The 288,358-nt window shown below is 41.4% G+C and overlaps 5 protein-coding genes across 13 annotated transcripts; 4 read left to right on the top strand and 1 right to left on the bottom strand.

Annotated features, from left to right (window-relative positions):
* The first annotated feature begins 1,388 nt into the window (after positions 1-1,388).
* Alb (albumin) lies at positions 1,389-17,743 on the top strand. Its single transcript, XM_087908880.1, has 15 exons — positions 1,389-1,546; positions 2,230-2,287; positions 3,207-3,339; positions 5,736-5,947; positions 6,508-6,640; positions 7,564-7,661; positions 9,025-9,154; positions 10,177-10,391; positions 11,693-11,825; positions 12,895-12,992; positions 14,110-14,248; positions 14,585-14,808; positions 15,787-15,919; positions 16,472-16,533; positions 17,610-17,743. The coding sequence occupies exons 1-14, from the start codon at positions 1,468-1,470 to the stop codon at positions 16,511-16,513; spliced, it is 1,827 nt and encodes a 608-aa protein (XP_087765006.1). The 5' UTR covers positions 1,389-1,467; the 3' UTR covers positions 16,514-16,533; positions 17,610-17,743.
* Positions 17,744-19,000: 1,257 nt separating this feature from the next.
* On the top strand, positions 19,001-48,364 carry Afp (alpha fetoprotein). The gene is made up of 18 exons (XM_087908881.1): positions 19,001-19,297; positions 20,251-20,338; positions 21,276-21,356; positions 30,104-30,403; positions 31,074-31,125; positions 31,417-31,549; positions 34,681-34,892; positions 35,997-36,129; positions 37,110-37,207; positions 38,673-38,802; positions 40,631-40,845; positions 42,847-42,979; positions 43,646-43,743; positions 44,256-44,394; positions 45,970-46,193; positions 47,272-47,404; positions 47,899-47,953; positions 48,231-48,364. Exons 4-17 carry the CDS (start codon positions 30,319-30,321, stop codon positions 47,941-47,943), a joined length of 1,830 nt encoding a protein of 609 aa, XP_087765007.1. The 5' UTR covers positions 19,001-19,297; positions 20,251-20,338; positions 21,276-21,356; positions 30,104-30,318; the 3' UTR covers positions 47,944-47,953; positions 48,231-48,364.
* A 16,858-nt stretch (positions 48,365-65,222) lies between these two features.
* On the top strand, positions 65,223-86,093 carry Afm (afamin). The gene is made up of 15 exons (XM_048425250.3): positions 65,223-65,377; positions 67,595-67,631; positions 67,838-67,970; positions 68,756-68,967; positions 69,848-69,980; positions 70,573-70,670; positions 71,282-71,411; positions 76,618-76,832; positions 78,213-78,345; positions 80,197-80,294; positions 81,160-81,292; positions 82,524-82,753; positions 83,772-83,904; positions 85,059-85,116; positions 85,960-86,093. Exons 1-14 carry the CDS (start codon positions 65,290-65,292, stop codon positions 85,104-85,106), a joined length of 1,821 nt encoding a protein of 606 aa, XP_048281207.3. The 5' UTR covers positions 65,223-65,289; the 3' UTR covers positions 85,107-85,116; positions 85,960-86,093.
* A 2,560-nt stretch (positions 86,094-88,653) lies between these two features.
* LOC125394381 (alpha-fetoprotein-like) lies at positions 88,654-138,767 on the top strand. Of its 6 annotated transcripts, none has more exons than XM_048425223.3 (14): positions 88,654-88,831; positions 91,323-91,374; positions 91,511-91,652; positions 93,865-94,076; positions 97,459-97,591; positions 99,390-99,487; positions 100,935-101,064; positions 114,570-114,784; positions 116,325-116,457; positions 118,476-118,573; positions 121,309-121,447; positions 123,444-123,667; positions 130,862-130,994; positions 138,130-138,767. In XM_048425223.3, the coding sequence occupies exons 1-14, from the start codon at positions 88,747-88,749 to the stop codon at positions 138,196-138,198; spliced, it is 1,863 nt and encodes a 620-aa protein (XP_048281180.3). In that variant the 5' UTR covers positions 88,654-88,746; the 3' UTR covers positions 138,199-138,767. The 6 variants fall into 6 exon arrangements, with proteins under 6 accessions (XP_048281180.3, XP_085547737.2, XP_085547733.2 ...); XM_085691607.2 differs by having other exon boundaries at positions 88,691-88,831; positions 91,235-91,374; XM_048425234.3 differs by having other exon boundaries at positions 88,702-88,831; positions 91,188-91,374.
* Positions 138,768-140,549: 1,782 nt separating this feature from the next.
* Positions 140,550-179,189, bottom strand: Rassf6 (Ras association domain family member 6). Of its 4 annotated transcripts, none has more exons than XM_087908877.1 (11): positions 179,096-179,189; positions 171,596-171,693; positions 157,273-157,351; positions 155,669-155,811; positions 149,383-149,480; positions 148,288-148,469; positions 146,193-146,294; positions 145,861-145,912; positions 143,544-143,662; positions 143,258-143,355; positions 140,550-143,159 (listed from the first exon to the last, which is right to left on the bottom strand). In XM_087908877.1, exons 2-11 carry the CDS (start codon positions 171,658-171,660, stop codon positions 143,084-143,086), a joined length of 1,014 nt encoding a protein of 337 aa, XP_087765003.1. In that variant the 5' UTR covers positions 171,661-171,693; positions 179,096-179,189; the 3' UTR covers positions 140,550-143,083. The 4 variants fall into 4 exon arrangements, with proteins under 4 accessions (XP_087765003.1, XP_087765005.1, XP_087765002.1 ...); XM_087908879.1 differs by having other exon boundaries at positions 140,550-143,188; positions 178,966-179,105; XM_087908876.1 differs by having other exon boundaries at positions 178,966-179,105.
* Positions 179,190-288,358: the final 109,169 nt, after the last annotated feature.

Raw genomic sequence — 288,358 nt, 5'->3', positions numbered from 1 at the left:
ATGACTGACAACAACAAACTTCCAACAAGACAATGAGAAAACAAAGGGTAAAAGGGATTGAAGCTCAGGTTTCATTCTGAGTCATGTTTGCATTTCAACTGGAGTGGCTTTTTTTTTCTCTTTTTCACTTCTAAATGATGAGCTCACATCACTTAGAAAAAAAGGATTTTCCCAACCGCTCTTCATTTTCAAAGTTGTCCCACGAGCACGAGAAAACACTTAAAACTCATCTGAGCCAGTTCCTATTTACTCAGAAAATAGATTCTCTAGGTTGTATTCAAAACTCAGCTTCAATTTTGCGTGAATGGTCATGCCAAACTCTCCTGATGACTGACTAACCATGGAGTTAAAAATTTTGGGGAGCAGAACAGTTAGAAATAACTAACAGCCATATGGCTTCCTTCCTCTCACAGAATATGCATACAGAATTAATACCGGGAATTTCAGAAGAAAGAGTATAAATTCTTTCTTACCAATTGCAACTGTTCAAACATTTCTTTTAAGCATAAAAAATAGTGTTAAGGATTAAGCACTTTAATTTTCTGCTGCTAATGATTAATTAGTATATACACATGTAAAACACTGAATTAATACTGTTAAGGAAAGATTCAGTTGCTATTAATTTATATTTTAAAATTATTGGAACCCATCAGTTAGTAAATCAACTCAAGCTCTTAGTCCATTATGATGAATTTTTTCTTTTGAGGTGAGAGAGCTGGTCTGCTATCCTTCTGTCCTGTTCTGTGGCAAAGGCCATCATCACTGTCTTTGCGTGCATGTTCCTCTAGTGTCTCTTCTTCAAAATAAAACCCAAGAAAGAGATTTATGTCAGATGGAAGTATCTACCCCAGGCCTGTTTCACACATAGATAGAGCTGGGATGGAGACACACTTCCAAACATCCACTGAAATTCTTCTTACTGCTCCGACCTTTTCTCCGCTTACATTTGAGGCTATGTGAGCTTTATGGAGGATTCTAATTTCAAAAGGATGAGAAAGACATGAAGACCCTATAATCAGCACCCGCTCCATGCAAATTCTTTATTACCAACAGTAAGAACGTACTTGGAATGAACAATACATGTAGTTCAGTACTTGGCTTTTAAAATAAGTCGTGTTCCCATGCGAAGGTCCAAGCCAAAAATCCTCAAATGGGAGACAAAGAACACGGTAAGGGATACTAGGTTTGAACAGTTTAAACTCTTATGTAAAATTTGATGTTTTACATAACTTTAATGAATTGACAAAGTCTTGTGAGGAAAACAGCTCCAGAGGGCAAACAGACGCAAGGGATCTAGTCAAACAACTTTTTGGCAAGGACCGTCTGATTTTGTAATAGGGTGAGAACCAATGAGATGTGAGATGAGTCTGGTTAATGGTCTACCGTTATTGGTTAAAGAAGTATATTAGAGCGGCTTTCCCTCCGTCCATCTCACCTTTCCTCTCAAGCCCACAAGCCTCTGGCACAATGAAGTGGGTAACTTTCCTCCTCCTTCTCTTTGTCTCCGGCTCTGCTTTTTCCAGGGGCGTGTTTCGCCGCGATGCACGTAAGAATCTTACCTTCTTTCCTGCTCTACTCTTACCGAACTTTCCTAGTGATGGAAGCCCTGTAGCTTTAAAGCTTGGGTTTCCCTTCAGGGCTTCTCTCCAGGCTTTGATGCCATTTTGCACCTGAGAACCCTTGTGCGGTTATATTATTAATAGACTTTAGACATCTTAGGTGACACTAATGAGGGGATTTTTTAAGCTTATTTTTAAATTTCTCTTAATCTTGAAGAAACGCTAGGCAAAGTGACTTAAGTTCTATCGAATACAGCTGAAGTCAGAATTTTTCCCAATCGCAAAGCCTGTTTACCGTACCCTGTTATACTAAGAACTAAAAGTGTGTGTTGTTTATTTTTCTAATTGGAGGTTCCATTCGTATATACTTTTATTTCAGGTTGTCTTAGTAGATACAGACATGACAAAAGCATTGAATCTTAGGTTTGATAGCAAAGCTATAAACACTTAAATTTTAAAATAATATTTTGGTGAAAGGACAGTCTTTTTAAATGCAGAAGGAAGGAATCATTGACAGCTTCATTTTTTCAAATAGCTATCAGAGGCCAGTGTCTTAAAGCAAAGGAATAGCTTAAGTTTGGGGATAGACCTATGAGAAGCAGCATTATAATTAGTTGTCTTCATCAATATTTCAATATGTTTTGTGGATTTTCTCTCCCTGTTCCCACAGACAAGAGTGAGATCGCTCATCGGTACAATGATTTGGGAGAAAAATATTTCAAAGGCCTGTAAGTTAAAATGTTGAAAGTCAATTTGATGTTTCTGGTAGTATTTCAAGTTCTAAAGTGCTTTTGCCCACCTTGAGTGTGCAAATTGTGGGGTCACACTGTCCAATAGCAATGTCTCCACTGGAAAGTCCTGTGCTGGGCAATATGGCAGCCAGAGGACACGTGGGTACTGGGTGCTTGAAACATGGCAAGTCTAACCAAGGGGCACACATTCAAATGATATTTAATTTTACTTAAACGTATCTAGCCACTTGTGATTAATGGCTGCTTTACTGGAGAGTGAGATTCTGGAGCTCACATCAAACTTGTGAAGAATGGAATCTTATTGTTCTTTCTGGAAAGGTCTAAGATGTAGCTCCTTGGGCAGCTAACTTGCTAATCATTCTTTACACAGGACAATCTCATGATCCCTTGAGCAGACTAATTTGTCTTTTTGTAGTACCAGGGCCTTACACTCATATGATGTAAGTGCTCTATAATTAAGTCATACCTCCAACCTCAAATTTTTTTTAATGTGGTGAAAAATGAGAAGCTAGTTTATTTTTAAAAGTTCAATAGTATCTTATACCTCCTATTACCAGAGGTATATGGATTAGAAGAGAAATAACCCCAAGAACTTGGGTAATGTCTAGCCTTGACCATGAAATCTATTTAGAACATAGTTTGTTTGTTTGCCCCATGGTCATAAATCTACTGACACACATAAGCATCTAGACTTAAGCATGGTACAAATCCATATTCTTTCTGCTTGGAAAGGCTCATCTTCCTGGTTAGACCTCAGAGAAGAGCTGCCCGGAATAGGTTTTCTAGCTAGTTGTGAGAAAGATATACAGCGTATAGCTGGTGTACACGTTCACAATTTGCTATTCAGGGAAGTCAACTGCTCCATATGAGAGCTTTATTTCTGTCTGTTCTTCAGAGTTCTGGTCTCCTTCGCCCAGTATCTCCAGAAATGCCCATATGAAGAACACATAAAATTAGTGAATGAAGTAACCGACTTTGCAAAGGCGTGTGTTGCCGACGAGTCTGCTGCTAACTGTGACAAGTCACTTGTAAGTGCATTCTGATTTTGGGGTCCCCTTTTTCTTTTTTTTATAATTCTGAGTGTTTCAAAGGAAAATAAATACTGTCTCCCACACCTAAGGCCCTGAGAACATTGCGGAAGAGGGGGCAGAAAGATTGTAAGAACCGGAGGACTAGGAATTTTGCTATGACATTGTCTCCTAGTAATGTCAGAAGCTATACCCCCAAAAGTCTCACCAACATGACTGCCCAAACATGAGCTTAACAATGACAATGACAATAGATGTGCCAAAGTGGATGAAAGACCACAAAGTCTCAACCCTACACAAAGAGCTATAGGCAAAGAGGAATGCTGGGAGCAGGAGAAATTGTCTTCTCCAGGGAAGAGAACACCAATTTGTTAATTCAATACCAATGGCCAATCCTGAAAACATTGTACAGACCAACAGACTGTATTTAGGAATATATATGTATACATATAAACATATATGTATGTATCAACAATTAATGAGGAATGAGATCATGGATCCAAAAGAACAAGGGAGGCATGTATGAGCGGGTTTAGAGGGAGAAAAGGGAAGGAGGAAATGATGTAATTATATAGTAATCTCAAAATATAAAGCAGTGATGAAAAGTTATTAAATGATTCAACTTGCAAGCAAGTGGAGACAGTCTAGGTATGTGCTAGCAGTTATAATATTTTTAATGGCAATTTGTCATTTGTACATTTTCTTTCCAAGCTCTAAAATCTGATTTCTGGTCACAGAGGCTATTAGTAATAGAATTCATATATATATATATATATTCATATATATATTTAATTTTTGTAGTGAAAGCCCTCTACCATCTTACTGTAGTTGACAATAGCTACAATACCATCCAGCAGATCTATAGAATTTATCTCGCTTAACTGAGATTCTATGCCGAATGATCTATAACTGAGTTCCTCCTTTCTTTGTCAGCCATGATTCTCATTTTGAATTCTGTGAATTGGACTCTCTCAGGTACCTTATTTGAGCAGAATCCCACAGAATGTGTCTTTCTGTGACTGGCTTGTTGCACTTAGCAAAATGTCCTCCAAGTTTACCCATGTTGGTACTAGTTGCAGAATGTTCCTTGTTTAAAGGCTGAAGAGTAATCCTTTGTTTATTGACTACGTCTTAATCTATCTACCCACATTCTCTTCATCCATTTGCTGGTGGTTGCTTAGGCTATTTATACATTTTAATTATTATAGGTAATGCTACAGTAGAGTAGGAGGGATAATGTTTTCTTGATATAATGATACTATGTGGAATCTTCAGAAAGTATCTGCTGATTTCTATGCTACTTGGTTACTTGGATAAAATTATAGTATAGCTCTTTATTTCTATTTTAGGGGAATGAATTTTTATATACAACTAAAAAGTGTGATTTTCAGTTATTTAGAAAAAGTTTTGCTCTTTATGGGTAGGACTTCAAAACCTGGGACCTGAGCTTCTCTGCCTGCCTCATCTCTGGGCAAAGTCATTTCTCAAACTTATCTCTAGGCCTTTTTGCTCTGGAAACCTTTCTCTCTCATTGCAGGGTTAGTACTTCACACAAAATAGTACAATTCTACCTTGTTATTCCTGAGTCAATTTTTTTAAGTTAATAAAGTCTGTTTAGATCAGTAAAATTTCCATGAAGTTAGATGAGTTTTATAACAAAAATTAATGAGAAAAGGAAGAATTATTTAACAAACGCAGTCCTTTGGGGTCATTGTTTCTAGAATAAAGAGGAGATCTACATCTTAATGTAGTAATTATCTAGAGTAGATTGTGTTATTCCTCAGTTTTACAGGGAGTCTGCTAAAAACTTGGGCTTATTCCAAAGGAACAGAGAAGTTCCTATTCATCCCTTCTACAGTTAAGTGAGAAGCCGTGTGAATACGTGGCTCAAGTTTAATTCACGCTCTCCTTCCAGAGCTAGTTTCCCTGATTTTTTTTTCATCATCTTGACTTTTTCTTCCAGCTTTTGGTGCCAGATAGAGGACATGTAGGGCGACATCCCTTAAGGACCGACCTGTCTGCTCCTCTGTTTCATTCACCATACACAGCACTGTGGCGTTTGACTATTCTGAAAATTACATAAAAACAGGCAAATCAAAGGAAAGTCAATGAAGGGATTTTCCTTTTGCTTTACAGTTTTAAAATATGATTTCTTTCATTAACAAAGTTTTTACACTTACATTTATTTTAAGTGGTATATAATAGCATAAAATTGTATATATTTCAAGGAGTTGTGTGATGCTTCAACATAGGGACATATCATCTTTATACCTACATACAGGTCCTGATTTTCTTACCCATGTTTTACCTGCACATTCTGTTCTTTGCACTGCTCTTTGGTTATAGAGAAAGTCAGGTGCCGGCAGGAGTTTGACATCTTCTGTTTTCCTCCTTAGCACACTCTCTTTGGAGATAAGCTCTGTGCTATCCCAAAACTTGGTGACAACTATGCTGAGCTGTCTGAGTGCTGTGCCAAACAAGAACCAGAAAGAAACCAATGTTTCCTGAAACACAAGGATGACAAACCCAACCTGCCCCCATTTGTGAGGCCAGAGGCTGAGGCCATGTGCACCTCCTTCCAGGAAAATCCTGCCTCATTTATGGGACAGTAAGTAACCAGAGACCTATGCTTTAAATAAAAAACTGGGCAGCAACGCTGCCAGGAACACCTATGCTAATAGTCATTAAAAGCCCAAATATCCAGCATCAAGCCTGGGAAGGTTTTACCTCAAGGTGATTTTTAAAAACCTAAACTTTGACACCACAAAACTGTTCACAATGACAGTAAAAAGATCAAGAATATTTTGATCTTGAAAACATGTATGACCTCTGTGAAAAATCTGAGGTTGAAAAGTTGCAAAATATTCTGAAGTGGTGCGTGTATGTGGTGTTCATGTCCTCTGGATCAATTTTGTTTTAGTCAGCAACATTATATCACCCAAATTTAACCATTTAGCGAAAAAAATGCACACGTGAATATTTTCACACAGATACATAAATTCAATCTCCCTTTCTTCACTTAAGAACAACAGAGACAGGCCATCACTCATGGTCGTACCGAGTGAAATTGGCCCATCACAAATCTTTGGGTTTTGTTGACTCATCACTTCTGCAGTGTTATGTGCTGTGGGAAGTGAGTGCCTACTCTCTTCTTTTTCCCTTCCTCAGCTACCTGCATGAAGTTGCCAGAAGACATCCTTATTTCTATGCCCCCGAGCTCCTTTACTATGCTGAGAAGCAAAATGCCATCATGACCGAGTGCTGTGCCGAAGCCGACAAAGCTGCCTGCCTGGGACCAAAGGTAATCCCTGGGCAGACATGGGCCGGAACCACGGTGTATTCCCAGCCTCAGCTTTCGGCCATCTTAGGGCCAGATTTGGGACATCTGAATCTCTGGATGAAACTTCTCTCTGTCATTAGAAAACCTTCTTCTCTCTTAGGTTACCAATAGATTTTGTTCTCATATCCTTTTTCCTTTAAGATCTAGCAGTGATGGTCTGGGAGCGAGTTCTTGTGTTTACTTATCTTCCCATTCTTGATGGTGGCGTCTTCTGTTGTATCAAAGCATTTGTTAAATTGGACAGCAAGGGCTAGGGTTTTTAAATTTATTTTTATTTTTTTAGTTGTTCTATGAGACACTTTTCTGGGGGTAGAATTCAAAGCAGAGAATTTTGCTGAGTCTAGAAGTTGGAATCCATTCCTTTCTTCCATAAATATTTACTTCATAAATCATTTGTTTTTCTTAGGCACTTACCCATTTTATGAAGGCTGATGCAGTAGGGAGTTAGATGAACTAGTCACAAAATACAGATTTATATGTCTATGCCCTGGGATATTATTAAAATTAAAAATTATTAAATTAATTTATTAAAATTTTAAATTATTAAATTAAATTATTAAAATCAAAGTCAATAGAGATCTATATGTATATGCCCTCGGATTCAGTACCTCTCCCTGGCAGTGTCTACCTAGAAACCTCCACTATGACCAGACTGATTTTCCTTCCCTTAGAAATCAAAAGGGAATATTTGTGAATTTATGTGCAAATTTTTTAAAATTTTCATTTTGATGGAAGGTGTATCTCAGTAGTAGAGTTCTTGCCTGATTTAAACTCCCCACCCAAACAAATGATTTTGGCAGAGGGCTGTCTGAACGTTTGAAGTTGTATGTGTGTGTGTAGAAATTGTCTTTTCCAAATTTTTTCAACTAGATTTCTTTCTGTAGCTTGATGCTCTGAAGGAGAAAGCGCTGCTCTCATCTGCCCACCAGAGGCTGAAGTGCTCCAGCTTGGAGAAATTTGGAGAGAGAGCTTTGAAAGCATGGTACATATTTTTTATATCACAGTTCACATCTTTATAATGATAATTGTTCAATCTACAAGACTGTGCATTTATAAGGTACTTTATGAAGAGTTGATAGAGGTGAACTCAGAATAACAGTAATAATTTGACAATTTTGTCTCAGTTTTTTGTCTTAAATCACCAAAGAATTTAGTTTTTTTTTGTCTAAAAGAAGACAGGTATTTAAATTCCATTTGCTTTGCTTATAAAGACTAGGAATTTCATTTTAAAACCTTAAAGATATACAATCAAATTCAGGGTAACTAATTTACTTATTTTATTTTCCATCAGTCTGAAAGTGACTGTTTTCATGTCCAGATAATTGAATTCAGCCATCAGAATTTTCTGACAACTCCAATTCTGTTCCTAATCTCATGTGTTTGCTCTACCCTCTCTTTGCTTTTTGAAAATTATGTAGCTGAACCTGGGAATGTCCTTTAATATACAGGCCAAGAAAAATATGCTTGCTCTTCTGGCACCTCTCCTCTTCATCAATAATGAATCAACACAATAGGAGAGAAAGTGGAGAAGGCAGACATTGTCCCTGTTTTCAGGACTCTGTCAGCGAGAATCATCCTCATCGAGTCATCCTTACCATGCAAATTCTTAAAGCCAATCAAATCAATAAATATAGCAACTCCAGCATGAAACAACACACCACTACACGGGTGATAGTTGGTTCTTGCAAAGGAATCTATATTGGAACTATAGAACTGAAAATTGTTTTGAAAATAAAGAAGATCTTGGCTTTTGGCTTTTTACATCTTGCCATGGAGCTTGGAGGCTCTCTGCTGGACCAATTTCTTGGCAGAATGATGCATGACAAAAACTCTCTAATTCTCTAGACATCAGGGATTTTCCCCCTCCACAGACCTTTAGAATTCTGAAAGGTGTATCTCTAGACAAAAGGTGATGGATCTTCATTTCCAGATGAGAAAATGCTTTCATATCATTACATAATTTAACCTCCCAGATCCTTTGATTTAGTGTACTGTAACACTATAAAAGTTAAAGCCTGCTTGGGGTCACACTGCTAAGATGTCATCAAGCCAGATTAAGGACTCAAAACCTGATGCTCCTCAGACTGCCACCCCTTTGGGAATTCACCTTTGATTTTAACTTTATGATGAATTAACTTTCCCCAGACCACTCCCATTCTTTCAGTAGATAATTCTGCCCAAAGAAAACCTATTAATGTCAGAAATAACGTTATAAGAACTAGTGAATTTTTATAATTATCTTCATTTCAGTTAGTGTTGAACCTTGTCATAAATGATCTCTTTCCATTGCTTTCTTACACATATAATATGATAGTAATTCTTTGATGGGGAAATTTTCTTTTTAGGGCAGTAACTCGTTTGAGCCAGAAATTCCCCAAGGCTGATTTCGCAGAAATTACCAAATTGGCAACAGACTACACCAAAATCACCCAGGAGTGCTGTCACGGCGACCTGCTTGAGTGCGCAGATGACAGGGTAAAGTGTCATTGTATGCTAGAGTCCGTGAGTGGACGCGCTTGGCTGCATGGGTGAACACAGGTGCTGGCTGACCTGGGCTCTGGGCTCTCCTTTACTCTACCAAGTTTCCTTACTTTGTGGCATTATCCAGGAAAACAAGCAAACAAACAAATCACCCCCCCCCAAAAAAAACAAAGCCCAAACCAAACCAAAAACAGTTGACTGAATTATTAAATGACCCGAAACTCTTTTGTTCAGCTGCACTCTGAGAAGACTTAATCGGAAAGAGAACAGTGACAAATGTCAGTTTGAAAGATGTTTTGGGGAGAGAAGTGGGTTGGAGATCACACAGATTGGAGAGGCTTTTCAGGAGAGGAGGCCGTTATCCCTCCACAGTCTTTCCCCTAATTAACTGTCTGTGTTAAGTACATAAATATTTTCTGTGATCTCACTTTATCCAAAGCTGTACCATCTTCTTCTTCACTTCCCCCTTCTAAAGATTAAAACAATAACAATAACAATAATCCAATGCCAGAATTTTCTTTTGATAACCCCTGGAAATCTTAAGTCGGATATTATATTATATTATGTGCATGCAAGCAGGGCCTGTAACTGTGCCCATTGCTCAGTATTTAATTATGTCTCATATTTTAGTGAGTTATTTAGTTTTAAAATGCCTACCCATAATTTGGAAGGAGTAAATCACCCTCAATTTTATGGAAGAAAAATAACCTGAATCATTATCTCAGTCACAGAAAAAGAACCTGAAATAGCTCAGTCATAGAAACATGAAATTAATAAGTGAATAACTTGTTCCTGACCAGTCAGTCAGTCTCTCTTGAATCTGACTGGAATGTTTTCGTCGTGGTGTCTTGAGTCCACAGGTGTGACGCAGTGCGTGGGTGAGAATGTGTTTACAGAAGCCCTTTGGTTGTGTGTGGTCCAGAGCAGGATGAGCGTGCTTTCCCCACACAACAGAGATGTGAGGGGAGACGCAGCAAAGACTGTTTCTCTTAAACATTTGTCTTTCTTTCTCACAGGTGGAACTTGCCAAGTACATGTGCGAAAACCAAGCGTCTATCTCTAGCAAACTGCAGCCTTGCTGTGACAAACCCCTGCTGCAGAAAGGCCATTGCCTTGCTGAGGTGGAGCATGATGACATGCCTGCTGATCTGGCTCCACTGGCTGCTGATTTTGTTGAGGATAAGGATGTGTGCAAGAACTATGCTGAAGCCAAGGACGTCTTCCTGGGCACGTGAGTAGATGCCTTTCCTTTCGTAGCTTTGTTGTGTTTCATTTTGTTTCTGAGACAGGGTCTCACTGGGTAGCTCTGACTGTCCTGAACACTCACTATGTAGACCAGGCTAACCTCAAACTCACAGAGATCCACCTGCCTCTGCCTCCAGAGTGCTGGGAATAAAGGTATATGCTGCCTGACCGGGCTCCTTTTATAGTTTTAACAGAGCTGCCAGGCTTTCCTTTGGAGTAACCATGACGTCTGTGGCACTCAGTAAAGTTGTTCTCCCTTGCCATTCTCAGCCTTTAAAATTTACCTGAAAAGTAGTTTAGGTATTTAAAAATATTGTTATGAAATCATACATGCATATAGCATAATCTCAGTGTTCCTTACTTCATAGGGATATTTCTAGAAATCTTTAGAAATATTCTATGAATATATAAATTATATGTATAACTTAAGCATAAGTTTAAGCATATTTCATAAATATGTAAAGCATTCAAACATATTATTTATTATTTAACTATCTACTTACTTATCTATAACTATCCATCTCTATGATAACAGCAAGGATATATATGTGTGTGTATGTTTATACGTATATATATAAACTAGTGTCATGTTGATATATATATTTATATATATATATATACCATACATATACATATAAACTCAGTATGACACTAGCTGTTTTGTACTTGGTTGAAAAGACCAGAATGTCACAGTGTGGTAAGACAGGATCCAAATAATAACAGATGATTGTATGTTTTCAAAAACAGCAACAAATAATTTTATCATTTTATTATTAGATTATGATCATATCATATGCACTAAATTGTGCTTAATAACAGATTTCGCTCATATGTAGAAACAAAAGAAACTTTTAGTATTGTCTGTATTTACACATTTCTTGAGCTACTTTGGAGACGTAGTTCAAAACAAATTAGATATACAGCAAAAATAACTATGACTCAAATATTTAATGTGTGCCAGTCTCTGTGTGCTTCTATAGAGTGCGCCATGGATTTATCCCAACCCACCCTGTGAGAGAGATGCTATCCTTCTTCCCATTCTACAATGGAGAAAGTTAATGCCCTGACAGTGTTGATATAGTCCCCATGCAGAACACTAAATACACTCTAGTGGCAAAGCTGAACCTGGAAAGAGTTATCTCTGGACCCCAAGTTTTTGCTGCTTAGTTTCCTACATGGAGCTCATTCCAATGCAGGGAACCTGGAATGTGACTCACTACTGAAATTAGTTATGTGAGTCTATTGCTTGCTCAGGTATCTAACTCAGTCTATGCTCCTCTTCACTAGGTTTTTGTATGAATATTCAAGAAGGCACCCTGACTACTCTGTTTCCTTGCTGCTGAGGCTCGCTAAGAAATACGAAGCCACCCTGGAAAAGTGCTGTGCTGAAGCTGACCCTCATGCCTGCTACGGCAAAGTGGTAGGTTTCCGTAAGCCCAGAACACAGCGGCGCCTGCCAGCGCTTCCTACAAGGAGAGAGGAAGCGATGAACTAACAGGAATTGACACGGAGGTCAATTCAGATGCTTTCTTGAGATGGAGGCACGCCTGAGCTCTTAAAGTTCTCAATCGTGATAGGATAAACACTTTGGGTAAAATGTAAGAAAATCTGACATAATCACTCTAGAAAGAGAAGGTTTGGAGAAAGGAAGGAATCTTTACTCACACAAAGCCCTTATTGTAGTTTTCCCCTTTTGATGCTCTTAAGAATAAAATAAGAGAGTAAATTCAAATGTCAACTAAAAGAGATTTATTTTGTTTACATTTAAAGACCGTTAACCCAACCCCCTAAACTGTCAGCTGTCAGCATTAATATCTCAAAGGAATTTGTATAGTTTATTTCTTTAAGATATTTTCAAACATTTTGGAGAAGGCTTTGGAGTAGTTTTAGGAGAAGTTATGCCAGCAGGTTTCTTGTGGAGAACTTCAGGCAGGGCTCTTGTAAGCACATACTGGTCTCTTAACTGTTTGGGGCAAGAAGAGAATCACAGTTTTAAAGGAGTTACTGAATGCCAGGCACCACCCTGAGACTTGAGTCTGGGAGTAGACTGTTTCATCTTAGAGACCTTGAGATCCTACTAGAGGGATTGCCTAAAAATGATGGTCATGGTCTATTGAACGTCTGCTGTGCACTAGTGCGATTTTAATTTCATTTATTTAGCTGGTTAACAGAGGAGTACTAGTTAAGTACACTTAATGTCACCACAGAGAGAACCAGTCTGAAATTTAGATATAGAGAAACAATGCACGACAAGAAAACGAGTCAGGTGACCTGGCTCAAACACAGTCCTTGAATTCCAGAGCCTGAAGATTCTTGTTGCCTTGTACCAAACGACCTTGCAAATAAAACGAACAATTTAAATATAGTATGACAGACATGACATGGAAGATCTCCTAAAGTGTCTTTGGGATGAGGGGAGGGAGAAATGCAAATGACCTAGGTTGGGCTCTCAGGAAGGGTGCTATAAACAGAGTTCTTTTCTGTTGCAGTTTGAAGAATTCCAGCCTCTTGTAGAGGAGCCTAAGAACTTAGTCAAAGCTAACTGTGAACTTTTTGAGAAGCTTGGAGAGTATGGATTCCAAAATGCGTGAGTAGTTATCGTCAGCTACTTTTCTTCCTCGATCAATTTGTAATTCTTTATATATGTATGTCACCCAGCATATGACCTTAGTAATAAAAACACATTACTTATAATCCCTATCTATCAAAAATTCTGGAGAGGATGTAACTTACATCACAGGATTGAGAGGACTAGACCCCTGTGTAATATAAAACACCGGTCTCTTGGGGACTCATAGCAAATCTTGACACAGTGGGATTATCCTTCAAAGGTAAGGTGGAGTTTATGAGCAAACAATAGAACAGTATTTGGTAGAACAAGACATTGGACAGCAGCAGCTCAAGAACTGATAGAAATGCTGAACACAGAAACACCGCAAAAGACTTAGATAACATGTGACTGTCATGTGAATAAGGCTTCACTTGGGAAAATGCTGGAATTTGGAAGTCACACCTGAACTTTGGTAGTCGGGAACTTGTATTCCTAGAAGATAGAGACGGAACTGTCTGCTAGAGTCACATCCCAGTCCGACAGAACCTTCCCTACAGAGGTAAAGAGAGGACACTGACAAGTCACATCTTTCCTTAAAGGCCATCTACACTTTCAGCTTCTGACTCTATAGGTCAGAGTTGACATCTTTTCTTCACTTGAGGAGATTACAGTCACATACTGACTTTTATTGCTTATGGTGCATTATTAAATGTTAGACATTATGAGGTGCTAGATGATGTGCCAGGCAGGCATTGTTTCCTTTCATTGGATCCTTCACGGTCTCCACTAAACCAGTGGTCTTTCCGCTGCTTAGTTGATCACAGTGCTGATCTGTGTAAGTTTGTGCTGGTTTTATTTCAAACAGCACTGAGTCCAGAGACACCATTAGATAGAGAACTATAGCTCACTTCTTTATGATGTTAGTGCAGATCTAAGACCAAGATCATGTGCTCCAGGGAGTTTTCATGGCCACTTAGTTGTTCAGGACAAGGTCTTTCTCCAATACTATGATATCATCCTAGAGAAAAAAATCAATTAGTGGGGAAAAAAAAATCTAAATTGATTTGGGGTAAATTTTCTCTTGTTGAAATATTTTACAGCAGGCCAGTTTCCTGCCTGAATGCAACCATATAAATTATTTTTTTTATAACAGGCTCCTAGTGCGTTACACTCAGAAAGCACCTCAGGTATCGACTCCAACTCTCGTGGAAGCTGCAAGAAACCTAGGAAGAGTGGGCACCAAGTGCTGTGGGCTTCCTGAAGCAGACAGAATGCCATGTGTGGAAGACTATGTGAGTCTTACAGAAATTACATAATGTTAGCAGAGCTGGGGTTTTATCTTTAGATATTGACAAATCTAACTTTTAGGAGCAAGGGTGTACTAATGTGTGTGTGTGTGTGTGTGTGTGTGTGTGTGTTAGCTGGGGCTTTGCCACCTATATTTAAATAAAAGAGAGGCAATGTTTATAAATCCCACATGTTTGGTTTCAAAGATAAATAAATGACTGTGCCAATCAAGGACAAATTCATAGCTGCTAAAACAATATGGCAGTTCCTCCAGTGCACCGGAAAGTGGGTGTCTGTGGATTTCTAGTGACTGTTCTGCTCCTCCGCCTGCACTTCTTTAGCTCTCTGCCATCCTGAACCGTGTGTGTGTGCTGCATGAGAAGACCCCAGTGAGCGAGCAGGTCACCAAGTGCTGTACTGGCTCTTTGGTGGAAAGGCGACCTTGCTTCTCGGCTCTGCCAGTTGATGAAACCTATGTCCCCAAAGAATTTAAAGCCGAATCCTTCACCTTCCATGCCGACATCTGCACACTTCCAGACAAGGAGAAGCAGCTAAAGAAGCAAACGTGAGTGATAGTTTCTTATTGCGGGTATCTCTAGTGTTGAGAGTGAGACCTGTCCATTGGATGTGTCTAGTTTGATGCAGTGTTTGTATTCCTGAGAGAGAAGAGTTTAGGTGTTGGCATTACTGGGTTGAAAAAGTGTCAAAGCTTTTTTACTATTGGAAAAAAGACTATTAAATGTTTTCATGTGAATTATCTTTAATACGGTGGGTAAAAACCACAACAGAATAAAATTCTAGTCGAGGTAAAGTAGATAATGCTAAATAACTAACGGATGAATTTGCATAGGTATAAAATTGGTGATAGAAATCATAGGAGAGCTTATTTCAAGAGATGAATAATTAGCTGCAATTGTTCCATGATGAAGCCGTACCAGATGCAGGACAGAGCCACAGGTGTGACTTCTGAGGGTTGGATAAGAACAGCTGGAAGCACACATAGAAGGGTAGACTCCTCATTCTCTCGGGAAAGGTTCCAACAGTGTGAGATGTAGCCGGAGGTTGTCATCACCTGTGGGGACCTGTGATTGCGGTTCGGAGTAACAAAACCCATCCCCCACACAGCTCTTTTCTCCAGTACCCTTTGGTCTGTAAATATCAACGACAGAGACCCAGCTTGGCTTCTTTTCATTTTTATAGCATCCCCATTATTAGTGAGCCAAATGGGGCAGACATTAGAGAGAAGAATTCCATAGATGAAGTGCAAAAACAGAAGTCTTTCAGGAAATCTCCTGCAACTACATAAGAGACAGCGTGTCTTGCACCAATCATTCAGTTGATTCAGTCCTAGCAGAGGGCACTTACTACCCTCACATGCAGTCAAGACTGTTAAGGCTGGCAATGGCGTGCTGGGTCGTCAAAGCCAGAGTCACTTGAATCCAAGACTTGTAACTTTAAACTGTGACCTCGCCATCCTTGCTGTCTTGTGTTCCCGCGTGGGCGTAACCGTCCCTTGCTGTTCTTACTTTCTGTCCGAATGCAGCGCCCTTGCCGAGCTGGTGAAACACAAACCCAAGGCTACCGGTGACCAGCTGAAGACCGTGATGGGCGAGTTCGCGGCTTTCTTGGAAAAGTGCTGCAAGGCTGACGACAAGGAGGCCTGCTTCTCCGAAGAGGTAACAGAGCGCTTTGCATTTTGCTGTATTCAGTTTCCATTCTTGTGCATTTGGTCAGGTCGGGGCTTAGAAGCTCTCATGCTGAGTAACATGCTCAACCTAGACTGTGTTCGCTGCAGAGCTGTAACCCAAGCTGACTTACATAGCTCTTAATTTTTATCTCCTACCGCACCGTGGCGTATCGAATGCTTATCATGGCCACCCTGATCCAAATTTATGGCACTTATGAACATAGTTAGAAACATTTGTAAAGCCCAAAATCATTAACTCGTTTCAACCTTAGCCTGAAATGTTACATTTCGAATCGACTTAATTCACACATGAAGGGAAAAATTTACAATTGCATGTCTGAATCATTTCACATTTCCTCCTGTGGCCTAATGACAGTTTATTCTTTTGGATACAACAGATGTCAGTGAGCTTTCTTTTAGGAATTCTAGCTGAATTTTACATTAGAGGAGCTAGGCTTGTGAGTTTCCTCCTAACTGTGGAAGTGCAAATCTAAGTGTCTTGCTAATATTTGTCTAACACCTATCATTTCTTTGTGTTCAGGGTCCAAAACTTGTTGCTGCAAGCCAAGCTGCCTTAGCCTAAATACATCACAAGCATCTCAGGTAACTATATTTGGGGTTTTGAAAACTGATCATAATCATCTTTCCTAAGATGGCCAAGATTTGTTGACTATTTGCCAAGAGTCCATAGACTAGCACCAGCCACCGCTCTTAGGCTCTCACGTGTGTTCGCCGATTTGGGTTCTATTTGCAGATAAGAAAATAAATACATAAAGGTCTAGATTAATGCAGTTTACCCAAGGGAGAGAAGGAGTAAAAATCCAGAATTCAAGCCAGCCCTGAAGAGTTAATCATGGTTCTGCTCTAATTTACATGATATACTGCGTGGAGTCACCCACTTTAACCCAGCCAAGGATATCCTCAGATTAAAGCTGAAGTCATACAAAAGAGCATATGGGGTAAAAACAGTTGTGTATTATTGATTCTGCATAGTTGAGCCAATAATTCTGTAATTCATTTCACCAGTAAATACAATGAAGCTATCAACTGGGGTTCCTGTTTCATACGAAATGATCTGCTTCAGAATCTCTCAGGTGTCACATGCCAAACTTTGACAGCATTTATTTTCATATTTCAAAATGGCCTCCTTTAAAAATATAGATAATTAAGCACAGCTATGTTGTTCAATTTTGTTTATAATATTTTGAAACAGAATTTTAAAGACATATCAACAATGGAATAAGATGGCACATCTTATTTTCATCCCCATATGAAAACATATACATTCTGTGTATTCAAACAAAGGACCTACAGATAGAGGGTTATTTCAAAATCATTACCATTTAGAAGGAAAAGGAAACTTTGTTGCACTCTGAGAAGACAGCTTTCATTTGTAATAAATTAGGTAATAAGTAGGTCTTGAGAAATGGTGAGACCTCTGACTTCGAAGCTTGAGGCCTCTGACGGGACCAGTGATAACGAGAATGGTCACAACAAGCATCAGTGTGTCATCTGCCCACGGAGTGAGGGGGTTCAGCTAAGTCCAGGTCATGCTTAGGCTGTCTCCACTGGTGGAAACTGCGAAAAGAGTCTAAGAGATTCGACATTTCTAAAACTGTATTTGGAAAATATACTTCATTTTACAAAGATTGCTTAAGTTTCCTCTTTTTTTTTTCCAGTCTACCCTGAGAAGAAGAGAGACCTGAAGACTCCTCTTTTGTGTTGGTGTCAAATCAACACCCTAAAGAATATAAATTTCTTTAAACTCTTGACTTCTTTTCTCTGTACTGCAATTAATAAAAAATGAAAAGTATCTACTCTGTGGTCTGCGACTGTATTTTCCAAAGGCATGCTCCCCCTGACAGCTTCATTGGCTTTGGGAAATAATGGGCATCCTTCCCCCTGAGAGCTTCGTAGGTATTGGGAAAAACACAGGCACGCTTCCCCTGCACAGTCTTGTAGGCTCCGGAAAGGCCTCAGTTTTCTCCCTTCCCTTTAGCAGAGATGCTAGATCCTATGGGCAACAAGATGAGAACAAATGTCAACACTCTCCTGAGCTATGGGCAGTGAGCATGGAAATGAATTTCGACATGATGAGAGTTCTGAATGAGACTAAACACTTATGAACCATGGCTTTCCCTTGTTAGTGGGTCTCTCAGACTGAGCTGGGGACGGAGGCGATAGGAATGACTTTAAAGGTGGCTAGTTGAACTTACAAAGTGATCTGAGAAAATTTTACTACAGTTCAGGATGATAGGATAAAGATTTGAGAAGCAATATGAAAGAGAGGACTGGGTGATTGGAGGGCTGCTGAAGCACACGGGGCTGGTACAGCATAGGACATCTTGATATTTGCATGCAAATGGGTGGAGCTAGAAAACATCATATTAAGTGAGGCAACCCAGACCCAGAAAGACAATTATCATATGTACTCACTCCTAAGTGGTTTTTAAACATAAAGCAAAGAAAACCAGCCCACAAAATCACAATCCCAGAAAACCTGGACAACAATGAGGACCCTTAGAGAGACATACATGGATCTAGTCTACATGGGAAGTAGAAAAAGACAAGATCTCCTGAGTAAATTGGGAGCATGGGGACCTTGGGAGAGGGTTGAAAGGGAAAGGGGAGTAAGGGGAGGGGAGACGGAGGGGAGGGAAGAGAGAGGAGCAGAGAAAAATGTAGAGGTCAATAAAAATCAATAAAAAAGAGTTGGATGGTGAAAGAGTCATGTAAAAATTTAAAAGTTACATTCCATGCTAGATTCTTTCCTCTGTTCCAGGAAGTGATTGCTCATATATAGTTTGTCCTACGAATTTTCAAGACTTACCCACGCATTGCCTATGAATTTTCATACATATTCACTTATAGCCGTATGAAATTTTTATTATTATATACTTGCTTTCAAATTATGCATATTCTTCCATAACTTGTTCTTAATATTCCTTTATAGTTTCATTTTAAGCAAGATTCTTGAAAAGATGATGACGCCACATTTAAAGGAAGGTCCTTTTCAATCATCTTATATTCCACACCCTCCTCTCCTCCAACCTGTACTTTGTCTCCTGATGAAAGTATCAGAGGTAGGAGAAAGACTGGAAGGGTAGAATGAAGATGGGGACCTGGACTAACGGAAATCAGGAAGGATAGTCAGACAATTTTGAGTAAGGAGTTGCTCTTCAACTGGGTGAATAAGGGGTGAGATTTAGATGCACTATCTGCAAGGCACTGGTTACCTTCTAGATAACCACTCCCAGATACCAAAGGGAAGCTTAAAACAGAGAATTATGCCCTCAAATGCACTACTTCCTAAATCTCCACATCTCCAGTTTTCCTTGGAGTCAACATCTGAAACTAATGAGTCCAGGTCAGTTCTGGTTTTGCCAGTCTTTGGGGAATAATTCCCATCTGTCTGTCATCTAGCTGTTTGTCTATGCATTCTGCTTCATGATTCGGAAGGCTGGGATACCAGAATATTGTAGGTTTACTGGTGTGTGTGTGTGTGTGTGTGTGTGTGTGTCTGTGTGTCTGTGTGTCTGTGTGTGATTGCATGCACATGTGTTAAAGTTGGTCTCATAACACACTGGGGACATGATATGATGTCAACATCATTTAACACTGGGAGGTTAGTTTGATGACTTATTTCTTAAAGGTGGTGTTTACCAAGTATCTTTAGTGTGAAGCTATTACTTTTCCTTTTGCACAGTCTTTTTGGGGAAGCAAACAGCCATACATCTCACCCACAAAGTGAGGTATAAAAGGTATCAAGTTTCTGGAGGGATGGTGATGGGCGCTATAAAATAATCCCTCACCAGCTCAGAATTGAGCATAATAAAGGGTTATTTATTTAGGGGTAGAATGACAGATCACAATCCTCTGCAAAAATGGGGAACAGGAGCTGAATCCAGAAGCTGGAAGAGAGAACCAGCACATGCTTTGAGTTGGCATTTTTTGTTTAAGAGGCCACACCCAAGTGGGCTGGTATCTTAAAGGCCACTGTCTGAGGAGTTCCCACAGCAGGGGTGGAGAGACATCTATGTGTTTTATTAGAATTCTTTGGGAAGACAGATCTGCTTCACAATTATTCAATTATTTATAGAAAAATGAACTCAATATTCATTCTGGATTTGGGGCAATAATTCAGTTATATATTTTGCTACTCAAATTATCACAGCTTTGGACATTCGGGCTCCTTTCAGGTTGCCTGTTGTATCCCTTCCAGGTGTCTGCATCCTTCGTTTCTATGTATCTTTCACTTCCTGACATTGCAGGAAGTGCAAATGATTAAACATTGATTAATCTGTGTTTTCCATTCCTCAGTCTTCGAGCAGCCATTTCCAGGAGCCCTGGTTGCTGTCAGTAGAGAACGGTATTAGAAAGATCTGAGTACCGACTATGCCCCTCACGAGTGAGCGCTCACTGTTTTTACTACTTTGTAAAGAATAGAGCTAAGAAATATTAAGTATGTGGACATACGTATATGGATAAACACACACAGTCGTCTATCTGGCTATCTATCTATCTGTCTGTCTGTCTGTCTGTCTATCTATTTATCTATCATCTATTCATCCATCTATCATCTATGTGCATATCCATGCCACCTGATAACTCTATTTCAGAACCATAGGTCTCATTCCAACTTTGCTCTTGCTGATCCATAACTCTTCTCTTGATAGTGAGGGCTTGTCTCCCACTATCTGCCATTGATATACACATTTGTTCAGTCCCAAGATACATATTCAGGAATTTCAGGATTATTGACCCATAATCCCCATGAGAACTATTAACAACTAGAGCACAGTGTTTACAAACAGTTTATTTTTACTTTAACCTATAGTTTTTAGTCAAAACTTTTCCCCCCAAAGTTATTTAGACCAATTCAATTTTTTTCCTCTACAGTTTTCAGTGACTTTATGAGTCGGTTTGGGTAGAGTTACATATACACTGGGTACAAGATGGATTTAGGCTCTGTCTTGACTGATGTTTTGGCCTCTACTGCTCAGATAGGTCCATTATGTCTCTTTGCTTCGTTTCAGTTGAGAAGCTTCCCTTAGTATAAAATGGTGGCAGAGGTGGAGGCAAATCCTGCCCAGTTCACTCTCTGCATTCATTCCAGTCTCTCCACAAACTCCATTTCAATTGTCTCCCAATCGTCGGGAGTGGCGTGCTATTTCTTCCCGGGGCTTTGGAGACGATTACTCTGTCACTCTCTTGGGTCTTTTCTTGGCCCTGTCTCATTTTTATCGGGAGTTTATGCTTTGTTTCCTCGAGTTAGTATTACCCTTGCAGGAATCTAATCGCTTCTCTCACCTAACAGTAGGCCTTGTAACTCTTCTTCCTTTTAGTGACTATAAGGCAGAGGTGTAGCAATCGATGACATTGAACACAGTGGAGAGATGCAATGATTGTGGACCAAGACTTTAGAGGTAAACACGAAGAGAACGTGTATTGCTAGATGCTTCTGTTAAAGAAATCTGAATAGAAGAGACTTGCACTATGGTTTTCATCAAAGACACATAACAATAATATCTAATACAGCTAACAAAACAGAATTTATAGTGACATAATCAGTGGTATAGAATAAATAATGATGTTATGGACATAAATTAAATACATAATAAAAAATATAGTGGCAGGATGATTTATTTGTGGCAATATAGACTCCTCAGAGTCATTAAATCATCAGTCATAACAATACTATATTTATCATGAGGTTGATGATACAATAATTGGACAAGAATATGATGTATTTGACACTAAAGAAGACAGCACAGTCGTGTGGTATTTATTGATTCTGGGATCAAGGGCAGAGTGTGTGTAATGGTGGTCTCACAAGATTAAAACGACATTGAAAAATTTCTTTCACCTGGCAATGGAGAGACAAGCATAGTTAATCTTTCGTATGGTTGTGCTACCTTTGCCTCAGTTTATCTAATCCAGAATTATCTCAACTGCATTTGTGATGTGAACATCTGATGCGCAAACAGAGGAATACTTGCATGACGCTAAAAAGAGCATTAGTATTTTGAAATGTCTGGAGAAAGGAAGAATTCTTTTTTGACTAATGAAAGAATTACCATAATATGACATTTGATGGTTGATGGGTAGGTGGGATAGTAAGTGTTTTGTTCATCTATTTCATTCAAGAAAACCTTGTTGAATTTCTTCAACCCTAGACTGTAAACTTTAGACTGGCTAGTACTTTAAAATATCATATGCAACAGATGATCACTTTTCCATAATTGCTTTATATCCTTACTCAGATTACTTCTGTTTTCTTATATATGCTGGACTGATTCCTCAACAATTTGGTCTTAAGAATCTAAAGAGAGGAGCTGAATTAAGGAACAGTATCACAGGGTTTGTATTGCTTGGGTGTCAGAAGTAAAGGAGATGAGTCCCTTCTATTTGACAGAGGAGAAATTCTCATTCATTCCACCTAGAGCAGTTGAGTTTGTGATGAGGAGGGACACAGTTGAGAATGAGGAATCTCAAACTTAGTAATGATTGACAACACAAGACAAATCTGTGAGATAAGGCTAGGCCATGTCTTTGGGAAACTGTAAAAAACAAAGCTCAGGGTTTGGCCCCAACAGCTGTCAAGAAGGACAGTTTCCCAAGTTAAGATGCTTCTGCACTGTGGGGAATAAGATCTCTTCTTATGGCGTCCTCACACACAGAGAGAACGAGCAACTGCTCACATGTCCCTTGTTATGAGGGCGCTGTTTGGGGATTTCTTTTCTAATCACCTGTACCAACAGGCTGCCACTCAGCTTTGCTATTTGCTACAGTTTGAGAGTATGTGCCATTTCTAAAGTCTTATGCGGAGACCTAATATCCAAGGTGACAGTATTTTTAAGGAACTTTAAAAATTATTAAGCCGCAGGGACTCTGTTCTTATGGATAGATGAGTGTTTTGCTTTGTTTTGTTTCGAGGATTGGTCTCACTATGTTGTTTAGGTTGGCCTCAAACATGTGGCAATTCTCCTGTCTCAGCCTACTGAGCTCTGGGACGACAGGCTGTCACAGCCAGCTTATTGGTGTCTTCATAAGAGAGGTTAAGGAATGTTCCCCTTCCTGTCTGTGTTTCCATCTTTTCTGCCATTTACTGCACTGTGTTTGAAGAATGGATCTTCACCAGACATTGAGTCTACAGGGACCATGTGATCTGTAACCCCCAAGCCTCCAGAACAGAAAAACACATTTCTATCGTTTACAAATTTCCCCACCGCAGACATTTCATGAGAAAAGGAAGATACCAGGAAAAAGGAGAATCCAGCTATGGCTGGAACAAGGCCAAACAGTCGCTTGATAGTTTCTACACCCTGTCATAGCTAGATCTGCTGGGAAATGGTGGGCTCCACTCAAAAACGTACTTAGGAAGGAATGTTTATGTGTAAGCCATTGTTCCAGACAGGGTATTTTCCCCAAGTGGTTTACAGTTTGAATGTGTGGACCAACTTCCTACTTTCGAGGGCTGATACCCAGTCTGCCCATAGCAACCAACACAGAGAATGTGCTGCGGGTACAGTGTACACTTCTGTGAAACCGATTTTCAGTTGGCCCTCCATTGACATTGCTGTATCTCTGCGTGACCTATATTGATGCCTGAGTTCACCTTTATTGACCTTGACATATTTCTGTCCTTTTAAGTTTGACAGGTAGCTCGGTTACTCAATCTGTCTCTGAACTCTTTTACTTTGTTCCTGTGTGGAGGAAGAAAAAAAATATTTTCTTCTATAAGCACAAAAGATCCAAAGATAAAATGCCTTTGATGAAGGAAAGCAGTCTTTGTCCCATTTTGATTTTCTTTTGAGCCAAACAGGTTGACAGAAAATATGAACGGCGAAGCATTTTCCTTTAGAGTGGGGTCTAGATCAGCTCAAACTAAACAAAAGAGGGAGACTTGATGAAAACCAATTAAGGGAACAGATATGTGCTGGATAGAAGAGACCAAGGAAGAAGCCAGCAGAGAATACACGGGACATGCTTGTCATGAGCAGTTTGATGGTGTTTGCACATCAACACACAGCAGAAAGGTCTTTCTCTGGGGTCTTCTAGTTCCTTGCTAGAATCCTATGTTAGGGATTTCCTGAAAAAGTATGGGGAGGTCCTCATAAATGGGTTCTAGAAGCATCTATAGGATAAGTAAAGATAATTTAACAGCATTAGGGAACAGGGAAGAAGATGTCAAGGCAAAGTTTGAGCTACCCTCTTAATCCTTGAGTTCTCAGAAATATGGAGACTCGAATGGCCATGTGTCTGCTTTTTGCCCACCAATAACATGAGTAGGGGATAAGTGGAACTAAATATTCAAAATAAAGAGAGCCATAGTGACCTGGAATACTACTTAGAGTTGGAGTATGTCTGCTTTTCAGGATTCATTTTAAGGTCTGGAGATAACAACCATTGACTTCTGCTCGAGGTGCGGGCTGGCATCCCCTTCTCACATATGTTCTTGTGCCTGTGGAGACCTGGCATTGCATAAAATAATACACGAAAACTTCAATGTGCTCTGTTACCAGGACAGGAGGAATGCACTGCTCATTTGTGTTAAAAAGTGCGTGAGGGCCAAGAGGACAGAAATCCTGACTGCAATTCGATTCAGTGACATTTGATTTCTAGTTTTAAAGTTTATGCTCTGTTTCAGATGTTGTGCTAAGCACCATGGTAAACCCAAAAAGTTAACCATAGGAAGAGCTGTTTGGCTTACAAAAGGTTGGGATTTAAGATTACATATGAAGTCCCGTGAGAAAATAATCTAAGAGTGGTAGAAGCTGTCAGCAAAGGACCTTCTTTAGTAACTGAGCATACATAACTATAACTCACAGAGCATGATATGATCTATACCCTGAAGGGTGGTGCATGTTATTATGAGCATCTGTGGGTAAAACACTAGCAGTGTAAGAACACACACACACAAATACAAAAGGCAAAAAAGATTCAAAAAGAGAGCCATTTTCTACCAACTCATATGTGTGGCCTAACGGTAGATTCTAACACAAATGACCAGTCCTAAAAGTGATAATATTTATCCTTATATTTTTAGGAATGTTTATGGCTGTGCAGCATTCAGGACACATCATTTACCTCCACATGAAACTAAACTTAAGGGGAAGTATTGTTTTTGTGACATAAACGTTAAAATCCAGAATCATTCATATTGAATTATTTGCTGAATTCTGTTGGGCTAATAACTGGCACAACCAAGATTAGAATCTTTTTGATGGCAAAGTTCAGTTTGTCAGGCCATATTGCACCTAGGAAGATTTCAGGATTTATGGTAAAGCAAACAGAACAAGAATGAGAGCAACAGGAATGTGTTTGTCAGGAACTCTGTACTTAGGACTAAACTTTGAGCAATGACACGCCAGGGTTAGCACTGTTTGCGGTCAGCATACAAACTGGGGTTCAAAGCTCCTCTTTATCTTTCCTTGCAGCATTTGCTGTCTGTCTCTGGTTTTGCTTTCCTCGGCAGTTTCTCATCCACTCCCACAGCTATGGTCACCCTCTGGAAGCTAGAGCCATCCCAATATCCTTCCCCCTTGCAGTTCTGGGGATAGAAAGTCTGCCAATGCCCATTGCCAATTTCTTCAAACTGAAAAACCGGGTGCTGTGCCCACTATACTCCTGAGAGTGAAAAGCAAATCTCTCTCTCTCTCCCCCCTCTCTCTCTTTTCAATATACGTGAACATGGCTTTTGAGTTTGCCTGTGCCTCCTTCATATTCCCATCAGCAATACTCTCACCCATGAGTCTTATTGGACTGCACACTGCAGTAGTTTCTTAGCTGGTCTTGTCCCCTTTGACAACAGTAGAGACATTTTCAAAACGCAAAGATGATTTTTGTCAGCTTCCCTTTGTAGTCTTTCCATTGTCTTAAGATAAAGTGTAAATGTGATAAGGTCCCTGAGATATGGCTTCTGCCAGCCTCACAAAAATAAATCCCCCTATTAGTTTGGTGAAATTAGAGGGCAAAGGCACTTTGTCCAGCGACCTGAGTTCAATCCCTGGGTACCACATAAGAGTGGAAGAAGAGAAGAGAGTCTAAAAAATTGTCTTCTGACTGCCACATGCGTGTGCCAATGTCATACATATGCCTTCTTTCTCTCTTTTCCTCTCTGTAGCACACACACACACACACACACACACACACACACACACACACACACCCTTACACAATAATAAAGTTTTAAAGATTTGAATCCACCTCTGCAGGGTGAGTTTCGTCATTTGCTTTCCTCTGTGTTTTAGGGAACTGAACTCAGGGTCTCACACAAGCTAAGAGGACGCTCTATGACTGTGCTACAATCCTGCTGAGTTCCGTCATTTCTGAACTCTGTGTTTCATAGACACTGCCTTTCTTCCCATTCCTTAAACATGCCATTCTCTCCACCACCAAAGGACCTTTTACACTCCCAGAGCTAAGCCTCTTCATTAGTCTACCTACCTACTACTCATTTTTCTCAGGTTTCTCTGAAATGTTGCTCCTTCAAAAATACTTCGTTTGACCTATACAAAGATGTCAGGAGCACTTTCTGTCCACATATCACTACACCCATCATTTACCCTGGTAGTGTGGGGTGCAGTCACCTGTCCACCTACACCTGACTCTTACTGCTGACTCTTTTCATCAGGGAGCTGAGTCTTGTATGTAGACTTCACAATTTTATTGACTGCATAAATAAACCCCCATCTGTAGAGTTCTACTCCATGCCAGGGCTCATTCTGAGCTATTAATTCTTGATAGTTTGCTTAACCCTAATTTATTAAGAAGGTAGTTTTATCATAATTTTATAGATGAATATGTTGAAAACAAAGCCTGGGTTGAGTTGCTTGCCTAATGTCACCTGACTGACAGTCGCTACAGTCAAGGCTGGATCCTTCCTTATACCAAAGTCCAGGTGGTCAGGCCATGTTGGTTTTGCGTGGTTCCGTGGACTTAGGAAGAAGAGCAGGGGACAAGCATCTGGGGTGAGCTCAGCGCTATGACTAAGCTTTGAGTAAAGGCACACATGGGCTTCTGCTTGTTTGCTTTGCTGTTAGAAACCTCACACAAAGATAAGTGAGGGGGCAAAATTCAAACCCGGTCGCCATATCCACGAGTTTACCTGTGACCCTGTGGCGCCATTCCGGTCACATGCTTTGGAACTGCAGAATTTCACGCCATAAGGCAGAGTGCACAGATGGATTAAGGGACGATGCAAATCCAGCAGGTCCAGGGCTGATCCGGGCCGTTCCTCCTGGTTTAGGTGTAGGAGCATGCCAGTGACTTTGGTGGTAGATATAACATGTCTCTGTCTTGACGTGTACATATTTTCTGTAGTTGTTTACATATTTATGTGCATATTCATATATAGCATGATTAATAAAAACCCAGATACAGATATTGGGGTTCAACCTGAAGATTAGAAAAGCAAAGCAGTCAGCCACTGACTCTTAAACCTCTCAGCCCGTTAGAACATCCTGTCTCACAGAAGAGACTGTCAGATATGCTAGGCCTGTGGGCCAATGATAGATGGCCCATCCAAATGTAGCATGATTAATAAAAACCCAGATACAGATATTGGGGTTCAACCTGAAGACAAGAAAAGCAAAGCAGTCAGTCACTGGCTCTTATCTCTACCTCATCTGAAAATGGCAATCCTGCCTCTGGGATTCATAATTTCAAATATCATATTTACTAGATCTTATTACACATGATCTGTCTAGCCATTTTGAAAAGATGATGAAACTGGGTGCGTGGCCTTGCAGATCATATACATACTAGTCTAAAACTTGAGGTAAGATTTGTTAAGGTTGGAAGATCTCAGAGAGGTCAGGAGTGGTGGAACACACCTGTAATTCAGGACCTTGTAAGCTGAGGTAGAAAAACCACAAACTCAAAGCCAGTTTTCCACAAACCATCCAAACAGTTGACCAGCCAAGTGATCAAACTAAGAAAAACATCTCAAAGCATATAAATCCTGGAAGTTATCAAATGGAAACTCTTATTCCATTTTAAACCCTTGTCATTGAATAAACACCTTCATTATCCATTCAGAAAGTGTTGCGTTCTGCTTTGACACCATGCTCAGGGACACGCGTTGGAATTGTTTATCTGAGTTAGGGCAAGTGTGTAGAGCCTGAACCATAAAAACCATATTTCAATTTTTTATACCCAGTGCTTTACGGTCTGAGCTTTTCAGTTCTTCAGAGTACTGTTATCATCACACATTTGTGTAACACCCAATGTTAAGGCATAGCCATCTCCCTGTGCCAAAAGGCTGGACAAGGAAAGTCTGCCCCTTCTTAGAGGGTACACAAGCTGGGTCTGTGTCTGAGATCAGATTCCTCTAGAGATGAAACATAAGGTGGTCTGACCACAGGAAGTGAAAACATAAATAAATGGAACACTCAAGAAGCTCAAAAAATCAGCACTGCTTGTGGTATGATAAATGTCTCCATCCGAACTGCTGCTGGTGAGCTAAGTCTTTGTTTAGACATTAGGTCACTTGATACATCATGCACAGTCTAAAATATACCCAGCTTATTTCAAGCATCCATTGTTATTTTATTCAATGAGGAGGAAAGGAAGGAAAGTGAAGGAAAAGGAGAGTGAGGAAGGGAAGGACGGAGGGAGGGAGAGAGAGAGAGAGAGAGAGAGAAGAGAAGAGAGAGAGGGTCTTAGTCACTTGCAATCTAGAAAGCTAATGCTTAGATGCCATGACATACCATTCCTGTGCATTAGTCTACTTATTTTGAGTAGAGTAAGGAGAACAGGTGAGGACTAAGAACGATGTCATTCGTTTTTTCCTGCTTTCTATTAGTGATACATTATGAGAATCTTTCCATTGCATTAACCATTGCTCCACAAAATTGGTTCAATAGCTGCCTTTCACTCCATTTTATGAGTGTACTATAATCATTTTCTCGTACAGATCATTTGTTCCTGTAATCATCTTTATAAAAAATAACTGCTCATGGGCTAGATTGATTGCTCAGTAGTTACCGCACTCTCTGCTCCAGGGGATCTAACACCCTCTTCTGACGTCCTCAGGCAATAGGCACACACATGATGCACAGACATACATTTAATCAAAAACACCCAAGCACATAAAATACATGTCTAAACAATGAATTCAAAAAATAAAAACTGCAATAAAACTGATCACATATGAAGTCTTAGAAAGCACTGATGCCCGGATCTTAACTGCACAGGTTCTGACTTGTTAGCTTGAGTTATAGTTTAGGTAAACATTGGGAACTTGTAAGCGTTTGCAGGTACTCTAATGTGTAGAGAAGTTAAGTTGCCACAGACTCTACGACATAGATGGTGAAGGTATGAGAAGAAGCACTCTTAGGGTCAGATGTGTATCAGTGCTTATTGCTTAGTATGGCCATAACCATCTTGAGCTGCCGAGTGGTGATGGAGCTGACTCACTTACCTGGGGTGTGCATAAATATAGAATTGTCGATGATAGAGCTGACCCTCTTACCTGTGACATACATGCAGAATTGTGGGCGATGAAGCTGACTCACTTACCTGTGACATACATACAGAATTGTGGATGATGGAGTTGACCCTCTAACTTGTGTCAAAGATGCAGAATTGAGGATGATGGAGCTGACTCTCACCTACTTATGACATACATACAGAATTGTGAATGATGGAGCTGACCCACTTAGCTTGGCATACATAAATACAAAATTGTGGATGATGGAGCTGACTCACTTAACTGTGACATACATACAGAATTGAGGAAGATGGAGCTGACCCACTTACCTATGACATACATTGTTCTTTGGTATCTTAATTAGAATGAGACTTATTTAATCAAGGTTTATGCTGTAAGTTTTCTGTGTTAAATCATACATAGTACATTAAATAAAGTATACCTTATTGACAAATTTTTGAGTTTAATAATAACACTATAATCAAAAATAGATTCATTAATGAAGAGCCTGAATTAAACAATATGTTCAGTGACTAGCATATGATATGTATTTTATTATTTTTAAAAGAATGTATTTTGAGTTACATAGTAAGTCTAGTATCTTTCCTTTGTGGCTATATCAATGTTCTAAATTGAAATAAAAATTATTCTTCAGCTTAGGGGAATTATTTGAACAGGTTAGTTGGAGAAGAACTTTGCAGCGTCTGCAAGATGTTTTTTCTTTTTTCCACTCTGAAGTGGTCTGTGTCCTTGAACATAAGACACAAGTGACCCCTGTGCTGTTAATTATTGGCAAATTGCCCCATCTCAACCTAAGGAAGTAAAGTAACATGTTTGCCAGCCGATGGTTACTAGTTAACAGGCATCACTTAAGAAGGGTATAAAAGGACGCCAGCAGGACCGCTCTGCATGTTCGGCTTCTACCACTGCCAACGACGAGCAAACCAGCCACCATGAAGTGGAGGGCGTCCATTCTTGTCGTCTTCCTGCTAAGTTTTGCTGACTCCAAAGTGCTGCATAGAAATGAGTTTGGAATAGGTAAGATGCTATATAACTTAGGAGCTATTTTTCTATGACAAAATTCTTCAAAACTCTCACATTTGCATCTCTTCAACTGTCTTGATTTAGGCGTCGTATTTGCTGTTGTGGACGAGGAAAGGATTTAACTGGTGGCTAGATCCGGGTGAAGCAGATCTTGTAATTGTACAAGAGGCTTAGAAAACCACAGCGATGTTAAACACAATTAGCTTTTGTGTAGTCCATGCTCAATCATTTTTGATCTATTTATTTAATCTCATATATGTACATATGTATGAGAAGACATGAAACCAGGCCCCACTCCTAGCTCCTTCAGACTGACTAAAAGCATAGCATTTTTTATTCTCATTAAGGGCTAATTGTTTGACTGCAGTCAAAGCATCACTGTGTTTATGCCAATTGTAGCGTGATTATGCGCAAAGGCTACTAAAATAAGTCAATGAGAATATTGTACTGTTAGGGAGACAAATAGCGTTAAGTCTGTAATTGATCAGTCTGGTTAATTTCGTTCCTTAACCTTCCAGTTTTCCCAAGTGTACAATTAAGATATTTGGATAGGCCATTCTTAATAACGTCTCAGCTCTAAAAGTTATAGTTTGGGTTGAAATTCTACAGTGCTTGCTTTCCCAGATGAAAAAAATCACTTGTCAAAATCTCTTCTGTTTTTCAGCTTCCACATTAGATTCTTCCCAGTGCTCGACAGAGAAGAATTTACTTAGCCTGTAAGTTTTGCTTGCATAATGCATTGCAGATATGCCATGCCAAAAAAACAAATTTAGATAATTGAATATGAGGGTTTTTTTGTTTTTTTTTTTTTTGTGGGGAGTTCAAGACAAGGTTTCTCTGTAGCTTTGGAACCCGTCCTGGAACTTGCTTTGTAGACCAGGCTGGTCTCGAACTCATAGCGCTGTCTAAAGAGATCAGGTCATAAGCCACCCAGAGAGAAAGCTGTTCTTGGAACACAAGTGTGACCGCGTCTGGTCCCTAAGCCCCTGTATGTGGTTTTATTTCAGCGCCACCATCACCTTTTCCCAGTTAGTTCCCGAAGCCACCTTGGAGGAAGTAAGCAAAATGACGAGTGACGTGTTGACGGCGATTAAGAAACCCTCGAGCGACGAGCAGCATGGAGGGTGTTTAGAAAACCAGGTGAGTGACCTCGCCAAAACTCGGCCTGTGGAAGAGAAGATGCCGGGAAGATGGGGTTTAGTTATCTGAAAACCGGTTGTATGAACGCAGGGTTTGTTTGGTTCTGAAGTCCTCAACAGCTCTGATGCAATGCAAGTGGCTGCTAAAAAGAGCCATGATTACCATGGCGACTCGGCTAAGGTTACAGAGTGAGGTTCTCTCTTCTTTGAGCTTTTATATCTACGCCATTCAGGGTGTCATTAAGACCGTTTAGAGTTGTCATGGAGATTTATGGTAACTGCGAATGGCGGTTCATTTTCTCTTAGGCACACAGTGTTGCTGGCATCTTCCTAGGAATTACTGCAGATGCATTACTAATAGAAACACTCCATGGAAGATGATGTCCACCAATCGGAACATCTGTCCAGTGAACTAAGAGAAATTGGCTGCAGCTTATCGTCAGAATCCCCATCTTATTTATAAATGCTAAATCATCAAGTTATATAATAATCTCTATCTGTTATATAATCAAAATTTTACGTAAAATTTTATTATTGTATTATATAACAATAATAATTAAATTAGTTAAATCTCAATAATAATCCTCCAAGGCTGGGAACAATTTTTCTGGACAGGAAACAGAGGCCCAGAGGAGTTATTCCTTTAGGGAACTGTAGTTTGGCAGGACTGGTTTAAATAAGGACCTCTGGCTCCAGAAATAAGACCCTTAGGAGGCTCCTCCCACTGTTCAGCAGTGCGCAGTGAGTGTGAGGCTCATAGCAGGTTGTTTGGGTTGTCGGGTGCAGTAAACACACAGAAGCATCAGTGTCTGGTACCCAGGTACGTCAGAGTTTCAGAAAAACAACCGAGTTTAAGTACACAGTCGTACTGGTGTAGAAATGGTTATTATTCTTTAGTTTACTTTTGTATAAAAATGGACTTTATATTGTTTTGAAATTATTCAAGTATGGAGCAAAATTCCCAGAGCTCTGTCCCAGTGGAGTTGAAGTGGCCAAAATGTTACGTGTCTGAGCACTGTATGGAAGATCTCCTTTAAAAAAAATGTATATTTTAAAATGCATTCTTTGAAACTTTCTTACAAAGTATTTTGGTCACATTCATGCTCCCAGTCCTCCTTCCGCATCCTCCAGATTGCTCCTGCTATTACGTCTCTATCTCAGTTTTGTTTCTTTTTCTTAAAAATCCACAGTGTCTTTCAGCATGTGCATGGGCATAGGGCCATCCACGGGCACATGTGCCAAGAGTCATACCCCGTAGAAAACCTACTGTTGTCTTCCAGCAGCCAATAACTGCCAGTAACTCCTCTGCAAAGGCTGGGCCTTTCTGAGCCCCTTTCCACCCACACGGGAGTTTTGACTAGCTTGGTTCTACGCAGGTCTTGTACAGACAACCACAGCCATGGTAACTTCAAGTGGACAATTGCCCTGTTGTTCTGAAAACAGTTTTACAGACATTCTCCTTCAATCTGTGGCTCTTACAATCTTCCCCCGCCCTTTCCCAATGTACTGTGACTCTTGAGGGTAAAGAGTGTCCCCTCTCTATATATGTCCCATTTAGGACTGAACACTCCATAGCCACTGATCTGCACTTTGACCAAAGTGAATCTCTGTATTAATCAGCAGCCCCTACAAACAGAAGCTTCAGGAATGCAGGCTGAGGGCTGCACTAGCTCTGGCTATAGTGATGAGTGTTTAGACGGCAGTCTGATACTGTGTCCATCCAGTAAAATAAATAGATGTAGGTTTCCTCTTAGGGCCTATGACATACTCAACCGTGGGTTCTTGGCTCCGTTTACAGTGCCAGGCATGGATTCCACACTGTGAGAGCCGGCCTGAAATCCAGTCAGAGCACTGTGGCCCACCCTTGTGAGTTTGTGCCTGTGTTGCACCAAAGGATATACCGTAGCCAGGCTAATTGTTACTGTACAGTTAACAACTGTATAGTTTGCACAGGGTAAGACTGTAGATTAGATGACTTTTCAACCCCAGCAGCTTGCACGGAAACTGCTGGCATTATGAAATCTTAGCCAGTAAGATGACAACTTCAGATGCTTCCTAAAACGCTAAGATGCATGAATTGCTAGTATTCCTTGGTTTGTATATTTGGTTTTGTCTTTCTCTCTTAGTTAGTTAAAAACGTGTATATGAATTATGCCAAAACCACCTCATATTGCAACTTTTTTTTCAATTAGAGTTCAGGATACTGTTACAGATTGGGTGATTTGACCCTGCAAATTCAAGAGGTTTCTCTAAAGGAAACAAACATGGTGATTATATGAGATTACTCCTGTAATCTCAGTGCTCAGAAGGGGGTGGGGGCAAGGGAATCCGAGTTTGAGGCCAGGCTAGTTCACATAGGGAGTTTCAGGCAGCCAGGATCACATCATGAAGAGAAACTATCCTAACCAACCAGAGAACATCAATAATCAAAAGTGAATATTGAGAATTAGGGTCTTAAGTAAGACTGTCAAGATTTTAAGAATGTTAATAATTATAATAGCTAAAGATTTTCCTAAAATGAATGAAACATGCATTTTTAGAGACTTACTTTAGAATACTGGTCTTGTCTAATCTCATTGAATTTAGGCACTAAGGAAAAAAGCATTTTAAAAGCATTGCAGCTACATCTGTAATTATGACTAATGAAGGGTGGTCCTATTTTTAGTCCACTTTGAGGTCATTTCTATTTTTAATTGAAAATAATATCCAATTTTAGACTATTGTCCTGTTGTTAGAAGGCCAAAGGGAATGAGCATCTATAAAATAACGAGGAAAGATTTTATTTTCTGGCGGCTAAATTTTTCGTGAAATAAAAGAGTAACATCACTTAATTTAAAATCAAGATAGGAAAGATAAGCAATTGCATGGCCCCCTTTTCTTTTAACATAAAATAACTATGTCTCATGGTCACATGTGCTACCCAAGGATGTAAATTAGAAGCCCTTCACCCTAAAATCCACCAAAGAAAGTGATCACTTCAGATCAAGAGGAAACCTCTTGAACATGTGCAGGGGACTTTCTTAATTTACTGGTTTCATTTCAGATATTGGAAAACTTTCCACATCTGTTCCAGTGGAGTTCATGGCTTTTCATTTAAAAAAAAAAAAAAACCAAAAGACTTTGTTTTCCCAGATGTCTGTGTTTCTGGACGAAATTTGCCACGAGAAGGAACTCTCTGACAAGTATGGATTCGCAGACTGCTGCAGTCAAAGTGGGGACAAAAGACACCAGTGTTTGCTCGCCCGCAAGAAGACGGCTTCAGCCACTGTCTTGCCCTTTAACTTCCCAGAAGCTGCCGAGAGTTGCAAGGCATACAAAGAAAACAGGGAGATGTTCATGAACAGGTAAGGACCCTCCGCCGGGTGGTCAGTGTTTCTGCTGTCTATAAGTGTACTCCAGAGTGCGTAGAAGTCGGGAATAATATCCAGGGTGTGTCTGCTGAGGGCTACACAAAGACTACCTTCAGGGCTCCCGTTAACTAAGGCTGTGAGATGCGGGACAGACCACCACCTCTGTCCTTCAGCCTCCCGAGACCTTATCTCTTTCCCACTTTCAAAGTTTTGGTTTTGCTTCACCCCAAAATACAACAGTATTGCAAAGAATGACTTCTGAGAGCCAAGAATTTATGTATCACACTCACTAAAATGATGATTAAGATTGTATAGTCAGATAACAATGGAACAAAAGTGCTTGATGCACATGGTTGGATGAATTCTCATAAACTTTGTTGCTACCCATTCCCCGTCCTTTAAAAATATCTCATTTTATTTTTGAGTCAGGGTCTCATGAAATCCAAGCTGGTCTTGAACTAAGTATGTAGCTAAGCATGAGTTTGAACTTCTGATCCTTCTGCCTCCATCTTCCAAGCGCTACGGTTACAGGCATATACAAACATGCATACACTCATTTATATACCTATCTTCTGTATCTCTCTCTATCCATGCGTGCATTTATATATCTCTCTCTATCTAATCTATATATTTACATTTATCTATATATTTATATCTATATCCCTCTCTATCTATCTATCTATATCTATATCTATCTATCTATATCTATATATGTGTATATATAGATAGAGAGAGAGAGAGGGGAGGGAGGTAGGGGAGGACTTGCTAGGGTGGTTACCTAGAAATCTGGCCTTGCTGATTCCCCAGACATGTCTGGACAGATGTACTGAAAAAGACATTTTGATAAGAATCTTAGCATATTTGTTTATTTTCATAATAGACTCTGGTACAATGTACTGGATCTTTTCTCCCGAGGTTGATGGAGAGGAACATCTTTGATAGCGTCTGGAAAAGCACACACACTTTCCCTGTAGCAGCACAGTAAAGGAAAAGCCCAGTGCACTCCATTGCTTTTGCTGTTATCCAACTCTCTCACCAAATCCCAGAGTAGCTGCTGCCCACTCATGTTTGCAAATCTCCATGCTGTCACCTCCATAGGGTCATCTATGAAGTGTCAAGAAGGTACTCCTTCATGTACGCACCTGCCATTCTTTCCTTGGCTGCTCAGTACGACAAGGCAGTCCCAGTGTGCTGCAAAGCTGAAAACCCAGAGGAATGCTTCCAGACAAAGGTGGTAACTCTGTGCAGCTCTGTGAACCTAGATGGGGTCTAGCTATGGCTCGGGAAAGCAGGGTTAAAAGTGGACATATGGCTCGTGTGGAGAAATATGACTCTCTTCAGAGAGAGGGCCATTCTTTTCCATCCCAGTGAATATCCCATTATCAATGAAACCTCCTTTAATATTTATAGTTGCAGTTAGAAACACTATCCCTAACGGTAAGGCACAAGTTTAGGCCAAAGTAAAATGTGTGTAATTTGCGGCTCCATGAATCAGCATGTACTGAATCTCTAAAGAAAGCAGACGTAATAGCAATCCACATGGAAGAGGTGACTTGGTAGCTATAAACCGGACAGAAGATGGAGCTGTGTTTCTTCTGCAGGGCAGAACAATGACATGCTCCCTATAGCTTCTCATACAAGCATGAGACAATATTCATACACAATCCACGACCCCACGGATAACTGACAGCCTACTACGAGTTCAACCAGAGCCAAAGAAGCTGAACATTGGTGGCGTTATTCTTACATCAGCAAAAAGGAGCATACTTCAGCTTCTGGTTTTTGCTTGCTTACTTTCCTTTGCTTTTTGAGACAGTCTTGTTATATAGCCCCAACTGGGCCCAGATTCCTAAGAATCACATGACTTTCCTCAATACAGATTGTGACGCAATCTTGGTTTTTTTGTTTTTTTTTTTTGGAGCAGGAGCCATCAGGCTTCTTGCCCGAGGCTGGAAAGGCACAGCCCCAGTATCAAAACAATGATGCTTTGTTTTGAAGCATTCTAAATAAATCTCAGCCATATATACATAAGAATTCATCTAAAAGTCATTAAGAAGTAGTGTGTTTAATTGTCTGGTGATTCTAAGCTTAGTAAAAAAACAATACTCCATGCGCTTTCATGTGTTGTCTGTATTCACTGCTTTTTTGATTCTTAGAAAGAATACATGCACTTTCTTTTTTTAAAAACCACTTTGCCTCTTCTGCATCTAGAGAGCATCAATTGCCAAGGAACTAAGAGAAGGAAGCCTGATGAATGAGCACGTGTGTGCGGTAATAAGGAAGTTTGGACCCCGAAACCTCCAGGCCACGTAAGTTTAAGCTTCTATAGAGGCAATCAGTCAGGCGCTGTAGAATTGTGTTCATTTTTCTCAATGCCACCAAAGTCCCCTTTGGTGAGGCCGACTGCGACTACAGTCATGCAATCTCAGGATCAGAAGGAAGTCATCCGATCGGTTGGCCATTGATTAATTACAAAAGCCTCACTGGCATGATATTCGAGAGAGAATTTTAAGGTTTATGTTGTTGGCCTGTTCTGGACTCTTCAGTTTCCGACCGCGATCAAACCATACCACCTCATTAGCCCATATTTCCTAGCTCCTCTAAAAAGTAGACCAACCCCCACGGAGGGGCATCTCCACTAGGTTACTTGTTGCCTAGCAAGAAATTCTTCATGTTCACAGTGATTCCTAATCTGTTCCCTTGCCAAGTGTTGCTTCTTATTAAAATATTGCCTTGAGGCAACAGCTTTAGAACCCGGCAATGGCAGGTGAAAAGACAGTTCTGAGTGCCGTGAGTCACGAGCATTGTGCGCAGCTGAGACTCAGTGGGTGTTTACAGTCCCGCCGTGAGTTCCAAAGACTGGCTGGCACTTCCTGGACGAGGCCAGGCGTTCCCTTCTATTACCTCCCAATTCTGCTAGAAACCTAGCGGTCAATTCATGAAGTACTTAAAAAAATCCATGTTAGGAGTAAAATAGAAATGAAGAAACAATTACAGCAGCGGCACAATGTATACCTATCAGCAATAAAAGCCGCATGCTTCCCGGTTATCGCCCCCTCCCTCTTCATCAGCTGCAATGACCCAAGCATCTACTCAAGGAAGCAGGACATTTGCGCGGATAGCCCTTCGCATGAATGGAATCCTCAGCTGGAGGCAGCTTTGTTTTATATTGTCCTTCCGCCTTGAGCTGATGGCTTGTCTCCAACGTTGAGCCTTCTCCGCTTCGATCATTTCTCTGATTTCTGCGTCTGCACCCCTCCCTGGTTTCTCACAAGTATTTATTTCTATGAAATGAAAAGCAATTGTTATTTTCAATGAATTTTCCCGCCCCTTCATCAGTTATTCTGTCAGAAAAATATCTTTTTGAGGCAGAATCTGGTAGTTGAGGCTGGATTCGGATTCCCCATTCTCCCACCTCCTGCTCCTGTTTATTGAAATTATAGACGAGTGCCACCAAGTGTGCCACTAGGTCACCAAATGCTCGGGGTCAGGGAAGAACAAACAAGGACACCACGGATCTTGAGTCCCTAGAAAATCTTTGCGGTGCTATAAATTACTTCCAAATCAATTGGGGACCTAGCCCACAATCTACAGAGCTTCTACATAGAGAGGTGGGGCCAAAGCTGGTGAGATCTAAGGCATATTTTTTGTAAAATAAGGCATCTCAGATCTTTCCCCCTGGAGGTTCGCTCAACAGATACTCTATAGAAAATGCAATTTTATTCTGATGGATAAACAAGGTGATTTTTTTACAAAAAAATCTTCCTCTCTCAGAACCATTATTAAGATGAGCCAGAAGTTCCCCAAGGCGAATTTCACCGAGATTGAGAAGCTGGTCCTGGATGTGGCCCACATCCATGAGGAGTGCTGTCTAGGGAACGCGCTGGAGTGCCTGCAGGACGGGGTAGGAGTCTCTCTCTTCCTGTGAGGTGGTTTCTGTCGCCTCTCTTTTCACTTCTGCGCACTGGAAATGAAGGCCACCTGCCTGGGCCAGGCAGGGCGCAGGGCCCGTGGCCCAGCCGCCATAGCTGTGGCTCGGCGGAGTTCCAGATTTTCTCAGGGTAGAATTCAAGCTACGTTCTTGATCTCAGTTTTCACTTCATTAGCAATCCCTGTCCCCCTTTGTGAGACTAAGGCACATTTGTTTCTTTATTTGATTGAAATGCAGCGAGTATCTTCTACCAGCTAGCTAGCTAGCTTCTGGTTCACCGGGAGAAGCACTTCTTAGGAAAGCATAAATTGGCATTAAAGAATGTATACTTTAAACAGAGAGATAAGACAATGGCCTTCTTGTAGTTATAGACTGTTTTTTGTTGGCCGATATCTCTGCAGGACAATGCCTGCCATATTGAGACATTCTATCATGGTTTAATGACAGATTTACAAGTAAAAATAACTCAAGAAACTTGCACAGGGAAAATGGGAAAATGTCCATTCGTGGCAAGCAGAGGTGTGAATAAATGGGTCTAAAAGAGTTAAAACCCCAAACGCTTAGCAAGAGAATCCATATGAAGTGTCATGTACATGGTGTGGCAATTTGGGGCCAATACTGTGCTTCCTAGACATTAAATGAGAGGTCAGCACACACCCTATCTTGCCCCCTCTCATCCCTGTGACATCAAAGAGACTTAAAAAAAAAACACTGTTGTTAAAGGCTCAAGTGACTTAGAGACGGGGTCAGGAGAGGCTCACTTCAGCACACTCGCATGGCATTTCCTAGAGGTGGTCAGGAAGTCAGCCAGGGGACAGACCAGGACAGACACTAGAGCAGCTGGCACCCCCGTCGCAGTGGATGGACCAGGAAGCACGCGTTTGGGTAGTTATGTGCTCATGTGCATTAAGAATTCATCAGTCGCCGGGCGGGCGGTGGTGGTGCATGCCTTTAATCCCGGCACTTGTTAGGAAGAGGCAGGCGGATCTCAGTGAGTTCGAGGTCAGCCTGGTCTACAAGAGCTAGTTTCAGGATAGGCTCCAAAACTACAGAAAAAAACCCTGTCTCAAAAAATCAAAAGAAAAAAATGTGTTTTGTATGTCTTTAAAGCACAGGTTTCTTGGTTTGTAAGTGACAATTTTATTGATTTTCGTAGATAGCTAAAATAATAGCTTTTAACTTTTGGTACTTTTTCATTGAGAGTAGAAAAAAATAATTTCAGTATTTTAGGGAAGGCTTTAACAACTGAATATTAGGTTTCAGCTGTCGCTGGTGATAATGTCCCTGAGCAGAGACTTTCAAAAGTTTTCTCTCCGGGAATTTTCACCACCGGTTGGTTCGTTGTCTAGAGACTGTCCTCTGGAGGTCAGAGTGGCTCACTGCATATCTTTCTGATGAAGATGGAGAGGAGAGCAAGCAAGGGTAGAATGCCTGTGAATTTTGTCCACTGGAAAATTTCAATACCAATAAAAAGACGCTATCTGGTTTGATCTAGTTTGAGCAGCACGTTTCCTTCTTTTCTTGGAGACTTGTTTATATTAAAATAGATATTAGGACTTAGATGAAAACTATGGGAAGAGGTCTGCAATAAATTAGAAAGCAATGAAGGAAAGCAAGACTGAGCAAAATAAAAAGGGAGAAGAGAGGGGGTAAAGACAGAGATGAGGCAAAAGCCTGTGTTGACCCTGGGTTTTTCCCTTCACCTCTCTGTTGATCTCTTCTTCCACTTCCTTTTCACGCTTCAAGTGTCTACCTCAAAGGATAAATCTCTGAGTCTTATATTGTGTTATGCCCATTTCAGGAAAAAATCATGTCATATATATGCTCTCAACAAGATATTCTGTCAAGCAAAACAGCAGAATGCTGCAAATTGCCCACACTGGAACTTGGCTATTGCATAATTCATGCAGAGAATGACAACATACCTGAAGGCCTGTCTCCAAATCTCAATGAGGTTTTGGGAGATAGAAATTTTGGCCAACTTTCTTCGGAGGAAAAAATCATATACATGGCAAGGTAAGATACCCTGTACATGTGTGTTCACAATGATAAAGACCATCGTGAGACTGGAAGCTTAGTGTTGTGGGATTGGGGAGTGGTGGCTATAGGCTTTGAGCTCTGCTGAGGTGTCTGTGTAGATGCTGTGAACCCAAGGATTCACAACCACAGAGCTAGAGACTAGGAGTGAGATCTACGGTAGAGAGACCAGACTTCCACAAGGACCACTATTAATTGGCTTGCTTATGAATCTAAATATTGTTTTCTATTTTCTCATGAAATGAGGAATGACATTCTCTTTACGTATCTCATATGATAGCCACCATGAACTTGTCAAGATAATCTAGATATTTCTGTAATAAGGAAAGCTTAGATGCCAAGTTGGCACAGAGGGTAAAAAGTGCTTGCTGCATAAGCCTGACCACCTGAGTTCAGACCAAGGAAATTGGAGTGATTGAACCGATTTCCAAAAGTGCTACTTGACAACACTCGCAAGCTATGGCATGTGTGTTCTTCCTCCAGAACTAATAGATAAAGAAAATTAAATTTAAAAACAAGAAGAGCCCAAGATCATAAATAGAGTCTTCTGCTATACATGTTTTTAAGAACCGTTCCCCTAAATATAACTCAACAGCTAGAGCCAGATATAAGGCCTTTCCTTGCAGCAGATTGCTAGATATTTATTGACTTTTTAAGCCAATGAAAACGTGTTTAGAGATACTTGCACAATGGTAATTTTTGTAGTATAACCAATAGGCATGTGCTCATTCTATTCGCTAACAGTCGAGTTAATACTTTTTCCTTTATTGTATGTACCTATGGATGCTGTTAGAGAGGAATCCGTGCAGCTATTAGGACATTAAACTTAATGATTTCCCAGGGCCTTTCTCAATTTAAGAGCCTGGTTCTAATGCAGCAATGAAAACGATGGCTCAATCTTCTCCCCAGCATTCCCAGAAGATGTAGCTCTTTTGTTGTGTAAAATCAGCTATTCACACATCATTTGTACTGCTAAATAAGATTGTGAACACCAAAACAAAGACTAGATTGAGGAGACACATCTAGAGATTTTTTTTTTTTTGGTGTTATAAATAAACACCACCAATATGCATAATTCTGGAGCACAACTTATACTAAAGAGCTATCTTTTGGTTTATATATGCATACAGATCTAAGAAAGTTAATAGTCTTCTTCATAGAAACAGGCCTACAGTGGCAAAGATATTTCAGTGGAAATTGTCTCAGCGAGGCAGGATCTTCCTCCAAGGCCTTGCCCTTTCTCCACGCACTCCCTTGCCGCTGGATCACTACCCAAAGGAGGTGTGCTTGACCACAGCCAAATTAGTGACCACGCTTCTTTGGGTGCCAGCCCTCTTCCTTTATTTTCTCCACTGATTTATCCCTACCAAAGATAGATGATCCAGTAAAGCTTGCTTCTGCCTCCTTATAACAAATGCTTGGGGAAGGAGAGGTATTTTTCTCTTTCAGGGTGTTAGCTCTTCACCATTTAGAGCAATTTTAGCATCCAGGACAGTCTGGAAAATATACCTTTTGGGTGAATCATACCTGTTGGATAAATCACACAGCTAAAAAGCCAAAGTGAGATAGGAAACAAAACAAAATAGCATTATTTGCAATAATCTTCTTTAATTAAAAATCATTTCACATACATGCATACATAGTTTTAGACCTACGTTACATGTATGAGAAAATAGGCACTGGATACCTGACTCTGGCTTATTCACTCAATCTAATCATTGTCAGTTCCATCTATTTTCTAGAAAATGCCATGATTTCATGAAAGGCCATGTTACAGGGTGATTTAAGGGACTATATATATAGACTGCACTGGTAGTTTTGCTGTTCATAGAATTCAAATTATGTTTGTTTTTTCTGCTTCACTTGCTATTTGATTTTTTAATACGCTATACTCTGACTATTATATTGGAATGCTTAGAGAATGAGCAGTGTAATTTCATCTTAGTTCCAAAAATGTGATATTTTTCCTACATATTTCAGATTTCTTTATGAATATTCAAGAAGACATACCATGTCTGCCGTCCCAGTCATTCTAAGGATTGCTAAAACATACCAGGAGATAATGGAGAAGTGTGCCCAGGCTGAAAATTCACCTGCATGCCAGAACAATGGGGTAGGCTGCTCTAGAACTTAGAGGATAGTCTATAAATCTGCACTGATCGGAACCACTGAAAATACTGTTTGTAAACCGGTGAGCTGACTCATGGTTCAGCAGGTAAAGGTACCTGCTCTGTGAGCCTGGGGAACAGGGTTGGGCTGTTGGGTGCCATGAAAAAGGAGAAGGAAAGGAAATCTCTTCCACAAAGCTGGAGTGGCTTCCACATGTGCCCTTTGGCACGTGCTCCTCACCGAATAATAAAACAGAAACTATTTTATTAAGATAATTAAAATAAAAATGAGCTTTTTAACTAGCAATTAGCTAGTTAATACCTATAAACTAGTAATCTAACCATTAAGTAATTATGCTAGTCACTAACCAATGGCTTATATAAGAAAAAAATGTTAGTCGAAAGCTCTATGGTGAATAGAATAGAGAGAATATTCGTATTGAACAGCTCGGAGAAGACAAAATCTTATTCGGACACTGCAATCCTCTACCCAGTGATTATATCCTCTAGAGCTCATCTGTTTTAATTCTCAAAAAAGTCACACTCTGTCACCTTTAATGTTTTCTAAAGGCTTCTAAGATTGGTCTTACAATAGCATAAGATACTGGCATAGAGAACATTGTGTACCTTGGAGGGGAGAGAAATGCATGTGATGATGTCTGCATTTTTAGGAAGAAGAACTTGAGAAACACATCCAGGAGAGCCAGGCCCTGGCTAAGCAGAGCTGTGCTGCCTTCCAGAAGATGGGGCCCTACTACTTACAAAACGAGTACGGTTTTTCTAGTGTTTTAAGTGATTTAAATTTATTAATAGGTGAGGGAAACATAAATTGAAATTCTTAAGCCACTGCGACTCTCACTTCCATCCCCAGTTGGATAGAAGTCAGTATAAACTCAATTACGTGATTCCTCCCAGGTTGTTCCCCTTTAGGGATTGACAAGGACACCTGTGCAGCCAGAGCTGTTGAATTGGTCACGGGTTCCCCAAACCCTGCAGCTTTTTGCAGGAGAGGTGTCTATCTGCTCACAGTCTGCCAAGGTTCCAACAACCAAAGGTCACAGTTGAAATCAAAGTGCTGAGGTTGGAAAGAAAGCAGTTCGCCGCGCTATCTGCACCCCATAGGGATACGTGGGGAGGTCGCGGGTATATGGAGTGATTATCAGAACGGTGATTCTCCATTGCTGGGCCATAAGTTTCATGCCTTCTGGCACCAAAAGTAGGTCCTTGAGGAGGAAGAAGGAGCAAAAACTAGTGACGACACTGTCAAAATGCCCCTTTCAGGTTCCTCATTGCTTACACGAGGAAAGTCCCCCAGCTGACCTCAGCCGAGCTGATAGACCTCACCAGGAAGATGGTGGGCATTGCTTCCACGTGCTGCCAGCTCAGTGAGGATAAGTGGTCTGCCTGTGGTGAGGGAGCGGTGAGTATTTCCATGCGAGGAGAAATCGTGGAAACCTATGTGGAGAAGGCGTTGCTTGGTTTCTTCCGTGAGCTCTGACTGAGGCGGATGTGGGAGTGTTGTTTCTCATTGGTTTGCCTTTGTCCGGGCTTCCTATTCTAGAACACCTGGTAGAAGTGCGTGCAGTCGCTTTATTCAAGAACATATAAGCAAGCTTTATGGATAGGAAGGATAATAGCCAATATGTTATTCAACTTATTATTTCTTATTCCCTAAAATCTCACTTTAATATTGAAAAGAAAGGCAAAGCTTTGCGCATAATAGATTTCAATAAGTTGTGTTATTTTAGCCATACTTAGGGATCTGCCTTTTGCAGGCCAGTCTTATCATTACAGTGATATTTGGGGCAGCTTGTTTCCAAGGTAAAGTACAGGAGTAAGATCCATGTTCTGGATAATAACCCCTTCATGTTCACGTCACATTGAAAGGGGACTTCTGCCACTAGGCTTGAGGTGTTTGCATTTGACATTTGAGAATAAAAATTGTACCATTTCTGTAGGATGACCATCTTAGACTAGGTAATCTGAATGATTCACATAGGCTTAGCCTGAGAACAGGAAACACACAAATACGCTAAAAATAATTAAAATTTATAATTAGGTGTTTAAGAGATATCTTTAAAAATATGTGAAATAGGAAGAATCTGTGTTAAAACACACCCATTTTTTCCTGTTAGTTGTGTGTGTGTGTGTGTGTGTGTGTGTGTGTGTGTGTGTGTGTGTGGAAACTGCAAAGGTTGGATTTGTTCTATTCTTACCTTCAGAAAGTGATTCTTTGCATTAAAACCCAACTCAAGTTGAAGAGATAGATAGCTTGGACAATTAAAAGTGTGTACTGCGTTAATCCCAGCACTCAGGAGGCAGAGGCAGGCAGAGTCTGAGTTTGAGGCCCAACTGGTCTACAGAGCAAGTTCCAGGACAGCCAGGGCTACACAGTGAGACTCAGTCTGGGAAAAAAACCAAACCGAATCAAAACAAAAAAGTATGTACTCCTCTTGTAGAGGAGCCAGTTTTGGTTCTCAGCACCTACTGAAAATGACTCTCAAACACCTTTTCCCCCAGATGCAGAGATTTGGTGCTTCTGCCTTTCACAGGCATGCACATTCAACTGCACTTACCACCCCTAAGCCGTATAGTTAGAAATAAAATAAATATTTAAATAAAAGCAAAACTCAACCAGATACACAGAGAAAACGACTTACTCATTGATTTGTACACATCAAGAGAGAGATATTTTTCCTTTTGAAAGTCTGTATGCAACTAGAAGCATATTTTGGACAATCAAATGGCTTTCATCAATATCACACGTGTTAGCATCTGCCACTACATAGTAAGTTTCATCCCAGGTAAATGGGCAAACATTTAAGTCCACAACATGCTATTAGTGTGGCAGCAATGGTACACAGTAAATTTTCATGTTATATCAGTGATAAGTTTCTGAACATTGGGAGTCATTGCATGAGGTTTCTGGAAACGTGAGTCAACTTGGTAGCTCATTTCATTTCCCTGCTTTCTTCTTTTTCCTTCTCCTAACCAGGCTGACCTTTTCATTGGACACTTGTGTATAAGACACGAAGCAAACCCTTTGAACCCCGGTATTGGCCACTGCTGCAACTCTTCCTATTCCAACAGGAGGCCATGCCTCACCAAATTGGTGAGGGATGAAAGCTATGTCCCTCCACCATTTTCTGATGACAAATTCACCTTGAGCAAGGATCTGTGCCAAGCTCAGGGCAAAGCCCTGCAGACCATGAAACAAGAGTAAGACATTGTTATTTTCTACCATGGAGCCTCTGAGACTCCTGCCTGACATTTCATGGGTTCACTAGATCATAACTGCCCTTGAAGCACTAAAGAATCTCTTTAAAATTAGTTCTGTTTCAGTGTTCATACAACCTTGTGGGCAAAGTTGGTTTGGGAAAATCCACTAAGGCAGACAATTTTCTGTTTATAAAAACTTGTCTCTGTCAAGTTTTTATAACAATTAAGATGTATTTTGGGTAGAAGGAAAATGGATGGTCTATTCTGAAAGATCAGGAAAGATCTGTGTAGTGAGTCTGCAATTTCCATTCCAATTATGGGGAATGTGTGGTCCTAAGCAGGTTAATTATATCTGACTCAACAATATCATTTAAAAATAATAAACACACATTTCATTCATGACAAGAGACGTTCTGCAATGACGGGGATGTAGCCAGTGGAACTTACATTCTTCAAACGCCCATGAATTTTAATTTAAATTTCATGATCGCTGACTTTGAACATGGGATTCCTTCCTTGGGAGGGTTCCATTTTGGGAGGGTTCCATTTTTTCTTCACCCCAGTCAGAGGAGTGTTTCAAGAGGTAATCAGAATGGTGCTCCCCCCCCCCACAAGCCTTCTCTATTGCCTTCCTGACTCTAAGTCCAACATGTAATCAATGCTATGTGAGGAGTGTAGGCAGCCAGGGATCCTTGGGTTAAGGTGTGACAATGGCCAGTGTCAGCATCTAGACATCTGGGCTTGTGTGCATGGATAAAGCACACTGTAGAAGAGGGGAAAGGAAAGGATAATGTACGTAAGCAAGACAGCGATCACAGTTGACTCTATAGAAGCATGGAGGATCCTGACACAGTGTTTCATCTGTCACCTGCACCAGGGGAGGCCAGCACCTTGGCATGTTTTGAGCCTCGGTCTTTCTGATGAGAAATGTGAGGGTGAAGTCTGACAATGATGACAACAAGGAGTGATGGCTGAGGGTGGGGCTGCCAGGGCTCAGAAAACGGTCTACTAAAAAAGCATGTTGGGAAAATGCCAATGTACGACAGACTCTCCATTATCCTTTTGTTTTAAACCCCAGGCTTCTCATTAATGTTGTGAAGCAAAAGCCCAGCATAACAGAGGAGCAATATGAGGCTGTCACTGCCGATTTCTCTAGCTTCCTGGAGAAGTGCTGCCAAGCCCAGGAGCGGGATGTCTGCTTTGCAGAAGAGGTGTGTGCTTTATTCCCCAAAGTCCTGGTACAGAGTATCCTGCAGTAAATGATGGAAATAATAGCCTACAATTCTGTAACTTCAAATAATGGCAAATTTAAGCTTTCTTTGGAAATGTTATGAGGTTTAGAATAATAACACTTTTTTCTAAGTACTAGGGAGAATTAAAAATTTAAACTATGTTAAGAGAACCAGTAATTTTGATTTATTTCCTAATAGAGAGAATGATTAAATATATATAAATAATTGATGATAAGGTAGACTGTTTCTGAGCTAAAGTTAATCAGTTTTCATGAACTGGATCTAAAGGGTTCACTAGTTAGTGTTACGTAACCGAGACATCAGGAGAAAATGTTTAGGACATACAGTTGACTCATGAGGAGCACGTTTTTGTACAGCCATGGTAGAAATAAGGAATTGTCTGAGTTGACCTTGTGACTGGCACCACCACCCATCCCTCTCTCTGAACATTTTTATGTGTTCTTGACTTTCAGGGTCCGAAGCTGATTGCAAGAACTCGTGCTGCTTTGGGAGTTTAAACTCCTCCAGGTAACAACAGTTTCAGACCAGGCTACAGAAAGATGCTGGTTCTCCCGAAATATCAACCCGCAGTGATGAGAACCCTAAGACATACCATTAGTTTTCTTTCGAATGAATGTAATATAATAAAACAGGTTTAGTTTAAAATACTGAAACAAAAGTTTGGGAGACTTCAGAGGCTTTAGAAGATGCCATCCTCAGGCCTTCCTACACTCCTATCAGCAAAACATTTTTATCTTCTCTGCCTAGTCAATTAATAACATAAGCTATTTTTTATATTTCACAGGGAAGAGAGGACAAAATGAGTTGATGGCTTGGTGAGAGCTTTCTGGCCTCCTTGTCACTGACAGTAGTGAATGACATGGTGAAGACTTCCATGTGAGACTTCTCTCCCTAAGAAATAAAGACTTCCTAACTGGTTTTCTTCTCTGAGTCTGCTTATTTATGAAACCTAATTTCTTTAGAGAGATCTACATGTCATGGCCTAAAATGGGTCCCATTAAAAGTCACAAGTAATGGCGTTGTAAGAGATGAAAGCCACCCACAATGGAAAGCCACACTAGAGGCTGGATGCCTTGGTGACCTGAGGAAGCGTTCTCAAGATAACCACTGTTAGATGCTGTCTGGCCCCAATGTTCCTTATATGACTACTTAGGTGTCCTAGTGAAAAATTAGGGGGCTGGAAGGATGGCTCAGAGGTTAAGAGCATTGCCTGCTGTTCTAAAGGTCCTGATTTCAATTTCTAGCAACCACATGGTGGCTCACAACCATCTGTAATGGGGTCTGTTGCCCTCTTCTGGCCTGCAAGCATACAGAGAGAATATTGTATACATAATAAATAAATAAATTTTTTTTAAAAAAAGAAAGAAAAATGAAACAGAGCATGAGAAATTAAGTTATTATGCTTTCATAGGATACATGAAAATCCAACATGTATTTCTTCTTAATCTTGTTTGCTTCTCTATTCACAAGCATTTTAAAACATGTCCACTGTGCTGCAGTTGAGCACCGGCGGGCTGGCAGACCCTGCCTCAGGAATAGTCACTCTGTGGTCTCTGATTCCCTAGTCACTGGTTGCTTTGGTAGAGAGTGAGAGAGAGAATACAAAAGCAATGGCACTAAGCTATGACCTTAAAGAGGTGACAACAAGCTGCTGAGAGAACCTCAGGGTGGCCCAGTCATTGAAGACTCTGGGAAGATGGGGTTGGGTTCGCTAGTTCCAGCCCTGGCACAGGGCTTTCCACAAAAGAGGAAAACCCAACAAATGGACTGGGCATGGCAAAGCAGCACGGATAGCTCCTGGGAGTACATCCATTACACTTAGAAGCAAATATTACAAAAGGTATGAATAGGCTGTATACAGAAAACCACAAAACAGTTTTGAGAATGGTTAAAGAAGACCTTTAGAAGTGATGAGGTGTGCAGTGTTTGGAGGTTGGAAGATGAAATATCAGGGCCAGACTATTTTATTTTAAGGACTTTATAAACCTACAGTAACAAAAATAGAACATTTATGTAAAAGCAGATAAACAGGCCAGTATGACAGAACTAAGTGGCCAGATATGCACTCACACAAATATGGATAACTGATTTTTGTAGTGTGACAAGTAAACCACAGGCAAGGGAAGGTTTTCTAATACATGGCTCTGAAAGAACTAAAAATCTGCCCTACATTCTTGGGAACTGAGAGCTACGCTTTATACCACACACAATGAACTAAAGTGGATCATAATGCAAAATGCAAATACAAAACTTAGAAAATATTTTGGTTTGAGAGGCAGACTCATTCTTCTTAAATATTCCACCAAATGCACAATCCATGAAGAAATAAATTGAAAATTTTATTCAACTCTAGAAGACATCATCAACAGAATGAAAACAGATGAATCAAAGATTGGGAGAAAGGCTTTTGTAAGGCATAGACAAGCAAATATGACAAAGAGCTTACTTGTATCCAGATGATATTAACCAACCCTCAAAACTAAACTGCAGAAGGAGGGCCCATCTTTATTCATTAACCAATGAACAACACATAGACAGAAGGACCTCCCACACCACTAAAGAATGAGTAAATAAGTAACACAACACAATAAAAAGGAAAAAGTGACTGACTGATGTCTTTACCCATGCTGTACTAAGTGGGCATGAGGACAAAACCAACCAAGTAGGTTAACCAACCAACCAGACAAAACAAGAAAACACACCGAATGTAAATCATCACTTAAAAGTAAAATGAAACATGATCACACACCTATTAGAATGGTTGTAATTAAAATATTGACTATATAAATTATCTGAAGGTTTCCAAAGGTTTAGGACTCACACTTTGCTTATGGGAATGTCAAATGGTCCAACTGTTTATGAATTTGAATTTAGACACACATGCATTATGGTCTAGACATTCTGCTCCTCAATATCTACTTCAAAGATGTTTATGTTCACACAAAGAAATGCACTCAAATCTTCCAGCTTTATCTGAAAAGTCTTCAATTGAAAACAACAAAATTGTACAATAGGTGGGCTGGTGAGACTAGCATGGAATATTTGGTTTTGTACAATGAAAAACTATGTAAGAAAAAAGGACAATTGACTTATTAAACAGCACAACTACCACTCCCAAGTACCATTAATGAAAAGTAAGATAACAGAATGCACATTTTACTATTCCTTTCATATAAAAATAGAGAGAGGGTAAATCACTGTATAATGATAGGATGGAGAGATCATGGTTTGTTTGAGGATGGAATAGTAAGAGGTTGGAGGGAGGGATTGCCAAGGGCCCTGAGGCCATTTTGGAGGTGATGGCTGTATGTCCATCATCTTGATTGTGATGATGGCTTTACACAAACATTTGTCACTTTAAATATTTGCAGTTAACTAAGTATCAACCATACTTCAGTGATGCTGATTCACTAAGTTCACTTAAAACGTTGCAGAGTTTAAACTGAATTTTTATTATCTCTTATAAACTGAATTTTGTATTCCTAAGAGAGAAAACCTCAACCTGGATCAGCTCTACCATCCAGCACCAGAGCCTATCCCAGTGTCCTCGATGTGAATTTCTACAGAGCATGGGGTATTAGCATGCCCATCTAGAAATGCAAACACTAACTCAGCCCAGCTTCAGATACCACCCCAAGTCACAGAAATGAGCTACAATTGTGACATCTATGGACAACAGTTTCTGTATGGTCTCTTTTAATCAGCCTGACAGGGAAGTCAGACTTCAACCCTTCTGAAGTGCAGAGTACAAAAACAGCCATCCTACTGGGTTTGGCATAGGAGTTACATCGCTTGGTGCAATATCTGAAGAAGTAACTCTCTGGAAGTGCTCCACTCTGGAGGAATGGAAGCTGCACAGAGTACTCCCAGAGAGCACTCACATCTGGGAGGAATCCGAGAGGAGAAATAACGAGCGCCTCCCCTCCTCCTTCTGGATTGATTGATAGTTCCACTAAGTGTCATTATCATAGATCTAGCTATTTTTCTAGTCTCTTATTTCATTGCCAAAATTTCCTGACCAAGTTAATCTGTACTCCAAAACGACCCTGTGATTATCATATATCCCTAGAAGAAAGGACAGAAAAATATGTAACAGAAAAATAAGCAAATTGTGCATATATAATAGCAAATAAATAGGCCTGAGAGGAGGGATGGGCTCAATACAACAATGGAAGGAGCTTCCAATTTCCCCTTTTGTTGTAGGAGGCCGCTCGTTCATTTCCCAGCTGCTCAGCCCCAAAATAATCACACAGAAACCATATTATTTGCAATACTGCTTAGTCAATAGCTTAAGCATATTTCTGGCTAACTCATATCTTAAATGAACCCATCTCCATTAATCTGTGTATTGCCACGAGGCTGTGGCTTACCAGGTAAAGTTTTGTCTCAGGCAGGGCTACATGGCTTCTCACTGACTCCGTCTTCTTTCTCCCAGCATTCAGTTTAGTTTATTCTGCCCTGCTCTGCTATAGGCTCAAAGCAGTTTCTTTATTAACCAATAGTATTCACAGTATACAGAGGGGAATTCCACATCACCCTTTGGTCACACGCAGATCTTCCAGACAGAAAAGAATCATGATAGAAAATTTAGATTTGTATTATGTTTCAGACTAGACAAACTTGAGACATACACTGAACATTCTATTCAACAACTGGACACGTGTTCTGTTGGGTGTCTGTACAGCTGAATTCTACCACAAACTAGTGCCAATCATCCTCAAATGCCTGCAAAATGAAAACATTTTTAAATAGAAGTTTTCAGAAAACAAAATAACAGCAACAACAAAAGTAGCCATCACCTGAGTTAAGGATACTACAAGGTGGGCTGACTGATCAGAACCGTGAGCATGGAGAGCTGGAAGGTTACAGGTCCACAGCAAAATCACCCTGGGCTATATTTGGTTGTCATAGCAGCCATTTATCATCCACTTCTAACATCATTAGGGTTATCAGGTAAAGTCCTTTTGGGAATGGGGAAACAGACCCCTTAGCTCTACCAGCTCAAAGGCTGAGTATTTCATCAGCAAACATCTGAGGTCCATCACAGATTACCCACGTTACAGGAACATGCCTGCTGATGCGCCCACCCTATATTTCAAAAATATCTTCACGACTTTTTTTGTTCTGTTAGTATGAAAACTTCGTAAAGCCATTACCACACTGGGGTAAATCAGATCTATAACCCCAAGTCATTGTCACACATATTTAGGTCCAGAATCACCTATCCTGATTCCCTTTGAGATGTGAGTTGCCTGTCTGTCTGTCTGTCTGTCTGTCTGTCTATTATCTATCTATCTATCTATCTATCTATCTATCTATCTATCTATCTATCTATCTATCATCTATCTATTTAATTGAGTATATATCCTATATCTATCTATCTATCTATTTATCTAATAAATATTTATTTTATTTTTTGAGGCAAGGTCTCTTTCTCTTGCTCTCTCTCTAAATATATATACATATATATATATATATGTGTGTGTGTGTGTGTGTGTGTGTGTGTGTGTGTGTGTAGCATTGAGTGTCCTGAAACTTGCTCTGTAGATCAAGCTGGCCTTGAACTCTTGAACAGAGATCTGCCTCCTTCTGCCTTCCAAGTGCTGTTATTAAAGGCGTGTGCCGCTCTACCCAGCACAAGAAGGCAAAGGGAATTTCAAGATTATCAGTCCTTACTAAAAACTTGTTTTTATATGTAACATGTACATATGTTACGTATAACATATGTACATATGTTACACGTATATGTACATGTCATATGTAACATGACGGGCCAGCTTGTTGGGGTATTTGTCCCGCCCGGGTACCCCACAGCCAGCAAGCTCCAAAGAAAATTACACACAGGACTCCTTAAGATTATAAACTGATTGGCCCATTAGGTCAGGCTACTTATTAGTTCTTGTAACTTATGTTACCCCATTATCCTTATCTACGTTAGCCACACGGCTGGCTCAGTACCTTTTCCAGTGGGGCAGCTTACATCTTTCCTCTCCGGTGGTCTGGGCAGAACTGCAGAGGGAGCTTCCTAGAATACTCCCAGTCTCTTTGCTCCACCTCTACTTCCTGTCTGGCTTTCCTGCCTATACTGCCTACCTGGCCAATCAGCGTTTTATTAAAATATGATTGACAGAATACAGATAATTCTCCCGCACCATTTCCCTCTTTTTTTTTTTTAACAAAGGAAAATACCCATAGTCTATTTGTTGGGAATGTGGGTGTAGTATTTCAGGCTACTTCCTGCTGGTTGGGGGCGCTGATGATCTTATGGGGACCTAAAGAAAATTTAAAGTTATAATCACGTCCTGACTGGAGTATCCTGTGAGTCTTGATCATCTCAGGCAGCAGTCTTGAATCTGTTCTGGATGTAGAACTCAGACATCTGGGCCATCTGTTTCTACTGGAGATTTTTCAGGAGGCCTCCCTTGGTCAAAGGTGATTTTTCTTAACTCTGAATAAATCCAGAGCCTCTCGTTCTCTGTGGAAATAAAAGCAGAATCTCTTCTCCAAAGTAACATTCCTTTTGACTTCAATTTTGAAGCCAAGGTATTTTCAAAATACCTTTCTGGGATTGATTCTGCAGCATTTATAAGCAAATATTTTTTAGCAGCTGTTGCTCCTTCCTCAGCAATCAAACAATTCAAAGAGAGCATAATGGCATACAGTATCAAGATTCTCTGTATATTTTCCATCTTTATGTATCTTTAACCTGTATTTCTTTTATTTTTACTTTTAACTTTTGGCTTTTTGAGACAGGTTCTCTGTATATATCTTTGTCCTGGAATAACTTTGTAGACCAGGCTGTCCTTGAACTCACAGAGATCCCTCTGTCTCACCTCCCCAGTGCTGGGATTAAAGGTGTTTGCTACCACACCTTGAACTCACAGAGGTCTGTCTGTCTCTGCCTCCCAGGCATTGGGATTAAAGGTGTGTGCTACCACACCTTGAAGTCACAGAGGTCAATATGCTTCTGCCTCCCAGGCATTGGGATTAAAGGTGTGTACCACCACACCCAACTATTCTCTTTCTTCCTTTTTTTTTTTACATTAAGAACTTTAACTTTTAGACTGCATATATTTTTAACACACTGTAAAATATTTAGAGGTTTTCTTCATCTTTGAATCTCTCTTTACTGTATATCTCTCTTTTTCTGACCAAATTAAAGTAAATGAGCCTTTAATTTACTAAGCAATATGGAGAGCCATGGCTTTCACAGTTAGATCCAGCCCATTCCTTAGCTTTCCAGACTCATGACTGAGATACCAGCCAGAGCTGTGTTCACTGCCACAACTCTATGGCGTTTCAAGGTCCTTGATAGCAAGCAAGCTGTAGTATTCTGCTCACAGACCACACTCAGTCGGACTGCCTGCCTAAAAGAGTCAGAGTTTGCCCTGGCGGGACAGCCCAGAAAACTGGCATTTTAAAACAGTGCAGCTTTTTTCCTGCTACGACTGAAAACTGAAAAGCATGCATTCAGCTTTTCATCAACACTGTTTAAGTGTTTCGTGGCAGGACCTCTTAAAAGAGTTGCAGGGTTTTGCAGCTAAAGCTGCGTCAGGAAGCCTCTCTTACATGAGAGCATTTGCTTGCCTCTAGCAAGCAGAGCAGACCTGAGAAATTGCTGCTACCAAGAAAACATGCTTTACTCTATTTTTTCCAGTTTTCTCAAGCGTTCTGTGGATTCAGTTATCCATGTGGGCACCATATGTAACATGAGGGCCAGCTTGTTGGGGTTTCTGTCCCGCCTGGTACCCCACAACCGGCAAGTTCCAAAGAAAATCAAATGGAGTCTACATTAGGTTATAAACTGATAACGGCAAATCAATTCCACACCAGTTATGTTTTAAGGGGTTATTTATTTTAGGGGGTAAAACTTACATACACCATAAACCGTCAGGAAGGGAGCCTAGTCGCTGGAGCAGGAGCTGGGAGCAGGAGCCGGGACCAAGCATCAGAACCAAGAGGCCCGAGCCGAGATCTGTGGCTCTTTTTAAAAGAGAAATATACCACGCCCCAGTGGGCTGGTATTTCAGTGGCTATTGGCTGACAGAGTGGAAGGCCCTCCCGCAGCACCGTGGGCTCGTGCTTCAGCGACTATTGGCTGAAGCAGTGGAAAATACTCCCGCAGCACCTCCCCCTTTTGTTTAAGTAAGAGAGTTCTAAGCCTACTACGAAATTATATATAGTAAGTACAAACCTACACAATTATATACAATAAGTACAAATATCCTATTCTAACTAGCTAAAGTCTTGTATAATAAATAACTTGGCCAAGTCATGAGAGGAAAGTAGCTACATTTATCTAGTCTTCAACCCCATAGAAGATCCGAGAAGGGAAATAATGTTACCTGAGTAATTAGGAAGTGCAATCAAAGAACTTCCAAAACATGCAACAAATCACAGAGACAACTGGCTACCTGGGCAATCACCAAAGACCTGTTTGCAGCGTTGAAACAACCAACTTTGACTAAGGCCTAGAATAACTGACAGATTATTTTTAACAGGCAAGAGATTTTTCAAAACCATCTTACCCTGCCTTGGCAAGATTTAACAGTTCTGTTTATCCATTTCCGGATTTTATCCATTTCTGGATATTTTTTTCAAAGTTTATTAAATTATGAAAGTTTCCATTTCCGCCCCTCCTTCCAACACCCTCCCACTCCCCCCTCCTCCTCCCTCTCCATCCCTAAGAGCAGTCAGGGCTTCCAGCCCTGTGGGAAGTTCAAGTTCCTCCCCCCTCCCTCCAGGTCCAGGAAAGTGAGTATCCAAACAGACTGGATTCCAAAAATTCAGCATGTGCAGAGGAAACAAGTCCCAGTGTCATTGACAATGGCTTTTCAGAAAGGCTCCGGGCCAGCCACATTCAGAAAATCTGGTTGGATCACATGCTCGTTCAGTCCCAGTCCAACTGGCCTTGGTGAACTCTCATTAGATCAGTCCCCTTGTATCAGTGGGTGATCACACCCCTCACGGTCCTGAGTTTTTTTTCATGTTCTTCCTCCTTCTGCCCCTCATTTGGACCATGGGGGGCTCAGTCCGGTGCTCCAATGTGGGTCTCCATCTGTATCGCCATCCATCGTCGGATGAAGGATCTAAGGTGATAAGCAAAATCTTCATCAGTATGGTTATAGGCTAAGGCCGGTTCAGGCACCCTCTCCTCTGTCTAGAGAACAATCTGGGGATCTCTCCGTGGACCTGGGATCCCATTTATAATCAAGTCTCTTGTAAACCCTAAAATGACTCCCTTAGTTGAGATATATTCTTCCCTGATCCCATATCCCTCCTTCCTCCCTCCCCCCATCTCAGTCCCCCGAGTTTTCCCCATTCCTCCCCTACTCCCTTCTCTCTAACCCTCTCCCCTTCCAACAACCCTCCCACCCACGCCCCCCCCATGCACCCGAGGTTACCTGAGACTCTTGTCTATTTCCAATCTCCAGGAGGATAAGTACATGATTTTCTTCAGGTTCACCTTCTTATTTAGCTTCTCTAGGATCTCGAATAATAGGCTCAAAGACCAGGCAAGAGATTTTTCAAAACCATCTTACCCTGTCTTGGCAAGATTTGACAGTTCTGTTTATCCATTTCCGGATACCGTGTATTTGTCAGTAGTTGAGGTATGGGCAGTTTCTTACCCAGAGGCCAGTTTTGTCAAGAAGACAAGCTCCAAGTGGAGTGTCTTTGGTGCTCAACAATCTCTTGGGAATAGGTCGGTGTTGCCAGGAGTGATTGTATCTCACTACACAGAACTCTAAGATTAAATTAAATGCCATTTTCTACAGCTCTTCGAAGAGGTTGAAGACTATTTATATATAATCTCTATGTGTCTAAAGAACCTGATTAGTCTAACCATAAATATGACAGACATAGATGACTATTGATCTACAATTCTTAACATGTATCTAACTTAAAGACTAAGAGAATAAACAATTGTGCAATAAATGAGGACAATGACCTCCAAATGTAAACAATAAATATCAATAAATATCAATACATAAACAATATATGAGTATCTTAGTCAGAGGTAGAAATGTACACTGCAATATGGTATACATATATCAATACAATATATATCAATACATAAAAAATGTTTTAAACAGGTAGAAGCATGCATACATACAATATTCAATATATGCCGATGTAATTATCTATAAACAAAAACTCACAAATACCATTATTATCTATCCAATTATCCCCATCCCTTTTTTTACCAAAAGATCCCTGAGCTTATAAAATTCCTTTCCCAACTCAACCGTATACTAATTATAATCAATCCCTAAATATGGTTCCTAAACCTGAGGACAAACTTTGCTGAGAGAGGGGACATCATCCTCTAGAATTACTTCCAGCTGTCATGGGGGTGAGGTTCTTTCTGGAGGATCCTGTGAAACTAAAATGATGGTTAAATTTCAAGGTCAATGTCTTTTAAAATTGCAAACAGTTTCTGAGTATTTGGTGGAGGTCTGGCCAGAATGTTGTACAAGATGTGCACCATTTCAACTAACCAAGTTGGAATCATCTGTGCAGCTGATACCTGAAAAAGGACTTGTAGTAGCACTATCAGTATCATGACGTCATATCAACCGAGTGGAGTTGTTGTTACATTGTTATGGGGGTCCCATCTTCTTCCTGGAAACTTCAAATGTCAGTGCAGAAAAAACTCATTGTTCATTGTGGAAAACTTAAACATTAATTATATAGACATATACAAACACATATTCAATGAAAGGTATGATAGACATATTCAATGAAAAGTATGATAGATATGAAGAAAAGCAAAGATGTTTTCTAAACTCATATTTCTTTCTGTCTCATATCATGGCTCTTGACATAAGACAGAAACTCCAGAAACTCTGGGTTTTTCTCCTAACAACAGGCTTGGAATTAGAGAGGTAATGAGCCAAGAGTCCAACTCCAAAACCAGCTCTATAAATTCAGAAATATGATTTAGTATATTCCAGAGCTTCATACTCACAGAACCTATTCAGTTTTCTTGATAATCCATATTGGGTAGTTATTTTTCCATCTGTCAGTATTCAAACATCCAGGGTCCTTTGAATTTTTCAAAGATGAGCGTTTTCCTGTGGAGACAAGAACATTTTATGTTTTTCTTACCACCTGTATGGTCATCATCATTGTAGATGCTGTCATTTCTCCGTTCCAAGAGGTTTCTTCTCTTCAGATCTAACCTTTATTAATTTTGATGGTATCCACAATTTTTCTTCTCCTGTGGAAACAAGAGCAAAACCCCTTCCCCAACGCAGCACATCTCCAGGCTTCCACTGTGAGGTCAGCACATCCTTGAAATAAATTGGTTGATTTAATTCAGCAGACTTTTCCAATATCCAATGTCTTTCTGCAGCCGTTGTTCCCTTCTCATTAGCGTTGAGAAAATTCAAGGTTAATAAAGCATTATGTAACCTATTCCTGGGGGTATTTTCCACCCCTTTCTGTTTGTTCAACATATCTTTTATAGTTTGATTTGATCTTTCTATAACTGCTTGACCTGTCGGATTGTATGGTATACCTGTAACATGTTTATTATTATTTATTTGCTTATTGCAAAAAAATCATGTCATTTTCCTAGAAACATAAGCTGGACCATTATCCGCCTTTATCTGTGTAGGTATACCCATGATGGTCATAACTTCTAATAAATGAGGGATTACTGAATCAACTTTTTCTGAGCTTAAAGCAGTTGCCCATTGGAAACCTGAGTACGTGTCAATGGTGTGATGTACATATTTTAATTTGCCAAATTCTGGAAAGTGAAACACATCCATCTGCCAAATTTCATTCCTTTTAATACCCTTTGGATTAGTCCCTGCAGGCAATGGTGTTTGGTTATAAAAAGAGCAAGTAGGGCATTTCTTTACAATCTCCTTAGCTTGTTGCCATGTAATAGAAAACTCTTTTTTCAAGCCTTTGCTATTGACATGATGTTTTTTATGAAATTCAGATGCCTGCAGCACACTACCAATCAATAATTGATCAATATCTGAATTACCTTGTGCTAGAGGACCTGGCAGACCTGTATGGGATTGGATATGTGTTATATACATAGGGAAGAGCCTGTTTCTGATCATGTCTTGTACCTGGATAAACAATGAGGTCAGTTCTGTATCATCAGGTATAAATTCAGCAGTTTCAATATGCAAAATAACTCTTTCTGCATATTGTGAGTCAGTAATTATATTAAGAGGTTCTTTAAAATCCCTAAGCACCATAAGGATGGCATATAATTCTGCCTTCTGGACAGAATCATAAGGACTTTGTTCCACTTTACTCAATTCTTCTGATTTGTAACCTGCTTTCCCTGATTTGTTAGCATTGGTATAAAATGTACGGGCTCTGGTTATTGGAGCATCACGGACAATTTGAAGGAGGATCCAAGAAGTTCTCTTTATAAAGTTAAGTCTCTTGCTTTTTGGGTAATTGTTATTGATTTCTCCCAAAAAATTAGCACAAGCTCTTTGCCATGGTTCATTGTCTTCCCACAACTTTTTTTTATCTCATCAGCAGTGAAAGGCACTATAATTTCTGCTGGGTCTATACCTGCTAATTGACGAAGTCTCAATTTTCCTTTTATAATCAATTCAGAGAATTTTTCCACATAAGTTTTTAATTTTTTACTTGGTTTGTGTGGTAAAAAGATCCACTCTAAAATAGTATCTTCCCTCTGCATTAAAATTCCCGTAGGAGAAATTCTGAAAGGCAATATGACTAGAATGCAACTAAGATTTGGATCCACCCTATCTACATGTGCCTCCTGTAATTTTTCCTCAACCATCATCAGTTCCTTTTCTGCTTCAGCTGTTAACTCTCTGGGACTATTCAAATCTTTGTCACCTTCTAAGGTTTTGTTTAAATGAATTATTAGATCAGGTGTTATCCCAACAGCTGGTCGTAGACTGGAAATGTCTCCTAATAATCTTTGAAAATCATTAAGAGTTTGTAACCGGTCTCTCCTGATTTGTGCCTTTTGAGTCTTAATTCTTTGTAAACCTATTTTATAACCTAAATAATTAACAGAATCTCCTCTCTGAATTTTTTCAGGAGTAATTTGCAATCCTCATTTAGGTAATACTATTTTTACTTCTTCAAACAGCCTTTCTAAGGTGTCTTTGTTTTGATCAGATATCAGGATATCATCCATATAGTGGTATATTATGGACTTAGGAAATTGTTTGCATATAATTTTCAATGGTTGGCTTACAAAATATTGGCACAGCGTGGAAGAGTTTAACATTCCCTGTGGGAGGACGGTCCACTGGCACCTCCTTGCAGGCTGAGAGTTATTATAAGTAGGCACTGTGAAGGCAAACTTTTCTCTATCTTTTTCTTGTAATGGTATAGTGAAGAAACAATCTTTCAGATCAATAACTACAAGAGGCCATCCCTTTGGTAACAGGGAGGGCAGAGGAATTCCAGATTGCAGAGGGCCCATAGGTTGAATAACCTTGTTGATAGCTCTAAGATCTGTCACTATTCTCCATTTACCAGATTTTTTCTTAACAACAAATACAGGAGAGTTCCAAGAGCTGGTAGATTCTTCTATATGTCCAGCATCTAATTGCTCTTGTACCAGCTGTTCTAAAGCCTGTAACTTTTCTTCAGCTAAAGACCACTGTTTAGTCCATATTGGTTTCTCAGTCAACCATTGTAGAGGCATGGCTGTTGGTACCTCTGAAGGGCCACCAATTGTGTTGTGTTCTTGTATAGCTCTAATGGCTGGTTTCCGCCATCTGTAATATCTTGTAATGTTGTCCTTAGAAATATAGGCTCTGGAAGCAGCAGGAATGTTAATTTGGGTATTCCATTGCTGCAGTAAGTCACGGCCCCATAAATTCACTGCAATATTTGCTACATATGGCCTTAGTTTTCCTATTTGTCCATCTGGACCTATACAATTGACCCATCTCGTGCTTTGTCTTACTCGAGATAGGGTTCCAATTCCTAAGAACTAAATATCTACCTCCTGAAGAGGCCAATGCAGATGCCAAGACTCTGGAGTAATGATACTTACATCTGCACCCGTGTCCAGTAAGCCAGTAATAAATTTGCCATTTACACACACTCTTAGCTGTGGTCTTTGTTCATTTATAGAAGTCTGCCAGAATATCCATTTACTTTGTCCTCTTAGATTTCTTGATTCATTCACCACATTTAACTCATCCTTCAGGCTGTTATTGTTTTTAACAGCAGACATGGGGCATTTTAATTTCCCTGAAGAGGCATGTTCTCTGCAGTGATCGGAAATGACTGGACCACATTTGCCATGGGGGCCTTCGAGAGGCCCCCTATTGAGTTTCCTGATGGCAACGGGTTGCCCTGTTTATCTCTTGTTGACCTACACTCATTCCTCCAATGCCTGCCCTTTCCACATCTCCTGCATAAACCTGAAGGCTGAGTCCTCCTATTCCTGTTATTCCTAGAAGAGGCATTATTCCTGGAATTCCATTGTCTGCAGTCCCTTTTCATGTGTCCCATTTTGCCACAATGAAAGCATTTTGTAATCTGATGTCTCCTTTTACCTTTGGAAATTGCTTTTTGCACCCATGTTTCATTGCCATAATCAAATGTATCAACATTCATTGTATGTAAAACCCATTCATCCAAAGGCGCTGATCTGAGCTTTAAAGGCCCCAGGATCCTTTTGCATTCTACACTGGCATTCTCATAAGCCAAAGACTCAATTACTATATTTCTTGCTTCTGGATCAGGTATCCTTATTTGTACAGCCTTAGTTAGTCTTTGTAAAAAGTCACTAAAGGGTTCTCTCTGACCCTGTCTGACCCTGATATACGATTCTACTCTCTGACCTGAGTCTTGAACCCTGTCCTAGGCCCTTAGAGCTGCTGTAGCACATATGGATAAAATGTTTTCATCATAAAGAGCTTGTTCCTGAGGATCAGAGTAAAGTCCTTCCCCTAGAATTTGATCTAGAGAAACCTCAATTCCTTTCGCTGATTCTTGTTGTTGTAAAAGTCTGGCCTCTTGTTTGAATAGGTATTTGAAATGCCATAAAGGTCCATTCTCTAGGACAGCTGACGTGAGCTGGTTCCAATCTTGAGGGGTGGCCCTGCTGCTCAGAGCCCAGGATTTTAACATCTCCCTAACAAAGGATGAATGTAGTCCATAATTCACAATTGCTTGTTTAAATTCTTTCAGCTCATTCATACGTATAGGCTCCCATGTATGTTCTTTAATGACCTTAGGGTTTTTGGAACTGGTTATCTTTTCTGATGTTATTACTGGAAAGGCAGGTATAACTCTATGTAGACTGAGAGTTTTTTGAGGTGAATGTTGCCTTTTGCTCCTGTTCATCAGAGTCTATGATTTCCTCAATCTTAGTAAATCTGCTCACCATTGCCTTCTGTAAGTCCTGAATCTCCTGTCCAGTATTATGCTCCTAAGCCTTCATTAACGATTTTAAGTCATGGAGCTTGTCTGTCAGAGACACCATTTCCTCCTTGGACACAATCCTCATGGCATGTACTGTGCCTTCTTGTATGGAAATCCTGTCAATTAATCTATCATACCCTTTTGATAAAGTCCAATTTTCACATTCAATGGTTATAATCGTCTCAGCTAATGTTTCAGCACTTACAGTCACGGACTGGATGTTACGAGTCATTTTGGTTGTCCCCTCCTCCAGAGCAGTGAAGCTCCCTTCTAAATAAGCAATATCAGACTGTACCTTCTTGATATTTTGGTCAGTCGACCGAGTCATATCAGACAAAGATCTAGTCTCCTCCTTGAGAACTCCAAACTCTGATCTAGTCTCCTGCTTGAAAACTCCAAACTCTGATCTAGTCTCCTCCTTGAAATCTCCAAACTCTTTTTTGAGGAGGTTGGTATCAGTCTGAATTGTTCTTAAGGTTTTAATCTCTGCCCTCAGCATTGTAGATTCAGTCTGTAAGGACTGTATCTTTCTTATAAAACAGCCAAACACCAGAAAAGCAACAGATCCCAGGAATAACAAAGTAAGAGGAATATCAGAGACATCCTTCAGAATATCCTCCATAGCGCAATTAAAAAAATCATTGAACTTTTGGATAGTAATATTTTATGACATTTTCAATCAAAAGAAATTGTACTTGTATGTATGTATGTATTTATTTATTTATTTTCAACCGAAAAGAAAAATCTTACCTGTAATGACCATTGCCTGCCAGTAGGAGGTGGGGCGCACCTGAATCCATGTGGCAATGGTGTCGATTCAGGAAGTAAACTCTAGAATATATACACTCAAATCCAGAGGTTAAATTCACAGATCACAAATTGTCAGAGAGCTTCTAGTGGCCAATAAACAAGGCAGCCTGGCCTACCCCAGCCGGGCTCTCCTGCCCTGTCGCTCTGTTCAACCCAATGCAGAGGGTCGTGACACAGCCACTGTGCTGTTACTAAAGAGGCCTAGTGCTTTGGGCCCCATGTCCCTGTGCTGGGATTAAGGGTCAAGCTGCTTGCAGCACTCCCAATCAGTTATGGCGGATGGCAGGGGTTTCAAACAGCTTGCTGGAACATCAAAGGGAGCTTGCACTGTGAGCTCTTTGACTCAAGTTGCAAGGAAAAATTTAAAAATCCGTGCAGAACAGGGCAAAGTAGGCCGGCAGAGACTGTCTGGACCTGTGTATCCTGGGAGGCATGGAGATTATGGCTGAGGGAGGGCTCGTGCCGAGCCCAGCTGGCCAAGCCGAGCTGGCGGCAGGTAGCCAAGCCAGAGGCCGAGCTGGGGGTGGGGGAGTGGGGTGGTTCTTAAACCAAACGCTGGGCGCCAAATAACGGCAAATCGATCCCACACCAGTTATGTTTTAAGGGGTTATTTATTTTAGGGGGTAAAACTTACATACACCATAAACCATCAGGAAGGGAGCCTAGTGTCTGGAGCAGGAGCCGGGAGCATGAGCCGGGACCAAGCATCAGAACCAAGAGGCCCGAGCCTAGATCTGTGGCTCTTTTTAAAAGAGAAATATACCACGCCCCAGTGGGCTGGTATTTCGGCAGCTATTGGCTGATGGAGCCGAAGGCGCTCCCACAGCACCGTGGGCTCGTGCTTCAGCGACTATTGGCTGAAGCAGTGGAAGATACTCCCGCAGCACTAAGAGCTTTGATTATATGAATCAAAGCTTTTTTTTTTTCTCTATATAGTTCCAGAATTCGATGTTTTCAGTGTTGTCTTTGTTCTGTTCCTAAAGATTTAGTAAATATATTACTTTAATTTTCTTTGATTACAAGTGAAACTGTGTTTTGCTTGTCTTTGTGAGTTTGCACAGATGCAGCCGTTTGTGTGCACATGTGTGTGTGTGCACATGTGTGTGTGTGTGTGTGTGTGTGTGTGTGACTGTTAGAGTCTCTCAGTGGCCTGAACATCATCAAACGGTGTAGACTGGCTGGCTGCAGAGTCTCGGGGACCTGCCCAGCCATACTCTTTGGCATTGGGTGGTTAGAAGTGTTCACTAGCAGATCTAGAGTTACACAAGTTCTGGTGACTAAACTCAGGTTTTTTTACTTCCAGGCAAGTACTTTGTAGAATGTCCTACCTTCAAGGCCCCAGAAACTTAATGCTTTTACAGTACATTTCCTTCTTAATGTGTTAGCTACTCTTTTTCTCTTTCACCCATGGACTTTTTTCTTTTGGTTTTGGGCAACACAAGAAAATTTTCTGCTAGTTAAACATAGCATAGTTTTTCCCTAGTTAATAATTAGCAAGAAATTTGCACCGTGACAAAAAAGTCTCTGCATTTCAGACATAGATTAGCTAGGTTACTTTTTAACAACTGTAAGGTCAAAGAATATGATAAAAAGTTGATTTTGCCACAGTCACATTATCTCCTTTTTGCTTTAACATGAAACACTTAAAATTTATAGGCTTTATTTTTTCCTTGTTCTCTTTGACTGAATTCCTAGTCCTACCCACAAAGCCTCAGGATGTAGGTAAGGAATTATCTTGTATATCATTAGGGAATGACTAAATTGGGGTAATTACTTTTCCTTGGCCTTTTAAATTTTTAATTACTTGTGGTTTTATTTTTTTCTCTCTTTTCTTCATTTATGTATACTGGTCAGTAATTTTAAACAACATGCAGATTTTCATTTCATATTACCCAGTCTGCAGGGTGTTTGAACTCAAAAATGGACAGTAATCTATATTGGACAGAAAGTGCCTTTATATATAATTTGGACTTCACAATATTAGTAATTTCTTGTGCCAGGTATATTTATTCTAACAGAAGAACAATAGATACAGTCAGTATATACATGTACACATATATAAAAGCTTATATACAATCTTTAAAAAATGTTTGGTTGTCCAGCATGTCTCCCAGCTAGATGGTAAATACCTTTGGGGTCTATGAGAGCCTGCCTGCTCCCTCCTTCAGCTCTCTGATAAGACTATGCAAGGAGATGCCAGTCTGAAGGAAAGTGTGATTTTCACATTGTTTTATGTCCAAATGGGGAAACTTTGAAATTTTTTATCCAAAGGAAGGTCTTCTTAAATCTTTCTGGCCAGAAAGATACATTCATTTATCTTGTGTACATGAATGTAATTTACTTTTTGTCAGTCCAGAAAACATACACACATATCAAATTAAAAAGCAGCTGTATGGGGTGAGCAGGTTATATTTATGTATTGAAAGTATATCTCTATATTATATATAATGTATGTAACAACAATTAATGAAAAAATAGGCCATAGATTTGAAAGAGAGCAAGAAGAGGTAAATGGGAAGATTGGGAGAGGGAATGATTTAATGATATTATAATCTCAGAAAATAAATGTAAAAAATGAATGTAATTTTCACAAAACATCTAGCAGATCGCAGTGGTCCTGTGTCGTAACCTACCAGACAACCCACAAGGTACCTGTTAGTGATGTCAGTCACAAGCTTGATAATATGCCAATTCTGGAGGTCCTCCTCTTCTTTCTCCACACAACAACCCATTTCAGATCCCGCTACTTTTGTCTATTTAATGGCTTTTATAACTATGTTTTCTTTCCTTTTTATTACTCCCAGAAAAATTCAGGTCCTGCTGTTTTTTTAATAGAACAATTGTTACAGTCCCCTAATGATCTTCCAATTATATTTCATCTAATTATTCTTCCTTCTTCCTACTTGACCAGTAGTTCTGATCACTTTCCATTTCTTGGCCACTGAGGGAGGGTCCAGCACATAGGATGCTTCATTGTCTGGTGTTTCTTAATGTATAAACATGATCATATTTCTATGTCATATAAAGATCTCAGTGGGCACCAACTGAAGCCCACATTTCTTGGTATACATGCAAGATTCCCATAATTTAAACTCTAAAAGAGACCTCATTCTTCTTATGAAATGGGTTGTGTGTCTCCAAATATGTCTCAAGGTTTCCTGCTGTTGTGCTTTTGCTCACATGTGTTCTCTACATTTAAGACTGGGAGTCTTACTCTCCCAGTGTAATTTTTAAAATACTTTTTCAGTCTTAATTCATATGGCACTCCTCCTAAATCTTTTCTGGTCCTTTGCTTAAGGATTACAAAGCATTCACGATGAATATTTATATTCTAAATTGAGTTTCAGTCATGTGAGTGCACAGGAAACCGAGGTTCAAGAAAGGTGTCTTTATTGATCTTTGTTGTTTTTTTCCTAGTGCCAAGAACAATATTTTTTAAAAGATAAGCACTGCAAAATGTAGTCCATGTGGAAAACATGAGAAGGAATCTGTGATTTTGGGCAAAACTCACGATCACATGGCTAGCACTAAAAACTACCCCGGCTGCCACCAGGCATATCGCCATACCTTGCCTTGATGACCTTACTGATCCACGAATCTTCACATGGTTCCTCCTGTAAATGATATATAAATGATAGACACGTGGGAAGGAAATGGCGGACTATCACTGGAAACGCTAAAATCTGCTCAGCTTTAGTTTAACTAAAAACAATTCAATTTATATTTCCTCAATACATAGTCAACTGTGATTAGGTTTCATATTTGTTGTGTACGTGAGTGTGACTTTTACATTCCTTATTAAACATGTTAAAATACTCCTACCATCAGCGTTTTAGAGTTTCACACTTGAGTAACCTGTAAAGATATTTATTAGGAAAATGTTAAAATATAAGGATATGGAGTAACTTAACCATTCTTGCTTTTCAAATCCCTTCCAAGCTATCCAGAAATTCATCGAGGAGAACACAGCATACCTGTGAGTTGTTCTGGATTCCCTTTGGTTATGGGGCTTGCTCTACTGTTGTCTGACACATTCTAGGAAGGCAAATGCTTCTCCCAGATAACTGAATTAGATAGCAGCTGTATTAAGAGTAAATACGTTATCCATGTCTATGAGCTATTTTTAGACCCAGCTAGAAATTCTGCAGAAGATCACTGTGTGTCCTCCGTGGACTATTGCAGGACCATCATCGCAGTTGCTCAATATGTCCAGGAAGCATCCTTTGACGAAGTGGAAAAGCTGGCAAGAGTCATGATGGATTACAGGGATAGGTGCTTGGCTGATGGGACACTTCCGGAGTGTTCCAAAACAGCAGTAAGTAAACTGTAAACTGCGTGGGATTCTTATCCAAACAAGATCTGAGAATGGTGCTCTAGACACATAGAGTTTTCTGTGTAGTGGTGTGTGCTTACAACAGCTAGAAGTGACAGGAACAATGCAGAGAACAAACAAAAGTGACATTATCAAATTGGATGCTTGAAACACTCAAGAGAAATGACTGGGCAAGCCCTTCTGAAAATGTCTGGCGGAAGTTCCCGATTGGAGGTTTGCAGGACGTCAGAGCTTCCTCTCCACTAATGAGCATGTGGCTTTTCATCCCACTGCAGGCATTTTTATATCATGGGATGAACAACGCTAACCTCTATGAGAAAGAGCACAGTGTGGTTAATATTCTTAGGTATTTGTGATCTCCTTTCTCCCTGTCACAGAATTAGGTAACCAGCCTGGCCCATACAGGGAATTTTAGAGGACACTTGAAATAAATATGCTTGAATCTGAGACAAGGGAGAGCCTCCTCATTTCCAAAGACCGCTTTCAACAAGCATAAGGAACACGTGGTGATTTGCCAATGTGATGTCTATTCTAGAACTGAAATATAAGCATTAAAGAAATAGGACCAGGAGAGGATGATTGCTGCAGGATGAAGTTTCTTAAAGTGTGGGATGATCACCCAAGGCCATGGCTAAAACCATTCTGTAGATAATCGTGGAAGCGATAACATTTACCCCAAAGATAGCGCTGTCCTTTGGGTCCCCTGAGCCTCCTCAGGAGGTGGAAGAGCTTTGCTGTGACAGAACACTGTTTTCTCTGCTGTGCAGAATGAGGCCATCCAGGACGTGATCTGTGCCACGGAAGGTCTGCCACAGAAGTACAACTGTTCTCACTGCTGCGGTAAAACCAGCGTTGCAAGGCGCCTCTGTTTCTTCTACAACAAGAAAGCTAACACAGGCTTTCTGCCCCCTTTCCCTTCTCTGGATCCAGAAGAGAAATGCCAAGCTTACAAAAATAACAGTGGATCTTTTCTAAATCTGTAAGTTTAATTTTGGTATCAAAAGGATTTTGATATATTATCAAAAGGATTTGGTATCAAAAGGAACAATAATACAGTATTGTTCTTGTTATCTATTCTTTTTTCTTTTTTAGTCTTAAAGTTTTGTTTTCCAACCATCTTCTGCTTTTCTCTATTTTTGCATGTCTGGATTCATTGAGGAATAGACTAATTCATGAGGTCATTACTCAATGTTTATTGTGTTGGGATCTGTACTCAGTGAGACTGTAGCCATAGACCCTGCTCTTAAGACTCTTACATCAGCGCCCTAGATCCTCTAATGTGATGACCCACAGAACAGAGGTGTAAATACAGCATCTGCTAGCTCGGACACGTGAGCCTGGAAGCGTTTTCTTCCCAAAGGCAGTTGTATGTTTTACCTTGGGAAGACCTAAAGTATTGAACATTCAGCCTCAGATTTCTTCGCAATAATGTTGCGATTGCAGAAGGAAAGATTTTTTTTGTAAAGTTATTGTGCTTTGAAACAACCACATGTTTGTTTGAATTTAATCCTTGAAACCTGGATGTGGCGTGTTTAGATATTGTTCTCTAACATAGTAGGGAGGCAGGCTTCCTATGTCAGAGGTAGGGAGGAGAGGAGAAAACACACAGCTCAGGATGAGAACTGCCAGTCGTCCTTAAGTTGGAGTTAGCAGCTGCAATGCTGAGGCCTGGGAACGGCTGCTTCTGGTGACTGGGTCACATTGCTTTTTCTAGCAGTAGTTGGCCTTTCTTAACATTCCCTTCATTTTTTACATCTTATTTTTCTTGTCTTCTTCTCCCCACCCTTCCTTTTCCTTGACAATTATCCTTCTCCTTCTCCCTTTCCCTTCTCTCTTTTAAAAACCTTCGTGTTTTATAGCTATATATATGAGGTTGCCAGGAGAAACCCCTTTGTCTTCTCCCCTGTTCTTCTAACTGTGGCTGCTCAGTTTGAGGAGGCGGCGGCCACATGTTGTGAGGAGCAAGAGAAAGCCACCTGCTTTCAGGCCAAGGTGGGTACCACGCTTGTTTCATCAAGGGGATGAAAATGCCCAATGCCATAGCTCCAGATCTTTACTTAAAATTAAACATTACAGAAAGAATGTTGTCCACATTCAGTGTTATCTTACCACACTCACTGATGGTAAGTTCATTGGTCACCCACTGATAGAGTGTACCATTTACCCGAAGCCTATGAAAGACTTTCACCGATTGCCAGGATCCCACTTTGGGTTTTATTTTCCTTATAAACTAGAAGAAAGCCCAAGAAAGCAGGAATGTCCAGCATAAATGCTGACATGGTGCCTCTTGTCCATGGCAAACTTTCTTTTGGCTTTAATCACAAGATGGAATCATGCTAGTAGTGGCCTTCTCTTACCATGTGCAATGCTGTCATCAGGAATACTAGCTCTCCATTTTTATTGTGCCATTAAAATCCACATTTTAAGATACACATTTCTTTCAACATGGAAATTTACTAAGATAAAACTCTGAGTATTTTCTGTAGCTGAAAATTTTCTGGAGTTGTTGATTTATGTGTAATTAAAAACTACGAAAACAGTGAGATTTGGGTCTAATTTCAACAGAATTTTCTTTATCTTTCAGGCAACTCCTATCACACAATATTTAAAAGCATCCTCTTCTTACCAAGGAAATGTTTGTGGAGCCCTTATAAAATTTGGACCCAAAGTCTTAAACTCTATGTGAGTTTTGTATTGTGTCTCTCGTATTTTCTTGCTTGTGGTACACATCTTTTTGGTTGTTGTTGTTTCTGTTAAATGGCTGATGAGGTTTTTTGATAATCTTCCTGGGTCTTAAGGGTTTGGGAATGATGAGTCTACATGGATAGCTCAAAACAAGGTCTTTAAGGCAAGATGGTAAAAGACACAGAGTTGAGAGGATGCCAAGGGAAAGGAAGTTGTTCTGAGATGCACTTTGGATAGTGTGTGTGATGTTTTTTTCTATAACTGCCATCAATTCGCATGCTATAGTGAGTGCAATATTTTTTTCTGTATCTGCCATCAGCTCACATGGTATGTTTGACTGTTGTAAATATGGGTCAGAGACTTTCTCAGGTCATTTTTAGTTGGAATCTAGAATTGGGGGTGGAGGTGGCAAAATGCCCAGCCTTCAACTTGCCAAGTGACCATAGAGACTTTAACAACACCAGCAGCTGTTGATAAGAGCATCTGTGCACAAATCATGACCTCGCTTGTCTTTGATACTTACACAATTTGTGTTACACGAGAAAGGACCTTCTTCTTCATCTGTTGGCTATCAAATGTTCTTAGTGGCCTATCAATGATCTTTCCAGAAACACTGCTGCATTCAGTAAAAAGTTCCCCAAGATTGGATTTAAGGACCTTACTTCTATCTTAGAAGATGTTTCTTCCATGTACGATGGGTGCTGTGAAGGGGATGTTGTGCAGTGTGTCCGAAGCCAGGTAAATTTCTCTCAAAGAAAGCAAGAAACTGATTACAATAGTTATTTTTAACTTTATATTCAATTATCACAGGAAATTGCTCATAGCTATGACATTCAGTGCAATATTGTGATACATCTATGTGTACAATGTATCCTGATCAACTCAGGTGTTATCAGTCTGTCCTTTCTTTATGTTTAGAGACTTCAAGGCTCCTCTCTTCTAGTTCTTCATAAAATATGTAATGGACAACTGTGAGCAGGGACCGTACTAGGTTAGAACTCCTGTTTTCTGCCATCCCTATCTCTTCATGCCCATGAGTAATTATTCTCTTTTATATCACAAGCCCTTAGTAAACCTCAGAAAATGACATTATTGTTTTCTTAAAATTTGGTTTATTTGGTTTCCTAATTTCTTTTCAAATAATTTCAAATAATCTTCTTTCCTCCCTCCCTCCCTTCCTTTCTTTCTAATTGACAAATAAATATTGTACACATTTACATACATATGTTTTGTGGGAAGAGTACATTCAACTTACTTCCCTGGCAATTTTCACGTTTATTAACTACAGTCTACAATAAAATTTCTGAAATTATTTCTCCTATAGATCCAAAATTTTGTCTTTGACCAACATCTCCCCAATTCTTGCACCCACCCTTTTGTAGGAGGCTACTTGTTCATTTGTTCCCAGCTGCCCAGACTCAAAATAACCACAAAGAAACTGCGTTAATTGATCACTGCTTGGCCCAGTAGCTCTAGCTTCTTATCAGTTAGCTCTTATATGTTAATTTAACCCATTTCTAGTAATCTGTGTATCTCTACATGGCTGTGGCTTTCTGGATAAAATTCCGTCCGGCTATGGCAGGGCTACATGGCTTCTTCTTGATTCCACCCTCCTTTCTCCCAGCATTCAGTTTAGTTTTCCCCGCCTAGCTCTGCTCTATCCTATCACAGGCCCAATACAGCTTCTTTATTAACCAATGCTATTCACAGCATGCAGAGAGGAATCCCACATCACCACCCCAGCATCTGGTACCCCTTAAAATGTTTTTTCTTGAGGAACATACCAGTAAACATACTGCTGCAGAGTTGGAATTGTTCACACATTTTAACGGCAACATAATCTCATTAAAAATACACAGATTTAAAGTGCGTGCCCTGGGGCTTAAATACATGTCCTCATGCTTACAAGGAGAGTGCTTGATCACTGAGCCATCTCTCCAGCCCTCGGGCTGAAGTGTAACTCCCCACCTCCTCCTTTTCAGGGGAGGTGCGTAAAGACTCAATTGTCTTTAAGGGGCTGGCCACTGGGAGTTTGACCAGGATCCAGTGGGCTATTTTTATTCCCCCCCCCCTTTTGTGGGGGAAACAAGGGTGGGAGGGTATAATAGGTGTGCATTGTATGGAATTCCCAAATAATCAATAAAAATATTAAGTTGGAAAACAATTTAAAAACTAAAATAAAACCTACAAATTTCTTCCTAGTTAAAATTAAGCTTTGTTGTGAAGGCTTTAATTATTTAAATAATTTCAATTTTAGGATTTGGGAAATATCTGCTTTAAATTAAGCAGGGGACAGAAAATGTCCTCCCAAATTATTTTATTCTCAAATGTAACCCAATTAAAGGAATGTCACTCATAATTTATTTTTGTAGCATTTGGTTGTTTATGGAAATGTGGGTTTAATAATGTTAAATCTAATATACTAAATTAGTATAATAATCTAAATTTTTATGGCTTGTAGTTGAAATTAAGGGATCATATTGTATTTCAAATTTCCTCCTCTTTAATGTCTTTATGGAGAAATGGAAGAAATTCAATTGTCATTCACTGAAAATAGAAATAAATTCTCAGGAACTTAAGACATGCTTTGCCTAGGACAATACTGGCTTCAGATGAGATATGAACACTGGAAATGCGGTATCAATTCCTATTTCATTCTCACCTTGGCCTTTGAACTCATCTTGTCCTTTGCCCTCAGTGTCCACCAGAAGCTTCTAGATTGGAGGGATATATTGAGTTCAATCAGGAGACCTGAAGTGCCCAGAGAGTGTGGGAGAGTGTGAAGGTGCAGGGGGTCTGGAGAGGGGATTGGGAGCCATCGGCCTTAAAAATTCGTCCTGTGTGACTAAGACAACCGTCCTCGTTCCCTTGCCACCAAGTCTTCTGTAGAGCTAAGAGCAGTTACGAAAGGAGAAGACAGGGTCCTCTCTTATATACGATATACATTTGATTATTTGAACAGCCTCAAATTTATAGTAGCCATATGGAAGGATTACATGAATAAGAAAGCTTCTTCTATTTGAGAAGTCTTCACCTGGTAGTTTCTGTAATGGCTAACTTCCTGATCAATCCTTTTTCTCAGACAATATAGTTTGGTCACATTCTTTTCCATCCCCCAACCTGATCTTCACCACCTCCTGACCCATTCAACTTTATGTTCTTTATCTCTCTCAGAAAAAACAAAAACAAACAAACAAAACAAGCCAAAAAGCAATACCCAAGCAAAACACACCCACCCATATATACACACCCACCCATACACACGCGTGCGCGCACACACACACACACACACACACACATACACACACATGCATGCACAAACACACATGCACACACACACATGGAGTTCATTTTGTGTTGAGTAACAGCCACTCCTGAGCATGGGGCCTGCTCTGAAGTGTGATTGATTCACCAGATGACACTTCACTGGAGAAAACTGATTTTCTCTCTCCCAGAAAGTATGAGTTGTAAAACGTTTCTTGGTTAGGACTGGGACTTTGTGCCCACTTTCCCCTCTTGTGTCTGGAAGACTCTGTTTTCTTGGAATCATTTACCACCTCTGGCTCTTATAGTTTTTCTATTTCCTCTTCCACATAGAGACATAAACCTTGAGAGGAAGGATTTGATAAGGACATCCCATTCAGGAGTCAGTGTTCCAAAGTCTCCCACTCTCTAAACGTTGACCAGTAGTGAGTTTTGTGTTGTTTGCCAACTACTGCAAGAAGGAGATTCTCTGCTGAAAGCTGACTATAGTGCTCTGGCCTATGGGTATAACAATATACCATTAGGAGTCATTTTAATGCTATATTCATTTTTAGCAAAACAAATATAGTTGCAGGGTTTCCTCTAGGCTCATGGCCTGTCTAGTCTCAGGTTCTTAGTCACTGTAGTGGTATATTATTTCTATTTTAATGAATAAAGCTTGCCTGAAGATCAGAGTGCAAAGCTGACCACGTTAGTCAGTCATACATGTCAGGCAGTGGTGGCAAACACCCTTAATCCCAGCAACCACACTAGTTAGCCATAGAGGCTAGGTGGTGGTGGTACACACCTTTAATCCCAAAACTAGAGAGGAATATAAGGTAGGATGAGACAGGAACTCGCTTTCTTTCAGTGTGAAGTTTTTGTAGAGGTAAGAGCTCCCTAGTGTCTTGGTTGCTTGGCTTTTCTGATCTTCAGCTTGAACACCAATATCTGTCTCTGTGTTTTTATTATTGGTGATACAGATTATTTTAGTAGTGTCAGGCATGGATTTCGTCTCATGGAGTGGACCTTAAATCCAATAAAATGTGGTTGGTTGCTCGCATACCATCCGTGCCACTGATGTACCAGTGTATCCTGCAGTCAGGTGACTTCTGTAGTTATGGGCTTTGTAACTGGGCAATATTGGTGAATACTTTTCTCTCCTGGTAGAGTTCATGGTACCTTTGAGCACCATGAATACCAGTCAGGAGGTATGAATCCAGCTGGGCACTAGCTAGATTTTTCCATGCTCAATGACAGAAGTAAATGGTGTCTTCAGCAATAGGGCCATGGGAAGTAACCCACAGAACTGACAATAGTCTAGGTTTGGGGGAGATCTTTGGAACACCTTGGCCAACAACTCAACAAGATGTAACCCGTTCGTGTTACTGGGGTTTTACTTGTTAGCCTAAGGTGCCTAGTTGGGGCATTTTCTCCCTTGTTATATGGTAGCCCCATTTAAATCCCATTCATTCCTGTATGAATTTTAGGGGGCTTCTGTAGTAGTTGGTGTCACATGGCTTTTCAATAGGTCTTTAGTGTTAGTTGTCCCTCCCCATATTGCTTCCTCTCTGTCATCTTTCTCTTTCTGTCCTTCATCCTCCTCCTCATTTCACCCTTTTATTCTAGTTTCTCCTTTGTCCCTTATAAGACTATAGTCTATTTGCCTTTCCTTCACAAGATCCCCTCCCTCCTTAAAAGATTTATTTTGTGTGTGTGTGTGTGTGTGTGTGTGTGTGTGTGCATGTGCGTGCATGCATGCATGGGTACCACATTTGTGCAAGTGCTTACATAACCCAGGGGGCTTTAGATCCTCTGGAACTGGAGTTATAGGCAGCTATGTGCCACCATGGGGTTGCTAGGAACAGAGTCTGGGTCCTCTGCAAGATCAGTTCATATTCTTAACCTCTAGATCTAGCCCTCTAGTCCCCAAACCAATATTTCATTCAAATACCAAATATTTGTGGGTTTTGCTACATCCTTGGAAAGAAAGGTTTAGTCCCCGAGAGAGCTAGATTAGATGAGATGTGTTGCTGTGCCTTTAGTGGCCACCACAGAGAGCACAGACAAGTCTCATGGGGTATAGCAATATTAGAAGATAAGGTACCAGTGAGACCAATGAGCTGTCAGTGAGACCAATGAGCTGTCAGTGGGTAAAGATACTTGCTTTCAAGACCGAGAACCTGAGTTTAGTCCCCAGGACCCATATGGTGAAAAGAGCCAACTTCCATAAGTTATCCTCTGACGCCTACATGTGTGCCATGGCAGGCATGTGTGCCCACTTCCCTAGGACCAAGTAGATAAAAACAGTAATTTTAAAGAAGTGAAGATTTCAATGTATCAGAGAAGTGGGGAGAAAGTACTTAAAACAATAATACTTAACAATGAATGTAAGTTTGTGATAGAGCCCCCACCTACATTTTTATGATTATTTGACCTAAAATCCTAAGGGAAGAAAAGTGTTGCACTAATGTGGAAAATTCATGAATATTAAGCTAGTGTAGAATTTACGTGAATATTCCTTATCTAATCCGTTGATGGATGGGTGCTGCTGTTACATTCATGATTGGTTCTGTTGATAGGTTGGGTACTAACGTGATGTTTAGGGTTGACTTTCTGAACAGCCATTCTTTTATGAAGAAGAAGCCAGTCTGGAAAAAAATTTGAGTGTCAAAACTTCTCTTATCCTTATTCGATGCAGAGCCAGGTCATGAAACATATTTGTTCAAAACAAGATTTCATCTCGAGTAAAATCAAAGAATGCTGTGGGAAGAAAATAACAGAGCGTGAAGTCTGCGTCATTAACACCAATAAAGAAGAAAAACCAGAAGACTTATCTACCAGAGATCTCAGATTTACTGATGACGAAAATATATGTCAAACACGAGATTCTTACAAGGACAGCTTCTTTACTGAGTACTATAACTCTCTATTGAAAGTTTAGAAGGCAAACAAAATTATGACATTTCTATTCTGCTAATTTGGGTGGAGGGATTAGACACCATGTAATTCACTGGTATCAAACAATTTGTAAAGATCTTGGCTTGAAATTAGTACACTTTGAACAACGGTGATATTGCAATGATGGCTAATGTTTACTGCTTTATATGAGCCATGCGATAGGCTAAATATCTAAATAATTCAGACTATTCATTTTAATTCTAGTTGATAGAATAAGTATGGCTGCCCCTGGTATCTTGAATGAGCAAATTGAGAAATAAAGGAATTAAGTGGCTTGTTCAAGTTTCACAGGTAAAACCAACAGAGTAAGGAACTGACCCCAGGTTTCTGGTCTTAGGAAGTCAAAGGCTTGACTGTCCAGCAATGTCACCCCACAGTTCCTAAGGGGAAGATCAGCAGAGTGTAAGCCACAGGACTAAATCTGAATCTTATTTGTCACTAGGACAAGTTAAACTGTCCACTTTATTTTCTGTTATTATTGATTTTTAAAGTCAGTGCAAAGTGATGGTTTTCATTCTGGAATGTTCACATTTATATGTCCCTGTACTTAGTTCCTATTCATCCCATTCTCCCATTGCCTTCTTCTATACCATCTGCCCTCCATTTTCTGCCTACCGTCTTCTCCCACAATCTTTCTCCTTCTGCTTTTAAATCATGTGAATCTCACTGATTTCTGTTGAACTCTTCTCGTTCCTTCTGTCTCTCTCTCTCTCTCTCTCTCTCTCTCTCTCTCTCTCTCTCTCTCTCTCACACACACACACACACACACACACATTTAAATTTAGATTCTGTATTGACAGAAGCACACAGCACACAGTGTTTGTCCTTTTGAGTCAGGCTAATTTATTTCTCTTACAATAATGATGATCCTCAGTTCCCTCTATTCTCTTGCAAATGTCATGATTTTATGTTTTCCTTATGGATGAAGAAATACCATTGTGTACATATCATCACATTTTCTTATTTATCTTCCTGCGATTCCATTTCTTAGCTAGTGTGAGTAGCAGAGCAACTCAACACAGGTGTGCACACTTCTCTGTGGCCTGTTGACTTAGAATCCTTCAGACACGATATAGTTTTGATACAACAGTATCATGTGTTGAGTTATTCTACGAGTTATTTTTAAATAATTCCAACAATTCTATCCTCTCTGACATGGAAACAATGTTAATCTGCAATATATTACAGAAATAATTTGTGTAAAATGATCTATGAACAGATTAAACTCCAGATTTAGCTTTGACAACAGAGTCTTAGATCTTACTAGATTCACTGAAAGCAGAGTTGGGTCTTTTGTTCTTTCTGTGAGTTCTAACATAATAAATGTTGGCATAGGTTTCTTCACGAATACTCCAGGAGACACACTGAATTTTCTACAGCAGAGCTTCTAAGAATTGCTAAAGTGTACAAGGATCTCCTGGAAGATTGCTGCCGCAGAGAAAACCCAGCAAGTTGCTACCGCAATGCGGTAGGTCCCAGTGATGTAGATTCCAAAAACCAAAAATAGCCATCATTTTTTATTAAAACTTTCTGATTAGAATTGTACAGTACACATACAGTATATGTACTGCAGAATTATATTATTAGTATAATATTATGCTAAATATTTTCTTTCATATTTCTTTTTCTGTATTTGCACATTTCTTAAATAATATCGATAAAGTACATTTCTTGGAAAAATGCTTGAACCTGTTAGTATAGCAGGAAACTTTCCATTTTATATTACACGGTGCTATATTTGTTTCCTAATGTGGCCACACAGCTAGCGACTTAAACAACAGAGATTTATTCTTCTGCCCAGAATGTCAGTGTGTGAAATAGCAGTGCGGGGCTCAACTCAAAGTGGTAAAGTGGCTGTGTTCCCTGCACAGGTCCCAGGGAGCAGCGCCTCCCAGGCCCTAGCATAGAAAATCTTTCCCTTCCTAAGCTTGGCTCTCTGTCGTAATGATGCGCAGTCACTGTCTCACCTGCTCTCCCACGGTGTGTGGGCCCTGGGCATGTTTGAAACGTGTTTACATGATTCGCATTGCAGTTCTGTACATGATTCATAGATGGGAATCTAGTCTACACATTTCCTTGAATATTTGTAGGAGAGAGCATCAGTTGAGGGGGTAATGGGATCAAAATATGCAAACTTTTAAAACCATTTGACACAAACTGCTGTTAACTTCTAGAAGATTTTTTTTTTTTTTGCCCGAGTTGAGTCCCAGAGCTATGCTTGAGAGTGTTTGCCTCAACATCGCCTTTGTCAACATTTCGCGTGAAGATCAGGCTTCAGATTCATGTGCAAAAAGTGGCTATATTTTAGGTATTTGTTTGATTTTTAAAATTATATCAAAAATTTCCTAAACAAAAAAGTGAATATGATCAAATGTTTATGAAATTCCCAGCTAAAAAATATCTCATATAAGTTTTGATATATTATTTTAAATTTTATATAAAATTTGTTTGTGTTTGTTTCTTGTTTTCATTTTGAAAGGAATAACTTTCCATTTCTCTTCATATACTTATAAAATATAACTCAATATATTAAAGGAAGTATCTGGCAATTTTTCACAATTCCTTTGTTTTATACTATTTTTGTTTTATTTTATATTTTTCTCCCATATACTGTGAAAATCAGTGTATAATCATTTAAATTTAGGCAATGTAATAAGAAAAAAGTTTTTTTAATTGTCCTTTATGCTCTGACATCATCATTAATAAACTATTCTGCTGTACATCTGAGGATGAATCATGGTACTAGGAAATTCTCACTTTTCATGGAGACACATTTGTCTCACTGTGTCCATGGGTTGCAGTGCAGTTCTCTCTCATACCACCATGAAAATGTTCGATTTATGCCATGGCAAAAAAAAAAAATTGTCCATCAAATAATTGAAGACAACTATGGGAGGCTTGAAACTCTAAACCTAGATGACAGGAAAAGACACAAATGAAGACAAAGACACCTACAATCATCAACAGAAACTTATTAGCTGGGTCACCCTCGGAAAGCTGAGTAAGCCCACAAAGCTACCCTCCTTCACTAACGATGCAGAGAACAACTTCTCTGGTTCTAGATAAGGATCAAGTATAGATATTGCCAAGATAAAACTTAAATTTTGCCTTCTAATTCCTAAATCTCTAAAAAGGATGAGATATATGAACCATTTATCTATGATTGAATAGTTAAAATTCTTTCTGTTTGATGAAAAGTACATAGCAATTAGAGTTTGGATGTAATCTGTAAACAGAAAAGATACTCAACAAGCTGACCCTGCCACTCGGTCCAGTTGTAGATAAAACGCTTGCAATGATGATTGCTTTTCATTTCCAGGAGGATAAATTCAATGAGACGACTAAGAAAAGCTTTGCAATGGTTCAACAAGAATGCAAACACTTCCAGGAGCTGGATAAGGAAGCCTTGAAACTCCAGTAGGTTGTCTGCATAACTGGGCTAACACTTGTGACCAGGAGCAAATAATCTTTCAAATATAGAATATTAGGTCAGTCCTTCGGTTATGCCAGTTCATCAACTCCAGGAAGGAACAAGAACACAAAACTCAAGAATTCACACTGAGTCTTTATGTGAGTCCTTGACCAGAAAGGAGGTCACAAATGAAAGAAATATTAGATTCTAGACTGAATGTTCCTGTAACGCTTTAGTATCTGTGAACTTGGGTTTCTCCCCTCCAAATCAGGATTCTTGGATTCTGTCCTGTGTGAGAGGAGAATGGATAAAATTTCAGGTGGCTACTGTTTTCTGGGAAACCAATGATTAGCTTAGAATAACTGAATTGTCAGCAGATTTGCTTAGCATTGTAATATTTACCCTTTTGGTGCTTTTATGAGAATTCAAAAATAATATGCAGTTCATTTAGATTTAAAAATAATGATCATGCTAGTATTGGATTTGTTAAAGTTCAGCATCTTCAGTTCAAGTGTGATTTCATTATTCCTGTAAAGTTGTTGTTAGTTATGATGTCAACCTCAGTCCACTTAAGGTTCTCAGCTGTCTTTATCTTGTTCCTAACACGTTTGCTGAATGCTCCTTTTAGATCTTTTTTACCTAAACAAACAACACCTATTATTTATCAACACAACCTATTTCAAGAACTTTACTTGTTGGCCAAGGCCATTACTGCCCAGCATGTTCTACATGGCCTGGGGATCACCATGTTTGGGTGCTGAATGTTCCTATCTATCATGGGTTTGGTTGATCTGGAGTGCAGGAGCTATTCAAGGAAGAACAGATATCTGCTGCCATCATCCAGAACCAAAGAGGTGTGTTTTCTTTCAGTTACCTTGTCGTGTTCACCAAGGTAGCTCCCCAGCTCTCCATGGAAGAACTGATCTCCCTCAGTGAGGGAATGGTGGCAGCGTTGACAACCTGCTGCACCCTGAGTGAAGAGTTTTCTTGCGTTGATGACTTGGTGAGTATGGCCCATGTACCTGACTCTTCCTTTTGTAGTTTGCGGTTCTTAAAATGCAATTACATCATTGCCCCCCCACTCCCTTTCAAATTCATGACCTCTTTTTCTTTAATTATTGGTGTTTCTCTCTCTCTCTCTCTCTCTCCTCTCTCTCTCTCTCTCTCTCTCTCTCTCTCTCTCTCACACACACACACACACACACACGGATAAATGTATAAATAAAACCTGATGAGTCCATTCAGTGTTACTTGGATGCGATGCTTTTAGGTTTGACCATTTTTCATTAGTTAACTAATTAGGGGGACTCATCCCTGGGGAAGACTAACTCTTCCTCTCTCCCCAGATGTCAACTGCCCATAGCTCTGGAGGAGTGGCCAACGAGATTTCACTCCCATCCACATTAATATGTCTACTGGGGTTCTGTCTATTCCCTGTTCCTGTTTTTGAGACACTCTCCTGTCAAGTCTTAGCCGGCCTAGAATTTACCATTTAGACCAGGCTGTTCCCAAGTTGTGGTGATCCTCCTGCTTCTGACCCTTGGGTGCTGGGATTGCAGATCTGGTACTTGACTTTTCTTACCTGCTCCTTCTTCTTGCTGATTAATACGAAATCTCTATTCTTCTCTTTTGTTTTCAACATTGTCCAAGCAAGAAGGATTACTTTCTTTTTTGGCCCACCATTTGAATTCCTGAATATCAGAAGAGAAGGTTCTATGTCGTTTTCGAGGATTCTTCTTTTAGTTCTTATATATGCTAGGCAGGCTACCCCTGCACTACATCACAGACCAGAATCCCTTCCATTTTAAATAGTGTTACAGTTTTTGCACTTTGCCCCCAAAGGAAGAGTTCAGAAAAGAAATGCTGCTTTCTGCCTAGTCTTTTAGGAATGGGGTGGAGAGTACCAGGAGGGGAATATACCCAGAAACCATGTTTGCTTGTCACTTTGAAGTGGCTGTTCACGAGTCCCTGAACACAGTAGAAACTTTGCATATATAACTTGAAAAAAATTAATCTGTAGGCATTTAATTGCTATAGGTTGAATTTCTGTAGTATTGTCATTTGGCCTTTCAATTCTTGCAACACAGTACAACAGCACAGTCTCGCGAGTACCTGTTTTCCTAAGCAAGGTTGCCAGTGATTTCAGTACTAGCTGTTCATCTACCCATACATAGTTTTTTAAGTGTCCTTGGAGTTTTGAAATCATATCCGCATTGCACTTCTCATCGGTATAGGCAGAATTAGTTCTCGGAGATTTATGTGGCGTCAATGAAAACCGAACTATCAATCCCGCTGTGGACCACTGCTGCAGAGCCGACTTTGCCTTCAGAAGGCACTGCTTTGGGCGTTTGGAAGCAGACACGACCTATGCGCTCCCATCGGTCTCTGCACTTATACCAGCTTTGCGTGAAGACTGGTGTCAGGCTCATAAAGAGGATAAAGACCTTCAAAATAAGAAACACAGGTACGAGCTCCCTCCCAGCCCCTTTCTACAGCCCGAAGGCACATCTGACTCAGAAACGTTAGCGTGAAGGCTTGGTGCGTCGGCTGATCCAATTTGTGTTATACAACAAATCGTTTAGTCTTCTAGCCACAAAACAAAATGGCGTATTTGCCACTATTGTTTATAAACAAACATCTAGCTTTCTTTTTCTCTTACTGGAAATTTGGAGCATCTTTCCATCAGGCGGGGATTTGGAAAAAAGGGTCAGGCAGTGAGCCAGAGAGCTACTGGACAGGTGCAAATGAAGTGGATTCTTTTTATGTGGGTACTGAAAAACGTTATTACATTTATTTAGTAATTTGTGTATGCATGCGTGCACACATGAATGTGCACATGCCACTGCATGCACCATGTACACGAGATGAGAGGTCAGAGGACAATACATGCGTGCATACATGAATGTGCACATGCCACTGCACACACCATGTACACGAGATGAGAGGTCAGAGGACAGCTTGGAGTGGTTGATTTTTCTCCTTCTGTCCTATGGGTCCTGGAATGGGACTCAGCTTGTCTACCATGGTGGCAGGCACCTTTATCCAATGAGCCACTTCACCATCTCCTATGATAGGGAGTTTTGTCTTGAGAATTCCAGTGTTTTAAAGCAGGAGAGACGCAAAGGGTAATGTTTAAAGGCCAAGAATAAAGATCCATAATTTTGAATGCAGCCACTTGTCTGGACCAAGTATAATAGAAACAGCAGTAGCTGAGGAAAGGGAAATGATTTAGATATGAATCTTCTAGAAGATCTACTATGTTCAATAAGGTCTACTTTTTTGTTTGTGACTATATAGTTCCCCAAGAGTCCATTCTACAAATTAGAAAGAGTTTCGTAAGACCCTTGCAAAAATGGAATCTTTAAACTTTTCACTCATGAATTTGAACCTAGAACATGTGTGTTTCTGTAATGAACACTAGGAAGAAGCGGGGCTGCAGAGAGGAGTCATTCACTGATTCTGTTGGGTGTCTGTGAGCACAGGTTTATCATCAACCTAGTGAAGTGGATGCCAGAGATCACAACTGAGGAGCGTCTGTGCTTGCTCACAAAGTTCAGTGCCACCGGGGAGAGGTGCAGCGACGTGCAGGAGCCCGAAGCCTGTTTCCGTCCAGAGGTTTGCTGTTCTTTCACTGAAATTCTATTGGTGCTTCAGGAAAGATGAACAAAATAGAATTTCCTATTGGTTCTTCCTCTTCCCTGTCAAGTCTAAGACCCTTGGGTTTGAGAGCAGTCATCACCAAACTGAAGTTTAGATGTCCCCGGTAGACATCTGACATCTGACAGTAAGAAAACTGTCAGGCAAACTTGGTTCCCATCCCTGCTGTCTTTTTTGTGTAATTTAGACAAAATAGCATCTGTCCTCTGTAAATCAGGATAGACTTACACCATTGCTCCTAACTCCTCAACTCTCTCTTGTCGTCTCAGTACAATGGAGTCAAAGTGACTTGCCAAGGAAGTCATTGCCGGCTGGGAAGGGCGAAGGGCAATGGTACTAGGAAAGGAAGGCTTTTAAGGTGGCTGTTGGCTCTCTCTGGATCTTCCTGAGGTCACTCAGTTGACAGCACATGTGGAGTTGAGAGTAAGAAAGTAAGGGAGATCAGGGAGCTGGTCCTGCTCCTCTTACTCCCGTGGCTGTGGCATCTGTAGAACCTGCCGTGGTGAGAGCCGGGTATCTGAGAGTGTCAGCCCCAGCTGGTGCCTTCGGGGAGCATGAGACGAAATCTCTAACTTTCTTTCTTATTATTTTTTTCCCAGCAGCTCCTGGTGTTTTCACAGCTCATGCACACTCATGCGTGCTCATGCATGCTCATGCACACACACGCACACACACAAACACTTGCAGGCACACACATCAGACACATATTTTATCCGGCTTGAGAGTCTCCTACTTTGCTGAGTGACTTAATCTTTGAAAACACAATAAAAAATTATTAGTTTGCTAAAATAGTTTTACTTTAATTAGAGGACATTGACCTCCATCTAGCATTTGCCCGAGTGTGTCCTTAAGGGCTGTCTGAAAAGATAGATGAATTCATTTGTAGGACATAAAAAGAACTTCAGTGCCTTTTCTAAAAGTTACTTGAAGAATGTTTCCCCTCCCTCTCCCCCTCCCTCTGTCCTTGCCCCTCCTAGTGTGTGTGTGTGTGTGTGTGTGTGTGTGTGTGTGTGTGATTATATCTTCATTCAAAATTCAGATGAGTGTGCTTCCCTAAACTGAAACACGACTATCTCAAACTTTTCTTCCTATGATTTTTATCTCCCTTCCAGGGCTCAAATATTGGTGATGAAAGTGGAGCTGCTAATAAAAAAAGATAAAACACCAGAGGTAAACATTTCTATCTCAGTCAAATATTAAAGCTTGATGTGATCCTTGGCTTCCATGGCTTATTCCTTCCTGTGTGTCAGACATTTGTTTCTGACTTAGACCATACACTAAGGAGTTCATAGTAACCAGTTCAGGTCCTCGTGTGTTTCTCTGGATGCCAATCCTTATATGCAGGGCAGGAATACTGCATCATGCTAGAACTGCTCAGTTTCTGAATAACCCAAGTCTCTGCTTTTCTGCATTTTTTTGTCTGAATCCGAAAAGGGAGACATTTGAGTCCCTGGAAAGGTAACCCTGGTGAGGCAGCACATTCCTGTACTCAACAGCTCTTGGGATGCTCGGACAATAGGATGGCTGCAAGTTCTAGGCTGGCCTGAGCTACACAGTGAGCTTCAGGCTAGCCAAGACTGTAGAGAGACAGTGTCTCAAAGGGCTAAGATGGGAAAGGGGCAGAAAAGTGTCAACTTCTCAGGGAGGACTAGACAGACAGACTACCATAGTAACCTTCCAAAAGTCTCCTTTGAGAGCCTCATTGAAAATTGCTGTCCTGAGGCATGGTCAACATCTCAGCGGAGAGCCTTGTGAGCAAACACATGTTTGCGATTTCACAGAATATTCGTAAAGGATGCTCCTTTTCCTGCAGTTTACATATCACTCTTGACACCAATATCTAAACCACAGCAACGATGCCCAGCGTCAGGAGAGAGGGACCTGAACCCAGGAGAGGGCTGGTTTGCAACACTACATAGAACTTATAGTTCACATTAGTGAAGTCTTATTAAATATATGACTATTGCCTGAGCTCAGATTCTTTCACTGCATATTTTTTTTTCTTCTTTTCAGCTGTTACACGTTTACAGGCTCCCTCTTCGTCCTATTATGAGGTTCAGCTCTTAAGAAAAATGGAATAGAAGATTCTATAACCCTTACTTGAATCATGTTACTACAAAAAGCAATAAAATGAAAGCATAACGCCACTGTCAGACCAATGTCATCTATCAACCAGACCACAACGTTAATCAGTTGCGTTGCAGTCGGCAAACTGGTTGCTGCATGTCCCAGTTTGGTTCCTGTTGCTGTGACAGACACCAGTGACCGGAAGTGACTTGGGAGAGAAAAGGCTTATTTTACCTTACCTTAAAGGTCCTTCATCAAGGGAAGCCAAGGCAGGAACTAATAGAGACAGGAGCCTGGAGGCAGGAAGTATACATTTTTAATCTCAACCCTGGGGAGGGGACAGACACAGGCAGATCTCTTGAGTCCCCTGGTTATTCAACCTTCCTTTTCTCAATCTCAAAGGCCAGCATGAAAAGTTTTTTTTTTTAATTGACTGTTTTCTGGAAAGTTGCACAGAACGAGTTACATCGTAAGTCCCATCCTCTGACCACTGTTTAAACAAATCCTCACCACTTGTGCTTCCTGTGGTCTGAATTCTACCATTAGTTGTTGATGGAAGGCGACAGCATCTTTCTGTGTCTTCAAGAAACTCTTAGCAATATTCAAATACTTCTGAGAGGAGGACTCCATTCTTAAATTTGGATTTTTTTAAAAAGGGAAGAATTAATTTTGTACATCTCTATCCCTCCTCCCAGTGTTAATTACAATCTAGTGATGTGGCTGCGCTATGAGTGATTCTATGACTGGGCTGGCATGGGCCACAGGATTAGTTAGTGATGTCTGCATGGGGTGGAAGTCTGGTATTTTCATTCAAGGAATTAGCACTGGTCTAACAGTTCCCTTTCTGATAGACGCAGGAGGTTAAGAATAAGATGTTAAGGGAGCGCTGCTGAGGACACATTGCAGGAGACCTAGCTAGCTTGGAGTGGTGCTGCAGATCTATAATGCCAGAAATTGGGAGGCTGGGGTAGAAGACCATATTTCCGGAGACAGCCTGGGATGCATAGTCAAAATATGTTTCAAAAACCAAACCCGAAGCCAACCAACCAATCAAATGTATAAAACGGAGAGAATGAACATTAAGAATATTCAGAAGACCCCCCAAAGCATGGTGACAATTGATCAGCAGTAACTTTCTGTTGTTAACCAAGGTTTTCTCTTCCACAGGGTCTTTCATAGTCTTAAGCTGGTGCAACCCAAATCTAAAAGATAACCAGTTTGGTTTTAATTTTCAGGAAAATATCTCTGTCTCTCTTCTCCCCCCCCCTCGGACAGGTTCCTCTTCAGAAAGGCAGAAAAGAGAATATGTGGGTAGCAGAATCAATTCATGGACTATACATACGCCTTTGGAATTCTCTTTTTCTTTTCCTTTTATTGAACATAGATTTTTCTTTTCTTTCTCAGAATACATCCTGGTTATGATTTCCCCTTACTCTGCTCCTCTCAGTTTCTCCCAACCTCTCCTTCTGTCCGGGCCCAGCTCCTTTCTGTCTCTCATTAGAAAAAAAATCTTCTAAAGGATAATAATTAAATATGATATGATAAATCAAAAACTAGCATAAAAGAATATGACAAAACAAACAAAGAAACGGAAGGAAAAGAACTCAAGAAAATGCACAAGAAACAGAGACCCACTACTTCACACACCTAGGAATTCCATAAAAGCACTAACCTGGAAGCCATGATATATTCAAAGGACCTGCAGGGTATAAAGAGAGACAATGTATACAAATAAAATTTAAAAAATAAAAATAAGATAAAAATTTTAAAAAGTTTTAATACAACATTATGAGACAAAGCCCACCCTCCCTTAAAGGTGCCATTGAATTCGTTTCTGTTGGTGTCTACCCATAAGAGTAGTTTGTTTCCCTGTGGTTCTGCCTTGGAGAAAATTGAATTTTCACCTGCAAGTGGGTCACATTTTGTAAATGAGGAAATTGAGGGAAGGAAAGGCTGAAGTAGTAACCGGCAATCTCCTCTCTCTGACATTCTGAGGTTCACATGATTCCACACTTTCTCTTTACTGATCAAGTCCCCCGTTCCTTTGCCCTGAACCTAAGAACTAGATGAACAGCAAAACAGGCAGCAATGGAGGGAGACACAACAGAGCAACCCTTGACTGAGTAGGATCTCAAGGTAGATGGACCTGAAGTGTTGTCTGTGAGTCCACCAGCACGTGATAGGAATTCGTCCTAATTTCCCTTCCAGACAATGATTGTATGACGGCATGAGAGAAAGCCATGTGGTAGTCCAGGCTGACAATCAGCAGTCGCTGATAGGTGTCATGCCTTTGTGCTTGCTGGCAATGCCCCTCTCTCCAGGGTCCTGGTAGTGCGCCCAGCATCGACACCTGAGTTCTGACCACTTGTCTGACCAAGGGTAGTATGTGTTTGCTTTCCCTTTGTCTCTTTAGAACTCTGCCCATGTAAACAAGAATTTCAGCGAAAGGAGATCCTGTAGACTGGCATTTACCAAACAAGCTGATCAATTTTTATTACAAGGCCTGTGTGTTGTAACCTTGAACCTTGAATTGTAGGTCGGCATTATTTGTTTTAAAATCCTGTACTCATTAACGAATGCCAATATTTCTTCATTGCAGTTCTTCAACTTTATGAGAATCCACGGGAGCACTAATGAAAAAAATTCACTCGACAAGTTAATGGTTAATTACAAAGACTTGAAAAGAATATAAAGCCTTCATTTCTCTCAAATGGTGGCACTTCATCTGAAACAATGGAGGTTATTAAAACTCTATTTCTTATTGCTTTCTTCAGCTCCATTAAATGTGAGCCTCTTCAAACAAGTTTACTGCATGCAGGTAGGACACCCCGTCTCCAGCCCGTGAGGCCTGAGTGTAAGGATGTGTGAAGTGACCATGTGTGTAGAAAAACTTGTCTTTCTCAGCGATCACCCCCGTCTAAAGAGTCACTGAAACTTGCTAGACGCGAGCGTGCGGAACAACTACAGGAAGGAGGTGAACTCAGTGATGCCAATCACCTGGGACCATCTCACTTCAGCCTTCCTTCCTGTCTCCATCCTAGATAAGAGAACGCTACACTTGAGCCGATGTTTGAAACTGGCTAAGCGAATTTAAATAGAGTGAAACGGTGCATGACTACAGGAACAATAGTAGAAGCTACATTATTTGTACCTCTCATCACCAGGCAGTGTGCTCTTTACACATTTTACTTGACACGTTTTCTTTTATCCTTTGCGTGTGGTGTGTGTGTGCACATACATGTGTGCATGTGTGAAGTGTGGTGTGTTCCTGTACATATGTTTTTATGGACATACGTGCAAGTGTGTGTAGCGGCTGGAGGCTGGCATCAGGCATCCTTCTCAGTTGCTCCTCAACCTTATTGTTTTTAAACAGGATCTCTCACTGAACCTGCAGCTCACTGATTGGCTAGACTATCTGACCAGTGAGCTCCAGGGATCCTCTCCAGGGATCCTCCTGCCCTACCACTCCCAGCAATGGGATAACAGGTGCATGCCACTGTCCTGGGCGTTTGAAGGAGGTTTTTGGGATCTGAACTCACATCTGTAATGATATTTCATTATACCTGGACAACAAGCACTCTCCTGGCTGAGTCATCTTCCCAGCCCCTCATTTAACCTTAGTACCCACCCAAAGCACTAAAATATATTTCACACATAAATGCAAAGAAGTTATTTCCTTTCTACTTCTATGAATAGACGTTGAGATCTGAAGAGCTTTCTCTAAAACCTTTACTGTGTGCAGCAATAGTCATTGCTAATGATTGTTTACTTAACCAAAAGTTGCTTAGTTCCTTAGAGACCATTAGTGTAAGAAGGAAGACACAGCTCCACGGAGATGCGCATGTGTGTGCAGTGAGTGGGTGCTGAGGATGGGGGTGATGAGCCATCCAAAGTGTGGGAGATGCTTTCTTCGCTAAATCAAGACCCACAGATTGTTAATGTTTGGGATTTTATTCCCAAGTGCTGACATTTACTTTTGAATAACTTTTAATGAAAGAATTGAAGACTTTAACCAAATCTTTAAGTTTAAAGAATCCAGGACATTGTGTGTTTGTGTGCATGTGTGGTGCAGAGTACAATCTTGTGTGTTCTTCAGATGCCACCCATCTTGAGTTTCAATTTTTTTATTTTTTTGAGATTATGAGACAATGACATCATTTCCTCCTTCCATTTCTTCTCTCCAAACTCTCTCATGTGATTCCACTCACTCTCCCTCAAATTTGTGGCTTCTCTTTCTTTAGTTTTGTGTGTGTGTGTGTGTGTGTGTGTGTGTGTGTGTGTGTGTATAAATATACTGCTCAGTCAGTATAATGTTATGCCTATGTCTTTAGAGCTGACCATATGGTATTGGATAACCAATTACTATGCTCTTCCCTGGGGAAGACTATTTCTCCTGCTCTCAGCTTTCCTTTATCTCAGGTTGTGCCCTCGTGAGCTTCCCCCGTCTCATGTTAAAATGTCTTTTGGTGTTGTTTTGTTTTATTTAGTTTTTGATTGGCTTGGAGCTTGCCAAATAGGATAAACCAGCTTCTTGTGAGCCCCAGGGATCCACTTGTACCCACCTCGTCAGCAGCGGGATTACCAGCTTGCACCACCATGCCTAGCTCTTTTTTAAAGTGGATTTCAGGGATTGAACATGGGTTTTTGTTCTGAGACAGCAAGAACTTTACCAACTGAATTATTTCCCCAGGCCCTAATTCAGAACTTTGAATTCAACTACATGTGATTTACTTGTAACCAGCGACAGAGCTCAGTTGTATTTGAATATTAAAAAAATCACTCACAGGAAACAGTTTAAATTCAAAGGAAGATACATACTGTTAAATTGTTCTTATGATTACAGCCAATGAAAATAAATCTAGAAATTTGCACACAAATAATGAGATTGTCGAGCTTAAGAGGGGTTTTCAATCTGGAAAATTTCCTGTTACCAGTTTTCTTAGTCCATCTGAGCCACTTTACCAAAAATGCCACAAGGCAGGAGAATTATAAATATAGAAGTTTAGTTCACACAGTACCTGAGTCTCGAGAGTCTACAATTGCTAACACCAGTGTCTGGTGAAGGCTCTCATATTTGGTACTTTGTACATACCTGCTTTCTGCCCATGATGTCTTCTTGCTATGCTTGCATATGGTAAGAAGGATGAATGACTCCCGTGGGCCTCTTTTTTAAGGACACTAATTCCATGGATGAGGGCTCCACCCTTACAACTCTTACAAGTTCTTACATCAGGTTTGGATTTCAACACATGAAAGTCAGGGGCATAAACGCATCCAAACCACAGCAGCAAACAAGACCTTTTCTCCAGCCAGGCAGCATGTTAACCGCCAGGATCACCTGGAGGAAACCCCAAGAGACGCGTGAGTTTAATTATCATTATCAAGATCCTTTGGTTTGAAATTTGAATCGGAATCATTTTGGGGAGAATAGGGCGATAGAACAAAGAAAGAAGGGGCAAAGTCGTTGCATAATCCACACACAGATCTTATGTTTCAGTGCCTTCATTATGGTTGCTCAGTTTCTTCAGGATGCAGCTTATGATAAGGTCCACACCATAGCTGAAGAGTTGCTGGATGGTGCTGAAAAGTGTAAGAGTCTCAGACCACACGAGTCACCTGCTGAGTGCGCTCACCAGTTGGTAGGTGGATCCCGTTGCTTTCTTCTCCTGTCTTCGCTAGATGGTAAACAAAAGATGTCGCTATGGACAGAACTGCTTGAATAGCTAGGTAGGACATTGCAAAACAAGAGAATGTGTATGAATCACACCCCTTATATAATTTTTGTAGACTTCTAAAGCTACATTTAATCATTTCTCTCTGGGAACCCAGGTCCTGAGGGCCAAGCACTCGAGGGAATGAGTCACAGCCCTGACAATCAGTAAGCTTACTTACGTGAACTTCCCTGCCCGAGTCACCAGGAGGCTGGCGCCTGACATCTTCGTATAAAGAACTTTGGAAAACCGAACTAAAATTAAAATTCACTAAAAAGGATTTCCTTAAGAATATGAAAAGGAGACAAATACTTTTAGAGATCCCTTTCTCAGTTAGAAAATAATGGATATCATCGTTTTATTATAAAGCTGTTTTGTGACCTGCAATTCCAATAAAATAGGAATTTCCTAGAGAAAATTTTTAGTTTTAAAATTATATATATGTATATAATACACAAGTATGCATATATATAATGTTTATACTGTGTGTGTGTGTATGTGTGTGACACATAAAGGTCAAAGGACAACTTCGGGAGTCATTTCTCTTTTTTGACTCTGTGGGTCCCAGGGATCAAACTCAGGTCATCAGACTTGGTGGCAAGGGCTTTCAGTCACTGAGTCATTCCGTATTCCCTCCCTGAGTTTTAGGATCAGTTATTTTCAGGCTAAATAATGGACATATAAGTGAGGAGTACCCTTTTTTCTTAATTTGTAGAGTTTCCTGCTTCATCTCTCGGGGCTAATGCCTGTGTATAGTGTTTCAGACTCTGAATGCAAGGGATGGCATCAACCTACACTAGTCCATGTTTTAAATTAAGATTCTGCCAGTGGCTATACTCATTTTAGAGCAATCTCTTTTTTATTTCTGCCTCAAAAGATGACTTTTTCTGTATTTATTCCTCAAATATGGAACATGCATGTCAGATGAGGTTTACCAAACGCCAAACATTTCCTGCCACATAAAAACATTTGAAAACATTGAAAATGATTACATTTCCCACTGGGAAGGTGACAACAAACACACATTGACTCAAAGTTCAATTCTTAAAATATGTTTCCATGGAAACAAAACTAAAAATGAGTAGGAAAAAGCAAATTAGTAGCATTTTTTTTTTGGTGGAGAGTTCTCCTTAAGAATATCTTGCCTTGGAAATTCTGAATTATATCTAATTATTTCTCAAAAGCCTGTCAATTGCTTGAGAATGAAGCAACTTTTTAGGAAAGGAAGAAATGGTAAATTCTCTCTGGTCAACAACTAGCATATGTGGATTTAGACTTAAAAAACCTAAAAGGGATTCAACATGTGGTTCAGTAAAGGCATTTGCTCTAATCCAGACAGCCTGAGTTTGATGCAGAGAACCCAGAAGGTGGAAGTAGAAAATCGCACCCCCCTTTGACCTCTCTCCCTGCTCCAAGGCGCACACACCCTCACCATGCATAACAGATAAATGAATGTGAGAAAATTAATAACTAGAAGATTTCCTTAAAAAGTATGCCTGGGGGCTGGCATGGTAGCTCAGTTGATGAAATACTTGTACCTGTGTGAAGACCTGAGTGTGTGTCCCAGTATCTGTGTCAAGCCAGGCACAGTCGTTCATTTCCTCAGTACCCACAGTGGGGTCCCGAGACAGGCAGATTCCCAGAGCTGGCTCATCGGTCAGTACAGCAGTAGGTTTATTGAAAGACCTTGTCTTAGAGTTAAGATGGAGAGTGAGAAAGACCTAGCATTGGTCTCTGCCTCTCCACATACGTGTGCACACATGGGTACACTTACACATATAAGAATACACATGGGGGCTGGAGAGATGGCTCAGAGGTTAAGAGCACTGCCTGTTCTTCCAAAGGTTCTGAGTTCAATTCCCAGCAACCACATGGTGGCTCACAACCATCTCATAATGGGGTCTGGTGCCCTCTTCTGGCCTGCGGGTATACACACAGACAGACTATTGTATACATAATAAATAAATATTTTAAAAAAAGAATACACATGAACACACAGAATGAAATAATTAAAATCAAATCTCTGTGTCCTGAGATTATTGGATTCAAAGCTCAGCATCATGCATCCAGTTTAACTTTCCCACGGTGGGGAATGTCGGTCTCCTACGCTTCTCTTGCACGTCCCCCTTTCCTCCTACAGATGGTTACCTTCCTCAGCCATATTTGCAACAACCAAGGGCTGGTGGGCAGTCACGTGTTCAGTGTCTGCTGTAAGATGGAAATTACAGCAAGACTCCAGTGCTTCCTGTCCTCTAAGAAAGTTGATGCAGACAGCACCAATGTACCCCTGATTCCAAGGCCTGAGCTGACCTGTGAGACAGATGAGAGGAATCACGTGTCGCTGAAGACAAGGTAAATCACAACTCTTTGTCATGGTTTCATCAGAAGAATATTTTCCAAATTTTAAGACAGACTCTTTTTGCACATAAAATTCTCTGAGAACTGATGTTTTATTATAAGGAATTGAAATGTAAATAAGTTATGATACATCTTTTTTCTTCTAAGGAAAATGTCAATTAGCATCCTATTGGATCAATAGGGCCTGGAAATGTCTGCTGCGGAAGATTAGAAATGATTCGGCCCTATAAAGTACTCACTTCCTTGATTAGGAATACCAGTAGAAAATGATATTCCAAGCATTGAGATGGGAAACACACACCAGTGCTAAACAAATGTGGGTGCTAAAACAGCTTACAACACTGAGGAAGGTCCCAAAGAGGGCTTGTGTCTGCCTACCCAGCAGCCAGCCTGACTAGACAAGAGGAAGGACAAGGCTCTGGGAAGGTGGCAATGCCACTGGAGACAGCTCTAGCTGGTTCCCACAGCCTCACCTGCACCCTGTGAGGAACACGAAACAAGGAAGGAAGGCAGCCTTGTCCCTTCCCCTGATGAATGTCTCAGCAGCGTGGAGAGTTACACTGAGTACACGTGTCGCATGTAAAGCATCAGGCTATTGCAGATAACACTGAAGGTAAGACAGTCTCTAAGCAGACCTGTTCCAGGAAGGAGACCATCCCAGAGTGCCCCAGGGATGGCCGGGGCGGAGAAATGGTAGATTAATATGTGAGTCCAGATTCCAGAGGTGTCTTTTTCCTGTGCTGCTTGGCCTGGGCCACCTTGTCCTGTGGAGGTGAGCCTGTGCTGCTTCTTCTTTACCTGCTGACATAACCTTGCCAGTGCCACTATGTGAGTTCCTCTTCTTTGGAACCATGAGAATCAAGATGGCTTCAGTGAGGGAATTCAGAAGGCTCTGTCTATCTATCTATCTATCTATCTATCTATCTATCTATCTATCTATCTATCTATCTATCTATCATCTATCTATCATCTATCTATCTATCATCTATCTATCTATCCATCTATCCATCTATCTCTCTATCTCTGTATCTCTATATCTCTCTCTCTATCTCTATTTATCTCTCTATCTCTATTTATCTCTCTATATCTATCTATTTCTCTCTATCTCTCTATCTCTATCTATCTATCTATCTATCTATCTATCTATCTATCTATCTATCTATCTATCTATATCTATCCCTCCATGTACAACAAAAGGTCCAGATGACTAGGCATCAAAAAGCAGGGAGCATTGGAGACAGAGGCTATGAAGCGTGCACTGTCCTGGGGAGAAGCATCAGTAGGTACCAGACAGAGCATCTGAGAAGTGTGAGGCAGGTTCTGTCATTTGAGCCAAGAAACAAGCAATAATTGTAGATTAAACAGAGGTGAGTTTTCAGTTGAAAAATGGACTGTGTAATCCTGGAGCAGGTAATACAGCTAGCACTGTAGCATTACCAAGTTCCCAGATTGGAGTCCTAATCAGCACGAAGTTGCATCTTATGAGAGACAGGTGCTAACAAAAAGTCAGGGGTTAGGGTCAGGAAAGGACAAGGGGAAGAAAAGATGGTGGCTCTCATGGAGTGTAGCTGTGTCTACTCGAGTCAGGCATTGACATGAGGGATAATCCTACATCTGACTGATGGACGCAGATTCTAGGAACTTGGTGGTGATTTGATAATAGATTTTGCTCACATCCGTCTAGAGGAGACTAGACAATACAGAGATGAGGAATTCAACCCTTTTTAATTTACCCTTAAAGGGGCAGAACTGAACTCAAAGAGTTCTGAAGCTTTATAAAGGAAGTATACTCCCTCATACTCTTAGTTAGAAAGGACTAGAGGATCACATGTCCAGAAAGTTTCAAAATGCATGACATTAAGGGTAAAATATGAGTACGGCTATTCATGTATTAAAGTATTGCTATTTACAACAAGCTTCAGCAACCCCAAAGCATCCCACAGCAGAGAGAAGCACAGCCGGGATACTGAAGGGCACTGTCACAGACTTGTGTCACCTGGGCCCCGTGCTCCCAAACAGAGCTGAGCTCCGTGCTGTAGTGCCTGCTCTTGAAGACCTGCTTCCCAGGACTTTCAGCAGGGGCCCTTCCCGCTTCGGTGTCCTGTGCTATTTTCCACCCTTCTCCTGGCCCCATGAAACTGTTGGAGCTTTTCCCAAGGGGCTTCTAGAAATGGGCAGATTCAATATCTGTGGTCATTCCTTATTGAGTAGAAAGATACCGTGCACAGGCATGAGCATGCATGTGTAAGGGGGATCAAAGGATAACTTTATGGGGCCGTTTCTCTCCTCCTCCCTTCAATTGTGTTCCAGGTATCAAACTCTGGTCACCAAGGAGCGTGGTAAGCACCTTTGTCCACTGAGCCATTTTGCTGAACCTTAAGTTGATTTCTATGGCCTTCAACTGGCCTGATCATTGGGAGAGACAATGGAACCGAAGACCTGGAAGTCTTCCCTTAGCTCTCTCTCCCCTTTAGCACCCTAGTAAATAGTTACCTGTGGTGTAGCTGTGACTTCCATCTTGGCTTCCCAACTTACTCCGCTACTTGGACATCTGGCAGCTCAGCTTTTTTCAGCTCAGCTCAGATTCTTGTCTAATGAGTAACTGAAGCTCACATGCCTCTGTGTTGGGCTACACCCTTGGGAACACATGTTTATAGAAGAAAGAGGATCGAGAATGTAGCAAAGAAATAAATGGACAAGCTTAGAAGTGAGGCGCAGCGTGCCTATTAATTATTTTATTGACCACAGTTCTCAATGTCACTACAGAGGCTGGGAAAGCAGTCTTCCTGAGTACACAGGAAAAGGAAATGGATCTGTGGGAACATACAGGTTTAGTCTACAGTGTTGACTTGTGTTGAGTGCATATTCCTGTGTGCGTGAGGCTGTTTTTGAACAAGTTCCGCGGTCTTGTGTGAGGAAACCTAATTCCAGGGAATTTAGTAACAAGCAAAAGTACTACATGACAAGTCTTAAGGCACAATGATACTGACTTTGTTAGGCTAGGAAGAACTTCTGGGTGACCTTGAGAGGCTGCTGACCATCATCAATAATTGTCAAGTCAATTCCTGAGCCAGATGAACAAGCCTGCATTACAACTGAACTTCCTACCTCCCTGTCTCTCGAGGCACGTGGAGAGATTTCATTTCTGGTCACGTTTAACCCACCTGTTACAGTCATGGGCACCCAGGGAATGATCCTGCTGGTCTGTTCACAGTGAATCTTTGAGGAGTTTAGGCAAAGCGCTACTAAATCTCAATTGCCAGAATTTCCAGAAGTTCCAGAGAGACAAAGTATGAATAAATACTGTTTCTGAGAAACGACATTGGTATATGTGCCTGAATTTCAAACCACACAACTTTGCCATTGTGAATTTCAGGTTCAGCTATGAAATTTCTCAAAGGTATCCATTCTTATATGGACCCACTATCTTGACCATGTCTGCTTGCTATGACACAGCTGTTTGGTCATGTTGTCAAGAAGAAAATAAAACCGAGTGCCTGCAGACAAAGGTAATGCATACACAGTTCAGTTGCCATTTAGGACTTTGCTATGGAAACTGTGGGTTGTGGGCCAGCAGCACACACATCACCTCACAGTGCGTTAGAGATGCAGACTTTTCTCCAGGCCTGGTAAATAGAATTTCGTTTTTTTTAAAAAGGTATGCAGTCCTAAAATGGGAGAAGCATCCCAGACTTGAAAATAAATATGTAAACGTAACAACCCAGATTTGGAGATGTAAAACAATGATCATTATTTTATTACCTTTAATGTTTGTGAATCAGGAATCCAGGAAGTAGATCACCTGGGGGTTTCTGGCTCATGAACTTTCTTATAATTGCAGTCAGATAACATCTGGATCTAGGATTCAGGAGGAGCTGGAGCCTCTGGTTATTGGTGCAAGATCTCTTCTCTTTGTGTACAATATCAAGCGTGTGCATGTAGTGTTCTTGCCTGGGCTAGTCTGGGCTGTTTCACAGCATCGGTGGCCAGTTGGGTTGCTTATGTGCAGCCAAAAGCTCGGAGAGGACTCTTCGAGCAGACCAAGACAAGGCTGTATAGCTATTTGTAACCTAGCCTCGGAAGTCATTCCTGCCCTGTTCTCCTGTTTGAAGCACCATATGACCTTTCTAGCTGGAAACTGTACATAGATTTTGCTTCTCTAGGGGATACTGATGATCAGTCTCTTGTCAGAAAAACACCTTTTGACCTTCATTTGGAAGGTGCACAGCGGTGATTAGTTCTAGGGTTAAAGAGTTTTTGGGGTGCTCCATAAAGGTTCTGTGTAGATGGAGGCTGCTTATTTGTTCCCAGCTGCTCAGACCTGAAATAATTATATAAACCTGTATTAATTAAAACATTGCTTGGCCAATCACTTAAGCATATTGCTTGCTAGTTCTTATATCTTAAATTAACCCAATTCTATTATTTTATATTCTACCACAAGGCTTGTGGTTTACAGGTAAAGTTCCAGGGCATGTCTGCCTCTTCTGGCAGCTCCATGGTGTCTCACTGACTCCACCTTCTTTCTCCCAGCATTCAGTTTAGGTTTCCCACCTAGCTCTGCTCTGCCCTATCACAGACCAAAGCAACTTCTTTATTCATTAACCAACAAAAGCAACACATGGACAGAAGGACTTCCCACATCAGTTCTAAACATTAGAAAATTCTGAATATTAACAGGCACAATATAGAGGCCATCAGGCAGATTTTCTATGTGCCATGCCGAAAACTAACATTAGTTAACAATTGTTATGATGTGTAACATGACGGGCTGGCATGTTAATTTTATGTATTTCCTTCTACTACTTTTTTCTATTGAGATTTTTATTTTCTATGTTACTGTGTTCATTCCAAGAAAGTTTTGATTAAATATTTGGTTAAACACATCTATTTTCATTATAAATATAAATGTTCTTAAAACAATATGTCATTGCATCTCAATTATTCTACGCTTGAACCATCTAATTTGGCTTTAAAGTTTGCCATCATAAAAAACACGAACGCAATTCTTTTATCCTAGTTGTGCTTTTATTTATTTAGAAATATTTGCTTGTGGTGATTAGCTCTCTGACATCAGTTTGCTTATGAAGTTTTGAGCTAAGCGATTGCCGGCTAAGTGAGCTGCTGTTTTATTTTTTGCGAAAGCCTTGTCCTATCGTTCCTTTGTGCTTAGTTCCTCTTCAGTCACTCAAAGACTTTCTAATGTTGAGGCCATAGATGGGGTTTGGTTTTCTGTTGTTCCTAATGATGTCATTAACATTTCCTCTTACTAACGCATTTTTTGATGAGTTAATTTTTTGTTTGCAGCTAGAACCCATCAGAAGATACATTAGAGAAATATCTGCGAGACATCGTCATTTATGTGAAATCAGGATTAAATTCGATGACAAAATAGTAAGAGCAGTGTAAGTTTGCTGTGTGATTGGCGGGCTGTGCTGCTGCAAGACCAGCTGTTTTGGCTAAACTCTTTTGAAAAGTCATCTGGACATTATTTAACAATGTTTGTCCAGATAAGCCTGGAATTCTTTTCTATGCCTATGCTGCTTCTCTGTTTAAAAATAGCCCAATGGTACAGGAGTTGAGTATGAAATCACTTAGTCCTCAGCTGCTCCCATTGTCTCCTCCATCAGTTTACCTCAGTTGCTCAGATCCCTCAGTGTGTGATAGACTTGGGACTTTAAGACGTAGGGACCTAAGGCTGGAGAGATAAAACATATCCCACTCTTGCAGAGGATCCATTAGGTTAAAACATATCCCACTCTTGCAGAGGACCCATTAGGTTAAAACATATCCCACTCTTGCAGAGGACCCATTAGGTTAAAACATATCCCACTCTTGCAGAGGACCCATTAAGTTCCCAGTAGCCACACTGAATGGGCTCACGAAGGTCTGTAACTCAGCTCTGGGGGACCCTCTTCTGGATTCCTTGGGTAACTGCTTTTATCTATGCACATTCTCACACAGACATACCTATATATATCATTACAATTATAAGTAAAACTTAAAACATATGCAGGAGCTTGGCTAGGCATGGTGGCATATTGCCTATAATTCCATCATTTGAGAGGTAGATGCAGAAGGATCAGGAGTTCAAGGTCACTCTGGTCTACATTGTGTGTGCAAGGCCAACTGAATATACAATGAATAATAAAGATGACGATGATGATGATGATGATAGATAGATAGATAGACAGACAGATAGATAGATAGATAGATAGATGGATAGATAGATACAGAGACTAACTGCATCTTCTTCTATCATAAAGACTAGAGGCAAACATATTCTCTTTTCTCTTGAAAGCAAGGTGGAGGTGACTTTAATACATCCTCTACCAGCCTGGACCCATGTATTTTTTTCTTATCACTGTTTTCCCCAGTGAATGATAGCAGCACTGGGCTTCCCGGAGGGCAAGGATATTTTATTTCCAGAGAAACTCCAGAAACTTGTCAATAGTCACAACAGAGACCTGTGCCTCATATGTTTGTCTTTGTGATGAGGTTGATGTCATAGAGAGGGTGCTTGTGTTTCTCAGGTTATCAAGTTGTGGGTTTCAGTGTCTCAGCAGTTTGGTGTTGATAGCAGATCCTTAAATAATGGAGATTATTGTATTGGACATTATTGCGATTTGATCTTTGTGTGGGTCTATGTATTATAACCAAAGTAAAAAAAATACCTCCTTGCTGGTTTAGACGCTTTGTGTTACTTGAAATAGAAATTCAAAATATTGAGGAAAAGAAAGAAGGAAATGGTATAATTATATTATAATCTCAAAAATAGAATAATTACTAAAAGCAGAATGCTATTCTCATCTTAAAAGAAAAATATTTCAATGGACTTAATTTTCTTTACAGAGAATTGATTCTGCTCACTAAAAAGCAACCTAAAGCTAACTTTTCTGAAATTGCCAAATTGACCACAGATATTAAAAATCTGCACAAGATCTGTTGTGAAGGAAACACAGTGGCGTGTGCACTGGGCAGGGTAAGACATCTCTTTATAATTGAAATTATTTATTAATTAAATGTATTCTTTGACAATTTCATACATATGCAATGCTTTAATATTTTTTATCATCATCTCCCATATTAGCCTTTAAAAAGTTTAAAATTCTTAAGCAACAATACAGCAGTAAATAATAAAGCTAAAAAAGTAACGCCCTCTTCCTTTTACCAGTAGAATGCCTCCTTTCTCCTTTCTGTCCCCAACTCGTGCGGTGGTTCTCTTCCTTCCTGTTGGTCTTTTCCCACATTCCTTTAGCTGGATAGGTTTCTGGAACTGGCCTATAACTAAATTGGGACTATATTCCATTCTCAGGAACAGCGGCAGCTGCCACCCCCAATTCCTAGAATACTGGCTAATGGCCAGACTCATGAACAACACTTTTTTGGCATGTTTTGAGGGTGCCGCCTCTTTGTATTGAACCCAGGGCCTTGACCTGTCAGGCAAGTGCTCCCCCCCTGAGCTTCGTCTCTTAGGGCAGACTGACAGATCCTTTCTCACTGAAGAGTGAGTACATTTGGTCAAAAAGTGAAGGGGCATATGGCTCTGATAGAACCCAGTTCAAACAAAACAAAGTCTGAGAAAGCCTTTCCTTCACACATAAACGATCCCCACACCAAGCGAACGACTTCAGGACCACTGCCCTTGCAGAATGGGCCGCAGCAGGCAAGCCAGAGCAATCTGCACTTACCTAATTTTATTGTCTCGCATTCATAAGCAAGTTCAAGTAACTGTAAATTGTTCTGCCAATCCTGTCCCAGTTCATATTGCAATGGAAACAGCTCTGGGGTTTTTGGTTTGCCAAAGATAGTGTTTATGTGCCCAAAGAGTTTTTATTACCCTTTTATTAGGGAGGTCTGGCTCATTTGTTTTTAGTCTGGATGGGTTTGAACATCAGTATTTGCTTATCTTTGAGTGGTCATTTGATTTTTCTGTCTTTTGACTTATTTGCCAATGAATTTTATAAACATAGTACTTGCCACACAAGTGTGAGGACTAGAGCTCACATGAAGCTGGGCGTGGTGGTAAGGCATCTATATTCCTCACTTGCCCACAGTGAGAAGGGAACTGGAGGCAGGAGAGTTCCCAGAAGATCTCATGTCAGCCCTGCTCACGCAGCAGTGACTAACAATGACTAACAAGCCCTGCTTCAAACCAGATAGAAGGCTAGGGTTGACTTTCAGGGTTGTCCTCTGACCTTCATACATGCACCATGGAACCCATGCACCTGCATGCACATGCTCACACTCCCACATGAAAATATGTACACACAAACACGCTACACACCCACCAGAAAGACATAGTGAAAACATAGTCCTTACATCTTAACCACTTTTTCAAATCCCATTTTGCTGTATTTTTGAACTTGTGATGTTTATGTACATCTATTCAAATTTTCTCATTCAAGCTATTACTGTTTATATATGCCTTATAAAGTTTGGGTATTCTCATTTCTAAAGACAAATTTAATTTTCTACCTTTAAAAATATTTATTTTTATCTCATGTGTCTCTTCCCCCTTATATGTCTGTGTACCATGTATGCGCCAGCTCCCAAGAGGGCTGGAAGAGGGTCAGAGTCACTGGGATTGGAATTTCAGCTTATCATGAGCTGCCAAGTGGGTGCTAGAAAATACGAACCCTGGTCCTCCAGAGAAGAAGCCAGTGTCTTAATCACCAAGCCATCTAGCCCTTGATGTGTTCTGGAAGGATTTGAGCTTGTCTGTTAACCCTGAGGTTGTGGCAGAGACATAAAATAGCAGAACGCTTTTCCGTGTCTTCTACTGTGTGTCAGTCTCAATGCGTTTCCTGCAAAACCTCATTGCTTGTGGATTCTGCAATTCTGAACTCATCTGCTTACTTAGATGCAAATCAATATTCACAACACTTCCATGGTTATTCCCACGCTAACACACGCTGAGAACAGCCGAACATCTGAGCCGCCCAATGCACGTACCACACCTTCGCGAGGCCCAAAGAGGCGCCGTTCTGTATTTGCTTCAACTCTCACAGTATAGACGAACATTCTTTTTATATGCAGTGCACTTAATGGCGACCTTTTTGCTGGTAATTCTGATGCTCAAGGTTATTCCGAATACAGCGCTGAAACGCTGTGTTAAGTACAAGATGATGCATCTTTACAGAAAACAATGTGCACAGTAGATGGGTTTCCTCCCTGCTCTTGTTGCCAGGCAGTCTGCTATGTGTTCAGTGTTGAGCAAACAACAGCCCGTACTAAATAAGGCGCCTCACATAGGGACAGGCACTAAGTGAGGCTATGTCTCGATTGGTTAGTGATGTGGCCAGAGGCCAGAGGGAGTCCTGCATCTTTCTCGGGGTGGCATTGATTCAGGATGCACCAACTCGGTGTTTAGACTGAGTCTTGACTGTTTATGTTGTCATGGATTTAATGAAATTCCTCTTCAAAGCATCTCACTTATTAGCATTTTCTCATTTAGGGCTATAGAGCTCTCGATGGTGCTATCATTTGAAATAAAAACACCATCAATTATGTAATTGCATGCCCTTTTTCTTGTGTGTTTGGTCTTCTTTTCAATTAATTGGCTCTGAAAGGGGATGGTTTAATTTATTGGCCTTCTCCAAAACAAATTCTTGGACTCACTCGCTGGGTTTATGCTTTTAATTATATTGATTTTCCTCTTCGTTTTGTCTGTTGCTTCTATCACAGATGTTTTGGTTGACTGCTTGGTGGTATTCTCATTCTTTTAAATGCAATTGTGTTCACAGCTATTTATTTTGAACAGTAATTTTTTCCCTTTCTGGTGCTGAGGATTGACCACAGGGCCTTGCATCCCCTAAGCTGGGGCTATCCCACTGAATCATGCTTCCAAATGAGTCGTTTCTTTTATCAACCGCCTCCCACCATGCATGCTGTGTTAGTAGATTTCCCTCTTCTTAGCTCCTTTCTCCTTCATCTCTGAGGAAAGATCCTTATATTGCACTCTGTAGAGCTGCCTGTCTACAAGCTTTGTCTACTGTTTACAGCGCTTAATGTGTTTCACCATGTTGATTCCCTGCTCTGCACTGACTAAAAGGAGAATGTTTATTCCCAACTTTATTATGCAATATAGCTATAGTGTTATATTGTGATATTCTCATGCCAATCACTAGAACTCAGTAAGCTTCTCTCAACCTCTCTCTGACTTTGCAGCCCCGAAGGAACAACCAACTGTGCGGTAGCTGCTGCACCACTAATGGTTTAAAGGCCGGTGACCAGCATCAAAACTAACCCTTTCCATTTTGTCTGACTCTTAGAATGCCTACTTTATTCCCGACAATTATTCCATTTATTTTCCACAGCCTTATCAAGTATTATTTTATTACCCATTTTGCAGACTAGGAAGTTGAGGTACAAGGAGGCAAGAAAGTTTCCCCAATTTGCAATCAGAAAGTGGCAATTTAAGGACCGTACTTAGCTGCTAGCCACAGAATTAATTTATTTCTCTACAACAACAGAGTTTTGGTTTTTCAAGACAGGATCTTTCTGTGTAGCCCTGGCTATCCTGGAACTCTCTCTGTAGACCAGGCTGGCCTCAAATTCGCAGAGATCCTCCTGCCTCTGCCTCCTGAGTGCTGGGACTAAAGGTGTGCATCACCACCTCTTGCTCTGGCTTCCCTCTCCCTCTTCTTTTCTTACTACCTTTTTGAAATTCAGTTTCCAGGCAGCCTGTGCTCAGCTGTTCTCTCTCTGTCTGCGTGTGCCTTGGCAGAGCTGGGGAGTCAACCAGCAAAGCCTTTCTCTTCCCTTTCTGTCTAGGCCATTTCTGGACGTGAATTGTATTTCCTGCCTGTCTGAAAACACCAGCAAAAGCTTCTCTTCTCTTCCCGTCTCAGCCATTTCTGGATGTGAACTGTAGTTCCTGCCTGTCTGAAAACTAGCTGGGGCCACTTGCCTGAGTCCTAGCGAAGGGTTATTCCGGTCATTTGAGGTCCAGCTTACAACTGTCTCCTGGGTTCCATCCTACAGCACACTCACTCCTGCTAAAAGCAAAGGCCATGGTGGTCTGGGAACACTTGTTGAAGTGTCTGGATTCCTGCGCCCCACAGCAAAGAACTGTGTCAGGAATGCATAGTTAGAAATGGCGGTAGAGATCGTTTATTCCAAAAGAGATGAGAATTCGAGCAGGCTAGTGAGCTAAGGGAGAAAGCACCCTCCAGCCCCACTCCCACCCCACCCCCTCCCTAAAGCCCTACCCCTAAGTGTCATGACCTTTTCTAGGACATTTCTGCAGCATCATCTTGTCCTTATTTATATGCCAAGAGATTTTTCTCAGCACGCTCTGCTTTTTAGATGAAGTCCAGGGGAAGAAGAGCTCCCTATCTGTCTTACTAGTTTGGCTTATGTTAATCTTCATACTTCAGTCTCAGGCCCCTACTCCCCCACCACACTCTCATCCCAGTAACGTTTAATGATAAGGCAACGCCAGAAGTCTCAGGTAGATGGTGACAAAGCTGCTCTTCTTTCCTAGAACTGCCGCCTGGAGGAGATTCACCTTTCCTCCCTAACCGGAGGGAGCTATGCCTTGATTGTGCCGAGCCACCGAGAGCATGCTGGCTTCCTAGTTAACCAGCACGTGCACACACATCCTCAGAGTCTCAAATTGACTCCATGATTTGGCTTCCATATGACTCTTAGATTTCCATGTTATTCTTTCCTAGATTTTGTGAGTACCTCTACTGCTCAGGGAAAATCTCCCTGTAAATGTCTTATAGATGCCCGAAGTCATCCTGAACTCTGCACACTCCCAGGAAATTCTTTGTTCTCATTCTCCAGCCACTATTCTCGTCTGTTCCTATCCTTGACCATGAGTTTCAGTGAATCCTATTTCCCACTGTCCCAAGTAATCCTACATCCCATCTCCTCATCTCCCTCACTCCCTTTTGTTAAACCAACTTTTCACATCTACCTATTAGTAGCCCCTAGTGTGCCCAAGCCTCAAGTAATACTCTCAATGGCTTTCAAATGACCCTTGCTGTGGGAGTTCCTTCAGCTCCTTCAGCCAATCGCCGCTGAGTTACCAGCCCATTGGGGCGTGGTCTCTCCCTTTAAAAAAAGCAGCGGCTGTCCTCCACTCTCTCTTTGTCTTCCGGCTCCGTTTCCGGCCCCTGGACTCCTTTCCTGTTCGCGCGGAGGGGCTGTTGTCTGGGACGGTAATCTGTAAGTTTTTTCCCCTTTGAATAAATAACCATCCTATTAATCATAATTCCAAACTGGTGTGGGATTGTCTGTGACTTACGCCTTCATCTGGCGCCCCACGTTTGGTTGTAGAACCCCCCCTTCCCCCCCACTCAACTGCTTGCTACCAGCTCGGCTAGTCACGAGACCTCCCTCAGCTGCGGCCTGTGCCCTGTGTGTGGAGCCAGCAGTTCAGTTAAACCCCACGCCTCCCAAGCTCCACAGGCTCGGGACAGTCTCTGCCTGCCTGGTTTGCTCTTTTCTGAGTTGTTTTTAAATTTCCCTTGTAAGTGCGGTGCTTTAGTGGCGTGAATCAGAACGACTCGGTCACGTGGAGGCATACGCGGCTTCCGGGTTGCTCTTTTCTACCCCTGGATTCTGGGTTTCTGGTTCCGTGTATGGAATTGATTTAATTAAACTTTCTTTCTTGAGCAACTTATATTTCCTAGTTTTTAACAAATACTAAGGCAGACACTGAAACAGGACCTGTTTAAGTCACCTTTGCAGTGGTTCTAGTCGCAACTTGGCAACAGCGCCGCCAACTAGACAAGAGGTAATATGGCAGTTTTTGTTTCCAACGCCAATTTTACTGTTTTCTTTATTAATACAATGGATTATGTCATGCAAGGTTTATATGACTATGGGAATATATTAATTTACTTGTTGCTAGGTTTCAGTTTTCTTTTCAATATTTTATCATTAAGAAAGATACGATTTTTACGGACTAATATTGAACAACTAGTTGAAAGGATTAAAATTATTGAAAATCAGGGGTTATCTGAACAAGTGGATACTATGATAGACAAAATTGACTCCATGTCCAAGGGTACTAGGAAGTTACCTGAAAGGGTACAGGCTGTTGAATTTGACGTTCAGATGTTACCACAAAGTTTTGATAAGGTAACAGATAGAATGAACCTCCAGAATGGGAACCAAAAAACTGATACCTTAGTGAAATTACTAGAAACACGGGTAGGTCAGGAGATTCAGGATTTAAGGGATACAATGATAAAAAGATTAGAAATGATTGAAGAAACTATTGGAGCTGGTGAACAGAGTAAGAAGGCACAAGGACAGGATACAATGCCACCACCAGCTGTTAGAACTGGCTTACCCAGGGTCCTAACAACATACCCTGTAATTTATTCTGACAAAGGGTTAACTTCCAAAGGCTCAAAGGGAGTTAAAGAAGCTAGATGGACACCAATAGCAATGAATGATTTAAAAGAAATTAAGCAAGCTGTCGTTAACTTTGGCTTGCACTCTGCATTTGTTAAGGAAATGATAAGGACTTGGGCTTCTAATGTCAGAGCTACCCCCCATGATTTCTCTCAGCTAGTGTCTGCAGTTTTAGATGATGGGCCTTCCTTGATGTTTGGAATTTATTTCAGAGAAGAATCCAAACATATGGAACAGCAAGGAAGAGCAAAAGGTGTGGAGGTTTCCCAAGATCAAATTCTTGGTGTAGGAGCATATGCTGATCCACAGGTCCAAGCTCTTTATGATGAAGAAGTGCTGTCCTTATGTCACAAAGCAGCCTTGAATGCTTTGAATAGAATACAAGATCCAGCAAAAAGGGTCGAATCATATACCAGGGTTAGGCAGGGACAGAGAGAACCCTTTACTGACTTTGTGCAAAGATTAATTAAGGCTCTGGACATAGGGGTAACAGACCCAGAAGCTAGACGAATACTTCTTGAATCTCTAGCTTTTGAAAATGCAAATACTGAATGTAAAAAGATAATTGGGCCTTTAAGATCTAGATCAGCACCAATGGAAGAATGGATACAGCATACAATGAATGTTGAGATGTTTAGCTATAACGATGAATCCTGGGTAGGAGAAGCGATTTCCAAAGCTATGAGGAGACATCAAACTACCAGGTGTTTTAATTGTGGTAAATTAGGACATCTGAAAAGGGATTGCAGGCAAAGAAATCCTAGGAATAATATCTCCTCTGGGAATGACAAAAGTAGGAGATCTCAGCCTTCAGGTATATGCAGAAGATGCGGTAAAGGCCGACATTGGTCCAACGAATGCAGGTCAACAACAGACAGACAAGGCAACCCGATACCATCGGGAAACTCCTTGAGGGGCCTCTCGCAGGCCCCCAAGCCAAAAGTGGCCCAGTCATTCCCAGTTACAGTCGAAAATGTGTCTCACCAAGAAAATTAAAAACTCCAATGTCTGCCGTAAAAAGTAATACTGGTCTAAATGATGAATTACATGTGGAGAATGAGTCAAAAAATTCAGGAGGACAGAGTAAACGTATATTTTGGCAAACGTATATTAACGATCAAAGACCAAAGCTAAGAGTCTGTATAAATGGCATTTTTATTGAAGGCTTATTAGACACAGGTGCGGATGTAAGTATAATTACTCCAGAATCCTGGCATCCGAATTGGCCTCTTCATGAGGTAGATGTTCAGTTCCTGGGAATTGGAACCCTATCTCGTGTAAAACAAAGCACAAGATGGGTGGAATGCATAGGGCCTGAAGGGCAAATAGGAAGATTAAGGCCATATATAGCAAATATTGCAATAAATTTATGGGGCCGTGACCTGCTACAGCAATGGAATACCCAGATTAACATTCCTGTAGTTCCAGGAACTCACAATTCTGGGAAGGATATAATGAGGTATTATGGAAAAAGGTCACCAGCCATTCAGGCTGTACAAGAACACACAGCCAATAGCAAACCTTTAGAGGTACCAACAGCCCTACCTTTAAAATGGCTAACTGAGAAGCCAATATGGATCAAGCAGTGGCCTCTAGCTGAAGATAAGTTACAGGCTTTGGAACAGCTGGTACAAGAGCAACTAGATGCTAACCATATTGAAGAATCAACCAGCCCTTGGAATTCTCCTGTGTTTGTTGTAAAAAAGAAATCTGGTAAATGGAGAATGGTGACAGATCTAAGAGCTGTCAACAAGGTAATTCAGCCTATGGGTCCGCTACAATCTGGAATTCCTTTGCCTTCTCTATTACCAAGAGGATGGCCTCTTATAGTTATTGATTTGAAAGATTGTTTTTTCACTATACCTTTGCAAAAAAAGGATAGAGAAAAATTTGCCTTCACAGTGCCTACTTATAATAATTCTCAGCCTACTAGGAGATATCAATGGACTGTCCTCCCACAGGGGATGCTCAATAGTCCCACATTGTGTCAATATTTTGTTAATAAGCCACTGGAAATAATTCGTAAGCAATTTCCCAAGTCCATAATTTATCATTACATGGATGACATTTTATTATCTGATTCAAATAAAGATATTTTGGAAAGTATGTTTGAAGAAGTAAGGAAAGTTTTGCCTAGGTGGGGATTACAAATTGCCCCTGAAAAGATTCAAAGAGGAGATTCTATTAATTACCTAGGCTACAGAATAGGGTTAGAGAAAATTCGAACACAAAAGGCACAAATTAGGAGAGACCGGTTACGGACTCTTAATGACTTCCAAAGATTGTTAGGAGATATTTCCAGTCTACGACCAGCTGTTGGGATAACACCTGATCTAATAGTTCATTTAAACAAAACCTTAGATGGTGATAAGGATTTGAATAGTCCCAGAAAAATGACAGTTGAAGCAGAAAAGGAACTGACAATGATTGAGGAAAAATTACAGGAGGCACATGTGGATAGGGTCAACCCGAATCTTAGTTCCATCCTAGTCATACTGCCTTCCAGAATTTCTCCTACAGGGATTTTAATGCAGAGGGAAGATATTATTTTAGAGTGGATATTTATACCTCATAAACCAAGTAAAAAATTAAAAACTTATGTAGAAAAGGTTTCAGAATTAATTATAAAAGGTAAACTGAGACTTCGTCAACTAGCAGGTATAGACCCAGCAGAAATTATAGTGCCTTTTACTACTGAGGAAATAAGAAAGTTATGGGAAGATAATGAACCATGGCAAAGAGCTTGTGCTAATTTTTTGGGAGAAATTAGCAGCAACTATCCCAAAAGTGATAGACTTAACCTCATAAAGAGAACTTCTTGGATTCTTCCTAGAATTGTACGTGATGCTCCAATAACTGGAGCTCGGACATTTTATACCGATGCAAATAAATCAGGGAAAGCAGGTTATAAATCAGAAGAATTGAGTAAGGTGGAACAAAGCCCTTATAATTCTGTCCAGAAGGCAGAATTATATGCCATTCTTATGGTGCTAAGGGATTTTAAAGAACCTCTTAATATAGTTACAGATTCACAATATGCAGAAAGAGTTATCTTGCATATTGAAACCGCTGAATTCATACCAGATGACACAGAGTTGACTTCATTGTTTATCGAGGTACAGGACATAATTAGGAATAGGCTTTGTCCAATGTACATAACACACATCCGGTCCCATACCGGTCTGCCTGGGCCTCTAGCACAAGGTAACGCTGAAATTGACCAATTATTGATTGGAAGCGTTCTGCAGGCCTCAGAATTTCATAAAAAACATCATGTCAATAGTAAAGGCTTAAAGAAAGAGTTTTCCATTACATGGCAACAAGCTAAGGACATTATAAAGAGATGTCCTACTTGTTCTTTCTATAATCAAACACCATTGCCTGCAGGGAGTAACCCAAAGGGTACTCAAAGGAATGAAATCTGGCAGATGGATGTGTTCCACTTTATGGAATTTGGTAAATTAAAATATGTACACCACACCATAGACACGTATTCAGGTTTTCAATGGGCAACTGCCCTGAGCTCAGAAAAGGCTGATTCGGTAATCACACATTTATTGGAAGTTATGGCCATCATGGGTATACCTGCACAAATAAAGACAGACAATGGTCCAGCATATGTATCTAAGAAAATGAAACGCTTCTTTGCTTATTATAATATAAAACACGTTACAGGTATACCAAATAATCCTACAGGTCAGGCAGTTATAGAAAGATCAAATCGTACTATAAAGGATATGCTAAACAAACAGAAAGGGATGAAAGATACCCCCAGAAATAGATTGCATAATGCTTTATTAACCTTGAATTTTCTTAATGCTAATGAGAAAGGAACAACAGCAGCAGAGAGGCATTGGATAATGGAAAAAACTTCTGAACTAAACCAACCTGTTTATTTCAAAGACGTGCTGACCTCTCAATGGAAGCCAGGAGATGTGCTACGTTGGGGAAGGGGTTTTGCTCTTGTTTCCACAGGAGAAGAAAAATTGTGGATACCATCAAAATTAATAAAGGTTCGATTTGAAGAGGAGAAACCTCTTGGAAAGGAGAAATGACAGCATCTACAATGATGATAACCATACAGGTGGTAAGAAAAGCATATAGAATGGGGGCAGGGTTCTGTTCTTATCTCCACAGGAAAACACTGATCTTTGAAAAGTTCAAGGGACCCTGGATATTTGAATACTGACAGATGGAAAATAACGGCCCAATAGGGACTATCAAGAAAACTGAATAGGTTCTGTAAGTACCATATACTAAATCATATTTCTAAATTTATAGAGCTGGTTTTAGAGTTGAACTCTGGCTCAGTCCCTCTCTAATTCCAAGCCTGTTGTTTAAAGAAAAACCCAGAGTTTCTGGAGTTTCTGTCTCATGTCAAGAGCCATGATATGGGACAGAAAGAAATATGAGTTTAGAAAACATCTTTACTTTTCTTCATATCTATCATACCTTCATTAAATATATCTATCATGTCTCTCATTGAATATAGGTATTCATGTATATGTCTATATAATTAATGTTTAAGTTTTCCACAATGAACAATGAGTTTTTCCTACAGTGACATTTGAAGTTTCCAGGAAGAAGATGGGGCCCCATAACAACAACTCCACCTGGTTGATATGACGTCATGATACTGATAGCGCTACTACAAGACCTGTTTTGGGTACCAGCTGCACAAGACGGTTCCAACGTGCTGAAATGGTGCACATCTTGTACAACATTCTGGCCAGACCTCCACAAAATACTCAGAGACTATTTGCAATTTTAAAAGACATTGATCTTGAAATTTAACCATCATTTTACTTTCACAGGATCCCCCAGAAAGAACGTCGCCCCCATGACAGCTGGAAGTAATTCTAGAGAACGACGTCCCCTCTCCCAATAAAGTTTGTCCTTGGGTTTAGGGACATCATTTAGGGGTTGGTTATAATTAGTATACGGTTGAGGGTTGGGGGAGGAATTTTATAAGCACAGGAATCTTAAAAAAAAAAAAAAAAAAAAAAAAGGAGGGATAATTGGATTATGGGATAAATAGATTTGTACTTGTGAGTTATTGCTTTTAGACAAACATATTGGTATCGATTCTTATATATTGATACAAAGTTAAATTATGTTGACTATTTTATGCATGCATGCTTCATGCTTCTACCTCTGTTTAAAACATTTTTATGTATTTGTATATATATATTGTATTGATATATGTATATTTACCATATTGCATTGTACACTTCTACCTCTGATTAAGATACTTATATATTGTTTATGTATTGATATATTTACCATATTGCAATGTATACTTGCACATTGTTTATATTTGGAGGTCTCATTGTCCTCATTTATTGCACACTTGTTTATTATCTCAGTCTTTAAGTTAGATAGATATTGAGAATTATATAGATCAACAGTCATCTAAGTTTGTCATTTATAATTAGACTAATCAGGTTCTTTAGATATATAGAGATTATATTCAGTATAGATAGATAATCTTCAACCTCTTCAAAGAGCTGTAGAAAATGGCCTTTAATCTAATTCAGAGTTCTATGGTAGGGAGACACAATCACTCCTGGCAACACTGATCTATGCCCGAGAGAATGTTGAGCACCAAAGACACTCCACCTGGAGCCTTTCTTCTTGGCAGAACTGGCCTTTGGGTAAAAAAATGCTCATACCTCAACTACTGACAGAGTTACAGAATATCCGTAAATGGATAAAACAAGACTGTCATATCCTGCCAAGACAGGGTAAGATAGTTTTGAAGTTTCTTGCCTTTGAAAATGGTATGTCAGTTACATCAGGCCTTAGCCAAAGTTGGTTGCTTCAACGCTGCAAATGTGACTTTGGGTGTTTGTCCAGGTAGCCAGTTGTCTCTGCGATTTGTTACATATTCTGGAAGTTGTTTGATTGCACTTCCTAATTACTCAGATAACATTATTTCCCTTCTCAGATCTTCGATGGGATTGAAGATTATATAAATGTAGTTACTTTCCTTTCATGACTTGGCCAAGTTATTTGTTATACAAGACTTAAGCTAGTTAGAATAGGATATTTGTATTTATTGTATATAATTTCGTAGGTTTGTACTTATTGTATATAATTGCGTAGTAGGCTTAGAACTCTCTTACTTAAACAAAAGGGGGAGATGCTGTGGGAGTTCCTTCAGCTCCTTCAGCCAATCGCCGCTGAGTTACCAGCCCATTGGGGCGTGGTCTCTCCCTTTAAAAAAAGCAGCGGCTGTCCTCCACTCTCTCTTTGTCTTCCGGCTCCGTTTCCGGCCCCTGGACTCCTTTCCTGTTCGCGCGGAGGGGCTGTTGTCTGGGACGGTAATCTGTAAGTTTTTTCCCCTTTGAATAAATAACCATCCTATTAATCATAATTCCAAACTGGTGTGGGATTGTCTGTGACTTACGCCTTCAGACCCTCTCCCAACCATGTCATGCTTTCTTACCTCTAATATTTTATATACCTATAAAAACAAATATTCTAGGATGGCTTTGTCGTCACCTGTTTCAAATGAATGTCTGATTGTCTTTAATAATGCGAATCATTCAAGACCATCACTGTGACTTCCATTGTAGACTGTCAATTCCTTTGACTTCTGAAGAATCATACGATTTTCTAAATAGGACCACTTTGTCGTTGCTTTGTTTCTTTATTGGACTCTTTGAGTAGGTCTCGAGTTCCTAATTCACACATAAAAACAGTTATCTGTGCATTTAAGCAGATGTGTAAGTAGAACAGCAACATGGACTACACCAAGTAGCAGGCAGAGGATGATGTGGTTCTGGGACCAATGCTTCCCTGACTGGGATCCTACAATAAGAACAACAATAGAGAGACAATAGAACCCTCTGGTTGTGGGTTTTGGACTAAAAGTGAAACATTAATACACTCTGTCTTCTATCTTTTTAAGATAAGATATTTGAGATTCTAAGTAAGGTCAAACAGACAAGTATTTCTTTCCAAAATAAGTTATGCTGAATGTCTCCTTGGGCCTTTCTTTTTGCCTGGGGTAGAGCAGTGTATAGTATCAAGTTTTCCGTTGGCATTCTCATTGCCACAGATTAAGTTGAAACTAAATAAAATAATAACTGTTCTGTTCATGTCTCCCAGGACCAGCTTATGAACTACACCTGCTCTAACCAGGCCATCTTGTCCAGCAAGTTTGCTCAGTGCTGTGAACAGCCAGAACCATTCCGTGGGGAATGCATTATCAACTCAGAAAATGATGACAAGCCCAGCCTGCCATCCTTGGCACTCAGAAAGTTTACCGAAGACCAGTCTGCATGTAAACAATTCAGTGACAAGCAGGACGACTTTCTACAAGAGTAAGGCAGCTTTTCCCGGGTGCTTATGATTCAGTTGAGAGATGGTGCAAACGTGAAAGAAAATGGGGCCAGTGATGGGCACTGTGGCCAAGAGGAGATGCTTTTCGGAGCCTGAAGTTGCCAGTAGTTATTCATCTCCGCTCATGATGCCCGTGGGAATGTGGGTTTGGGTGGGTGGAAGCAATATATGAAAGAGAACTTAGAAGTTCCTTTATTCTCAAACACTGACAACTAGTGTAGGGTTAAAATAAAGAGACTAGTGATAGTCAGGTGTCCCAAACTTTGGAATAAGGGACTCGAGGATAAAGAAGAGGATCATATTGGTATTCCTGGCTAGCACTTTTATTCTAATTAATTTAATAGACACTGTCAAGTGCACATACCATTTAAGCATTAAAGAGTTGGGATAGTAACATCATCAGTGGCTATTCAGAAGTAGATGTTAATTTTTGCATTACCACAAAGCGATTTCAATGTACTATATTAAGACAACAACATTGTGCTATTAGAATGCCCCCAGAGTCCCTTGTGAAGTCACGAGAATTGAGTTTCCCTCAACATTAGATGACTTCACTTATAATTTACAAACTACGTCTGATACTAGCTAATAAAATTAAATACCACTATCTGAATCCACTCATATAAGTTCCTAACCTTGCATTTGGTATTGAAAAATCAATGGACCTGTGCAGACTAGACCCAGTGAAAGGTATGTGAACTTATGAGTTGAATCATTTTGAGATTCAAAAGCTGTGTGCGTGGTGGTTTGATCTCCCAGAAAGTGTGTTCTAATGGTAAACAGAGGCAGTTGATGGGGAAGCACCAAAGATCTCATTTTGATCCTGTAAGTTTTTTTTAAAACATTCTAGAATCAGTTTTATTTTCCTTTTTTAAATTATTATTATGTATGTTTCTGCACATGCCAAGGCTAGCAATATCAGAGTTCCTTAAGTTGGAGTTATAAGCAGTTGTAAATTTCTGGTCCTTTGGAAGAGCAATGTGTACACTTTACCATGGAATCGTCTCTCCAGCCCCCATTTTATTTCTTTCTAATGACCTAGATAAAAGTGTAGATTATGACTGGACTTGTCAGACTTAACAGCTTATTTTTTAAAAAGTGGTGGGGGTGGGATGATTTAATGCTTCAAAAGTACATTAATGTAAGGTCTTTTTAGAAAACAAAATAATCCCAAAGGTAACTGGAAAATAGGTCATCCCATAAAATGCTCGAAATTGACTTAGAAGTTATCTAGAGGCTGAGCAAGAACCTACCAGTGTTTCAGGTTCAAGTTCTGAATCTGCCACTTACTACCATGTGACTTTGGAAATAAAGTGAGTTTTTGTTTTCTTATCACAGAGCATAGCTATAAAGCCCCTCGGAAAGCTTCCCAAGGTTCTAAATGACTTCAAGTCAGTTCAATTTCATGGTCGTTATGGCTTTTTGAAAAAAAAAAAAAAAACAAAAGAAAACAAAAAACCAAACAAATCCATGGCCTCTGGGTTTTAAGCTTTGTCTTCTCATGTGTCTTATACAATACAGGTTCCTTTACAAATATTCAAGGAGACACCTGGAGTTGGCAGTTCCAGTGATTTTAAGAATACTTGCAACATATAAACATTTACTGGAGGAATGCTGCAAGTTAGGAAACCCTTTGGAATGCCATCGCCGAGGGGTAAATTCCTTTTTTATTTGTTTTTTAAAGCATGTTTCTCACTAGTGGTTCCAAATGGTGAAAGTTTCAGTCCTGTTAATAGCACATTCTTTTGTAAAATGAATTTGCATATCACGACGATTAGGCAACGGGCAGGATTTCTCCCTAAACCAGACCCTCACACATACCATAGTGACCTGTCCCTTAGAGTGCTTCCTGAGACACCTCCCACCCCTGCACCATGACTTTGAAGTGAATGTAAATGCCGGCTTGGCACAGCAGCAGAACACTACATCCTGTTTGGGTCCCATGTCTTGGAAGAAGCTTCCCTTGTGAACTACAAAGCTGCCTGATCACAGTCAGCATCTCTTGTTATGTGTTTTTATGGGAAAGCTAGAGTTCCCGCAAGCTTTTGCTTTGATTGTTAGTCATGGATTACCAAGGCCTAGGAAGTTCTGACTTTTGTTACTCTAACTGATGCTTTACCCAAAGCAGGGACTATCTGGGAGGTATGGGTGCGTGCCTGGAATCCCAGCACTTGGGAGGCAGAGGAAGGTGGATCTCTCTGAGTTCAAGGGCAGCCTGGTTTTTAGAGTAAGTTCCAGGACAATCACAGTTACAGAGAGAAACCCTGTCTTGAAGAACAAACTAACAAAGAAAGAAGGAAGAGCAAAGGTATATATCTTTTGATGTTGAGTTCAGGCAGGTCCAGCTGGTATTACTGTTTCTAGACAGAAGGCTATGTGAGGGTACCCCTGCTCGAAATCACAGGCTACTGTACTGGACAGTTTTCTGACAGCTTGACACAGGCTAGAGTCACCATAGAGGAGTGAGCCTCTGTTGAGAAAATGCCTCAGCAAGGTCAGTCTGCAGGAAAGCCTTCAGGGCATTTTCTTAGTTAGTGACTGATGTGGAGGGCCAGGCCCCTTGAGTGTGGGGCCACCCCTAGGCTGGTGGTCCTGGGTTTTAAAAGAAAACAGGCTGAGCAAGTCAAGGGGAGCAAGCCAGTAAGCAGCACCCCTCCATCATGTCTGTGTCAGCTCCTGCCTTCCTGTCCTGGCTTCCTTGATAATCAAGACAGCTTCCGGAGACATCTACAGCTGCGGCCCCAGGCAAGAGCGTGGGTGGTCAGAGGTTATGCTACATGGCAGCCTTACCATAGCACCCAACTGAATCAATCTCTTGGTAGCCTGGGAAAACAGGCAATGCCGCAGTTTCTAAGTGCTTTCTGTAGGTAAGATTAAAGCTCAGAAGGTCAGGCGATCTGTCTAATGGGCCACCAGCAGTAAAGACAAGGATAAGAATAGAGCCCAGGCCACCCGCTTACAAGTCAGAGGGGATTTTCTCTAAGCCAAACACTGCCTCTCAGGATAAGGCTGACTAAGGGGGTTTGCTCCTGTCCAAGAGTTGAGTCTGCAGGGTTACTAATGCCTTCTCGCTGGAATCTATTTCACGGTTCAAGAACACTTTGATTTACTTTCAGCTCTGAAAACCCCATTTGGTCCCTTTCAGTATACATTTGTGACATGTTTTATAGCCATGACTGTTAATGTTTATATTAAACCATAACTTCTTATCACACCTCGATATCTCTATACCTATACAGTTTGTGTTTATATTTGTGTATGCATTGAATGAACCAATGGACATAGACACACACACACTGGAATACACACACACATACTGACCAGTAAAAAGATCTATATGCTACCTCTTCCTCTCTCTTTCTGGCTGGATGACTGATTGCCTTATGGTTATGGAATTTGGCACTGAGGTCAGCAAACAAGTCTATATGATGGTAAGATAAACACTCAGTCTTGCTATTTCACTTGTTTCCCACAGAGCACATGATGATTTCTCTCTCAGAAAACAAACAAACAAAAAAAAAAACCTTTTTTTGAGTTTTCTAAACTCAATAATTGGGGAAAAAAAGAGTTGGTTAATCAAATATTGTTATTAAACTATTAGGGAAAATGTAATCCCATCTCAAGACACATTGTTGTGACCCTGGATAAACATTCACAATGTCTGTTTTTCAGAAAGAGATGTTCCAAAGAGTGGTCCGTGAAAGCCGTGACCGTGTGAGAACCTACTGTGGCTTACACAGGATGTTAGGAGGCAGTAACTTCCAGGACAGGTATGCTCCTCAGGTGGTCCGGCTCCGTCCCTGTCAGTGCCTATTGGTTAATCCCCATGCTAAGATTTTCTAAGAATTTGTACCCACTCTTCAGTTGAGTATTAACTAGCCTTCTATGCTGATTCGACAGATAACTATGTAACTTTGGTAGCCTCCATCCTGCTTCCAAGCCCAGTTTTCCAGCAGCCGCTGAGGTCAAGGAGCAAAGCAGGCCCTGCAGGGCCATCATGAACTCTCACACCTGACCATTTTACCCTGGGGCTTTGACTGTGACTTGAAGTCAAAGTTGCAATAGAGATTAGAATCCAGGATTCCTTATCACTCGTAAGTCAGGTTTTTCAGGCAAGGTTAGTGTGTTGACCAAGATGGATGCCTTAGTTATTTGTCAAAGGGAATACGAACATCTTGGGTACAGAGAGTCTGGTGAATTCTATTTATCAAGGATTAAGTAACCAAAAAATAAAGCCCACCTGAGGAATTTCTGAGGTCTTGCTAGAATGGTCTATTTTGAAACACAGTATTAAGAAAAGTTCAGTTTGATATATTATCTCATAATATCGAGTTTAAATTAAATGTCCAAAATAATGGATCACAGACAGTATCCTGGTTCTTTGAGGCGGGGTTTTTGGCTCAGTGCTTTTCTATTATGTTGCATTCAGTTGCTAATGCCCATTGTAAAGATTAGATTTGTGGCTCTCAAGCTTTAGAATGCAATAAAATCTTCCAGAAGACATAGAACCCAGGCCCGAGATTCTCCCTGGCTGCTGTAGAAACTCTCCTTCTTGCATGTGTGTTTTCTTCTAGCAATGCGACAATTAATTCGAGTTGTTTGTGGTCTTGAACAAGCCGGTCTGTAGTCTTTCTATTCAAAGCCACTTCATGTTGCTCTGTCTTCAACACTACTTACTATCCCAAGTCACCTCATTTTCTTTTACTTGTATTGCCAGAATGACTTTAAAACAATGTGATGTTCTGCTTTGTGAATCCACAATGCATTCTTCTCAAAGAAGCCATTACCTTAAAAATGATGCAAAACTGATTTCATATCTAACCCTCCTCAAAAAAAAAAAGCAAAACCAATGAAACAACAACAACAAAACCTACAGTCAATGACTTTCCAAATTGCCCCTCCTGTGTCCTTCACCTGGCTCATTTAGAGGCATTGTCATTTCTCAGTTCTGAAGACCTTTCCTCAGGATACCCTGCCTGACCTCCTTAGGTGGGAAAGATACCGTCTTTCATGTCCTGTTAGGGAAATAACATTAGAAACAAAATTTGTCAAGGTAATATTGAATTAGACTAGTTTCTTCTTAATTGAATAAATATTAAACCAGAAAGAAGCCCCACTCCCTGGCCACAGCTAAGCAGACACAACCCTTTGCTCACAGTAACTGGTGAACTCATTCTGAACAATGACTAGCACTCAAGATGATTTGACTGGCCTGCTTGCCAAAATTCACCCTAGCTTTACCTGCCAATTTACCTAACTCTTGCTCTCCCCACAGTCAAGAACTAGGAGAAAGGGGGAGCTGCCTGTCCCTAGATCTTTGGTCTCTGAAGAAGACATTGCTGACTTATAAAGTTAATAATAATGTAGATCAGTTTTTAAATATGCGTTGTGTGCACTTCAATGAGAGGAGAAAGCCTTCTCAGGTTTTCTGAAGTGAACGCACTAAGAAAAAATAGAGGGAGGCAGAGACAATTCCTTCCCTCGTTTTTGGCGGGAGACTTGAACCTTTTTAAAGTTCTGACTTAGCTCATAGCACTGGTAGCTCTCTGTACTGGGCACACACAGTATTTGTCTGCCCCTGCTCACTGGGGTGTGAGACCCTGAAGAACGGGAGCTGCTTCACAGGAGGCATATGGTTGCTAGGAGCTTCATCGCGGCTCCTCTCAGAAACTGCTTACTCTAGGTCTGAATTTTAACTTTGAACGTATCCCTGATTAGTCCACTAGAAATGAGTTAGGACAGAGGAGGGCATGGGTGTGAGGACAACAACAATCATGTCCAGTTACCCTCTGAGCCATCAGGAAGGCAGAAGAGATTGTTAACCCTAGTCTAATGCCTCGTTCTTCTTATATCAGAGATAATGTTGAATACCATGGGAAACTGTCAGCCAGTGGTTCTTAACCTTCTAATGCTGCAACATTTTAATACAGTTTCTCATGTTGTGGTGAGCCCTGTAGGTGGTGTTTTCCATTCCAGGAGCCACTTCAAACTACCACACAGGCTTATATTAATTGTAAATGGTCAGTCAATAGCTCAGGCTTATTACTAACTAGCTTTTTCATTTTAAATTAACCCATATTCCTTATTTACCCTCTGCCATGTGACGGTATCTTTATTAGCATGGCATCTTCAACTCCTGCTCCCTCTTATCTGACTGGTGATGCCTCCGACTCTCATCCCATCATTCTCAGTTTGGCTTTCCCACCTGACTCTATCCTGTTCAACTACTGGCCAGTCAGCTTGCTTATTAAACCAATCATAGCGACATATAGTCACACAGTGTATAGAAGGATCATTCCATAGCAGATTCCCAACCATAAAATTATTTCACTGCTACTTCCTAACTGTCATTTTGCTACTGGTATGAATCAAAATGTGAACACTTGATATGCAACCCCTGTGAAACCCCCCAAAGGGTCACAACCCACAGGTTGAGAAGCGCTGGTGTAGATGGATATCTGTATGTGTGCATATTACCACGAGTAAGAAGGACTTATCATTTTAGGCTTACCGTCCTTTATACTAAGAAAGCCCCACAGCTGTCTGTGCAGGAGTTGGTGGCATTCACAAGAAAGATGGCAGCGGCTGCCAGTAGATGCTGCCCACTAAGCAACGAGCGGCAGTCTGCCTGTGTGGAGGATGCGGTAAGGTCACCCTAGAGGCATCTACCATCTGCCTGAAGTTCTGATCCCCTGCCCCCAGGAATCAACCTCATTTCTGCGGGCATATCTATGACCTACCAGTGGGGAGTAATAGTCCTCAGGGGAGATGCTTCCAGGCAGCTCATGCTGACTGCTTTACTTAGCAGCAGGGGAGGACTGTCCCCTCTCAAGCCTGTGTCATTAGTTTCACAAAACTTCCCCCTGGTCACCTACAAGAGTCCACTGCCTGGGTTTTAAAGTTGACCAAACTGACTTTGGGGGCAGCTTCAAAGATGCTGCAGATGTTTGACTAACGTTAATGGAGCCCATAATATGTAATCTGTTAGTACCTAAGTGTGCTCATTCAGAAGGAGCAACGTGGCCCTAGAACTAGAGACAACTGGCTGTAGTAATAACCTATCCTTTTCCTCCATCAAAATATTAGAGAGGTTGAATTAAAGTAGGAAGATTGGTTCACACGAGATGAAAAGAAGGGCAGGGATGGCTTTGAGTACATTTCCTTCAAGGTCTCTTGAAGCATGGTTATGAGCATTCCTGCTTCACCATGGAGGCTGTCCCCGAGCAGCACGGTGCTCAAGCCTCTGAGATTTAGATTCTAGGTCTCTTAAGACATGTGGCCTCAGCGTTCCTGCTAATTTCATTTGTCCTATACTCGTAGTAGACTATATTCTTTAAGCTGACTTGCTATAACCTTTCTTCTAATAAAGCATAGTTATTTGAATTAAAAATCAAAAGTTAATATCTAACACTACCTTCATTTTTAACTATAATTTTTTGTTATGGAATCATGTTTTTCTTGGGGAGTTCATCGGATTAGATTTGTATGTTCCTAGAGCTTTGCTTTGGGAAAGTTGCCTTGTTACTTCTAAAATAGACAAATTCATAATTCAACATTTGTGTTGAGTGGTTGGGATAACTTCATCCTCACAAACATGAGAACATGAGTGACAGGGTACTTGGGTGGCTAGTGTACTCAGAGAGTCACACAGGCTGAGTTTACAGACAGTGTTAGGGTGGGTACTTGTGCTGTGGGCCCCGGAGCAGGAGCAAGGTAAGGAGACAGTTCTAGAAGAGGTCAAGAAAATGAGGGAGATAACGCAAACAGGACCAGACTCCGTGCTCACACCTTTGAACACCCCTGGAGGACCTGCTGTGTGTTAGTTCTGCAGTCGGTTGCAATGTCTGTTACATAATGTTGGAAGACACTGGCTTGGAGCTTGTGGAGAAGTCCCACCCCCAGCTGCACATAGAGTCACACAGGCCATAGGGTGGGTGGTGCGGGAGAATTGTCTGTATTCTGTCAATCATGTATTTTAATAAAACGCTGATTGGCCAAGCAGGAAGTATAGGTGGGTCAACCAGACAGGAAGTAGAGGTGAGGCGATGAGAACAGGAAAAGTCTGGGAAGCAGGAAGCTCCCTCTGCCATTCCTGCCTAGACCACCGAAGAGGCAACATGTGAGCTGACAGCTGAAAAAGGTACCAAGCCATATGGCTAACATAGATCAGAATAATGGGTTAATATAAGCTATAAGAGTTAACAAGAAGCCTGTCCTAATGGGCCAATCAGTTTATAATCTTATTGAGTCTTGTGTGTGATTTTCCTTGGGAGTTGCTGGTTGTGGGATATTGGGTGGGACAGATACCCCAACAAGCCGGCCTTCATGTTACAGGTGGGCTTGCTGCTTGATGCTGAATTGGTGGGTTGGATGGGCCTAAGAAGCTGTAATCTCATGCTGAAGCTGGTCTATCAGGTGATAGAGATGACTCCAGGGCACCTTAGCCCAACAGTGACACGAGACGGAGCACAAGCTGTGGCTCAGTCCATGCTGACAACCTTCTGTATCCCCGCAAAGTGAAATCCAGGTGGTGCTAGGTGGTGCGCATCCAACCTGGGCATGCGCAAATAGAATCTCATTGTCTGTGGCTAAAGGACAACCTGATCTCACCGCTCTCATTTTAACTCTCCTCTGGAAAAGGACAAGCTGATCCTTGGAGCTCTGTGCAGGCGACATGACGCCGAGCCTGTCAACGCTGGAGTGGGCCGCTGCTGTGACTCCTATGCCTTCAGGAAGCCCTGCTTTGATGACCTGCCAGTCGACGGAACTTACGTTCCTCCACCTTTGTCTTGTGACCAAGTCATCAGCCTTAAGGAGGACTTGTGCCGAGCTCAGGAGGAGGAGCTCCAAACTGAAAAGCAAAAGTAAGCCTGTGTTCACGTTGGTGTTTGCAACCAACAAGGGAGCTGATTGGGAGAAATTTAAGGCAGTTACTGAAATGGCTTCTGCATAATGAATACAGTACTAAATGTTCTGTTGAAACACAGATGGAATTAAATCGATTAGACAAATTAGTCAGTATAGCTACTGTGTTGCAATCCCTGCTTGGTCAGTTAATGAGAATGAAGCAAATTAAAAAAAAATATTGGCAGAGGATACATTAATATAATTTCTCCAAAATGTTGATGTCCAGGCATTAGTCTGATATGGTTTTCTATGCAGAAAGCATTCTGTTGAAGAAGTTTGGAGGTGGTGTATTTCCTTTCTCTTCTGGGAAAGTGATACTATACACTGGAAATGGAAGTCAGAAAAATCTTGCAATAAAGCGATCTGTTCAGTTTGTTCTTCTTATGAATCAGATGAATCAGTGAGGGGGCTTCAGAGATGGTCCAGTGGTTAAGATGCACACTGTACTTGGAGAAGACCTGAGTTTTGTTCACAGCAATCCATGTCAGGTGGATGTCAGATATAACCACCTGTAATTACAACTACAAGGGATCTGATACCCTCTTCTGTACTCATGTGCACTACACACACACACACACACACACACACAGAGACAAACACACACACACACACTAATTAATTAAAAGTTTAAAAGGACTCATTTAGACAGCAGAAATTTACCAGGATTTCACGGGACTTGTATGTGGAGAAAGTCTTTTGGAGTACTCCATCAGAACGGGGGATATTACCTCATAGCATGTCCTTATATTCATTTGTAGCATCTTCAGCAGCTGTTAGGAGCCTCTGTTCGTAAGAGCAGGTTTTTGGATGATAGTAGGCGGGGCGGCTGGTAGAAATGCAGTATCAATGAGTGCAAGTCTTCAAATCCTCGATTTCTTTCCTTCTTGAGGTGGGGTCTCATAGAGTGCAGACTGGCCTCGACTCACTATGTAGCCAAGGACGATCTTGAATCACTGTTCCTGCTCTACCCCTGGAGTGTGGAGATCAGAGGCATACCCTGCTGGTGACCAAACTCTGAACTTCATGCTTGCTAAGAAAGCACTACCCCACTGAGCTACATCCCCTGTCCTTCCTTTTTCTCTAAATGCAATTCTTTGCACTAGATAAAGCTTTGCAGTGACTTACTATAATACAAGGAGACAAGCTGTCCTTAGATGTTCCAATACAGCACCTAAGCATTCCAAAGCCATTTTCTATGAAAACATGAAGTCAAAGCATCATTGGAGGAGTGGCAAGTCCTCCCAACACCGAATTTAGGAACCCCTTCCAAAACATGCTCCATCGTTTCTTCATAGCTATTTGTAGTTACTGTTGTCTGTTACATCATTAGAAACGTTTAATTATTAAGAAACTCATCCTCTCATCCTAGAAGTCTGTTTTCTGACCAATTCCCATCACAGTTCTACTTCAGGGAAAAATACTTCACAGGCACTCTGTGCTATGGACACATTCTTTTATATATATATAATTTAATTTTTGAGATTATAACATAATTACATCATTTCCCTCCTTTTCCTCCCTCCAATAATAAGAATGAACATATTCTTATTACCTTGTGGTTAAGTGAAAATGAGACAGAGTTGTTTTATTTTAATCCTAAATATAATAACTTAATCTGTAGTTGACTTCTAGGGAACGATGAGAGCAACGACGACTGTTGCCTTGCAAACTTATATTTGGCCATGGAAAAGTAGTTAACAAACATAAAACACTAAATAGTGGATCTTTCCACTAAAAGCTACTGTAAGTTAGCACAATTAGTCCAGGCTTGATGTGAGAATATAAGAAGTTAATTACTTTCTAGAAAGTAGGGTTTGCTGGTCTTTGCAGAAGTGCCCTGAACATAGCTCAGTACCATTTCGCGTTGTTACTTCATTAAGTCCTCACTGTATGTTTGTGAGGTAGGTGACCCCTTAATTGTGGAGAACCTAGGGATGAAAAAGGAAGGCAGGACAGGTACAGAAGCAGAAGCTGGGGTCGCAGAACAGCTGAGAAGTAAGAGATAAAAAGGAAATAGAAACCGAACCTGCTGGAAAAAACCTAGAGTCCTAGCCATTCAGAGGGCCGACAGTGAGTTCTAGGCAATACTGGGCTACCCAGTGAGTTTGAGGCCAGCCTGGCCTACGTAGAGAGACTGTCTCAAAATCTGAAACAAATACAAAGAGGTCCGGGGATACAGCTCAGTGTGTACAGAGTAGATAGCTGGGCATATACTCCTCCAGAGTAAGGTTTTGGCTTTAATCCCCAGTACTGAAGAAAAGAAAATAGGTAATAGAAGTTCAAAGAAAGAATTTAAAAGCACTCACAAAAAATAATTTGAAAGTTAATTTTAAATAGTATATAAACAATCATTTGCTTTAAATGAAATGATGGGACCACTAATACTGTAGAAACAAAAACCTGAAAACAAATTGGTAGTAATAAGGGTTAAACCGGACGTAATTTTTTTTTTATTGCTTTTATTGACCTATACATTTTCCCCATTCCCCTTCCTTCCTCCCCTCTCCCTTTCTACTAGTCCTCCTTTCCCCTGGCCCCCCACAACTCAGGAGATCTTGTCTTCTCCTTCCTAAGTGGATCCGTGTATGGGCATAAAAATTTAAAAGGTAAACTAGAAAGTGAAGTATGGAAAATACTAGAGGACTAGAGGCAGCCAGGTCGAGATTGGGCTGTGGAGAGGTAGGGGACAGGAAAGGTTAAACGACCCCAAAAGGTCCACCCCCACGCTCCCGTGTGACCGTGATAAGGTGAGCCTGCAGCGAGGCAGCACAGCCCTAAGCCCTCCCACCCCCATCCCCATTCCCGGTATAGAAACGGCAGCTTTTGGGTTCGGAGTGGCCAGAGTCTCAGGCTCCCGGATGTTTCCGCCCAGACACAGGACCTTTTCTCCACGTTACAGGGAGAACTACCAAACTCAACCCGCGTGCTCTTCCTCTCTCTACTGGCCATTCGGAGAACTGCATCCAGAAACTTGCTGAAGGGCTGGCAGAAAGAAAGCCGAAAACGTGCTCATGGGGAGGGAAAGGAAAAGATATTTCCAGAGACCAGCCTAGAGCCTTTGTTTGGGAGGTGTCAAGTCACGGAGGTGTTTGGGAACTTGCAGTTGTGAGTGAGAAGAGAGAGGGGAGTGCTTGTGAGGGAGCGTCATTATAACTGAAGACTTCATTAGACTAGCCGAGACACTCCCTGATGATTTGCTAGTAAGTGAAGGCATAGGAGAGCCCTGAAGAGGGAGTCATTTCTGCGCGCGCGTGTGTGTGTGTGTGTGTGTGTGTGTTTGTGTGTGTGTGTGATCTACCATCACAGATTGTTCTTTCTTTTGAGACTCACTGAGTATTTTCAATGTGCTAGATGCTCCAGTAGGTTCTATTCTCAGTCTTTTAGTAAGCCATCTATTCCTGTCTCCTTCCATTATTTTGGAATGTTAAAGACCCAGGCTAGACAGAGGAACTGCAAGCAGATGTTTACACCCAGGGAAGTCACATGGTGCAGGCTGCCAAGGTTCTTGATTTGATCTTCTCCAAGGCTCTCCACGATGGTTAGTTTCTGTGGCCTGGGACCTGAGTTAAACTCGTCCCTTTGCAGGCTTCCCAGTGCATTTCAGTGACACAAGCGATTCTGTTTCAGTAGGAAAATATATTCTGAGACAAACCCCACCAAACCGCAGTGGGAAGACGTCTGTATTTCTCACTCTGAATAATCAGTTTGCTACAATCTGATAATTAGTATTCAAAGGCGGCATAAACTGATTGGGTCATACACCCAAACTATGTATACATAGTTGGCACGGAGAGAGAAACGTGCAGCATTTACAAGAGGGTTTCAGGTCAGGTCTAATAAAGAATGAAGACTGAATATCTATAGAACTGCTGGCTAGAGCAATTGTATATTCTGACTTTTTAAAAATATTGTTTTGTTTGAGAATAAATGCAACTGTGATTGTTTATAAAATACAGACAAATAGAAAAAAAATCTGTCATTCAAGCCCAACAGTATAGAGACACACACTATAAATCCATGTGCAGCTTAGGAATTTACGATGTCATATTCATAGGGTGGGTGCACACTTCCGCATATTGCTTCCTGCCTGCCCACCAGCCTTTGGGTCCTATTCGATTAATAATGCAGGGCTTTGCTGGCTCCTGCTATAGCCTGCTTGTGTAGCATTTCTGTACCAGCGATCCTTTATAGTCCTCAGGAGGGAGTTCATGAGGCGTTCCGCTACTCCGAGAGTTCCCCAAAGCTCTCCAGGCATGTAACCACAGCACTCTGCTCCGGACTCACTGGGAGGGGCCCCTTAACGACCTCATCACCTGCCAAGCTGCTGTTCCTCTCCCCTCCTCCCAGAATGGCATGCTTTCAGAGGTGCTGCCATGGTGTAGCTGTGCCTTAATGGTTTGCAGGACTTCAGAGAAAAACACCCTCTCAGTACTTTTCCAATGAGCTAGTTACACCCATCCCTGTATGATTTGGAACGGAGTCCAATAGAGACCCAGCAAATCACTACTGAGTTCTCCCTGCTTCCATGGACCAGTCTCTCTCTCACTAGGCAGACATGACTTCTAGGATGGAGGCTCACCTACAAATTTGTGAGATCTGCCCAAAGAATCTGAGACCACTGTTGCAAATGCAAAATGAAGGATACTTTCTGATGAAAACAGAAATAACACTGAATATCATAACTAAAAGTACGGGCACATTACCTGAGGCACGGCAATGACAGGCGTCCTAGGAAAGCTACATCCAGCCACACTATTTTAAATATTTCTCCTTAAATACAGTGTGCATTATTTTATATACATTTTGTCATTAATTATTCTTTATAACAGCGTTTTAATGGTTTTGTAATGTTCTGTTATATGAATCCAATCTATTGCTGGATATAAAAATTATCTTCAATTTATTTGATAAATTATTGTGAACAAATTTTTCATATATACTCTCTGTTACCATATTTGGTTTTAGCTACAATCCTAGGATCTTGAACTAGGGGACACATGGGCTTAGATGAAGAGCCAGACTTTCCTTGGCTCTATCTTGCCACTTCTCAGAAGTAGCTAATGTTGTGCTTCGAAATCCAGTCATGACTTCTGGAAGCTTCTGAAGACAGTGTGGCCTGTGCTGTCTCACTGCTGACAGCCATTACTTTCTCAGCACTGGGAAGAGATGGGTTGAGGTAGGAAATCTAGGAATTTCTGTGTTCTGAGACAGTGACTCTCTATTGGTTCTAGCTGATCTGAACTTTCTCTGTAGGCCATGCTGGCTTTGAACTCACAGAGCCTCTTTACTCTGTCTCCCAAATGCTGGGATTCACAGCATGCACCATCATGCCTGGCAGAAGCAGGAGTTTGAAGGATGCATGCCAGATGGGCACCATACCAAGCTGCAAGTCTGCTTTTATCACTTGATGCTGAGTCTGCAGTCTGTACTCACTCAAGGTTTCGAGGACCTGTGGGCACCACTTAAGCTGGATTTGGGGAGCGAAGATGGCTACATTCTCCTTACTGTGTTTCCGTCTTACTTCTAGAGCCCAATATGTCCTGCTGGTGACCACACTGCCTGCCGCCCAGGACTTGGTCTATATCACCAATGTTTGGGACATGTGTGGGAGTGGCTACGAGGCAAGAAAGAGCAGGGAGCATCCCAGTCTCGGGAACAAAAGTCCCCATGAGCCCCCTTGTTTCTGGTAGCTCCCAGTTGTGTTGAGACAGCAAGGAGAGCCACGCTTGGACCTGAGTGTCATGGGGACAGAGAAACAGATCATAGCATGCCCTCGACTGTCTTTGTATCTATTTGATGAAAAAGATCACAGTGCAGTTCTGCCACAAGAGCCAAGCCATGTCTGTCTAGTGAGCCAGGATGGGTGGGCTCTAGAGTTTTCCCACTCCCAATATTAATACCTAATTAGTATCCTCAGTTGTTTTTTTTTGAGTCAGAAATCCTGAATTGTGACTGTCCGAACCCGGGTGTAGACTGTCAGAGAAGTAATGGCTTAGAACTTTGAAGTGTTTGCTTTTATTTCCATTTACAGCACATATCTGAGTGCTGGGTATTATCAATGTTCATCTGAAAGAGACCAAACGTGGTTTTGAGATAAGTAGTATAATATTGACTAATGCATACGTCCCGATTCTTTCTTTACATGTACATGTGTGTGAGCACTCTCACATGTGCTCATGTGTGGTATATGCATGTGTGTGAGCGTGTCCAGAGGCCAGAGGATGATGCTGGGCATCCTGCTCTGTCATGTTCTGTCTAATTCCTCTGAAGCAGTGTCTCTCACTGAATCAGGATCCAGGCTGGCAGCCGTACCCCCCTCCCCGACCCTGCGTGACCCTCCTGTCTCCACCAATCGCACAGTGCTGGTGTTATAAGCAAGCGACTGGGGACCAAACTGGCTTTTTAGGTGGATGCTGAGACCCAAACTTAGACTCTCCTGTTTTGCAGCAAACTCTCTTCCTGGCTGAGTCACATTCCCAGCCTCCTGTTACTTTATTCTTCCTTCTCATTTTCCTAGTGGTTAAATTTCTCTTGTCCTAAAGCAGAAAAGAAAGCAAGGGAAGGAGGAAGAGAGGGAGGGAAGGAAAGAGGCAGGGAGGAAGGAAAACATGGTGGCTGAAACTCTCTTGCTAGCTGTGAGAGAGTCATCCATGAGGGAATTCTGAGATGTCAGGCAAGCCACTGGATCATCAGACTCACTTACAAGTGTTGTCATTAAACACATGCAGGAGGCTCTTGGTTTCCACCACGTCAGACCGGTGATGTTCATGTGGAAGTTAGTTGCTCAGAATGCAAAGTGAAACAGGGAACCCTAAGGTACTGCCTTTCATTCATGTGCAAGAGAATGCCAGCAAACAAGGCTGCTCACCTTAGCAAGAATTATGTAATGATCACTAAAGCCATGTGACCTTTATGTTAAGAAGGTAGAATGGCGGAAAAATGCTTATGAAAGATGAAGCTAGAGATGAACATTGTGTGTACCATGAGGCCATCATGTCCCTTTTCAGTATCTTTAACTGAAGAGCGTGGAAGCATGAGAGCATAGGATATGGACCATCAAGGATGGTCCGTGGATCTAAGCCAGTAAGACAGCTGACCTTGTCAACTCAGGTGCTAACCTCCCGCCCCAACCCCCCTTATTTCCGCTTTAGGCTCCTCAGTAACCTCGTGAAGCAGAAGCCACAAGCAGCAGAGGATGCATTCCAGGCCATTGGCGCGGGGTTCACGCAGCTGGTGGAGATGTGCTGCCACTCAGAAAAGCAGGAAACGTGTTTTCAGGAAGAGGTATCCTGTCTCTTGTGTAAACAACAGAGGATGCTGACTGTTACTGCAAGGGAAACCCTTTCCCTCTGCTCGAGGACTAGATGTGTAGGAGTGACTGGCCATGCTATGCCTGGGCTCTGGGTATCTTAATATTTATGCATGTTTGGAGAAATTAGGAGACTCATACAAAAATAGAAGAATTAGACACAATAACTATGGTACTAGAGGGGAGGGGATGCTTACAAGCAAGGCGGGAGAATGGATTGAAGGCCTAGTCTAGTGGTAGAGAAACAGAGTCATTTAAAAATTGGAAATTAAAAAAAAAAGACAGTTTAAACATCTGCTAGAGAAAATTGTGAGTCCCCCTCCCCCCGCTCCGCCCAGGAATTTCTGGGGTACAATCAGGAAGAATTCTTTACTGTTGTTTGAGAGCATAAACTGAGGATTCTATTTCCTCTGTGGACAGAACTTCATGAACAGAGTGGCTGAGGAACACAAGAGGAAAGGTGGGGCCAGAGTATGTTCAGGTACACACACACACACACACACACACATACACACACACACACAGGCTAAACCCACACACATATTAAACTCCCACACACGCGCATTCTAAACTCATCATCATGGGACCGTTTTTCTATAATTAGTGTCACTGTGTTTAGTTATGGATGTGACTTTTCACAGGACTGGAAAGTTGTGCAACCTAAGCTGCCTAGCATGCCGTAGGATGTAACTCCACAAATTCGCGGAAAGTGTCCGCGAGGAGGCGTCCACGTGGGAGAGCGGGAGGGCCAGCTTATCTGCGAACTTGACTGGGAGGTAGATGCGCTAGGTAATAGGGTCTGTGCAGGGGCAGGTGACTATGTCGTTAAAAAACAGGCCCCTCTACATTGAGCAAGGCAGGCTGGGGCTAGCCAGGGCTGGGGCTACATTTAGCAATGCTCTCTGAAATATTTGCAAAGATAATAACCTTCATTATGGCTTTGATTACTCACTGTGGCTCCCTTCTGCCATTTCTCTGAACTTTATGCCTCCAGTAAGCCATCTGTCGAACAGATCCCCCTCAACCACGAGGCTCTGTCCTGATAGATCCGCTCTAAGTTGGAAGAAAAGTTAAGCGTTCATTTGATGCCAGTGCCACACAGCAGAGCTTAGTGAGGCTATTCACCTGCCTTGGTGCTGAGTGCAAACTGTCGGGAGAGCACAGCCATCCTAAGGTTGAGAAAAGATAAAAATTCAAATTTAAATGTGTATGGCTTTCACTTAAAGTAAAACTGTGAAGGTGGACATTTACCCTCTCTCTCTCCCAATATTTCCATAGGTCTGGCTTTGGGTGAGAAGCCAGAACCAACAGTAGCTGTAGAAATAAAGAAACGACTGGAAAACAACATAGTAATGAAAGAAAAAGAGAGGCTTGGGAGAATATTAAAGATGATTATTTAAGACTAGAAAATGTTTTTAAAAACAAACCTTGTAATGCTCAAAGAGACTTAGTTAACAAAGATAGAAATCAACGATGAGACTATTTTGAAGTCTTTTCTTTAGAAGTTTATACCTCTGGCTTCTAAGTTGGTAGACGGATTCTGGGTTTGACTAGCGACAAAGAATACATAGAATGTTGGAATGTCCCAAGAGTCTTCCTGGAGCTGAGATTCCAGGAGAGGGCTCGGCCTGCCGGCCCCCTGAGGAGGTTGCAAGAGCTGACTGCCGCCAACACCTGGAAGGCATTTTCTTTGTTTCCTGAGACTGTAACCCTCGGTCAGGTAAACCTGTTCTGCCAGCTTAAAGAGAAAGTGGGTGAGCTTGAGACTCGCCTTCTTCCTAGGGCCTGTGAGAGGGGAAAGAACTGTTTTAAATAGGACAGAAGATACGCTATAAGATGTGACCCCATAGCCAAAGGAAATTCTAAGAGGAGACGAGCCAGAGTCAGTGTCAGAATGTTGGCCAGAGAAGAAAACACGGAGATGAGACAGTTCGGGAGCTGGCTTATTTTTCGTGATGAAGATGAAACAGCCAAACGTGTAGAGGCTCTCCCTATCTACTGGCAAACCAGGTCGAATCTAGACAGTCCAAGGAGAAAGACCTCAGAGTTCAGGAAGCAACAGAACTACAGTCGTTAGCAGGCACAAGGAGAGTGTTCTCTTAGCAGAGATTCTTAAGTCTAATCACGTGAACCCTACTGTGAGGAAGAGTAACTACAGCCCAGCTGTTTCTCAAGTCCCTGAATATGAGACTTGAGCAAAGTTAACAGAGTTAGCTGAGTTGTCATGAAATGTGGTTGTTGATCAACCTGAAGTGAATAGGAAAGGTTAAATTTTGCCCTGAGATGTGGCTTCGCACGCGTTAATGCAGAAAGAAGCCATGAAGTTAGCAGTGTAGGCTCCATGTAAGTGCTGAGTCTTCCCAGCTTAGTGAGTCTACTGTCAGTTACGGCAATTGCATGCTATAATTATGAAGAGAAAACGATGATCTGATTAAGCAAGAGAATTAGCTAAATATTTATTGATCAAGTCACATTGAGTTACTGGCCCTAGTTTCTTTTGATTAATTACACAAGTTTGAAAATTAAGTAATGCATGATGTGGTTTATAACAAATGAAGAGGAGGAGGGCACATTCCCCTTTTCTAAGAGACAAATCATTTGCAGTCTTTTCATCCCTTTGTGATTATAATCTTGGAGTAATTTAAAGAAATATTATTATCACTTAATTAATATAGTGTACCTATACTCATTATACCTACACCTGTAGTCTATCTCTTTCTGTCTGTCTGTCTGTCTGTCTGTCTCTCTCTCTCTCAGTTAAAGTATTATTAGTCCACTAGTTGGTTATATTCAAGTTTTTGCTTTTTCAGCTTTACTCAGCATCTAATGATTCCCCTAAACTTGATGAACACGTCTAAGCTTCCTTATTTCCATGCATTCTTTCCATGTTGTAACAGTGGAGATCTTAAAGGTGGGAACAAAAGGAAGTCATTCCTTCCATGTTGCCTGGAAGAAAGAGCCTGCTTTGTAACTGTAACATGTATGCGCTTGGCTAACAGGCTGCTACTAAAATAGTCTGTGCGAAGGCACGTTTCCTGGAAATCCTGTTCACAGTGGCAGGCCAGGCTGCTGAGGGTCAGCTATTTCTCCCCTGCTAGCTCTCCAAAGAGGCATTTCAGCTGCTGCCATTCAGGGACGTCGTGTCTCTTTGGTAGTCTGCCATTAACCGCACACAATCATGCCACATCTGGTTTTATGAGTCTGAATTATAGCTTCCTGAGAGCATGTAGTGGCCCTTTCCCATGCTCACAAACAAAGCATAAAGCCCCTACTTTTATCATACCATTGACTCAGGGTTTGACTTCCACAGTTTCTGCACTAGAATGTTGCATTGTCTTTCAGTTTGGACTGAGTTCATCTTAAACCCTACTCTGGCCTGGTTTCAGTGGGCATCCCTGGGCAAACTAGAGTACTTTATTATCTCATGCTTGGCTCTTCTTCAGTTGCTTTGGGTTTTCTGATCGGTATTTTCTCTTTTTTAATTGTTTTTATTGAGCTATATATTTTTCTCTGTTCCCCTCCCTTCTTCTCTCCTTCCCGTCTACCCTCTCCCCTGGTCCCCATGCTCCCAATTTACTCAGGAGATCTTGTCTTTTTCTACTTCCCATGTAGATTAGATCCATGTATATCTCTCTTAGGGTCCTCTTTGTTGTCTAGGTTCTCTGGGATTGTGATTTGTAGGCTGGTTTTTCTTTGTTTTATGTCTAAAAGCCACTTCTTACTGAATACATTTGATATTTGTCTTTCTGGGACTGAGTTACTTCACTCAATATGATGTTTTCTAGATTCATCCATTTGTCAGCAAATTTCAAGATGTCTTTTTTCTGCTGTGTATTACTCCATTATATAAATGTACCACATTTTCCTTATCTATTCTTCAGTCAAGGGACATTTAGGTTGTTTATAGGTTCTATCTATGACAAACAATGCTGCTATGAACATAGCTGAGCACATGTCCTTGTGGTACAATTGAGCATCCTTTGGATATATACCCAAAATTGGTATTACTGGGTCTTGAGAAAGGTTGTTTCCTAATTTTCTGAGAAATCGCCATAGTGATATCCGGAGGGGCTGTAGCAGCTTGCACTGCCACCAGCAATGCAGAAGTGTTCCCTTTACCCCACATCCTCTCCATCATAAGTTGTCATCAGTGTTTTTCTGATCACTATTTTCTAAACTTATGTGTCAGGATGAACATTTGTGGATTTTTTTTCAGGATGAATACCTGGGTGAAAGTCACACACACACACACACACACACACACACACACACACACACACACACAGAGAGAGAGAGAGAGAGAGAGAGAGAGAGAGAGAGAGAGAGATGATAGGCAAGTGCTCTACCACTCCCAACCTCTGTTTTATTTTTTTAAAGTATTTATGCAGGGTCTCATCAAGTTTCTCAGGCAGGCCTTGCACTCGTAGTCCTTCTGCCTTAGGTTCCTGGGGCCAGGCTCACAGGCCTGGGCCGCCACAGCTGACGGTGGCATTTCTCAAAGATTTTTTCCTCCCCACATTTTCACAGTACCTTTGCTGGTCTGCCAGCAGAAATTCCTTCATTGTTAATTATAGGGTTAAACTCTGGCTAACCTAAATGGAAACAAGCTTATGGAGAGGACATTGGGAACTTTGGGACTCTGGGAAGTCAGGTTGATGCTTATAAACTCTAGTACTTGCGAGGCTAAGTGAAGAGCATCCAAACCAGACTCAGTCACGGAGGCAGGGCTGGCCCATCTCAGAAATGGGAAGTGGGGAAAGACAGGTCGGTGAGGGTTGAGTCGCTGGGTGCACAGAGGAGCTGGGCTCAGGGACTCCAGGCTTTTGCTGCTGCTGCCACACCTTTTCCCACTGCTGCTCAGAGCTTCTAGCTCCACGGTCACACTCTGGCCAACGTCACTCACAGTTACTCTATTTTGAACTGAAATTGATGATCAGATCTTAACATTAATTGTGATGTTTTATTTTTTAAATCATTGACAGGATTTTATTTTTTGTAGTCCTTTACTGTTATTATACCGTGATATCAGAAGAGATGGGAAACATGTTTATTTCTATTTCATTTTTGTTTTGGAGAGTGGTATGTGTATACATATGGATGTGGGCCTACGCACACACATGCAGAGGTCACAGGAGGATATTATTGCGTGTCGTGTTCTAGTACACTCCGCCTTATATTTTGAGACAGTGTTTCAACCCGGAGCTCATAGTTTGGATGAGGATGGCTGTCCACCAGGCCTAGGGATCCTCCTGCCTCTGGCTGCTTGTCTCTGCTCACCTGTCTCTGCACATGCGTGCTGGGGTCATAGGTTTGAACAACCACTGTCTGCTTTTACGTGAGTGCTGGGAATCAAAAGCCAGGACTTCATGCAAGGGCTTATACCTACTGAGCCATCTTCTCTGCCCTCTAAACATGCCTGCAAAAAAGTCATCAAACTGTCCTGTGTGGGAGTGTAAAGAATGAAGACAAACTGATAACCATGTCACAAGGAGTTGAAAGGGGACACAGATGTTCATCATAAATGTTAGTTTCGGTGTGCTTAGTGGTCCGCAGCAGGCCTAGATTCAGAGGCCAAGGACTGGAAATCCTGGCAGGGTGAGGAAGAGACCCCTCTTCCTCCTGTCCTCCATTCTATCATAGGAGCTTTTTTTATTTTTTTAATTTTTAAATTTGTTTTTAGAAAGGGTGTCATCACATAGCTCAGTTTGGCTTGAAACTCACTGTGTAGCCAAGGCCAACATGGGGTTCATGGTGATCCTCTTGTCTTAACGTTCCAAACTCTGTGGTTGAAAGTGTTAGTGAGCACGCACACATAGCCTGTGCCTGTTTGCCTCCCTCAGTCTTGTGTGGGCTGTATCTTGGGCCATGTGGTTCTCATTTCAGGGCCTCCTTTATGTTTTGACTGCTTTTCTGGGCTCAGGACATAGCTATATAGCTTCCTGAGGGAGCATTTGCGTAGCACACAGTCATGGCTTTAGTTCACAACACTGCAAACAAATAAAATGGTTTTCCTGAACGCCTTCCCCCAACCTTCTCTTAGCAAAAGACTTATTTGCATATTGCTGGTGATCATAACAATTGCATTTTAGGGACAAACGGTGTCAGAAAAGATAGGTGCAGAACAGACTTCTGTTGTTATTAGTTTCTGAAAAATGGTAATCAAATAAGGTTTTATTAGTTCAGTTGGTAGAGAATGACTCTTAATCTCAGGGTCATAGGTTCGAGTCCCACGTTGGGCACTAAAATATAGGCATATTAAAGAGTTCCACAATAGCCTGGAATGGAGTATAGCAAAGGTTTATTTATTTGGGGAAAAAACTCATGGTAGTGTAGAGATCTGCGGTCTTCTGTGTGCACTGGAAGCTGGGAACCACATACAGCGGGGGGTGGGTGATGGGGGGCCATGCATGGTTTTTTGTCTGCGCTTATAGCACCTCCAACCACACCCAAAATGGGCTGGTATCTAAAAGGCTATTGGCTAAAGGAGTTCCCACAATAGTCTTGGGTTAAGCTCATGCAGTAATTGTCCATGAAAATTGATATAAAAACTTCCAGATAATTGGAGGAGGAGTTTCTTAAAGTCCCAAGGGGTTTGTCAAAGCAAGCCTGAAAAAAGGTTGATAGAGTGTGATGATGTTTGAGGCCAGGAGGAGGGACTGAATTAATGTACTCTTAGCATTTTCCCAAGGAATGCCACGGGTGAAGGAACGCGATACATCTCATGTATGTGTGTGTGTGTGTGTGTGTGTGTGTGTGTGTGCTATGTGTATTTGTGCATGTGGGTGTATGTGTATATGAGTTTGTCTGTTTGTAGTGTGCACATGTATGTGTGCATTATCCTGCAGCAAAAGAGGCTGGTGGTCTTGAGAAGAGACGAAAATATTTCAGATCTGATTCCCTGAAAGAGAGAAAGGGCTTACAATTCACTGAGTCTTAGTTAAGAGATGGGGTCTGTTGCTAAGTCTGATACCTGCAGGATGGGGCATAATGCAGCTGCCTCAGGCATCCAACAAAGAGCGGAGTGCAAAGACTTTTCTGGTTAGGGATCAAGACCATAGGAGTTTGACTTTCCTTTCCCAATCAGAGGTATGCCTATTCATTTTTCCCTAGGGACTCCAACTGATCAGGAAGTGCCAGTCCCTCTTAGAGGCTGACGCATCCCAGAGAGTGCCAATGTAGGATCATCACTGACATCAGCAACATGGAAGATAACAGTCGACCAAGTGGTTTCTCGTCAGCTGTGTTGGAACAGAACGCTTGCCCGTCAACACCATCTTTCCCTTCCCATTAACGAATGGCATATTGAATTCCAGACCAGCCCCTCAGAACTCTACCACCACAAGTTTGCCTCTCAAGAGCAGTGGCAGAGAAAGAAACTCAAAGAGCATTCAAGGTCTTCAGCCAGTTTAATGAGCAGCCACATCTGGCTGGGAACTGGCTGCTGGGCCCCCACAGTGAAGACTTAAAGGTCAACACGGAGCTGTCTGTACCACTTCTGGGAATCACTGTTGATGAACCGAGGGGAAGATGCTAATGAAGTTCCCTTCCTGAATGGGGTCTGGCTCCTAGTCTATATGTACGCTATGTTGATGTTGCCAGCAAATGGATCCTAATATATTTGTATTCATTAGAGCATTATTGAATGATTACTTTTTTCTCTGGAAATTCTACTGAAAGTGATGTAAAAGATTTATAATTGTTCTTTTAATTTTTTTCTTTTATGTAATAAAACAAACAGTTATAGTTTAGTGCTTATTCAGTAAGTGAATTATTTTGACACCACCCACTGTCACAGAGACCAGGAAAGGTCACTGAAGGACAGAGCCTTGCTAAGAACCAGACAACAAGAATGGCTTCAACCACTGGGCAAGTAGTGGAGGCTTCAGAGAATGTGAGCCATCCTTTGGACTGCAGTTTCTGTATTGAGTTTTTAGCCTTGTGTGTGTTTGTGTTTGTGTGTAGGCACGTGGAATACCATGGCAGGTGTGTGGCAGTAGGGAAAGCTCAGGGGTTGGCTGTCACGGCGTGCCTTGTTTGCCACAGCGCACACTAGAATCCTGAGATTCTCCACTTCCCACGGGAAGGCCAGGGGAGCCCAGGGATTGCAGATGTGCACCATCGCATCTGGCTTTCCGGGCATGCTGGGGATCTGAACTCAGGCCCTCATGCTTTCAAAGCAAGTGCTTTGACCCCTGAGCCACCGCCTCGGCCAGTCTGACTGGCTGTAAGACAAAGGAAAAGTAGGTGTGAGCAATCGGGCTTAGTGGAAGATAAGGCTGCAGTGGAGGAGGGATGCCCATGACGTGTGCTAATTTAAATATAGCAGATACTTTCCCTCAACACTTCTTATGCAAAGCACCAGTCTTTACATGTGTTATTCACTTTGCTCTCACAGACAGCTGTCCAATGAAGTAGCTAACAGGCGTCCCTATGCAATCCCGCTCCTGTGAATTAGGCTGAAAGTGGACATACTTCAGTATTACCATGCCAAACAGGTGCAGGTGTCTTTCCTTGTCATTAGTTCCTAAACAATATACTATAATAGCTATTTGTTTATCATTTATCATTTATTTGCTTATCATTATCCTAGTAAATTACTTATCATTTACATTGTCCTAGTAAATTAACTATCATTTCTATTATCTTAGTAAATAATCTCTAGTTGTGAGTGAGCTAGAGAGGAGGCATCAAGGAAGATGGAAGCTGCATGCTGATTGTCCATTTTATACGATGCACTTCAGCATCCTAAGATGCTGACGTCTGAGTAGGGTCCAGGAACCAATCTCCTAGACCTCATCTCTTAACATCCACCCTACTAGCCATGAGTTCGGCCTCCACCTAATTCTTCTGAGTAAGACCTTAGTCTATTTCCTGGCCTTTTCAAGGCTTACTTTCCACATAAGTGAAATGGGATTCAAAGAATAATTTCCCCCTGAGATTATATGATCAATACATGAGGTAGTAGATATAAAGCTATGCAAGGGAAAAGGCAAATGGTACTAGTTTTATGAAATCTCAAGTTTTGCTGATTAAATATTGATGTCAGTGGCTCAGCCTAACTAGTATCAAACGCTATTGAGTGCACATATGGATGTCAGGGAAGGGTTTTGCCTTACTGATTACATCCTACCATGTGTTTCCCATGGACACACTTCAACCTAGTGCTTACACCTGTTGGGTCTCCTTCATCAGTTGCCTCAAATGGAATGCTCTCCCGTTTCTCAGATCAGCATAGCCCGCAACTAGATTCCACAGTAATGCTGGCTAATGGAATGTTTCAAAGTCCTGAGCTAATAAAATATATTTTTGGAGGATTTTTTTGGGGGTATTGATGTTAAGTAAAAAATATAGAAAATTTTCCAGCTCCAGATCAGACTTGTGAACAAATAGATATTTGCATAGTAGAGTTTATAAAACTATTTAAGACAGATTGTGATGAATTTGTTGAAGGAGGTGGAGGCAGGAGGATCATGAGTTCAAGGTCAGCCAGTAAGAAAGAAAAAGAAAGAATATTTTAGATGATTAACTAATTCATGAGTAACTTATTCATTTTATTGAGCACATCCTATGTTCAAGACATGATATGAAGTGTAAAATGTACAAAGATAAATGCAAAGAGTCTATGATTCATAACCATAGTATGATATCTAGCACTTAATTTTAATTAATATGTAACTGACAATTAAATATTTGCATTACCTAAAACAAGAAAAAACTATTTTGACAAAGTTTTTGGCCTTTCATTATGCAAAAATAGCTGAAAAAGATTTGGCCTTAGAAACTGTATTGGTAATCTAGGGCTATGTAACAATGTCAGCATTTAGACACACAGCAGACATTCAGGTCGCAAAGTTTCTGAAGATCACAAACCCAGGAGTGGTTCTAATAGGGTTTCTGGCTTAGGGTCTTTTTGAAGTTACATTCAAGCTACTCTGTTAAGAACTGGTCTTTGAAGGCTCATCTGAGGCCTAAAAATACTTCTGAGACAAGCATTGAGCATCGACGGAGCATCCAGACAGGCTTCCGGTAGAAAGGCTCGGTGTGGGACCCATGGGCTGCTCAGATCATCACACACATAAGGAGGTGACCCAGGGGATCTTTCAAGGGACCTCTACAACTCCGTTATCAATCTCAGAAATCACTTGCTTTGCTCTGTTCCTTGGAATTTCTAGTTGCTGAAAGAGCGGATGTTTAAATGTTCTCATCTTGGAGACGTGATAAGCACGCGATGTGATTTAGTTGCTCGATTCAATCATTCCACATCCTAACTTACAGCGTCGCATCAAATGTCATACGTTTGTAATTGTTTTGCCATTAAAAATAAAAAGCAGTCATTTCGTCCAGCTGACTTGCATGAAGATTAAGGAGGACAGATAGGAAAGATGTTTTAAGCCACACAAAGGTAAGGTCAATGTCTTATTTTAGTAATTAAAAATATTTTACATCTAGTAGGAATCTTTTCTTGCATGTACTTCCTACTCTTTGTGGGTAACTTTCATGTAATGTATTTTCTCTTTCCTGATGGAAAGGTTAATACATCATTGTGTAATACTTAAGAAATATAAAAATTAGAGAAACAGAATCACAGATAATTCTGTAATCTATACATAACTTGTTTTTGGTTTGTGAGTGGATGTACAATGTTAGCGTGCAAACATACAAGTAAATACCCATCCATGAACCTAATGGATGAGTATTTTACAATATATTATTATATTTATAAGGAGACTTTAACTCTATTATTAAGATATAATTTCAATGGCTGTAACATTCTGAGCAAATATTTCTTGCCTTTTAAATCATTTTTTTCTGTTTTTGAACATTTAGTTTTTTTACTTTCTTTTTAAAGTATAAACAGTGTAATAAGCAACTTTGAAAAATGCCTTTGTATCTTTGATGTTCACATATCTTACAAGTAGAATTATAGGGCAAACTTTACATCTAACTTGTGTTCAAGGTAAAACAAAATTCGTTTGCTGCAGAACACATCATCACTATCTGTCGAGCAGTTTAATTTTTGCTAACAGGGACTTTGCTGTGCTGATATACCAGTTTTAATTGTCACAGAAAAACCTGTGGAAGCCGTGTGTGTGTGTGTGTGTGTGTGTGTGTGTGTGTGTGTGTGTGTGTGTGTGTTTAGGGTAGGCCGCTTTAAATTTTTCTTCCCAGCGTGGACAATATCACATACTGTCAGCAGAGGGCGCTAGAAAGCCATTGCAGTCTTTGTTGCCTCTCCAGACCCTGGAGAGGAGAGATTTTCTACACTGCATCCAGGGGTTTCCCTAATGTTGGCAGCCAATGAGCTGCAGATTTCTCTGTCTCTCCCTACCTGGCCTGCTTCTCCAGCTTTTGTTTCCGTCAGTGGTGGTATAATCTGGAAAGAAGTGCAGGCTGGATCCTCAGTCGAAATCATTGTGTCCACAAATACTCAAGACAGGCTGTGTGGGCCCAGGCACCCGTTAGAGTTCTCTTCCCATCCTTATTGTTGCTGTCCCAGTGTAGCTTAACAATTCTTCACGTTAAACTCTGCCTATGTTACCGCTCAGTTTCTCCTGACCTGAATTGATGATTACAGTTAGATACAATACTTTGTATACACTTGTAATTTCTCTTCTGTGAGTTTTCCAACTTTCTTTTTCTATGGGAGGCTTGCTGAGTTTTGTATGCACTTTGTAGACTATACAGAGTGTGTGTGTATGTGTATGTGTGTGTGTGTGTGTGTGTGTGTGTGTGTGTTGAGAGGGCCTTATTCTTGGGTCTGGAATTCACTACGTAATCCAAGCTGGCCTGAATTCATAGTAATCTTCTGGCCTAGGCTCAGAATGATTTTAGGAATACATAGTATCCAAGCTCCTTCAATTACTGAAATGAAGTCCAATCTTGCCTTAGTTCAACTCTGAACCACAGCCAACCTCATTTCAAAGAGGAAGCAGGCTATTTGGCATTCAGTTTTCCGCAGCTTCCAGGTCCTGAATACCAGAATGCAGAGGCAGACCGGAAGCTCATCCGATGATGCCCTCTCCAGCTCTGTTGAGGTGTGCTAGTCAGTGCAGGTGCCGTGCTTCTAGACTGTGGTCTCTGTTTTTGCTGCCTGTTTACTCTGAAGACACTTCAGGATAAAGGCCCTTTCGCTACTGAATCTGAAACAGAGAGGGGAGAGCAGGACAAACTGGGTACTTGGAGCTCATCCACTGAACCTACAGGAGGATAAAATGCCCCGTGTACGCTATTGACTTACTTCGCCATTATTCTCTCGATCTCCCTTTTCTCTTCTTCATCTAATCTCTGGAGAATGGATTCCAAGAAAGAAAAGTGGAAATTAATGTACTGCGCCACCTGAAAAGGGAAAGAGAGAAGGCTGGATGAGAGAAGAGCCGAGCCAGAGGGAGACGCGCACGTGCACACACACACACACACACACACACACACACACACACACGAAGGCTATGGGCAGAGGGAAACGCGCGCACGGAGGCCAAGGGCAGAGGGAGACGCGCGCGCACAGGGGCTATCGGCGTCCATACATCACTGCTAATTTCTTCTGTGTCTTTATCCATGAGGAAGATCCGAGCGTTGCTTTTGGATGGGCCTTGGAGAAGCCTCTGCAGCAGTGGGACATCACTCTTCTTTAGTTTTCTCTGCTCTGCAGAGGAAAAGGGATGCAGCGTAGTAAGAGTTAAAATTCTAGAAAAAGAAAGGAAGGTAATTTTGTCTCTTGGTTTTCCTTTGGTTTGTTTTGGAAGCAGCAGGAATTGAGAACTCACTCAAAAATAAATAAATAAAAAGCAGGAGAGTCATGCCCCACTATCCATGACGGATATGTTCCCAGACCTCAGTGAATACACGTGATGCTGTAGATGCTATATAGTACTATACATCTGTTTTTCTATACATATATATCTACGATAATGTTAACTTATAAATTAGTTGTAGGAACAATTACAGAAACCATATATATTCTAATGAAACTTCAGTTTGAGGCCATTACCAACAGGAAAGGAAAAGGCATTTGAAGACAGAGTACAGCCCCTAGATAGTTGACACTAAGTGACAAGTGGGGAGGCTGTGCCTACAGAGTGGGTACCATGGACACATGGAGGCTTCATGGAAGGGCAGGGAAGGGCAGCATAAGAGTCTATCACTATACTCTGAGGGCACACAGCTTCAAGCTTGTTGGATTGTTATATCTGGAAAAATTCATTCAATATCCTTGGACTATGGTTGACCATGGCTAGCTTCAACCATGCAAAGCGAAACTGTAGATAGGGTTAGACTATTGATTAAAATTAAATATGAAGACCATTTCAAGAACTCCAAATGAACCTCTTCCATTCAATATACGGCCTAACTCAGCAGCTCAAATAATTCTACCTTTAGTGAGGTCACTTAGACAAAACTTCAGTCCTACCGAGGGACCAACATGGCTCAGTTCTTCACAGTTTGCCTTCTTCCCTTCGTTCATCCTCTCAGCTCACTTAAAATAAAGCCACTTTACAGTTGTTCTTAATTCTTCCTGTTTTTCTACCTCACATTTCATTCTCGGGTATTCCAAGAACTAAACTACAAATGCAGCATTAGTAAGATTAATTCTTTTCATTATTTGAAGGTTTCATCCATCCAGTCATGAAAATGAGACAAAAGAAATTTCGTGTATTCTCAGAATTTCAAATTTCAAACATTACCATAAATGCCTCACCACAAAAGTACTGGCGTTTTGTCAGCGTGGTGTCTCATCTGGGATTTCATTTTAACAGAGGGAAGCACAGAGACAGCCCCCAGTGCCCTCCGCTTCATCTTTCCTTCCCATCTCCCTGCTTCTCACTGCCTTTCTCAGAAGAGTCAAATCTGTTTCCCATCGCTGGATTCGGTTTCTTCCCAGCTCCATTTCAATCCAGCGCGTGCTGCTGTCATCCCTCTGACACTTCTGAAGCAACAGGAAGCTCTTGGGATCCTGTTCCTCTCCTCAGCACAGCAGGATCCTCTTCTGACCTCTCCATCGAATGCCAGCTTCGTGTCCCACCCGCAGTGCCTTCCATAGTTTACACCCCCAAGTTCTTGCTTCACGATCATCTGGAGCCATTACTGGAAACATAACCCCCCACCAAGCTCTGCACACGGTTGACCAAGAGAGCTCATTCTCTGACAATGTGTCAGACTCGGTGTCAAATAGGGAAGGGTAAAAGAACAAGGTCAGAGAGGAGTGGCAGGTAGTGAGGACCAAAGCTAGGGCAAGGAGGGGAAGGGAAAAAGCCAGGAGCCCAGTCCCTCCTGAAGAGCCCTCCAGGGATGGATTCCAGAAGTTCTGATCTCCACTCAGACAACATCTGGCAAACAAGCAGAGTCCTTTGTATTCTAAACTCGGTGGACATATTTCTGCTTGGATTATCTTTGGAAATGGAGCAGATACATGGCATTCTAGTACCATTGCTCACAATGGGCGTGGGGCTCAATGGTTCAATGTGTGCTTAGCTTGCACCAAAACTCTGGAATTAACAACAATTATAATGAACCCTTGAACCCTTTCCTGCCTCTCTTTTTTTCTGTATTCTGTGTCTTTCTTTCTCTCTTTCTTTCTTTCTTTCTTTCTTTCTTTCTTTCTTTCTTTCTTTCTTTCTTTCTTCCTTTTTCTTCCTTCCTTCCCTCCCTCCCTCCCTTGTTTCTTTCTTTCTTCCTTCCCTCCCTCCCTTCCCCCTCCTTCCTTCCTTCCTTCCTTTCTTTCTTCATTTCTTTCTTTCTTTCTTTTTTTCTTTCACAGAATCAAGCACTCTTCTGTCTGTCTTCTTTATGAACTGAAAACGAATGAGCTGGAGCCAGGTACAAACAGGGACTAAATTTTCTTACCTCCTGTTCCAAAAATAATGTAAAGAGCAAAATCCCGAGGGCTATTCTCAATCTGTCAATGGAAAAAATGAATAAATGAACTGTTTCAGATGATGTTAGAGCCCGCAGTGTTCCTCCTGCCCCTTCCCTGTCAGACATGTCCTCTTAGGCTCCTGCAGGGATCATGCGTATTCCCAGGCTTTGCTGCTCTGAGGAAAACAGCCACCAGAATTGAACAGATGATGCAGGTTCATAGCTCATGGCTTTTTTTTTTTTTTCAGAAGAGGGCATTTATGTGACTCCATTGGCTTACATGCATGCAAGGGACAGCTCAGGTTAGTGACAAGGATTACCTTAAACTTTTGGAGAAGTTGCTTTATTACTTCTTCAGTTCTCATGGTGCTGTTTGTTCTGACCTTGGTTTCTGATCCGAAGGTTGGGGTGAAAATGGATGTCTAAAGGAGTAACAACAAAACCACAGGATTCGTCATGACTCTACCAAACAACAGCGGGCAGTTTCCTGAACCTGAAATGGATTACGGAATCCTGAGAAGTGATGCTATCACTCCTGATGATGTCACAGAGTTCTCAAATAAACACAGATTTAATAATAATTATTGCACCAATGATAATACTAAACATTGTATAAAACTATTCTAAGCCCTTCATAAGTATTATTAATTGACTTAATTCTTGTAAAAGCAATAAAAATTAATTTTAAGCTATATGATATAAATGTCCTATGTTTGGGGGCTGAGAGATGACGGGTCACTGGTGAGAGTACTTGCTACTCTTGCAGAGGACTTTTAAGTGTTTGTCAAATGAATGAAGACACAAGTGACTGTTAAAAATCCATGGCATAAAAAATCTTTGAATTCTGGGAAACTAATGATATAGGTGAAATGTCTTACAAGCATTACAGAAAAGCATGTATGAATCTTACACATCTTAGCAAAAAAATCAGAATGGAAATTTTATCTAAACTATAGCTACACTTGTACAAACACTTTGCATGTAAGTACAAGATCTTTAGGACAGGACAAAAAACGTGACACTTGATTTAGTGAATAGACAGTTTGAATGTCTTTAAACCCATCTTTGTGGGACCCTTTATATGATTCGGATGTTGTTTGTTGGTTTTCCTGGTTAAGTTTTGTACCCGCACTTCAAGAAGGTCATCTCTGTGTTTCAAAGGGCAGTTCGGCACCGGCGGGGGGGTGGGGGGTCACCCGTCACATTGGTTAATAGTGTGGGGTTTGGAGGGAGGCAAACAGGGGTTCCAGTTCAGAGTTATTGCTGAAAGCATGTGACTCAAGAGAAATCGCTTGATGATTGCGAATGTTGATTATATGTAAATAAGAAAGACATAATGATATTGGCCTTCATGGGAGAGGTTTTGGGATTAATGAGACAATTTATTTAAAATATGTTCAAAGTTAGGTGTATATGTCTATAATCTTAGCCTTGGGAGGCAGGAGCAGGAGCAGGAGGCTAAGTTAGAGGCCACCCTGCGTTTTAGAGCAAGTACCTGGCTAGCAGGGACTACTTAATTCATTTATTTATTTTTATTTAATTTTTTTCATACAATATATTTTGATCATGTTTTCCCCGCTCCCAATTCTTCCCAGATCTTCTCACCTCCCTAGCTGCTCAACTCTATGTATAAGCCCTTTCTTTCTCATTCTCTCTCGAATAACAGAAAAAAAAAAAACCTGGAAAAATGAAAAGTCAAAACAACAACAACAACAACAACAAAAACCCAATAAGACAAAAAAAATGCCCAAACAAAACAAAAGAGAGTAAAAAGCCCACCCCTCAAAATAACTGGGGGGCTGGAGAGATGGCTCCACAGTTAAGAGCACTGGCTGCTCTTCCAGGGGACCCGGGTTCAATTCCCAGCACCCACAGAGCAGCTCACAACTGTCTGGAACTCCAGTTCCAGGGGATCTGGCACCCTCATACATCAGACAGACAGACAGACAGGTAGGCAAAACACTAATGCATATTAAAAAAAAAAATGGAGTTCATTTTGTGTTGGCTGACGACTCCTGGGCATGGGGCCTGCCCTGGAGTGTGTTGACACAGTGACACTCCATCGGAGAAAATGGATTTCCCTTGGCCAGCTGGTATCAGTTGCAAACAGCTTCTTGGTTAGGCATGGGACCCTCCGTACTTCTCCCACTTTCAGTACTGGGACCCCAGCGGCCTTGAATCTGTGCAGGTACTATGCAGGCTACCTAACTTAAATCTGTGCTTCAAAGCATCTACATGAAGAAGAGAAGAAGGTCGTGTTTAAACTTAGTTTACAGTTCCTACAGGGAAAGACTGGTGAGCGTTAGGCATCTGCTGACAGTGCTCTTGTTATTGGTTTAAATCCTAAGTTAAAATAAGTAGTATTTTTTAGTGCAATGGTCAGTGTTATTCCGCATAAATGGGACCGTAACTCACCTCGTGGTTATAGACGTGTCCGTTGATAGAGGCTCTATGACTCTGTCTGTCTTTTCTGTACGCCATGGGAGCCTTCGTCCTTCTTCTCACCAAAGCTGCTTCACTCATGGTCCTGTAGAGCAGTGGGGAATCCGGCTCTTCCTCTGCATATGGCTTCAGAGTGCTGTGATAAGATAAATAGTCTGGGAAGAATAAAGATCACAAGCCCATATCATTCAGCTGCCTATTGTCTTCCATCGTAGGGACCCTGCTTTGCCTTTACTAACAAGGAGGACTGCCATTTCCTGGGTGTTTGAGAGCACTGTGCTCACTGCTTGGCTTATACTGACTTATTAGGTGCTGCGTGAGATTGGTCAAGCAGCAAATGCTGCTAGTGAGTTGTGTCTCATAGGGTTTACGTGGTCACATGATTGGTGTTTCCACTCTAATCTCTTTTTATTGGGGGTGTAAATTTAGCACCATTTTAGCATGGAAGACCTGGAAAAACCCGTTTTCCTGTCAGTCTGGACTCAGACAGGTAAGATAAAAACATGGTGAGTTGAGGAGCATTTATATGAATATACTACTTCCAAGTGATGGACCAGGCCTGCATGTTGTGTCCCGACATCAAGTTTATCAGATCTTTCCTAAGAAGACAGATCTTGGAACCTTAGCCTTTAGCGTCATGGAAGCATCCTTGAGAAGCCATCCTCATGGAATACTGAGACTTAAGAGAATTTCTTCCGAAGTTTCCTGAAAGTAAATATGCAGCAATATGCTTTGGGCTAGTGGCTGCTGGTGATGTGCCACACGAGCACCGCGGTGACGTAAGTTACCTCCTGAGCAACTCAGTGACCACACGAGCAGCGCGGTGACGTAAGTTACCACCTGAGCAACTCAGTGACCACACGAGCAGCGCAGTGACGTAAGTTACCACCTGAGCAACTCAGTGACCACACGAGCAGCGCAGTGACGCAAGTTGCAAGGCCCTTGGGAATGCTTAAGAAGTGCATATATATGAGTTCGTAAGGTAGCCCTGTGTATGAACTAAACATTTGGGAGTCATGTTTTATGTTGTTAAAAAATATACCATATTGCTAACACTTTGGTACTGACCTTCTGGGGAATGCCTTCCTTCAGACAGCAAGTCTTGGCTCCCGTCCAGCTCACTGATACGATAAAGGTCATCAAACTCTCCCCAGCGTGTCATCCTCCTGCAAAGTAACAGGTCCTGTCACTGAGACTAACTCCATGTGATGGTCTCAGATTTACGATGTTGATACTACAGCTGTGGGCCTCTGTAGGTAGGTGTGTTATCCAAATCTAAAACAACTTTATCATGTTACAAAGATTACATTCCTACCATAGTGATAAGCATGTTTTAAACACACTCATATATTTTTGGAGCAAAATAATTCACTGATATACTGAAATGCAAAATTTATGTAGATTCTGTAAAAGGTATGCTCAGACAGGCTTGGTGGAAACCAATGTGAGCCACTGATACACAGATATCATAAGGTTTTAGGAAAGTTTATGTTTAGGAAAAAATGTCATTAATACTCATAAATCAAGTACCCATAGCATCAAAATAAATACATAAAATGATTCTAACATGATAAGATATGGTGCTTATCTTTGGGCCTAAACTGCTTTGAAAAATACAATTTACAAAATGGAAATGTATGAAAAAATTCTTTATTAGAAAATTATTATCTCGTGTAGGATGTTAGCAAACTTCAAAACATTCTAGTTCCAGAATATAAACTGTTTATTTTACATCAGACTAACATTCCCTTTTATTTTATTTATCTGGCCTTAAACAAGTTAGTTATGCATCCTTTTCTGGCCTCAGTGTCCTCACTTATAAAATGGGGATAATAACAGTACGACGTAGGATAGAACTGTTGGCAGGATTTTAATGTGTTAATTTATGCAATATCCTTGAAACAATACCTACACATAGTTAAGCACTCACTAGCTATCAAAAATATTATCAGAATAATCTCACCTTCAGTGACACCATCGTTACCACCACCATCACCACCATCATTACCATCACCACTACCATTACCACCATTACCATCTTCATCATCATCATCACCATCATCACCACCACCACCACCATCATCATCTTCATCATCATCACCATTATCATCACCACCATTCACTATCTTCATCACTGTCACCACCACCACCACCATCATCATCACCATCTTCACTGCAGTCACCATCATCACCACCACCACCACCATCATTACCACCATCATCATCATCATCACCACCACCATCTTCACTGCAGTCACCACTGTCTGAATTTATTTCATGATGGATCCAGTGGATCATGTGGATCCAGCACAATTTGGGGTCCAGTGCATTTCGGGACCTCTCAAGGCAAATGGACACTATTATTTGCAGGAATATTTTTTTGTCCTGCATTATTGTCCATAAAATCTTTTATAGTATGAACCCCAAGTATTTCCACCTGGGGTGTCTGTGACCTTAACTCTACCCAAATGTCCCTGACTGGCGGTTTGAATGATCACGTATTTGAAGACCTGGTCCGCTATTGGTTTGGGGAAGTTTGGGCAAGTGTAGGAAGTTGAGTCTTGCTGGAGGAAGACGATCACTGAGTAAGATTTGAGGATTTGTAGCCTTATGCTGCTTTGTGTGCCCTCCCTCCCTTCCTCCCTCCCTCTCTCCCTTTCTTCCTCCCTCCTCCCCCCTCTCTGCTACCTATGTGTACACGACAATGTGATCAGTCAGCTTTCTGTTCCCGTAGTCATGTTATACCTTCCTTGCCATGATGGGCCCTATCCTTCTGGAAACAAAAGCCCAAACGAGCTTTTTCTTCTTTAACTTGCTTTAGGTCATGACACGTTATCACAGCAATGGGAAAATAGTCAACACACCGACGGAAAAGTTCTTATAAACATAGACAGCACTGGCAAAGCAAAGCTATCGCTTTCCTCTTGACCTTGGAATTCTCTTGAAATCTTTATAACTCATATTCAATTTACAACGCCCATAAGAAGTAGATAATGTGATCATAATGTATTTGTCAATAAAATTTTGAGCAAACTCTACTATGTGGAAATATTGTCAGTCAAAATATATGTCACAAAGAGGAGGAATTATTTACATTAGCAGTCCGGGTGTCCACCCACACTCTATTCATATGGCACATAAAATTAAACATCACCAACATACAGCTTATTAGCAGTCTAAAGAAGTCATGCTTGAACATTGTTTAAGAGGGGTGGCAATGGGAACTGGATACCGATGAGAAGTTAAAACGAAAAGGGAAAGCGACCAGGTGCTGTTTCCAACAGGGGAACCAGAAGTTCTACAAATAATGACCACTTATAACTCCCATAGCTGGTCAGTGACTTTGGAAAATGTGAGTCACCCCTTTAGTTTTCTCAGCTTGTTTCTATTTTATTTTATTCTTTTTAAGCAATCTTTTTTTTAATTTTACATACCAATCCCAGTTCCTTCTTTGTCCCCTCCTCCAGCTCCCCCTCCTTCCTCTCACCCCACCTCCCAAACACTCCTCAGAGGGGTGGGGCCTCGCATGGGAGTCAGTCCTTAAATTTTGCAGTAATAGGGGTGCCACGTCAATACAGGGACTGAAAACCAGCTCAATGTATTCATTTTGCCTCTTTTCTTCATGCCACTCATTGCCCAAGTCAAAAGCTCCTATCTCACAGTTGGGGGCTGTGTAATTCAAGAATTCCATGTGCTGTGCATATGACCAAACATATGGGCAGTCGTCCACACTCTTCAAGCAAGAACCGGTTAGAACTTTAACATCAAGCAGCTGAACATGTCCAAACATGGAACAGTTTGTGTTGCTCTGACCCAACACCAGGAAGTGTACCAGGGGCAAATCTAAACACTGGAGAGGGGTTGTAATGTTTTGCAAAATAAAGTGGAGGTAGAAATTTGGTAGGCAAATAGAATGCAGCCACTTCCCTATCTATAGCATAAGAAAAAACCATTATTGATGCAAATCAAATATGCACCTGTTCACAACTTGCTCTTTATTTCCTTCTGCCATGACTTGTCTAAAATATGCCAATACTGACTTTAGAAAGAATTAAAATAGAAGCGAAAACCAGCAAAAGCAAAAGTAACCCCAAAGAGCCACCTCTTCTCTGTTTCATTTTAAACACATAGTTTCTTTCTGTAAAGAAACATTTGATTGAGATATGAGAGATCAAAGTCTTCCTATAAAGTCATTTCCATACGCACAGTGGTCAGAGCTCAAATTGATTTATTTTTAAGCCTCCACCATTCCTATTTGGCTTGTACTTTCTCAGTGTGACTCATTTCTTGTATGATTAAAACAAGCCAACATGGCAAGAGTGGCTATGGACAGATACCCAATTGGAGTCCTTGCAGCTGAGCACACATTGTCCATGTCCTTCACTGTCCACTAACCCACGGGGAACAGCAAACCTGAGCAGTGGGATTAAGTTCTGTCCATAGACACAACAGTATGGGAAAAGAAAAATGAGAGGTTTGGAATAAGGAAACAGTCAGATTCTTTGCACAATTTAATTGAAGCACATAATTAAATGAGTCACCTGAAAGGAGGTGACCAAGGGAGGGGACCTGAGATGAACTGAAGCCAGGGAACAGTAACGAGGGTGTCTGTGTATCATCAGAATCAGAGACTGGGCAGAGGTGTTCCATCTTCCTGAGCCTTCCTGCCTGAATGCTCAGCTGATTGCACCAGGCTCTCTTGACTAATCAATTGCAACCAAAGAATGCCATCATGTTCATGTGTGTGTGTGTGTGTGTGTGTGTGTGTGTGAAGAAAGAGACTGAGAGAGACAGAGAGACAGAGACAGTCTGCATTGTATACATAAGGGGTGGGATCTCTTCCTGCTAATTCTTACTCACTAGAAAAATATGGTTCACCACACAAGCCTTCTTACAATGTTCTAGAAAGTCTTGTTTCTATGGTAAAGGACAAGTCAGGACCCACAGTATTATAGTACATGTCTGGTTACTACGGTGAATCACAGGCTTTCACAGTTGTTCAGCTGTCCTTCCTCAATTTTAAATAATGAGAAACAATGTCTTGCTTCCAGGCTGTTAAGACTTGAACGGGAAACGTACTCACTCTGTAGACTCAAGTGTTTGAACACTTGCACCTCATCTGGTAGTATTGTCTGGGGAGGTTGTGAAGTCATTGAGGTTGTGACCTAGCTTCCAGAAGTGTCTTCCTGGGAGATAGACCTTAAAGACAACTTGATCAGAGCTCCCTACCACCTGCTTTGCTGAGATATGAATCAACTGTGGCCCAAGTTCCAACTGCTAAGGAAGGAGTCCCTTCAGCTGCCATGCCTTCCCTACCAGGATGGTTCACACATCAGTAACTGTAAGCCCAAATAACCCTCCCCTCCTTTATGCAACTTCTGCCATTTTTGGCTATGGAGAAAAGGGCTCCTAACGTACCAGCAATGTTCTCAGGGAAAACGGGCTCCGCAGAAGACGCAGCGTGAAGGGGACACTTCACAGTCCACTGCAGCATATAAAAGAGCACCATCCTAACCACCCTGTCACCCCAACTCCTAAGCTCACCCCCAATTCCAGTATTTTTAATTCAAAACTAGTATTTTATATTTGAGAAATTAAAAGGCATCTTTGAATAGCTATTAAAATAATAGTTTCGCATGCCAGTAGAAGTGCCTTCTACCTCCTTGACATATCACTCTAATGTCTCAATCTTAGGCAGTTTTAATGAACCAAAAGGGATGAAAATACAGCACAAGGTGTTGGCTTCCTAGAGAACTTTGCCATGAGTTCTTAGAAAGTGTAACATATGATCGCTAATTTTGTGGGTTTTTATCATGAATAGTTTAAAAAAAAAAAAAAGCAAGGCTTGATCGCTTTAAATGCTGCTTCCAGTCATTTGAGTGGTCGGCCTTGTCAGTCATCTTGTATCTCTGGGATGCTGGTCGGCATTCGCTGCCTGAGGCTGTGGTTCCATTTGTGCTCACAAGCACCATGTCCTGTGCCCACCCGCAGCCCTTTGTGTGGATGGGAGAGCGGCGAGGGGGCGAGGGGAGGCAGATGGGGTGACAATTTATTCGATTCATTTGATCTTATTCCCCCTCACCCACGCTTCCTTTCTCCATCTATCATATTTCCATATCCCTCCTTCTCCTGCCCCTCTACCCCCCTCTCACTCCTCTCTCTTTTCTTCCCTCCTTTCTTCCTCTTGGTGCTGGGCACTGGGATGCAAACACAGTTCAAGATGCATTCCTAGAAACTCACACAGGAGGTGAAGGACAAGATGTGTGAAGTCCAACGGACTGCATGCCCTGGAGGTGCCAAAGAAAACCTGTCAGTGTGCTCAGTAGGGACTGAGGGATCAGGAAAAGGCTTTGAGGGGGTGAGTCAGGTAACTGGCTATCGATGAGCAGGCTGGCTTCCGGGCAGGCAGAGTGAGGAAAATAAGAAACTACACTATGTGTTTAGGGTATTGCAACATGCTGAGCCTTGTTCAAGAATGAGGTTCAAGAAGTGTTGGAGAGGTAAAATCATGGTGGGCCATGGGTACATCCTCCAAAGTGGTACCTAATGTTCCTTAAGTGCTGCCAAAGATCAGACCACGCAAATGGACCATTTTGGTAGCTGTCTCTCCATTTTCTCCTCTGGTAGAACCCTAACTCCTCCAGTAATGGGTGGGAGGACAGGAGGTATGAAGAGAATTGTAGTGGTCCCAGTGTTTCAGGAGGGAGGGGAGGTGGGAATGAAAGACAAAGAAGAAAGGAAGCCAAGTCATTTTATGATAACTAGAATAAATATTAATTTTCAAGAAGAATTAGAAAGGATAATGACAGAACGCCACCCAAGTCAGACATCCGAGGTATAGTTGCATCCACCCACCAGGGAACTGTTTATGCAATGCACTTCAAACGCACTTTGCTGTGCCCAGCTAAACAGCTCTGCTTGTTCTGAACATGAGCAGAATCCAGTCTCCTCTCGAGAAAACAAAAAGAATGCTTTGTTCTCAGGAGTGGACAAATTTAAGCTTTCTTCCCTGTTTTTGATGGTCAGGTCGTGACTATTCAAATCTTACCTTTCTATCTTGTTTCTTCCAGTGAGCAGATGCAGTCTTCTGGGAGAAGCACTGGGGCAGAAGTGCCCATGAGCCTAGGCTCTGTAGCCCGAGGGACAGCTCCTTTGGTGCTGCCAGGCGGTTAACTAGGGATCGTGCATAAATTCACCTAACCTCAGAGACACAGTCTCCAAATATCTAGTTAATGGCAATGTATGAGACTGTCTATAAGCATTCATGCACAACTATAAGGAACCTACGCTAAGAGCACAGACCACGAGGCAGACAGCGAGGCCCTCTAAGGAATTACAAGGGAGGACAGCTTACCCTTTGCTGGAAAATGTTTCTGTTGACTTCAACAGATCAAAAGAAGAGATTTGCTTCTCATCTTGTATTTTCAGCTGTATGGGTCGTTTCACTCCCCAGAAAATGTCCAGCATCCCTTCAACAACCAGTTGTCCGTCTTCAGTCTAAGGAAGAAGCATTATCCACAGTCATTGTCTTTGCATCATTTATAGAAAATTAAATGCTTTAACTGAAGATGTAGAAAGCAAGTCTGTAGGAGGTATTTTTAGGTTTAAAATCCCCCAGGATGGATTATTTGACTTCTCAGCCTATCTGTATCACAATTCTAATTTGGAAATAGCCATTTATTTTTAAAACAGTATACCTGGCAAAATAAGCCAGTGTCTCTGGCACGTCCACCAAAGGGCACAGAGCATTAAAGGCTTTCTGATCTCTGGCCCTTGGATTAAGTGGCATTATATTGCTTTAGTTCCATTTAATTTAAAAGGTATAGCAGATTTAAAAACTATACTGAATTAGAAATCAGAAGAGTTACTAAGAGCCTTAGTTGTTTGAATTAGCAGAAATAATTTAAGTCACAAAATTATGCAGAACAAAAGAAAGACTGCTTACCAGGGGAAGGTGGTGGCAAACACCTTTAAAATCAGCAACCAAGAGGGGAGCCAGAGACATCATGCTCTGACCTCCTCATGTGTGAACATGGTACATATGCTTACATACTTGCATACTCATGTGCATGCAATACACACACACACACAATTAAGAACGTATTTGTGAAAAAATCATAATTTCTGAAGTACTGTTTCAAATGGAAATAGTATATGTAACAAAAGTAAATGTGTAAGTGAAGAAAAATTAGCAAATGGATATGATTTATTTTGCAAATACCTAAAGAAATGTGAAAAACAAAGCAATTCTCATACAATTTATTTTCAAACTCATCTTTTCTTCTATGTTTAGCTATCTTTTTATTAAGCGATATATTATTGTTATAGAAACATTGAGAGTATAAAAACTAGAAAGTTATAAAAGTCATTGGTTATTGTGAAAAGCCAACTTCTAGGCAATTTAAATTGCTGAACTATTTCTCTAACATTTTAATAATAACATTTAAAACTGTTGACATTATGAGATAGTATACATTGGCTGGAACTGAACTTATTCATTTTAATGAACAAATCCAACTCGACCTTACAGATCCAGCATGACTTGTTATAATAACAGCACATTGGTGGATACAAGTGTACCATCACATTCTCTCATGGCAAATGGTGTCACAGTGCACACTTCTCCACACATGATTCTTTGAATGTCAGAAAATAGTGGACTTATTTCATAACATTATCCATTATTGAGATATACTCCATTTTAAAACAGGAAGCAAGTGTGCCCGTTTTTTGCATACTTTCCTGCACCAAAAATGCTCAGAAACCTGCAGGCATGTCAGAACTACTATTTTGTAAATTAGTCTAAACTTGAAAAATCAGAATAAATTAGAGATTTACCTGCTTCTTTAGACCACATGTGTCCCTAGGTTCTAGACTCCAGCTCACTCTGATTCAGCTACATGCTTAGAGAATCTGTTTCCTGTGAATCAAGCTGTTGCATTTCTTTAGTGGGCTTACCTGTCCATACAAAATATGCAGATTTTTCTGGTTTTCATAGAAAACATTATAGGCCTCCAGTAAAGAATTAAGTTGCTCCCTAAGAAAAGAAATAAATAAATAAATTCAGTTACAATCAACCTTAAGCCCTAGATTGTAAAACACAATAATAGTACTTTTACTTCATAAAAATGTGAGATGAGAAAAACACTTCTGAGGAATTGATATCATTCTGCCATTTTAATTTAAGGTACGCCAAGGGAATGAGAAGCACTCTTAGAACATGAAGACATTTTGATATGCTAACTCACAAATAAAATGTATGTGGCAGGGGATGCCAGAGGGCAACGAAAAACATGTGTGTGGCTGGAGAGCTCGGTCAAAGGACACAGCCACGATGTGAACACGTTTACAGTTCTGCTTGTATCAGTGGCTTAACTAATGTTCACTGCTCTAGAGGAAGCTCACTCAGATGACAGGTAGACGCTGTGGGGACACTGGTTCCTGCCATGTCTCTGCCCTTCCAGAGGGCAGTCTGTACATCTGGAGAGGCTTACCACCTCATCTAGAATACAGAAATGGCCTCCTACAAGGCTTCCTATGTCTACTGTGCATTCTTGACAGCAGGAATTATTTTAATATGAACCATTAAAATAATTGACCAATAACTTGCCATCTTTCTCCTTTGCTCAAAATTCCTCAATGTCTTCTCAGAATAGGATTCAACATCCCATTGTCATGGTGACTTGAGAGACTAGGTTTGGCTTAGTCTTCTGTTAGCTCATCTATCTCCTTCCCAATCGCTCTTCCCCACACTTTCTGGATGTCTCTTGAATATTCTGGGTCTTAAGGCTTTGAACTTGCTGATTGCTCCACTAGAATGCCCTCTGCCCCCATCACACCGCTAGCTCAATCGTTCATCTTCTTCAAACATTTCATCAAAAGCCACCTGTGTGGACTGGAGAGAGGGCTCAGTGGTCAAGAGCACTGCCTGCTCTCCAGAGGACCTCGGTTCTTTCTCAGCACTGACATGTTGGCTAACAACTGTTCATTACACCAGATCCAGAGGACCCAATACCCTCTTCCGCAGCTTCCACAGACAATTCATGCACCTGGTGCACAGACATACACGCACGAAAAACACACATACACATAAAATAAAAGCAAAATCTTCCACCCATTTTTTAAAAAGCCACCTATGTAAGGAAGCTTTCTTGACCACCCATTCTAAATCTTCGCCTCTCCCAACATTTCATATCTAGCATTCTTCCTTCACGTCCACCTCTGAGGTATCCTCTAATGCTCTATGAATTTGATTTGCTGATTTTACTCCTGTCCTCCCTCCCTCCCTTTCTCCTCTTTCTTTGTTTTTCTGGAACAAGGTCTCTAATTCGGTTTGTAGACCAGAAGCCACCTGCTTCTGCTTCTAGAGCGCTGGGATTAAGGGCATGAGCCATAATGTCCTGCTATAAATTTGACTTTTCAATTGTGTGCTCTGTCTTTTCCACCAGAATGAAGCTCCTTGAGGGAGGGGACGGTTAGAAGTTTTGTTCAGATTTTCTGTATCCCTGTGTCTCAGTCGGGGTTTCTATCGCTTTGACAAAACACCATGACCAAAAAGCAAGTTGCGGAGAAAAGGAGTTGTTTGGCTTATACTTCCACATTGCTGTTCTTCTCTAAGGAAGTCAGGACAGGAACTCAAGCAGGGCAGAGTCCTGGAGGCAGGTGCAGAGGCCACGGAGGGGTGCTGCTTACTTCTTATAGCTCACTCACTCTGCTTTCTTATAGAGCCCAGGGCCACCAGCAACCCCGGGATGGCTCCACCACAAGAGGCTGGCCCTCCCCGTCGATCACTAATTGAGAAAATGCCTTAAGCTGGATCTTATGGAAACATTTCTTCAACTGAGGCTCCTTCCTCTCTGATGACTCTAGCTTGTGTTGAGCTGACACAAAACCAGCCAGGACACTCTGGAAGTATTGGTGCAGAGTAGGCACCCATAATAAAATAAATTTTGGTTCAGTAAAATTATCAGAATCTTCTCTTCTTAAGAAAACCAACAGTAGCAAGATAAAGGAGATAATGTTTGTTTAAAGTAAATCTATTTATCAAAAACTGTTCTATATCATTTAATTTAAAATATTTCATTGTCCATATTTCCTTGATCCTCAAATACCGTTGCCATTCACATAAGCGTACAGGCTCTGTGAAAGCAGTCAGCTCGGTTTGGCTTACTGAATTTTCCTGATGGTTGGGATAGAAACTTGTTCATCGTAAGCTGATGTTCAACAGCACTCACTGAACCCTGAGCAGGCTTTATGCACATTATTTCTACACATTGGAGTCATGTAACCATGCCCTTTGTGCTGACTTTTCCTCACTTGCAATTCCTAATGTGACATCTCCGGGGGTCCACACAGTCTACACAATGGGCACCGAAGGAAATCCCAGTGAAGGCCTCCAGGCCACCATTCCCTTTCCCAAACAGCTTAGAAATTTAATATTAACAAATATTTCTGCTCTCCATTTCTCTGGCTACACTGATTTTGTCCCTGGGAGTCATGACTGTGAGATATTACCTTAACATTGTCCTCCCCCTGAAGATCCCAAGAGCTCGTTATGGGCTCCCATTCTTTATGCCAGAGCAGCACAGAGAAGCGGCAGTTCACTAGGGATGCAAGTCCTGATGCGCTGAGCTCAGAGCACCATTATGGAAGTGCACGAAGCTTTATAGTCTCACCTCCTTAGCTTCTGCTTCTGGCCAAACCCCAGTATGTAGCACGGCACGAGCCTTTGGAGCATCACTCGGGACCAGGCAATGGAAACGTTCAGTTTCTGAATAGACTCTAAATCCTCTCACACCAAAACACATCTCCAAACGACTTGGGGCGCTGACAACCCCTGGCCCTGGGATGCTTGCTTTAGTAAGTGGATTTACAATGGCATCTAGCTGCACTAACGCATTTGCTTACTGTCTGTGGCTGCTTCTGAACACTAAGTGCAGCGCAAAGTCTCCGACGGCAACCGTACCATCCACACACGCTGAAAAGCGTTATAATTTGCTCTTGGCAGAAGAACCCTGCCAACCCACACTCCACTGTGCAACACGGGCTAACAAGAGACCACAGAGTTTTCCACATTTACCTCCACAAGCAGGATCTTTTTGATTGAGTATTAAGAAAGCGTTGAAGGATTTGGAAGCACAGATGACTTTAACTCAGGAAACTAAAGCGTTTAAATTAATTTTGCAAAGCTAGTAGTAAAAGTTAAAATCAGGAATCATAAATATAGAAGTTATGTGAAAAACCATAGTGATGGTGAATGTATTCTACAAGTTTTTTTTTTAAAACCATATGCATCTTATCAGAAAGGGGATTTTAGAAGATGATTAGATATGAACCCAATGAAGGAATGAATGGTAGTACATGACACTGGGAAGAAAGGTGAGCCTGTGATGCATGAGGCTGATGAGTTGAAACGAGGGGCATAAAGAGATAAAGAGTTACACCCATTGCTTCTCTGTGTCTACTAATTAAAATTCAGCATGCTAACAGGAAGGCTGAACTTAGGGCCGTTCACTCACTCCATCAGCATCACTGTGCGAGCACAGTAGAGAAACCTCAGTCACACATAGAAGGTGAGCACAAGATGGTCTCTGTGGTGAACCTGTGTGGGCAATAACTAAACTGGAAGAGCTTACCAGGTCAGGCAAACACTAATAAGAACAAATCAGCATTTCTGCAGTCTGTGAGAACCGCTCAGAGCTGAGCATGAACCGGGAATCTGTAAGAGGGAGCACTCTAAGAAACAAATTCTCCTCTGGGAAATGGGAAGCTAGCGAAGCTCTAGGAAGACAGCCCAGCACTGAAGCCAGCAGGTAGGGAGCTGAAGACATAAGTGTAAGACAATATGGAGGCGGCAAGAGAGCTTGAGAGACCATCATAACACTGAGGAAGCAAGAAACGGAGACTGCTTGTTCGTTTCCCGGCCATCCAGACCCCAACACAGAAACTATGTTAATTGCAACACTGTTCGGCCAATTAGCTCAGGCTTTTCACTAACTAATTCTTACGTCTTAAATTAAGTCATTTCTATTCATCTGTGGATTGGCACGAGGCTGTGGCTTACTGTTAAGGGTCCAGCGTCTGTCTCCTCTGTCAGCTTCATGGAGTCTCTCTGACTTCACCTACTCTCTCTATACATCTCTGTTTGGATTTCCTGACTGGCTTTACTCTGCTAAGCCATTGTCCAAAACAGCTTTATATATTATCCAATAAAAGCAACACATATACAGAAGGACATCCCACATCAGAAGAGGTTCAAGAACAAGTCTGATATCCAATGAGAAGACAACTGAATGCCCCATGTATATGGAATGATCTAGAGTCTAGGCGTCTAAACTTACTTTAGGATTTAAAGCTAGATGAAAAGTCTAACTGAGGTTGTTTATTTGTTTTGTCATTAAAAGGAAAACAGATTAAATATACACTGTGCCTTGGTAGTGGTAATTTTAGCAGAATTTTAAGAACCCTCTTAAGTGGACCCATTCTTACTGAATAAATAAATAAATAAATAAATAAAAATAAAAACAAATTGTGCCTCTTTCTCCCTCAGCTCCCAAATATATATGTCCCTTCCCAACACAGACAAGTTGGCCAGCACAAGCCCTCAAACAAAGCTCTCAAATGGTAATGCAGAAAGGGGCTACCCATCTGGTCCTTTCTCATGAACTTGGGATGTCTAGAAGACACAGAGACAGCAAAAAAACAGAAATAAGATTAAAACACATTTGAATGAATCATCAAATCTTGCCTTTCTGGGAAAAATTTGTGGGATTTTTGGAAAATAAAATATTAAATCACAGTACATAACACGGGTTTTTAAGAACATCTTCACACATTATATGAAGGGGAAGGTATTTTTACTAAACTGAGAAATGCCAAACTTCTATACAGACTGAACTTCTAACTGAAGGGATTCATGGGACCATCAGCTTCTACCCAGGAACTGGCAAAATCTAACACTAGCATTATAGAGTTGGGATACTGGGAGGTGCTGATGCATGCCCAGAATTCTCTAGCATGGGTTTTGGAAGAGAGCAAGCCAGGAAGGAACTGGCAAGGGGGGATGCTCAGGGCACCTCTCCCTGTAAGGTCCTGCTTGGCTTTAGTGAGTTAAAAGCCTACCTGGGTGAACTGTAAGATGCTAAGGTGTACTTTGCATATGCGAAGGAACTGTAAATACTAAGGTGTACTTTGTACCTTGTGGCCAGAACTGTGGCTGCTCAGCAGATGGGAGCCACCCACATTCTGACGTGTGCCATCGATAATGACCCTAGCAAGAAACGAGTTCCTCTTTCTTATCGTACCTCAGCTGTCTAGAGGAAACACTTATTTGATTTTGTAAACTGTAATAAATACAGGCAAGAAACAGGATGACAGCTAGGAGGGAGTTTAGCTTCCTATCCAGAGACATATGGATCTCAAATCTGAGTTGCAGTATAATATAATGATGATGATAATAATAATAATAATAATAATAATTCCCCCTTGCTTTTCCAATTGTTCACAGCAGCATTATGTGGCTCTTCTAGGCTTTTCCTGGAAGCCAGTGAGCCCTGTTCCATAGTTGATCCTTATAACTTGTGCCCAATGAACAAAGCACAGAGATTGCCACATGCTGTAACAGAACATGACCTTCAGAGTCTACCGTGTACCAAGTAATGTCCATGGCCATGCTTGGCTGTGCCTCCTACGTCGGAGGCACTCTCTGGGATGCTTATCGAAAAGCGTTGATGGCTCCAGTCAGTTGCTGAGCTGCAGCCTGAGGCTGGCATTTGGTGAACTTTGTGGATCCCCCCCAGGTTTTAGAGCAGGACTGTTTTAATCGAGTCTCTTCGGTACACAGGGCAGAAGATAAACAGCCCCCACCCCTTTTTTGCACATTTAGTTTTCTTTTCTCCATTGACTCTGTTCTTAATGAGAAATTTTAGCAGTGGAATTATTTAATAATTTTATATGGTTGATTCAAAAACCTTAATTTAAAACATTCCATATGTTTTATAAAACAATTAGAAATTAGGGGATGGAGAGATGGCTCAGAGGTTAAGGGCTCTACCAGAGGATCCAAGTTTGGTTTCAAACACCCACATCAGGTGACTTACAGCTGTCTGTAACTGCAATTTCAGGGGCCCTGAAGCCTCTGGTCCTGACGGGCACCTGAGTACACACACACACACACACACACACACACAAATCTAAAAAGCAACTAAGAATTAAACATATGAGCATAACGAATTGACTGCTGCCGGGATTATTATTTTGTGGGTTGTGATGCTGCACACTTTCCAAGCTGTGCATTTAGTGTTTAATGTATTCATGATTTTTCATAACTGACATCCATAATTCATAGTATAAATGGTTGCCTCCCTCTGGAAAGGCAGAATCAGGAAATACGAGAATAACAGAAAATAAATCCTTATTGAGCTAGCTAATGCTGACGTCATCCTAAAGCACTGATGTCCGCAAGCACTCGTAAAATTCTCGGAACCCACTTTATCCTTCCCTACTATCCACTGGAATCCTGGAATTGAAGCTGCAAACTTTAGCAAGGCCCTCCAGAGAAGAAACATTGGGGGCCAGGTCTTCTTGCCTTAGGCCTCTTTTTCTGGCTCCTGTTGAAGAGAGAATGCCTCACCACCTGGCAGACAGACCTTCCTCAGCTTAGCAAAGTAGGTTAGTCACATTTCCATTGCAAATAAAGGGATTGGGTTCCAAAGCCTGAAAGCTGGAAGGGGGTGGAGAGAGGGGGAGCTGGGGAAATGGGCCATCTAGACTGAAGCAAGTTTTGCTTCTCTTGACCGCAGAGTCCTGTGCTGGGGCCCGTGCATCAAGCCTCTGTCCTCTTCAAAGAGGAAGAATTCCTGGCTGCTCAACAAACTCCATGCTAGAGTAATAGGAGCTGTCCCTGGTTGGGGAGGGGAGGTGGGGAACTGGTGGTAGATGAAAGAAAGGCTGCAGATAGTTTAACTACGCAAACTCCACTGTATGAGAGGCCTCTTGCTACTTGGAATCATGCTACTAAGCCATACAAGGTGTGGACAGGATAGAAAGACGGAACCTTATTCTGTAGCCCAGGTTGACCTAAAAATCAGGAACTTCTGTTGCTGTCTCCTCAGTTTTAGGCTGATAGGCCTGGGTCTGACCATTTCTCTCTCTTTCTCTTTCTTTCTCTCTTTCTCTGGTTTTTCGAGACAGGGTTTCTCTGTGTCACAGTTCTGGCTGTTCTGAAACTCACGTTGTAGGTCAGGCTGGCCTCAAACTCACTGTGATCCACTTGCCTCTGCCTCCCAAGTGCTGGGATTAAAGGTGTATGCCACCATTGTCCGTCTGGGCCTGACCATTTCCAAAAGATTCCTTTCAGAGGAGTAAACATCCGTATTGGAAAATGCTGCCTGCTGGAGGGTTTTCTATCCATCAAAGAGAGGGGGCACCCTCTCACTTCCTTTCATGTTTGGAAAGATGAAAACGTTAACCTGCTGTCCTGCTGGCCGCCTCAATGACAGGCTGTACAACAGATCTCATCCTCTGTGAACACAAGCAGCTAGCTAAATACCTGTGACAGCTTGGGTTGCCAGTGGGCAGAGGCCAGAGTGAAGGTGGGCTCCGCCTCGCCATCTTCTCCCCAGCAGCAGGGGCTGGGTCAGTGTCGATGTTCTTTACACATAAGAGTCATTGCTCATGCTCTGATGCCAGTCCAAAGGGAAGACGTGACACTTTTGATCAATGAACTTTGTTCCTTGTCGGCGCTGTTTTGGGAGGGGACAGAGTGAGAAGCGCTTGGTGGTGAAGAAGCTCCTGCTTAAAAACTCCACAGACAAGGAAGCATGGCAGACTGCTCAGTGTATGAATGTCATGAAACCCAGCGGTCCACATGCTAAATACAGGTTTCTCATCTTTGAATGGACAGCAGCATGGCCCACAGAGCTGGCAGAGACAAGACTGCTGAGCTGTGCCTGCCAAGCTCCTAAGGGAGGAGGTCTGGGGTGGGCCCTGAGAATCTGCATTCCTAACAGGTACTCAGTGACTCTGGTGCAGCTGAGGGATCCTGACGTGGGATTTTCTTCTGTATGCTGTAAATATGTTTTATTACCATTGCTTAATAAAGAAGCTGCTTTGGGTCTGTGGCAGGGTAGAATAGAGCTAGGCAGGAAAACTAAACTGAATGCTGGGAGAAAGAAGGCGAAGTCAGAGAGACACCATGTAGCTGCCAAAGGTGACAGATGCCAGAGAACCTTACCGGTAAACCATGAGTCAGTGGTGATACATAGATGAATAGAAATGAGTTAATCAAGATGTAAGAGTTAGCTAAGAAGTCTGAGCTAATAGGCTAAGGAGTGTTGCAACTAATATAGTGTCTGTGTGATTATTTTGGGTCTGCGTGGCCAGGAAACGAACAAGCGGTCTCTGCCAACAGGATCCTGCTTTTGGATCCACTCTTTTAGATCAACACTAAGAACTCAGATAGTATTACCTTCTTAAAAGAGGGGGAGGTTTTCTACAGGGAGATCAACAGTTCAGAGATGTAGTCATTCCAACTAGAGCTACATGTCTAATGACTCTAAACATGTATGTACATTAAGAAGGAGAGATGCATCATCATGCTACCCTCGTTATGAAAAACAGCATCTGGGAACGGGACTTGTGAAGTCAGAGTAATGTCATGAGTAAGGTCTGCGAGGTGGCCGCTCCTGTACTCATTTCTATCAAATCACTGGGGCTTTGATGAGAATTGACTTTCTAGCAGGGGGCAAGGAAAAAAAACAAAACAAAACACCAAGGACATCATATGAAGGAGAATAAGATTTCTGAGAGGGAAACATGATTCTGTGGTATGGTGCTTGGGAAGGAGATGTGAGAGAGGCGGTTCAGGAAGGCTGAGATGCTAAAGTGAGGCCTCGGGAATGGGAGCACACAACCAGAGGAAGAGTGAGGGAGAGATTCCAGGCAGACACACACGTGTCCCGAGGGCAGGGCTAACCTTGGCACTTCTGAAGGGAAGAAAAAGAAGGGATTCAAAAAAGTTGTAGAGTTCCCGTGAGTCTCAGAAGCTAGACTGTGGGTGGACATCCCGCTCTGAGCACAGCAAGAAACCTTTGGAGAGTTTTGGCAAGATACTGGGGCTTACGTAAGACAGAAACATTTGGTAGCTCAAAGAGAACGGGCCTCAGGGGGAGGCTGTTGTTGTTGCTCAGACCAGAGATCAATGACCTTCAACTGTGCAGGGCTGTTGGGGCTTGGGAGTGGAGATGATGAGTTGGGAGGAGCCCAGAGAACGGTCCCAAAGGATGCTTCCCTCTCACCCTGGTGCACGCTTATATATCAGCTTTTCAACTTTTTCTAAAACAGGACTTAATGGAAAAGTTTGGAAAAAAAAAAAGTCACTTGAAAAGTAAACACGGCTGTGCCACACATCACTGGACACTGTTTGGAGAGGCACAAGCATGCAGTGAAACAATGTCCTTTGTGTGCGGAAGGTGAGGAACTTTGTGCCTACTAGGAATGCAGACCAAAGGTGACTTTACACTCGGATGCCCTGCTCCTTTTGGTGGGGGAAGCGATCCAATTATTCTACTTAATGAAGTCTTCCACTTGCCACCCGGAAGCCCTCCAGCCTCATTAGGCCTGTGAGAGCCCTGCTAGAAGGTAACTCTCAGGCCTCTGATGTGATGGGGCCGCTGACGTAAGCAGGCAGGAGCTCCAGTGGGAGCTTTCTCCCCGTATAGCCTTACGGCCACGGACACTGAGAGTTACGGCCACTGTGACCGGCTTTGCTCTCAGGACTCTGACTGCTGAGTCTGCTTGTTTTCAAATAAATACACTAACCAACTGTCCTGCTATTCTGAGTAACATCTACCTATCACTCACATGATGCCCACTGAGCACAGAACATGCCTAACCATATCACTTGTTTCACTTGACGTCTTTAAGTGGCTATCTACCTGTCACTCACATGATGTCCACTGAGCATAGAACATATCTAACCAGATCATCTGCTTCCCTTAGCATCTCTAAATGTCTATCTACAGCTCTTTGAGAAAACCTTCCAATCCTTATATGGCACACAGTCCTGTGTGGTCCCCTTTTGTTTGTTTGTTTGTTTTTTGGTTTTTTCAAGACAGGGTTTCTCTGTAGCTTTGGAGAGTGTCCTGGAACTAGCTCTTGTAGACCAGGCTGGCCTTGAACTCATAGAGATCTGCCTGCCTTTGCCTCCAGAGTGGTGGGATTAAAGGCATGCAATACCACTGCCCAGCTCTTAGTGTCCTTTTAAAAGAGTCTTTTAAGGTCTGGAGAGGTGGCTCAGAGCTTAAGAGCACTGACTGTTCTTCCAGAGGACTCAGGTTTGATTACCAGCACTCAATCACGACTCACAACTCCATTTCCAGAGAATCTGATGTCTTCTCCTGGCCTCTGCAGGCATCAGGATTGTATGCTGTGCACAGACAGGACATCCGTGCACTATAAATATCTTTCATGTGTCCTGTACCGCAGCAGGTGGAACCATTTGCTTGCTCTAACTCACTGGCCACTGGATTCAGAGGCTTCCTGCACCAGATACTTCTTGGCCCTGATTCTCTAAACCGTCTTTAGCTCTCCCCCTAGTCAGATCTCAGTATAAAGTCTGTCCTGGGTCTCAGTCAGGGGAGGTTCTCTCAGTTTGTTTTGCCTCCTTAGACCCTGCTCTTCCTAGAGAGCACAGTGGCTGAACCAGCTGGGAACTTGGACATGAAGATACCTACCTGATGTGGGATTTATTTCCCTCTGTATGCTGTGATTACCATTAATGAATAAAGGTCTAAGCTAGCCGGGTGGCCGGGAAGCGACAAGCGGCTCTCTCCTCCAACACCTACCCCATCCCCAGTGAAGACCCAGGAACTCCCAGCAAGGGCCTGGCCCCTGGGCAATTTTCTGGGCAAGTTGAGAGCTGCAGCATCAGATAGCAAGCTCCTTCTAGAAGGGTCCTGCTAAAAAAAAAAAAAAAACAAACAAAAAAGAAAAACAAAAACAAAAAAACAACAACAAAAAAAACCCTAGTTCTTCTAGCAAAAGCTTCTGGCTCAAGGCACACCCTCACACATCATTTGTTTAGGGAATAAAATATGGAAATTGGATCCCAGTCGACTCTGGGGGCTGGGGGGGTGATGCACAGATGACAGTATGTCTTGTCACACAGCACAATTGGTAAGGACATCAGAAACTCAAGGAATCCTAGGCAGGCAATAAGCGGAGAGGCAGAGTGTTTGAAATTTGACTTCAGAGTGGAAAAGTCTCTGTGTATGGTGGAAATATCCTGTTTTGTGAACCTGCTGAAGGGACAGAATGGGTGACCTGGCTGAAGGGACAGAATGGGTGACCCGGCAGATAAGCTGTGCTGGTAGCAGCAGGGGACTGTCACCGAGACACTCACTGAGGACTGACAGCAGGGGACTGTCACCGAGACACTCACTGAGGACTGACAGCATATGCTTTGGGGGAAATATTGGTGACTAAGAACTTTTAAAAAGTACCCTCTTCCTACCTATCTGGGAACATTGCTGTGCTATCTGTGATACAGTCCAAATGATCATTCAGGTTTTTTTAGTAACAATCTTTTATCTTTACCAGATCATAATCATAATTTCACAGACAGTAATTCTGTGAAAATTTTAAAACAATCCCTACACAGGAAAATGTCCACGTTTTAAAGAAAATGATTCAAGCAGATGCTTCACAACCTTTGTCTCTGGTTCATTTTAAACTCTTGAGTCTATGGAAACCTTTAGAGAGGCCTTCTGTATCCTGATTAAACCAAGAAGGGGCTTTCCTGAGAGCAATGCATCTCTTTGTAGACCTGGCTGGCTGGGGCTCAGTGTTCACTCCTTCCATCAGGAGACTCTGGACTCTTACTGTCTGTCACAATACCCTCTGGCTCTCTGAGTCAGGTAGGAGGCAGTCTCAGGAACATTGTCCCTTTGTGTATAATCTGTACTTAGAAATAAATGTAGGTGGCTGGTTCTTTTGTCTCTGCGAAGGGTCCCGGCCAACATGCCTGGAAAAAGCAGCTCTAAGGAATAATGTACTTCCTGCATAAATGCATGACGTCATACCCTTGTTTTACTAAGGGCAGGCATGCACAAGCACACCTTTAGGTCTCTGAGGGTTGATACCAGGTTCTGAGAAGCACAAAGCCTACCGGGTTATGAAATTTGATCTGCATTTGAAACTGGATCGAACGTTTTGTTTGTTTGCTTCAGATACAGGGTTGGTGTTTACCCCTTTCATGATTTACAAGGTAACATGAAGGTGCTTTGAAAGCATCCAAATGGAACCGTCTCTAATCTGGAACATTTGCATGGGCGCCCAGCACAGTGGGGACTCCAGGCAATGAAGCAGCAACTGGAACCGTGGTCACTGGAGCTTGAGAGAAACTAACGCCAATGTCCGTGAGCCAGAAAGTGTGGAGAACAAACTGTCACCCAGTCCTAAGAGTGTGCTGGCTGTGGACATGACCTCAGGACCTCTTGCTTATATGTTAATTCTCATGAAATGTGCTGAAATCAAATTTTCAATTAGCTAGATACTGCTTTTTCATAATTTCTAACACTTCCTGCATTTCGGTGCAGATTTCCTTTAGTTGTATGAGGAAATATTTATAACCTAATGATGGGTTTGTAAAACAAGATACAGTGTGGTCTCAGTTATGTACAACGGAATCTGTTGAAAGTAATAAATATGCTACAATTAAACTGTACTTTCCCTGAATGTTTGATCTGGATACTTTTATCCTTTCAATATACATATTTTAAATCTCAGCTTTTCTAATTCTGTAGGAGCAACATAAATATGTGAAATATGTATCAAGCTAGCAGCATAAAGTCCTTGGCGCACCCTTACCGTTGAGAGCTTTGCTAATCTCATCAGGCATCTCAGCTGGGCAGTCTACCCCAGTCCTTGCTCTGCCTCTCTTGCCGCCATGGTTCAGGATGCCATCACCTCCACTTTGAATGATCGCTTCTCTGCCTCTACATACGCCCTTCTCCAATGTGTTCCTCAAACAACAGCCAGACCAATGCTGTCCCTGCTGTATACACTGTCTTCCCATGGCTTCTCACCTCATTTGGTGGGAAAGGCCAAGTCTCACAATGGCCTCTGAAACACCATGCATTCTGGGCCATGTGGGGCTCTGATATCAGCTTTGTTAGCTTTCTGCTTCAGTTCCTCTCCACTGGCCGTTCCAATACTGTCAGTGTGCCGCTGTTTCAGAGGTAGGGATGCTCACAGCCACTTAGCTGAAGCTTTTTCTTCCAATCCTACATTTTCACTACGGGCTTCCTTGAATACTTCCTTGAGCTAGCAACTCCATGCCTATCCACCTCCAGATGTTTGGCTTGTTTTCCTCTTTATTTGCATGGCTCATTTATTTCAGTATTTATGTTCATATTGACTGTACCCCCAGTCCCTTGAAAGTAAGGGTTTTGTTTGGTTCTTTGCTGAGTGCCCAGTGCTCATTCTAGTCCGTCCACACTGAGTAGTCGGCAACGGTAAGAGCAACAGAAAAGGAGATGGCTTCCTTTAAGTTGGCTGTTCATGTTTTCTGCCCTCTCTTCTATTCAGCGTTATAGTGGTGGCTTTTGACTGCACCTGTGCCCCCTTGCCTTGCTACTCTGTCCTACAATATTGGCATTTCTCACGTGACCGCCACTGCTCATCTCAGCCCCTGCATGGCTTGGGACATGTTTTGGTATCACTAGAGTCTGAACTACCACTTTCTCTCTCCCAGGATCTGCCCTGGTCCGGACAGGGGCAGCTCTCACCTCTGTGGTTTTTAAACTTCCATTGTTCACAGCACATTAGAGGATGCTACTTACTGTGTGTAGGATATTAGGTAGGGATATTGGCCGTATTTTATGTAATCTCATGTCAAAAGCAAAGTGGAATGTTTCAGAAGCGGAAAGGCAGAAAGAGAGCTAAGGACTGAATACAGGATTACTGGCCTCAGAGCAAACTATGCGTGTATTAATATCATCCATGAGCTTGATCTTCTTAACTCAGTCTTCACACCTTTGAATTGTTAAAACTAAAGCAGAATTTTCAATGAAATCAGACAACTGCAATGAAATATGACATACCCACGGCAGGGTATGGTTTAGCAGGCTCTAGGAAGATACTTTACTTTCTTATCCAGTATCTTACCTGGTCATTCACAGCACTGATCTTGTGGACCACAGGTCATGCTTAGAGAAGTCTGAATGGCATATTCCAACCAGTGACTGGAGCAGACTAACAGACCATATAGGTGTGTGATTACCTGGTTATGAATGTCCTCTCGTTGACAAAGATCCAAGAATGGTACTGGGGATCCACCATCGTCATCCTTTCCCCCTTTCCAGATGGCCTGAGGATACCCTAAAACATTAGAAAAGTATTAATATGCTGTTGCTGGGAGACACCCCTAAGTCAGTCTTTCTTATATAAACTGAATATTTGTTTATGTTTCTATGAGACTGGAGCAGACTAACATACCGTATAGGTGTATGAGAAGGTTTTAAATCTCTGCCAGTGATCACAGACCTTCTACGGCAGCCACCTGACCCGAAGTGGCTGGACTCTGGATCAGGACCAGATTCAGACTTGCACTGAAGGCACGTCTCAGCTCGAGACCTGACTAACGATGATGTCACAGCCTCCAACTATCGTGCAAGCTCTGGAGCCCGAGATCAGATACCAAGGATCACCTCTATTACGAGTTCACATAAGTGGCATCAGGGTTTGATCAGAAATGTTAAGCATATTTCCTGCTTGGTCTATTTCATATAAATACACACGTAATTATTATTGTTTTGAGCCTGGAAAAATCACAGGCACTATATTCAGAATCAAAAGGCGGGTTGGAAAGAGAAGCTCAATTTTCTGAATAAAAAGAACCTATATGGGATTCTTTTTACTTCCATAGCAGGTTGTTTGGGTAGGGTAAGAAAAGTGGAAGACATTATAAGTCCTAATTTCCTGGGATACCAGGAGGGAAAGAGGAGGAGGAGAAAGAGGAGGAGAAGGGTGAGGAGGAGGAGGAGGAGGAGGAGGAGGAGGAGGAGGAGGAATGGTTAAATAGGTATTCCACTAGTTTCATGAAATCCCGCTGCGGCTTCTTCCTTCCAGTGCTTTGCTGACCTCAGCAGACTTCTTGCATCAGACTCTAAACTGGGTACTTCACAGTTTCTACCATTCTGACCATCACATTGCTTTCTTGGTGCCAACCTTCCTGGATTTCATTCTTAGTACCCATAGCCTACGTATCTTAACTTTTACATTTTCCTTACTTGTTCTCAAACCTATCTTTACATACTTAGCCCTGGAGCGTGTCTTCAAGGACAAGCCCTCCTCTCCGCTCCAGTTTTCCTTTCCCCACAATTCCTTCCTATTTGTCCTACCAGGCACCCAGACGAAGTCTTCATCCTTGTCTTCCCTCCGTCATAAGCAGACCTGAATCCACGCGGAAGTACTCGTGGACCATGCTCCTAATATACAACCTGAATTCAGGATCTAGAGAGCTGACTTGCCCACTCTCACATTGTTGAGGACACAGAAGTTGACACCTGCAGGTGGCAAATTCTCACCCGATGCTGAGGAGATTTGGAAGTGAAGAATATCATGGCAGTTCTGTGTGTAAGCCCAGTGAGAATGAAAAGCAATAGGCTGAAGAATTATTGCAATAGCTTTCCTATCACTTATATCTCTGTGTTTTCATACAAATCTAAAACATTATTATCTTAGAGGGTAAGCAATTGGGAGCGCAAAGAGATCACTGTTTGTAAGACTGTGATTTGCGTGAAAGCACTTTGCAGACAGGTTCCTAAGACTGGCAGGTAAAACCCTAGGAAAGAAGGCAGTTGAAGAGAATTTAATGGATAAGAATTAAAAAACTGTGCTCGTAGATAGGACAAAATAACTGAATAAAAATAATATTGAACATGTATGCTCTGATACAACTGCCTAAAATGTTCAGAGATTTCCAATAACTGAAATGTAAGAGAATGATCTGGTAAACTCTCAGAGGTTTGTTTACTCGGAGCAAGCAGGGTATGGGTCTGTAAATTCAAACAGTTTTCTCCTTTTCTCTTTTCCTAGACCTGTCCACCATGACTCAGCAAACCAAACCTACGGAGCTCCGATGGAAATCTTCTAAGTTGGTCAGGCTTGATGGGTTTAAGGTCTGAATCGGTTATCACAAAAGTGCAGGAAGGAAGTAATAGAGTCAGAAGCGGCAGAGATAAAGAGGATGGAGGGAGACAAGGAAGGACTGGACGTCTAGAACTTTCTGAGGTCATACTTTGGGCAGCCAGTTCTTTGGTGGAACACAAAGCACTGTGGCTTGAGAAGGAAGATGGTTGCTACAAACACGCACTTTGCTTGGACAGTGAATCACTGCCACTACCAGGCCCAGGGGCGAGAATTGATTGACTTAGACTGTGTGTAGAATATGAGCACTGGTTTAATAAATTTGGTTATTTGCTCTTCCAATTTGCCCCATAGGATGGATTTCAAGAGACCGAAAATCTGATAGGGCAATCAAGTCTTAGAGAGCCCTGGAGACAGCATGCAGGTTTAATTAAGGGGAGCCTGGATGGAAAAAGCCCAAGGAAGCTGGCAGATGGATTTGGAGCCCTCAGAGATGGTGACAGACAGCTCCAGTGTGTGGGCTGCCCTAGGACCTGAGAAAAGAAAGAAGAGGCCTTTGGGGTTCCCTTTCCCCCAGCTCTGTATTTTTGCTTAGATGTGGGCATGCCTGGATCTGCCAGCTACCAGAACTAAGAAGGTGGGGAGAGGAGGCAGAGTATTCAAGTCGCAGCGAATGCAAACAGACTAGTCATTTCAAACATCTTTCAGTGCCCAAACATGGGTGACTTCCATGGTTATTTAGTTGAAAGTGGAAATTTTGGTTCAGTCCTTTGAATATCCAACCAACCATTTCTTGAGTGTCTTCCCTGGGCCTGTTACCATGCAGGGCATAGAAATGTGGCCTAGTTCAGAATACATGATCAGTGGGTCAGGTTCTTTAAAAAAGCCAAGTAGAACACCAAACCAAAACAACATTGCTAGCTCCTCAGACCTTCTATGGCTTTTGAACTTTTATAATGAATTATCCACATCTTGCTAACCACTCACCTGCTCTCCCCTACCCCTGAAGTTGACTACTGGTTTTTTTAACAGCAGGATTATTACTACTTCATTTTTCAATATTTATAGTTAGTATATGAAATATACATGTAAAAATTAATAAAATATTAAATACATGCAACCTTTAGGGAAACACCAAAGTATTGATAATTAAAATTAAGTGCTGTAAGAGGGTGGGTGATTTTCCTTTTGATTTCATATGTACCTTTAAAAAAACATATGTAGGCAACTTATATTATTATACATGTGGCCACAACAAAAGTAATTAAGAAACAAAAATAACCCCAGAAATATCACATGGAAAGAGCAAGTGTGTATTTTAATTATGAGGTAAGATTATTTTAAGGATGATAAACATGCATTATGTTTTAGAGAAAACTGTTCTAGAATGGAGAAGCAATGAGGATGTACAAATAAGTACTTGGCTCTAAAATAAAGGCGCTTTTTCAAAACCTGGAGATGGGAAGAGCAGATCAGCTTCCAGCTAGGGAATAAGACGTAGCTAGAAGCCACCATCCAGTTTTTGAAAGAAAGGAAAGAGTTCATAGAAACCCGGTTTCTAGGAAATGCTTGGCTCTATATTTTTTTCTACAGTGCCTTGTTTGTAGAGATGATTGACAGTTGCCTTGGAACCCTATCTTCCTTCCTTCACCTCCTAAGTGCTGAGATTCTCAATATACCTGTAATACAGTGTGTAACTACACCTGGCTTTACATTTTTGATTTCAACTCTCGAATTTAAGGCAATATTAAACAGGGTATGGATCAGAAGACCAAATTCTAGACTTCCAAATGAGTGTGCTATTGCTCTCAATTCATATGACATGCCATTGGAAATGCAAGATGTCTAAAATCTATTGCATATTTCTGTGGCACTTATACAATGCACTCTATTCTTCTTGGGGTGCCTTGGGGAGATGAGGAAAGTGGGCATAGAGGGGAAGGCAAACTGGTGTCATGACAATCAACTGGGGACTTCAGGCATCTTGTCCCTCTTAGTTGGTCACTGCTGCTGTGGTGGGGCTCAAGGATTCTCTGCTCCATCTGAGGCTCCGAAAGGAAATTCCAGAGGTTGTTGTTCCCAAAGTTCATGACTGACTTTTCCTGTTCACTTACGGGCTGTACCATAATCAACACTTTCTCTTTTGAACCTCCGCCGGCTGCACCCTGAGTACTGATGAACATTTCCTTCGGCAGAGTCCTGACTGCTTTCCATAGGGAACATCCCTCTGTCCAGCTGCTAGAATCGTGGTACCAACTGTGTGACAACACTGTGATTGACAGCTTTGAAAGACACAGATAAATGTTTGCACAGGGATAGTTCTCTACCATAGAGTTTAGTACAAAAGATAGTACGGAGAAGAACTTTATCAGAAGCTTTGCTTTCAATACTTGAATATTTCATTTTTATTTTGCTAAAACCTATTTTTCCTTTTTTATGTTGTTTTTGGGATTTTCATACATGACTATTGCATTTATATTATTTCTATCCACTCTCTCCCTCTAATTTTCCTCAAGTTACTCTCTCTCAAATTCATGATCTGTTCTTCTCTAGCTACTGTTAGACATGCGCACACACTATGCACATAAACACAGCCTGCTAAGTGCACTTAGTGTCACTTAGATGTGCAAGCTACCCATTTGATAGAGTGTTGTTATCCAGGATATAGAGAACTACTAAAAAAGGCCCAGGGAGTTGAGAAAAAAATGATCCAGCTGAAAAACAGGCTACCAATTGGCCCCAGTTTGCTTCCCATTGCTGTGGTAAACACCATGACCAAAGCACACTGGAGAGGAAAGGCTTTATTTCAGCTCATGGCTTCCAGTCCATCACTAAGGAAAGTCAGGGCAGGAACTCAAGGCAGGGACTGAAGCAGAGACCATGGAGAAGTGGAGCCCATTTGCCTGCTCCCTAGGGCTGGCTCAGCTTGTTTTTTTTATAGACCACCCACAGTGGGCGGAGCCTTCCCACATCAATCATTAACGAAGAAAATGATCCCACAGAGTCTCCTATAGGCCAGGTTGACAGACGCAATTCTTCAATTGGCTGATACTCCCTCTTTTCATATAGATCTAGGTTTGTATCAAGTTGAGGAAAACCAGCTTACAAGGCTTCCACAGAGAGCTCTCACAGTACAAAATGAAAATTGCCAAAATACATCTTTAATGTGGTCAGTATGCTGGCCTGGAGGGATGGCTCAGCCGTTAAAGGCTAGGTTCACAGCCAAAATTATAAAAGTAGTCAGCATCCTTAGCAACTAGGGAGATGAAAACTTAGGTTACTTTGAGATTCCCTCTTATTCCAGTCAGAATGGTTGAGATCAGGAAAACCACTGACAACGGATGCTAGCGAGAATGTGGGGGAGGGGAACACACGTTCGCTGTAGGCTGGAATGCACATGGATGCAGCCACCCTGCAAATCAGTGGGGAGAACTCGCGAAAAGCTGAAAGTCAAACCACTACATGGCCCAGCTAGTCCCAGATTCCCCCATCTACACTGTAATCAGGGAATTACACAAGGAAATGGACTATTAGCATTAAACATCTTGTTCAGTTTATAATTACATTACTCGTTTTAGGAAACTAAAATAAGAGTTGAAGATAAAACGCTTAATGTTGTTATTTGCTTTATATATTATGTATGTTGAACATAATTAGAAAAGTTCATTATTTCTTAAACACCCTGGTTATATTTCTATTTGATTGATTAAAACATTCTATAATTTATAATAAAGTGTTCTACACCTCAGGAATAGCAGCTAAAATTATTTGTACTCCAAGACAGCTTAACTGAGAAGATTTGCAGTTTTTACTTCGTTACAGAGATTAGTCTCAATATTAAAATATTAAATATAGTCAAATAGATTTATCTTAATTGGGATCTGTTCTGTATATTGATAGAGCTACTAGGAAATAGAAAAATCAAATACTTTAAATTGTATTCAACAATTTATATTCAATATAATAGATAAAAATGTTTAGTTAATACTCCAATTTACTCTAAATGAATTTGATTATTTTATAGGCTAACTTGCACTAGTCAATGTCAACAGCACAATGAGCTTCTGTTAGCTTGGCTTTAAAATTTTATCCTTAATTCTTCAGTCAATATGTAATTAAAAGTGCATTGGGAGATTGAAGTTCTATAATGAAAAAGAATGGTTAAGACAATGATGATTTTTCTGTCGAGATTCACTGCAAACCATTTAGCAACATTCATAAAACGAACAGCAAGAGCCTCAAAAAGTATCTTTACGGGACACTTTATAAAATAAAACCACTTCCTTGGCATTTAAGTTAACAATCTGATGGCACCGGCATCAGATTGTTAGAATATAAAAGAAAGATTGTTAGAATATAAAAGAAAGCCACTGTCATTTGATGGGTAACCATAGAAGGGCATGGCCCAGATGGTCCACTTTGATGAAAATCATTCAAACACAGTCTTTCTTGTGGAACTTAAAGGCCAGGGCTCTACAGCGCGAAGGAAATAGTAATTTTTCCACTACAGGTGTTCTGCTTCTCTAGAAAGAAATTCGAGTTTCACAGAATAAAAATGAAGAACCTGTAGGTTTTGGCCACCAGGTACGCTAAATACTTCAATGTGATGAGAAGCGAGGCAGTTTCACAGAACCTCAGAGAGCTAGCTGATGCTTATCTGCTGTTTCCAGCTGGGTCTGAGATGCGTTGTTCTCTCCCAGGGTCCCCAGGGTCTGGTGTTGTCTGCCTAGCCAGGTCAGCTTGCCCTCCCCACACCACCCATTTTACAGCGCTGCTCATTTGTGGGCGGTAATAAAAGGTGCCATTTGTGGAATACCTGCTACCTCTTTAATCCCCACCAAAGCCCCATAAGACAGACAGTATCATGCTTGTTTTATCCTCGGCAGACTTTTGAGGCTTAGACAGGGGAACTGACTTTCAAAGTGACAAGCTAAAAGTAACAGACACAAAACTCTCTCGATGCTAAGGCACGGACGGACATCTGTGTAATTAAGGCCATTCTAATCACTGTTTGGTGAGGTCTTCATTATATCCCAAATCGCTTTCATTGTGATTTGCCTTGAGGAAACGAATGTTTAACTGAACCTTCAAGTCAAAGAATCTTTCCCTTCTTTGTGGTCATTGACCACAAGGGGTCAGTGACCCCTTCAAGTGGGTCATTCAATACCCACTTGAAATGCGGAGGCAAGGGGTGTCACCAGGAGTCTAGAAATTTGCAAGGGTAGGGGACTTCTGCAGCTCAGGTAAAGTCAATGAGCTGGTTCTTTGGGAAAAGGGAGGACAGGGTGGCCTCTCAGCTCCAAACCGTCTTCCCCTCCTCTCTTCCCCACCCTCCTCACAAGCTTACCTTGTCCAGGAAAAGAGTATTCTGAGAAAATTTTGATTTAAGGCCAACTCACACCAGGGTAGGGGTTGCGCTGATGCACGTACCCATTTGCCCTTTCTGGCTATGGATTCCACTAAGGACCCCGCTCTCAACTTCCCGCCCACCTCCAAGTTCACCTGCAAAAATCACGCCGGGCAGAGGAGACTCCTGTGATCTCGTTGCACGGAGCCTGAGGTAGGCGAGTGTCCCTGGCTGTCGTGGGGAGGCGGAGCTGCCTGCGGGTGTCCCGGCGTCTTTGTCACTCACCTGCTCTGGGGCTGAAGCCGGCGGAGCGGAGGGCGCATGGCTGGCCCCACGGGGCTGCTCCCGGCACAGTTGGCCAGCCCCAGCCGCAGTTAATTATTACTAGCATGCCCATCGCAGGGGGGTGTGAGCAACCTGAGCCACGCCCAGCGTCTCAGTGCATGTTGGGAGTGTTTACTGCCGCTTCCAAGGCGCCCGCAGGTACGCCGCTCTCGGTCACCGTCCTGCTGACGTTGGGGACCTTTGTCAGGAGCGGCAGGTCGCATGATCTTCGGCAGCCACCTGTGCCGCAGATAAACGACAGCAGCTAGGACTCACTCTGCGTTTTGGTTTTTGAAGAGTTAATTGGCTCTTCAGTTCGAGATTTCTTCATTTTCTTTTCCTTGGTCTTGGCTTCCCCTATTCCTTGCCAGCACCGTTGCATCCAAGGCATTTTCCTTTTCTCACACCCTTAGGGTACGCCGGAGCCTCCCAGGCAGCTTGCAACACCAGTGTAACTGCCTGGCCGGACCACCTGACTTAGTGGGTCTTGGAACCGCCTATTTGTATTATTATTATTATTATTATTATTATTATTATTATTATTATTATTATTATTATTATTATATTATAAGCCCCACAGAAGCTTCTGCTAGCCAGGATTTCATCTACTGAATTGGGTGTGGCAACTTTACTTTTCTCAGTACCTTCAGTCTCAAAAAGAACCCAAAAGACTAGCAGATGAGACACGCTGTGAAAATAGTTTTTATTCACATACATGTACACACACTTAATAGACGGTATTATTTGTACTTTTCTGTTTGTATGTAAGAAAATGATTGGTAATTATGAAAAATAAAGATTGTTTTTCAAGTGTTAAGTTTCTGAGCTTACATAAAGGAACCTAATGATTTTTCAAAAGAACGATGAGAAGTTGCCAGGTGGTGTCCTCTGCCGGGGTGCTGAATGAACAGAACGACCAATGGCGCCACCAGAGGCACAGTGCTCATGTGATGTCTCTATGGTGTCTTCTCAAGCAGAAAGAGCCAGAGAGTGGAGGAAGCCTTTGGCGAATGAAAAAGACCAAAAGACCAGGGGCTTTGAGATTTACTGAGCCTTGGTCGAAAGGAGTCCTGGACCCAGCCCAAGTGTAAGTTCTTGTGAGGCTGGGCCCCACATTTCTTGGGCTGGAGTGTGGTTACTAGTGTGGAATGACCTTTGTATGATAAGGAACAGGACCTGCAGTGTTTACAGCTCCTGCTTCTAGAATGTCTCCTCAGATCCCGGCCCCGCCCAATCACCTGTGCTCAAAGGGAGCGCCTGTTTATTTCCAGCGTCAGGGCACCATTGAGTTTCTGCCGTTCTCTGCTGCCTCCCAGCCGGCCCTCTTTGTCCTGAGTCCTTTATCCTGGTGTAGATGTATAGTTTTTCTTCGTAATGTAAAACCGTATAACATGCACAGTGTGAAAATTCTGGAAAACACAGAAATGAGAAGGAAAACTATTCACAAATTTATCTCTGAAATAAAATTATTGTAAGCAACAGGCTGAATGCCTTGACTGACATGTTTGCGCTATGAACGTATGAAAAGTGGCTGCATCGTTTGCTGCTTTATGACCTCGTTTTATCCCATAAAAGATACTGTGAACAACTTACCATATGTCAAGTCGGGCTATTCTTTTCTTCTTACAGTGTACTGTAATATACCATATGCATAGACCATTATCTATTTAACCAGTTCCTTACTGCGGGAAAGTTCTACTACTAACAACAATACGGCGGATGTTTCTGTATAATTGCACCTAACTGGGATTCCAACCTCCGGAGGGAAGTGTCAAGATAAAAGGGGAGTGTCCTTTAAACTCTTTAAAAATTTATTTTACTTTTGTATTCTGTGGGTGGGTGTTTTTTCTCTCTGTGTGTGTACACCATCTGCCTTCAATGCCTGCTGAGGCTAGAAGAGGCCATTGGCTCCCCTGAAACTAGAGTTACGGACACTAGTCAGTCACCATGTGGGTGCTGGGAACAGAACCTGGGTTCTCTGCTAGAGCAAGCAAGCGCTCTTAACTGCTGAGCCATTTCTCTAGGCCCTAAAAGAATTTCAATTCAAAGACTAATTTAGCATTTTATAACCATAGAGCAATGTACTATTGTGAGTTATTACACTTCCTTCAATCATTTATCAGTTTGAAAGTTTAAAATTCATATTTCATTTTATTTTAAAGACAGGGACTCACAGGGTAGCCCATGCTGCGCTCCAACTCTTTGTCTCACTCCCTGAGTGCTAGGATTACAGGCATAGGCCACCACCCTCAGCTGATACCCATTGTAAACACGTGCAGAATTAGATACTAGTAAAGGTGACGTCTTTCTTTACATTTACCTTGTATTTTTCACTTAAAAAGTTTACTCTTTGCTCATCTTCCTCTTCATGACTTTTGCAGTGTGTCTTTAAATGGGAAGCTTATCGAGTCTTCTTTGCGAACACTGTAGCTTTGTTTCCCAGATTTGTTTGCATCCTAATCTTGTCTGTGGCACTTATGACATATCAAAGTTTCAAAGTTTAAGTAGTTGAATCTATTAATTTTCTTTGTTATTTTGTAATTGGGTTTAATAAAAGATTTTATGTCCATATATGTATCTGTTTTCTTTTAGGTTTTCCTCAGATATTATTTATTCATCAAGTTCTACCCATCTGGATTTCTTACATTAAAAACCATGAATTTTAAATCTTAACTTCATTTTTCTAAGCTTCACAACTATTAAATAAATCATATTTATAAATAGTAGAAAGCTTCACAACTATTAGCTATAAGTTTCACAACTATTAAATAGGCCATATTTATTGAATAATAGAAAGCATTGATTCCATATGAAGGCGACGATCCTGTCTATATATCTACTTCATCCCTTTAGTCTAGTAAGGGGCGAGCCCAATATTGGTCAGCCCTTGGTTCATTTTTTCCCTCATCCCTTGCTCAGCGAATTGGCAAGTCCTGCACTCTTATCTCACTGCTCCCCCACGACAACAGGCCAGCATAGTCCTGGGTTGGATGCTACAGTGATCTCCTGATTGGCTTCCCTGCCTTTGCTCTGCCCTAGTAATGAATGAGCTGCCCATTTTCCACCTCAGCATTCAGTACCTTTATAGAGTGTTCAGATCCCATTACAATGGCTTCCTTTGCTAGGAGCCTTTCTAGTGGCTGCCCCATACATGTGGGATAAAATCTCCGCCCAGCGTGGTGGCACATGCCTTTAATTCTAGCACTTGGGAGACAGAGGCAGTTGGATCTCTGTGAGTTCAAGGCCAGCCTGGTCTGCAAAGTGAGTTCCAGGACAGCCAGGGCTGTTATACAGAGAAACCCTGACTTGAAAAACAAACAAACCTCAATTGTCCCTTTCTGGCTGCAGATTTTCTGCCGCCTGTATGCTTATTACCCAGGGTTAGTTTGCTCCTGGAACAGACCAAACTTGTTCCTGTTTCACAGCCTTTGCACTTGGTCTTGCGTCTGCCAAGAATTCTCTGCTCTGGTCACAGCGTCTTCTCATTATTCTGACATTTTCCCTCCACCACTAGCTCCTTAGAGGCCTTTCTGACGACAGCATATTCAAGCTTCCGCCCTTTCTCTATCACAGCACCCGGTTCTGTTGTGCTTGCGACGGTTATCACTGCCTAAATGCATTTTACATTTCAGGCTATTTTGTTATCTTCCATCTCTTCTTATTAAAATATAGGCTTTAAGGGAGAGAACGGGGATAGAGGTTTGATACTGTGTTGGTGTGAATGAACTATCCCCAAGAGTTTCTTGGACTCCCAGTGGGCGGAGCTGTTTAAGGAAGTTTAGGTGGGTGGAGAAGTGTGTCCGGCGGGTGGGCTTTGTGATCGCAATCCTCCCTCCACTTCGAACTTGTTTTCTGTTCTATGCTTTCCACCAAGGATGTGAACTCTCAGCATCCCACTTCTGCTACCATGCCTGCTGCTTGCTGCTGTGGCTCCCAATCATGGGCCAGCACTCATCCCTCTGGAACCAAGAACTCAAAGCAACCCTTCCTTCTTTAAGTTGCCTTTGTCACCCTGTTGTATCATAGAAACAGAAAAGTCGCTAATACAGGTGGCCCTGCTTTGGCGCCCAAACTAGTACCAGGCCCGTGTCAGGGTCTCAAGAAACCTTGAATTGATTCATAATAATGATGATGATGGTAAATATAATCGAGTAAACAACTGTACATCACATGCTTCCTCATCTGAGATGGCACTTTATTAAATAAACAAACATTGGAACTAGAATTTATTCTCTCTTTTATGGCCCATATATCTGCAGTGATGTGAGGTGTCCTACTGTATATGTGTTGCCTTTATTGGTTGATGGATAAAGTTATTTTGGCCAATGGGTAAGCAGAATAAAGCCGGACAGAAAATCCTAACAGAGAGAGAGAGAGAGAGAGAGAGAGAGAGAGAGAGAGAGAGAGAAGGCAGAGTCAAGGAGAGCCATGTAGCCACAGAAGGAGAAAGATGCCAGAAATTACTGGTAAGCCACAACCTCGTAGTGATACACAGATTAATACAAAAGGATTAATATAAGATATAAGGGCTATCTAGGAATATGTCTGAGCCATTGGTCAAACAGTGTTGTAATTAATATGGTTTCTATGAGGTTATTCGGGTCTGGGCAGCCGGGAAATGAAAGTACAGTCTCCGCTTACCCTACAGTGTCCCCAGTGACATTCTGTCAGCTCTATAGACCAGCTCAACATGACCTTCACTTCTAAAAGTTGCTTGATTAGTTTTTCCTTGAACACTGCAAGTGATAGCTCCCCACAGAACATTAAGAGTTAAGTGGATATTTACTCACTATAAACCATATCAAAATCTTCTGGGACAAGTATACGTACATCAGCAACTGATAGTCTCCTGTTGAAGAAAGGTTCCTAAAGTAGAGTGTTTCCTTGGTTGTTGGTTTTCGTTGCTGTTTTTGAATATTAGGTTATTGACGTGAGTGTTGGGATAACTATGGTAAAGTCTCTGATTTTTTTTATCCTCACCTCTACCTCCACCCGGTTTCCTTTGAGTGGTTTTACCAGCACCAATTCTGGGCTTGGCCACGACACTTGCTTTGGTCTACGGATCAGTCCCAAAGAAGGCTTGAATGATTTTATTTTTTCACTGTGACTTCCTGCTTGCTGCTCTTTAACCTCCCAATGATGATATTAATGAGGCTGGGTTGAGATATGGAATGATAAAGACCCTTGGTCCAGTTGTGAGGTTACCCTAGTTCACAGTCTGGAACCAGAGTTCTAAACCACCCCGCAGCTGATTAAAGACCCATAAATGATGGCCGATATAAGAAAAACTGCCCAGATAAAAGCAGTAAGCATTCTCAATTAGAACTTTGAGTCGCACTAAGGGTGTTATTGGAATATGCTTGTCAAATACACATTTATGTGCCCATAAATCAATAAAGTCTTAACTAGAAAGTAAGAAAAACACTCGGGTTGCAATACATGGCAACCACATATAGAAAGAAAACAGAAAAGAAATAGAAAAAGAGACTTGGGTTACCAACAGGCTGAGTAATGTCCATGAGCCACAAAAATCACTTCTGAAAAACATTTAGAGGTCTCTGTGGCTTGAAGAAAATATCTAGAAAACAAAAAGTTGTCCATCTTCAGTATGTGAGCCAGAGACCAGGATCCATCACCTTAGACGTCTGTTTCCCACCTGGGGCGTCACTCAGCTGGGGCCAAGGGAAGCTGAAATGGAAGGCCTTGAAAAAGAGGGGACTCCCATAAAATCCCAACTGGAAATCACCTTGTTTAGGAAGCCGCCTTTACAATGAGCTAATTGTCGCTGTTCTTCCAATGTGAGAAGTTTGACATAAATGTATTTTATAACTGGGAATTTTTGCCATTCTGTTATAATAAGTTGCAATAACTACAACAGATTAATTCCCATGGGAGAATTGCCAACATTTTTTTTGTGACCTTGAAGAGTAAACATCACTTCCGGTCTGTATTGAACCTGCAGTTGCTCTTCTGTGGAAACAGATTTTAGAATCTTAATTAAAACTGTTTGTGGGAAAAGTCCAAAAAGATAAAGAAGGGGAAATTTTTTTTCTAGAATCCCCCACAGCTTTAATTAAAGCAATGCTTTTCTTGATGTGCAGGTTGTTGTGAATTTCTAGGTAACGGGCTACTTTAGGATTTTTGTTCTGTTGCAGTTACACTGTGGGGCTGAAAGGTTTGCCTTACACAGCTAGCTGATTCTGCAGCCGGAACAACCGAAAGCTGCTGTATTAATGGAGGGGTAATGAAGTGATTTTCATTTTGAAAGTGAAATGTTGACGGAAAAATTAATCTGAAGAGTATTACCAGGCTTGAAGAGCTGGTAATACTTGGCAAAGAAGACAGATGGACTCTGCCCGGAGGAACTCCGTCTTCAGCTACAAAGGGAAGCCCGGGGCTTTTGTCTGTTGGAGAAGAGATTTCCTAGTATAGGTTCCATTCGTTTTTTACCAACAGCAGGAAATTCACGGCGTCAATCATAGAGTTCCTGCAAATCCTAAGCAATAGAAGAGCAATGCGATTGTTTTAATCCTGTGTGTTGTTTGAAAGGGGAAGAGAATCATTTCCAAGTAAATGAATGGGGCAATAATCTTTGTCCTACCCCCAAACTGACTCTCCTTAAAAATGATAATATTCAAAACACAATGGACTGAGATATGATAGCCATTTTCCTAAATACGCATTTAGCAAATGTTTTTCTTTTATAAAACTCTCTTGATTTTTTTACCTTCATTTCTATATTTTCTAAAATTTTTTAAAATATATATTTGAGTCTTTCAACAGATTTTGAAGTACATATGAGTAGTAAAACAGATGCTATATGAAGCAAATAAAATACATCTATTGTATTAATTACTTTTTCTAATGGTAAGAGCAGCTAAAATAATTACTTAAGAGAAATCCCAAATGCAGGAAATATAACCTCGCTAGCTGTCGTCATTGTGTTGTGTGTTGGAACTGAGTTCTCTTTAGACTTCTCTGTGGTTTGCTGTCCTTCCCTCTGCTTTGACCTATTTCCCTCCTCCCCCGCCCCCACATCACAGCTTCCTCTTCTGTTCCTTTACTGTGACATTCTTGTTTTTGTTTTCAGAGTCACATGCTGGTGAGATCACATGATGTTTTTGGTTTTGGACCCAGGTTACTTTCATTTAGCACGATGGATGTCCAAATCCTTTCATGCTCAAGGCCGAATAATTTTTGTATGTTCCTATTCCATTTTCTTTGCTCATTCATCCAGCACTGGGCACTTAGGTTATTTCAGTGTCTGGACCGTTGTAGATAGTGCCATGCTGAGCACGGCTGGGCGATATTCTTACAGTGGGAAAGTGATTTTGTTTGACTATGTACCCAGAAGAGGGATTACGGGTCTCTGGCAATTCTATTACTGTTTCTTTAGGAGTATCTCTGCTGTTTTCTTTAATGTCTGTAACAAACCACGTTCTCCTGAACAGTGTACTAGCCTCTCCTCACAGGACTGCAACATTTGTTGTCTCTGGTCTTTTTAAGTAGTCACACTAATGAGTGTGAAGTGACCCCGTGGAGATTTTCTTCTGCATTTCTTTGAATGCAGTACTGATATTGAGCATCTTTCCCTATAAACCTGTCTTTGTTGTGTTGTTTTGAGACTGTGTCATGCATGTCTGGAACTAGCTCTGTAGCAGGGGATAGCCTTGAACTTCATTATAGGTGTGTTGCTGCTTCATTTGGTTACGTGGTTCTGGGGATGGAACCCAGGGCTCTGTGCATGTTAAACAAGCTAATTACCGACTGAGCTATATTCTCAGGTAAGATTGGTTTAAAATGTATTGTTTTTATTGCATAAAACATGTTATTTACTAGTGTATAATGCTTACCTTGAGGAAAACACATGTGTAACTGCTCAAACTGCTACCCGTGTTTGCCAGTTTTCATCAAAGGGTGTGTTTAAATGAGAAAACACAACATGTGAACGATGACCAGTCGGGGTGAGATGTCCTCAGAAGTGACCCTGCGATCTCGGAGGACACAACTGAGATTATATGTTTTACCAAAACTGAGGTTTCAAATGAAAAACAGAACCCGAAAGAGCTTTTCTTGTTGATTCCTTGAGTCTCCCGATGAGATAAATGGTAATTTTAGCAAGTGTGTTTTTATATTATGTAAACAGTATGTAGATATTTGAAAGATTTTTCTATAAGTCAATTAACCACCATTTCTCAGTTGATCAATGCATAAAGTCAAAAGACCTTACATGAGTAAAAGATCCGTTCAAAGTTCAAAACAGATTTATAAGTCGGACTAGGAACAGAATGACAAGTTCCCTGACAATGTCTCAGATCCCACATGAAATGGTTTGATGCTGACAAGGAGAGGTTTGACATTTGCCCTTACCGGAGTAACGGTTCTACGGTCCCTGTGCTGACAACTTGAATTTTTTTTTCTTTTCAGAAAGAACGAGAGAGAGAGAGAGAGAGAGAGAGAGAGAGAGAGAGAGAGAGAGAGAGGAAGACAGGGAGGGAGGGAGAGAGAGAGAGAGAGAGAGAGAGAGAAAGCTGGCCCCTCTGTAAGTCCAAAATGTTAAGGATTTCTCAATGTCATGCAACCTGCAGTTACCATGGTGCCATCATGCCATACTTCATATTTTTGTATTGTTTTATAGTTTTTGTGGGATATCTTTTTCTAAATTAATATGACTGTTGGTGGCAGCAAGGCAAAGCATAAAAAGATTAGGCTTTGGGCTTAGGTAGAATTGACTTTGGCCCTTGGAGACTCTATGTTATTGGTTTCTTACCCTGTCCCTGGCATTGCACTAGCTCCTCATGATACAAGTCAGAAAAAGGCATTTTATAGATCTTGTTCTTATGAAGCTCAGAGTGTCAATTCGGAGACCGAAGTTATTTGAAAATGATTCCAGTCAGTGTGCAAGTACACACAGAAACAGGTGTGTGGCGTGTGCGGGGAACCGCTAGAACTGCGGGAGCAGACTATGCAACTGATTGTGACAGGAAGGGACAGAAAACTGAAAGGCTTGATCCAGGAAGTGTAGCTGGAGTGAAGACGGCAAAGGAGAACGAAGAAGTCTTTATTTGCTTGTGTACAGAAGGAGGTTAATCCTACCTGGGGTTATTTACAGGTTAACAGGAGGACAGGATCTGGCCAGCCCTAGCAACAGTGACTGCTTATTAAATGGTAACTACAGTTGACATTTAACAATTGCTACAACATGTCCTTTAATGATGTCAGCTCTACATTCTCTTTCTATTTCAAGTACACTGTCCCTTCAAGACCAAGGACCAGCCAACAGTCCCTTCACTGAACAGGAGGCCTGTAGCTCAGGGGAAGAGGGTCATGGTTTCTGTTGCTCTTGGTTTTACAGAAGCTTGTTATTGGGGGAAAAGTACATAGGATAGATGTAGCGGGGTGGGGAAAGAAGATGTTGAAGGAGCTCGGCGTTCTAAGCCTTCTGGAGCTGCGTCTGGAAACATGACGTTCCTTCCTCCTCTCTGTCATTTGTATCCTGTGGGCAGAAGTTCCGACTCCCCGGCAGGTTGCTGCAAGCAGAGGGCTGAACAAGGAAGCTACTGTAGAGGAATATCAACCGCATCAATGGACTCGAATTGAATGACACAGCCAGACAGACTCGTCTGTTCGGTGTCTTTTACAAGGACTCCAGGGAGCATCCGGTGGCCCAGGGATCATAGCACACATGGCCTCAACAGAAATCCCCTCTCCAGCCTGACTTCTTGGGGTCTACAGTTCCCAGTCTGAGGGGCAGGATAATGCTGACGCCAGCAATCTCTACATAAGATTGCGTGAGGACTCAGTGGGTACCCACGGCACTGTGGAAACTTCAGTCCAACACACAGTGTCATAGGGTTTCTATGGCTGTGATGAAACACCGTGATCAGAAGCAGGTTGGGGAGGAAAGGGTTTATTTCAGTTTACAGTTCCACAGCGCTGTTCCTCAATGAGGGAAGTCTGGATAGGAACTAAAACAGAGCATGAACCTTGAGACAGAAGTTGATGCAGAGGCCTTGAAAGGGTGAATTCTTACTGGCTTGTTCCTCGTGGCTTGCTCAGCCTGCTTTCCAATAGAACCCAGGACCACCAGCCCATGGGTGGAACTGCCCACAGTGAGCTCAGTCCTCTGGTATCAATCATTAAGAAAATGCGCTCCAGGATTTTGGAGGTATTTTCTCAATTGAGAGTCTCTCCTCCTAAATGCTTCTAGCTGTGAGAAGTTGACATAAAACTGACCAGCGGTTTTAGAGTAAGCATATGTTATCTAGAATAATGACAGTACCTGGCCTCTTACCCATGTACTCATGTGCACACATACCATACACATGTTTTTATCATGCTGCTGTCGGGATGTGAAGATTTGGGTGTTGCGTGCAATCAAAGGACTTTGAATTCAGCGAGTTTTCAAGTATTGCGGTTATAAAGGGCAACAGCCAAAAAGAAATACAATGCTTTAGTTTCCACAGCTTCTTCTTGTCTTCTTAGGGCCTACTGCTTCTTTTTGGTGATGTGGAAGACACAAGGGACAGAGGAATATTATTTTTGAAGTACCTCTTATTCATTTCAAATTTCATGTGTGAACACCAATTCGCTTCACTTCACCCCATCAGTTGTCCCAACTGCTGGGTATCCACCTGAGTAAGGTTGAGGCTTAAGGCAGAAGACATAAGATGGAGGTTGAGAGTGCGGTATCATCCCTGAGCAGGGGCGTCCAGCCTCCTGTGCCCTGAGTACTGTCCTGCAATCCTGGGGCCTTGTGGGTAGCTGAGCTCTCCTAGACAGGAACTCAAACCTTCTTTCCAGGCTTCTGTTTGTGAATACTTTTCCTTTGAGTCCATAATGATGGGCTGACTGACACGTAGCTATAGAAACAGAAAAGTCAACCTCACTCTTAGAAGTGAGGCCACAAGGTCAACTGTTGCACCCTCAATTTGTAATTCTCTGTCAGAGCGTCACAATCTAACTGGGTAGAAACCACAGTGAGAGCCAGTGCCAGGCTAATGTAGACAAACACCAGGGTGAAGCTCAGCAGAGGGACCCAATCACAGGGAAATCCCAGATGTCCACGAGTTTGCCTCCAGGGTTCCACTATATTGTTATAGTAAATAAGGGGGGGGAATTCTTAATGCTTCTGGCATAGAAGGGGAATGTAACCATTCAAAACAGACCAATGCATCTGGTCTCTAGAGAAAAACCTTGATCTCAAGAGAAACCTTTTTTTTTTTTAACCTAACCTGCTGTGGTTTTATCAAAACATATCCAAGGGAAGATGAAAACGCAACTCCATCTCCCTGTAGCCACCCTGTATCACCAGAGAGATGGAAATGCAAAACACTTGGGAAGGTCACAGTCCAAGGACACAGGTTTACAAAACAGCTGTAATGAAGGTAATGAAGAAATGATACAGCAGGACTATTGGAAATATGAGACCCCCCAGCTGACTAATGGAATACGGCTTTAATACGAACAAACGAACAAACCAGACATTGTTCAAGAGCAGGCAGGTGACCAGAGAGATGGAAATCCCAAGAAAGGAGGGGAGGGAAACAGCACACACCGAAACCCCGTTCCTTTAACGGGTCCGCTAGTATCAGGGCTGTGGTGAGGGAAGACCCTTTGGGCTCAGGGCTGGTCACTAGAAATGTCTCCAGCCTAAAAGCAAAAACATAGACTGTGTAGATGGAATTGATAACTGGTAGAAAACCGAGGATCTGTGGACAGGATCATAAAGGGTCACACATGCAGAGTGAGATCGGGAGGGAAAGAAGGGGACAGGAGGCGGATGGAGCTGCCAGAGTGGAAGCAGAACAGAAGGACCAAAGAAGGATGCCATGATACCCAGCCGGCCGAGTCCTGACTGCTCCAAGGAAGTGCCATTTGAGTTTTTAAGTCTCTTAACATTGTCACTTAGGTAACGCAGAAGGTTGATCTTTCTGTCTTGTTTTGAGGTGAACTTTTATGTGCTTGTAGATTTTTAGGACTTACTCGTTAAACTGGACAGTTTTCACTTAATAAAAGCAAATTTTAATGTTTGAAATATGATTTAAGACCATTATGTGATTTATCAGTTATTAAATCTTAGAGAATCTGGTGCCAAATAGTAAGATTTGTGTTAGTTTATATTTAATGGCAACATCTTTCAAGTCTGACTTGATAAATACTTCCCAAGATTTGCATTCTTGTACTATTTAAGATTACTTTAAAGAAAAATAATTTTTATTTTATATAATTTCCCTCAGTTTTGTTATATGAATAATAAATATATTTCCTGTAAATCAAAACTTCACTCATTGTGTGAAGAAGTACATACTTGTTATTTTAATGTAGTAAAGACTTTCCAATGTTTTTGAGATTATGTGACTAAGAAGAACTATAATGATTTAAATACTATGGGATAATGCTCTTGTACCCTGTAAAAATTTATCACTTGTATTAGTTTACTAAAACACTGATTTTCCAGTAGCCAGGGAGGAAGTATAGGTGGGGCAACCAGACTAAGGGAATTCTGGGAAGAGGAAAGACTCAATCTGAAGTCACCAGTCAGATTCAGAAGAAGCAAGATGAGAATACCTCACTGATAAAAGGTTCCAAGCCATGTGGCTAACACAGACAAGAGTGATGGGTTAAGTTGTAAGAGCTAGTTAATAATAAACCTGAGCTAAAAGGCCGAACAGTTTATGATTAATATAAGCCTCTGTGTGTTTTGTTGGAACTGAATGGCTGCGGGACCAGGCAGGCCAGAAAGTTCTGTCTACAGCTTTTCTCCCATACACATCTCATAAGGGAGATTCCTTTGTTGGACGTTGGCTAAGTCCATGGAGTCCTCCTAACTTACATGGGGTCAGTGTGATGTTAGTATTTTTTTTTTTTAATTTGCTGTGGGTTGCATTTTTAAATTGTGTGGCAGGAACAGTGTCACTGTGGTAGTTGCTGTTATATTTGTTTCTTCTCATTTCAAATTGAAGTTTTCTGACAGAACCATCAAGGTGGGGTGCCTATTTGGTATTTTGCATTTCGGAAATGAAGTTTATTTTTATGGAAAGCTAAGTTTGAGATGTTCCTGCCCAGCACTATGACAGACAGAGTGGGGTAAAGAGATCCACATGCAGGTCCAGGGCAGACTGTCCCTGGTTTCCAGGAGAAAATGCAAGCCTGCCTTGGAGCCTTGTGGTGCCGGGCAGACAGGCACCGTTATGGTGAGCAAATGTATGGAGTGGTATTGGAGAGAGAGACAGAATGTCCTCTGGTCATGTCCTGTGGTCAGAGGCATATCTGAAGGAGTGAAGGCAGCCAGGAGCTGGCTAAAGTGGGTGACTTAATTGTCACCCAGAACCATGGTGATGTCTGGACCTGAGCTGCTCTCAGGCCCCATGTCAGGGTTCATGGCCCTGACGCAGCCATGGTCTACACTGACGTCCCTTAGAGGATATAGCTGCACAGAGTTGGACCTGGCCCCCACTGACTGCAACACTAGGAAGAACTGGCCCTGCCCCTCACTGGCTGAAGCACTCACAAGAGAGGGTTCTACACACACCTTGCATGGGTAGCACAATAGAGCTGACTCTATTCCCAGGGGCATAGATAAACCGGCCGTGAGGGTATGAACATGGGAGAGAAGGTCGTACCTCTCTTGTCTGCCATGTAGTGTGGGTGAGGGGAAGATGCCCTCCTTACCTTGCCCCTTGACAGCTGCAGGCAGGTGGGGGACCTGGGCAGCATAGTAGAGTTGAGCCTGGAGGCAGGGGTACAGGTGAGCCCGACCTGAGGATGTGAGAGGGGCGAGGTGTACTACCTCCCTCATCTGCCGTGTAGGAGCAGAGGTGAGGGAAATATGCCCACCCCCTTTGCCCCTACCACCTCCAGCTGACAAGGGAGCAAACCCTCTCCTTTACCGGCTACAACACTTGGGAAAGTGGGCCCTACACTGGTCTGGGAAGCATGGCAGAGCTATGGAGAGCAGATGGGACAGTAGGCCCTGAGGTCCCAAGGGTGAGAGAACTGCTCCTGCCCCTCCCCAGCTGCAGCGCTGGGGAGAGCAGGCTCTGTACCTCACCTGGGCAGCGCAATAGAGCCAAGCCTGTAGGCTGAGCTGAGGGTGAGCCAACCCGCAAGTTGTGAGCTTGGGAGAGCTGTCCCGACTACTAACCTGTTTTGTAACAGTGGGGTTGGGGTAGAGTTGCCCCTCTTACTCCTCGCCCCTCACCGTCTGTGACAGACAAGGGAGCTGACCCTCCCCCTTACCAGCCGCAGAACTCAGGAAAGCAGGGCTTCTCGCCTGGGCAGCAAAGCAGAGAGGAGCCCGTGACCCTGAATTTCCCAACTCAGTCCATTTTCAGGCTGTTAACAGTACAAATTCTACATTCTGTTGTTCTTGACTGCTGAGTGGTATTTTACAGGTGATGATCATCAAGTTGGAATTTACAGCTTTTACTGTTCAGCAAGGGGAAGGTGCAGTGTGGGGCCTCAGTCACCACAAGACGGGAAAACCCATGCCATACACAGTGGCCGTAAATCTCCAAACTTCCTGGAATGGGTGGCTTCTGTGCTTGTCCCTCCCCTGTTTGTTCGCTTGTGGGATCCATTATATTCTCACTGTCCTAACGCACAATTTTCTTTAAGGGCCCCTCATTTAGGAAATTAAATAGTCAACATTCTGCCCTGGAAGAGTTTGAATGTATAACTTGTAATGCCTCAGAATTTTCCTCGGAGCAGAAAAGCAGCTTGCCTAAGCAATCAAGAGAGTGTTTAAATGACTGTTTACTGGCCTCTGGATTTCCCAAGAGGGGCTTCTTGCTAAAGATCCTGTTAGGTTTGTGAAAGTCACCTTTATGGTGACTGCCTGCCTGGTAAACTTCAAAGGAACTTGGGGTCCTGAATTTCAAGTTCTCCTGGTTAGCTGGCCTGGGGCCCTGCACACAGGACTGCTTCTCAAAGGTAAAAAAGCCTCAATGTCTCAATGATGTCCTAGAACACAGACAGCTGGGCCTCAAGTCTAGCGTTGCTGACACAGAAAGCCCACAGGGAAACCGAGAGCTCGTGATGCTAACACCTGCCAGGTGACATCACTGATGTAGGATTAGAGTTTGGAACGGGGACTGATCCCAGAGGACGTGGGTTTGATTCCCAGCGGCAGCATGGTGGTTCACAGCCATCTGGGACTCCAGTTCCAGGGGAATGTATGCCATGCACACACACAGAAAAGCAGGCACGCACACGTTTACATGTAACTAAAAAATGAATCAATTAAAACATTTGAAAGTGCGGTTCCCATTATTGCAGCCCATTTTCTAAATGATAAGACCTGATCATTTAGAAAACACGCAGTTAGTTTGCGACGGATAGTCAGGGTTCCCGGTGTTTTGACATTAGGAACATCTAATGAGAATTTTCTTGTTCAGCCAGCTGCAAGCATATGTGCAATAGAGTTGTGTCTCATCCTTTCAGACACTTTCCTGAGTGAGGAAAATTCTGAGGCATTACAAGTTATACATTCAAACTCTTCCAGGGCAGAATGTTGACTATTTAATTTCCTAAATGAGGGGCCCTTAAAGAAAATTGTGCGTTAGGACAGTGAGAATATAATGGATCCCACAAGCGAACAAACAGGGGAGGGACAAGCACACTTTCCTAGGATGCAAGGTGCATCCTAGGCTTTGAGGAGAGCAGATGGACTGACCACCGTGACCTTTCAACTTTGACATGTGTTTTTCTAGAAAGGAGCCTGATCTTCCTGAGGTGGGTTAAACTTTACTCTTGCTTCAATTTAAGCACATGTCTTTTCATGTGCTGGCATGTCTTTTATTGATGTCTTACAGTATTTATGGATTATTTCATTGATATTCGTAATTATAGACATCCATTAAAAATAGAAGAGTAAATAAGAAATATATTCCTAAGGAAATTCAAACATGGACCACATAAATTCATATCATATGATACAAACTAGCATAGTACAATTCATGAGTACAGTACAGGAAAACCAACCACGGGGACAATACCAGTAGTTTCACGGCAAGGGCAGGCAACCACAGTTTAGGACTTAGACTGTAGCGCCCTCTAGTGGCAAATCTGATTCCTTTTTTTTTCTTTTTTTTGGCGGGCAGGGCAGGGGGAGTATTTTATTTTATTTTATTTTATTTTATTTTATTTTATTTTATTTTATTTTATTTTATTTTATTTTGATTTTACAACCCAACTAAAGTTTTCCCTCCCCTCTTCCCAAATTCACCCCTCCACTTCTCTTTTAAGCCCTATCCACTCCTCCTTCACTGTTCTCTTCAGATACAGGTGTGTCTCCCATGAATATTGTCCAGCCAAAAAACATCAGGTTGCAGTGAGACTTGGCACCTCCTCCTCTATGAAGGCTGGGCTAGGCAATCCAGTAGGCGAAATGTGCCCCCTAAACAGGCAACACAGTCAGAGACAGCCCCTGCTCCCACTGTTAGGACTCTCACAAGAAGAGCATGTCCACAACTGTAACATATATACAGAGGGCCTAGCTCAGTCCCATGCAGGTTCCCCGGTTGTCGGTTCAGTCTCTGTGAGCCCCTATGAGCCCAGGTTAGTTGGTTTTGTGGGTTTTCTTGTAATGTCCTTGACCTCTCTGGCTCCTACAATCCTTCCTCCCTCTCTTCCGCAGGATTCTCTGAGCTCCGCCTTATGTTTGGTTGCGAGTCTCTGCTCTATTCTTATCAGGAGCTGGGTGAAGCCTCTCTGATGACACTTGGGCTAGGCACCAATCTATGGGTATAATGGAATATCATTAGAAACCATCCACTGGCATTTTATTGTTTGGCCGGGGTATTTGGTTGTATCCTGGGTCTCTGGGGTATCCAGCCTCTGGATCTCGGCCCTCAGTGGGGAGCTCCCTCTCAGGGTAAGGGTCCCCAGCTGGGCCTGTCATTAGCTGGTCGCTCCCACAATTTCTGCGTCACTTTTGCCCCATCCCATCCTGTAGGCAGCACAAATTGTAGGCTGAAAGGTTTGCTGCTGCACTGGAAGATTTGCTGGTTATAGGATATGGCTGGTTTAGGGTTCGTATCCCCCGTTACTAGGGGGATACCTAGTAGTAAGACTACTAGGGTAGTCTTAGCTAGGGTCATCCTCACACAGTTTTGGGAGTTCCCACTGCTCTAGGTTTCTAGCTCATTCCAGAGATGCCCCAGAATCCAGGTGTCTCTCCCAGTACTCTCCCTCCCCACCCCCACCTGATCCCTCCTGTTCCCATTCCCATTTCCCCTTCCAGGTCTTACCTACCCCGTCCACTGGCCATATCCATTCTTTTCCGCCTTCACAGTGAGATTCATGCATCCCTCCCTGTTTGAGCCCTTCTTGTTGTTTTCTCTTCTCAGCACCTCATGGGATCTTCTCCTTTTCTTTTGCAGGCTACATTGGTATTTTCTTGGACTACCTGAGAACTGCCCCCTATTGGAAGAGAGAGGAACTCGGTCCAGCTGACTGCCCAGATCACAGCTGAGGTCCTTGGGTAAGGGACACACACGAGGTTGTGATGACACAATTAAACACAATTAACACTGCTGTGCTGCTGTTCACACGGCTGCCGGTGAGAGTTGTATGATAACAGTAAAACATTGCAGAAACAGAGCGAAGGCTCCAGAGAGTGAAAAGGTCTCCTATGTTTGTGGATTTGTAGGATTGGTATTGTGAAAATGGTCACCCCCATCAAATGCGATCCACAGGTTCAATGTAATCCCTGTCAACATTCCAACACAATCTTCACAGAAACCCGAAAAAAGGCAAACAAAAGCTAACCTCCAACTTCACATGGAAACCCCAAAATTCAGAACATGTAAAACAATCATGGATAGTAAGAACTGCTGGAGAGAGCGACATAAAGGCAGACATATTTGTCAATGGAATTGAAGTCCCAGAAATAATTCCACACACCCATGGGCACCTGGTTTTTGATTAAGAAGTCAACAGTACACACTGGGTACAAGACGGGCTCTTCAACAGGTGATACTTTTCAAACTGAATGGTGCCCGTAGAAGAATGAGAATAGATCCAGATCTACATCCACATAAAAAACTCCAAATGGATCAAAAACCTCAGTGTAAGAGCAGACACCTTGAATCTGCTTTATAGGAGGAAGTAGGAAATAGGTTGAGCTCAGGGGCACAGGAAAGAACTTTCTCAACAAGACACTGGCAGTACTAAGAGCAACAGTTAATAAATAGGACCTCACGAGACTGAAAAATTTCTGCATCTCAAAGGACGCCATCCCTCGAACAAAGCAGCAGCCTACAGAACAGGAGCAGCTCTTGATGTGTGGTAGAGGGTTAGAACTAGCATATATAAAGAACTAACAAAAACTCTAAACATCAAGAAAACAAGTGACCCCCATTAAAAGTGGGGTACAGTGCTGAGCAGAGAGTTCTCGAAAGCTGAAACACAAATGTCCAAGAAATGTTTAGCGTCCTTAGTGATCAGGGGAATACAAACTAAAACTACTTTGAGATTTCATATTCTCTCAGTCAACTTGGCCAAGGTCAGTCAAGCAACTGACGGCTTATGCTGGTGAGGATGTGGGAAAAGGGGACCCCTCGACCACTGCTGGAAGGAGTGAAAACTGGTACAGCCTCTATGAGAACCAGTGTGGCGATTTCTCAGGAAGGCCTCACTGTACCCTTCCACCTTGTGACAAATAAGGGAGGAGCAGTGATCAGCTTGATCCCTCAGCACGTGCGCAGGAGACTGGGCTATCAGTTGCGGGGTGGAAGGAACAATACGCAAGAGTAAAATAGTACAAAGCCACCTAGGACATAGAGAGATTGGTAGAAACAGAAAACACTGTATTCTCTGAGGTGGTAACATCTCATCACCATGGCTCCTTTATTTTCAGAGGCACTATTACTATTTTAAGAGATTGGGATGAGTCAGTCAGAGGTCCAAGGTCATACTCAAGTAAGCAGCAAGTCTGATTTGAACCTATCAGTCTTGGAGGGATTTTATGAAGGTTTGGAGGAGCCTTTTTCCTTGTGTCTTCACCTGGAGAACTCACGCAACGATCTGCCATTCCTCCTTTCCCAAATAAGCTCCCTCTGTCAACCTCTTTCCCTCACTCCCTTCCTTCCAGTCTCCACGGGGTGGCTGCTCCCAACAGTCCTGACAAGTAGTCACCCAGATGCAAAGGCAACGTTTTGCTTATCAAGATACCTCGTTACCCTTCTTTGGTTCCCATTTCTTGTGTTCCTTTGTCCCAGGAAATTTCTACTTTCTACTAGAAATTATTGGAGGTACAGTTATCCTCATTTCTGCTTCCCTAAAGACATGTGTATTGAAGAGTCAGGCCGGAGGAGAGATAAAGAGGGTGGAGCTTTGGGGCATGCTAAGAGAAGAAAGGGGTATCTCTCTCCATTGGAACAGGACAGTCAATGAACCCACAGCAGCTCCTCCTTCCCTGACGCCCCAAGCGGCCCTGAGGCAGTTAGGCACAAGAGCTTCTAGACATGGAATGTCCAGGCTTGGCAAGACACCAGGACGTAGGGACCAAAATGGTTGGGGCCCCATGACAACCGGATAAAAGGAAGAGGGAGAAGAGAATGGTAGACGAGAGCTTGCCCGTGGGAAAGAAAAAGAACCTCTCCTTTCAGAAGTTCTCCAGCTACAGCTACCCAGGAGAGGCTTGTCCAAACATTCATTCAGTTAGACAATCCCCTGATGGTTCCTTCAGCCTCTACACAGGGCCAACACACTGCAGAGGAAGCCAGCAATGACTATGCTACCTCATACGTACATAGGAACAGTACAGAGGAAACTGCACACTTAGACACCCATCGGTGACCTTTTCAGGGGCTTCGGACATAGTAGTGTTGGCCTTAAGCATTCAAGGGGCTTCCAGACTTGGAGGATTTCGGATTCCCATCTGGTGACTTCTCTTCTTGTGAAAAGGGAAACGCAAACTTGTTCACACTCTGTTGGAAACGCTCCTGGCAGCTTTATTCACAACAAAAATGCCCAGATGGAAATAATTCAAGCGCACAGACAATTCTAAGAGCTGAGTAAGCCGTGGTGTCTGACGCTATAGCGGAACATCGCTGAGCATGACGAGGCGACTCATTCAGACATCAGCATGAATGAACTTCAGAATGTCATTCTGCAGTTGAGAAACCAGTAAGGAACGGATTGATGACGCATGATTTCAATCATAAAGGATTCTTGCAGTCATCAAACTGTAGTGCTGGGATGGAGAAAACAGCCCGCTAGGGGCTGAGAATGATGTGAAGGATGCACTGCTCAGAGCATGGGAGAACTTTGGGGACATGAGCGACACTTTCTGTATTTCTAGTGACTGTATAGCAGGGACTCTTTGTTAAAAATCTTCAAATGGTACAACAATTTTGGTGATTTTTTTTCCATATGAAATTTGCATTCAGCTTCATTGTCTTTTATAAAGGGGGTCAGGAATATAGGAACGCTGAGTAGACACTGAATGTGACCGAAATCCCATGGTTGTATATGAGAGGCAACATGTTTTAAAAATACATATACAAGATTATTTTACCTTGTAACTTATTAAATGACTTTGTTAATTTGTTGAATGTGTGTCGCTCTCTTTCTGGGGTTCTTTGGCATCCGTGTGGTTAAGACGTGACCTAGTCTCAGCTGACTGCCTTGTTTGTGGGAAGTGACTAGATCCAGGTGGTCCATGGGAAGCTGTCCTGCTTTTCTTGGTCTGTGAACTCATGAACTGACCCTCCTCCAAGCCATTTCTCTCTTTCTAAGTTTAACTGGGATACGTGTACTTGACTGCTGTCGCAAATAACATTCGTGGGCAGCAAGCGGCAACTGTGTTAGTGGGGACAGTCAGTGGGTGCACCTACCCTGTCCTCGCCAGCTACCTACCTTGGCCCCAATAAGACCCGGAAGCACAGATAGCCAGGGAAAATCAATGCCAGCCTTCCACATCTAGAGGACACAGCGATGGTGGCCCTCATATTTCAGAGCTTGAAATAACCAGATGCAACTGGTAAACGGTTGTTCCACAGATCCAGCCAGGAGACAGCCCTGCCCATGTAAAGCTCCATACTTGACAGAACAGACAGCCTACCTCAGTTGCACTGCTTGGAGCCGCCAGTTCGGCGAGAGTGCTCATTTCTAGTTTCGTCAAAGAAGAAATCTTCCTCACGTGGATTGAGCAATTATACACATTCATGAGTTCTCCATGGGGCTCTGCTGCTGTAATACGATCCAAAATCATCTCCATGATTATCACATTGATCTTCCATGTCAGCGACCCCACTCCGAGTCCCATGAGCAAGGATCGGCTGGCATGTTAGAATTACATTAGGACACACGTGCTCCGCGGGGTGGGATTTCAGTTCTGTGAAGATGGAGGGCCTTGACCCAGCAGTGCCAACAAATCCCTTCCTACGTACCCTGCATCTCTTCTCCTCCCTTTTCATCTGACAGTCTGGGTTACTTTACCATGATGGTGACTTTGTTCTTGCTGGCTAGGCCACGGGTGGATGGAGGTTGATGCACTCTTGGACGCCATAGTTTATAAACCGATGGATGCTAGAGAACACATTTCTAATCCTGAAGAGTGCAGAGCTGGTAGGAGGGAAAGCACGATTGTCACATATGTCACTGGGGCCAGTTTTCAGCAAGTCCACTTCTCTTCAAACTTTGTCTGCTTGACTCATGTACTCCAGATGTGGATTCTGCTCCACATGAAGGAAGGCCTGGGTTTTAGGCAACTATGTATCTGTTGATGGAACCACATTCTTGTTATTATCTCTAGATAGTGGATTTTTCTAATACTCTGTCATGTTGGTAACTCCTGAGCAGGTCTCACGGTCATGAGTAGATTCCCTCATCCCTGAGTGTCTTTGGATGGGGCATAATGTTATTTGGGATCCTATTCCAGAAGACCGAATTCAGATGATGCCTTTTGGTGCCTCTTGGTGTTTTCTTGCCTGGTTTGGATGATAAGAGAAGGGCAGAAATTCTGGCCTGAGAAGACCCAACCCTTAAAGCTTTAGGACAGGTTTCCGACTCACAATACCAGAAGAGACTCTAAGAGATTAGCAGGCGCCAGCTGAAGAGAAGGGAATACAAGGCACATGACAACACTAATTGTCATTCCGTGAGCTGCGAGTAAGTAGGTCTTTCATCTCATTTATCCATCTATCCTAAGTTTCCTCTAGGGGGAAAGAGTCTTAGAACCAGGGGAGAGCCACTCCCTGTATGTATGTGAAGTGGACCCCAGCAGGGATGCAGGTGGACAGTTGTACACTGGGAGCTGGACCCCAGCAGGGATGCGGGTGGACAGTGGGACACCGAGAGCTGGACCCCAGCAGGGATTCAGGGGGACAGTGGGACACTGGAAGCTGGACTTCCAGATTCCCCCTCATTGCCCAGCTAGCTCAGCAGTACCCACCTCTGACCTCCAGCTTCCAGACTGGTCAGCCATTGCCTGAGTGATGGTTTATTTGGGCTTATGCTTTGCTTTGCTCTGAGACAGGAGACACTCATGTAGCTCAGACTACGTGGGGCCTCCGGCTCCCTATTTGACCTATGATGATGACCAAGGATGACTTTGAATTGCCACCACCTCTCACATGCTGTGGAGAGGGTACTATGCTCAGCTTCTGGACCTGCTTTTGGAAAGGGTGATGCAGATTTGCTGTGGCTTATTTCAGAACACAGGCCACATGCTCCCACATAGGCCAGGATGTGAGCATTTCTAATTCAGTCTGTGACCTTGAAAACTGTCAGCAAATGTATAGGTTGTTTATTGAGACAGAGTCCCGCTATGAGGCCCTGGCTGGCCTTGAACTTATAGGAACCCTTTTAGCCTCTGCTTTCTGCGTCCTGGGATCACAGGCGTCTACCAACATGCCTGAGTGATGCTAGTAAACTTTGAAAAAGGAAAAAAAGTTGATTATCTTACTTTGAAAACTTCTGTTTAGAAACATCTGAAAATGTATCGAAGATTGAATAAGAAAAAGGAGAAATTTTACCAAATTTCCCATAGAAAGCTGCTGTCAATGTGGTTAGAACCATTCCCTACCCACTCACTGATTTCTAAATACATTGTTAGGCTTTGGGGCCTTTTTCTTTGCGCAGTGAATAAATTTGCTTCGCACGTTCAGACACTTCATGATGTGATTTCGAGAGAGATAGCTGCTTCTGGCATCTATGAGTTGGCCCGGCAGCCCTGCCAGGTCTCTGTGTTCCTCTCTGAACCAGACAGTTCCGTGAAACCCTCTTATCAGTTGGGACCACGATGGATTGTGATGAAGCAAGAAGCCACAGACATGTCTGAACCTACAGCGCACGAATGTGGAGCACAAAGACAAGTCCGCTTCCCTCCCGACTGAGCAGAGTGCTGCTCTCCTTCCACTCTGATAACTGGTCCTCTCAAAACCTTTATCTTCCCCCTTACAGATAAGATTTAGGAGATCCATTAATACCACTACACCATCCTGGCAACATCCTTTTCAGAGTGATCCTGCTCCCTAAATTTCCCATGGGTCCCTTTGTCCTCTTGTTCCCTGCTCTAACTGAACACCCCCCACTCCCCACCATGGTGCCCTCGCTTGCCTTTTCTGCAGTGACTTGTGGACACAGGTATTCAGTCTCAGGTCTGATCCTTCCAGAGCACCTAGACCAGTTGTCTACCACTGCTCTCAGCTACACACAGCTTAATTAACTGGAGAACAAAATAGTTTTTGCCTTATATAAACCCCAAGGGAAAATCCTAGTTTGATTTATCAAAATCCATCCTTCCCGGTTAGCATCACTAAATTAAACAATAACTTTTCTCAACTTCCAATATGCTTTAGACAGTACACAGGGAGATAAAAACTTCCATAAGTACTTGATAACCTTCACATTCCCTAAATACATTGTAATACATAACTCTATGCATACTTAAATATGTAAATCAAATTAGTTCTCGTGTTAGCTGATATTATGATAGAACTGTTTTTGAAAGATATGATCATCCAGTTTCTGTTTGTCTGGAATATTTTTGTGTTTTCGTTTTGAAATTTTTTGTGTGCTTGTCTAGGGGTGTGTGCACGAGCTCTATCCTGTACCCCTGATGGTCCAAGGACAACTTGCAAAAGTCAGTTCTCTCTCTTCCTCACATGGTTCCAGAGCTCCAGTGATAACCTTATCAGGCTTGGTGACAGCCACCTTACTGAAGCCATCTTATTGGCCCACGTTTTCTTGTAAGGACTTTTTTTTTTTTTTGGACGTGTGCATGTGCTAGCGTGCTTATTTGTGTGCGTTATGTGCTAAAAGCTTATGTTTGCAGGTGTGCAGACTCATGTGTAGTGTGTGCACAGGCATGTGAAAGCCAAAGGTCGATAACAGATGCCTTCCTGAGATTCTCTCCATCTTATTTATTGGGACAGGGGATCTCTCTGAACCCACAGCAGGCAGAGTTTACTTGTCTGTCTAACTGGGGATCATATGTCTCTGCTTCCTGGGATTACAAGCACACCACCATACTGATCCTACATTTATTTTACTGGTGTTGAAGATACACACCCATACTCCAGTCCTCACATTTGAGGGGCACAGTGTTTACCATGGAGTCATCTTTCTAGCCCATGTAAGGACCCTTGATACTTGGTGGCATCCTACTGACTTGATTAGAGTTGAACCCAGCCTCTGGGAGTTAGCGGAAAGAGTAACAGATACAAAGGGAAACACGCTGATACATTTGAAGGAACTTGGGTTGTCAAGGGCTCTTTATGATGGTAGGATGTGTGTGTGGGGGGAATCAGTCCAACATCAGGAGCCAACGTGCCACCCTCGTTAGGTGCGACCAGTGTGGAAGACCGTATCACATGACTCAGGATTTTCAGAACCACTTTATACTTTATATTTTACCTTATCAGAGACAGAATTTCCTGCATAGCTTGGGCTGGTGTCAAATTCGGATCCTCCTGAGTGAAGGGATGGCTGCAGGCATGCACCACCATGCCTGGTGAATTTCCGGAATTCTTGTGAAAAGTTTCATGAGAGGAAGAATTTCTTACAAAGTGAGAACAATCAGTTTGGTCATGTTTTATCTCTCAGTATAACTTTCTGTTCTCCGTGCCTACCAGTGAGTCCATTTCCACCAAAGATGCAGGAAATGAAGCTTGTTTTCCTTGAGTTTGACGTAAATTGGATTTCATGCCATGACACAAATGGGTGAAAGGAGGCATGACTGACTCAGCTTGAACATCTTCGCTCACTCTCCCGTCTTCTGATGAATTTCAAACAATGACTTCTGGGTGAGCTGTGAAAGAGTCCTCTGAACACTCTGCTGCCTCAGGGACAACTCTCTCTCTTCATCTTCACGACAATCTCCACAACGAGGCCCTCACTCACTACAGCGTGGGAAAAGAAATACTTCAGCTGAAATGATTTAAACTACAACGAGATAGACATAGCCACTAAGAGATTGTGGTTACACATATCCCAACGGGAACTAAATAACAAGGTAGATTTGGGCTCACCTAACATTGAAAACCGAAGGAAGTCCCAGCATCAGACAAGGTTGGTCAAGATCTTGGTTCTGTCTGTCTTCATTCTGGCCTTATCCGAATCCTGGCTATGGCACAGCAGTCATCCAGATGTCTCCCTTGCAGCTGTCGGGTTACACGCTCCCTTGCACGTTTCCAGGTTAAAAACTGGCCTTTCTCACAATTCCCAGTGATGTTTGCTAATCTTGACTCAGGTTGAGCACAATAAATTGACCGTTATTGGGAAAGACATGAGGATGTGCTGGCTGACCTCCTGAAGCCAGAACGGGTCAGATCCCTCTGACTTCATGGTTACCAAGCACAGTTATTTCCTTAAATGAAAATCAATGTGTTGTGGAGGGGAACCAAGAGAGCCCAATTCTGGTCAGGTGTAGGCTTTTCCACTTGAATGGTGATACTCCTGTAAACAGCGATATTCCATCGTACCTGTAGGTGACAGTGTTGGGCTAGACTTGGCTGAGGCCAGCTCACCAGTAACCAACAGTAAATTTACTCAAGCAGCTTAGCCAGACTCAGCTTCCCCATTTGTGAAATGGCCTAGTAGAGTTACCCTGAGGGTTGAACAAATAGCCTTGTTCTCGGAATGAAATACTTGTGTGTGAAATGGCTACCTACCAGAGCCTTCAAGGAATGTCTTCTAGCTGCGTGGGCATCTGTGCGCTGCCCACTGTGTCACGAGACTGCTCTTCTTCTCATCGTTTTTATTAGCTGCTGAATCATCTTAGGAGGACCCAGTTCTTTGGCCTGGACACTGGGTGGTAGGGTCTGAAATTGTAGAAGTACTGGACTACAATACCAGAGGCACACACTGGAGTACATTATGTGGTACGTGTTCAGAAAGAAGCCCCTGCCACAGGCAAAGTGGACGCCAAATTCAAGTGGCTGAAGAGCCATCTCTTGTTACCAGACATTCTTATTGGGAAGCCTTACCATGCAAGGCTCAATAAGTTTATTCAGAAGAATAATATTTTGATTATGTTTTAGCTCAGGAAATTAGAGAACTAGACACACTCCAAAGGCGATAATCAGAAGGATTTTCTGTGTGCCATTACCCTTTCCTTCTTGTTTTAATTGAGTTTCACTTTGTAAAAGATTTCAATGTGAGGAGAGGCCAGGATAACTGGGAGATGAAGTAGCTCAAGTTTTCTTTTCCTTTTTTTTTTTTTGGCTTAAAATTCAGCCATATGAGGGCTAAAATGGGACCTTAGACTCTATTTTCTTCAAAAAAAAGTTGGATGAACTTTGTAATGTGTGAAGTCATTAAGTATTGGGTGATTACACCAAGTAAAAGTCTTTGCTAATGAGAGAACTGCTCTCACATATTTCCTGAAGCAATAACCTAGGTGACTATGGACGAGGACTTGTGCTTATATTAAAGTAGTTAGGACGTGGGAAGGGAAGATGTTTTAATTTTGGAGACAACAAGAAATCTGCCCTTAAACCCTGGCCATACCATCAGACGTGCTATCTTGAAAAAATGCCTTTGTCATTTCTTAGCCTCGACTTTCAAGTCTGTGAAGAGGAGTGAAGCACCCTCTATATAGAGTGTGTGGGGTTTTCAGATGTGTGGGGATGTTTGTCTAGCTCAGCCCATGGCATGACTTAAGGCGCAAGATAAAAGGTTTTATGCACGTGTGTTTGTAAGGAGACGTCCGCTACAGAATACAAAGCACTCCTTTCTCCACAGACCATTGAATGGCCTATGCCTGCCTTAAAGAATTCTCACCCCAGAGTCCCCTGGCTTCAGATCTACACAGGACTCCATATGCATCCTAGGGTGAGCGAGGAACACAAATAAGCAGGAAGTGTCAACCGCTAAGCCTGCAGTTCTCAACCTTGGCCCAATACTCTAATCATTCTCAAAACTTTCCAGAACCGCAACACTCTGGCTGTGTCTAGACAGTTAGAACATCTGGCCTTGACCTGCGTCCTGGAGCTTTTTAAAGCTCTTCAGAGAATCCCAAGTGCAGCTGTGGCAGAGAATGGCCACCCCAATCCTGCTTCTCAAACTTCAGTGGGCAGGAAGTTACCTGTCTGCCTGTCTGGCTGTCTCTACCCTGCCACTCTGGGCTGGGGCCTGATACCCTGTGTTTTCAGCTTTAGAGCTTCAGAATTCTGGTTCTTGGACCATGCTCGGCATGAGGCAGGCTTTCGTCAGACTATAACTGATCCTAAGAGGTGTATGGCCTCCTTTCTTCCTCTGTCACCTCCCAGCTGTAGAAAAACGCCTAACTCTGAAGCCCTCAAACCAAACAGCTGTAGGAGACCCTCCCCGTCCCCAACAACTACCTTCCTTGCTGAGTCACAGCCATATTAATCTATAAGTAAACAATGTTGCCCCTCTAGTTTCAAATGCTCCCCTCCCACATGGGGTAGAAGTCAATGACCTCATGCAGGCCAAGAAGGTGCTCGACCATGGAGTCACAGCGCTGGCTCTGATTGATAGGTCTTAGACTTGCATAAGAAATGTATTACTCTCCTCCCAGCAGAAATTTGACTCACATGTAAAGGTATTTTTTTTTAACCTTTATAAAAAAAAAATATGTGTGTGTGTGTGTGTGTGTGTGTGTGTGTGTGTGTGTGGTCGAACACTGGGAATCTGAGCTCGGGTCTTCAGTCTGTGCACCAAGTGTTTTCTACTCACTGAGCCATCTTCTTTATACTGATCTGGAGAAATCTTAAAGACAATAATTTTACACAACAAAAATAAGCAATATTCATTCTGGTAGCAAGAACTCTTAATATTTCTGCTATTTAGATTTGAATTCCTAAGGTGTCTTGCAAACCAGCTGTGCCGAATATTGTTCGGCATTTACGTGGCTGTTGTTTAGGTGACTGGACTTAGGGCACGGAAGCAGAAACTCCTGAACTAATTTGGCACTGGGTCAGACTCACCAATATACACAGCAAAGGTAGTCTCTGTCATGGTGTGCCAACATACCCTTCAAGGAAGGTAGCCAGTGTGCTGAATATCCATTCTTTACCACTTTAGTTTTTAAATTCTTTACTCCCGGCACAAAGGACTCAGTGAGTGGCTTTAACATCTGATATATCTGGGGTTGAAATTCCTGTCCCTGCTCTTTATTCTCTCCGAGTTTTGGACAAGGTGGTTGGCTTATTTGCATAAACCATTACTTGTTAGAGTCTCACATAACAGGAAGCCCTGGGATGGTTGGTTGCAAAAGTTCCTCAGGAACTCGATCATGTTTGTCAAGCCTTGTTCAACCCTGTCACGTCGACAATGCCATTGAAATCTTTCCTTTCATGACATTTATTTAATTACTGCGCATATGCCTCGCGTAGTCAGAAGACAACTTGTAGCAGTTTGTTCTTCCCTCCCCCAATGTGGCTCCCAGACATTAAGCTAAAGCCAACAGTTTTAGTGGCCTTTGCCACCATTTGTCTGCTGAGGCATCTTGTTGGTCCAGACAATGTTGTTTATCCTGGTTCTGAGATAGTAAGGTGGCTTCAAGTACCATGCCTTCATGGTAAGCAGAACACATCTTTAACCCCAGAACTTGGAATCTACTTTTATGCTCTGAGGGATACATGATCAAATTGGGAATCTTCTAGAATAGGAAACTGTGGGCTCCTGGAATGGCAGTCAGAATCTCTGTTACACTAGTGTCTTAATTATTCCCAGCTCAAATTCTCTCTAAGCTACACAGTTGGATGTTGGCCACGGTGGAGAAGCGGGAGCATTTGCCTGCAAGCCGATTGTCTTTAGCTTGTGTCATGGAGATTTTGTTTCTTTGCCTTGTTTGCCATTAAGAACTTCCTAGAAGTCTTTTTAACATCTGAGAACAGTACTGCCCCTGTTCTTTTTAAAAAGTATATGACCAAGAGAGTAACCTATTTATTTATAAACAAGCTTTCTAAGTTACCTTTAAAAAATATTTTTCCTTAGGCAGAAAAGTGGACAGATTTATTCCATTTGAATTAAAATGTCATGGATGTTTGTTGCTTCAGCTGGTGCTGTGTTACCAGCCTGTCATTTATGACTACGACTTACATGTGTACTCTAAGAAGTGAATATGCTTCTTGATTCATACTTGATGTTCAGTAAGTCCTGTACTGGAAATAACATCCAAACATATGGTCTGGCCCATCGTTGGCAATATGATAAGAGCTTTGTTTTAATTTTCTGATTTCTGATCAGAAAGTATATATGTATATATATATATGTGTGTGTGTGTGTGTGTGTGTGTGTGTGTATCTATATATCTATCTACATATTTTGGGTTATCAGTGACCTTCCAAATTATCATGACCTCCAAGTTTATGGTGAATATACTATGTATCAGCTCATGGATTCATTCTCTGACATATACTAAGCAATTTACCTTTTCTCACAGCACACAGCCTTCTTTTTGTCCCAAGCTTGTTTGCAAACCAGGGCCACCATTCTAGGAGAGGGACACCAATCATTCAGGGGCCAGCTTATCTGGCCCAAGACCTCAGTGAGTCTATGTCTGAGTCAGAGCATGGGAAGTGGACGGCAGCCACTAGATTTTGTTTGGCTGGCTTTCATGGACTGCTCATCCAGTTTGAAAATACAGAAACAACAAGCCATTCTAGAAGTTTCTCAAAATTTAAATACTTAGAGGTATTTAAAGAACACTTGGGAGGAGTAAAAATTCAGATGAGCTGGGGATAATGGACTCTAGACTGCGATTTCTGGATCGCAGAAGTCTGCATCACCGTCCACCACTCTGCAGAAGATGTTTTCTGTAGGGTTAACCCTGTTCACACGTAACTGCGACTGTGCAGGCCACTGGACAGTGTGCACACAGCAGCACCATAAGTGCTCTAACTTTGCACTCTATTGACAGGGACAGCTCTCTGAGGCTCTGCTACGCAAACAGACCCTGGTTAGACGAGTACCTGTGTCCTTCTAGTCATTCTCAGTCCCGAGAGCTTTTGTCATCTTTTCTGAAAGGAAACAGAGGGTATGACTTTCCTCAGGGACAGTTCTTCATGGTTACAAGCTGCCCTGGGCTCGAAGCTGACGTGTTGGGAGTATCGGTGAGTCACTCTATTGAGAGGCAGGTCATTTCCAGTGCCAGGACAAATAGACAGCTAATTCAGTTACCTGCAAAGGCCCTGGTTGCAGGACAGATGAGTGCCAGGGTTGATGTCATTGCTCCCAGTTTCATGATCTGGTCAGGATACCACATAATCTTTCCACCCAACATCCTGAGACATTTGGATATCCTCACTGTCTCTTGTTTTAGGAAGGGCTGAATGGTAGGATTACTTTTGGTTTAGAAGAAAGTAGAGATTGTGGTGCAGAGGAATTAGTCTGATTTAGAGATCAGAAAGACTCACGAACAGGTCATATGTGGGTAAGATGTCTTTTTAAGCAATGATAAATCCAGTTGGCACTACTCAGAATCACAATAGTTTCTGATGTCTTGGACACAGTAGTGCATCCCTGTCTGAAAGAACAGTCTGACGATTCATGCCCTGAAAACCTATGTGCAGAGGTGTACCCTTCAGGTTGGAGGCCACTTGGAGCAGATTATTCCAGCAGGGCTGTGCATTTGGCCCATATTGGTATATAGATTTCAAACAATGATTAGATGCAGTGACTACATAATTGGACTCTTCAGAATCAGAAACACACACACACACACACACACACACACACACGCACGCACACACCTGCATGCAACACACCTGGCAAGTGACACCGTAGAGGAACATGTGGCAGAACAAACTGTTCCCACCCAAAGCCGGGCAGTAAAACAGAAAGAGGATTAAGGAGGACAGGATCTGAGAACTCCTTTTGGGGTCCCCACACCAGTGACAGAGGAGCTTCTACTAGACTCCGCTTTCTAACATCTCCCAGTGATGCCACGCTGGGGATCAAGCCCTTAACACATGGACATTTGAGGGGGCATTCATCTAAATTGCAGCAGCAGGCCACACTAAAGACCACACTGTCGTTGGCTATAGATGCTTAGAGACTTGTGACAAAGGGTTTCTGTTGTGTGACTCACTTGAAAAATATAGAGCAAGCATCTTTGGAAGAGAGAGCGTCTGGAGCCAGGAAGGCTAGGAAGGGGGCCTGAGGTCCTGTATTCTGCCATCATGGCAAGTAGAAGCTTCTGCAATCATGTTTTCTTAGGCATTAGTGGTGGTTGTGAAAAAAAACAAAAAACAAAAGAAAAATAAAACCCAAAAAGCATGGCATGCTGTCGTGTGTCTGTGTAATTCTAAGATAAACAGATCTCTTTAGAGCCTTTATTTGGCGATATTTGTGGTGAATCACCGTGAATTAAAGTAATGAATATGACCTTAGAATCATTTTTAATAGTTGTATTGTAAGACTGCTGTCCTACTGAAGGCATTTTTGGAAATCCTGGTGAAAACGGTTTTTAATACGAAGGCTTAAGGTTAAATCTAGTCTCCACTACTCTCCATCTGTGTGGCCTGGGGAAGGTTATCTGGAAGCTTATTCTAGCCTACCTCACTTTCTTCATTAGCAAAATTAGTATAATAATGCTACCTATCTCCTAACACTTATGTATGATATTGGATAGCATTCTATACACTGTACAGGTCAAAAAGGATACTTTAGGTTCTGAGTGGTTGACTGAATCTCTTCATCCTCATATAACATGAGTGACTTTATTTATATTGTCTTCTGCTGACCTAGGAAAAGAAAAGTAAATCCCTAAACAAAAACAAACTAGACTTAGGTTGTTGACTGTCAATCCCCACAGACTACCAGAATAAACTATTGATGAAGCCTGTTGTTTCTTAGAACACTGCTCAGTTCTGGCCACAAACAAAAATGCTAAGCTTGGAAAATAATCTATATCATATTAAAACTCAAAATGAACAATTTTAGAGCAAATTTTGCTGAGGGAAATTAGTGAACTATAGGAAGAGAAAGGCATAGATCTCTGAAGTAAGTCTGGGTGAGACATTGTCAAGTATTTGTCTGTGATCTGGTGGGCTAAAAGTCAACTTCATGGGAAGGATATTTCCAAATCAAGTTCCTGAGCTACTTTGAATGACACCAGCATTTTTTAGTACAGAGACACAAAGGATACTCGCAGTCCTATGCACCGCTATAATGCAGCGCAAAAACTAGGAACTTCTTAAATGTTTGTGGGACAGTCAAGCAAACAGACCCCCCAGACTGAAGAAACTGACAGTAGACAGGGCTTCAAGTGATCCTGAGAGGAACACACTTTAAAAAATTGAAATGTACATTTACTTTCCCACTTTGCCAATTTTACATCTCCTCAGAAAATCCTAGTGCTGCTCAGTAACTGAATCAAGTTGTAGAGAGCTTCAGGCTTTGGCCGTAGTGTAAGGCACTTAGATAAAACAATATTTTTTCTGATACAAGCAGAAACTCAATCAAATGTCATACAATGCTCCCCTGAGGGTGTCTTCACTCAGACACTAGTATTTATAGATGATTCTAGAATATTAGTGGCTCCCTTCTAAGGCCAATAAGAAAGGAAAAAGTGAACATTGTCTTTCTATTTGTTTTATCATCTTTAAGACTTGTAGAGCTAGGGATTTATACTAACCAACCCCAAAGATGGACAAAGACCAAAGCGTGTAAACAATCTCCTGATTTTCTTAGTGCGTTTAGAATTTAAGCAATCTTCCCAAGCTTGACAATGTCAGACAAATGAAATCAAGGCTAGAGATTCTAGATTGGAAAAAGGGAGGAAAAAGTTGTTGCTAGCAGGAACATCTTTTTTAAGACTGTATCCCCACGCTTTAGCTAACAGCTTTGCTTCCAGGTAGATAAAGTGTGTGAAGATTATTGTGCTGTGGGAAATCACGGTGTGGCCATCTCAGGAAGAGAAAGAACTCAAGCATCCATCTGCCTGTGATCTGTAGCTGTTCCCTGACCTTCGGTTCTTAGAATCTTTCTGTCCCCTCTTTCACAGTATTCTTTAAGTGCAGGAGTGTTCTGGAGATGTACCCACTGGGACTGGACTCCACAGCTCTGCATTTTGGTTAGTTGTGGTTTTCTCCCGCAGTCTCCGCTGAAAAGAGAAGCTGTACTGGGATTACAGGCATTAGCCACTGCTGTAGGCCATCTGTGTTTTACTAAATGGTAATGGGAAGAGATGGACTCTCATTTCCACTTAAGTGGTGGTTATCTGCCGGCCATAGTGTAGGATAGGCAGGGATTGGTGTTGGAGGCATCAAGGAAGAGTCTGGAATAAATCTGAGTAAGATGACAAAGAAAGCAAGAGGGGAAAATTCGAATTTATGTAGTTTTCTAACTAGAGGATTGAAGAATATTGCATGCACTGTCAAATTTATGTCTTCTCCCCTAACTGCAGAAGATCTTTATGGTGTCCTAGATTTCAGACATTCAGGCTAAAACCTGCTTTCTGGCCTCTGATCATTTGAAAGCTTCCCCCATCACTGGTCAGTCTCCTTTAAGGTGTCCATTCCCCACATCACTTAGTTAATAGAAGCTTGGTACAAGGAATTTCTTTCTCTTCATGAACTGCCTCTGTGACTCCAAGGATCCTACACAGCTAAGCTGCCCCTAGAGCTTTCTACAATTGATTGGGTTGAAATGAGTTGGAAACATCTTGCTTAAGTATCTTGTGGCAGATTCACCAATCATTGCACTGCAATCACTCTCCATCAGCAGCATTAACCAATCATTGCACTGCAATCACTCTCCATCAGCAGCATTAACCAATCATTGCACTGCAGTCACTTTCCATCAGCAGCATTTTAAATAAATTCCCTGGGGAAGGGGACTTGTTTAGAGATACTTTGAAAATAATATATATATATATATATATATATATATATATATATATATTTATCTTTTAAGATTTTTGAAAAATTGTGTGTGCGTGCTTGTGCATGTTGCATGCATGTGAATATTTGTGTCTATGCACATGTATGTGGTAGTTAGATGTCTTCCTCTATCATCTCCACCTCATTGCTTTGAGACAGGGTATTCTCACTAAATTTGAAGCTTGCAATTTGGTCAATGAACACTCAGGATCAGCCATGACAGTTGCATTTTAGGATTCAAAGTTCAAATCTTCTTGCTTACTCAGCAAGTATTTACCAATTGATCTATCTCCCCACCCCCAGATTATGATTTATGGTGCCATGTTCTTCTCTTAATAATTCAGTGTAAATAGACTCTTAATCATCTGTTGGCCAAGAAAGACTCTAAACCTCTCTCTCTCTCTCTCTCTCTCTCTCTCTCTCTCTCTCTCTCTCTCATCACTTCCTCCCTCACTCCTGTCCTTTCTTCCATTTTAGAGTTTAATGGGATTCAAGAGAACTCCATTTTTATTTCACATTTTACAATATGAAATCCAAAGCAGTTATATAGGGTTAGAAATCAGGTTTTCCAAAACGTTTCCCACTCCAACATTCTGCCCTTCAAGGCTTTCCCCTATTGCTTCCTACTCCACTAGGGTCTTCTCTTTTTCTGAAGCAGCAGTGAGGTAAGATTGGACCAGTAAACAAGAGCCTCTCCATAGGACAGAGTTGCTGCTACTGGGCTTTAGGGTGAGAATTTATCCCGAAGCTGACTCTGGTTGAAAACGATGCTCGGTATTTAAAACAAGCAGTTGTTTCTGGTCCGAGGACAGCTGCCTTCTGGGAGACTGTGTTCACTTTAGAGTTTATGTTTTAAGAGTGTAACTGATTCCCAGCAGCTTGTTTAGATTGAGAACACCCTGACTGGAGTTCTTCAACAGTAGTGCAGAGTCCAGCGACTCGGAGAGCATTTCAGCCATGACTACTGTGTTATTGTTGAATGATCTTACCTAGAATTTATCACCCAACACCTGAATTGTGGTATCGGGTAACAAGGCTTCTTTTCATGTGAGCAATTCTTTGTCTACAGAACAAAGGACACATCTTAGGTCAATAGAAACCTCTTCACTCAAAAACAAAAGAAAAATAATTTGACTCATCAGTTCGAAAGGAGTCTTATAAATACACCGCAGAGACTTTCAATATTATTGACTCATGAAAAGCAAATAAACACTTCCATACCAATTTGAACATTCTCTAATTCTGAAGGAGCTCAGGGTCACCTATCTATTTATAATGCATATTCACTACATCATATGCAAACCTCAGTGAATTATTGCTTAAACATTCCTTTCCTTCTAAAGAGGACTCTATTAAAATTAATATATATTTTGATGCTTAAGATGGAAGTAAACCAACAGGAGGAAGTTGGACAGGGTGACTGTGGTTACTGAATGAGAAATGCCTTGGTCTTATCACACTTTATTTTACCATGTTAGGTGTTAGTGTAACTATAAGGCGGCAGCGCAGTTATTAGCATACATTTCCCTTAATAAAAATAATACCTATTATTAGAAATCACAATGGCAAAGAATCAAAAAGCATCTCCTTTAAACTCGGCCTCTGCGTGGTTTGCAGAGATGTCATGCAGCAGTAATGTTCATTGCCTGCTCACTTTTCATTTCGTGTTGTTCTAGAACCGATCTGTATTTGAGCATATGTATCTTTAAAAATCTCCCCCCATTTCATATTTTAATCCTCCCGATGAAAGACAAGTGCAGAACATGTACAAAACAACCCCTTACTATGTGCCTCACTGGTCTAGGCATGAGGAAGTCAACTGTCTTTATTTAGTGTTTACATGAATCAGGAAGAGTACACGACCAGACAGTGGACGCAGTAGCCAGATGAGGTGCATCCCACATTTAGTCTCAGAACTGAGGGGGCCGAGGCAGGAACGTTATGTGTTTGAAGTCGCAGTTTCAGGCCAGCTTGGGGTATATAGAGGAACTCTGTATAAAACAAAATTTAAAAAAGACCTAAGATAGTAATTACTTTACAGAGGGGAGGATTTCCTTTGGTTGTGATGGTACTGAACTGTGACTTCAAGCTGTGTGCTATTCTAGAAGCAGAGCGCTCAGGCAGAGACGAGATCCAAAGTCAGACTGGGACTGGATTTGGAAAGTAGATAGAAGCAGCAAGAACAGAGGCAGAGACGCAGAGAAGTCAGAGAGGCTGTGACAAGGGGGACGTGCTTTATCCCAGACACAGCAGGAAGGCCTTGGAGGTTTATAAGCAAAACAATAATGTGATTTGAGTTTTTTTTAAAAGATTATCTTGGTTATATAAAACAGCAAAGACATTATTTGGAGGCTACCATGGCAATCCAGGTAAAAAATGAGGCTCCTTGTGCTTAGGCAGTGAACACTCAGAAAAAATGCATTTCGAATGTAGAAGTAAGAGGACTTGACAGATTAAGCTGCACTGTGACACAGACAGGAAAGAACTGAGTGTGGGTTCTTGGCTTTGGACCGAGAAGATCACAGTGTTTTTTGCACTGAGGACGTCTTGCATGGGGCAGGAGTGTCCTTTGCAGAGCGAGCATCAAGAGCTTTCTCTGGGCCTACAGATCCTGGGTAACAATAGCTTCCATTTACAAAGTCTACCACAGATACTCAGCTTTCTTTATTTGTGTGACTGGTAAGTCGATGGCATGTGCAGAGCAGGAGACATACGTGCACTGGGAGAGGACACAGAAGCATGGCCAAGGGCATTTCAGGTTTTATGGCTGATGTTTGTTGTTGAACCAACCTAGCTCTTCTATGTGCCCTGAGACGCTCACTCCTTCTTTTATGTATTCTTTGGAAGACATTTCTGAGGACTGAAGTGAGGTACTTTCTAGGTGAATGGAGACAATGACTGGAAAGAGTAAGACAGGCATTGGCTGGCTTGTTCTTTGGAAATCCTTAAAATTGTCACATTGGGATTTTTTTATCTGTCACCCTAAGGCTTCCTGGTTTGTGAACTTAGACGTTCTCTGAAATCTAGGCACTAAGAAAATATTTTCTCTGGTAACCCACATCTTACCTCTTTAATGCTTATCTTTAGATAAATTTAACTAAAATGTTCATTTAAAGCAGTGCTTCTCAAATTTCCTAATGCTATGACCCTTTAATACAGTCCTCATGTCGTGCTGACCCCCAACCATAAAATTATTTTTGTTGTTGCTTCATAACTATAATTTTGTTACTGTTATGAATTGTAATGTAAACATCTGATATGCAGGATTTCTGATATGTGATTCTTGTTTTTACTCCCCCAGGGGTCTCGACCGACAGACGGGTTGAGGATCTTTGATATAAAACATACACTGAAGTCAGATTCTATCACTGATTCATTATTTTCATATGCTCAGTTGCCAGCTGTTCTTCAACTTTCAGAGTTGATGTTATTTAAAGTTGCTAGATAATATTGATGCTATCATTTTTATTAAGTATAATATTTTTATTAATTCCTTGATAATTTCATATGCAAATCAATGCATTTGATTGCATTCACCCTCTCACTTGTTCTCCTAATGTCTCTCATATCCACCTCTAATCTTCCTCCAACTTCATGTTTTACACACACACACACATAAACACACACACACACACACACACACACAGACACACGTGCCACTGAGTAAAATTTTGTTGTCTTTATACTCATGAGTGTGAAGCAATCCACTGTAGCATGACTGACCCTCTGGAAGTAACACCCTTAACCAAAACCAACTCTTAGCTCACAACAGGCATCAACTCTCAGTAAACTTGAGGAGCTCATGAATTCCATCCACACTCAGGCTGAAATGGTGACCAACTTGATCTTGTGCTGTGAAGTACATCAGTGATAGTACATTGTAGTAGGAGGCCGCTTGTTTTTGTTTCCCAGTATCTCAGACCCAAAATAATTGCACAGAAACTCTATTATTTAAAATACTGCTTGGCCAATGACTCTAGAGTATTTCTGGATTACTCATATTTTAAATTAACCGATTTCCATTAATCTGTGTATTGCCAGGAGGCTGTGGCTTGCTGTTTAAAGTTCTGGCATCTGTCTCTTGTGGGGGCTACATGGTAGTTCTCTGACTCTGCCTTCTTTCTCCCAGCATTCAGTATAGTTTTCCTCACCTAGCTCCACTCTGCCAAGCCATTGACTGAAAGCAGCTTCTTTATTCATTAACCAATAAAAGCAATACACATACAAAAGGTCTTCCCACACCAGTACAGGCTGGTCCAATGTGACTTTCATCTGGCAATACTAATTATTTTAAAGATTTTAAGAGGGCATAGTCCCAGCTACTCTTTGCATCATTTGTCAGGGAATTAAGCAAAGCTTAGTGATGAATAAAGAATAAGAATAAAGCTCTGCAGGATACTAAGAATGCTAGTTTCATGTCAATTCTTCAATATATATATATATATATATATATATATATATATATATATATATATATATATACGCTTGATTCTTTTTCTTTCAATCTTTTGGAGTGTTAGAATAAGTCATCAGTTCAAACTCTTGAGTAGAAGTTGTTAGATATTTCTCACTCTCAACTTTCTTAAGTAGGGAACAGCCAGCAAAGGTCCCTAGGCCACCAACTATCTTGCCTCTAAGACAACCCTTATGTTTTAAACCCTACACCACCATTCTGAGGAGCACTTTAGCATCAGGGCCTGCCACGACTGACTCCGTGACTCCTGTGTTAGAAGGTCTTGCTTCATTTATGTCTCCTTCAGATAGCACGGACCTGTCCTGGAAGACATCACTCTTAGACAAAATTACTCCAGACCACCCTCCTCACCTTGCGGTTGTTCTCACTTGGGTCAGAGTGGAGCTGGAGATGGTTGACTTCTCTCAGTGGTTCAGCAGGAGCTTCTGGTCTATGCAATGTGAGCTCTGTGACTAGTCCTTATGCAAGAGCTGTGAATGGTGGATTTGGAAACTGTGCTGTGATTGTACAAATTGCAGCACCACGTTTGTATACCATATGATGTGGGATTCCAATCTGTATGCTGTGAATACCATTGGTTAATAAAGAACTGCTTTGGACCTATAGCAGGGCAGAACTTAGCTAGGTAGGGAAAACTAAACTGAAGACTGGGAGAAAGAAGGGTAGAGTAGGCAGAGTAGTCCCCCCCCACCCCCCAGAGACAGATGCCGGACAGAACATTACCTGGTAAGCCACAGCCACGTGGTGATTGATACACAGATTAATATAAATGGGTTAAATCAATATGTAAGAACTAGCCAATAAGAAGCTAGAGCTAATAGGACAAGCAGTGATTTAATTAATACAGTTTCTGTGTGATCATTTTGGGGCTGAGTGGCTGGGGACAAACAAGCGGGCTCTCACAATAACCATACTCTGACCTTTTTGTGCTGTATAATAAAGTCAGTCAGGGGATAGCCTCACGTGCTGCTTCCCCCTGGTACTGTAACATTAGGTCCAATAAAAGAGTTCTGCATGGTCTCTTCCTGTCTGCTTATGACAATTACCCTGAGAAGAGTGGGAAGTGATGGCTAACATGAAGAAAAGCCTGGCAGTAGGAGCAACAGTGACAGAAACTGAGAAGGATGAGGAGATGACTCAAGAGTTACAGGTGATGACTGGGGCAGACATGGCGGGAGTGAAGAGACACGGGAGACAATGGAAGACAGTCGAAATATACATAAAGCAAAGGCTATAAAGAGCTGAAGATGAGCCAGCACTAGACAGTTCTCTGTGAGCTAAAGATGCTTTCACCAAAGGCCCACCACTAGTTGCCATAAGGAACATGGGTCCTGATACCCAAGGCATGGAAGTATGACACTAATTGTATGACTATATGATTGCTAGTTACTGGGCAAGGATAGCACTGGCTTCAGAGATGTGGGCTACTACCAATCAAAGCCTAGAGCAATGAGAATATTTTAACCTGAGCACCTCCATTGTCTTTGCTCTCTTGAACTTGGGAGTCAGGCGCAGACCCAAGTAATTTACTGCAGAGCGCTGTGACTCATGCTAGAATACTGGCACAGATTTTGCTGACAACGTCTGTGGCAAACACTCATATGTCTGAACACAGACAACACAATCTACTTGATGATAAGCAAATACCATTCCAGGTTCACAGCAGGTTAAATGCAAAGATACCTCTGAGGTTATTTTACACCAATTCTTGTTTGAAATCATTTCAAAATGGTATCATGTGCATCTCTGCAATCACACCATCTAAGATCCTCCTTCCTATTACAGTTATTTTGTATTATTCCTTAATATCCAGGAATGAAACACATAAGCAACATAATCTGTGTGTACACTTAATTTTGTGTAAGGAAATGTAATCCCTTAACTGCTCTATAAGGAGTGTGAATACCACGTTCCATTCAACTGCAAAGAGGAATGAAATGACTTCCAGTTAAGTAATATATATTTTGTTATATGAACCTTAGTATAGATATAGTAGAAAATATAAAATAGCAGATAGATGCTTCGTCAAAAAACCTTAGTTTGTGAGCAAGTAAGCATTTCTGCTGCCACTTCACACAAGAAGTCCAACATGGCAGACAAGAAGCCTGAGTGTAGACATTACAAGTAAGTAGTTGAGGTGAATAGCAACAGGTCAGACTGGTTTAAGGATGACCAAAGGAGGGAAGAAAACACAATCAGGAAGTAAGATATTTCTTTGATATATTTATTTACTGTGTCTTTGTAAAATGTTTATCTTAATCTTGATGGCTTTATGACTACATTTGGGAAAAATGATGGCCAGGTGAGCACACTGACATGGGGAGGTATGAAGAATAGAGAGCATACGTGTGAAGGGAATATTTTTGAAAACAGTATGGCCAGCAGACATCTCCTCCATCCACATCCAGGGAGTCAAAGTGCACTGAGCCACCTGGAGCAGAGCTTTGACAGGAAGTTTAATTCAAGGAGGGGGCAAGGGAGAGATTGAGTTGATAGACTGTGGAGACCAAGCTAGGCTGGACCAAAGCAAGGACATGAAGAAATGAATGGAAGTGAAAAGATGAAGAAAAGACGTGCAAGATATTTAAACATCATTATAAAGATAGTTCAAGTGGAGTTTATGAGGATGAAATTCAAGAGGTTTCAGGCTAATGGTAACCACTCAATAATCCAATAATTTTTCTTCCTACATTCTGATTTCTAAGTGTAAGAGTCCCAGGGGATTATTTTATTCTCTTCCATGTGGTTAACTCAGGATTGGATACAGTCATTTACAGGAAACTAATTTAATGCAGAAAAATTTCTTCCAATGTTTAAAGTATTAGAAGATGTCAAATTCCCAGTTTCTGTGAAATTTGTTACATTGCATTCTGTCTGTTGCCCTGTCTTTTGGTCCATGACTTTACCCTCTCAAAATCTTACAGGTCAAATTGTTCTTTTGTCATTATGCTTGCAAAAACATATGACAGCCTTGATTTTATAAGTTCTCGAGACCTTTGTCCCATATCAGATGAAGTATGTATACAAAGCAGTATAAAATTCTTAAAATTAAATTTATTGTATTATTATAAACTTGGAAATTATGACATTTAGCTTGGTCTTGTTTTCAGTCAGTTTGCTTCTCTTTCATTTAGTCTCCCTTTAAGACAACTGCTTTTTTACTTCATTTAAAATTGTTTATATTTTAATTATTTTGTATGTGTGCATAAGTACACTATGCAGGCACATACATGTACACACATGTTGAGATCAGAGGGCAACTTGCTGGAGCTGATTCTCCCCTTCTACCACGTGGGCTTCAGGGGTTGAATTCAGCTTCTCAGGCTTGACAGTCAGCAGCACCATTTCTGCTAGCCATTTACCAGCACTATTTTTATTTTATTATTATTATTTTATAAATAAACTAATTATATACAGAAAAGGGCAGTCCTCCTATGGATATCAACAAAACATGGCATATCACACTGCAGTGAGACCAAGCACCTCTCCTTGTATTAAGGCTGGGCAGAGTGACCTGGTATAAGGAGTGGGGGTCTCAAAAGCTAGCAAAAGAGTTAGAGACAGCCCCTGCTCCCACTGTTAGGAGTCCCACAAGAAGGCCAGCTACACAACTGTGACATATATGCAGGGTGCCTAGGTCAGTCTCACGCAGTCTCCGTGGCTGTAGACTTAGTCTCTGTGAGCCCCCATGAGCACAGGTTAGTTGATTCTGAGAGTTTTCTTGTGTCCTTGACTCTTTTAGCTCCTTCAATCCTTTCTCCCTTTTCTGCAGGATTCTGCAAGCTCCATCTAATGTTTGGCTGTGGGTCTGCATCTGTCTCCATCAGTTGCTCGTTAAAGTCTTTCTGATGACAATTGGGCTAGGCACCAATCAATGAGTATAGCAGAATATCATTAGGCATCATTATATTCACTTTTTTTTTCTCCAGCCATGCATGTACCACCCTTCTTTTTCAATGAACTAAATCCACCATTTCTACATCCACCAATCAGCTCCCACCAAGTCCCTAGTCTACATTCATTATAGTTTTGTTTTGGTTCTGTTTTTGCTTTGCATGGACAAATTATTATTTTCATGTTTTTTAAGGACTGTACACACCTTTGCTGGGGTCAAAATTTTGATTTACATCAACCCTAGTTTGCATGAATGAGTCATGTGAACATTTGGAGAACCCTTTGGATGGCAGAGATGACTATTCACACATCTGGGCTGCAACATCCTCTTCATACATCTTCTATGGACAATTTTTTTTACTATCTTAGATGTTTTCTTTTCATATACATATATATGTGTGTATATATATATATATAATTATATATATAATAATAAATATAATTATTTATTCTTCTCATATATACTGCATTCCAACTGTAGTTGCCCCTCCCTCCACTCCTCCAAGTGTCTCCAAATCCTTCCTCAGCACCTCCCCAGATTCACTCCTCCTCAGTTTCAAAAAAATCATAGAAGACATTAGCGGGGTTTGGCAGCACTCACTTTTCACCCCAGCACTCAGGAGGCAGAGACAAGCAAATCTCTGTGAGTTGTTTCAGGACAACCTGACATACAAATTGAGTTCCAGGATAGTCAAGGCTATTACACAGAGAAACTCTTTCTCACAAAACCAAACACAACAGCAGCAGCAGCAGCAGCAGCAGCAACAACAACAACAAAACCAAACAACAATAACCTCCCAAACCTAACTATACCACTCAAACAAACATGCACACACAGAAACACCCTAGAACACAAATGGATAGCAAGCAATGATTTATGAGATGAATAGTAATAATTTATTCTGCCCTGTTTCCACATTTAAGATTAGGGCCCACAACAAAATGAAGTTTAAATTCTGGGTTCTCAATACAGAAAACAACAAAATTCAGAGAACCACTGACCATGGAGCAGGTGCCCAGCTCCGACCCATACTACTACAGCACAACCCCTACACTTAGGATGCAGAGAGCATCACAGAAGAAGGGGCAGAAAGACTGCAAGAGCCAGAGCACCAGGACATCTGTTGCAGGATTCTATTGTTTCTGTTCGTCAGGGAGGCTGCACTTAGGAACTCAGCACAATACAGCTGCCTGACCAAGACCTGAAGAATGCCAATACCAGCTGAAGGGGCAGCGTGGATGGGTGAACTCTTACAAGGTTCCATTCCTATATGAAGACCACAGACAATCAATAATGACTGCTGTGAGAAGGAGACTCAGTCTTCCACAAGGATGAACTCTCTCTAATTGGTTATTCTCTGCCAACTAGTCAGTCTTGAAAGCATATGCATAGGAGCAACATTAAATGAACCCAGTAAGTTGTATTTATGTATTTATTTGCTTATACAATAAGTAAGCAGTGATAAAAATTAAAGAAAAAGAGACCATGAATTTAAGAGTTAGTTGGTGGACACAGAGGGACTGAAATGATGGGGGGGGGATGATGTAGACAGAGTAATAGATGAAATTAAAAAAAATCTGGGTTTCTACCCGTCCTTAACAAAACCAATCATCTGAATTTCTCTTTCAAACATATGTTTTGATTAAAGGTCTCAGTGTACCCTTTAGTCTTGTGTAGTTAATATGATTCTTGTACTAAAAGCCAGTATATGGGAATATATTTTGTTCTTTAACAGAAGAATATTACATTTGATTCTTATTTCCATATCCTGTAGACAAGCAGGTTACTTAGTTTCAGCTACCATCTCCCTTCCCAAGATAGTTCATTTTAAGGTCTGAAGAAACAAATGCAAAGGGAACATTTGGAGAATGTTGCTCTGATCTTGTATTACGAAAGTAGGCCCATTCTGTCCATTGACGAGTAGTGTTGCATGCTGGGAGGACAGAAAACCCCAAGCTTGAACTTTGCAAATGTACTTCAGCTTGGAAATTTCAGATCCTGGGTCCACCTCTCCTCTCTATGAGAGACAAACACTTTCCCAGAGCCCTGCCATTTCCTTGGCGAGCTGACAAATGGGTTTGGGATCCCCTTCCTGAGTGAAGTCAGATGGTTACAACTGTCCCAGTCTTGGGTAGTTGACCTTCTCTCTCATTCTCACTTTTTATCTTCAAGGACACTCTTTCTCTTTTCTTTCCCCTCCACTCTACAATTACTGTGGCAATGTCCTCTTCAAGGACTTAAGGCCTTTACAGAAATAAAAAGAAAAGATGATGATGAAGAAAAAGAAGCAGAAGAAGAAGCAGAAGAAGAAGAAGAAGAAGAAGAAGAAGAAGAAGAAGAAGAAGAAGAAGAAGAAGAAGAAGAAGAAGAAGAAGAAGAAGAAGAAGAAGAAGAAGAAGAAGAAAGAACGAAAAAAAAAACCGCCAGTCCATTGGGATCTCCTACTTTAGAACCAGTGGATTTGGAGCTCTCCTGTGGGAAGTCCCAGATGTGAAGTGCTGGCTCATTGACCCTTGACCCTTCCCTGACATTGGAAGGACCATTACATGAAAACTTGAACCTTTGCCCCGACTGTTCTGTGCTGAGGGAGAGCAGAAAATACAGCGCAGACCGAGTTTCCCATGTGTAGCCCTTTATGCTGTTCACATCGGCGTGTACAAACTCTTCTAAGCAGAGCTGGGCCACCCAGTCTTTCTTCAACACTAACCACACTCCGCCATACTCATGTACCCTCACGCTTGTCCTTGACAGAAGGATAACAAGGACTGCAGGCAGGCTGACCTACTTCCCTCATGCCCCACTGACCTAAAATCCCGCAGCTCCCGCAGGCTGGCATATGATCACCTTGAACAACAGTCACTCAGGTGGGAGATTAAGTAGCACAGCAGGAAAGTATTTCCGCTTCACTGAGCTGAGCCCTGACCTCGATGCAAAGGTACTTTCAGGGCAAAGAAGGTGATTCTGGGAAAGAAAAGCCTGCTAATTCGAAACATCATCTGGCTGTAAGCCTTGAGATAGGAACAAACATTCTCCAGGACCTTGTAAAGAGCCCTGGTTAGCTGCTTGAGATCAAGTGATAGTTCTGTCAACTCTTTCTCTCTCTACGGTGTTCCTGCAGCCTGCAGGCTCTGGAATCCAGCTGTGGGCTTTAGTTTCTATCTTTCTTCTTTCCTCTTTTTGAACTTCTTTCAGTTCAAAAGAACTTACTGAAAATAGGGAAGAACTTTTTGCATGCTATTTTTACTTGATAAATGTCTTTCTGCTGAGCCTACTCTTTTGAATGTTATTTGACATACGAAGCCCTATTAACTGATAAAAGCATTGTTTTCAGGGTGTGGGGCAGGGAAGAAGCCAAAAGTAGCCTTACCCTTCAAACAACACACATGGGCTGGGGAGGTGGCAGAAGGTGAAGGCCCTGTTCCTTCACGATCTCTTAAGTGAATTATAACTAAAATGACCCTGTCATTTGGTCTCATTTGATGATTAAAGGCTTCCCATACAGTCATCCATCAAAAACTCATTCTGGGGCCACCACAGGCCAATAGTCACACATGCCCATTGTTGCAACAGCCTGGGTTTGAATTTCTTGTTGGTTAACATAAAAAATTTAAAAGCAAAACAAATCCAGTTGTGTTTATTTTAACAAAAGCAGACCTCACTATTTCTGGGTGTATGGTACCTGGGAAGGGGTCAAGCAGTTACTTTAAAACTATCACAATCCCAGAGAACCTAGACAACAATGAGGACCCTAAGAGAGACATACATAGATCTAATCTACAGGGGAAGTAGAAAAAGACAAGATCTCCTGAGTAGATTGGGAGCATGGGGATCTTGGGGAAGGGTTGAAGGGGAGGGGAGTGGTAGGGAGGGGAGCAGAGAAAAATGTAAAGCTCAATAAAAATCAATAAAGAAACAAAACAAAACAATCTATTAAAAACTTGTTGTTTGGAATTGGAGCAAAAAAAGCCCATTTTTGTCTTCATTATACACATTTGTTAATCTAGAGGATACTCACTCTTGAAAGTTGACTACATTGCTCTTGGTTACTCTTTCCTCTTAGAAATAAAATACTCCAAAGGTTTGAGACTAGACTGTATGGTGTTGTGTTCATGTATCTTTCCCTTCCCATCTTTATTCTTTCTCTCTTCTCCTTTTAGTTCTCACCCTTGTTTTCCTCTCTGTTTTCCCTTCCTCTCTACTGTCCCCTTTCCTCCCCCTGCCTCTTCTTTTTTCTTCCCTTTCCATCCCCTCCCTTCTTATTTTTCTTCTTCCTTCCGAAAAACTGAGATTCTTTGTGACAGAGTGATGGTGGGGAGTGGAAATATGCATTTATGAGGTAAAGGCTTTACATTAAGGAGATAATTGCTAGCTTTATGATTTTTAACAGAATTTTTCAGCCCTGGATTAGCTATCAGTGAATTTTTTTGACTTGTCATTTTAATAAGCCAGCATGCTACTTGGATTCTGAAATTTGAAACACACTCTCCTAAATTCTTGTGCTAGACTTAGATAATGGGGATCCCAATGTCAGCCCATGATCTTTACTGCAGAGATTATGGTAGAATAGGAAATACAGTGAAAGCATAATAAGCACTTTAAGTTGAGCTCTGATAAAAGTCACGAGGAAACTAAAGCACATGGATAGTATACAGTTCGCTAAGGACCACTTAGGTTGGACTTGACCCAGGATGTGAATGTATAGGATTTCATAAACCAGGTTCTGAAGTTCTGTGGAATTGCAGAGAAATAAGGCCAATGATAGCTTCTGAGTGCAATCATAGTTTGAGTTGGTCTTGAAGGATGCGTTGTTGACAATGTGTACCCAGGCAGGGAAGGTCATTTCATATACAAGAAAGAGAATGAAAAAGATCGAAGAACATCACAGACACTGCTGACTGTCAAGACTTCTTTCTTCATTTCTCTTCTACTTAATATAAATGAAAGGATTGCCCCCCCCCAAAGTGGAATTATTTAAAGAGTTTAATAAAGGAATTCTGTACAAATAGTTAGCATAGCAGAGCTAGCATTGGATACACACAGAGAAAAGTGCTAGAACAATTATGTGCAATTCTATGTACAGAAAAATTAAAATGTACTAAAGTTTGTGGGGTCTGGTCCAAGCCTCCCATTCTGAACAGTGACATTAATTCATCCCGGGGAAGTGTTGATGTTGGCAGTTCACAGCTAAACCCTTCTTCAAGAATAGTCTTTTGCCTACAAAAGCTGCTTTGCTGAAGGCTACACCCTCTTCCTGAGAACAGTTTGTACCCATAAAATAGGTGATGTCAGAGTATAAGTTCCAGGAATTTGAGGCCACTTGGGATGGCCATGTTAGAGCCAGTGCGTCTCGTGGCATCTGCTGGGACCTCCTCTATATGTTTCACCGTCCTAGCTCTTCCTCTGTTCCAAACCTATGTGGCTCAACGCTGTTCAGGTCTGCTTCCCACACCCATCATCCCATAAGCATCATGCATCCAGATCACAAGCCCAGAGATTGCCTCTCCAGGAGACCCATGTAAGACCATCTTAACTCATACCATGTCTCAAAAATCACTTCCAGAGAGAGAATATTAAAGTACAGAGCGATGGAGTAATTTGTACAAAGTCCCACATCTGAGCAAGGACAGAGCTAGGATGGAAGCCTAGGCAATCTGGGCTTACAGTGCCCACTCTTAGCCCCGAGTGGAAAAGAAAACAAACCAGCTCCAGCTGCATGAGTGTCCTGGGTGAATCACACAAACACACTGCAGAGTGGAGAGACCAAGGCACAGCAATGCAAACATTACCATTCCACTTGTATGAAGCACCAAGTCAGACAAAGTGAGTTCTATTGTTTAGGAGCACACACATAGAAGGAAAAGATGTAATGAAAGGCAAGCAATGATTACTAAGAATGTCTACTGGATGAGTGGGATGGGAAGGGGCTCTGGTGACACTTGGAGTGTGTGGTGTTTACACATCAGTTCATGTTTATAAACATGTTTTCACTATTTATGTTAATTGAAGCTCACAATAAACCCCCCCCCAAAAAAATATAAGTCCATTGCAGGAGAGCTTTAGCAGGGTTCTATCAAGGTTAGGCCAATGATAGTCCTTATTTCTTTCCTCTGCAGCCATTACCCATGGCATGTTTTTGGGAAACCTCCAAGTTGCCTAGTTTTGAATAAGTAATTCTGCTGTGGCCACTGAATAGGAGTTGACTCTGCGCTTTCTCACTATGTGGATGCAGGCAGGGCTCTGAATTGCCCACTTTAGAGGAGCTTCCTGGCTCATCTCAGATTGTCTGCACAACTTCCACTCTTTCCTGTTCATGTTCAGTTCAACATGAACATTCTGAACCAAAAGTCATCAATTCAAGTATCCACTTTCAAAGATCTTTCTTTTTCTTCTTAGGATTGGCTTCATAAAACTTGAGGGAGGTTTAGGGAGAAACAAGAATGTTTTAATCCAACAATATTGTTTAATTGCTCTGCAGGCAGCCAGTGGCCAGCAGCATGACTCCCTTTTTCCTTTATTCATGTGTGATTTGGCCAGAAGAGAGTTTGTGATGAAGAATAGTTAATAATTTATGTGCCTGCTGAAAGCAGGAGTAACTATTTGTGGGAGGAAAGGAACCCAAAGGGTATGAGGAGGAGAACAGTATAGCGGACAAGTAAGAAAAAAATATAGAAACATACGTGAAAATGTCACAGTAAAACCCATTTCTTTGCATCCTAACCAAAATGGTAATTAAAATAAAGTTAGAGATTGAGAAATGGTTACCAGTGCATTCTGTTCTTGCAGAAGACCTAACTTTGGTTCCCAGCACTCACTTTGGGTCAGTTGGATTTGTTTCTTTTATCAGAGAGCTCATTGAATGATTCAGAAAGCCATCAAGTATGATAATAATATGGAAAGCGAGACATGACCAGGAAAAATGAAGACTTCATCAACATCTTTATCTTGGTTCTTGATGGATGAATAGCCTGCTCATGAGGCAGAGCCACAGCCTGAAGGATCAGAAACCACTCTGGGTCTTAAGACGTTTCAGTTGATAGTTTTATGAAATATTTTTGGAGTTACTAATGCAAAGAAGAAACTTGTATTTCTTCACGGAAAAAATCCCCAAGGTATTGGTATTTCAACAGCAGGAAATCCTTTCTTCAGCTTGCACTTGCCATGTAAGAGGCATCAAATTGCTCATGAATTAACAGGCTCAGATCTGTGGTCACTTCCTGGTGGGCCACTGTCACGAGCAGGAGAAGACAGGGGTTATGATTCATTGTGTTTCTTGGGATTTCGCCCCGAAGGTCTGAGCTTGGCAATGGTTACTGAACTGGCGTTGACTGGAGTAGGGAGCAAGCTGCTGTCGGATGAGGCTGTGGCCTCAGGTGGACGTGCACAGTGCACCAGGCCCAGCAAAGCCTTAGCCGCACTTCCCTCTCAGGTGCTCTGTCAGGAAATGCTGCCTCATGGGTTGTAGCTACTTGTCAGGCTCATGACTCAACAAACTGAAATATTTGCCAAGTGAGGTTGGATTGCACAACCGCTCGCCCATGGCACATACGACACTGAACAGAATCAGCAGCTCGGCTCTGCTGTTGCTAGGCAGCTAGGAGGAGCAGAGATGGAGCAAGAGGAGAAGCAGCCTGACCCTGCCTGGAGAGGTCAACAAGATGCCAACAGACACAGGTCATGCTGTTTTCTCTCTCTGGAAAGTCAGGTCCATGACCAGTTAATGCAAGCACAACATGGAAAATGATTCTTGAAGGCTACTTCGCAGTGCCAAGCATTTCCTGGTTTTCACTGTGACAAACATATGGATGGTATTAACTTGTTTTGTAGCCTAGCTTCTAAACTTCATATAAACTTCATATGCCCATGGGAATTCATTTCACAGAAAGGCCAGGGTCTGTGATGTGAGGCTGGAAGTGAGGCCCCAGGGCAAGATGAGGATGCCAGGTAGTGCCTTTCACCGATGCTCCATTGTCACCAGTATTCTCCATCTCCAGTGGCCAGCTTTCCCTGAAGGATCATTTAATACTAGGATCAACGTGCCTGTTACTTGGGGGCTGTTCTAAATCTCTTTAGTCAAGATTCCATTAAAAAAGAAACTTGCCTTTCAATCATAGAAAAATACTTATTTCCTGAAGTAAGAAGGCAGTGGCCATTAATACTTCACAAGTAAATTTCACTAAAATAAAACATCCAGCAAAAATACTTTGCAAGAAAGGGGATAGCTAAGAGTCCTATGACCCTACAGGAGCCCTTAGCTGGGCTACAGATGTTTTGAGTTCTATTGCTGTGCTGTAGGAACACATTCTGCTCCCATCCCTTGTACTAGTCTTTGCTGGGCAGCCCCACTTTTCCAGTAAACATTCAGTCATACCATTTTCTTCCCCACCCAGGTTGTTTCTTAGCAGAGAGTTATTGTCCAAAGATGGTTTTCACTGGGTTTGTTGATGAAGGTGATCCTTTTTATACAAGCCATTGTGCAGAAAATGCAGTGAGAAAGATCTAGAATTGGATGGGTGTAGCATTCACTATCCAAATGGCAATTTTTAGTAACTGGCTCTGAGTGAAGAGAGAGAGAGAGAGAGAGAGAGAGAGAGAGAGAGAGAGAGAGAGAAAGAGAGAGAGAGAGAGAGAGAGAGAGAGAGAGAACTTTCCTAGCAGACAGCACCTAAAAACAATCAACTCTCTATCTTAATCTTCTAATTAACAAATGGCAAGCTTCAAGTTTATTCATTCATAATGCATCGTTGAGGCTGGTTTCCACTTTGGACTACTGTTAACCATTGTAGAAGGAACAGCGGGCTGTGTTCTCGGAGCAGCAGGCTGCATTCCCTTCCGGATCCAGGCTAGCTTACCCCTGAAATAATTACACGGAAACTGTATTCTTTTAAACACTGCCTGGCCCATTAGCTATAGCCTCTTATTGGCTAACACTTACATATTTATTCAACCCATTTCTAATAATCTGTATCTCACCACGAGGTCGTGGCTTACCAGGAAAGATTCAGCATGTCTGACCTGACAGCTTCATGGCAGACGGCTCTCTGCCTCAGCCTGACTCTGCTTCTTTCTCCCAGCATTCTGTTCTGTCTACTCTGCCTATCTAAGCTGCTGTCCTATCAAAAGCCAAGGCAGTTTCTTTATTAACCAATGAAAGTAACACATAGACCGATGACCCTCCTCCATCAAACCATTTTTTATTATATTAACATTATTAACATGTATTCAATTCTAAAAATAGTTGCTGATTCTCCTGTAGCTTACTGGGTATGTTAGACGCAGACCTAGGTACTTTGGGTCCCCACAAAAACCTTTGCTCTCCTAGAATTCAATTTTAGTTGCAGAATAGATTGCAAGAAAGGCACGAGCTGTGTCATGGCGGTGACTCTAAGTTGTCTCATGAAACAATGAGATAATTTTCACCGGGGATGACTCGCCACTTGCTGTTCAAAAATGTGGTGAGCTCAATTTCCTTTGTCATCTGTGGCATTCCTAACCTAAATCCTCGAGCTCAGTGTTCGCTTGGCACCAGATATTCCATTTTTTTTTCAGTGTGCTCAGAGCTGTCATGGCAGGTACAGGGCTGGGCTGCATATAACACATGACAGAAAGGCAGTCAGTGGAGAAACAGTTCTGTAAAGCCAAAGCAGAAATTTATTTAAATTGAGTACCAAAAAGTTTACGATTCTTTTACCTTATACTTTTAAAGAGTTATATAAAATTAGAGTTTTATATAAAATTTTAAAATAAAAGTCATTATATATAAAACAAAGAAGGAGTGTTGGAACCAGGGGAGAGAATGACGTCAGAGTTCCTGCAGGTGGTCTCTTTGTTGGGACCTCTCCCTGCCTCTCATAAAGTAGCCAGTAAGCCCTCTACTTTGATGTTTTTTGTGTGTGTTCAATCTTTTTGTTTAAATTCTTATGCTATCTAGATTTTAGGTCAGGTTACTTACAGCATTCTGGGTTTTTAAAGGAGGAAAATATTATTATGCCACAATGTACAAAATGTGTAAATTCCTTTTGGTAGCAATTTTACCTATAGCAGTGGTTTGACCTAGAGAAAAGTGACTTCTCAAAGAGAAGTTACTCACATGCTCTGTAGATGCATGGTGGATACTCATTCCAGGTCTTTCCAGGACCTAGCCCTGCAGTGGACAGCTGATAGTGTGGGTAAGAGACAAGGTGAGGCAGGTAATTTGTGGTCCTCTATTACTAGCAGTTGAGACCGAGGGCCAATCCCTGGCTGTCTGGAAGTTGTGCGACATCACGGCCAGTATCTTACTCATGTTCAATAGACTGTCTCCACTAAAACAGTCTCTTTTGAACACCTCCGGTGTGACAACTCTTCCTCTCAGTAACTGGGACTCATCTGCCAACAAAACACACAGCATCCCTCCTCCTAAAAAAAACGGCTACATTTTAGAAGTGGCATGGGTAAGCCTTGACAGTCTTCAGAGGGCTTGTCTCATGTTGTGTCTTACAGCACCCAAGATAAGCAAGGTGCCCATGGCAAAGAGAACCAGGAGAGGAGAGCACAAGAGACTCTCTTCTGCAAATTAGCAATTTAATCATTTTTACTGAAATTTTCCTTTCATTTTTTTATTTGGTCATAAAAAATTATATTTAGAAATCTGGTCCTAGATGGGCTGTGTATATAAGGTTAGTTACTTTATCTGTTGTATTCCACTGGGGCATTTACATGGGAGTCAGCCGGGCTCCTTCATAGGATAAAATACTCAACTGTGATTTTTATCCAGTCCTGTGTGTCTGGCTCCTACGAACTATCTGATTGTTTCACGGTGCACTGCAGGCCGAGGAATATTCCCTATACCTCTTCCACTTTTCAATATTCAAAAACAATTATGCAATCCTAGTGAACTTTCATGCTCAATTTTAGTAGAACTTCTCCAGGGAATGGATAAAAATGATGCAAACAGGCATGACATGAAGGCCTTTTCCCCTGTGTCTGCTAGGGGGAAACTTTGCAAATGACAAACCCTCAGAACTTTAGTTTCCAATGAAATTAGTGAAAGTAATGTATAAACGACGAAGCATTACCTGACTGAGTGTTTATAGAGCTACATGGCCTCTCAGTTGCTGAATTTTGAGATTACAGTAGAACAAAGATGGCAAAGGGGATGAATATTCAGATATCTATAGAAGACTTGCCCTGGGGTAGGTGACAAGCTGGCCTTTTGTCAACCTTTACTGATGTAAATTTATTACCAATTTTGAAAGGAGAGATTCTTAGACAGGCTTTATAGAGAATAAGTGGGACTCCAGAGGTAGGAGGGCGCCTCATAGACAACAGCCAGAGGGATGGGGAATCCAATTCAGAACTTCTTGACTTGACATTTGCTGCTTCTCAGCTGGACCAGGTGGCTGCCCATAGATCATAAGCTACCAAAGATTGGGCCACCAAGAAATATTTTAGAACTGCGAAAAATACACAGAAAATAATATCATACTTCTCTAGCCCCTCCTCTTCTAGAAATAGGTTCTTTCGGCTTCAAATATTTTTGAAAATAGAACACTAAAATGTACTTTCAAGGATCATTTGAGCAGTTCCAAAAGAGAAAATTATAATAGAAAGTTATAGTGGAGATGTAAGCATTGGGTCTGAAGCAGTATATCTAATAAGAGTACTGTTTAGCAAGAAAGTAGTAAGTAAGTAAATTATTATTTTCTTATTGATTGATTGGTTGTAATACTGAGGGTTGAACCCAGAGGTTCCATGCACTACCTCTGAGTTACCTCCCCAGTCCTGACTCTCAACCTTTCTTTTGAATGTTTTGCTCTGTGACCCAGCCTAACCTTGAATTCGAGGCAATCCTCCTGCTTCTGTCTCTTGAGTGTTAGGATTGCAAGCATGTGCTACCATGTCCTGCAGGACTTTTTATTCAAGAAGGAGACTACTCTCTTCAACTCTTATAATGTTAACAACTGATTAAAATCATGCCAGACTTTACAATGATCTCAGTCTCTCCAGCACCTGGCTGAGACTGGGGGACTATCAGTTCCTCATTTAAGAAAGAAGAAACAGAAACTGAAAAGATTACAGGGGTGGAGTTGCAGCCTTGGGAAGGTGGCCACTACAGCTGGATGGCCCCCCGGGATCTCTGCTATGAGTTCAGGTTGTCACCGCAGAATGTATTCACCAGATATCTGACAAAAACAGCAGAGATGAGGCAAGATTTCATCGGATCAGGCCCTGTCATTAGATCTGACTCAGTTATTCCCACAAGCGCATCTTTGTGCTAGGTGAATAACTCTGACTTCGGTAGCGAAGGGAAGAACATTTTGTCTTCATGACAGGACATGGAATGGTATTGGCGTCACTGCAAGAAGGGAAATGAGTTCTTTGACTAGGTTTGAGGAACAAGTCTGCCAGACTACCAAGAATCCTTAAATTCTAGTCATGATCGGTGCCCTGACTCATTGGTGTCATCCTAGCCAGGATGACGAAGCAAAATGCTGCTAACTGTGATGGAAAGTTTAAATCGTTTGAGAATTTTTTTTTGTTTTTTTTTTTCTCTTTTGAGAATTTTGTAAAGAAATTTCTTGTTTTGTTTTGATCTAAGGGTAGCATGTAAGGACACACACACACACACAAACACACACACACGAGTCCTTACCCACTCCACTCTTCCCCACATACACAAATTCACACATGTATATATATATACATATATATATATATATGTTTATGTATGTATATACACACATTAATTTACTTTTGTTTGCTTACGGTAACAATGAAAATTTTTGATTATTTATTACAAATTGCTCACCTTAACTTATATCATCTTAATTTTTTTGTATAGCTTATTCTTTTAGCATATTATTAGGGAGGTATGACCAGCCACTTGATAGATTAATAAAGATGTGGGAAGGGGGGAGATGTTGCCCAGGCCTGTACTAAAGGCAAGGTTTGAAAATGAGCCATTGGCCTAGACTTAACTTAAGTGTGTGTTTCTCAGTGCTGTGCTGTAACTTTTAAGCAAGGAGTTGGGAGTGCAAATGGCATGGTCAAGCAGTTCTGGGGAGGAAGGAAGAGACAGGTGTTCCTCCATCGGAGAGGAGACAGTGTCTAGAGAGGTAGGAGCTCATCTAATGGAGATAAGAACGAATGATCTATATTCTGTCATTCTTTCCTTATCCATAACCAAGCTCGGAAAGATGATAAGATGGTTAAAATGCCAGATTGAGCTACTTTTAATTTATATTTACATTTACTTATTTAGTTGTGTGTGTGTGTGTGTGTGTGTGTGTGTGTGTGTGGTGGGGGTGTCATGCATGCCATGGTGTGCCCATGGAGGTCAGAGGACAACTTGCAGAAGCCATTTCTCTCCTAATATTACCCCTGGGGATGGTGTAGGTCTTCAGGCCAGGAAGCAAGAGCCTTTACCTGCTGAATAATCTCATTGGTCCCGACAGCTCATCTTAAATGAATGGAAAAAAAGCAGGAGGCAGTTTTCATTCTGAACTAACTTTAATTTGGGGGAAGTTCCCAACGTGTGATGTGAGGGGACTAATGGAAGATAGCAATCACTCCAAATACCTGGCACAGGCCTGCTTTTGATGGCCCCATGTCACTCCTGCTCCCATTCACTGCCTTCCACTGCTTCATCTGTCAAGGGCCTCAGTCACGATTGTCCACCCTTTTTATGTCTGGGCATCATGACTGCTCAACTCTTTACAGGGATTGCTGCTTATGGTCGACACTGAGAATCTCCTTCTGCCATTTCTGCCTGTTCCCTCTTCATTCCTTCCTGGTCGAGAAGTTCATGTATCTGAGGGTGGATCAGTTTCAATGGGAAAACGACCATGTTCATGGCCACATAAGAGACACTAAAAGAATTGTTACAGAACTAAGAGAACAGGAGAGGAGCAAAGGGAAGGGGTGAAAATCCAAAATATTACAGGTCATTGCTAACCTGCGATGTCAAATCTGGGATGGTAAAAGAAAATAATAATAATTAAAAGAGGAAACGGGAAGAGTGATGGAGGCTTTGGAACCTGACTTAAGGATTCAAGGTTATACTAGGCTACATGGAGTTTGAGAGTAAGATTCTGTCTTAAAAGAAATATTATTCTTGGGGCTGGAGAGATGGCTCAGAGGTTAAGAGCACTGCCTGCTCTTCCAAAGGTCCTGAGTTCAATTCCCAGCAAACACATGGTGGCTCACAACCATCTGTAATGGGGTCTGGTGCCCTCTTTTGCCCTGCAGGCATACACACGGACAGAATATTGTATACAAAATAAATAAATATTTTTTTTTAAAAAAAGAAATATTATTCTCCAAAGCAGTAACAAAGCACAGACACAAACTTGAGAGAGGGGGGAACTTTTAGCAAAGGAACTAAACATTCTAGCTTCTTGTTAACCTTTACGGTTAGAGGCATGATGTCAAAAGGAGAAGTCATCACTCTTTGCACTTTCTAGGACAGAAGCCTGGCAGGACAGCTGACACACAGAATTCATAATGCACGCATCTTCACAAGCCGAACAAATTTCTAAATCGTTACAGGAAATGCTGTCTCATGATGGTGCCCATAGCACGTGAGAGAAGAGGATGTTATTCTCCACGTCTGGCCGTCATCTCTGGCAACTTCCTGGAGAAGCAGCAATATTCATACTTACAAACAGCCAACAGGAGGGGCAGGGTTCATCGGCACTCTGAACCTCTTTGACGCTGACTTAAGAGCAACCTCTAAATAAATGATACGGCAATAACTATAGCTTGTTGAGCGCCTGTTGTTCAGTGCTCACACCACACACACTATTACCAGTTCATCCCTCATCACCACACATTCTGACACAAGACCAGAGACTCCATAACTAAAAAGGAAGTTTGAAGGCCACTCTGCTGCTGAGTTTGTCCCCCACACTCGAGGCTGAAAGCCAGAGCGGTCTGACCATCCGCTGTGTGCTCTTGTCACGTGCCTGGTAGAGCTGCACAAAGTCAGCTTTCGAGTGTGCCTCGTTTCTCTCACACACAACGTCTCGTGCTTTCCTTTCCCGTTTCTTCCCCTTCGAGAAGGTTTTCTCCCCTCTTTTGTTTGAATGCAGCATGAGGTTGCCGATCCCCACAAAACAGGCATTGAAGGGCAGGTCTTTAGGCCTTGTCAAGACTTTCTATATATGTACATTGATAGTGACCTGTCACCGCAGGGAACTGAGCTATTTCTGATCCTGTTTATCACACCTATCACTGTGGTAGGCGGTTTGTTGGTTTTCTGTTTAGTTTTTACTGACATTTTCACATTCCATTTTCATCGCAGCCCTGTGACATGGTAATTAATTGGCTCATTATGTATACGGGAATTTCTGTAGAAGACAGATTAAGATATTTGGCCAGTGACACACAGAGGATGGCGATCCAGAAGTTTTATTCTAATGTCTCCAACTGTAAAGCCTATGCTACTTTTACTATACATGGTGGCATATTGCCTCCATTAATTATCTGAATTAAGTTCTGCTTTTCCTTTCAACGTGTGAGACCGCTTATTGTGTTTGGGTCAGGCTAGCCTCCTGGCTCAAAGGATCCTCTCCAGTACCCGGGGCAGCAGAAGAACTTGTATCCAGATCTTCTTTTCCCCAGGATTGTTATCTCTCAGGGATCCTCATTTCCATGACAACAGATTGTTATGGTCTAGAGGTACCAAAAAGAGGAAGGAAAACCATGTCTCAGAAAATGCTATGATGAAAGCGTCAAGGCAGACGACTGTGTAGGTGTGCTTACATTCTAAAGAGAAGGAAGGTGGATACTTTAGTGTTAGTATCATAAGGGAAGTGTAGAGACATGGAGAGTGTAAAGACAGGTTTGGTGGTCCAGCGGCTGTCAGAGATGAACACGAGGAGTCAGTGTTAGAACAGAACTGGGAAAGCTAGGGGAAGCGCTGTTACTAAGCTTCTGCGCTGTGCTCCTGGCATCGTTTCTCTTTCCAAGGAACACACCCCAGTTAGCTGTTATCCGAGGAACAGTGGTGCTTCTCTCCTTCAGCAAGACAGTGCCTGCTGATAGGAGTTCACTCGGAAAACACAGTTCAGAAATACCAATGGATGATTCGCAAATGTTCTCCTTGGGGTCACATTTAATTGTATTCTTAAGAGCGTCTCAAAATTGAAGGCACTAACAATGACCGTTCTCTGCACATGGTGTCATCTCCCCCTGCCCTTTAAAATCTTTTCAATTTATTCTTCTGGTTTTGGACTGGTTAAAACATTTGGGACCATGAAGCAAAATGCAAGAATAGCACACAAACAGACAGATGCCCAGGGTAACAGCTGAAGTAAAGAGCCAATTCACACTGTAGGCAGTTAGAGATCACTGTAGCCCTCACTGGTGACACACCACTGTCCTCGAGAGCAACATGTTCAACTTACCCTTGTAGCATCTCACCGAAAGAGATGACTTAAAGTAACACACACACCTGAAGTTCGACAGTAAATTCTCAAATACACAAAATGTAATTTTTTTCTTGATAAGGAAAAACATAAAGCAAGAAGATCAAGGATAGTACTTTGAGAGCCCTCGACTTTCCTAACAGACTGAGGAACTTTAAGGATGATGTCATTGGCATAGACTGTTTCTCCAAATGAGACTAGTAGTTTCGAGGTTCCTCATTTAATGCATCTCTGGGGGTCTGGTAAGAAGCAGTAGACAATGGAATGCCTACCTTAGCAGATGGGAACTGGGAGGCTTTCTCAAAATTGCAGACCAGCTGAGCAAGTCCTTAGATCCCAGCTCCCTGGTCTGGCTAGTTCAGAATATCTGAAAACACAGTAATGGAGAGAAATTTAATGAAGTTGCAAGGAGGCCACTTCTTTGTTCCTGGCTGCTCAGTCCCGAAATAATCACACAGAAACCATATTATTTGCAATACTGTTTGGTCATTAGCTTAAGCATGTTTCTGGCTAACTCACATCCTAAAGTAACCCATCTCTGTTAATCTGTGTACCGTCACGAAGCAATGGCTTACCGGGTAAAATTCCGATGTCTGTCTCTGGTGGGGATACATGGCTTCTCTCTCTGCCTTCTTTCTCCCAGCATTCAGTTTAGATTTCTCTGCCTAGCTCTGCTCTACCATATCATAGGCCCAAAACAGCTTCTCATTTACTAATGGTATTCACAGCATACAGAGAGGAATCCCACATCATGAAGTCATTTAAAGTATTCCATTATCAACTTTTGCTTCAGAACAGATTTCATTACCTGAGACTTATTTGTTCTGCTGGGCACACACAAGGTATTTTAATAGTTAAGACATTTATCAGTGTCTCATTGTGAAAAAAAAAAGATCCAAATCCCTCAGTCAAAGAGAAATATGTCTGATTATAAATTGAAAGCAGCTCATAGATGATGCTGACTCTATAACAGATTACAGGCTAAGGATTCCTACTGAGGTCTTGACATACAGCTCAGTTCTTGCGCTAATAATGTCCATTCCATGTGTAGAGATCTCATGTGACTGGTAGGTAGAAACTCCTTGTCACACAAATATTTCTAAATCTTTGAATGGTGGTTGTAGACCAGATTTGGAATATAACACAAAAGACTGTCATGAGTGAAAATGAAGACCATAATATATAATTGAGATACTTAAACCTCTCACCAGGCGGTGGTGGCACATGTCTTTAATCCCAGCACTTGGGAGGCAGAGACAGGTGGATCTCTGTGAGTATGAGGACAGGCTGGTCCACAGAGAGTTCCAGGACAGGCTCTAAAGTTACAGAGAAACCCTGTCTCAAAAAAACAAAACGAAACAAATTGCTTACAATAGGATGAACTTTTTTGTTAGGGTTCATGAGAGGGAGAAAGAATTGTCAACACTAATGATTATTAGCTGTCTTAGTATTCCAGGCTCCAATTACAATAGAATTTTAAAAGAGTCTAAAAGAAAGAGGCTTAAACAAACATTTCTTAATGTCTCATACTATTAAAACTTAAATATCGCAAATACCATTTTTGGCTTTATTTTTTTCACTGTGTGGGCATTACACATGACACGGCTCCTTTAAGATACTTCAAGCACTCAGACAGTCACATTAGATGGGCAGCGTGGATGAATACGAGAGACATGGTTCTCTGTCTTGGGACTGCCAGCGGGGCACGGCCTCTCATTCAGATGGCAGCCTCTGGAATTAGATCTCAGAGTTCAGCTCTGCCTCTGACTTCTTGTGGGACTATTGAGTTCAGAGGCCTCAATTGCAAGAGGTGATGATAACAGAAATGACGTCATAGATGATGATTTAATGACTTAGCACATGGAAAACAGAGGGATCATTTTGGGCACAGTGAAAATATATTGTGAAGCATGTTGTGCTGTAATTGTTCCAGATTCTCATTTAATAGCCTAGGAGAGTAAAACTTCCCAGGATTCAGTAAGGTTTTTAAAAAAATAGTCTGAAGAACAACAGAACTTTCTCTGCTATAGATTTAGATACATGTAATAAATGTTCATTAATTCTTCAATGTGTGTAATATTGCCTGGTACCGACAGTTCTTTAAAAATTATACATTGGTAAAAAAATTCCCAATTCCTTATTTTTTCATAAAAGTGTGATTTCAGTCTGACTTATGACCTAGGGTCATTTTAGGGCTAGTTTTAGAAGTTAGATGCATATGTAATGTCTGTGTGGTGTGTCTTTAGGGGAACTGGGAAAGCCCCATGACTAAAATAATCTCCACCCTCAGACTCATGCCTGCAACTCCTATTCCCTCTTGAAACACACATCTTGTTCTTGTATTACAGAGACAAGTTTTATTTTTTAATTTGATTTTAATTTTTAACAACTTAAAAGCTATTTTTATTACAAAAAGACAACAGGAAGAAGAGAAACTGTGGGTTCTAGGCAGGTGCTAGGGAAATAGTGAGGAACTGCAGTGTGCAGGATCTACTGGAGGTCTTCTCACTTGTGATGCTCAATGCTCTACTTGTCATGGGATGTAGGAGTCTCAACTCTTAGCAGTGGACAAACCATATACCAGAGTCCATGAAAAAGGCAGAAGGCTGAAATAACATAGCTCTGTCTTCACAGAAAGACAGAAAATTGACACACATAACAGCAACAAGCCAGCTTGGGAGTATGCAGCCTCACACATACAATTGTTCATACTTTATGTGTTTATCCACTGCTGTCATTGCCTATATATCCCATCAAATCTATTTTTCATAGTCATGGAGGGAATGGGGTGGTCTATGTGTTTTCCTTTATATCCTGATTACAGCCTGTTGACAGCCAATACTAGTGAGATCAGTATCTGAGAGAAAAAGGAATGGATTTGGGAAAAATTAAGTCCATGGCAACCATAACCTTGGAGGGGACACAGCTCTTTCATAGGTACTGGAAGGGCCTGCCTTCTAGACTTGAGGCCAAATATTTGTAAGATTCTTTTCTGATATTTGCAACATAAACATAAACTGAACATGTTTTCAACCACTATGGGAACAAGTACTGGCAAACTGAAGCAAACCCGTCTTCTCCCTCCACATTCTTCCCTCTGGATTTTAGAGTTTGGTTATCACAAAGACACTATGACTGTTTTTGCTTTTGTCACAAGAAAAGCCTAATTTTTATGAGCTCCAGGGTGAACTAATACTTTCAAATACCTACACCACGAATATAAACTTTGTTTACAGCAACACTAATATCCACGTTAATGGATATTTAATAAATATTAACCCAGTAGATGAGTAAAAAAATTACAAATGGCAAGTTAATGATAGTATGTTCTCTAAGAACATGAAGAACAGCCAGGCAGTGGTGGTGCATGACTTTTGTTCCAGCACTCGGGAGGTAGAGGGATCTCTGTGAGGTAGAGGGATCTCTGTAAGTTCGAGGCCAGCCTGGTCTACAAGAGCTAGTTCCAGGACAGACTCCAAAGCTACTAAGAAACCCTGTCTTGAAAAAAAACAAAACAAAACAAAACATGTTATGAGTATATTATAGAAAATTCATGGCTTTCTCTTATGCTTTTGTATTTGGAATTACTAATATTGAATAACTAATATTGTTTGATCAAATCAACAAAAATTTAAAGATATAGTTTTGTCACTTTCCATTGAAATGATTCTTTCTGATATCATACAATTTTGGTTAACCAACAATGTAAAATAGTTGTGTGTCCAAGTATGCATTTTAGGTCCCGAGGCTCCTACCAGGGTGGAGTGATGGCAATACCAATGAGAGTGGCCTTTAGTTGGTGCCCAGGATGGCCCCCTCCCTGCCGCAGAGACAGGCTACTGTGCCTGCAATTTGCTTGGCTGTTGTAGAAGGTCTGCGTATGTGTAGTAAAAGGCTAGAATTCAAAACAGAGCCGCCAGAGTCATTTTATTCAAATCGTCTCTTGCTGTCTCAGCTGGAAAAGAACATTATCACCATTTTGTCTGTGTGCTTAGTGTTGTTATAGAGAAAACCGAGTTTAAACGCGTCTGTGTCTTGACTGTGTCTGTCCTCTGTTGCGCACGTGTCTATAAATCATGTTTGAGTTGTTGGTCACCTGAGGGGCCAGTCCCACTCAGTGTCACATTTTAGCTCAGCGACTGAAACTATCTTCCAGTTCTAGCTCATTATAGGGCTAGTCTAGGAAGAAAATAGTTAAAATTGGGAAGCTGCACTAAGGGTAGGTAATACAAATTAAAAGTTGTGGGTAAGTGTGTGCTATGGTAGCTGGATGGTTCTTTTTAAATGCTGGGAAGAAAATTTAACACCTAAGGGTATCTAGTCCAAGATCACCTAAATCATAGAAATTTGATAGATATTTTCAAAATCTTGAGGCCAGAATGAATTATTTTTTAAAATTTAACATATTTTTAAAATTTTTTTTGGAAATTTCACAGCATGTACCCCAATTCCACTCATTTCCCAGTCCTTCCACATCTACCCTCTACTTTTGAAGCCTCCCCATTACACCCCCACACACTCCTTCGTCTTGTTCACCTCGCCATCACATATTTGCCAGTGGCCCTGGGAGCTATAGTGTGTTATACGGTAGATCTTTTGCACAAAGGGCTTTACTTACAAGTGTTCATTGCAATGCATTGTTGGTCTGGTTCAAGGTCCTGGCTTCTGCTCCACCATCCATACTGGATTCTCATTGGGACTCCTCTTAGATATCCTGTTGTCGTCCAGAGTCATGGAGATCCTGCAGATATGGTTCCACAGGACCGGTCCCTTCACTCACTCCAGCAGGTCATAGATGGGATAGATGTCGGGGTGGGCAACTCAAAAACCTGCATGTGAGCCTGAGTGGTAACTGAGTTGGTCAGCCCAGGCCTCTTTTGGGAACTCCACCTTAGGCAAAGGGTGGAGTCAGGTTTTCTGGGCCTATGCCTTGGGATCAGCTCTTTTGCTCCCAGGCCACCAGGCCAGCAAGGGCTAGCTCTCCCAGGACCAGCGAGGGGCAGAAGTAGCTCAACATGGCCCTCAGACTTGAACATGGCTTTAGGTGGCGGTCCAGACCACTGGCATCCACATGGCCTTTGGTAGTAACCACAGGCCATAGAGATAAACATAGACCCTGGCTCTGTGCGGTAGGACCATGAACCCAGAAATGGCCCCTAGCTGCAGCTCAGAAATGGCCTCAGGTGACTGTCCTGGCCACAGACATCTCATGGCCTTTGTGCTCACATGGGTCACAGACAACAACACAGATCCAGGCTCCAGTTGGTCCATGGACCCAGATATGGCCCTCAGTGGCAGCATGGGCTCGGACAAGGTCTCAGGAGGCCATGAAGGCTGCTCACATCAACCTGTTCCTCACCGTTGTAACATCTCCCGTTCCATATCTCTCCACAGCACAAGAGCCTCTCTTCTTCTCTTTCTTTCCCATTTTACCATCATGTTATTTTATTTGTAACTGCTGTAAAATTACTAACACTGCATATTGAAATCACTAATATATGGTTTTAAGATTTATTTTATTTTTAAGTGTGTGTGTGTGTGTGTGTGTGTGTGTGTGTGTGTTTGTCAGGGTGTATGCACGTGTGAGTGCAGTACTTACGGAATACAGAAGAAAGTGCCAGATCTCTTGAAGCTAGACTGTCAGGCAATTGTGAGCTATCTGACATGGGTGCTGGAAACTGAACTCGGGTCCTCTGAATCAGCAGTGCATGTGCTAAGTCACAGAGTCAGCTGTGCAGTCTGTAATATACAAACCATTAGCACATTTACAAGTCTGTCTTAATACGCATTGGTTCAGCATGGAAAGCTGAAACCAGAACACTTAGGAGAAAGGATTTTGGTTTCTGGCTTCATACTTAAGCTGAATGAATAGCTGTTTTCCTAAATTTGGTAGTTTTGAGCAGAGAACAGATGTGATCAGTAGAGTAATGACTAGACTAGATTTTTTTTCCCATAAGGAGCTTCTATTAGCTCACATTCAAAGGGGGCTTTTCTGTCTAAGGCAATGAGGTTTTTTTCCCCCAACATTCTATTCTGCCTTTCTTGTGCCCTAAAACTCCACGAACACAATTGTCAGTGAAAGACAATTTACCAATATGTTAAGATAAAGCTCGTAGGACTGTCTCCTCTCCTCTCCCTTCTTCCCCACTCTTGGTGGCTTCTGATAGCTAAGGAGAAACCTTTAGAGAGTTGGCAGTTACCTCCAGGCCAGCAAGGCCTTATTATTGCTCTCCTTGAGACATCTGCAATGGAAAATTCACTGAAGAAACGGGGACTTAAAGGGAGATTTCTCAAATCCTCGGGAAATTCCACTCGTGGTCAAGGAGTTCACCCCGTGATTCCTAGGGTATGACAGCAAAGGCTATTTCTCAGGAGCTTGCACTGATTCACGCCTCAGGAATCTGAGACGGGAGTGAAGCCTTGGGAAGGAAGCTACCCACCAATGGTTTCCAAGAGAGAGAACACAGGAGGGACTCTCTCTCTTCGGGATATTCAAATTTATTATTTGTTTACTTATCACAGCACTAAGCATAGGCCTGAGGTGTCAGATGTGACATGCCGGCACTCTCTGGCTGAGCTATACCCCGTGCTGGCTGAGCTATACCCCCAGCCCTTGCAAGAGCCTTTTATGCACTTACCTTGTGTGAATGAACTCAGACACCGCTACACAGAAGTTCTTCTCTAGGTGGCAGGGAGAAACATCAGAAGTCACTTACGAAACAGCACATTGGGTTAAAGCAGAGGCTATTAAATTCTGTCCCATGACATTGATCATGGGTGCCATGCAAAGTCTTGTGAGAAGGACTGATTGTAGAGGGCCATTGACCTCCTGCAACAGATTGTAGGAGTAGAACCCTGTGACTGATCCACGTCTCTCATGAACCTGCGGGGTGCTTCAGATTTATTTCAGACCCTGGAGCTGTGCCAGGCTTGAAGGATGGTCTGCAGACCTTAACCTACACAAGCTAGGTGGAGAGCAGTGCTGAGAAGGATGTGTCCAGGGCACTTTTAAAGAATCCACGCTGAGAGTGAAAGAGGGGAAGAAGTGGTTCTCAGAGAGAGTGCGCGCACACTGGAGGGGTACAGGAAGGAAGGCAGGACAAGGGGTGTCTGCAGAGACCACAAAGGGCTGTATGGGGAAGGACACTCCATGGAGTTGGGTCTGCAGTTCGGGAAGGTCACTTGCCGAGTGGTGGGTAGGAGTGCGGCTGAAGTTGGAGTCTGCATCAGGAGTCTCAAGCCTGCATGAATAGCTATAGCTCAGTGGGCCTACGAAGATGAAGACCTCCAAAGAGGAAGACGACAAGAAAAGTGATTAACCATCACAGAAATTAAAAAACTATAAAGTGGAAATACTGGATAATAGCAAATGCTGGTGAGAGTAGGAATAATGTAAGTCAAAGACCACATTGCACATCTGCCATCCCAATACTGAAATAGGTGAAATAAATACACAGTTCTGGAAGCAATAAATCAAAATATTCTTCTGGGTGGTGAGGTTACAGACAATACTTCTTTCTTACATTTTTGTTAATTCCTTAATGTCCTGTACTGAAAATGCTTTGAATTTTAGTTAGAAATTAAAAATTAAGCAGAAAAAAGGCAAGGAAGGCAAGAAAGAGGAGGTGGTGAAGAAGAGTCATAGCTGAGAATATTGGGATGATGTATAGGGAATCAGGACCGTTCTTGGGGCTGGAGTGAGGGAGGAGGCCGGCTGGGTTCCCCCTCTATGACCACTGGTTTGGCCACTGCATTGACAAGAAGAGGACATGTGGGGCTGGAAAGATGCTGAGCAATTAAGAGTTCATCCTGCTCTTGCAGAGGACCGGGGTTCAGTTCTCGTAACCCATGTTGTACATCTTACAGCTGTCTGTAACTAGCTGCAGAGGATTGATTGTCTACTCTCCAAAGATATCCATACACACACACGCACACGTGCACACACGCAAACGTAAAAATAAAAAAGCAAAATCTTTCTTAAAAGCAACAAAGGCAGGACACGTGTGAGGGATCTGAGTCTGACCTGGTGATGAACTCTCTTCCGGCCAAACTGGTGCTCATGCCTGACTCCCAGGCTCTGTCGCGTGCTAACTCTCCTGACTCAGATTTTGATGGAGTTGCAAAGATAAATTGTCAATTGGAGTGTATTGGAACGACGAAGTGGTGATAAATTCCATTCCCTGATTGCCACAGCAGTGCTCTCTCTCTCTCTCTCTCTCTCTCTCTCTCTCTCTCTCTCTCTCTCCCTCCCTCCCTCCCTCCCTCCCTCCCTCCCCTCAACCTTTCTCTGCCACACTCTACAACACGTGTTTTCCAGATCTCATGAATTACTACACTGTAAGAGATCTCTGGGGCAATAAGACATGCTGGCCAGGCATCAGAGAGAAAGAGGGGCTCTGTAACGTGTGGAGAGTAATGACGTAGGCTCCTGGTGATCAAGGCCAGAATTCCAGGAAATTATAATGATAACAATAATGACTGGAATTTGTCACTAAGTAAGCACTTTACAAGCATCATGTAGTTCTTGGGGTAATCATATTCAGTTTTTAACTGTCTTAGCTTGGAAATGGGAGAAACCATGGCCTCAGATGTTAAGACAATCTTCCATGTCAGGGGAAAAAAATTATTACCAAGCTGGTAGTAGGGGTTCGGGAGACAGGTGGCGGTTGGTGGTTGCCCAGCAACAATGCCAGTGTATTTACTGAAGTTAATATTTTAAAATGGTTAAGATCAGAGATATCTTGTGTTTATGTATCTGTGTGTGAGGGGGCAAGTATATTTGTGTGTGCATGAACATATATGTGATACACGTGGAGGTGAGCAGCCAATGTTAGATATCATTCCTTATGAGATATCCATCTTAGGTTTTGAAGCAGACTCTCTCTGCACCTTGCCAGTTGGGCTGGGTTGACTCACATCCCATCGCGTGAGGCACATGGTCAATGCCTGACGGTCAGTCTCAGCATCCTGCAGCGTCCCATTCTAGCCTTCCACTTTCTTAAGCTCACACCCTTCTCTAAGCAATGAGAGCTTTCTCAATGACATTTAAGGGTAAGTACAAATACTCTAAAAGCTTTGGTAAATCTGAGTGTTGGGGAAAATACCTCTCCACCATGCAGAATCATGGAGGAAGTTCTCCTATTTCCTGCACACTGCGTTTCACAGAAAAACAACAGCAAGGAAGGGGGCGAGCAATGCTGTACAGAACACGTGGAGAGCCTGACACCTCACTCCGACACGGGGCTGGTCCTTCTGCCGGAGGTGATGCTTCTGTCCCCACACTGCACAGAGAGCCCTTTCTCAGCTTTCTAAATCTTCTTGGGCAGGTGGGTGGAAGGGAGACACCTGTGCTTAAGATTTGTAGATGCAAGAGAGAAAGCTTCTGAAGCCTAGCTCTGATTCATATTTGGCAAATCAACTTCCTTCTTTGAGCAGTTTAATGGCCCTGTATTTGTTTTCTCACCTGGAAAAAAAAAGAGAATAATGAATACCAAAGTTTAGGGATGTTTTGCGTAGTACCAGAAATAAAATATCATATGCTTTGTAACGAGATCTCATCCACTCAATTACTTTCGAACAGCAATTCCGTGCCCATTGCTAAAGTTTAAATAGGTCAACCCCAGAAAGGAAATGTGACATTTCAATTCATCTCTGACTCTCTAACGCATGCCTTGTTTCTCTTTGAGTCCTTGACAGTCTTTCCGTACTCTTGTTCCCCTGGGTGAGTGGCTATTATTTCTTGTCTACCTTCTCTCCACCCATTTCTATTTTGCTGTTATCTTCAGCTCTGCAGGAGATGGTGTCCTTATTTTCCAGACCCCCCTCCCTCTCAGGGAAAGGAAGTGAATGGAAAGTTCATCCACCAGCTTAGGAGCCAGCAGCTCTTTCTTTTCAAACTTCACTAGAGCTTGTGGGCGGTGGTTTCCTCCTTCCTGGTTTAGGAGTCACAGAGAGGGATTTAATGCAGTAAGTAGTGTGGGAGAGTCAAGAAGGATATATTGTGGATTTTTGTCATGGCAAAAGACAAATCATCCCAAATGGGAGAATCAGCCCCCTAAAGAGTGATGATGTTCATCCTGGAAACCCTATTTGGGGCCCTGAGTTAAGGAAGCTAGGTTAAGACATTCTTTATCATTATCTTTTCCGTAATTTTGGGGGAACAAGTGACATTTGCGTCTAAAGCTGGGCACAGCGTGAGTGTCTTCTAATCTTGTTTCCTTTCATGTGAAACAATGGTGTAGGTTTTTCTTGTCTGTTTAGGGACATGAGCAATTATGAAGGACGAACTGCCTTTTTTCCCATTGCTCTGGCTTGAGTAGAATCACCAAGGAGGTTGCTTTAGCTGGCTGTGCAACTCACTTTTAATCTTCAAGAACTAGATTTGGTTTGGCTACTGTGAAGAAGAAGAAAAGAAACATTATCCACATATTAATTTTATGTAATATGAATATTATCTTCATATTTATTCAACTCCATATTCACTTCTATTTCCTTTCTTGAGAACTGTAAAAAATGTATTTTTCTGGCATTTACACCCACAGCATAGACAGAGAAAGTAAGATCCAGGCTTGGATTTTCATCATCTTTCAGTTAAGGCTTAGGGGAAAACCACTACTTTATTCTACTAAATTGACTACATATATCTATATATCTGTCTGTCTGTCTGTCTGTCTGTCTACCCATCTATCTATCTACCCTGGTTGTCCTAGAACTCATAGAGATCTGTCTCTGTCTCCCAAGTGCTGGGATTAAAAGTGTGTGCACCACCGCATGGTGTGGGAGAACTTTCTGTATTCTGTCAATCATATTTTAATAAAATGCCGATTGGCCAGGCAGGCAGTATAGGCGGGAAAGCCAGACAGGAAGTAGGGGTGGAGCAAAGAGACTGGAAGTATTCTGGGACACAGGAAGCTCTCTCTCCACTCCTGCGCAGACCACCGAAGAGGCAGCATGTAACTTGCCCAGCTGAGAAAGGTATGGAGCCATGTGGCTAATGTAGATAAGGATAATGGGGTAACATAAGTTATAAGAGCTAATAAGTAGCCTGACCTAATGGGCCAATCAGCTTTATAATTTATAGATATCTGTGTGTTTGATGTTCTTTGGGGTTTGCCGGCTGTGGGGTACTGGGCGGGACAGATACTCCAACAAGCTAGCCCTCATGTTACAACCACATCCAGCTTAAACTGACACAGTATGGAACCAGCCCCTAATGACTTACAGTGATACACATAGACCAATGCACCTCTCAACCCCCACCTGACAAATTTCTATTTGCAGTAGGTGGTGACTGACACGGAGACCTGGTCAGGTGCAGAGGATAAAGGACTGCAAGAATCCTCACCCCTGAGGGAGCCTAAGTCCTGCACACCCCTTCCCAAGGCTGGGGGTCGTTGTGGAAGAGGTGAAGGGAAAGGTGTCAGGGCCAGAGATGGTGAATGATGATTGTCTTCTGGACACGGCAGGACAGTTGCACATACGAACCTACAGCTGTAACCACAGCTTCATAACAAGACCTCTGCAAGCACAAACCAGACTAAACCGCAGCATAGAAGAAGGCTATCAGCAATTGGTAGTTACCAGGAGAGGAGTAATCAGTTTATGAGAATTTTAAAAAATGTTTTCCTTTTTTCTCTTAAATTTTGTTTTATGATGGGAGGAGAAAGGGCAGAGGGTGAACGTGAAGGGATGGGGGAATGAATGGGATCAAGATACATCATATAAAAATACTCATAGAATAAATAAAAAACAAGTTTAAAAAATAGAATACAGCCATTGGTAGGTGGACCATGGTCCAGGCTAAGAATATTTAGACAACCTGAATTGATCTTGAGGTTTTTTAGATGATGCAGTGTTGGGTATGCAGGGGAAGAGGCGTGGAGATGGGAGCATGGGGAAAGGGTAATAAATATGATCAAGACACCTATGAAACTCCCAAGAACTAATGAACAAATATTTAAAATATGGTAAACTCAAGATTTTTTTTAATGCATTACTCTTAAGTGATTTCAACCTTTAAAAGTTTATAAGAAACTCTGGGGAAATCCTGAAATTCATGGACAAATTTTTATCCTTGAGCTTATATGGGTTTGGTGGTAAATTGAGGATGCATAACTTTGGTTATATTTTATAAGAATTAAATACTTTCTTATTAAGAACAGTATTACATAGTGGATATGTACCACATTTTCATTATCCATTCACCAGCTGAATGCCATTCAAGCTGTTTCCATTTCCCAGCTATTGAGAATAAAACGTCAGTGAACATGGCTAAGCTAGTATGTGTGGAGCAGGTTGTGCTTATGTGTGTAGGAATATACATATGTGTATATAACAACAATTGATAAAAAAAGAGGTCATGGATTTAAAAAATAGCAAGAAGGGGGATATATGGGGTGGTTTGGGGGGAGGAAAGAGAAGGAAGGGACAACTGATATAATCATATTATAATAGAATATACCAAAAGAGGAAGCTATATGTTTGATTTAGGCAGAGTCAAGATTAATTTGATTAGCTCCAGGGCACTGTTGATGTCCACTGACTGGACTTCATGATCTGTAAAATGCAAGTTTGGGGAAGATGACCACAACAGGACACACTATTTTTTTTGGAAAATTAATTCAGTATTAAACTTCCAAGAAATCCCTTACACTTTCAACTCTAATCAGGATAATGAGATCAGTTCTTACCCACAAGAGAACCTTTCTGAGAATAAAAGGAACTTTGTTAGTGACACAGGCAGGACCCAGACAAAACCCTGTGTAAACTGAAATGCATTGTCTTCCAGGACACGAGTGCACCGGAGCCCAGGGTATCTTTCTGCTCCTCTTAATCAAAGGAGAAGATTTTCATGAGCAGAAGGAAGTTATAGGCTGACTTACGGCCAAGACTGTACATTACAGAGTAAAAAATAAAAAAAAAACTCAGCTTACCTCCTCACAAATGAGTCTACACTCACTCCTCCTTGTGGAGAGCGACTTGCCCTTCACTCTCAAGCTTTACATGGAAATAACGGAGATCATTAGAGCCAGTATTTAACTGTCCCATTTTAATGCTGAATATTTAGTATAGACATTAAATTTAAGACAAAAGTAACCTTCACCTCTAGGTATGCAAAATATCATGTTTACATGATTTGACTTAAAGTCCACTCCACATGATGGAACATATACCCAACACTGGGTGACCAAGAACCAAAGACTGGATAGCCTAGAGATCTTGGGTAAAACCAAATACTACCACACTTAAAAGAAAAGTAGTGATAACATGACTCCTAATGATATTCTGCTGTACTCAGAGATCTATGTCTTGCTCAGCTATTACCAGAGAGGCTTCTTCCTGCCCTAAACGGGAATAAACCAGAGACACACAGCCAAACATGTTGCAGAGATAGACAGATAGATAGGTAGGTAGGTAGATAGATAGATAGACAGACAGACAGATAGATAGATAGAGATCTCGGGACACAGAGCGCTAAGTGGGAGGAATCTATTAAATCGCTCTCCTCAGAACTCAGGGAAGCCCAGTGGAAGAGAAGGTGGAAAGAGTGTGACAATCAGAAAGGATGGAGGACACCAGGAGAGCAAGGTCCTCTAAGTCAGCTGAGCAAAGCTCACAGAGACTGAAGCAGCAAGCACGGGGCCGCATGACTGAACCAGCTCCTCTGCTTATACCCTATAGCTTTCAGTTTAGTGTTTTTATGGGACTCCCAACTGAGGGAATGAGTGGGCCTCCAATTCCTGTGCTTGCTCATGGGCTCCTTTCCTCTTGTTGGTCTTCCTTGTACACTGACGTGTTGATTTTTTTTACCTTATCATATTTTAATTTTTTTTATATTTTATTGCTATCAGAAGCTTGCTCTTTTTTAATGAGAGACAGAAAGGGGGTGGATCTGGATGGGAGAGGAAACTGTAATCAAGATACAGTGTATGAGAAAATAATTTTTTTCAATGGGGGAAGAAAAATGATAAAGATATGGATACACAGTGAATCAATAGGTTTAGAGGTGCTTTTAAATTTTAATTAAATTGATTAAGTTGAGAAAATAATTGAAAGTAGAAAAAATTCTCATTAATTGCTCTTAAAGTCTAAAACTTAATGTAACTGGAAAAATTCTATAATACTGTTTACAACTCTATAACGCTATTTATGATCTTAATTATGATTATAATTCTAGTTCAAGGTCTTAAAAAATTCTATACAGTTCCACAATAGTTAAAGAGATAGTGCTGTCAAAATGAAGGCATCATTAAAAGATAAAATGGAGCATTTTGAGAAGTGAAAGCCATTTGAATAGCTGGAAATGAATTGGTGTAATTGACTAACAAATAGAGTGAGCAAGCAAGAAGTTAATGGCCAGCTCGGAATCATAAACAACTGACATGTGACCTAATATATAACCAAGTCAAAAAGAAAGAAAGGGAAAACAAGGAAAACAAAGAGAAAGCTCCAGGCTGAAGATGCAGCTCGGAGGCGAATGCACCTCCAGTGTTTGAGGCCCTCGGCTCAGTTTTTGGAATTGGATTTTTTTTTTTTTCAGAAACGGGAAGGAATTAGCTTAAAAGTATAAATGTCATTCATAAAAATAAAATATCACTGTAAATTAATAATTAATAGTAAAATCTTTGAACCATAAAATTTTAAATTGGGACAAAACATGGGATCTATTACCACTATTTCTCTTTTTGCTGGAATACCTTGGTAGGAAGTGAGACAGGAACAAAGATGTTTTTAATTTGTCTTATATCTATTTATTTGGAGAGAGAGAGAGAGAGAGAGAGAGAGAGAGAGAGAGAGAGAGAGAGAGAGTCAGTGCTCTCCTTCCACCACGTGAGGTCTGGGAATTGAACTCAGGCCATCAGCTTGGCGGTAAACTTCCTTCCTCGCTGAGCCATGGCCTAAAGAACAAAGATGTTGCAAACAGTCCTGATGGCTGGGAAGGGAGACGGCTCCTTCACAGGTCATTTGTTTTCAAGGTGGAACTCAGCAGAGGATAAAGATTTTAGATGATCTTGAAAACAGTTTACGAAGTTGCTTTTCAACGTCAGGAGCCAGCAACTGGCAAAGGCAATCTAAAGCAACTACGTAGTCAGCACGAACATCTAAAGGAACAGGGACGAAGTCTAGGAAAGTCATGTGAGTATTCTACAATGGCAGATGAATTGCTGTGCTGACTCGAATCCAATCTACATAAACTCTTCTGTGGTTAATAAGGCTTTTCAATATCATAAAGAATAGGCTTAAGTAGTTAATTAGCTTTGGGCAACACAGATGATCAGAAGTCCCCGGAAGTCACCTGCTCTCTTTATATTTAGAGAGTGTGTTAAGGGCCAACTAAGGTGAGGAAGAGAGTGTCCTATGCTATTTCTCAGAGGTGATGTTGCCTTGGCAGCTATTTTTCCCATGCTATCTAGTTATTGGCAGTCAAATGTGTGAGTGCAGCTATGATTCTCTCTGTGAGTCAATATCATCCATCGGGTGGAGCTAAGTTCATTTGAAAAGTCCCGTAGAGCATTAACTTGTGTGTTTAACACGGTAGAGTTAATAAAAGATCTATGAGTGATACCCAAACAGGATAAACTAGAAGTTCAGATCTGGCATTTATTGTTGAGAAACACATTAATTATTTCCCTCTAGAGGAGATTTATTCCTGTCTATATTTTTTTCCTCGAGGCATGTTGAACATTTCTTAATTATCCTCCGAGTTATGCCTAAAGTTCTTTCCCATTCCTTCTGCTCTCATTTTTGAGACAAAGTCTTTCTTAGCCTAGGCTGTTCTTGGACTTTCTATGCAGATAAGGATGGCCTTGCACTCCTCATCTTTCTGCCCTGCCTCCCGATTCTTGGAATTGCAGGCATAGTGCTCTATGCTCCATTTTCCAAGATATTAGGAATTGAATCCAGAGCTTGGTGCATGCTGGGCGAGTACTCTAGCAATTTCGACACACCACAGCCCCTCATATTCTTCTACTTCCATAGAAGGCCCCTGTATCCTTCGCAGGGTCTCATCTGTATCTTTGCTAGCTAAATGAAAGCAAAGGAAAAGGAGTGAGGGATTTTAGTAGGAGAGGAGTGGAGTTCAGAGACAGGAGGAGGCGTTATCTGACGTGGCTAACGTGGAAGTCCATAAGAAAGCTTAGTTTGACTTTGAAATATGAGTGGGCTTTAGTCACATTAAGGGAGGAAGGAGGTGTAGGAATGGGAGATTGAGACAGCAAGAGGAAGTGATCTGCAGGCAAGACCCAGACATGACTTGAGAAGTCGGGAAGTCGGTATGACTGGTGTTTGCTTTGAAACTGAACAAGCACATGTACTAACACATAAAATGTGGGGCCTGCATTTCCTGAATTAGATTAGAGCTAACACTTTTAAGTGCATTTCAGTTAAGCTACTTTCAAGTTGTGAAATTTTATGTCATTTCCAAAGTGTGGAGCCTCGGAGCAACTCAGAATGTCTGATATTAGGAGATCTTCAGAGTCGTCTGGGGAACTAACAAAGGACTTATCTGCCAACATTAGAAAATCCTCTCTAAGATGCGGATCTGTGGTCTGATCAGGGGTCAACACTGAATGCAAAGTGCAAGCAAGTACCAACCTGGAGAATCCTCACAATGAAGACATCTCAGCATCCCCTTTGCCATCTTTAAAATATTCTAAGTGCAGGTTCCACCCTCCCATCTATGTTGCTACTAACTATGAGACAGCAAAAAATTTCACTGAAAGGGAATCATGTAGACCAAGTTGGAATTTAAGGATCATGTAATCATGGACACACACATTCACACACACACTGCACACACATAGACACACACACACACAAGGACACACATAAATGCACACACACAGATACACACATGCACACACATAGACATACACAAACACACGCACACATGCCACACACACATGGACACACACACATGGATACACATAAACACACACACCACACACATGCACACACACCCACACCCACACACTGAACAGAGAAGAGAGTGAATATAAGACTAAGGATGAAAGAGGAAGAAATGTTGAGGAACTTGATAAATTAAATCAGTGCTTGTATTTTGCTTTATGATATTAACAAAATTAGGTATTTATACGGATTTTTTTCAGAAAAAGACTTTTCATTGACATTAAGTTACATATAGAGACAGAGTTATATCTGTGTCGAATCACTGGAACACATGATTAGACAAAATATTGAAGTTATTACCTCAGACCTTTGTTTCATTTGTATGACCTTTAAGTTACTAATCTAGCTTTCCAAATAAAAGCAAAATTAACAGACATAAAGAGATAAGAAAGAGCTTATTTTAAACTTTTATTAAATGCAAAATACCATAATGCATGCATCGAACACACCATATGCAAAATCAAATAATTTTCACAGTAGGCATGTTTTGAAAGGAAATGCTAGTCATCATATTTGTCTGCTATTTTAATTTTTATTTAAATTGATTTTAATCAAAGCAAAAAGTCACAAGAACAGTTTGGAGTGACAAAAGACTTTGGCTTTAATGGCAGATTAATTATTCAGCAATCCAAAGGAAAAATACCAGAGTGAGTCCAGTAGGCTATGAAACTTAGCAGAAACAAATAAGCAGTAAGAAAACAGTATATCAACAGAGAACCTTCTTCTTGTAATTCAAACAGTCTCTGATCAAGTACTAATGCTACAACTGATAACATAACATAGACGCCAATATTCACACCCAAACGTGTAGGGACAGAGAAATTAGACGTGGGACACTGTCAAGCACTTCTCCATCTATTGCGCTCTGATTCGAGTCTGACCCGTCCACAGTTTCATGTTTAGTCTCCAGATGGTGTCGCTACTAGGGAGATTATGGAAATTTGGGGAAAAGGTTTGGGTGGAGGAAGTAGGTTACTGTGGGAGGGGTGTGGCCCCTTGATGATGTATTATTCCTGGATTCTTTCTTCCTTTCTCTTCCTGCTTCCTGGCATCACTTGATGAGAACAATGTGTATTGGATGCTCCTGCTGCTGTGGCCAGAAACTCTGAGCTAGAAGAAATCCCCCTCCCTTGAATGGCTTCTGTCAGGGATTTTGGTCAGACTGACACAAAGGTAACCAGTACCATTCCTACTAGAAGAGTAGTTCTTTGAAATGGCGTAACCATTGACAATGTGCATTTCAGTGAGAGATTTGTGACCTTCTTGGGAAGGGTAGCTCACTGTGGTCAAGTCCATGTGAGTGAGGGAGGCCATGGCCACATACTTGTAATAACAGCCAAGACTAGGTGGAGGTTCTGACTGATGATAGTGACTGAAAAAGCATGCTAGAAGATGAAAGAGTTCTTTTATGATCAGAAAGGTTTGATGCAAAGAATGGCAATAAAGAAAGTGATGGCTTTGTGTCTTCCATCATCTGCATGATAAATGAACTGAATGTGTTACAAAACGAGCTTGGTAAAGATGTCCTACTGAGGTCATTGGGACAAAGCAGCATCCTAATGTCTAAAGCCTGCCTAATCACAACATCGTTACTTTGAGTTGCTTTTGCCCCAGAACCGGACAGTGAGGATGTTTTCTGACTGAAAACTGCTATGTATGGCTGTGCCACTTTGGGTAAATATGCCAAGAAGATTTCAATATATCAATGTTTGAATATAGCTGTGGGTAATAGTCTCCAGTTTAGATCATCTCCTCATCATAAAGGAATCAGATGATGTCATTATCTCATGAAAGGGAAAATAAATATAATAATCAAGTAAATGCAGTAGAATGGTTTAAAGCATAACTATAAAACATCTTATTTAAATAAACTTAAATGTTGCATTTATTTATGTCTTATTAAGCTTTAAATCATTTGTAAAATGTTAGCACATTAGTGGATGTAGATATGTATTCAGCCTGTGAATTAGTGTTCTAGGTTGAGTGGATCTGGTCAATATTACATTAACATCTATATTGTTCAGAATATCCACAGTGTACATCTTAGTTTCCTGGCACTAAAAAACAGCTGGCAACATTTTAGCTACAAATTCATTCTGAAAAAGATTTAGCAGGCAAATTTTCCCACTCAAAAGCATTTTTTATCTCAAGATTTTGGTTAATAAGACTTTTATCTCAAAATAAATGTTTTGTATCTGGATCATTTTGGGGAATTTTGGAGGAAAGGATTGAAAGCCAGTTCACTTATGGTAGGAATATGTTAACTGTAAATTTCTTAAGATGTATGAACTCTATAACAAGAACCAGAAAATTTCCTAAGACAGAAATTTCCCCACTCGCTGCTTACAAAGGAAACCTGACAGCGGGTGAAAAGAGGACGCTCAGTTTGTCATGGTAACTTTTGTATATAACAATTAGGGACTTTTCAAAGTCTCAGAGTAGGTACTGGGTCACCTCTATTCTTCAAGATTCTTAGAAGGGGCAATGAGTAACAAGGCTCATGAGTAACAAAACATTGGCTTCACTGTTTTTAAACAATCAACTTGAATAAATATCTCTAATGGGAATTAAAGATGGTAAAACAATCATAGCAGTTTTCACTTTTAGCATCATATCTGGTGGTGTACTTCCCAATGTCCTTAATTAACTTATAATACTAAACACCTGCTAAATAAAGTGCCACCTATGGTGTACAAAGCTGGTAAGACAGTGACAGAGCTTACACCCAGCATTCAGCCATGTCTAAAGGGATGTTCAAGCAGCTTTTAAAAAGTATCAGTGTGAGGTGGTTTTGCTTGCATTGTGCGATTTGACTTCATTTAAGCGAGGAGTTGCTGCTGCCTAGGCATTCGCAGATCTGCAGCAGCCTCATTCCGGTGATGTGCGCCATCTTCCTCACCACCCTCAAGTGCTGTTACCAGATAATTTCTAAGCTTACTCAAGTACAGGAAAGCCTTGCTATGGATTCAGATATGGCATACTTCTATTGAGAAAATCCAGATCATAAGATCCTCTTGGGAGTTTTGAGACTTCTCGTTAGTTAAGGACATTTGGGAAGCACACCATTAGACATGCTTGTCATGTACCTGTCTGTGATTGTTTGCCATCTTTATTTTCCATCAGAGAAATATATTCTTCTGGCTACATTTTACCAAATGACGTTAAAATGTCACATAAGAAGGCTTTTTATTTTAGGTTGGATGTTTATCTGTGGGGACCCACATAAGAAAACGAAGAAGCAGAGACATGTGAATTTATTTGTTCACTCTTCAAATGGGCTGAACTCTCTGATTTGGTATTTTTACAGAATCAGTCCTTCTGTAAATTTTATGTATTAGAATTGAGTGGATATTTAACCCGGTATCTGAATAAAGAGGAAAAACTCAAGCATTTTCTGCTGCTTTTCTCTGTTTTCTTTCCTATTTTATTCCTTTTCTATATTGTGTGTGATTTCTCACAGGCTCCGCATCTAATTGTTTCTCTTCTAATACCAGTTTGTTTCTGAAAGAATCTTTTTTGTTGTTGTTGTTCTCCCGGTTGTAAAAAATAGAAACAAAAGACAGGGGTGTGGGGCATGTGAAAACAGAAGAAGACAGATTGACACAAACTCAGAGAATAAAATGTAAAGACTAAATCTACTGAGGGGGACTTCCTGTGGACTGTCTTACCACTCCTAAGCCCTGTCTGCAATTCGGCCAAAGCAAAGACCCACTTTAACTTGGCTGATGACTTTCTTCTAGAATCATAGGATTTCCTGAACTGTGTTTTGTTTTCAATTCTGTCTTTGGGTCATTTCCTTATTCCTTTAACCATGTCCTTCCCTCATTTTTAAAAAAGATAATAGTGGAGAATAACGTCTCCAGTTCTGACCAGCCGCTTCCTTCCTTACTGTTACCTGCACTTCCTCTTTGTATTCTATCTGCGTCTGCCGTGTTAGCATGGCATCTAGTTTGATTCTAATACAAGAATAAGAATTTTCCCTTGGGGCCTAAGCACAAGGAACTTGGCAGTCAGAAATGAATATTCTAGAAGGGTGGTGATGTGGGATTCCCCTCTGTATGCTGTGAACACCATTGGTAAATAAAGAAGATGCTTTGGGCCTATATAGGGCAAGGTGGAAATCCTAAGCAGATAGAGGAGAGAGTATGCAGAGTCAAGATGAAGCCATGTAGCTGATGCAGGAAGAAGATGTTGGATGCCAAGTGGAACCTTACCATTAGGCCACAACCATGCGGCAATACACAAATTAATAGAAATGGGTTAGTTTAAGATGTAAGAACTAGTCAATAAGAAGTCTGAGCTAATAGTCCAAACAGTGTTGTAATAATACAGTATCTGTGTGATTATTTCGGGTCTGTGTGGCTGGGAAATTAATGAGCAGCCTCCAACAACAGAATGATGTGCTAACATGAGCTGACTATATCCACATAAAAAAACCCTGAAGATCTTGAAAGGGAATTATAGCCAAAAAAACAAAACAAAACAAAACAAACAAACAAACAAAAACCTCAGAGTTTAGCATAGCTTCTGGATAGCTACATTTTTTTTTCCAGACAGGCTCTGTTTGCTGGTGGCAAGCACGGGTACCACGGCTTCTTTAAGAAAAGGCTTACTGACTCAAAATAAGAAATGGTGGCTTCCTGGTTAAGGCAGCAGGAACTCTGACACTTTCAGGAGGCCCAGCCCTTGAGTGGGGTTTGTGAACAGTGTGCTGTAAGTTGCTTGGTGGCAGCATGGACCAACTGCTTACCAGAGTTGAGGTGGTGAGAGTGCAGTCCCAGAGCTGACAGTGAATTACCTCCACCGTGTTAAAAGGCCAAGAGAGGCAGAGCCAGTATCCAGGGCCACAGTGACCATGCTGTTTACCATTTTAAAATGTTTTGTCAGAAAAGAATTACAGATACACAATAGGACATGTTCAGACATAAAAGACCTCTAAATGAGACACAGTGTGTTTAAAACAATGTACATAGGCTTGAGAGAGAGAGAAGAAAAAATATAGAAAAAGATAAAACAAAGTCTTTCAAGAGACAGCATACAAACAGTAATAGATTATAGGAGTAGAGAAAAATAAGTCACATAAAGATGGAATATACACAGAAAGTCTGATTATGTATACTATTATGTTTTCTTTAAATTTTTTTTTTGCTATGAATGAGCTAAGTACAGAGAGATATTTTATTGTATGGGATGCTAAGCTAAACTAGCATATATATATATATATATATATATATATAGTTAAAGGTATTTTGACTTCAAAATTTAGGTCTAAGGATATGTTGTTTTGGAAAAGAGGTATTGCTTTTGTTTCTACAGAGGATGAGAACCTGTGGATTCCTTCCAGACTAGTGTGGTTTGAAGGAACATGACCCCCTGAAAGGGCTCTGTAAACCCCTAAAATTAACAAAAAACAGGAAACAGTTTGGGGAGAACTACACACAGATTCTCAAATATTGTTTATAAATGTTTGTTTACATTTAAAGAAGGATATGATATAGAGATGAATACTTTGCATATTCTTGGTAAAGATCTTGGTTTCTTTATACAGAAAAACAAAAAAACAAAGGAATGGCTGGAACTGGAAATAATAGACTGGATGAAGTAGGCAGGCTCATCAAGGCAAATGCCCCCCCCCCAATATATGGAGCCTACCTTTAAATTTAAATTTATATATTTAATTCAGAATACAAGTAGAGTCCAGAAAACTAGAAAAGGGCCACTGGGGTGGCGGGGGAGGGGCGGGTCTTGAGGAAAGGATAGCAGTAATCTACCCGTGTTGTGAAAGCACTGGGGACATACGGGGGGGGGGGGGGAGTGGAAAGATTTATGGGGAGATGGTAGTGGGGCCTGAGAGAAGGAGCAGGCAGAGTTAGTTGAAACCTAGGATGTATTAAAAATCCTAATGTACTATTTTGTAAGCTAATTAAAAGAAATTAAGAACTAATTATGGGATTTCTGAGTATGCAAGCAAGTGGTTCTCTGCCTTTTATGCCTTCTCTTGAGTTCTTTTCCTTCTGTTGATTTGTCTTTTCCAACTTCAATATGATAGTTTTATCTTATTATATTTTATTTTGTTATATTTTAAAAAGAAAGAAAGGAGTAAAGAAAGAAAAAAAGAAAGGAAGGAGGAGAAAAGAATACTGAGTCACTAAGGTAAGTGTTAATAACTAAATTGTCACTTACATTTGCTGGGAAGCAGAAAATCGGTTTTCTCCAATGGACTGACATGGGTGTATCAACCACTCCGGAACGGGCTTCATGTTTAGGAGTACTTGACCAACATATATATACTCTACAGGTTTTTGTGTACTGTTATTTGGTTACACATTGAAGCTTTTGTTTCCTTTTGTTTTCTTGATTTTGTTGTTGTATTGGATTTTTGTTTTGTTTTAGAAGGAACTTAAAGTTGAATGGGTTGGGGAGAGGATCTGGAAGGACTTGGAAGAAGAATATGATAACCATGTATTTAACTTTAAAATTGTTTTAAATAATAAAAATATAATTGAAATAAAAATAATAAAAGTGAAAATAAAATTTAAAGACAGAGAGAGAAAGAGAGAGAGAGAGAGAGAGAGAGAGAGAGAGAGGGAGAGGGAGAGGGAGAGGGAGAGGGAGAGGGAGAGGGAGAGGGAGAGGGAGAGGGAGAGGGAGAGGGAGAGGGAGAGGGAGAAGAAAAGATGCTTCCTAAGATTCTATGGTGCTGACCAATCTCCATCCTTGCTGAATCTCTCTGTGTCTAAGGGTCCACTGATGGAGCCCCTGCTGGATGTAATCACAAAATTTGTTTTCTATGACAATGGTGAGCTCTGCACTGCTGCACAGCCTAGGACTAAAAACACCTTGCATGCAAAACTCCCTTCCCTGAGGTATAACTATCCCTGAGTGTAGTAATATTCACGAGTTTCTTTATGAAGAATGGGAACTGCATGAATTGGAAGCTATTTTACAGTCTGACATAACTGGATACCCATAAAGGGTGGTCACATTCGTGCTCCAAAGAATGCAAACTTGTTATGAAGGCTTCAAGAGAATTCTTTTATAGGGGAAATCAGATGGGAAGCTTAAGCAAAACCACATTCCAAGTCCAAAAACAAGACAAAGCAAACTATTAGTTTATTTTTGCTGAATTTTAATATTAATGACTCACAAGAACAAAATATATGTTAGATACACATTACATTCCTATCCTTGCTTCTGAAATTTGTAAATGTTTTTATTTTAGTACAATGCATCAAGCATGTATATTAATATGTGTGCATGCTCATGTATGTGAAGATGCACATGTATGTTGGCTGTGTGCACATGTATGTGTGAGCATGTGAAGGCCAGAGACCAACTCAGGTGCCATTCTTCAGACACTATCTGATTTTCTTTGGAGACAGGGTCTTTTATTGACCTGGAACTCATTAAGTGGTTGTCTGGCTACTGAGCCCCTGGGATCAGCCTGTGTCTGTCTACCTGGGGCTGGGATTGCAAGTGTACATGTGCTACAATGCGTTTTAAATGTGGATTCTGGGGAATGAAACTTATGCCACTTGGTTTGTGAGACAGGCAAATTAATAACTGGGCTAACGCTCCAGATCTTAGTCCAACACTTGAGAAAGGAATATTATCCTGTCTGTAGCTGGGATTAAAATTCAGATAATTTATTGGACTTGTTCAAGATTACTTCAAGCTACAAGTTGGCATTGGGTCATCTGGTTCAAGTCTCTCTTCATTATTACATCATAGAGTTCCGATTCTGTGGGGTCATTCAAATTAGCTTCATAAGAATTAATTATCAAATATCTCTCAGTCTTTGTGTCAGAAAGTTTAGTCACTGCTTCTTTCCTTAAGTACCAAGTAAAAAATCATTAATATTCATGTTGACTGTATTGCAACAGAATATTCTATATCCCACAGGCATTGACAAAGGTTGTGTAAGTCTCAGTCTTTATAAAGGCCCTGAACTTCTAAGAAATTTGGGCAGTAACTACATCTAATGTATTGTGTGAAGCGTGGCTAGATGCCAACTATAGCCCTCCTTCCCTTGAGATTCTGATGAAGCTGTACCTGAGCACCATGTTCAAGGCTTAGTCAGAGTCTAATGTCTGCCCCACAGATCCTGCCAGAAGCCATAGCTTACTCATCATGTGACATAGTGGTAAAAGTCCCGTCTTTATTAGATTCCATCTGAGAAAAGCCTACTAGCTGTATATGGACGGTCTATACCTTTATAAATAGTTTTGTGACATTGGTTGGCAGGTTGATGTGAAGCTAAGGGTCCATTGTCCATTATTTGTCTCTATTTGCCACAGATTTTCTACTCTCTTTTGCTCTCTCAAGTTTGTCTTTTATTCCTTAAAATACAATAATTTCATTTATTTTGTGTATCTTTAGGAAATTCCTTTTGGGCTGGTGAGAGGGCTTAGCTGGTAAAAGTGCTTTGCTTCTGTGTAAGCCTGACTACTGAGTTTGATCCCTGGAATCCATGGTTGAAGCAGAGAAGTAACTTCCAAAAGTTGTCCTCTTACATTCCTGTGATTGCTGTGTCACATACATATTCCTACCCACGATCACATACATATTCTCTCTCTCTCTCTCTCTCTCTCTCTCTCTCTCTCTCTCTCACACACACACACACACACACACACTTGCACACACATAATAAATATATCCATTGAAATCTATGAAGCAGACATTTCTATATTTTTAAGATTTTTCAAAGCACTAAATTATGAAAATAAAGATTTAGAAAGCCACTAATGGTCATCTAGTTTCTTCTTGGAGAAGCAATCTGAAGAAATGAAACTGAGATCAGATAGACCTTCATCTGCAATATTTTCCTTTTCATTATATATTGTCTCTTTGGGTCTTAAAACCACATTGTGCTACTATGAGGAACAGTTATATATCCTCAAATTGAGTATTTATTCTTTTTTTTCTAACTCAGGTCTTTGCACTGGTCCTCCTAAAGCCAAGATACACAGAATTAGAGATCATTTGGGTGCTAAAAGAAAAGAAAACACAAACCAAATACTACCAATAAACCAGAATTCGCAGAAGTAGGTCACTTACAAAATTCCCAAAGCCCATGTTTGACTTTCGATTCTGGAGACTATTTTCCAATCCAGAGCATAACGATATCCATGCTACCATGTCACATTATAAAAACAAAGACCAAATCCGTTTCTGAGTGAGAAAGTTTTAAATGAATTTGGCCTTTGTTTTATAACGTCCATGAGTAATCTCGATACTCTGTAATGTCAACTAAAGAAATGGATGGAGCCTGAAGAAAGCGAAAGAGAAACCAGTTATGTCTACAAAACCAATAGAACTGGGAATCACCTGAACCAAGCAAGCTCTTATCTCATTTGGCCTGGGACCAAAAGAGTAGGCACAGTGTCACTTTCTGCCACCCTTTGTTTGGTTGCTGTAGTAACAAGAACAGACCTTGTTGTAGCTGATCATTTCTAAAGAACACATTCAAGAGTCTGGGGAGATGTCTCAGTGACTGAGAATGTTTTCTCCGTAAGCCTGAGAATCTCCGGCACCCATAAAAAAGCTGTGCTTGTACACGTGTCTGTAACCCCAAAATTGGGAGGTAGCAACAGAAGGATTCCAGGATCTTGCTGGCCAGTTAGCTTAACCAAAATGACAAGGTTTCAGTTCAGTGAGAGACATTCAACCTTGTGTATTAGTTAAACAAGGCAGAGAATGATAGAAAGGCATCAGATGTCGCATTCTGGAATCTTCATGTGTATACATAGACATGTGCACGCACACACACACACACACACACACAGAGAGAGAGAGAGAGAGACAGAGACAGAGACAGAGAGACAGAGACAGAGAGAGACAGAGACAGAGGACATTTAAGTCATTATCCTTCTAAATCTTTTGCATTCTTGATCTAGAAATATGGTGCTGCCTTGATGCGTGGTCAGGATATCCATCAATGTGCACAATATAGTGAAGGATGGATAGAGGACAGATGCTATTTTATGCCTTCCAGGAGGATGTAAAAGTAGCAGCATCTTGACTTAAAGGTAGAGTTAAACTCAATAAAACAGCTTAGTTAAAACTACTGACAATTTGACTGGTGAGATGGCTCAGCAGGCAAAGGTTCTTCAAGTACAGGCCTGACAGTTTGGGTTCAGGGCTGGCATCCACAGTGGAAGAAAGTTGGAACCCTTACCTCCATACTTGCATGGTGGTTTTGGGGTACCTGTACACACACAAACGCACATACACACACACTAACGATAAACAATTTCTAAAAATGAACTGTAATCATTCTTTATATTATGAAATTCATAGACAAAGCAATTAGACGTCCTAAATATCAAAGTTGTATAGTTGAAAAATGCCCACACTCACCAAAACAGTTAAAACAGTTTCAGTGTTTGGTGTGCATCTTGAGCAAATGGAACTATGAAATTCTGCTGGTGAGGGTATAAATGATGCTGCTGAGAGAACTGGTCCTCTATGCTCTAAAACAGGATGCCATTACTCATGGCCTAGTGCTGTGTCTTGAATGTGTCCTTTCAGGGCCAGTGTGCTAAAGCTTAATTATCAGCCTTTGGCAGCACTGAGTAATGGACCTTTAGGATAGGGGCCTACTGGGAGAAAATCAGAAAAGCAGGTTTGCCCTTGAAGGGGTTATGTATGCTCCAGTCTTTCCTTCTGTCTTCTCCTCCTGGCTACCACGAGGTGGGTACCCCTTTCCATTTTTCATTTCAGCCACGATATATTCATTGCCTTCCTACAGGTCCCCACCCAACAACACAGTCAATGGAGCATAAGCTGAAACCAGGAACCACACCAAACCTTTTAACTTATTATATTAAAAGAAAACTTATTATATAAAAAGTTGCAGAGAGTATAGTATGATATTAGAAGTTCGAACCTTAGTGAGCCTCAGGCACAGGGCACGGTCCAAAGGGAATGTGAAGATACTCTGACATACTGGAAATGCTCTGTATTTTGAACTAGAAGCTGCTTCAGTTTTATGAATACTCTTGAGGTGAAAATGTGTGAACTTTTCAGTGCCTATTTTGCAAGCAATTAGAAACATTTAACAGCAGCAAGTAATCATAGTCTGAATAGAACAGAACATGGAGGAATAAAGAATGAAATCCATCGTGGAAAAGAGAGCTGGGGGCGTGAATGAAGATGAATGTGTCTGGAAGGCTAGAGTAATGCAGCTCAGGGCAGAGTTATAATCCCAAGATACTGATCTAGGTTCAGCTGAACTTGTGCTTGGATGTCTATTTCAGTTAGTTTGAATTTTTCAGGAAGGAGATGTCAACACAAGGTTGTACATGTGGGGGGTTTACAAAGAAGATGCGTGTGGGAGATGGGGAGGGATGTGGGAAAAACTGGGTGAGCTGTCAGATGGTGATGTAGCTCTTGCTTCAGATGAAGGAGGAGGAGGTTGCCTGGAAACATCTTGGTTTTCAATGACGTTCAAAGGAAAGCTTAGCAATATCCCTGGGAAAGTTAGAACCAGGTACCAGTAACAGAAAACTCATGTGTTCTAGGAAGGGGTCTGCATTGATCTTCCTGCTTGGCTTCCTTATTAGCTAAGAGGAAAGATCGGGAAAGTTGGGCTTAAAGCTAAAGCAGTGATGGATTTCAGAGTCAGACATGTGTAGCTGTTGGTTTCCCATCAGCCACGATGTTGCTCTTAGTGGTGTTTTCATAAAGAATTCTTTAAAAAAATCCTGATTTTTAACATTTAATGACATCTAAGATATAAATGCTTGCAACATGTTCCCTTTCAAGCTCTTTGTGGTTTGCAACTGGTTATTAAGGTTTCTGAATGACTGTTAACCTGCTCCCCGGAGCCAGCATCAGTATAGATCTTTGCTTGTGAAGGTGAGCTACATAAAGGCAAAGCCAAAGTTTGTAAGAGCGAAAACCTTAAGCAGCTTCCCAAACAGAATCATACGCCTTTTCCTTTTGTTCCCCCATAAGTCAGATGGTCACCTGAAATAATAGAAGTATACTACATTGGTTATGGGAAAAAAGACCCATCAAGACAAGATAGCAATTCTAAGCGTACATGCACCAGATTTCAGAAAATAAATGCTACTACATGTAAAGGCACCAAGTGATAAGTAATAGTGGATGACTTTATTATCTCATTCTCAATAATAACAAGGTCATTCAGACAAAGAGTTGTCAAAAAAGTATCAAAGTTAATGATACCTTAGACCAAATGCACATAACAGACCCTTCTAAACTTTGCTATCCAACAATATGGAACACATATCATTCTCAGAAATCCATAGACCTTTCTCCAAAATCAACCATATTTAGGATAGAGAGCAAGTCAATAAAATTTTAAAAGTGTAGGTAATGTCTCAGATTCTATTTGATCATATGGGACTAAAACTAGAAATGAACATCTAGAGAAACCACAGAAAATATATACCATTAGATAATTAATGGACATTAAATAAATCTGGAGAGAAAGAAAAATAATTCTGGAACCAAATTAAAATGAAAGTGCTTTTGATAGAAATAATAGCAATACATATGTACATTAAATAATATACATCTCAAGTTAATAGCGTAACAATTTACCTCAGTGTATTAGAAAACAAGTACAAAATAAACTAAAATTAGTAGATGGAAAGAAATAATAAACATTGGGGTATAGGTTAATGAAATAGAGATAAAAAATCAATAAAACAAAAGTTGATATTTGGAAAGATATAGATTGGCAAACCATTAGCCATACTAAGCAAAAGATAGTGAAAGAAGACCCAGATTAATGAAATTGGAAGAGATATAAGTCAGGGAGAAACAAATGAAAACTACTTCTGCAGGTGACAACACCGCTGTACTCATGTGCTCACAGAAGTTGTGCTTGTCTGCACAATGGAAGGGCTCACAAGACCTCACCCCAATCCCACACAACAAAGGTGTGGAGTATGGAGGGGCTCACAAGATCTCACCCCTAGCTGAGGAGCTATTGGCAATTGATGTCTTCTGAGAAAAGGAGCTAGTTTTATTAAAGGGCACAGCCTCTGGTAGATTAATTTCATTCCATGGGTAACCCCCTTGAGTATGTGGGCAGTACAAACTAGATTCATTAAACTCTTATAAAAAAAGGGTACATGAAACTGTGGGGAAGTGGGAGTAGATTTGGGGGCAGTGAGGGAGAAGTGGGAAATGAATATGATAAAGATACAGTATAGGAATGTAAGAAATTCTCAAAGGTTTAATAAAAATAACATGTTCTTTAATGCAAAATTTGTGTTCCAACAAATCAGAAAATCTGGAAGAGATAAATAAACTTATGGACATATAAATGCATATGATCTATCAAAATTAAACTGAATATATAGCATCTTAAATAAACCTAAAATTAGCAATAAAATTAAAACTATAATAAAAAGTCTCAACTAAGGAGTTCATATCAATACGGATTCATTGCTGAATTATACTTGACCTTGAAAAAGGAACCAATGCTCCTGAAATCATTCCATGAAACATAAAGGGAAGGAATGCTACCAAACTCATTTTGTGAAGCCAGGATTATACTGATACAAAAACTGGGTAAGAATACAGGAGAAATTATTGATTAAATTTATTTGATGAACATAGGTTAATTTTTTTTCAATAAAATGCTTGCAAACTTAATCCAACAGCACATTAAAAGAGTATTTCATCATGACCAAAAATGGCTTCGTTCCAGGGGTGCAAAGAAGGTTCAACATGCACAAGTCAATAAATATAATAATGCAGTAAATTTGAGGCCAGAAATTAGGCAATCATCTCAGTAGATGAAGATAGATATATCCATTTATAAAGTCTAGCACCACTTCTTGATAAAAAGCCCCCAAGAGAAACTAGAACTGGAGGGAATATAGCTAACTACAATATATAGGCTAAACACAAAGCTGCTGCCATTCCGTGCTTAACAGACCATAAAGACTCTGTCAGAAAACTCTCAGAACTGGCAAATACTTTCAGCAAATAGCAGAATACAAAATCGGTATTCCAAGTTAGTGGCTTTCTTACATGCCAGCAATGGACATGTTGAGAAAGAAATAAAAAAAACACTATCTCCAATAGCTTTCAGAATCTATGAATAAACCTCAACAAGAAGGTGAAACATCTCTGCAACAAAACCTTTTTAGGACTCCAAAGAAACTGAAAAAGACACTAAAGAGTGGAAAGATAGTCCATGCTCATGGATTGACAAAATTAGTATCGTGAAATGTGTATATTTACAAAAGCAATCTAGTCAACACAATCTCCAACTTAATTCAAAATACCTTATTCACAAAACTAGAAAAAGCAATCTCAATATTCACGTAAATGCAAATGATCTTGAACAGAGGAAGAAACATGAGCAATAAGACTGAAGCTAGAGATATCACTGCACTTGATTTAAAACTATTCTACAGATGTATTGTGACAGAAACAATATATTATGGGCTCAAAACAGGCACATAGACTGATGGCTTAGAATCGAACACACAGAATCAAATCCACACAGTTACATCCACCGCATTTTCACGAAAGGAGCCAACAATAAACAGGTTCTAAGCCCTTCAGCAAATGGTGCTCTGAAATCTGGATACCTGCATGAGAGAGGATGTTACTAGATCCGTATCTCCCACTTTGTACAGCGTCAATTCAAAACATCAGAGCTGAAATGTGAAGCTGCCAGAGGAGAATGCAAGGAAAACACTTCATGATATAGATATAGGCAAACACTTTCCGAAAAGGGCTCCACAGCTCGGAAAATAATTCTAAGAATTGACAAGTCGAATCACATTAAATTGAGAAGCTTCAATTTCTTCTGTACAGCAGAAGAAACAACAGTGAAGAAACATCCCACAGAGCAGAAGAAATCTTTGACAACTAGGTATCTGTTAGAGAACTAATTTCTAGAATATGTAAAGAACTGAAAAATCCTTAAACATCCCAAATAATACAATCAATAAGTGAGCAAATGAAACGAAGAGATGGTTTTCAATAAATGAAATGCAAATGCTCAATAAATACTTTCAAAATGTTCAACATTTTTAGCCATCAGGAAGTGTAAATCAGAACTTTCTGGTTCTCATTGCATCCGTCAGGATGCCAATAATGAGGAAAACAAACGACAGACATTGGTGATGTTGAGAGTAAAAGAAAACTCTCATACACAATGGGGGGAGTGTATTATTCTGGTTCTATGGAAATCAGTGTGAGATTTTTCAAAGATTAAAAACAAAACAACCATACATGCTGTGTAACTATTGAACTACATCCCCCAAAACTCAAGTCAGCATACAATAGAGATGCCTAGAGTCCATGGTTATTGTGGCAATATTCACAATGGCTAAGTCATGAAATCAGCTGACATATCCAGTAACCGATAGTTTTTGCACACAATGGAGTTTTATTCAGTCATAAAGAAGAATAAAATCATATAATTTGTTTGAAAACATGTAGAACTAGAAGTCATCATATTAAATGAAATAAGTCAGAATCAGAATGACAAACATCACATTTTGTCTCATATGTGGATCCTAGATTATATAGGTACATGCATATATTAACATGTATAACATGAAAGAATAAGGGTGATTATTTTGGATATATATATATATCCCACACACACATATATATATATATATATATATATATATATATATATATACACACATACACATGAATGGGGATAGGGAGGAGAGGAGGAGAAATGAGTATGTACAGGTGTCAATGCTAGTTCAGGCACCCTCTCCTCAACCGCCCAAGGTCCTAGCTGAGGTCATCCCTGTGAACTCCTGGGAACCACTCCAGAGGCAAGCCTCTTACCAACTCCAAAATGGCTCTCTTAATTAAGATATCTCCTTCCCTGCTCCCATATTCGTTCTTCCTGCATCTCAGCCATCCCACTCCCCCAAGCTTTCCCCAACCCTCCCCTTCTCCCCATCTCTCACCCTCTCCTTTTCAATGAATAAATGGGACCTCCTGAAACTGAGAAGCTTCTTTAAAGCAAAGGACACAGTCATTAAGACAAAAAGGCAACCTACTGAATGGGAGAAGATCTTCACCAACCCCACATCAGACAAAGGTCTGATCTCCAAAATATATAAAGAACTCAAGAAACTAGACATTAAAATTCTAAATAACCCAAATAAAAATGGGGCACAGAACTAAACAGAGAATTCTCAACAGAAGAATTTCAAATGGCCAAAAGATACTTAAGGACGTGTTCAACTTCCTTAGCTACCAGGGAAATGCAAATCAAAACAACTTTGAGATGCCATCTTATTTATACCTGTCAGAATGGCTAAAATCAAAAACACCAATAATAGCTTATGCTGGAGAGTATGTGGAGTTAGGGGAACACTCATCCATTGCTGGTGGGAATGCAAACTTGTGCAACCATTTTGGAAATCAGTGTGGCAGTTTCTCAGAAAATTGGGAGTCAACCTACCTCAGGATCCAACAATACGACTCTTGGGAATATACCCAAAAGATGCCCAATCATATTACAAAATCATTTGTTTAACTATATTCATAGCAGCACTATTTGTAATAGCCAGAACCTGGACACGACCTAGATGCCCCTCACCTGAAGAATGGATAAAGAAAGTGTGGCACATATACACATTAGAGTTCTACTCAGTGGTAAAAAACAATGACATCTTGAATTTTGCATGCAAATGAATGGAAGTAGAAAACACTATCCTGAGTGGGATAACCCAGACCCAAAAATATGAATATGGTATGTACTCACTCATTAGTGGACTCTAACCATAAACAAAGGACATTATAGAAATACCTGACCGAAGTATAATGAAATATTATTACAGTTTTAATCTCACAGGTGAGTATTTGTTATGTAGATTTTACCTTTTGTTTCAAAGTTTTTACAAATAATCTCAAAACGGTTTAGTCTGCAGGGCATTTTTCTCTTAAGGGGGAAAGTAAGGGAATTTTATAATTTCTCCATCTTTATTTTTATTTATTTATTTTTTTGGCCAAGCTTCCTTCTTCCTTCTTACGGGCATTAGTAACTACAAACCATATTTACTTTTGTGGTTTTGTTCTGAAAAAGAAAAATCTGGCTTATTTACATAAAACACATTATTAACCTAGATTCTGAATTGGAGAGTCTAAGAGGAAGTGACTGTTTGCTTTGGCACAGATGAAGCAAGAAGGCGCACACCCGGTTTGATACCACTCATGGTAAAATGCCAGGGAGGTCACTGAACCAAGTGCTCCTTCGTGGTGCCTGCACTGTGGGTCTTTGAGCAGATCCCTAGCCCACAGGGCTCAGTGCAGAGTTCTGCAGAACCGAGAAAGGAACATTTTGAGGAGGTACTTGCTGTGGCCCCTGGATCATATAAATATTGTGTTTATTTGTTTTCAAATTTGCTCCCAAATACTGGCTCTCCATGGCCACCTTAGCATTTATCCACCAAGGAAGGTCAGCTCTGGTTACTACTGGTGGGTTCCTGTATGGTAATGTTAATTTGTTGACTTACGTTGTAACTTTATGTTTTATATATTTTTATGTTGAATAAAATTGCCAGTGCATACTGTGGGTAGAAAGGTAAGGCCTCTCTACACAAAAATGGAATGATTTCTATGTTCTGCACAGTGCCTTATATCTTTACTGGCATTGATGTGAAAGTTTATCAGCATTTATCATGACAATTGTATTAAAAATATAAGATGTTTCATGAGTGAAAATGACATCTAACTTATATTACTTAAGGTATTTGTAAACCAAAGAAATGGTTCCTAAAATATTATTCAAGATGAAATATGTATGATATTTGATGAGTATTTTCAATGTAGGAATTGAGGGTAGGAAAATATATTTTGACTATGGTTCCATGAAATTGTTGGGCAGTGGTGGTGCATGCTTTAATCCAAGCACTTGGAAGGCAGAGGCAGGTAAATCTCTGAGAGTTCAAGACCAGCTTGGTCTGCAAAGCAACTTCCAGGGCAGCCTGTGCTGTTATATGAAAAATCCCTGTCTCAAAACAAACAAACAAACAAACAAACAAACAAAAAACAAAAACCAAAGCAACAAACAAAAAACAAACCAAAATCAAACCCAAAAACCAAGCAAACCAAAAACCAAAGACAAAACAAAAAAACAAAACCATAAAAGATAAAGATGGGAAAATGATTAAAGCAAATGGGTCACACGAGATGAAACTTACAACTCTAAATAAACATGATATATAAATGGAATATATATTAACTAGAAATAAATGTCAGCGGGCAATGTAAGATCCACATGTAAACTGTTTGTAAGAGGCATACATAAACCATTCAAATAGTAATTTCACAAGCAAGTCAACATTAAAATATGAAAAACAAAACACAAAAAACTGGCATATCTACATAAATATTGGACAAAATATACTCCATTTCAGCTTGTATAAGATATAAAATCATTTTATAAGAAAAAAATTTAATTTACTATGAAAATATAATTCAAAATTGGTGAATGCCCAGTAATATATGTTAGTATATTTTTTTGCTATAATTAAACAAATTTGCTTTTTTTTGCTTTTTTTGGCATTTTATTTATTTATTAAAAATTTCCACCTCCTCTCCACCTGCCTTTTCCCTCCCCTTCCCCACCTCCCCCTTCCTCTCTAGTCCTAAGAGCAGTCAGGGTTCCCTGCCCCGTGGGAAGTCCAAGGTCCTCCCCTCTCCGTCCAGGTCTATAAAGGTGAGCATCCAAACAAACCATGCTCCCACAAAGTCAGTCCATGCAGTAGAATCAAAACCCAGTGCCACTGTCCTTGGCTTCTCAGTCAGCCTTCATTGCCAGCCACATTCAGAGTGTCCAGTTTGATCACATGGCGCCCAGACGTGGATAACTGAATCCACAGAAAGCTTGAGAAAGCTTGGGATCAAATAGTGTAAAGCATGGTTTCTTGGTAGCAGCAATTTCTCGGTTCTGCTCTGCTTGCTAAAGGCAAGCAAATGCTCTCATCTAAGAGAGGCTTCCTGACTCAGCTTCAGCTGCAAAACCTTGCAGCTCATTAAGAGGTCCTGCCACGAAACACTTAAACAGTGTTGATGAAAAGCTGAACGCATGCTTTTCAGTTTTAAGCTGTAGCAGGAAAAAAGCTGTGCTGTTTTAAAATGTCGGCTTTCTGGGCTGTTCTGCCAAGGCAATCTCTGACTCTTTCAGGCAGGCAGTCCGACTGAATGTGGTCTCTGAGCAGAATGCTGCAACTTGCTGGCAAGGACCTTGAAACGCCATAGAGTTGTGACAGTGAACACAGCTCTGGCTGGTACCTCAGCCACGAAAATCTAGCCGTCAAAGCCATGGCTCTCCATATTGCTTAGTAAATTAAAGGCTTATGTAGTCAAAAAAAAAAAGATATACAGTAAAGAGAGATTCAAAGAGAAAAAAACCTCTAAATGGTTTACAGTATGTTAAAAATATATACAGGATAAAAGTTAAAGTTCTTAAAGTAAAAAAAAAAGAGAGTAGTTGGGTGTGGTAGAACACACCTTTAATCCCAATGCCTGGGAGGCAGAGGTACATTGACCTCTGAAACTTTCAAGGGACAGAGGTAGAGATTGACCTCTGTGACTTCAAGGTGTGGTAGCACACACCTTTAATCCCAATGCCTGGGAGGCAGAGACAGATCTCTATGAGTTCAAGGTGTGGTAGCATACACCTTTATTCCCAGCACTGGGGAGGCTGAGACAGTGAGAGCTCTGAGTTCAAGGACAGCCTGGTCTACAATGTTATTCCAGGACAAAGATATATACAGAGAACCTGTCTCAAAAAGCCAAAAGTTAAAAGTAAAAATAAAAGAAATAGAGGTTAAAGTAAAGCCACATAAAGATGGAAAATACACAGAGAATCTTGATACTGTATACTATTATGCTCTCTTTGAATTGTTTGAATGCTGAGGAAGGAGCAACAGCTGCTAAAAGACTTTTGTTTATAAATGCTGCTGAAATAACCCAAGATAGGTATTTTGAAAATACCTTGCCTTCAAAACTGAAGTCAAAAGGTATGTTACTTTGGAGAAGAGATTTTGCTTTTGTTTCCACAGAAAATGAGAGGTTGTGGATTCATTCTGAGTTAAGAAAAATCCAGTATGATCAAGGAAGGCCACCTGAGAAATCTCCGACAGAAACAGATGGCCCAGATGTCTGAGTTCTTCATCCAGAACAGGTTCAAGACTGCTGCCTGAGATGATCAAGACTCACAGGATACTCCAGTCAGGACTTGATGATAATTCTAAATTTTCTTTAGGTCCCCATAAGATTATCAGCGCCCCCAACCAGCAGGAAGTAGCCTGAAATACTACGCCCACATTCCCAACAAATGGACTGTGGGTATTTTCCTTTGTTTAAAAAAAAAAAAAGAGGGAAATGATGCGGGAGAATTGTCTGTATTCTGTCAATCATATTTTAATAAAACGCTGATTGGCCAGGCAGGCAGTATAGGTGGGAAAACCAGACAGGAAGTAGAGGTGATGCAATGAGAACAGGAGAATTCTGGGAAGCAAGGAGGTTCCTCTGCCACTCCTGCGCAGAACACCGAAGAGGCAACATGTAAGCTGTCACACTGAGAAAGGTACTGAGCCCATGTGGCTAACATAGATCAGAATAATGGGTTAAGATAAATTATAAGAACTAATAAGTAGCCTGACCTAATGGGCCAATCAGTTTATAACCTGATGTAGACTCTGTGTTATTTTCTTTGTTGCTTGCTGGCTGTTGGGGTACTGGGAGGGACAGTAACCCCAACAAGCCAGCCCTCATGCTACACTTTAAATTATTTTATTAAGATGGCATTTTCTGAGAGGCAACTTCATGTTAGTTACCTTTAATATTTTTGTTCATCCTTACTAAAAATGAAAATTCCCAGTGGGGTTGGGCTCAGGTTGCCTCGGAGTCAGCAGACAATGAGGCACACCGGCAAAGACTGACCCATATTTCACGGATCACTGGGAGAATGCCTCAGCTGAGGCTACCAGAAGAAAACATCCAAAATCCTTTGAATAGCCTGTTTTGTATGTAACATGCTTTGTATGTATTACGTAATATGATATTATCAAAGCTTTCTGCTGTGTAGCAGGACACTGGGACTTATGTTTCCAGTGTGACCACAGCTCAGTATGCATTGCCCAGTCTTTCCCCACCACAGTGCCCACACTCTCCAGTCTCTGGTATCACCCTTCCACCCTCAGCTTCTCTGAGATGAGTTTTCTAAGATTCCGCATGAGTGAGATTGTTACGGCACCGCGGTCCTTCTGAGTCTGGTTTATTTTTCCCAGTACGGTAAATGCGTGTTCTAACTATATGTTGTCACAAATGGCAAAATCCATTTTGTCAATCTGAATGCTGCCTCGTAGTCTGGGGTGTCTGGTCTGCTCCTCTGTCTGACTTTGTTCAGTATCACGTGTGTAAACGTGTTTATTTGTGCAGCAGCCCATCCATTCCTTAGTTGCTGAGTCGTGTTCCATATCACAGGATTCTAACCTAACGTTTTCTGTGGTCCTGATGCTAGCTTTTGGCTATTTTGGTAAGTATTGTATTGTGGACGCACACTTTTGTGTCTCTTAGATCAGTGCCTAGGAAGAAGTCATCAAGTCAAGAAACTACAGAGAATTGTTAAGAACGTGACGAGCTGTTTTCTGACCTGGTTATCAGTTGATATTTGCTTCAGCAACAGACGAGAGTTCTGTATTTCTCATCTTTATGGAACTTGTGTTACCCATATTTCAAGTTTTAAATTTTTTTGCTATCTCACTGAAGTTTTAATTTGTGATTCACTCTCAATAAAAAATGTTGAAAATAAGATCATGTCCGTGTTTGTCCACTTATATACTTTCCACAATGGACTAAAAAATGTCCTCTACTTTTTATTGAGTGGATTTCCTCTATCTATCTGTCTGTCTGTCTATCTATCTATCTATCTATCTATCTATCTATCTATCTATCTATCTATCTATCTATCTGGTTCTTGGTGTTTGGTAGCTTTGGAGCCTGTCCTGGAGCTAGCTCTTGTAGACCAGGCTGACCTCGAACTCACAGAGATCCACCTGCCTCTGCCTCTCGAGTGCTGGGTTTAAAGGTGTGTGCCTCCACTGTCTGGTTACTTCCTTTTTAATCCATCTTCATAAGTTCTCACATATTTGTTAGATATGTGTATTATACTTAATTTCTCATTGTCTGTGACTTACCTCTTAATTTTCTTCCTGCTGTTTGGAAATCAGCAGTTTTCCATTTTGATGACTTTCTTCTTTTATTTTTTCATTTACAATTAATTAGTGTTTTTACTATCTTATCTAAATAGAATTTTTTATGTAATGAAATCACAGAAACCATCTGTATTTTCTCCATTTTGATAAGTTCATTTTTATGCTTAAGATATACTTTAAGTTAGTCTGGTGTTTGATGTGAGATAAAGATCAAGGTGTATTTTGTTCCTTGGGGACATCCAATCAGTCTAGCACCATTTATTGATGAGATTGTCCTTTTCTCATAAGACAACTTTGACACCTTTGTAGAAAAACATGTCTGTGTGTCTTAATGGTTATTGGTTAAGAACTCACTCTCTGCAATTTGACTCCCCAAGATTAAATCCTGTTTCAATCATTTATTGAATGGTAACCTTGGGTAAGTTAGTCAACTCCTGGAAACCCCAGAGTGTTCATTCGAGCTCAAACATAAGCAATCTGAGGAGCTACGTTTATCCCGTGTAGCATGACTGGCCAAGGTTGCACCTGTAGGTTAGCGGCATAGCTGTCGTTGGGACTCAAGTCTACTTCTTTTCTTGTAGTTCATTGTACTCAAGTGTATTTACAATTTAAAAAAGTTATGACTCTCAAATTCTTTCCAAAGATTTGGGGAATGTTTTCATTTTATTATCATGATTTTTGTATGCTTATGTGTTTCAAAAAGCATCGTTCTTAGCAAGGTGCATAGGGGTTTATCATAATGATTTTATTTTCATGATTCCTATGAGAGTACTTATAGCCACAAAAAACAAAACAAAACAAAAACCCAGAATCCATTCAAAATCCTTAGAACACAATTCTTAGTTTTAAAATACTGACTTTAAGTGTCCTTCTGCTCCTCACCCTCTGGTCTGTTAGCAAATGTGTGTGTATGCTTCTGTATATTGTTATTCCCTAATATTTTAAGTTTACAACAAATAAATGAGTTGAAGTTATAATTGGTGTAGAATAGCTATAGTTAGCCTTTTAAAATCTTTGAACAGAGTTGGGCACAGTGGCACATCGCTGTAATCCCTACACCCAGGAAGCTGAGGTGAGAGAACAGTAAGTTCGAGGCCAGTCTGGCCAAAACCTGCCTCAAAAGAAAGTCTTCTAGTACATGTGACCCACTTCCCCTCTGGGACTGTGGGCCAAAGCTCACCAATATGGACTGAAGGTCAGAGATGTTCATTCTGAAATGAGCAAGTAGATTCTTTCTCACCAGGATTCATCTCTTTGTCAAATTTTCACTTGCAGTTTAACAAAATTAAACTTCATTAAAGTAGAAGTACGGAGTTGTCATATTGCCCTGATCGTAAACAATTATTTGTGACATTGGGGTATACATCGTGAAACTGAAAGTTGTACCTTTTACAAAAGTTTGGTTTGTAAGAGGCTACAGCATAAAATGCGTTGGGTTTGAGGTCTTCACTTCTCTTTTCCTTGGAACAGTACATGTCCAGAACTGTTACATAAGTTCAACCCAGATTAAAGAGAGATTCCAATCGACGAATCTCAAATGATTGAAATGCTCAACATCCTTAGTCATCAGAGAAATGCAAATCAAAACAACGCTGAGATTCCATCTTTCACCTGTCAGAATGGCCAAGATAAAAAACACTGATGATATCTCATGCTTGAGAGGATGCGGGGTAAGAGGAGCACTCCTGAATTGCTGGTGGGAGTGTAAATTTGTATAGCTGTGATGGAAATCAGTATGATGATTTCTCAGAAATTTAGAAAACAACCTACCATAAGACCCAGCAATACCATTTTTGGGTATATACCCAAAGGAAGCTCATTCATACCACAAGAACATGTGCTCAACTATGTTCATAGCAGCATTATTTGTCATAGCCAGAAGATGGAAACAAGCTAGATGCTCCTCAACAGAGGAATGGATAAAGAAAATGTGGCCCATTTACACAATGGAGTACTACTCAGTGGTAAAAAATAATGACATCTTGAAATTTGCAGGCAAATGAATGGATATAGAAAAAAATTACACTGATAGAGGTAACCCAGACCAGAAAGACAAATATAATATGTACTCCCTCATAAGTGGCTTTTAGACATAAAACAAAGCAAAAACAGTTCACAATTCACAGCCCCAGAAAACCTAGACAACAACAACAACAAAAAACCTCTCCAGTCCCTTACCCCAGAATAAATTTAATTATCCCTCATAAAAGTGGTATGTTTGCTAGTAAGAGTGGAAAATGTTTACAACACATGGCGGTATCAACAACTTTCAAAGCACTCTGCAGGTAGGACCTTTTCAACATAGACAATGTAAGTTTTCCACCAGCAGATTGTCATAGCGTCTGGCGACCCTCCGTCAAGTTGCCTACTTACTTGTGAGTCTCACTTATATGTGAGACTTTTCATAGGGAGAACTGCTCTCCATTTCTCACTGGACACCTGGATGAAAATGTCCAACACAATGGCTTTAGTACCCAGTCGGAACCCAGTATTGCAGGGGGATGTGCACAGCTGACAACCATTCCAAAGAAATCTATGTCAGTAATGGGGAAGCATTATAAGGGGCGTGGCTGACTGGTGAAGAGGAGACCAAGTCCCTTCTCTCAGAACTAAATCTTGTCCCAGACGTGTGCCTTAACCGCGTATCTACTGCTCTTTGTTTTTGTTAAAAACTCTAGAATTTTGTTCCTAACACAAGGATAGGTATCTAACAGACCGTATCGTATCATGACAAAAATGATCTGCATTTCAAACGACAAACGAGCTTCACACTTCCACTGTCCTGGGTGGGGTAAGACAATAGCAGACTGAATAAGCAGGCGTGGCTTTGAGTTCCCAGCTTACAGGAAAACGAGTTCCCCAAGTAACAATGCCTTCCCTTATGGGAGTTCCCAGAAGAGAGTTCTGGAAAATATTTCTTGGAGGAATCCTTTCATTTTCTCTCTGACTACTCAGGACGCTCAGCTGTCATTCCTGAGGGCTCATTGCTGGCTCCTCTGGCAGTCATTGTCACCTCCGCACGTACTTCACTGCCAGTAAAATAATCTCATTACTGAAAGAACAGAGCCGGAAGAGGAAACGTTTTGTGGAAATCCCTAGAATATCTACACACTCTTCATTCATCTGTGTTCTTAGAGGTGAGATCAAAGATTATGTTTGTTCAAAATCACGACTGGTTTTTTATATATAGGATGAAGATTTAAGTTAACTACGAGAAGCTGAGAAGGAGCATGAGGAGTGAGGCGGAACTTGCTGTAGAAATGCCCGCACTTGTCTGTCCCTTCACGAAACGGAGGGGTTGAAACCAAAAAGACAGACACCATTTGCCTTTGTGGCTGTGTGCGGTCAAATGCAGTCAAGGGCGTTTGCTTTCACTTTATACCAGTCTGTTGCTTTAAAACACAGGAGTTTTGGAAACAAAATCAACAAAAGAGTGTATTCTTACAATCTCAGACCCAGTCTGGTCCCTATGTGATCCAGGAAAATCAGCTAGGCAGTCACCTTATCCCCCACAAGGCACAGAGACATTTATCAGAATTTTCCAACCCCAGATACATTCAAGGAAACGTTAGGATCTGACTGTGTCTCTGCTTTACCTTCTCTTTTGGAATGAATTGTGGGAACACAGGAGCGTGGAAAGGGGGTGGTTTTGGCAAGCAAAGTGTGATGGTGGTTACCTTAGTTGCCAACAATAACACCCGGGGTCACGTCTCTGCTGCTGTGAAAGTCCCTCAGGAGATTACCAACCCTCCCTTTTAGCAAGAAGTTCACCCAAGGCCATCAACAATATTGAGAAGCAAGATATGTGGAATTGAGGCCTCATAGGCTCTCCCACTCCAGCCATTTTAGCTTGGCAATTGTTGTCCTTGTTCAGCCCGTGTTTAGGCCGTCATATTGGTGAGACCCCATAGATGTGGCTGGGGTTTTTTATTGATTTTTATTGAGCTCTACATTTTTCTCTGCTCCTCTCCTTCCCCTCCTCTCCCCTTCAATCCACCCCGCCTAAGTTCCCTATGCTCCCTATTTACACAGGAGATTTTGTCTTTTTCTATTTCCTATGTAGATTAGATCTATGTATGTCTCTCTTAGTGTTCTCATTGTTGTTTAAGTTCTCTGGGATTGTGATTTGTAGGCTGGTTTTCTTTGCTGGCTGGTTTTCTAAGCTTCATGGAGGGCTTTATGGGGGAGGGCAATCTCACATCTCAGTCATTTGGGAGGATGAAGCTGCAGTCAATAACTTCTGCATACAATATCTGTACTCAGACCAGGGGAAGGCCTTGCCATTCCTGACCTGGGGAAGGCCTTGCTGTTCTCATGGGTCTGAAGCACTGGGGTTCTGACATGTCTGTGCTCATGCTAACAATATACATTTCACCCAGGATTTCAGGTTTTCCCTACATTATTTTTCACAAAATAGTGTTTTAGTGCTACTGTGAAGTCCAGACAGCTGGAAAGATCCCAGAGATAAAATGGACTGCAAGTAGATTTTCGCTCTTGAGGAGCCTATAGTCAAATGAGACAATAAATAGCTAACACATTCTCTCCCTCCCTTTTCGTCTCCCCTCTCTCCACCCCCATATTTACACACACACACACACACACACAGAGGAGAAAGAGAGAGGAAAAGAAAAAGAGAAAGTATGGAGTAAATATGTTTTCTCTTTAGTAAATATAGAAACAAGAGGTTTGGAAATATTTAATACATATATTTTGTAACCCATTCTGATGTTTTCCTATTCTTTATTGTTTCCTTTATAAAACTTTCTGTTCCTAACTTCCTACGTGTCTATCAAAAGTCATTACCTTCAGGATAACTGGTTTAGTCATAAAAGTTTGAGAAATCTCCTTCAAGGAAGTGGCGATAGAGCCGAGGTTGACGATGAGCGAGAGATAGCTAGGTGAAAGATCACAGGGAACAGATTTCCTATCAGCCACAGAGCAAAGCAGAATCCTGCCTACAGGTGTAAGTCAGCATTACCTGGGATGGTGTATGCAAGCTGAGGCTGGATAAGGATGACCCCAGTCGAAGCTCTAGCCTGGGAGGACATCTCATGGGGCCTCAGCCCTAGATAAAGAGCTACAGACTGCTAAGGAATGCCGAGAGCAGGAGAAAGAGTTATCTCTGGGGAAGAATCCTAAAGTGGTTATCCACCATCAGGTGGTCAACTCCAACTACAAATCTAAGTAATGTGAAACAGACTGAGTAGGTTGTATTTACATTTTTAGGAACACACACGGACTCACACCCCAACAAAGAAATAGAGAGTATATATTTGAGAGAAACCAAGAGGGGGCTACATGAGAAAAGCTGGAGGAAGAAATGGGAAGGAGAAAGATTTTAAAATCATATTTAACTTCTAAAAAGAGTAATTGAGCTAATGGTGTAAAACATGCAGGTAAGGATGGATGACGTCAGAGCCTATAGAGAGCTGACGAAGGGATCTTGGAAAGGAAAACCATATCTTTAGTTTGTTTATATGGCGGTGGATGTGGGAAAAAAGTATTTCCTCAACTTTAAACTAACTTTCTACTGCAAAGACTGACCCAAACATATTTCAGTTTCTAAATAGTCAGTTGCCTAGGGAAGCCAATTAATTACATTGATTCCTGGACCCTTTTCTAACAAACTTTTAGTCAATGAGTTTGTTGTTGAGCTCTGGTCTGAACACATATTTTTAACCTCCATGGGGTTTCTGGTGTTCAGCTAGAGTAGAACATTAAGTTACCATGTTTTTCTTCGTCTATACTCACTCCCATAAATGGCCCACTTCAGTTCTTAGAATACAAAACTGCCCATACAAAGATGACTCGCCAGACTTCTCTGCTGAATTACACAGTCCTGCATCAAAATATTTGCTGCATGTCTTTGGTTGGGTATCCTAATGCGGATTCCTATCCTTGGTAGGATCAAAATCCCCGATGTTCCTCATTCATTGTCTTCTTGGGTTTCCTTGTCTCAGTGATGGTAACTTCATGTTTGTGCTTATCCTGGCTAATCTTAGAGTCACCCAAACTGCATCGTGTGTGTTATGCCTCACACCTAACTCATCAGGAAATCCTGTCAGGTACTTATTAAGACATTTCATGCCCCCATATCTTCTCACCAGCTCTACAGGTGATGGAGAACAAGGAATGGTGATCTAGGAACCAGCCCCACAGATGATGGAGACTAAGACAGACTTAACCTGGATCTTTATCTTTCTTTGCCTTCTTTTATTGTATTGCTTATACAACATGTGAAAACCTAAAAATAAAAAGATTATTTTGCTCTTCCATTCAAAGATCCTTCAAAATTTTCATTCTACCCTATAAGGCATCAGTTGATATCATCTCTGACTCTACTGTAGAACTGCTCAGCCACACTGATTTTTAAATTTTACAGAGCAAACTCCTGCTCTGGGATATTCAAGCTGACTGCTCTTTTCACTGGAGCAATTTTTCTAGAGCTCCATGATTTTTTTTGGTTTTTATTCAAAGAACATTGTATTGGAGTCCCTCTCAGAGTCTCTCTCTCTCTCTCTCTCTCTCTCACACACACACACACACACACACACACACACACACACACACACAAACACACAGGCATGTGCGCGCACACACATACACACACCACCTTTCATACATTTTCAACCTCATTCTTCAAATAACGTGGCTATTTCTTGAAGGAAACATTGCTAGACTTAGTGTTTTATCTTCAGTTATTTTAATGTTGGTTTTTAATTAGAAAATAAAATAATGAACGAAGGAGTGACATACGAGAATAAAGAAGACGGTGAGCCATGCCCGGTGAAGAGGGCAGGGTGAGTGATGGGATCATGGAAGATATACAGTGGCATCATCATTGGCACACTCCTTTGCCCCTGAGAAAGTCAGATGTCTATCTCTCTTTTTATGAGGAAAAGCTGCACATAGGCAAAGTGGGTCTTTGGAGATGCCAGGCATTGGTAACCTGTATTGATTTGGTCTGGCTTTGAATTCCAAGTACACCATCTGATGCAGCCTTGATCAAATCAATGTTTAAGTCCTAAACACTTATCCAAACTTGGAATGAAATAAATTTCGGAATAATTAAATTAAGATAATTCATAAAATGCACTGGACACAAAAGTCCTTGTTTGGTGTGGGAGGTCCCTCTGTCTATGTGTTATTCTTATTGGTTAATGAATAAAGAAACTGCCTTCACCTGTTGATAAGGTAGAACTTAGGTAGGTGGGGAAAACTGGACTGAATGCTGAGAGAAGGAAGACTGGGAGAGACACCATAGAGCCGCCTGAGACAGACGTGCTGAAACTTTGCTGGTAGGCCATGACCTTGTGGTGATACACAGATTAATGCAGATGGGTTAAATTAAGATGTAAGAGTTAACCAATAAGAAAATAGAGCTAATGGGCCAAGCAGTGATTTAATTAATACAGTTTCTGTGTGATTATTTCTGGTCTAAGCTAGCCAGGTGGCTGGGAACCAACAGCAGCTCTCCCTGCAATACTTGTCATTGGCTATTGTGGTTATTATCAGTTGGGCTAGGATTGACTAGTGATGGGATAAGGAGAGAAAGATGCAAGAAGAGGATTAGTCAAGTCAAGACATTGGTATTACTCTGCTTTTTAATCTGATAAAAGATGTGTGTAGAGTAAGTGTTAAGTGAACAGTAACAAGTACTATCTTCTAGTGTTGACATAGTTAGCCTTTTTAATTTCAAGAATGGTGATAAGGCACCACCAGATCATGCACCAGATGAAAAGAGGAAGACAGCTGAGAAAAACTAAAGGCCTGATTCAGCAGGGGATTTAGTGCGTCATGTTACACCACATCCTGTTTTCCTTTTAGGCCATTGCCCAGCGTCCCATGTTCCAGCAACATGAGGATTGTTCAGATCAACTTTACTTGATATCAGCAATGGTTGTCAGAAGCAAACAACTTCTGATTTATGCAATATGGCCATCAAGTATCAAACGGTGGAGAAAACACAACAATTCCAGCTGTGCCGTCATAATAAATGGATTATTGCATGCCATTTTTCTGTACACTCAGTCACGGTAATCGGAGTGAAGAAATCACGGATACTGCTGAAGTGGGTTTTTATTATAATTGCTACTATTTCTACTTTCTTTGCACAATGAAAAAAATCTCAAAACATTATATACGTGTAGGAGGTTAGTAAATCTAAATATAGGCTTGCATGCCGTTATACTGTTGAAGATTTTGAGGTCTGTATTAGAGTGCTTGAGAAGAAGGGAGCCCAAAATTCTCAGTCACTGATATTCTCAGATAGATTTGATGGGGCATCCTCTTCAGAGCTGCTAAACAGTGAACCTAGAGGTTCTAAGAGGCCTCAGTGCTTATTCTTCTGCCTGCTAATCTCGATGGCACCACCTGGAGATGATGCAGAGTTGTGGAGCCTCCTTGCTTCCTACCTAGAACACTCCAATGAATGGATAATAGTGGCGAGATTCAAAAGGTTTGTGAGAATTCTCCAAGGTGGTAGGGTTTGCAGAGACTTGGTAACTCATCAACAAACCAGTGGCAATGGCCTCTAGTTTTAAACAACCACCTAAAGCAGGAATTTCCTTCCAACTTAGTTCTCTTTGCTCCTCAGGCTGACTTTTTATTTTATTTTTTTATTTTTTTTGAAGGTTGTGCTTCAGCTGAAAGAGTGGTAATTGTCCCCAATTACCAGTCTTAATTACTGCAAACATGTCCCTTATTTAGCAAAAGTATGATTCCTTCTTATTCCAGGACTACATGCTTCTGAGGAGAGGCCACGCAATCCCAGGGAAATGGAGTTGAAACAATCATTTGAAAGAAGAGAAGTGATAAAAATCTCTGGACAAGATCTGGCTCAGGAGTTTGTTCCATGATTCTTACTATCTCCAAGATTTACTCCTAGTGCCTTACAACTACAGGCTGCAGCGTGCATATTTAGAGCTTGGAACAGAGGGAGGGAACAGGAGGGAAAGTGAATGGAAATGCCCTAAGTGTTCATCAAAGGCTAGTGTGATTGAAAGCTCCGCTGTAGTGATGCTGAGAAAGGGTTTTCTGATGACAGAAGAGGGGGTGGTGAGGGGAGAGACAATGGGATGGATTCTGGCAAGTTAGGTTCTCTTAGAAAACATGAGATACAGTGATCAATGCAGTTCTATGCTTCTGTGAAGGGCTGAGTGATGCTGAGTGACCGTATCACTCCCATCATTTTTGGTAATCACTGGAACCCAACAATATCTAGAGAAGACAGCAGTACTATGGGCTTAAACTGAGAAAATGAAAGAACCATCCAATCAGTTCTGGAGCCTCAGCCCACACCTTGGTTATAGAAACTGATGTGGTCTTGATAGCACACTGAGGTCATGATGTCATAGTAGAAGTTTTGGGGGTTGTGGGAAGCCAGAGTTCCTAAGTAAAGTTCGCATAACCTCAGCTCATGTAAAATGAAGATGAAGTGGTTTGCTTTGGTTTCTGCTACCACCACAAGGCAACTGGTCACCCACCAGAGAGACTACTGTTTGAAACCAAGAAAATGACCACAAAAATTTAGTCAGAGAGGGGTCACAGGGAAATAAATGCACCTAGATTCAGGCTCTTAGTCACAAGCCAGGCTCAGAATTTACTAAAGATCATTTCTAAGTGATTTGCCTTTGTTAATTAACAAAAGGAGGACGATTTTAAAGCCCCCTGTTTTTCTGGTTCTTGATTGTGTCTATTACAGCTTACATTGTAAGAGAATAGTCTTGCTACTCATTCAGTTGATGATAATGATGTCTGTGTAACAAACCCAGCAATGCATTACTTAATAGAAGCAGCCTCTGAAGATCAGTGCCGGTAACCAGGGTGAAATTCCCTGAAGAAATTATACAATTGTGGCGCTAAAGAACAGATAGACACAATGGTGGTCTAGGATTCAGCTTGGACTATAGTGACAATAACACCCATAGGATGATCACCGCCCTCTCTAAAATTCTGGTACAGTATCCCAAGAGCACCTGAATCAAATCCAGTCTCCTGGATTTCCAGAAGCTAAAAGGGAGAAAAATTAGGAAATTCATGAAACTCATTGTCTTGAGAAATTTAAAATACTTCATGCTTCAAGCATGTTTCTTCCTTTTTATCATTTCAAATTTACTGGTAGACTATATATGTGCAGGCAGAGTTCACAGCTAGAGTTACTGTAATTACGTCCAACAAGAGCTGGCTACTTACAGGGAAATCTATGAAGATGCTAAATGACTTGTGGTAGGGTCACCACACACTTGCTCTATTAGAGACTGCTGACTCCAACACATCTGTTCCACAACTGTGAGTGGACACTGGCTAGAGCTATTGCATATCTTGTTCTAAAATTACTGTTTCATAATTAAGACCTTGGCAAGTACCAACAGATAAAGAAAAACAGGCAACACACATATTTGTTTCTCTTCCACACATAAATAAACGCCACTAGAGACTTCTCAGAGGTCCCATGTTGTTCCAACTCTTAGTGAAGATGCTGGTGGTGTGTGGTATGATCCGTGAAGAGGGATAAAGTAACTCGAACAAGGGCTAACTTCTGTAGTGATAGCAGATCTTTTGTTTTGTTTTGTTTTGTTTTGGTTTTGGTTTTCGAGAGAGGGTTTCTCTGTAGCTTTGGGGCCTGTCCTGGAACTAGCTCTTGTAGACCAGGCTGGCTTCGAACTCACAGAGATCTGACTTCCTCTGCCTCCCAAATGCTGGGATTAAAGGCATGCGCCACCACCGCCCAGTGTGATAGCAGATCCTTTAGCAGCAGCTATAGAGTTTCTAGCAAAAGAATCCAGCACACACCATACTGATACGACCATGAAGAAACACATTGCTCTCTCTAGCCGGTGTGGGTTTGGGCAGTGTTGGGAGTGACTCTGATTCTCCTATGAAATTCTGTGAGTCACCCAAATATCTTTTAAGTTCACTTTTGCTCTGCTTAAAATATGCTTTTTGTCACCAAAACATCATTGTCCTTAGCAAAATATTAGGGTCACATAGTCTTTAAGCCGTTCATTTGGCCATCTCTCAGTAGAGGGCTAGTTTTGTGGCT

The sequence above is a fragment of the Myodes glareolus genome, chromosome 8 (assembly GCF_982192425.1).
Source record: "Myodes glareolus chromosome 8, mMyoGla1.1, whole genome shotgun sequence".
NCBI classification, from domain to species: Eukaryota; Metazoa; Chordata; class Mammalia; order Rodentia; family Cricetidae; genus Myodes; species Myodes glareolus.
The sequence above is the reverse complement of the archived record's forward strand: the minus strand, read 5'-3'. Positions and strand labels throughout refer to the sequence as shown.

What these genes read in the sequence shown, in the direction of transcription:
- Afm (XM_048425250.3), top strand. Translation starts at nt 65,290, where the DNA reads ATGAAACACTTAAAATTTATAGGCTTTATTTTTTCCTTGTTCTCTTTG. An exon ending in AAGGACAGCTTCTTTACTGA is followed by an intron (nt 76,833 to 78,212) that starts GTACTATAACTC and finishes ATGTTGGCATAG; the next exon opens with GTTTCTTCACGAATACTCCA. An exon ending in TTTCTTGCGTTGATGACTTG is followed by an intron (nt 81,293 to 82,523) that starts GTGAGTATGGCC and finishes TCATCGGTATAG; the next exon opens with GCAGAATTAGTTCTCGGAGA.
- LOC125394381 (XM_085691607.2), top strand. Translation starts at nt 88,724, where the DNA reads ATGGTGGCACTTCATCTGAAACAATGGAGGTTATTAAAACTCTATTTC. An exon ending in GAGGAAACCCCAAGAGACGC is followed by an intron (nt 91,375 to 91,510) that starts GTGAGTTTAATT and finishes CTTATGTTTCAG; the next exon opens with TGCCTTCATTATGGTTGCTC. An exon ending in CTCCAAACTGAAAAGCAAAA is followed by an intron (nt 123,668 to 130,861) that starts GTAAGCCTGTGT and finishes TTTCCGCTTTAG; the next exon opens with GCTCCTCAGTAACCTCGTGA.
- Rassf6 (XM_087908877.1), bottom strand. Translation starts at nt 171,660, where the DNA reads ATGACGATGGTGGATCCCCAGTACCATTCTTGGATCTTTGTCAACGAG. An exon ending in AGGAAGGCATTCCCCAGAAG is followed by an intron (nt 148,470 to 149,382) that starts GTCAGTACCAAA and finishes TATTCTTCCCAG; the next exon opens with ACTATTTATCTTATCACAGC. An exon ending in CATTATTTTTGGAACAGGAG is followed by an intron (nt 143,663 to 145,860) that starts GTAAGAAAATTT and finishes TTTCCTCTGCAG; the next exon opens with AGCAGAGAAAACTAAAGAAG.
- Afp (XM_087908881.1), top strand. Translation starts at nt 30,319, where the DNA reads ATGAAGTGGAGGGCGTCCATTCTTGTCGTCTTCCTGCTAAGTTTTGCT. An exon ending in CCCCGAAACCTCCAGGCCAC is followed by an intron (nt 37,208 to 38,672) that starts GTAAGTTTAAGC and finishes TTCCTCTCTCAG; the next exon opens with AACCATTATTAAGATGAGCC. An exon ending in AAAATCATATACATGGCAAG is followed by an intron (nt 40,846 to 42,846) that starts GTAAGATACCCT and finishes TACATATTTCAG; the next exon opens with ATTTCTTTATGAATATTCAA.
- Alb (XM_087908880.1), top strand. Translation starts at nt 1,468, where the DNA reads ATGAAGTGGGTAACTTTCCTCCTCCTTCTCTTTGTCTCCGGCTCTGCT. An exon ending in CGTGTTTCGCCGCGATGCAC is followed by an intron (nt 1,547 to 2,229) that starts GTAAGAATCTTA and finishes CTGTTCCCACAG; the next exon opens with ACAAGAGTGAGATCGCTCAT. An exon ending in GAGTATGGATTCCAAAATGC is followed by an intron (nt 12,993 to 14,109) that starts GTGAGTAGTTAT and finishes TTTTTATAACAG; the next exon opens with GCTCCTAGTGCGTTACACTC.